This window comes from Zootoca vivipara, chromosome 11, assembly GCF_965207765.1.
Source record: "Zootoca vivipara chromosome 11, rZooViv2.hap1.1, whole genome shotgun sequence".
In the NCBI taxonomy this organism is placed as follows: domain Eukaryota; kingdom Metazoa; phylum Chordata; class Lepidosauria; order Squamata; family Lacertidae; genus Zootoca; species Zootoca vivipara.
In genome coordinates, this window is record NC_142594.1 from 34,285,262 (window position 1) to 34,573,619 (window position 288,358).

At 43.5% G+C, this 288,358-nt stretch overlaps 2 protein-coding genes and 1 non-coding gene across 3 annotated transcripts; 1 reads left to right on the forward strand and 2 right to left on the reverse strand.

Moving 5' to 3' along the window:
• Positions 1 to 56,808: 56,808 nt before the first annotated feature.
• Positions 56,809 to 185,439, reverse strand: ITGA8 (integrin subunit alpha 8). Its single transcript, XM_035129658.3, has 30 exons — positions 185,059 to 185,439; positions 181,247 to 181,371; positions 164,638 to 164,738; positions 159,378 to 159,501; positions 158,331 to 158,392; positions 156,572 to 156,617; positions 155,618 to 155,743; positions 154,101 to 154,145; positions 152,641 to 152,684; positions 150,932 to 150,988; positions 149,900 to 149,952; positions 144,997 to 145,202; positions 144,248 to 144,439; positions 133,790 to 133,835; positions 130,006 to 130,113; positions 121,731 to 121,786; positions 119,951 to 120,105; positions 118,880 to 119,017; positions 118,307 to 118,374; positions 116,808 to 116,955; positions 104,160 to 104,252; positions 100,806 to 100,885; positions 99,376 to 99,456; positions 95,358 to 95,463; positions 94,123 to 94,281; positions 91,800 to 91,922; positions 88,315 to 88,428; positions 79,751 to 79,852; positions 64,411 to 64,533; positions 56,809 to 59,805 (listed from the first exon to the last, which is right to left on the reverse strand). Exons 1-30 carry the CDS (start codon positions 185,310 to 185,312, stop codon positions 59,719 to 59,721), a joined length of 3,222 nt encoding a protein of 1,073 aa, XP_034985549.3. The 5' UTR covers positions 185,313 to 185,439; the 3' UTR covers positions 56,809 to 59,718.
• On the forward strand, positions 143,679 to 143,753 carry TRNAA-GGC (transfer RNA alanine (anticodon GGC)). Its single transcript has one exon. It is a non-coding gene; the product is annotated as a tRNA-Ala (tRNA).
• Positions 185,440 to 190,395: 4,956 nt separating the features above from the next.
• Positions 190,396 to 223,517, reverse strand: MINDY3 (MINDY lysine 48 deubiquitinase 3). The gene is made up of 16 exons (XM_035129659.3): positions 223,451 to 223,517; positions 222,991 to 223,233; positions 216,839 to 216,918; positions 216,127 to 216,184; positions 215,224 to 215,397; positions 211,165 to 211,216; positions 209,910 to 210,024; positions 208,234 to 208,307; positions 207,793 to 207,872; positions 205,519 to 205,589; positions 203,644 to 203,724; positions 195,090 to 195,162; positions 194,378 to 194,450; positions 193,159 to 193,246; positions 192,692 to 192,763; positions 190,396 to 191,624 (listed from the first exon to the last, which is right to left on the reverse strand). The coding sequence occupies exons 2-16, from the start codon at positions 223,085 to 223,087 to the stop codon at positions 191,475 to 191,477; spliced, it is 1,338 nt and encodes a 445-aa protein (XP_034985550.1). The 5' UTR covers positions 223,088 to 223,233; positions 223,451 to 223,517; the 3' UTR covers positions 190,396 to 191,474.
• Positions 223,518 to 288,358: the final 64,841 nt, after the last annotated feature.

The window sequence follows — 288,358 nt, forward strand, 5'->3', positions numbered from 1 at the left end:
TGGTCCCAGCTCCTGCCAACCTAGCAGTTCGAAAGCACGTCAAAATGCAAGTAGATAAATAGGAACCGCTACAGCGGGAAGGTAAACGGCGTTTCCATGTGCTGCTCTGGTTTGCCAGAAGCAGCTTTGTCATGCTGGCCACATGACCTGGAAGCTATACGCCGGCTCCCTCGGCCAATAATGCGAGATGAGTGCGCAACCCCAGAGTCGGTCACGACTGGACCTAATGGTCAGGGGTCCCTTTACCTTTACCTTTAAGGTGCTACTGAAAGGATTTTTTTATTTTGTTTAAAACTACTGTTATTGTGCCCTGGGACACATAAACAAGCTTGGGACTAATTGCAGTGAAACTAACTCTCTCTCTCTCTCTCTCTGTGGCAAATGTTTGTGGAAAAGCAGGTGCCTCTCTGGGAAGACTGCCCAGTATTTGAATTGCAGTGAGATGACCAACGTCGTCGTCGTCATCATCATCATCATCATACTGCCCTTTATCAAAAGATCCCACCTCGATCTCTAGCACCTAGAGCAGGAGTATCCAACGTCTTGCCCTCCAGATGTTGTTAGATTACATATGGCAGCATCCATTATCATTGGCCCTGCTGGCCAGTGTTGATGGGAGTTGTAATCTAAAAACATATTGGAGGGTGTTATGTTAGTTATCTCTCAGGTTCCTTCAGTTACAATGAGGTAAAGGGACTCCTAAGGGAGGATTTATTATAAAGAAAGGGCATTCTGTCCAGGAGAGTCATACTTTTTCATCAAGAGCACAGACAACCAACCAGAGTAGGCTTGCTCCATGATTCTGTGAGCAAGGCATAGAAATTTTATACTGTATATAAAACCTAAAGACACTTACATGAGAAGAGTCTATAGCCTGGTTCCTGTGTCCATATCACAGCTTACGAAGCAGGACCAACCCTATCATTAGGCAAAGTGAGGCAACTGATTTTGGGTGTCATGAAAAGGCAGCAGAGTGATATTTAGCATTATTATATTTTTACTGTTAGGGATGGGAAGAAGCCCTTGTGGGATTTTCTTGCCTCAGGTGCCAAAATAATCGGCTAGCCTGGAGTACTACACATCTTGACTTTTTATCTTCCGCTGTTCTGCCCTAGGCAGCAAAATGTCTTGGACTAGCCCCATTATTAAGCCAAGTTAACAGACTCCATCTTCATGGCATTCCCTCTTCCCTTCTTGGTGAGTCAACAGATGCCATGATGATTAACCATAGTTTCCTGTTACGTCTTTCTTGTGCTTATTTCAAAAAGCCACAGATTAGTGCAGAGGCAAGGAAGAATGGACGTATGAAATGAACACACACAGAAGTGATATAAACAGGGAATAGATCGATCTGCTCAACTGAACTTAAAGTAAGAATGTGGGACGTTGTCATCCGGCAAGATCTATCACTGCTGGCAAACAGAAAATATCCTCCTTGGTATAGGATGATTAAATTTTAACGTAATTATAAACTACTAGCCTGACCTTTGCACATTCTCAGTAAGGACGGTCTTTTTACTTATTTGATGTGCCAGCAAATCCCCTCAGCTGTTTTGGATGGCCATTACAGAAACATCCTGTGTGATCAAAGACATTGTATTTATGGCACATGTGTTGCGGAGGACCTCCATCATTATTTAATTTCAACTTCTTATTTATAAAGGTGAGAAATCGACTGAGTTTTGTAAATAGAACATTGAGGGGACACCCTGCACCTCACTGCAAACACAATGTCTTTGATCTCACTTGATTTCCAAGGCTGCAGTCCTGTGCAGTGGGAGTGCGTTCCATTGAACTCAACAGAGCTTGTTTATGAGTAGACATGCACTGAGCGATAACCGTGATTTCTGCCATTTCCACTTATATATCTGATTTATCCCATTAATCTGGGCCCTGCTAGGCCTGCATACTCAGCAGTTACAGTAATGCACACAGTAGAGCAGCCATGATGGATTAAGATGGATGGCACTAGGTCACACACCTGTGTCATTTTTGTGTAAAGTTACTTGGACCTTTCTGCATACGTCTGCTTTAGGTGCTGCCAGCTGTGACTTTGGCATCATGGTAAAGCATCACAGCTATCGGCCATGAAGCCAAAACAAAAGTGGGAGCTTCATATGCAAGGTTGGCCCATGCATGAGATGAAATGAAGCAACCACTTATGGCAGTAGGATCCGCAGGGGCAGCAGAAATGCATCGCCCAATGCTGCTGCTGCTGCTGCTTTCATGGTAGCAGTGATAGCTGCGGCGCACTACACCAGTGTGGTGTAGTGGTTAAGAGCGGTAGACTCGTAATCTGGGGAACCGGGTTCGCATCTCCTCTCCTCCACATGCAGCTGTTGGGTGACCTTGGGCTAGTCACACTTCTTTGAAGTCTCTCAGCCCCACTCACCTCACAGAGTGTTTGTTGTGGGGGAGGGAGGGAAAGGAGAATGTTAGCGGCTTTGAGACTCCTTAGGGTAGTGATAAAGTGGGATATCAAATCCAAACTATTCTTCTTCTTCCTTGGAGGCCACAACTGCCAGCTCCTCGGCAGCACCCCCACCAATGCCTCTTGGTGGCCTGGCCAACATGATTCAGAGTAGCCCTGTCCCCCCCCCCCCAATAACAGCCTTTGATTCCCACTTCAACCATCTGGTAAGGTTGATTTCATTCCCACCCACCCAGATGTAGATCTTCTCTCCACCCTTCTTCCTGATGTCAATCTTCATTCACCCCTTCTTTTCTGGTTGGGTGGGGGTGACATTTTGTGCTGGCCCTGCTCACGTGGAATGCAGGGGGGGGGCACCATCTTGTCCACCTCAGGCAGCAAAATGTCACTGTCTGGCCTTGACTTCAGTGGCAGTCCTGCCACACCCTGGTACAAGGTTCTCCCCCCAGCTCCTGCCCCAGCTTCTCCCCCAGCCCAGCCTTTTCTCTTTCCAAACACTCCTTAGTTCCCACATCTCTGGTCCTATCTACAACATACATTTAAATCACATGACACCTCCCCCCAAGAGTCCTGATCGCTGTAGCTTAACCCTCACAGAGATATAATTCCTAGCACCCTTAACAAACTACAGTTCCCTGGATTCTTTGAGGGGAAGCTACCTGCTTTGAATGTATGGTGTGGATGTGATCTCTGTTTTTCTCCTTCCCTTGCTCATCCACTGACTCATCCATCTGGCTTTAGTTCACTTACCTGCTGGCCTTGTCCACCATCCAGACCCCCTGTCCTGTGTCTCCTTCCCCTGCCTCTAGACCCCACTTCTGGCCAACTATCTCAGCCCACAATTCACATGGAGACTTTTGAATTCTTGGTGTCCAAACCTACTACGAAGCCTACTAACTTAGGCAATCACTTAGTCACATATAGGGTTGGGTACCAATGCAAGACAGTGGAACCCAGCTCCTGTCCTTGGAAGCTGTTTTGTTACCATTCTTCAAAGCATATACACCGTACATTTAAAGCAGCCCCTGTAAACAAACCCTGAACTCTGCTTTTACCTTCCAGTGAGCTGCAATTCCCAGCAGCCTTAACAAACGACAGGTCCCAGGGCTCTTGGGAAAGACATGCTTTGATTGTGTTTTAAATGTAGAGTGTATGCAGCCATGATTCCTAATCTTTTCAAAAGAGCAACTTTGAAAATATCAAGAACGCGGGCCAATAAACCAGCCCTTGCTCTCTCTCTTCTTTAATTCCCATTCTAAACCCCTTTTTCTAAGGACTGAAATCAGTGTAAGCAGCTGGTGGCTTGGATGAGCAAGAGATTATATAGACTCAACAATGTGCTTCTTCATAACCATCCCTTTTCTGAACAGCTGTTGACACTGTCTTGTGCAATACTTGTCTTTGATGATTTCAGACACATCAAGTGTGGCATATTAGCACTAATCCCGAGACATAGTCTTCAGAATATTATGCACTCACTGATTCTGAATAATTAGTTTCCACCTGCATAGTTCACAAGGTTTTTGCTTTTTCTATATTAAATGTACTAATTAAAATCATGGGGTGGAAATACTGAAGGACAAGGGGAAGGAAATTTCACTTGAAAAGTAGTCCACAGTATGGATTAGGGAATGGAAAACGGTGTTCACTAAATATTACCACTGCTTACCTTGACACCTGCTGGCTTTTACTAGTGATGGAGAACCCGTGGACTCCATATTGTTGGACTCCCAGTCAGTATGAGCAGCCACCAGGAATGATGTGAGCTGCAGCGTGACAATATCTGGAAAGCCACAGACTTCCCACCTGTATTTTAGAACAAAGTCACAATGGAGAATGTCACCTTCTGAACACTTTTATGTGAAGTGGTACAAAAAACGGTTTTAAGGACATGCAACCACCCACTAAATATTCTGCTTCTTTTTTGGATGTTGTAAAGTGTTCTTTCTCCCTTGGTTTATATTGTGGATTTAATCTCCTTAAATAACCTTGTTGTCTAGATTGTGAGCCAAAGGAAATACTTTGGGGGGGGGTTCTTTCTCCTGCTTAAAGAGACTGTGGGCTGTTATCAACTAACTTTAACTCAGAGTAGACCCCTTGAAATGGCCATGACTAACTTGGGTCCATTAATTTAAGTGGGTCTGATTTTAGTAAAAGTTGGTTGAAGATAACCCCTTTATATGCAAAAAGTTGGATACATACATACATATACTTTAAGCATAAGTTACTCTCCCATTAATTTCAATTGGCATACTCTTAATTTACTTAACCCTTAAATACATATAGTCGATTCTTTGATGTGGTGATGAGCAAAGTCTTAGTCCAACCCGGCACAAGGCAGCTTCCTGTACTGTTGATTTCCACACTCCATATTTCTACCTTTGCAATGTTGTTTATTGTTATTAAGGACCTTACTTACCCAACTCAGGCCACATCCTATTTTTATTAATTAATGGGTTTAAAGAATATGATTATTTGATATTGTTTGTAGATGGCCCGATGGCCCGAGGACTCTGCAAAACTTCATTCACTCCTCGTCACAAATTTTTATGGAGTCTCTTGACACCAGACTACATAAGGATTTGCCTCTAGGATAATTTTGACTCAGTTGTGATACACTGTGTTGGTCTTCCCATTTGTTGCTTGTCGTTATCTTCTCTTGCAAGTCCTTATTCAGTTTTGCTGGATTCTGTGACACCTGTAACTGCTATGAATTGATACAAGGCACTTGTATACAGTGCACAGGTATGATGAATGGCAAGAACACAACGTTAGAAGTTCCTTCCCTGAAAAAAACTTATTGTGATATTTAGGTAGTTAAAAGGTTGCGTACATCAGCTGAAATCCAACCCAACCTAAATTGGCTATTTAGAACCTGCCAGTAGTTCAGCCAAGTGAGCAGTAGATGGTGATAGTGTACTTTCAACAGATTTTAAATGAAGAAATGGTAATGATACCACTCTTTCAAATATGGCTACTATCTGTCAATGCATATGACGTTATTATCATGAGAAGCAACAACTGTTGGAAAATATCTGGCATTATAGGTACTTATTACAGCAGGAGAAATCAGAAATGCATTTACGTTGGCTGCCTTGGAAACATTTGTTTTCTGTTTCCCCCGTAAATGCTTTTTTTGAATGATCAGGATATTTAAGTTCTCCCAAAAGTAAATGTAGCCTTTGAAACCAATGCATTACAGATGTATAGAAAAGGATGGATCAGCCTGTCGCCAATTCATTTCAATTCACATGTGTTCATTCATAAGTTGGTTTGTCCTGTTTCCATATTAATCCACAACTATTTATTTTTAAAAAAGCAAAAACTTTTAAAACATCACATTGGGCATTTCATTGGTTGCCCTCAGTCTTTTTGCACTGCTCTTTTTGGCAGAACGTAAGCATGATTACTCGGAAGTAAACCCCAGTGTGCTCAGTGGGGTTTAATCCTAGTTAAGACTGCATACGATCCTATGTACACATACTTAGGTGTAAACTCCATTGCAATCAAACAGGCAAGCAATATTTATGTTGCACGTGTGTTTTTATTACTTATTGTTTGAGGGCTTTATCTTTCCTTTTCAAACGAATCATTTTATTTCATGCATTTTATTTTAAACACAGTATGACTGCAATCCTTTATTCAATGACTTGGGAGTAAATGTCACCAAGCTCAATAGGATTCACTTCTGAGCAGATGTGAAAAGGATTATACAGGAAGCCACTTTGATTTAATCTGAAATGATTCTGACTTTAAATCTTAGAAGAGTCTGTCTTTTGAGGAAGAATTCTCATGACACACATTTTTTGATCTCCCCCCCTACCCCAAAATAGTTTTTTTTGAAGGAATATTTATCATGGTGTTATTTGTGTCAGTACAGACTTCCACAGCCCCTTCCATGTAAGTGAGTGAGCAAGTAAGTAAATAAAATGTCACAAAATGCTGCTTTAAGAATACAGTCATACCTCAGTTTAAGTACGCCTCGGTTTGAGTATTTTCAGTTTAAGTATTCCTCGGACCTGTCTGGAATGGATTAATCCACTTTCCATTACTTTCAATGGGAAAGTTCACTTCAGGTTAAGTACACTTCAGGTTAAGTACGGATTTCCGGAACCAATTATACTCATACTTCGGGTTAAGTACGCTTCAGGTTGAGTACTTCGCGGACCCATCTGGAACAGATTAATCCACTTTCCATTACTTTCAATGGGAAAGTTCGCTTCAGGTTAAGTACGCTTCAGGTTGAGTACGCTTCAGTTTAAGTACTCCACGGACCGTCTGGAACGGATTAATCCACTTTCCATTACTTTCAATGGGAAAGTTCGCTTCAGGTTAAGTTCGCTTCAGGTTAAGTACAGACTTCCGGAACCAATTGTGTTTGTAAACCGAGGTACCACTGTACTACTTCTCCAGCAGATGTATTTGAGAACCAGAGCCATTTGTAACAATTTGTGACTGAATAGAGGCCTGTGTCATACCTCAGAAGCATTTCTTGAGATTCACAAATGCAAAATGTACAGCAAACGTCCCTTTCTTTTGTGCAGATAGAGCATGCACTAACAAAGAGACTCAGCAGAAACAAGAGAACAGAACGTTTTATCTCTGGGTCGGCATAAGGAATCAATTTTGTCCTGTTAAGTCATGAATATGGAAGCATTTTCATGGCTGAATAAAATTCAAGTCCTAAAGGTGGGAACTTAAGACTCTAGGTAGAGAATTCCTATGAAACAATGTACTTGGGTTCGTTGCATCGTCAGGGTAATGCAGCCACCGCAATGTGGTTTTCTCTTAAATTAACAAGCAATCCTTTCATGAAGGTCAGTGCTTCAAGGGTTCTGTCCTCTCCCCCATGCTTTTTAACATCTATATGCAGCCGCTGGGAGAGATCATCAGGGGGTTTGGGCTGGGTGTCCATCAGTATGCTGATGATACCCAGCTCTACCTCTCTTTTAAATCAGAACCAGTGAAGGCGGTGAAGGTCCTGTGTGAGTGCTTGGAGGCGGTTGGAGGATGGATGGCGGCTAACAGATTGAGATTGAATCCTGACAAGACAGAAGTACTGTTTGTGGGGGACAGGAGGCGGGCGGGTGTGGAGGACTCCCTGGTCCTGAATGGGGTAACTGTGCCCCTGAAAGACCAGGTGCGCAGCCTGGGAGTCATCTTAGACTCACAGCTGTCCATGGAGGCACAGGTCAACTCTGTGTCCAAGACAGCTGTTTATCAGCTCCATCTGGTACGCAGGCTGAGTCCCTACCTGCCCACTGACTGTCTCTCCAGAGTGGTGCATGCTCTAGTTATCTCTCGCTTGGACTACTGCAATGCGCTCTACGTGGGGCTACCTTTGAAGGTGACCCGGAAACTACAACTAATCCAGAATGCGGCCGCTAGACTGGTGACTGGGAGCGGCCGCCGAGACCACATAACACCGGTCCTGAAAGACCTACATTGGCTCCCAGTACGTTTCCGAGCACAATTCAAAGTGTTGGTGTTGACCTTTAAAGCCCTAAACGGCCTCGGTCCGGTATACCTGAAGGAGTGTCTCCACCCCCATCGTTCTGCCCGGACACTGAGGTCCAGCTCCGAGGGCCTTCTGGTGGTTCCCTCGCTACGAGAAGCCAAGTTACAGGGAACCAGGCAGAGGGCCTTCTCGGTAGTGGCACCCACCCTGTGGAATGCCCTCCCACTAGAGGTCAAAGAGAACAACAATTACCAGACCTTTAGAAGGCATCTCAAGGCAGCCCTGTTTAGGGAAGCTTTTAATGTTTGATGGATTTCTGTATTTTAATGTTTGATGGATTTCTGTATTTTACAATTTCTGTTTTGTTGGAAGCCGCCCAGAGTGGCTGGGGGAACCCGGCCAGATGGGCGGGGTATAAATAATAAATTATTATTATTATTATTATTATTAGTATTAGTATTAGTATTAGTATTAGTATTATTCAAGGCTGTGGTAAGGTTAGGGACATAGGAAGCTCTCTTACACCGGGTCGGCCCATTGACCCATCTAGTTCAGTGATGCCTACGCTGATTTCTTTCTGAGGAGATGCCAGGGACCGGACCAGAAATCTCCTGTGCGCAAAGCAGATGTTCTACTACTGAGCTACACCCCTTCCTAATGAAGGGTGGTTGAAGGATTATCTTATCTTACTACAGTATACTATATTTATACTTGCCTGTTGTCATGCTGGCAACACAGTGAATATGCACAGCCAAGTTTAAACAGGGCGAGGGGGAGCCTGAGAAACCTCAGGTGAGTGAGCGAAATCAGTCCACTTGTTGTGGAAATGAATCCTAGCAACTTCCCCTCCCAGAATAGAGGATCTGGTGAGGAATGGCATCAGTGTTGTTAAAAAAAAAGCAACTCCTGCGTGCCTTCCACACCCTGATTTCCAAAAGCCACAGGCACTGACCAAGGGCGGCCCATCCCATTTTGCCACCCGAGGTGAAATGACAATGTCCTGCCCCCTGGAAGAATGTTCTCAACAAGAGGGGGTGTTCCACCACTGGCAGAAGCAGCGGGTCAGGCGGGGCACTGCCTCTTGCACTGTGATGCCTGAGGCGGCCACTTCACCCAGCCTTATGAGCCCTGGCACTGACTATCACAAAAGCCAGGGTTAGCTTATGTGGAATCCTCCAAAGTTGTTGGACAACAACAACTGTCACCCCTGACTGTTTGTCCATGCTGGTTTAGGCTGATGGAAGTCATAGTACAACACTGTCTGGAGGGTACCATATAGCCTATCCTAGATATAAGCATCATGACTAAGAAGGACCCTGTCAAATCCAAGATGGCTGCCATTTTGTGTTGAGAAGACATGGTAGATGTCTAGCTAGCCTATGAAATATTTTGACTGAAGGGCAGTGTAGACATTTCTACCCATAGCATCAATAACATTTCTCTCTCTTTGAGATGAGTGGGGGATTTGCTTGAATGGATTTTTGGACTTTCTTTGAAATAGTGCTAAAGTACTCAGACACTGTAAACTACTGTGCAGCATTTAAAAAGTTTCTGCTTCTGACCCCCCCCCAAAACCCCCCAAAAACTTGCCTGGAAGATTAGGGGCCCCTCCAAAACAATGTATGATGGGGCAGGGATGTATAGGAGGAGGAGGAGGTTGGGAAAATTTCTCCACATTAACTTCCTTTACATACAATCTAAGAGGGATTTCAGAGTCCCCTGTGCCCCAGCACATATTGTTCAGGAGGGCAACATGACACCGCATAGATGCTTTTTTTTGGGGGGGGGAGGCATGGATGGCTGCAGGGGAGAGGGAAGGGGGAAAATTTATTTCCAAGAACTTCTTTCAATTAACTTACCTTAGGATCTAAGCCTTCATAAAGATTTATGATCTCAACGGCAAGTTATTTCTCGTGTAAACTATCTCATCTGCTGAAATACTTAGATGAATGGAAAATCTTGTGTTTGTGTGTCGTCCTCCATTCAAAGCCAGCAAACCTCAGCTTACAAAGAGCTCTAATTTTAAGGTGAAAAGTCTTTGTAATTAAAAAAAAGACCCTTAATTAAGTTTAGAAATTTTTACTAGACTACCTTTCATGTGACCTTTCCAGCAGGCTTTTAGTTCATCTGGTGTGTATGTGTGTTTGTTTTGTATCGAGGAAAGGCATTAGTGATAATCCATGAACGATTTCTCCAATGAATTCTAAACACACACACACACAGCCTCAGCACACCATAACAGGACATGGCAAAAACAGCTGAGCCAATCTGAGGTACCATCATAATGGCTAGTACATAAAGTGTTCATTCCAGAGACTGTGTCCAATGGACAACCACATGGTATGATGTAATTGGGATATGTTTTTGCATCAGATCCAAAGTTAAATGATAATTTTTGGCTGACAGCATCCAGCTCCTAATCTCTCTGCATTAGTTCCCCTGTTTTTGCATATGCAGCTGCATCCAGTTATGGGTCTGTATGTAAGGAAAAGCTGCTCTGTGCTCTCAAAGCCCCTACTGGCGGCATAGTTGTGATTCTGGGAGTGTAGAAGTTCAACATGACAGCCCCATAGCCACATCCCCAAGAACAGTCTAAAAATGCAGGTGGCTGTGGGTGATGCACGCACTACACACCTAGCTACTCCAAACAGCAGCAGCACATAGCAGAATAACCAGCTGATTAGGTTTTACATGACTTACATGAATGTGCATAGTTCCCCAGGAGTAAGCGCCATGCAACTCAGTTCGGCTTTTTACTGCTGCACAGGGTCAACTTGCCAAACATACTGAGCTTCAACAGGTGATCTCCAGGCAGCTGAAGTGCAACTGCATTTTAAAAACGCAAACAGCATTGCAAAGAAGTAGGAACCCCATCAAAGAAAGGGAGGGAAGTATCTAGCCCAGGCATCCCCAAACTGCGGCCCTCCAGATGTTTTGGCCTACAACTCCCACGATCCCTAGCTAACAGGACCAGTGGTCAGGGATGATGGGAATTGTAGTCCAAAACATCTGGAGGGCTGAAGTTTGGGGATGCCTGATCTAGCCTCTGCTCAATTACTTTGCTCATTTTCTGACTTTCTCAGTGCTTACTCGCCACAAAGTTGAAAACCTTGTTATCACCTCATTCACTTGCCAGAGCAAGACATGCCAAGGGTCTCCTTGAGCCCAGAACCAGCCCTGCAGAGCAGTCCTCATTTACTGAATAGAATACAGTTTGCCTTCGTGCATTGGGATGCCATCTTGTTTGGAGGAGTGGAGACAGTAGGAAAACAGTGAGCCTGGACAAGGTAAGAGGGAACAGAAAAGCATCTGAGCATCTGAGAGAGGGGACTTCACATGCTGAAATAGGAATAAATCCACTAATTAAATATTAAGAATGATAAAATATTACAGCTATGGTGGATCACTGGGATTGCAGGGTCAAACATTGTACAGAGATCTGTCTCACTGTCTATCCATCCCTCCCAAACTAAAAGCAGCTGTTTGTGGCTGTTATGAGGAGTATGTTTGGGACACAATGCATAACCCTTTCCCTACCGTCCATGTTCCCTCTCAAAAGTGCTCCCAGCTGCTTTTCCCTTGGGGGTTGGGGATAGACCTTCTGTTGTACTGAATCATCTTTAAGTAAAGACCTGTCTTGATTGCTCCTGATATTAAGAGAGATTATGAGTGCTACCATTTGACTTACCACTAAACTTCAAAATCTTAGCCTATGGTTTACCAGGTAGTACAGGGGTAGCCAATGTTGTCAACTAAAACTCCCATAATCTGTAACCTTTTCCCTTAGTGGCTGTGGCTCATGGGAATTGTAGTCCACAACATCTAGAGGAGATCACATCAGCTACTACTGGGATAGTGGCTCAACTTCTTGGTTATCCAAAGAATTTTTCAACAAAGTGAGGAAAGGGACAGGCATGTGCGTGTGAAAAAGCACAGCACTTAAGAGGAAATGAAATGCCTTATGCACTCATCTTATGCACAAAACAAAACACTATTCTGCATTGGGAGATTTGACATTTATTTCAACTGCTTATGCTTGTGCTTTTGGAGTGAACATTGGTATTTTATTTACAGAACAGGATATTGCTCAATTGCTCTGCTTTTTATATCTCCCAATCCTACCATCATGAGCAATCCTAAATTGTTGTTTCCAGAAGGGCATTCTGCTTGTTCCACTTAAGCCTTAGTTGGCTCAAACACTTCCATATTGGAACAGATTTGTGGTCCTCCTTTAGGGATGAGGAATAATGTGCTTCACAGAACTAGGATGTTTTGCCCTTTTTTTTTTGGCTATACTGACCCAAAGAAGTATCTAGCCAGCCTTAAAAACCAACAATGCTTTTGAAATAAGAGTCAGAATTAACTTTTTGAACTATCCATATATAGTTTTGTATATTGATGAGCTTTGCACAGAGTGTGAGGAACTCCATGCATGGATTTGCGAAAATGTTGTCTGTTCAGTTGCCCCACCTTCTTCAATACGGGAGAGTTATTACTTCAACCACTTTGCATGACCACCAAAAAGCTTACGATGTGTATTTATAGGCTTAACAAGGTCCCAAATGCAGAAAACATTTCCCCCTCCAGAACACCAGGGTGTGCAACTAGCAAGGCAATTTGCATCTGGAAGCCTCCATCCACCTGTGAACCATGCTTGATGAATAGGGTTTTGGAATCCATATTAAAGTCTTGGGCATACATTTTATCTAGCTCCTTATTTAATTCCTTTCCAGTCTGCCTTTCCTCAAGGGAAATTCATAGTATTTCCCTATTTTATACTTGCAACAAACTGCTGGCATAGATTGGGCTGAGAAATAGTGACTGGCCCAAGGTCATCCAGAGAGTTTTGTGGATGAGGAGGGAGTTGAACCTTGTAAGAAGAGCCCGGTTGGATCAGCCCGTGGCCCATCAAGTCCAACACCTTGTTCTTGTATTAAGAAGGATACGAAGCCATTGATAGCCTTTACCTCCATGAATTTGTCTAATCCTCTTTTAAAATGCCTCCCGCATGAGTAAGTTTGGGGAGCTGTGTGAAGAATCCTTCCTTTCATCTGCCCTGAATCTTTCCAACATTCAGCTTCATTGGGTATCTATCAGTGCTAGTGTTGTTGCTGTTATTCCTGTTCCCGGGATGTGGCTTTGACTGGCCAGCTAAACCAGGTAAGGGTAGCCGATGGATCTCAAATCCTTGGTGAGTTAGGGACTTCCCCCGCAATGTGAAGACAGGCTCTGGCAGATTAAGCAGATTAAGCCAATAGTCGGTCCAATGGTCAAGAAGGCAGTTTCTGCACGTGCTGTAGAGGGATGTGAGGGGCAGATGGGGTTTGTCAACATTGGAAGGTAGCCCATCTAAGAGAAGGAAAACTCTGGTCCTATTATTATTATTTATTAAATTTGTTTACCACCTATACTCACAGATCCTAAACCTCCACTGCCTTGTGGGAGATCTTCAGGAGAAGAAAAGGCTATGGTGCAAACCCTACTCAAATCTGGAGTAGAGTCCATAAGATGGTTCAATGGTGCTTTGTATGCCTCCTTCTGGCAACTCCTGCAGCCAAGCTGGTGGCAAACGTACTGCTTTCCTTTCCTTTGGATCACATTAGTGAGTCCGAGACGGCTGTCTTGTTGTCCGGGCAGCCTAGGACCTCTCTACATACTGCTCAGATTTGCACCCCAGGGAGGTCACTTTGGTGCTGCTAATGCAGACATTTGACTTCACCCCTGAAGACACACTCCATTGTCCCTTGAGACTGATGGATGCCATCATCATTATTATATTTATACTCTGTCTTTTCCCCTGACAGAAACTCAAGGCAGCTTACAGATAAAATGTCATAAGAGAGGGAGAGAAACTATTCTCTGTCTACTTTCTCCATGTCATACATAATTTTATATAAACTTCTTACACACTTTTTCTCTAAACTAAAGAGTTCTACATGCTAGACTTGTATAAAATGGTTGGTTTTATGCTGAGTTCTGCACAGTTTCAGCTTTCAACCTGCCATCCATGCAGAAAAGGGGAATACTTTGCTTTGGTTGTAAATCACTTCAGAACTTTTTACTGCGAGAAGCAATGTATAAATTGAATGAGCCTAACCCGATGGCAGACAACTGAAGGGAGAGAGTGGAAGAGAATCCTATGAGCATATGGCCTAGAAAAGCCAGCAGGATACATAGGAACACAGAAATCTGCCTTATACCAAGGACTGTTGATCCATTTAGCTTAGTGTTGTCCAAATATATGGTTCATCTGGCAGTGGCTCTCAGGGTTTCTGCAGGGACTTTCTGCAGGCAAAATAGATGCTCTACCACTAAGCTATGGGCCTTCCTTTAAACACACAGATGTTTGGGGAGAAGGATGCAGCTGGGGAGGAGATATTATTTCTTTTGAGGCACTTGTCAACAATAAAATATTATGTATTTGAGAGGAACCTCCATTATCAAGCCAGGTGGGTTCCATCATTTACATTATGATGCTATTTATCCACAAAGCACACACTTTTATTCTAATAAAGATCACAGATAACTCAAGATGGAAATAAATGGCTCCAGAAGATCAAGACTAAATACCTTGGAGAGAACAGTTAAGACAATGGTTCTCAAACTGCCCTCCCATTTCCAGGAGACTACAGTACTTGAAAAAAGGTGTGGTTCCTTCAGAGCTGGCATCATCATCTAACCAAAGACATGGGAACATAGGAGGCTGCTTTATACTGAGACAGACCAATGGTCCATCTACCTCAGTACTATCTACACTGACTTCCAGCAGCTCTCCATGGTTTCAGGCCCTACCTTGTGATGCCAAGGATTGAACATGGGACCTTCTACATGCAAAGCAGATGTTCTGCCACTGAGCTACAGCCCTCCTGCCTGGCATGTTATGAAAATCATGGCTCCTAGGCCAGGTCACTGAGAAAGGTTCATTCATCTGGTCATGGAGAAAATTGTGGGCCCTTAGGGGAAAACCTTGTTAGAATTGCTCTATAAATCCCTGGTAAAAACGGCCTTCACCACCACTTGTTAAAGAAAACAAGTCAAGTGCAGGGTCAAGGTTAATTGTCCCATAACCTATTGGAAGAACACCTGAGCAGAACTCAAGGAGGACAGGACTCTTCCTTGTGTGTGCCTTTAAAAGCACAAGAAAAGTCCTGCTGGATCTGGCCAAAGGCTCATCTAGTCCAGCCTCCTGTTGTCATAGTGGCCAACTAGGGACCAATGGGAAGCCTGAAAGCAGGACCAACACTCTCCTCACCTGTGATTCCCAGCAACAGGCCTTCAAATGTATCTTGCAAAACATAAGATAAATACGCGGTGGGGTTGGGGTTTTCCCCCCCTTTTCTTTTTTGCACATTTCTGAATTTAAGCCTGTTGACAAGCTTCCATTTCTATGGAGTTTGCACGGGAGAACTTCCCAGTGGATTGTGTCCAAACTAAGCTCTCTCTACTCAAAGACCATTCCTTGCAGCCTTTGTTAGTACCAGCACACATACCTCTTTGTGTGTGAACTTGTGCTGTGCTGGAAAGAGAGAGAGAGAGAGAGAGAGAGAGAGAGAGAGAGAGAGAGAGAGAGAGAGAGAGAGAGAGAGACCTACACATTTCAAAGCCAATCTTTTATGAAAAGTCAGTGTTAACAAAAAACCGTGCAGTAAAACTAAGTAGAAAACAAGACACCAGAAAAGGAAATAATGGTTTTGAGATTGAAATCTAATACAGAATGGAATAAATCCTGGCTTTCTTTGTGGATTCCAGGGCCTCATGAATACACAATCATGCCAGCTTTGGCCAGAGGCTATTGTAAAGAGGTTTAAATCTCAGGATCCCGGATAGGGGGGGAAATGCAAAAATATAATCACAACCCTTATTTAGCTTTCATCCATAGGTTGCATTTGAGAATGCAAAGAAGGAAATGCTCTTTTAGGTTAGTCCTCCAAGCATTTAAAGTTTTCATGTTTATTTTGGGAGCCAGAGTCCTTTTCTGAGATCTTTATGCTCCAATAAACTAGGTGTAACTAATATAAAGAATGCAATAAACCACATGATGCAAAGAATAAGGGTCTTGTATATGCGCAGCAGAAATCTTCAAAAGAGCAAACCGAGAACTATTTTAAGAGATGTTGAGACAAAGAAAGTTTAACTGGGTGACATTCTCAAATTTGCCACACGAGTATGTGACTATATCACACGTTGTGCAGAATTACACCCCCACCCCCAATATACATATCTCAGTGTTGGTCCCTTGCTTATTTCAATAGAAAGATCCAATTCTCATGCACACAAATACTCATATCCCTACAGCCACCCCCTGTAATAAAATAGGGCAATGTGGGCTAGAGGCTGTCCAGAATTCTACCCACTCCACTCCATTCCCCCTCCCTCCAAGTTTTCCATTTTGCACCAATCGTAAGCCAGCATTCCACACCCACTGAACATGCTCAGTTTTCACTGAGCTGTTTCGAGTGGCGCCCATTTTCAGCAACATTCAAAATCTTGGGATTTCTCCATTGGCAGAACTCACTTCCATCTCTGGGACATTTAAAAATGGCTTCATAATGTGAATCAAGACATTAACCAGCTGGACGATGAGATGTTCCTCTACAATATGTACAGATCACTCAATTAGAACCCTCTGCTCACTCCAGTTTTCATTTTCCCCATCTCAGCCACACAGCAGCCCTTTCTGTGGATTTTCAGCTCCTTTCCCACATCTTAGGGTTTACTTCCTGCATGTCTGCAAACCTCTGGATTATCCAGATACCTTCTTGAGCGTGGTGGACGGATGCAGGTTTGACTACATCCTGATTTCACAGGTGAAGACTTGAACTGGACACGGAGGGAACAAGTGGCGCTTGTAGTAAAAATGTTGCAGGGTGGAGAACTCCTGCTAATGGCTAACTGACTGGAACCCTTGCCAGTTACAGGACACTCCTTTCCATGGCACCTCTCCTCCCCTGGCTTTATGTTTTCTTTTTCTTTCCTCCAAAAGTCAGTCGGTATCAGATATGCAATACATATGCTCTACCACTGAGCAGCAACAGAGGTGTAACAAAAAATCACGGATTGGTCTAGAGCAGGCACCCCCAAAATGCGGCTCTCCAGATGTTTTGGCCTACAACTCCCATGATCCCTAGCTAACAGGACCAGTGGTCAGGGAAGATGGGAATTGTAGTCCAAAACATCTGGAGGGCCTAGGTTTGGGGGTGCCTGGTCTAGAGCATAGGCAACCTCGGCTCTCCAGATGTTTTGGAACTACAACTCCCATGATCCCTAGCTAACAGGACCAGTGGTCAGGGAAGATGGGAATTGTAGTCCAAAACATCTGGAGGGCATAGGTTTGGGGGTGCCCGGTATAGAGCATAGGCAACCTCGGCTCTCCAGATGTTTTGGAACTACAACTCCCATGATCCCTAGCTAACAGGGACAGTGCTCAGGGATCATGGGAGTTGTAGTTCCAAAACATCTGGAGGGCCAAGGTCGCCTATGCCTGGTCTAGAGCAGGCATCCCCAAACTTCGGCCCTCCAGATGTTTTGGCCTACAACTCCCATGATCCCCAGCTAACAGGACCAGTGGTCAGGGATGATGGGAATTGTAGTCCCAAAACATCTAGAGGGCTGAGTTTGCCTATGCCTGATTTAGATGGTATCTTTTGGCCCTGAAGGAGTCTCACATAGGCAGTGCTAGGGTCTTCATCTTTGGCGATCTCTCGTAGCCAAGTAAGATTCTGGACCCACACATCCTTCCACAGTGGGGACATTGTTTCCTAGGCGGGAGTTGATCACGGTGTAGATTTGCCAAGCGTGCCTTCCTCCTAGCATGTTTCTCCCTTGCATTCTGAGTTCGAGTGTCTTCAAAGTCCATGACACCTTTGGTAAAGGCTGTTCTCCAACTGGAGAACTGGAGCACTCGCAGGCAGTGTTTCCCAGTTGTCAGTGTTTATGCTACATTTTTAAATATTTGCCTTGAGATAGTCTTTAAACCTCTTTTGTTGACCACCAGCATTATACTTTCCATTTTAATTGGAGTAGAGTAGTTGCTTTGGAAAATGATAGTCAGGCATCCACACAACATGACCAGTCCAACGAAGCTGATGTTGAAGAATCATTGCTTCAACACTGGTGATCTTTGCTTCATCCAGTACACTGATATTAGTTTGCCTGTCTTCCCAAGTGATGTGTACGATTTTTCGCAGACACCATTGATGGAATCTTTCAAGAAGTTGGAGATGGCATTTATAAGTGGTCCACAAGCATACAGTAAGGTTGGTAGTACAATAGCTTTGTAAACAAGCATTTTGGTTTCCCTGCAAATGTCCTGGTCCTCAAACACTGCACTTCAATCAGAAGAAAGCCGCACTCGCAGAGCTCAGGCGATGCTACCTACTGCCTAGGTAGGAGAAGTGATTGACATTTTCCAACATTACACCATTGAGTTGGATTTGTGGCAGGTGAGGGCTAGAGAAAGAAACATCCATGCAGAAACCTATTTCAGTGCCTATGTCTGGCACCTTGCCACTTTGTTGTTTACTGCTGTCCTGCTGTCTGGAGTAAGACCTCAAGCAGTTCCTATTCGCCTTTCAAAAACAAGAGCAGCCCACCCCACCATCATTTTTGAAAACCATAAATCCCACCATCATTTTAAAGGGAAAGTAATAGAATGAGGCCATCATCATGAAATGCATTTGTACTCGCATATGTGTCGAAGCCTTAGTTTTAAGATCCCAGGATTCTTTTTAAAAGACTTCATGCACCATAATAAAGTCTGGTTTATGGCTGAGGCTCCTCTTTTCTTCACTGCTAGGCTTTGAAAACATGCCATGCCTCACTCTGTCTCCACTTCAGAGGTCAGAGGTCTGCTATAAAATGAAATGTTAATTTTATGGAGATCTGGCTTAGGAATATCCAGACCAGTCATTTCCAATACATTTATTTCTTTATATTTCTAGCCCACCGATTCATATATTAAAATGTTGGAATCCTGTATGGAGGTTGGAAGCATAGGAGTCTGCCTTATAGTGAGTCCATTTAACTCAACTCAATACTGATTACACACTGACTTGCAGTAGCTCCCCAGGGTTTCAGGCAAGGGTCTCTCACAGCCTTAGCTGGAGATGGAAGCTTGTATAGGGCAGCTTCCCATGTTTCCATTGTTCCTAGATAAAGGTGCAAAGCATAATGCTGGTGGTCAACAAAAGAGGTTTAAAGACTGTCTCAAGGCAATTCTAAAAAATGCAGTATAAACACCGACAACTGGGAAATACTTGCCTGCGAGTGCTCCAATTGGAGAACAGCCTTTACCAAAGGTGTCATGGGCTTTGAAGACACTCGAACTCAGGACGAAAGGGAGAAACATGCTAAGAGGAAGGCACGCTCAGGCAAATCCACACCGTGATCAACTCCCACCCGGAAACCAATGTCCTCACTGTGGAAGGACATGTGGATCCAGAATTGGCCTCCACAGTCATTTACAGACTCATTGTTAATCATGTTTATGGAAGACAATCTTACTCGGCTACGAGTGAACGAAGAAGAAGAAGAAGAAGAAGAAGAAGAAGAAGAAGAAGAAGAAGAAGAAGAAGAAGAAGAGGAGGAGGAGATAAATGTATTTGGAGCCTTAAGCAGTGTAGGATTTGTGTCTAGGATAGGGGAACAGACACAAAATTTTCAGGAACAACCAAGAGCCTTGTAGTTTATGACATTATAAATATGTTAAGTCTTTAAGGCAGCCTTCCTCCAGAAATAATTTCCAGGGTGAGCTCCAAAACAATGAAAAATGCAAGTGCTTTTGATGACAATGGGCGTCTACTTGTGCTATTTAACTTTAGCAGCCAGAAGCATGAAGTTACACATGCCAAGTTCTGTGCACTGCACCTCATGCCTGCTGCTGCTGCTGAACTGTAACTGAGGAGCAAGCGCCTTTTTCATAGAGTTGTACGTACCACATCTATAGAATGGTGGACCTGTGTTGAGGTCTTTATTAGCAGCCCACCCAGGCACAAATTAAAATTATGTGGAATCTAGTAGATGCAAACACAGCAGACACCCTGTCAATAGAGCACTGAAGTAATCTTTGAGAGCAAGATTCTCATATCTGCTGTACTGTATGCCTAAGAACTCTTAAATGAGGTCACCGCCACATTGTCAATGTTTTGTGGGAGGGATTCAAACCTACACTAGAAAATAAAGTTTGTACAATTGCAGTTAGGAAAGTGACAGGGAAATGCATAGAAAAATGTGTGGCTGAATTCATGTTTGGTGGGAAAATGTATAAACACCACACAAGTACATCAGGATGAATGTTCATTGTGGCATAACCTCCCCAGAAACAAATCAGAACGAATGCTTGCTGAGCACCGGACATGGTCTAACCTCTGAGTTTGCAAACAAATCAGGATGTATTCTCAATAAACTGGTTGTCTGGAGGAGCCACAAGTGACACTGGTTGCTGCACAGATACTGCATGAAACGAGTCTGTCATGTGCCAAGCACATCCAGGTGCTCCAAATAACATATTTCTCTCTCTCCCCCCCCCCCAAAGGGGCTATTCAATTTTTGAACACTGGCCGCCATTCTGAGTATTTGGCTCTATTTTTTATTTTATTTCTGGGATCATCTGGCTCATAATCACCAGGGACACTCTCATAAATACATGCATATCAAAAGATGGGTAATATAACACAGCTACAACTTGACATGAGTCAGCAGTGTGATGCAGCAGCTAAAAAGGCCAATGCAATTCTGGGCTGCATCAATAGGAGTATAGCATCTAGATCAAGGGAAGTAATAGCACCACTGTATTTTGCTCTGGTCAGACCTCACCTGGAGTACTGTGTCCAGTTCTGGGCACCGTAGTTCAAGAAGGATACTGACAAGCTGAAACGTGTCCAGAAGAGGGCAACCAAAATGGTCAAAGGCCTGGAAATGATGCCTTATGAGGAATGGCTTAGGGAGCTGGGTATGTTTCGCCTGGATAAGAGAAGGTTAAGGGGTGATATGATAGCCATGTTCAAATATATAAAAGGATGTCATATAGAAGAGGGTGAAAGGTTGTTTTCTGCTGCTCCAGAGAAGCGGACACGGAACAATGGATTCAAACTACAAGAAAGAAGATTCCAGTCTCCTTCTTTGGAGGTTTTTAAGCAGAGGCTTGACAGGCATATGTCAAGAATGCTTTGATGGTGTTTCCTGCTTGGCAGGGGGTTGGACTGGATGGCCCTTGTGGTCTCTTCCAACTCTATGATTCTACAACTTGCTTAAAAACATCACCACCACCAGCATTTCATAGCAATTATATGGAACAAGATATCATGGTCCTTGTAGTCGTTCCTTCCTTTTCCTATAGATGGCACTAAAATGTCAAATGTTATAGCAAGTACTTTCAGTTGTGGCTTCTATGTGGAGTTTGAATATGTAACGAAATTGAAGTCCAACAGAAGAGGGGAAAATAGCTATATAAAGATGGAGAGTCTTTACCTGCTTATTCTACAAGAAATATATCTCCCCATCTAATATTGCACATGGCTATTGTGGATGGAAGAACAATGCAATTTTCTGTATAAAGTTCAGGCATGGAGTTAAGAATCAGCTACTCTACTGGAAAGCTATCTTTCAAATCCTGTGTTCCTTTTCTTTCTCAGCTTCCCAGAGAGATTAATTTTACAGTCTTTGGGAACAGAGACAAAGGAAATAATAGTGAAAGGTAGAGATCCATATCAGTGAATTTAGTTGTATGTGATTTCTTTCATTAAGAACAAAGAACCTCCAAGGGAGGTTTGGTGAGCCTAATCTCCGCAGGCAACAAAGACTTCATAATGTGTCCTTCATTAATGCAAGGCTAGGACCACACTGCCACTTTCAGCTGACAGTCATCAAATGCTGAGAAAGGAAGCAATGCAAATGCACTTGTGAACCAGCCATTGCGTTCAAGAAATGAATAGATGCAGGTTTTTTATTTCTTTGGGGGGGGAGTACTTTTAATAGCGGGATGCAGGTGGCGCTGTGGGTTAAACCACAGAGCCTAGGGCTTGCCGATCAGAAAGTTGGCGGTTCGAATCCCTGCGATGGGGTGAGCTCCCGTTGCTCGGTCCCAGCTCCTGCCAACCTAGCAGTTTGAAAGCACGTCAAAGTGCAAGTAGATAAATAGGCACCGCTCTGGTGGGAAGGTAAACAGCGTTTCCGTGCACTGCTCTGATTCACCAGAAGCGGCTTTGTCATGCTGGCCACATGACCTGGAAGCTGTACGCCGGCTCCCTCGGCCAATAATGCGAGATGAGTGCCTCAACCCCAGAGTCGGTCACGACTGGACCTAATGGTCAGGGGTCCCTTTACCTTACCTTTAATAGGTAATACCCAGGGGTCAGCAATCTTTTCCAGCTGTGGGTCAGTCCACCATCCCTCAGACCATGTGGTGGGCTGGACTATATTTTGAAAAAATAATAATGAATGAATTCCTATGCCCCACAAATAACCCTAAGATGTATTTTAAATAAAAGCACACATTCTACTCGTGTAAAAACACCAGGCAGGGCCCACAAATAACCCAGAGATGCATTTTAAAGAAAAGGACACATTCCACTCATGTAAAAACATGCTGATTCCCAGACCATCTGTGGGCCGGATTGAGAAGGCGATTGGGCCGCATCCAGCCCCCGGGCCTCAGGTTGCCTACTCCTGCTCTTGCCTAATATCGTACCACAGCACTGGAACACTTATCCCACACTAAAGCAGCAAAGCTGTGCCCTTGGCCCTTGCCATGCATTTTCCCACCATTTGAGGGATTCTAGAGTTCCAGACTGACTGGTTACATTTGGACTTATATCAACATACTATCAGGCTGTGATGTAGCCCTTTGTTCACACACAGAACCCCTTTGCTCCCCCATTTGCTGGAGCTCACTACTAAACCTCAAACACTTTTTATTAACCATAGTTTCCTGTTTCATTCTAAGCAAGAAACTATGGTTGCCAGTTTTAGAACAAGTCAGGATATTACAAATTGCTTGAAGTTGGTTTAATATCCTGGCTTGTTCCAATGATGATAGCCATAGTTTCTTAGTTAAGCTGCAGCAAGAAGCTATAGTAAATTAGAGACTTCCTGTTTTAATCGCAGGTTGCAGTGAAGGGAGAAGCAAAGAGGTTGCGCCTTGCGAGTAAGGGTTTTGTGCATATCTTGGCTTAGTAAGAGGAGATATGGCTGTTGTGTGTTCTATCTGCCAACTCTGATGTGTGCGAATGTTTAAGTACAGTTGTAAGTGGCCACAATGGCAATATTCCCACAGCAAGGCTGGTCATATTATCCATTATGTGGTGATGGGAAATTTTAGTACAGAATTTGGTTAGTATTTTTTATTTAAAATATTGATTGTCTGTCTATAAAAACAGACAGTTGTACAAGTTAATGTACAAAAGCCAAGACCAGCAAGAAGAAGAAAAATAGCAGCACTTAAAAAAAAAGAAAAGAAACCAACCCCAAACCCCAACTGCATCCTTTCTGTGTTGCTCCATAAAAACCAGAGTTTTCTGAGTGGCTGACATCAAACATTAAACGTCAATAAAAAAGCCAATAAAAGTACAGAAGCAAATGGCAGCAGGGGTACAAGTCCATAAGATCTAAAGAAACCCAAACAAACCTTAAAAGCATAGGATAATTTTAAACAATGCCATCAACATTCAAAATAGTGGCAGCAGTAAAAGTGTACCATTACAAATTCTAAGAACTGGTAAAAGCCTCAGTGAACAAAATCACTTAAATTTGCCTCCTGATTAATTGTCAGGAAAGTGCATTCCATAAATGGAGGTTCAGTTCCTGAGATGCCTGCCAATCACCTGATTTCATTTGCTGGGAGAATCCTGATAGGGCTTTGGAGACATTCATGCTGGGGAACGTGGTTCTTTCATTTGTCCAGGAGCCAGATTCATCTATCCCAGTGTGCTAGCGGAAGCCATCACAAAGACTCCCACTAATGCAACAGGGCTTTCCCCACTCTTCTCTCCCTGCATGCCTCACCCAAATCCGGAGAGGAGAACCCCCAGAACAGTGCACTGGGGGGAGATCATTCCACTGGGGAGGCAGAAATGCGTATGCTGATGGACCAACTGTAATCGAATGATGCTGAATTCCACCCCCAGTTCCAAGCTGCTGAGGCCTTCAAAGGTTAAGGCCTTGAACTGATGCCAGAAAGACAAATAAGTGCAGCTATTTGCAAAATCAATTTGAAATAAATGTTATGAAAACATACCCTTCAACATGTTGAGTGCCAAAACCAGGACATGTGTCTTCCCGTCTGTGCTCCTACACGAGTCATGTGACCTGTGCGAGATCACAGAGCCCCAAAGATGGATTTGGGGAGGCATGCTCTCATGGCATCTAAAAACGTGCATTTTGGGGAGCCGTGTAAGATCACAACCTCGGAAAAAGCACTTGGGGGGAGATTTCGGCACAAAATCGGGCAAAAGGGCTGCCGTGTTCTTGCAAGGGGGGGGGGAATGGGACACCCTGGTTTTTCCAGGACACTTGTGAGGTATGTGAAAATGCTCCGAAAGCTGTGAACATTCTGCATCTTATGTGGCTGTCTATAACAGGAATGGGGAATCTCGGAGATTAAATGAGGCCCTCCAGGTCTCTCAATCTGGCCCTCATGACTCCCCCCCCCAGCCATACCCTTTGCTGACCCTGCTTGCACCCCCCTTGGGTATTTTTGTCCAGATTGGAATGTGTCCTTGAACTCTAATAACGGATTGCCTTTTTTTGGGGGGGGGGAGAAGAAACTAGCTTGCTGTAAAAAGGGGGAAATCTCATTTGCTGCTCTGTCTACGTTTGCCTCTCACCCTCCCCACGATTTGCATGTGCCCCCCCAAGAAGGTAATCCAGAAGGAAATGCAGCTTTCATGCTGAGAAGCCCCCTCCCCCGCACGAGTCTATAGCTGCCCCTAAATATTTGGACAATTCCTTTTACTTCTCAGCATCCATTAAAAGTGTCCTTCTGGAAGTGCATTGCTGAGCTAATGACAATGCAGCGATGTTTTAGTAATACTACTGTAAGTGCTTTACCAGTTTGGTTTCAGTCCTCCTGGGTAATATATTTCCATAAGAAAACGGTGTGCTTCTTTCTTTTTTTGTTGGCGTCCAGCCTCTGGCATCCAGACTGGTGAAAGGTGAGAAGGATCCAGAACTCATACAGCGCTCTTTGCTCTTCCAACATGACATCCTTCAGAGACGGAGCTGCTGGCTTCAGATGTTATCTGCAATGTACGGTCAGGGATTGACCTCCCTTTGATCTTGCTCCTTTGCCCTATGGCATCCAGCCACCACCTGCTGGTGCCGAAGCCACAGGGCAGCCAGCCCTGGGCTATGTTGGCAAAGAAGATGAACAGCATCAGGAGAGCCGGGAAGCCTTCATAAGGATCTGAGCAGGCTGGGGAGGGAGCCTGGGAGGCTCAAGGGAGAGGGAAGCCCTACAAGACTTAGGGGGAAATCTGAGTGAAATGGGATCTCTACCTAGACAGGCAGGAAATGTGGAGAATGAGCAAGTGGTGTTAGATGGAATTCATATAAATAAAAGCAGGGTAATTTGTGCCATAGAACAATCCTTTGTTGGAAGGGCTCACAGGAGTTGGCACCCCTGGTGCTGGATAGAAGTCTTTACTCTGTCCTTCCTCGATGATTCTCTCTCTCTCTCTTTTAATGAGCCTTTCTCTGGTGGTCTGAATTAGGTTTAAACAAACACAGCAAAAGAGGAGATTGTCCGTGGGTGTGCTGGCAGTGCCCTACTCCCCCTCCACGTTCAAGGCTGTCTGCTGTGGGAAGGTCCTCCTGCATTCATGGACACTCCAACCCATTTTTGAACCCTGATTCCTCAGCGTGACTACAAGAGGCTCCCCTGCCGCTAACATCACCCTTGAACACACACTGCTGATAATGAGGCGGAGGCAGTGAAGTTGGGTACACTCTGCCCTTTTTGCCTGTTCTCTTGAGTCCCATTCAGAAGGCTTGGACTGAGGAATTTGCATCATTGCGTCTGTGCTTGCTAATTTTGTTTGCCATTTCATAATCCCATAGCCTAAGGATTTCTCAATCCAATCTCAACATTCACATTTCGCCACACAGGAATACTTGCGTGTCTGCACATGTGGGTATGCAAACCGTATTAAAGCCATTGGGATATGTATCTGTGCAGGATGTATTGATGCAAAATCTGTTCCAGAAGAAGGAATGCATAATGAATGCATGCTCCTTCGGTGCTCTGTTCACTGACCAGTGAGTGAATGTCCCAGGATTCATGCGAGCTACAGAGTACCTTTGGGCCTCATTTTTTTCATATTGGATCTGCAGTCCCCTCTGTGTACAGATGGGAAGTACATTCAAAAATAAACACTTCTCCTGTCACCATGGCGATGAAAACACATTTTGAACAGTTCAGCAAAGTGCACAAATTTGCATCGGGCAAAGCCTCTGCTTCCCACAATTAACTGTAGCATATCGGTATACTGCATAGCTGACAAGTTATCCCTTATTTTAAGGGATTTTCCCTTATGCTGAATAGGCTTCCTCGCGAGAAAAGGGAAAACTTGGCAGCTATGGTATACTGTTAAGCTTTAAATGTCCAAGACAAGAATTTGCCCACAACAGGAGCAACTTTTTAATTTTTTTATTTTTGAAAAGAAAAACCCACAAGTTATATATATTAAGCTGCTTACTCTCCAGGTGTTCTTCCTTTGGACAAACCACTTTAAATAGTTTCCAGGTTTCTTTGCAAACAATGTTACATTTGCTAGTTTATAGTTTCCTGCCTCGAGGCCCGTTAACATGTATTTGAATCAATCTTGCTGCTCTGTAATCTTTGGAACCTCTTCCTTCAAATCTAGTGCACTTTTAAAAACGCCATTAAAAGGTTCCTCACTGTCTAAACTGTCACAGCTTCGTGGATGCACATTATCTGGGCCTCAGGCTTTGTCTACATAAACTCATTTTATGTTTTTATCGCCACTGCAGTTCTTATCTGGGTTGTCATCTGTGGGCGAGTGATCCCTGACGTACGCAGGCCACATATCCCATGTCCTTTGTGTGGACGGAGACAAATGAACTGTTTCACAGACATGCCGTTTCCTATCATGCCATATCCGCTCACTGCTATCTTCCTGCAGTGCACCCAAAGATTATCCTTTGCCCATTGTGTATATGTTTGAAACGCAGCATTTGTTATACTAATCACGCAGTGCTTGCAATGCCCTAGGAAACTCGCCGTGCTCTCCATTAAGAATGAACAACACCATTTATCTCTTGAGGAACGGTGCTTTAGGGTTAGAACAGTTTCACCTGTAATCCAAGCAGATCCATTGGGCTGCTGGACTTTGATACCAGCCCAGTTCTACACTGGCTGCAGCCCCAAGATAAATTTTCCTCTATGGTGGGGACGGGGAACCTTTTTGCAGACCAAGAGCTGCATTCCCTCGTGGGCAACCTCCCAGGGGCCACATTCCAGTGGTGTGCAGGGCCACAGGCAAAAGTGGGTGGAGCAAAGGTTTTTGGCATGGGTGCACATATCCATTTCAGTTTCTTTCCACTTCTCACTTTTCTGGTCTTAAATTCCATTCTCCAAGTTTCTACATCAGATTGTGATTTTATTTAATTTTAAGTCCACGTGAGAATTCATCATCATTTTAGTGCAATTTTCTCCCAATGTGCACATCATTGCAAAGCAATTTCTCTCAATATAATATATTTCCAACAAAACGTGCCTTTTAATGCACACTTTGATGCACACTAGCATGTGCGATTTTTGTACAGATTACTTGGCTGGAGAAGCGCACTGCAGAATTCAGAGATCTGCTGGGCTTTTGTGTTTCTGTGAAGTGCCACATTCAGTGGCATCCAACATTGCACGAGTAGAAGGCAAATAGCCCAGCAGATCTTCCCCTTCCCCCTTCCCCCTTGCAGCCCCTGAAAAGGCTATTCAGAGGGTTAGAGACCGTCTGGGCTGTGCCACTCAGAGCTGCAATGGGTGAAGTGGGGAACACCCAAAATTTAGTGCAGGAAATTTGCACCAATATTGAATAGGTCTCCCAAACCCCTAGAGAGAGCTGTGACGTGGGGAGACTTCAAGAGAGGAGAAAACCCATTGTACAAGCTCAGCTTCTGCATCTTGTAGTGTTTGATACAGTAATGTTACCATATATTTTTTCAATGAATCCGGGGACACTTTTCAAGTTCAATGGATTTGTCAGGGGACTGATTTGAAAATCCGGGGACTGTCCCCGGGAAATGGGGACGTCTGGTAGCCTTATGATACAGCCCACCAGGCCATTACTATCTCAGTAGTGTTTATAGTAGGCTGCTCTCACTTAATGCCCTACAGTTCCCAGCAGCCCCAATCAGCCTGGGCAGTGGTCAGGGATGATGGGAGTTGTAGTCCAATAGCATATGGAGGGCACTTGGTTAAGGAAACCTGGTCTACGCTGACTAGAGGCAGTTCCCCAGAGTTTCAGACCAGAGCCTTTCCCAGCCCTCCCTGGAGCTGCCGGGAATTGAACCTGTGACCTTTTGAATGCAAAGCACATGCTCTCCCACTGAGCTATGGCTTCCCCCCAGTGTATACCAAAGCCACCAATGTCCTTGTTCAAATGTAGCACAGCTGTGAGTCCCAGAGGATGGGACAAACACCAGGAAGGGCTGTTTTCTTGACACTCTGCTTGTCAGCATCCCAGAAGCATCTGATTGGCTACCAGTACATATAGAATAAAATAAGAGATATGAAACTGAACCAGTGAGTTTCTTTTTAGATTAGATGTTCCTGAGAAATGTGGTGCATGAAAGAATCCATGTCTGCAAAGGAGCCTGTTTTCAATCCTCATTTTTGGGTTTTCTTTTTTCTTTTTTGGGGTGGGTGGGGGTGGGGTGGCGGACTGACCTTCCCTTGAAGAAATCTCCCTTTGATCAGAATGATTTCATGTTTGACTCTTCCCTCATCCATACACATTAGTTCCGAGTCGCAGTCGTAACCCTCAGCCAAATCTGCTCAGACAGACCTGTCTCAGCTATTTGAGCCACAAAAATTACGTAGGCACCTCTAGTAGATGGCTGTCAGTAATGCTAAGCCTTTGCCATTTTGATATAAACGCATGGAGTACTACTTCAGGTCTCTTGATTATTTCCAGAGGTTCTCAAGATGAGGTGTCTGCAGTGTGCAGACTCCTCTGTGTTTATCAGCAGCTGCACTCCATTCGTTTGGAATCGTATCTCAGCTGCTAAAGTTAGGAGGATAGGTGTCATATTATATCAAGTGTCTGCTTTGTGTTCTGTGGTACCAAGCATGGGAACTTGACATTGTCATGGTCCCAGAGAGAGGACCTTCAGGATCAAGTCCAAGTGGAAAAACAACAAATTCTAACCTTTGGAAGCTGCAGGAGCACTTTGGATTGTATCCAAAGCTAGTCCCACTTGAGGTAGATCCGCTGAAATTAATGAACCTAAATTAGTTATATCTACTATTTTCAATAGGTCTGCTCTGAGTAGGACCAGCATGATGGGATGCAACCCATAGCCTTAAGGGCATGCATTCTCTGTTGACTTACAGGTATCCAATACAGGATCCATACTCAAGTTTGGTGTGTGTGTGTGTGTGTGTGTGTGTGTGTGTGTGTGTGTGTGTGTAAAGGACTATATGTAGAGGAAATCCTGATCACTTCCACTGAACATCTCAGGGTTAACACAGTGGGTTGGTGTAAATGTGGCCGTAATCTTTTACAGTTAATGTGACTCATCAAACCTCCTTAGAATTTTCTGCATACAGACAACTGCCAGAAGCAAAGAAAATTTATTGTGATAAAATAGAACTTATGCAGCAACAGGAAGAAAAATAATTGTAAATTAAAAAAGGGGGGGGCACAGAGTGATTTAGTCACCCACACGTTAAAAGGTATAAATAAATATAGCTCGTTTTTACTTAAAGGCCATTAAATTAATAACTTTTTCTTTTCAAAACAACACAAAACCATTGTTAAAAATAGAGTTCTGCTTTCAACATTCAGTAATGCTTGATCTCAATGACATAAATTTGTCATCCTGTTGTCTATTACTCCTGCTCTGATAAAGTGAATGAATTTATCTATGAGAATACATTCCCACATTTTCTTGGCCCACAAACCAATCTTCACCCCCTTCTCTACCCCAACAGAACCTTTGCACCAGTACTAGTTCCTTACACGATTTATATCATCTAATATGATTTAAGAAAAACAAAAACAGGGTCCCATGCTATCTTTTACCCTGAAATAGTTTCCATTCAGTAATTAGTTGAACTCCAATACTTATTTAGGCAAACTTACTTCATGACTGCATGTGAATATCTTGCATTCCCATTTCTTTCCAACAAATGGAAATAAAATATTTACTTTGTTATTGCAAGTGACAGTTACTTTCTCAACCCTACTGTGTAGCAACCTCCTCTTACCATGATATTTAAAGAAAATCTACACATCATGTCCCATATAGTCTCCTAGTTATCCACTGGGATAATTCTGCCTATATCTTGTGCATATTTGTCTTTTATCTGTTTCAGTCCTGAATCATATTGTAAAAGCGGTTTACAAATATTTGATAATAGACAGTCCTTAGTCTATGTTATTATGGGACCCAGGTGGTGCTGTGGGTTAAACCACAGAGTCTAGGGCTTGCTGATCTGAAGGTTGGTGGTTCGAATCCCCACAATGGGGTGAGCTCCCGTTGCTCGGTCCCAGCTCCTGCCCACCTAGCAGTTCGAAAGCACATCAAAGTGCAAGTAGATAAATAGGGACCGCTCCGGTGGGAAGGTAAATGGCGTTTCCGTGCGCTGCTCTGGTTCGCCAGAAGCAGCTTTGTCATGCTGGCCACATGACCCGGAAGCTGTCTGCGGACAAACGCTGGCTCCCTCGGCCTATAGAGCGAGATGAGCGCCGCAACCCCAGAGTCGGACACGCCTGGACCTGATGGTCAGGGGCCCCTTTACCCTTTAGTCTTTGTTATTAACCTGTCAGCTCGCTTAATCAGCACTTAATTTTAAGTACAGTGCCTGCTTAATGGTACTTAAGATACTCAAACCAAGAGGAATTTGTTTCATTTAATTCTTTCTCAATCTCAGAATACGTCCCCATACTATCTTTATGTATTAATTTTTTATACCTATTAAACCTAGGAACGCCCCCTCCCGCCAATATCTGAAAACTACTAGTCATATTTCTTTCCAGCTCATCACAAATAATGAAGTAAGTAAGAAAGTAAGAAAGAAAGAAGACCACTTTTTATGTACGCAACATCTGCTGCCAGGATTCTGGTTGCAATGAATTGGAAGGGTGAAATTACACTCACAAAGTCAGAACGGCAGGTGAAAATGACAAAATACATCAAATTGGCAATAATGATGGGGGGGGGGGAGTTAGAGGATACTCAATGCAGAAGGTGAATAAAGAATGGATAGTACAGTATTTAAAGAATATTTGAAAACCTATTATGATAGCAAAAACCTCCTGGCAGACCCTGAATGATTCTTGTAATGTGCAGACAAAAAACTAAAGAATATTTTTCTGAAGGAAATTAAGGAAACAAAGTATAATAATATGACACTGTGTAAAAAATAACAAATGAGACTTAGTTTTTTTGAGAACAATCAGAAGTCTATTTTATCCTTCTTACTTTCATTTTTTATTTTGTTTTATTTTCCTTTTCCTTTTTATTTATTTATTTTGTTGTATTTTTCTTTTTCTTGTGTAGTGTTCGTGCATAAACTGTAATATGGCAAATTGTTGTGTAAATATGTGTTTGAATGTTTAATAAAGATTTATAAAAATTAAAAGAAAAAAACAATGACGTTAAGAGATTTTAGCAGAATATAAGGATTTTCTGGCAGCTTGATCATTGGAGGACTACTAAGAATTGTCTAGTTTCACAATAATTTCAGATTCCTTTACAGGCAATGAAACTTTCCTTTTTTTTTAATTAAATAATTTTTATTGGTTTTCCATAAAGCAAAACATACAAAAAAAAAGACAAAAGAAAAAAACGGGGGAAAAAATCTTACTTATATCATTTATCATAACAATATCATTATGGACTTCCCCGTCCCTTGCATATAACCATATAAGCAATGTTCACAATTAATATCTTAAACCTTATTATGACTTACACTTAACTTTTCTATTCTACTTTACATATAACATTTTTTAATCATTTTTAATAATCCACTATCCAAATCTAATCCTTTCCACTTTCCCATTATTTTATCTTATATTTCTTCCCTTAGCTTAATATTTTTTACCAGAAATGTATTTATAATTCAATTCTTAAAATTCTATTCCCCTTTCTTCAATATTAATATTCAGATCCATCCCCCCTTTTGCCGGAGCCAAATGTCCCAGACATTTCAGCAAATTCCTTATATCCAACCAGTTTCAGACCGTTTAAATCCATCCATTATAATATCCCTTTATTAATCACCCCATTCCCACCCTTTCCCACCAAAACCACCAAATTTGTTTCCACATCTTTTGCCATCTCTTCAATACTACGCCTGCTGCCCATCCCACTTCCACTGTCTTTGCATTGTTCTTTGATCAAAACCAGTCCTTTGCACTATCAAATTCCAGTCCAATTTCATTTCCCCCCCTTTTTCTGTCCAGTTCACAGTTCAGACCCTGGACTTCCTCTCTCACTAGGAGTCCAGCAGTATACACTGTTTCTTTTTTGAGGCCTCCTTGTATCCAGCCTAACTTTCCACAGATAAAATAGTTGCTAAACTGCTTAATATATTAAGTCAATGGCTTTTCCATTCTATCTTTACTTTGTGCCAGCCAATTAAATGACAGGGTAACTAGTGGTCATGGATATATTTAATTTTATATACTGGTGCAGTCTTTTAGGTTTGTGTCAAATAACTGGAATATGAAAAAGTGCTCTGTCTATTTACCAAAAATTAAAATAAACAAAATGAAAGTAATGCCACCTCTGCATTTCCCATCAAATTGATCTCAGATGCTCAGGTGAACATGTTTTTGAAAATAGAAGGTCTTGGGTTCAATCCCTGGCGACTCCAAGTAGGTTTGGGAAATGCCCCAATCTAAACTAGGTTGACCAATGGTCTGCCTTAGTATGAGGCAGATTTAAACCTGGTAGACTATGGCCAGGATTGCAGTATTCAGATTAATATCCGAATCTTTAATGGGTAGGATAACATCTCCCACTCTTCACAGTCCAGTAAAAACATTTGGGATTCGTCCTTACCTCAAAGTTTGGTAATGCGTGCTGATTTTGTCATGCCAATTAAGTGTCTTTGAATTAAGCAAAAGGCCTTTTCCTTGTAAAGGAGAATGCATATTCTTATTCTGGAGAAAAACGGGTAGCAGGCAGAGATTGTTTTGATAGCACCAACTCTTGTTTCACTTCAAAAGGTATTGAGCTATACCAGGCACCTCATCAGGCAAAAGCTTGTGCCAAACATATAAAATGTTATTTATTTTAAAAATCTATTTAAAAAATGTATAAGTGGGCTTTCAGCCTGGTTTAGCTTATGAATGGGTGAGGTGAAAACGTAGCTTCCTCTAGCTAATTCAAGGCATGCTAATTTATAGTGTATCCCCTACGCATGTCTACTCAGAAGCAACTCTGATGTCTACTCAGAATGAACTTATTCCCAGCTAAGTGTGCCTAGCATGGCAGCTATCAATGTTCAACAGGGTGTTTTGGGATCTGAATTAGAATAAACAATTACTTCCTGTAATGCCAAGCTTATGTATGGGCATTACAGAATGAGTGGTGTAGAGGCAAATTTTGAAGTACACAAATTCATCCTGACAAGCCCGTCTCAGAGTTTTTTAAAAATGCAAGTGGCTGTGTTGATCTATAGTCACATACCTCCCCAGGGCCGTCTTAAGCATATCTGGCGCCCTGGTGCCTTGGTGCGAAGATCCCTCCGGCGCCCCCCCGCCCCATTTCCCAGAGTGGCTCTCTGCCGGGTGCAGTGTGTAGCACGGCTGCCGCAGGCGCAGCAGCGCGGTGCCCCCCTGGCGGCCCGGTGCCCTGGCGCCTTGCGCCACCCAGCCTTGCCTTAGAGCCGGCCCTGTACCTCCCCCTCCCCAGCGACAATGCAGGACACCATTTCCAATTTATTAGGATCAGAGTCCTTCACTGAATAGATGTTTATAGAATAAATCAGGGGTCAGCAAACTTTTTCAGCAGGGGGCCGGTCCACTGTCCCTCAGACCTTGTGGGGGGCCGGACTATATTTTGAAAAAAAATATGAACGAATTCCTATGCCCCACAAATAACTCAGAGATGCATTTTAAATAAAAGCACACATTCTACTCATGTGAAAACACCAGACAAGCCCCACAAATAACCCAGAGATGCATTTTAAATAAAAGGACACATTCTACTCATGTAAAAACATGCTGATTCCCAGACCGTCTGCAGGCCGGATTTAGAAGGCGATTGGGCTGCATCCGGCCCCCGGGCCTTAGTTCGGGGACCCCTGGAATAAATTCACATTGTAAAAGAGATTTAACAAAAGATCTCAAGCCAGCTGAAATGCAATCTTTGGCCTTTCAGTTAGTCTTTCTATGCAAGATTCTTAGCATTTCTAATAGTGAAGATGGTTGGACAGTGTTCTCGAAGCTACGAACATGAGTTTGACCAAACTGCGGGAGGCAGTGGAAGACAGATGTGCCTGGCGTGCTCTGGTCCATGGGGTCACGAAGAGTCGGACACGACTAAGCGACTAAACAACAACAACAACAGTGAAGAGCGAAATAGGGAAGCAGGAGCCCCACCTAAGAAACAGAAAGAGCTATCCAGTGTCTTCTTGTTTAATTTCCACATTCACCCAATGCTCATCTGCCACAAACTTGAAAACCTCGTTATCACCTGATCCACTTACCACCAGAGCAAGTAGGTTCTATCAATTACCCTGGTGCTCTGGCAGATGACGTCACTATTTCTCTGTTCCAGGGACAGCCCTGGAGCTGTGCTCCCTGCTGTTCTCTCTTCGCTATGCCACAGTACAGAACACAAAAAGTAGAGGCTGCTCAGATTGCTTTCGGATAAGAGTATTTCAGCTCCTTTAATAGATTAAAAACGCTTTGGAAAAGCTCGAAACCCACTCACCGCCATGTTATCTTTTTGCTCTGTAAATAACCTAGCAAAGAAAACACATCCTGTGGATTTCTTTTTTCTTATTTTAATTTAAGGGGGTGTCTTTGGGTAACGTTCTCATGACTCTGCACCTCTCATCTTGACCTTCTGCCCCAAGTTCTGGTGACAGGAAGTCAGTTGGATTTTGGAGGGTGGGTTTCGATTTCAGGGATGCTGCCGCTATCCAAGAGAGCCGGCAATTGATTGAGGTCAGCAGGTCCCACACATACCTTCCTCTTTGTTTTCCTGTCCTCCGGGGCAACAGCTTTGAATAACAACTCTCCCCTTCTTGTAACTGAGGACATAAAAATCATTCTCAGAGGCTGAGATCCTGGACTTTACAAGCCATGTTCTCAGCAGGCCCTAGACTCCAGATATTGTGCCTGTTTCACATCGTGCCTTTATATATTCTTGACCCTGCTGCAGACTGTAATCAAGACCAAGTCCCATTGTGCTAAGAACCATGCAGAAACATAAGAAGCTGTGATCTTTGTCTCAAAGGGAATAGTGCTGAAGATAATCAGGCGGGAGAACAGGGACAAAAGGCAACCTAGATAGGAACATTTGAGCTGCTTTTGCCAGGCCACCAGGTAGCAGCATACACATGGCTCTCACATTGCTTGTACTGAGGTGAATCGCAAGAGTTTATGCTTTAAGAGTTGCAGCCCGGGCACCTGATGAGGTAGGGCACAATCCAGGCAAATTTCCACCAGTCTCTCCTGCTTAAATCAGTGGGAGATGAAAGCTTCCCTTTGGGTGAATTGATGCAGTCAGGACTGATTGGGGGCATAATAGAAGTTTGTAAAGATCATGCACGGCACAGAGAAAGTGTCCAGAGAAATGTTTTTCTCCTTCCCTCATGAAACTGGAACTTGTGGACACCCACTCAGCACATAGTTCAGCTGTGGAACTCACTCCTGCAGGAAGCAGTGGCAGCCACCAAAATGGCCACTGGGCCCTCGCATGAGAAAACAGAATGTCCCTTTTTTTTCCCTGGGACATGTGCAGGGTCTGCGCTTGTACTTGGGTCCTGTTAGCAGGTTTTCCACAGTCACTGTCAGAACAGGATGCTGGTCTAGATGGGCCACATGGAGGCCAGGAGTGGGAGCAGCAGCAGCAGCAGGAACAACAGCTACAGTGGTACCTCGGTTTATGAACACAATTGGTTCCGGAAGTCTGTTCAAAAACCAAAGCGTTCATAAAACCGAAGCGAACTTTCCCATTGAAAGTAATGGAAAGTGGATTAATCCGTTCCAGGCGATGGAAAACACCCCCAAAATCAGCAATTTAACACAAATTTTACTGTCTACCAAGACCATTGATACATAAAATGAAGGCAATAATCAATGTACTGTAATATAAAATAATTAAGACAGTATTGTACAGTACAGGTAGATGAAAAAAATTAACTTCCCCCCCCTTATGTCCACTGATGATAGCCATTGTTTGGATGGGGGGGGGGCTTTTATCCATTTCGAGAGTCAAACAGCCACAGCCACGGAAGCGCTCCCATGGCTCAGCGAAGGCCCGGCTCCGGTGACGCCCACGTTGGTGGCGCTGGGATTGGGGCCAGGCTGCCGGGAGAGAGAAGAGATGGACACGGTCAGGAGCCCCGGAGGCAGCGGAACCCCCCAACCCCTCGTCCCTTCGCTTCTCCGCCGCTCTCACTATTGCGGCTCTGTCGGCTTCTCACAAACTCCCTCAGCCGGCAAGTGTCGCCTCCGCCATCATGGCGGCTTCTCCCTCCTCCTCCTCCTCCTCAGGCGACGAGAGAGGGAGCCTCGCTGCCAGCGCCTGAGGAAGAAGAACCCCTAGCATGCTCCTGCCCTGCACAGCGCCTGGCTCAAACCCCTTCCTTTCCCCCCCCGAGCGGGGACAGCGCTACCTCCCCGCCAAGCAGGCTCAGGCATTCCCGCCTTCCTCCACCGCGGTGCCGTCTCTTCTCCCGCTCTGAGATGACGGCCCCAATCCCAGCGCCACCAATGTGGGTGCCACCGGAGCCGGGCCTTCGCTCCGATGCCTTCGCGGAGCCATGGGAGTGCTTCCGCGACTGGGCCGCAGCCATGGAAGCGCTCCCATGGCTCCACGAAGGCCCGGAGCGAAGGCCTGGCCTCCAGGAGGCCTCGGAAACCTCGGTTTACTTACTTCCAGTTTACAATCATTCGTAAACCAAGGTGTTCGTAAACCGAGGTTCCACTGTATCCTGATTCCTTCCCCCACAAATTCATAGAACCGTGGGGGGGGGGGGGAAGAGGCTTACATCCACTGCAAATTGAGTTTCTAATTCACACTGGCAAATTATAAAGACCTTTTTTCTTTTTATTTGCAAATACGTATTGATTTCAGACATTTAGGCTACAATAAATGCAACAACCTGATGCTCTGAAGATAAATTGGCCTGGTGAGGGCATGCCATATTTTATGGGCTATTTTTGTCCTTGGCTATGACGTAAGCTGAGGTTGTTTCAGAGCCAAAGACCACTAATAATCTGCACGAAACGCATCAACATCCATCTCCTGTAAGCTCAATAGTGAGTTGTTTCTTGGGTCCCAAGTCAAAATGAAACGTATATGGGTTTCTTTACACATTTATACATATTCCATATGGAATGAGTCAACAATGCAAGCCTCAGAAATTCCTCTCTTTGTGTGTAAATGGGACATATTTGCTGGAACTTGCAAGAGAATGTAAAACAGTTTTAATGGCATATTATATGCAACTCAGATTTATATCACGAAGCTCCATTTCCCATCAAAAGGAGACTGAAGAGAACATTTCTTTTATTATTGCTATTATTTTGTTTACTAGTATTTTCCAAGGGAGAAAACATTTCTGAAAAGCTCTGAGAGGGTCTCTCTCTCTCTCTCTCTCTCTCTCTCTCTCTCTCTCTCTCTCTCTCTCTCTCTCTCTCTCTCTCTCTCTCTCTCTCTCTCGGTGTCCTTGAGTTCCCTCTAACATGTGGGAAATGTCTTTAACTCTTTATGAGTGGGTGGAAGAAAGACCAGCATTTGGGAACAATTTGGTTCAGAAACCCCATGTGGCTAAATCAATAGGTTTTGTGCTCCAGGGCTTACAATCAGTTCCCGCTTGATGTTCTCAAACATGCATCTAAGATATGCTTCCTGGAGGGCTTTGGGGGCCCCCTCTGCCCTATGAGGCAAAAGGAGCTGTTTTGCACAGCCAAATTCCTCAGTGCTCTCGTGCACATAGGTGGACAGAGGTATGGATGGAAGCTTGTGGGAACTCAGCTGTAAATGCAGGCAACCATCTCTGCAACTGCATCTGCAAGTTTAAGTAGGGCCACAGTGATAAAGTGGTTGCCAACTCGCCAAGGATACAGCCCACTGCAGCCTTCCCCCAGCAACCCTGTGAGGTAGGTTAGGGTGAGATTGAGTGGCTGGCCCAAGGTGGAGTGGAGATTTGAACCCTGGTCTCCCAGGTCCTAGTCCACCATTCTAGCCACTACACTACACTGGCGAGTTCCACAAATCTACATTTAAAAAATACAATAAATTACGACACAACCCTATGTATAACCTAAGTAAATTCAATAGACAATAGCCAACAAGTGGCCTTCCGCTCATGTAATAGAACTTCCCTCTCCTCCTCTCCCTGCTGAAATCCATTTTCCCCAGTGGAATTGGGGTCTGGCAGCACCGGAATCCATTGCTAAAACACTAAACTACTTTAAATGAATTCAAATCTCTAGGCCTGATGAGCTGCACCCAATTTAAGAAGGATATTGGCCAGTTGGAATGTGTGCAGTGGAGGGTGACCAAGATGATCAAGGGCAGTGATGGGCAACCTTTTGAGCTTGGTGTGTCAAAATTTGGCAAAAAACCGAGCATAACTCGGGTGGTGTGTCACTTCGAGAAAAAACAACCATATTTTCGTGATATTTATAGTTTAAATAACAAAAATGTATAATTGTAATATATAACTGTATTTAATAAACCAAAAAGTAATTATTTAACCTAACCAAACCAAAAAACCCTCATTTATCACAAAGTGCCAGAGTTGTTGAGCTTTTTGGGGGGAGCTGCTGACCAAAGTTTTGGAAGTTTTTTTGGGGTGTGTGTGCAAAAGTTGCTTTGCTTTTTTTGGGGGGGTGCCCCAAAGCTGCTGTGCATTTTTTGGGGGGGAGAGAACAGAAATAAATGGCGAATAATACCTTTGCTGGAACTAACATGCAGCACCGACATAGTCTGCCAAAGCGCCAAAAAACCCAGCACAGAACGGGTTAAAAAATGAACGCTGTTACACCCAATCATCGTCTGCCAAAGCGCCAGAAAAACAGCACAGAAAGGGTTAAAAAACCAATCTCTGGCTAAGGACCTTGGTTTTTACAGCGGAGACAACGGGTTTTAACAGCGGAGACAAGCTGTAGCGTGACAACAACAACAGTGTGAATGGGCCAATGGGGTGTGTGCCAGCAGTGAGGGCTCTGCGTGTCATGTCTGACACGCGTGTCATAGGTTCGCCATCACTGATCAAGGGTCTGGAAACCAAACCTTATGAGGAACAGTTGAAGGAGCTGGGTATATTTAGCCTGGAAAGGAGGAGACTGAGGAGAAGACTGTATTCTTCTAATACAGGCACCCCCAAACTTGGCCCTCCAGATGTTTTGGGATTACAACTCCCATCATCCCTAGCTAACAGGGCCAGTGGTCAAGGATGATGGGAGTTGTAGTCCCAAAACATCTGAAGGGCCGAGTTTGGGGATGCCTGTTCTAATATCTAAAGGGCTGTCACACGGAGGATGGAGCAAGCTTGTTTTCTCCTGCTCCGGAGGCTAGAACCCAAACCAATGGATTCAAGTTCCAAGAAAAGAAATGCCAACTAAACACCAGGAAGAACTTTTCGACAGTAAGAACTGTTTGACTACAACAGACGCCCCACGAGAGGTGGTGGACTTTCCTGACTTGGAGGCTTTTAAGTGGAGGTTGGATGGCCATCTGTCACAAATGCTTTAATAATTGAGATCCCTGCATTGCTGAGGGTTGGACTAAATGACCCTCAGGGTCCCTTCCAACTCTGCAATTCTATGATTCTACGAGGGTATTTATAGAATGCATACAGGAAGTGCAGAAGCATTGAATCATTCATTTGCCTTTCACAATGTTAAAATGCACTTTATTTGGGTATGTGAGATTGTGTGTGATATTTCACTGTAAGCTGCTTCCAATACAGATGCAGTCTTTTATGAAACAGGTCCTAGAGAAGGAATGAATAAACATTAAGCAGGAATTCTGACTTTCCTTAAGCCTTTTCTATACAGCTATCTTGTAATTTATGATTTGATTTTTTTAAAAAAGGATTTCTTTATTGGGCAAATCAGCAAATGTATGCATGAAAGAGTTCGTCAGTCAAGAGTACCGTAAATGTTATATACATGCCTATCCTCCAACCCACACACACACATTTCCATTGGTATTATGACTAATCTGAGAAAGCCTGCTCTGTTGGCATTTGAAGGACCTCTGCTATCTTTTCAAACTTAAATCTGCCAAGTGCTGACACAAAATCTAAGGTGGGATAAGACATCTAGATCTTTATGTCTTTCAGAGCATCTGGGATCTTTAAAACCAAGAAAGGCCTTATGATTTATTACCTTTAATTGTCTCACACGGATGTTAGAGAGAATAGATTGTTGCAAGAAACCAACATAATGCAGATGTCTGGCTGCTGACACTTTGCAGGAGGGAGTATTTCTTCCATCTTTTGGAAATAAATAACTGTTTAAAAATCTTATCTTCCCTCATTTTTCATGACACATTTTTTTCTTTTACTTTTGTCCAGGTTTGGGAGAGACATTTATGGTCAAAACTGAAAGCAAAGCTGCAGAGCTAACTTCCTTTCAGGCACGTTCAGTGCCCTGACACCCTGCGCAGACTATGAACTCAACAGGAAACCATCCTACAAAGCCACTCCATTCTGCTGTGAAAATAGATTCCTCCATGTGGGAGTCGGGAGTCTTCCCTTGTGCATTGCTGCGGATACTAATCTGTATTGGATGTTTACTGTACTCCTTCTAGAGATTTGCTGGCCTCACAGGAAATGAATAGGTACAAAACAAGGATGGTCAAATCAATCAATTAATGCTTTCTTGTCTTCTCATTTTTCCTACTTTTTGTTCAGATCACTCCATTTCTGAAATAGTTTGATTATTATTTTTTAAAAAGCACCAGCGTACAAATATTTATATGCATTTTCAAGCACATTTATCCTAATATATGCTGCTTTCCTACACAGTTTTTACTTTAATATATGCATGTTGAAAGCACTTTTGCTTAATGTATTGCATTTATTATTATTATTTATTTAATTTGTATACTGCCCTTCACCTGACGATCACAGGGTGGTTCACAACATAAAAATGCAAAATGAGCACACAAACTACATAACAAAAAAGAACAAAAACAAACCAATAACCCCCAAGCCATTTGCATATCATATCATGATTTTTTTTTAATTTGAAAAGACCTCCTGAAAATTCATAAGCATTTTAGTGCACTGCTCCCCTAATATGGGACCCAGGTGGCGCTGTGGTTAAACCACTGAGCCTAGGGCTTGCTGATCAGAAGGTCGGCAGTTCGAATCCCTGTGACGGGGTGAGCTCCCGTTGCTTGGTCCCAGCTCCTGCCAACCTAGCAGTTCGAAAGCACATCAAAATGCAAGTCGATAAATAGGAACCGCTACAGCAGGAAGGTAAACGGCGTTTCCATGTGCTGCTCTGGTTTGCCAGAAGCGGCTTTGTCATGCTGGCCACATGACCTGGAAGCTATACGCCTGCTCCCTCGGCCAATAATGCAAGATGAGCGTGCAACCCCAGAGTCGGTCACGATTGGACCTAATGGTCAGGGGTCCCTTTACCTTTATCTTTCCCCTAATATACACTTTTTTGCAAATAAATTTTCATTAATATAATGCACTTTGCATCTTATTTTCACTAACATATGCACTTATATGCAAAATTCAAATGGGTGAGTTTTGAAGGACAGCCCTCAGTGTTTAAGTTCTCCTTTAAATGTGAACTGGATCAAATTTCTCCCCATCCCTAACTCATCCCCCATCTTGTTGCCATCATACTAGTAGTAGGAATCACAGGTGGTAAGAAAAATAAATATCTGCACATATGTATGTGTGTCTGCGCGCGCGCACACACACACACACACACACACACACTGCAACAATATATTCTCTGTAGCTATTTTCTTTTTACATCATCAAAGATGATTACGTATGAATTCCATCAGGGTCTACTGCCATGTTGTCATCAGAGATGATATAAAGAAAATGGTTAGAAAAAGCAGCTATCTATCATACCATCTTAAAATCACTGATATCTCCTGCTGCGCTCTGTCCTGCTGCACTCGGAAACACAGAAGAGGCAGGAGAGTTTAATTACTTGGATCACCATGCAAAGATAAAGCCAAACCCCATACAAGTTCTCCTTTCCAGGCTGCTTCCTGTCTTTTCAGGCCAGGATGAATCTTTGGATATCCTAATGCAGCTTTCCAGCTACTTCAGGACATCAGCCAGGATCTATGGATGGTTCAGTTGTGGAATAGGGATTCTGCCCAACTCTGGAAAAGATGGATTTTGATGAACAGATGACGGAGCCAGCCTTTGCAGATTAGGGGAAGGACAACAGCCAGACTTCAACAGGCAATGGTTGAAGCCCAGTATGTTGACATAGGCAGATGATGACTTTGGCAATCTATATCAGCATGCATGCCTTCAGGCTGAACCTGGAAAGGCACACCTGTGCCACCCTGGTCTGGAAGTCAAAGTATTGTTATTAAAAATAACAATTTTATTTTGAAACAAAATAAAAAAATTCCTTCCAGTAGCACCTTACAGACCAACTAAGTTTGTCATTGATATGAGTTTTCATGTGCATGCACACTTCTTCAGATACCTGAAGAAGATTTATACATACATACATATATACCCCACCTTTTGATGGCTGTTGGAGGAGAGATGTTAACCAGAGACTCATCTACACTCATCAATCATGCAACACCAGATGGCACTGTAGAGCCAATGGGATTTTCCATTAAGAGCTTTTATAGTGTTTTTTCTGTAGTGTTTTTTTATAAAAAAAATCTGTATAGATCCAGCCCCAATAAAACATCTACATGAGACTGTGAGGCTAAAGCAGCTCCTCCTCTACCTGGTCCTCCGATGGGTAATTGGTTGAAGCTGCATCTTTCCTCTCCTCCTGAGTAGAGCCTTCTTCCTGGGTACAGCTGTGTTCAGAGAGATGTACGGCAGACTAACAAAGAATCATAGAATTGTAGAGCTGCAAGGGAACTCTTTGCCTTGCAAGTGTTGGCTGCTTGTGTATATACTTCCGTTTCTTATACACGGCATTTTTACATCTCAGCTCATCTGTAAGCTCCTTATGTAGCCACACTAGTTTCTTTAGGTGCTTCCCACTTTTCCTTCTTGTTGGGATTGCCTGTCTTTGTGCCTTCAATATTTCACCTTTAAGAAACCTCCATCCCTTCTCTTTGAGTATTTCTGACCATGGGATCTCACCCAGTAGTTCCTTAAACTTTTGTTTTTGAAATTGGCCATCTTAAAGTCCAGAGTGCATGTCTGACTACACTCAGCTTCCCCTTGCCTCTGTATAACGAAATCCAAGAGAACAAAATGGGTTCCTCCCAAGGTACCCAGTACTTTTACCTTGTCAATCAATTCTTCTCATTAGTGAGGACCATGTCCAAGAGAGATGACCCCCTTGTTGCTTCTTCCAAATTCTGGGAAATGAAATAGTCAGCAAGGCAACCGAGGAATTTGTTGGACCTTCCATTCTTGGCAGAGTTTCAACAGATATCAGAGTAGCTGAAGTCTCTCATGACTACTATATCCCTCCTTTTTAAATGTTTGGTAATCTGCTCTAGGAAGGCATCATCCAAGTCTTCAGTCTGGTTGGGGGTCTATAGCAGACAGCCACAGTAAGGTTACCGTTGTTTCCCTCTCCTACAACTTTTACCCATATACTCTCAATCTGCCTCCCATGCTCCAAGTCACAGATTTCTCCACAAGTGGGATTTTTGAAATTTGCTAACACTGCCTCTGGAGAAAAATGCACAAGGCTTTCCACCTTCCTATCTGCACCATCAGGGATGAGGCCAGCAGAGCAGCAGGAAAATGCATTTCAGGCTATGGCCTTAGAGAAAGCAATCTTTTGCTTCTGGATGATGTGACCTCTGTGGGAAGCTTCGTTTATCTCAGATAAACTCAGCTGCGCCCTGCATTGAGGATGAGGCCTGCATGCAAAGAACTCCACGTGGAACCTGTATACTTCTATTTCGAAAAGCTTAAAAAAATAAATAAATTTGAGGTTCAAGTGTTTCCATATTCCCCTAGGGCAAGGGTGGAGAGCTTTTTCTACAGCCCAAGGGCCACATTCCCTAGTTAGCAACCTTCTGGGGGCCGCATTCCAGCAGTGGATGGGGAATGGAAGCCTAGCTTCTTAAAATTTATTTATACTTGTAGATCTGTCTCCCATCCCCTCAAGCAAGAGGCTTTATTATAGTTCAGGGACACACCTCAGCCAGCCAAAGACCCGGGAGAGGAGACTGAACAGAGCTGGTGAGCGGAATGGCCCAGGGAGAGTCCTGAAGTCCAGACAGAGAGGCCTGGAGGGCAGCATTTGCTCACCAGGCCTGAGGTTCCCCACTCCCACCCTATGGAATGTGGCTTGCTGGAGCCATTTGGGATTACTTAGCAAGCACAATCCCCTTCCTACAAGCATCTGGGAGGGTGAACTTTTGCCATCTTCTTGTCTCCTGATAAAATATCTGATTACCTTCTGGCCTGTTGCAACCCAACAATATTTATCCCCGAGGGCTGTTTCCCCCCACCGCCTCCCTCTGGCCAAATAATATTTTCCTATGGAAATAATTGTGGGCCAGGATGTTCACATTTATTGAGCAGACCACTTAAAACACTTGCCAGGGCTTTAATGTTTTGCGAGTTTGTGTGTTCCTGAGACGATGGTTATCACACAGGCGGCCTCTGTGCGTCCACTCTGTCTCCAAAATGTGAATTTTAATTTAGGTCACTTTGGGGGTTGCTTTTCTCCTTTGGTTTTTGCTAGTTATTGATGTTTCCAGATTTCTGAGTGGTGGAGAGAGGATGGCGAGCCTGATCAAGATGTTCCTTGCTGAAACAGATCAAGGGTTTATCTACCCCATTGTCCAATTTCCAACACCAGCCATCCAGATGTCTAAGGGTGCATAAAAGCGGGGCATCACAGTTAGGAATGGAGAATATTGTCACTTTAAGTTCTCTTAGTTTCTCATTTGTCTAGTCTCCCCCCCCCCCAGTTTTCTACAACTGTTTCATGAAAATCTACTAGCATTTTAGTGCAAATTTATCCTGACACACACATTTTGGTATGCAGCTTGCCCTACCCCAAGGCACTTTTGTTTGCCATTTTCACTATTATATGCATATGTACACAAACATGACACTAGTATGTGCATTTCTGTACGTACACACTACTTTGCTGGAGAACGGCATTTGAAGAATGCTGAGAAATGTGTATTTGTATTTCAGTTTGTCTACTGCTTTGTATAGTGTGAATTAGCTACGTTTGACTTTCAATGTGAACTGAATTAACTTTCTCTCTCATTCCTAATCAAAGCAATCCCCTTCTCCCGTCACACATTTTCAGTATCTTATACTCAGAGATAAACATGGAAGTCCTTTTTTTGTACAGGATGTTTCTGCCATTTGAGTTACGTAAAGACCCCCCACCCAGGGAACAAAACATTACGGTGTGGACAAGGTTCTTGCCAGGCACACCCTTTTCTAGGATACTCCATTCAATTTGCCCCATCTCTAGTTTTCTGCTCCCCTGGAACAGATGCTCAGCAGCCATTGCCCACTTTGCATGCTCAGTCCTCACTGAGACATTTTGGGATTGCCCCCTGCCCAGTTAAGTTTTTCTCTCTTAGGTTTCTTTTTTTGTGTGTGTGTGTGTGGAGGGAGAGGAGGAGACAGTGCCACGCCTCTGAGAGTGGTGCTGTGCTAATCAGAATGGGGCTGGAATATGGGGAGGCAGCAACAGTGAAGTTGGGGGAGCTTCAGGGTAGCAGCCCACAGGCATTTGCACTTATTGGGCTGCAAACACCCCACAGTCCCTCACACCATGCTGCTGCTGCTTCATTTCCTTCCCAATGAGCACAGCACTGCTGCTGTTCCTATGCAGTTCAGTGTAATGGTTAGAGTGTTGGACTAGGAGCTGGGAGACCAGGGTTCAAAACCCCACACGAGGTGACTTTGGGCCAGTCATTGTATTTCAAACAAACCTAATCTACCTCACAGGGTTGTTGTGAGGATAAAATGCGGAGAGGAGAACCCTGTATACCCTTGAGCTCCTTGGAGGAAAATGATCACACACACATGATCACACACACACACACACACACACACACGATTATTGGGACAAAATAAAAAAATTCCTTCAGTAGCACCTTAAAGACCAACTAAGTTTTTATTTTGGTATGAGCGTATCTGATGAAGTGTGCATGCACACGAAAGCTCATACTAAAATAAAAACTTAGTTGGTCTTTAAGGTGCTACTGAAGGATTTTTTTAAATTTTGCTTTGACTCAGACCAACACGGCTACCTACCTGCAACTATGATTATTGGAATAAGTAAAGTTCCTTAGGTATGTAGGAAAGGTGATTTTTTTTTGGGAGGGAGAGTACGGAGCTAACATGGCTCCTTCAAGCAGGCTGAAGACAACTTGAGTGTATCCATCATTCTTGATTCAGAGGATGATAGTTTATTATTTCAGCCTAATTAAAATCAGTTGGATTGTTTAATTCCATATCCCCACCCCCATCCTCGCATCTGCTCCTCATGGGCAACGTAGCAGTGGCACGTGGCAGAACCGGAACTCAAAGAAGACGCACCGTGGGACCAAAGAAAGCAGATTTGTATTCTGCAAGGCTCTCACATACTCGCCAATGGAATTTCCACGAGATCTGGCTTCACTGAAACGAAGCAGCTCCTTTCTGCAATCTCCCCGAAGAAAACAACATTGCTGTATACAAGGAGCTTCCGTGTTGCTGGCATTCCAGCTGTCTCAAAGCCACAGCATTTAACTCTCTCCAGATGTAACCCTTCAGCCCCCCACCCTCTTATTACAAGATCATTCTCCTTAAAAATAATAAAAGCATGGAAAAAGGTTTCGGCAGGTGCTGATCAACGTCAGAGTAGAGAATTAGATGGTTCCCCCCTTTTTCTCCCCATGCGTGACCCCCCAAAAAGAATGCTCCCCAGGCCACTGCCCCATTTTGCCCACAAAGCCTCCTAATCTTGAATAGCTCCCTAATTCAGAGAGAGAGAGCAAGAGCGAGAGCGAGAGCGAGAGAGAGAGAGAGAGAGAGAGAGAGAAGGCCCCCCTGATTCCCATTGAAAGAAGAGTGCTGAAAAGGTTATAGCTGCAGCTGTCAATTTCCACTGATGGGAAGGAAGTAGCCACCTATCACGAATATCACTCTTATGTGGGTTCAGAGGCTTCCATGCACTTACATTCTTATCTTAAGATGGGAACTGTGTTATTTTGTATGGAAGCATCTAACTTTCTCCAACTTGGGTTCATTTATGATCCCTTTTGGTTCAGGTGTGTATGTTAGGGGGAAGCACCTGTCAACAGACTGGTACCATGTATTATGGAACTGAGTGGCCTTTTAACAGCATTGTACTGAATCTTATGCTTCCTGCAGACATCTATGAGAACAAGGATGTTGGACTAGATGAGCCACTGGCCTAATCCAGCAGGCTCTTCTTGTGTTCTTAAAACAATTATTTGGGAGCTCCCTTAATACCAGGAACGTAAGAAGCTGCCTAGTACTGACCCAGACCACTGGTTCATCTAACTCAATGCCTGGCAGGCAGCAGCTTTCCAGTGTTTCATAGAGGGGTCTGTTTCAGTCCAACTTGAATGTCTTTAAAGGAGGATTAGACAAATTTGTGGGGGGAAAGCCTATCAGAAGCTGCGAGCCACGATGGCTGTGCCCTGCTCCCACAATCAGAGGAGGTATACTTCTGAAAACCAGTTTCTAAAAACTACAGGAGGGGTGTGTGCATGTTATTGCCAGTGTGGTGTAGTGGTTAAGAGTGGTGGGCTCGTAATCTGGTGAACCGGGTTCGATTCCCCGTTCCTCCATGTGCAGCTGCTGGGTGACCTTGGGCTAGTCACACTTCTCTGAAGTCTCTCAGCCTCACTCACCTCACAGAGTGTTTGTTGTGGGGGAGGAAGGGAAAGGAGAATGTTAGCCGCTTTGAGACTCCTTAGGGTAGTGATAAAGTGGGATATCAAATCCAAACTCCCCCCCCTCCTCTCAGGTCCTGCTTACAGGCTTCTCAGGCATCTGGTTGGCCAACGTGAGAACAGGAAGCTTGGCTAAATGGGTCATTGGCCTGGTCCACCATAGTTTTCTTATATTCTTTTGTAATGCCATTCACCAAGACAGGGGTCACGAAGAGTCGGACACGACTAAACGACTAAACGACAACAACAACAATGCCATTCACAGATCATGTAAGGTAAGCCGTAAGAGCAGCCCCCTTGCTTTACCTGCAATGTTTCATAGTCCTGATATTTACAGCAAAATACCCAAAGTAAGAAACAAAAGGTTTTCCAATGCTGATAAATAACAAGAAGCAAAAAAGTATGTTCAGTTTCACAGCTTTGGTGTCTGAACTACCAACCCACAGGGCTGTTGTGAAGATAAAATGGGGGAATGGAGATAACAATATACACAACCTTGAGCTCCGGGAGGAAAATCAAGATACAAATATGCAATAAGCAACAAATATGTGCAGTTTCACAACTCTCAGAAATATATATTTGAAACACTTTGTCAACCTCCATAAACAAAGAGAAATTATTGTGTTCAAATACAGTCAATAGTCGTTTTAACTTGCGGCAGCTTTGAGATGCCCAGATATTTTGTGGCTGCATTTGTGGAGACATTTTGTATTTTATATTTTTGCTTCATGGTTACTGCGCATTAACAAATAGCACCCCAGTTCAGACAAACAGACCAGTAGTGGCTGTGCTGGGAACATGGAAGCTCAGCAGGTGGGGGACTGTAATAGTCCATTTCTTCCTGAGGAAAACCCTCATTTATTTTCAAAGTGAGTTACTTTTCTGTAAAACCTACCAAACCCAGCCAGTTTTGTTTTATTCTTTAAAGCAGCACATTGAGTGAATGAAATAATGGGGACACAAGCAAACTTACCGCCTTGCTCTCCTCCATTCAGCTTCTCCTGCTGCTTTGCGAAGGGCCTCTCCTGAGTCCCAGGTGGGGTGGTCAACATTCCTTCCTCTGATTGCTTAGCAACAGTGATTAAGTGACCTTAGCAACAGAGGCCTACCTAGGCTCCCTTGCACCCTTGGTAAGGAGCTGTATTGGTGTCCCTTTGTCCCTTGAGCCCTTGGCAAGGAGAGTGCGTGGATGGGTGTGCGGGCATATTGGTTGTACAGCCTATTGCAGGACCTGATCCCACAGGTTTACTTGTATGAGGAATGGGGCACCTGTAGCCCTCTAAAGGTAAAGGTAAAGGGACCCCTGACCATTAGGTCCAGTCGTGACCGACTCTGGGGTTGCGCGCTTATCTCGCATTATTGGCCGAGGGAGCCGGCGTATAGCTTCCAGGTCATGTGGCCAGCATGACAAAGCCGCTTCTGGCAAACCAGAGCAGCACATGGAAACGCCGTTTACCTTCCCACTGTAGCGGTTCCTATTTATCTACTTGCATTTTGACGTGCTTTCGAACTGCTAGGTTGGCAGGAGCTGGGACCAAGCAACGGGAGCTCACCCCGTCACAGGGATTCGAACCGCCGACCTTCTGATCAGCAAGCCCTAGGCTCAGTGGTTTAACCACAGCGCCACCTGGGTCCCTCTAGATAATATAAATATCAATAATAAAATTATTATTATTTTAGAAGATATCTGAAGGCAGCCCTATATAGGGAAGTTTTTATATAAAAAAAGTTTGATGTTTTATTGTGTTTTTATATTTTGCTGCAAGCCGCCCAGAGTGGCTGGAGCAACCCAGTCAATTTTATTATCTAAATAATATAATTATTATTTAAAGTTGTTGGGTTTCCATTTCTCAAGATCCCTGACCCCTGGCCATGCTGGCTACGGTTGATGGGAGTTGTGGTCCAAAACATGGAGAGCCATTGGTTCCCCATTCATGACCTATATAATGGCTGATTCTCTCCTCATGTGTATACCTCCCTGTTCTTGCAATCAAAGTACTTATTTGACCCCACTATGTTTTCTCTAAGCCCTTTGCTGGAGCGTTGCAGCCATTTATTCAACCGTAGGAAACATGTATAACATATTGGCTAACCAAAAACAATTTCAAAAGCGCAGTTATTTCTGTTCCTGAAGAAGACTTAGTAGCCAAGTTCCACATGTGATATCAACTTCCTGAAAAAACAGTGTCCTTTAATAGGAGCGCAGGGCAGGTCCCCAATAGGACCCATGGAACTGAAGTGGAAAGGAGGTTTATCGAATATTAATGGCTCCCACCCACCTGGCAGGCTTTACACAACAGCTTGGGAAACAATTATCTGATGGCACTGAAATTTCTTAATGTTTGCATTGAAATATGAGTTTAGCTGGTTTCAGGCTGATGTTAATGGGATAAACAGACCTTTGAGAAGGTTAAGGAATGGTGTTCAGTTCCAACCTCGATGCCTATTAATAATGCACCTAGTTAATTAAGTATGTTTGCTGAATTACATAAGTAATAACAGTTGTTTTCTAGTGGGGCAAAAATGAACAGTTTAAAAACAAAAACAGCCACTTTTTAAAATTACTTGTTACAACAGGCCGAGAAATCTCCAGTAACGATCTTTTGGGGTAATGATGCATCCAGAAATTAAAAAGGCTCCCCTGGGCGAGTACAGTATTTGGTGCTTAAAAGTGGACATGATATGCAGTTACTACCTTTCTGTTATTTCAACATCCCAGATCTTACTTTTCAAACACATCACTACCAAATTTCTGTAACTCAGGCCTGCCTTTTGTGCTATTCTAAATCCTCTTTAAAGTCAACGTTGCCTCTGGTTCAGGGCTGGATTAAGACCTTTAGAAGAAGAAGAGCTTGGATTTGATATCCCGCTATATCACAACCCGAAGGAGTTTCAAAGCTGTTAACATTCTCCTTTCCCTTCCTCCCCCACAACAAACACTCTGTGAGGTGAGTGGGGCTGAGAGACTTCAGAGAAGTGTGACGAGCCCAAGGTCACCCAGCAGCTGCATGTGGAGGAGCGGAGATGCAAACCCAGTTCCCCAGATCACGAGTCTACCGCTCTTAACCACTACACCACACTGGCTCCCCCTAAGCTCTGAAAAAAGGTTATGGTGCCCCCCACATATGTAATTCAAAATAAATAAATACTAAACAGTAAAATAAAAGGTTTTTTTAATGACACGAAACTTATACATATGCTGAAATTAAAATAGCAGCTTTCTGAATTTTTGGATTAAAAAATCCTTTCAAAAATAGGTTTCTCATTTTTGTGTGTGTGCCCCAACTTGCTGGTGCCCTAAGCTAATGCTTACTGGGTAAACAAGCATTGTTTAGGTTTAACTATAATTTCAATGGGGTGACAGCTTACTTTTACTAATTAGTAAAAAAAAAAAGAAACTCTGAATTATTATAATCTCCAATAGATTTATCAGGTTTTTTGGTCTCGGGAGAAGATTCTTTCTGGCAACGCAACACTGCATTGATATATCCCTGTTTGAATGGGGGCTGGGAGACAGATTATGGGTGTAATGCCCCTTACTCTGATAAAGTGTGGGGTACTGGAGTTATTTCCTATGGAATACAGTGGGGTGAATTGAGTGTTGAACTTGATCCCTACCTAAATTCTTTCTCTGAATCAGCTTCTCTTTTTTGTGCACGCATACACACACACACACACACACACAGTAGGGCAGCAACACAGAACAGCGATGTCTCTGCAATACAATACAAAGTCAGTCAAAACAAGCACCAGTCCTTAGATATTAAAAACATTCCTGCTGTGTCACATCATGGCGCCGGCATAAGCTAAAGTCAAGACTTTATATTGTCAAGAGGCACTAACTTCAGACTGCATTACAACATGGATGTTTGCCAGCAAGCATAAATAAAGAACTCGCTCATAAACAATATCTTGAGGCAGTATGTCAAGCAATTTTTTATTTTATTTTTTGCAGAAAAGGAAAGCTTGCTACGACCGTCTGTTTAGGACTCTCTGTTGTCCTGTTGATCATTGAGTTTTAAGACAAGCTTTAGCGGTTCCCAGATGCTGGTGTATCTGGCAATGGCAGTTGCAAGAAACTGAATGAGTAAACAGTTTGTAAAGCTTACGACTTGCTAGCTCCGGCGTCATACACGTTCATTTGTATGCATCCAGATCCCGAGGTGGGATAGCCTTTCTCAGCAGATTCCAGAGGCCTTGGGGCACCATTTAGCAAGAATTGGATTTGAACAGAACCTGAATCTTGAGCCGAATAGGCCTTGGAGGAATTTTTGGATTGACAGAGGTGAAACAGGATCTGTGCAGGGCTGCATAAGTCAAAGAAGGGAGTCCCAAAGTGCACTGTGGTGCTACACTGATACTGCCTCCACTATTCTCTTACCTACACTGCTTTTACCCTTCCCCTGGCTACTCCCTTCTGCTGACCTTCACAACAGGTTGGATCCAACATTGATTCTGCTGAGAGTGGACCCATCAATTTGGCTGCTCATTTGTTTCAGGGTTCAATTCAAGGAACTCACTTTAGTCCTAATGACTTAAGTGTCAGGGACTAGGCAGAGGAGAAATGGTGGAGACTGCCTCCCCAATTTGACCCTTCCAGGGAGGAGGAAGAGGAAGACAGATTAGATTTACAACAGGGGTTTGAGGGAGGTCACAGCTCAGAGGCAGATGAGGGGAAAACTTGGGAAATAATGGGAGAGGAGGAAGAAGAGGAGGAGGAGGAGGAGAAAGCAGGGGGTGCGACAGCTGACGGACACAGTGTCTTTAGAAAGCATTTCAGACCCTCCATCTCCCAGAACCTGGCAAGCCTTGTAAGTATAAGAAGAAAGATCTCAAAGACAGAGGGCACTTACCAGCACTCGTAGGAGAGACAATGAGATTGACGAATCAGGAAGTGGGAGAGACAGAAGTGGATATTCACTTGGGACAACACCATTATCCAAGAGGCTGGGTTATATAGCCTCTCTCTGTAAATACTGAATAAGAAGTGGACAGTAACAAACATTTCCTTGTCTGCTCCTGGGCAACCAACTGGGAGTCACTGGGAGCAGCCTGACACTTTGGCCCTAAACAGCTGAAAGACCAAGTCCTTCCTTACAGACCTTCCTGCATGTTAAGATCAGCAGAAGGGGCTCTCTTGGTAGGTCTCCCTCCGTCAGACTTGAGGGTCAGGGTGCCTGAGATAACATTCTCTTAGGCTGCCCTTAAGTTGTGGAATACACACAGAAGTGCATCTGGCTTCTTCACCATACAGCTTTCAGCAAATGCTAAAGACACACTCCTTTACCTAGGCCTGATGTTTTCAGGGCCCACCCTATTCCAGTGATTGTAATCCGCTTTGACTGGTTTTAATTGTAACTTGCCTTGGGACCTGATGGTGAAGGATGGGTAATAAATTTTATAATAATTTTTTTATATAATATTTTTTATTAAAGATTTTTTGAATTACAAAGGTGTGTCTCATATTTTAACATGTATCATTTTTGCAAATCAGTTTCATTTGTTAAGACACTAAGAAGAAAGAGGGAAAACGAGGTAGATAGAGGGTGGATGGGGGTGGGAGTAGGTGACGATGTTTCTGTTTTGCTTAATATATGTAGGGCTTGATGTCAGCTTTGTTTGTGTTGGTACTCCTTTATTCGCTTGTGTTCTTTTGATGGTGAGAGAGATTGGGGTTGGCCAAGGGCAGGCATCCCCAAACTTTGGCCCTCCAGATGTTTTGGCCTACAATTCCCATCATCCCCGACTGTGGGAGTCTACTCATGAATGCTACACCTGACCACTGGTCCTGTTAGCTAGGGATCATGGGAGTTGTAGGCCAAAACATCTGGAGGGCCGCAGTTTGGGGATGCCTGGCCAAGGGTGTGAATTTCAATGGGTCTGCTCTGAGTAGAATGGACTTGGTTATGACCCTTGGTAAGTCACATCTGACAAAGGAAGTCTCAAATGCGGGCAACCTCGTCAACTGATAACATGTTTCTAGGATTGCATTCTGGTATATTAACTTTGGTCTGAGAACCTACCTCAAATGAAGACCTGGTCATACCCATACTTCACATAGACAGCATTTCTGAGCTTTCACTTTCTGATTTATATCAACAAATCTAAGGAAACCGCTAAAAAGCTGCAGCCCTTGACAGCAGAAAAGCTACAACCCTTCGGTGAGGGAGTGTAATATGCCAAGGACTAGAGATCTGAAAGTAAACAATGTCAGCTCATGCGCCTCTCACTTGCCTTCTCGTGACACTGTGCAGCTGCAGCCAATGGACTTCAGCCAAGCTAGTCGTGACTGATGTGCTTGTTTCCATTTCTGTAGCTTCCCATTACTGCTCTTCATTCAAAGAAATGTTAATGGCTAGGAATTAGGGATGTGAGAGGAATTTTGCTTGGGTTTGCCTTTTAATGTGAATCTTCCTAACTGAGGTTCCCTAAAACAACGTTTGAACTGAAATGCAGCTCTCATTTCTGGAAATGTCCTGAATCTGAGTTTGCCCAATTTAAAATGTCTACTACATTGCATGTATCAGGGGAAAGTGTACACAAATTGGACACAAAACTGCGTACATTTGTGAAAATAACATGGCACAATGCAATGGGGAATATCACTTGCAAAAATGTTTTTAAGGAGAAAAGGCACACTTAATCACTGACAAATATTTGTGACTCCCCCCCCAATGCAACTGATGCAGAAATGTGGTGATTTGAACTTAAGAAAAGAAAAATGAGTTACTAATATATTGTTGATCCCTATTGAATCAAATACAGGTTCACGGTGGACAACTGGCAGATGAAGCTGATAGAATTCATGGAACTGTCCGAGCTGACTGGGAGACTCCGGGACCAGGGGGAAGAATCGGTGGAAGAAGATTGGAAGAAATTTAAAGTCTATTTAGAAAAGAATTGTAAGATTAGTAGTTTTTAGCAAAAGATTTGGAAGTAAAAGGAGGTTGTAGAAGAGTGTGAGTTAAGTTTATTATGTATTAAGATTTAGTTAAGTGTTATTATTGTATTGAATTTTAAGATTTATTAGAATAGGATTATATTTTGAGATAAGTATAAGAGATGTATAGTATTGATGAGATATTAAGAGTATTAATAGGTATAGATAATTATTAAAAAAGATTGTAATCAAGATTTGAAAAGCATTAAGGAAGTAATATAAAGAAACGTAGTTGGGAGGGAATGGAGGAAGTTGATAAAGATTTATGTTAGAAGATTGATTTGCTATCTTTTTTATTGTAGTGTTTGTATTTTGTTTTGTTGTGTAATTTGTGTGTTTTTTGTGTTGTATGTTTTGCTTTATAAAACCAATAAATATATATTAAAAAAACTGAATCAAATACAAGTTCATTTCAATCCCAATTGCTCTGGGTGCTTCAATGAATGCCCAGTTGCTTTCTTGCACTGTGTTGATTTCATTCATTTAAATAGAGGAGCAGATTTGCAGGATGTGCAAAGGACCTGCCTTCTCTATTGAAATGAATGGGGTCAGCCTATGTAAGAAAGCCATAGGATAGCCCTTGCAAAATTCCCATGGTAGTGACCACTCCACACATCAATAGGGGGGAGACTTTTGTGTAGTCGCGCACAGCCCCCTGATCCCAGAGGCCACTCCCTGGTAGTTCGGGGCTGGCACCGCCTTCCCAGGTAGGATGCCAGGAGTCTCCGCCTATCCAAGCCTAGAGTCCAATCCTGCCTGGGGAGGTGTTGCCAGGGGATAGCCAGGAAAGGGGAGGGACTGTCCGGCTCACACAATAGAATTTGAATCTTATCTCCAAGCACCAGTTGGTTCCAGAGCTTCTCCCACCCTCCACACCCTCATTCAAGTTCTTTTGCAGGTTATCCTTTTCTCTACAGGTTCACAGGCGCTGCAACGTCAAGGTTGCTGTTGAAGGGTCGGAAAGGAATTTTCCTGCATTGGCAGGTTTTGCCTTTCCTGTAACTTTGGCAGTGTCAGGCCTTGGGTGGAATTCTTTGGCGATTTTCCTAGAGGGAGGGGCGTGAGGCGGAGACCTCACTTCCTTTGCGGCAACAAGATCGGGGTATTGGGGGAAGCTTTGACCATGCCAATAGGCGTCATCACTTCCCCCTTCCAGCGGCAGCGAACAGGGGGCGGGCTCTCTCTGCTTAAACATATGTTCTCCAAAGCCAGCCCCAACCCCCATACATGTGGATGACCCCAACGCCTCCCAGAACCCTGGCTGGGGACTGGGAAAGATAACGCCCAATGCCTGAGCCAAGGTCTCCCTACATCTGAATCTTAATAAAGTTGTGACCAATTTGAATCCCATAGCACACTGTTATGCGTCTTTATTCCGCTCAGCGGGTCGCCTGGCGGTTTGGGGGACTCCGCCTGTCCACGCAATAGGGAAGCAATGGGCTGGTTCCATTGTGTTAGTACATCTTGTGGCATCAGAGGACCCATATTAAACTGAAAACATTTTAAACACATGCCAACACAGCCTGAAAGTAAGGCAGGGAAGTTATTTTTTTTATTTGGTTGTTAATCAATATATTCAAAAGTTTTCAGAGAATCGCAAATGCCAGTGTAAACAAGCGCCAGGTACATAGATAATATAAAGTATTGCACATAGAAAAAAAATATCATCCGCATTTCCTAATGATGTTTCATCCATCTGTAGTCAATGTGTAGGTGTTCAACCAAGTCACCATTCTGGATAAACTATGGTTTTAAGTCAATAATTCAGCATTTAGAAAAGAGATACAACTCACTTCTTTTCCAAGGGTGGATATGTGAATAAGCTGGCAATGGTGTAGAAATCTGCAGCATGGTTTTGATACCTGAGGCAATCATCCTCTGCATATTATGAGTGCATAAGAGAAGTAAAAATGGTTGTAGCAAGAGGAAGCCCTCATTTTCACTGCCCTGCCTTGTTTCTACCAAGAACTGCCCCCTGCCCCCTGAATGGTTCTCTGTAAAAACATAGCTCAACAGTTAATTGGATGAGGGGTTCAGGAGCAAATTGTCCGTTTGTTCTTCCCAGTCTCTGGCAATAGTAGTTTGGGTTTTGGCAAGGCAACAATTAGGATAATGGGAACGATTGAATCTGGGCCATAGTGTGCTAAACATGAATTCAACAAGCCAGGCAGGGAGAAGGCAAGAAAGTGAGCAATGTTAATATTTACATTCAGCATTTTACTTGTGGATTCAAATGATATGAGTATAGAAGGTACAGGAAGTTCAAAACCTCATGCAGATATTTTTTTTAAAAAAACAAATTTGCCCCAATGCTTTCAGTTTTAAGCAAGGTTCACCATATGAGTGGAAGCTAATCTGGTCCAGCCATTCCAAAGTCTATGGACTGGTGGCTATTATGAAAGATCATGTTTATAGGAACACCTTGGAAATCTTCCTGGATGAGGTCCAGTGATTGCCGTGCTGAAATTAATGGGCCTAAACTAGTCCAAACAGGACTAATGCTAGATAAATTTGTAAGAGACAACGGGAAAACAAAAGTCAACCGTGGATAATAATAAAAAAGATCATTGCAATTCAGAAACTAGGCGTGTACATGGTGCTCCTCCATGAGCCATGTCCCGGTTCTTCTCAGTGGCACCCTGCTTGTTTCCACACATGAAAAGGAATGCACACAGGTTAGCCCTCTCCATTGAAATCAATGGGAAACCATTCCATGTGCAGGAGTTCCCTACACATGCACAGGAGCTCTGATGTTCAAAAGAGACTTGCTGGAATGGGTTGTTATAAGTCCAAGTGTCTCCAAATGGTTCGCTAAATATCTAAAAGTATGGAACTTCCTTAGGAAAGCTATGGGAGCAAAAAAGAAAGACACGACCTTTACGTTGGTTTCAAACTACCGGTAGATCTGGATGCATTTATAAAGGTAATTTTTAATCTGTTCTACAGATGTGCCACACTAGGATTAGGGGAGGTTTTCTTTCACTTTACATCTTCTTCACTTTGAATCATCAGTGGTTGTTTCAATTGGAAGCAGATGCTGGCTGTTGGAAGCTCACGTGCGCTAGTGAGCCCAAGCTGAACTTTCCTTAAGAAAGGTTGGTGAATGGGGTTTGTTTTGCAACAAAGGCTTACCGGTAATTGATTTCGTTTAATTTACATTGGATGTTTTCTCCCAAATCAGGTTGGCCAGCTGATTTCCCCCCACTTTGCCTCACCTTATTGTATGTGGCTTAGGATCACAGGAAGCTGCCCAGTCAAACAATTGGCCCATCGAGCCCAGTATTATCTACAGTGATAAACAGCAATTCTCCAGATTTTCAGACAGGGGACACTCCCAGTCCTAACTGCAAATGTCAGGGATTAAACTTGGGACCTTCTGCATGCAAAGCAACTGCTCTGTCATTGAGCCATTGCCCTTCTTAGTTCACCTTACTAGCAGTAACAGGATTGTATTAGGTACTTGAATATGCACAATTTACTACTGTCTTTTCTACAATTAGGCTGCAATCCTATATAGGCTTTGTTGGGAGTAAGTTCCAGACTTTCATGTGAGTATAGGACTGCACTCTGTGTCTCTAACATGGGACGGCAGACCTCTCTTTGTTTGACGATCAGGATATAGTGGGTAACCTTAATCTGCTATGTCCACGGTGTGGGGCGATTAAATAAATGGAAGTTTCTATGTCATGTTCCTTAGGGTTCAGGGTTGAACTATAATCTTCAGGGTCACTTCCCAGGCCTGTGATTCTGCAATTCTTTATCATACACTCCATCCTATAAAATAATATATACTTTTGCTTCCGTCCCGACTCTTATAACTGGTATATGGAATGTGCAGGATACATCCACTCTATTTACATGCAAAGTAATGTTATCATCAGTATAAAACTTCAGAGCCTATTTTGGTTAGGATGCCCAGCCTACAAAAAGATGGAAAAATAAATAATTGTGCCTCGCTTATGGAAAGTGTTTTTAAAGGCTACTTTTGCTTGTCAGAAGTACTTTCACAGTACCAACAATATTGCTTGTCTCCCTGAGCCAGAGTTTCATAGAAATTCCTATCCTTAGGGAGGCACCACAACATTATGTCATGATACAGTAGAGTTTGAACATTTTGTCTTTAAGCCATACAGCAACATAGGCGTTTCATCACCACATGGTCCAGACTACAGGAGTGCTTCTAATGCCATCCACGTGTGAATGACTCAAGTGATCTTTTGTTTAAATAAAACTCTCTCTCTCTCTCTCTTTGCTGCTCATCAGCTGGTTATGTTTTTGAGGCAGTGATCATTGTTCTCGTCTTCCCATCTAAGGTCATTTATGTAGTGAATACGTAGAACACTGCATAGTTCAGATTATGACCACATCTTGGCAAGAAAGTTCCCGGTAAGTGGAATCTGTTGTACTTTTCTGCTCTTGACCAGGAGGACTCTCCTCTTCCTATGTGTCAGTAGTCTTGTCACTTGTCAGTTGCACCCTGTCAGCCATGTCATCTCGAGGGGGCCTCGCTCTGTCAAAGAAGCCGCACTGGAAGAAAACAAACAGTTATGTGTAGACGAGTTGGCAAAGCAACCATCTTCTCTCTCTTTTTCAGGTCCTGCCCTCAGACTTAGACATTATGGCTTGGTGTCATACACCTGTATAAACATGTAGAGGAAATACATATGCATTGGCAGTGCTTTTGCCTTAAATTTTAATCAACCATCTCTGTATATATATAAAAAAGCAGTTTGGTTACCTGGTTGTGAGTACTTTTTAAGCCTTAAAAAGATCTCACAACCAAATATCCAGGGATTCCAAACATTCAACCCCTTGCTGCCCCACTGGTTGCATATACCACGCAGAAGCTGTTTTTAAATGCCTCCACAAATTTGTGTGATTGGCTAAGTCCAGCATGTGATTGAATAGGCCCCCCAAAAGCAGCCAGGACTGCCTGTAGGAGCAATAACTGAAACAAAAAAATCTGGTGTGGCATCAATTGATCACAGCCACTGAGATCAATCAAGCTATTCTGGACGAAAGGCTATTGAGTTTGCACCTTGGCAACTCAGTTAAAAAGTGAATTCATTTGAACAGTCAAGGTGCTAACGGAAATGGAGAAACCACTCTAAGGTGATTTTTAAAAAAAGAAGCAGCAGCAGCAGCAGCAAAGGGGCTGCCTGAATGTCCTGCAATGTCATAGTTATATAGACTCAGCCTGCTAAGTCATAAGCCCCTTGGAAATAAGCACACTTTGTCTGCAATCTTATCATACTCGCAGCTTGCTTTTGAGTAAAGACTGAGCTGCATCTTTCATAATAGGGCTGTGTAACAACGAACAAACAGCCTCTGGAACAAAAATTAATTGACCCACCTTGGCACCATCTTGTTTATAACTTCAGCTATTTATCTGAATCCACCCTCAGCCTCCCATGCTATTCCAGACGTAGCTGCAGTGATGTATTGACAATGCTGCCGGAAGATACCCTGGGACAAAGATACCCTGGGGAAATGGCAACTCTGTAGTTCTTCATCTTTGCAATGTGAACAACCTTTGGTTCTGTGATGGTGACCGTGGAGCAAGTGTTGCTGGTGCTGGTGGGAACCAGGTGTTCAGCATCAGTGCTCTAGTCTGCAACCCTTCACAGCTGTGAGCCAAGAATCATCTAGTGGGGTAGATCAGAACAGTTGGCGAGTGCTCTGCCAAGTCTTATCTGTGCACTTGCCATTTCATACAAACTTGCACTGTGGCTGACCTGTCCTGAAGTTGACCTGTTCACAAACTATGGAAGCAAGATGTAAGTGTGGGATAGATGACGAAATGATAAGAGTTTGGTGTTGGGCAAGAGCCTCTCACCTGCTTGACTTACTAGTCTAAGCGACTGGATTTGATTATCTGCACCATCCTTTGGGGATCTTTTATGTCCAAACAGAGATGATATAAAGGAATGGAATGCACTTTTTAAATATTAAATCTCTGCATGGCAGTCTTTGAAATGATCTTTTGGGAGGATTAATAGGAACAAGAAGCATGCTTGCTCTGTTCTTCTGAGTTACTGTGCCAAGCCTGGCCAACCTGTGACCCTCCAAGAAGAAAACAAGCCCACCTATCATGTGTGCCAGGGGCTTCACAGAGCTCCTGTTTTTGCTGTCTTCCTGCAAAAGCAGAGGGGAAACCAAGCTTTGGCAGGATCTGGTCAAATTTTATTCAAGCCTATCTGCCATGTATGGAGGATTTCCTTGCTGAACTGCCAACTGATACCTTGGAACTGACATGATTTGTTTCAGGAGCCAAAAGTCAATGTGAGGGTTCCTGAGCATTTTCTACATTCTTAATATTCAAACTTAAAAAAAAAAGATGGAAGGGGAAAAAGAAGTTTGAAATGGACATGAAACAAGTTGTAAGGTGGATAAATATTTGTTGTTGTTGTTTAGTCGTTTAGTCGTGTCCGACTCTTCATGACCCCATGGACCATAGCATGCCAGGCACGCCTGTCTTCCACTGCCTCCCGCAGTTTGGTCAGTCTCATGTTGGTGGCTTCGAGAACACTGTCCAACCATCTCGTCCTCTGTCGTCCCCTTCTCCTTGTGCCCTCCATCTTTCCCAACATCAGGGTCTTTTCCAGGGAGTCTTCTCTTCTCATGAGATAAATATTTATTTTCTTTTAAATCAGATGTTTCAGGTTGTTTATTTTAACTGTATTGTATCAGGGTTGTTGTTGTTTTAAAAAACCCCAGTTCAAAACCAAATGTTATGACCCTCTGTCAAATAATTTCATTTCTGCATTAAACTTGCTATTCTATATTAACGGAAAACCCTGGGGAACAAGATTTGACTTCTGAGGTCAACTATTATAAATATGATAAAATAAACCATGTATTGCATTTATTATTGTTGCAAGTTATGAATATTCATCACTCTTATCTACCAAACAACATGAATATTTACATTTCATCTCATTACTGTTTGACACAATACTTGTCAGCTTTGCTTCTAAAAAGTTCAGGGCACAGTCTAGCACACTTAAGTTTACTCAATTATGGCCCATGTCTTCCATTAAACGATTTGGTGTTCTTGCACACGTACAAATAAAAAAAAAAATCTATTAAATTCATGCTAAACAGACACCACTCTGTAGTGCAAAAGGCATGTAGTGGGCTACATGACAGAAACGTTGGCTTATGATCTTAGCAAGATAAAAGTCCTGTTTAGTTGCCAACCAATATATTTTAATATTCGTAGCATTCAATTAGCATGCACTCTTGCTCAAGAAATGCATTAGTAATAAAATGGGAAATGTGATTTTGAATCAATTACTAAGGTTTTCTTCTTCTTCTTCTTGGGTATTTAAGTAACCATTTAAATGGCCTTGATTTAAATTACTGCACTTGATAAACGGTGTTATCATATTGTTAAAGTATGTCCAAACCAGATGGCTTTCTGGATTTTCTCACAGGATTGTTTTGGGCATAAAACAAGAGAGGGGAGAATTATGGGATTCTGCCTTGAGCTTGTTGGAGGAAAGGTGGGATATAAATGTGACAAATAAAATGAATAAACATCTAAAGTTACATTTAGTTACACACAATTTTTGTATGTGGTGTCTATGGTATTCTTAAAGATAAAATGACCAAGCCTGTAGAAGAATAAGTCTTGCTAAGCAGAGCCAGCATGTATCTGCAAGGACAAGCCCTGTCTTTGAAACTATTTGAGTTCTTTGAGAGTGTCAACAAGCATATAGACAGAGGTGATCTGGTTGACTAACATAGCGTATCTGGACTTTCAAAACTATTTCAATAAGGTAGCTCACCAAAGACTCCTGGAATAAGAGGCAAATCTTGACCTTACTGTGGATCAAGATCTGGTTAAGCAGCAGACAGCAGGAATAGTAAATGGGCATTTCTCTGAATGCAGAGATGTAGAAACCGGTGTCTACCATGAATCGGTAGTGAGACCTGCACTTCTTAGCTAGTTCATAAAAAAACGACCTAGAGTTAGGAGTGAGCAGTGAGGTGGCAAAGTTTGCTGATGATACTAAATGGTTCTAGGTTGTTTAAACAAAAAGAAATGGCAAAGAGCTCCAAAAGGACCATTCGCAGAGTGAATGGGCAGTAAAATGGCAAATGTGATTCAATGTAAACAAGTGTAAAGCGATGCTCCTACAAGGAGGCAGTGATGGATAGCTTCAAAAGAGGATTAGACAAATTCACGGAGGACGAGGCTATCAATGGCTACTAGCCATGATGACTGTGTTCTACCTCCACTGTCAGAGGCAGCAAAGCTTCTGAATATCAGTTGCTGGAAACCGCTGGTAGGCAGAGTGGTGTTGCAGGCTTCTTACAGGCATCTGATTGGCTACTGTGAGAACATGATGCTAGACTAGATGCGCCATTGGCCTGATCCAGCAGGCTCTTCTAAAGTTCTTACAGAGGCCTGTTTCAGCAGTGCTTACCAAGGGGGGAAGACGGAAGGAAAGAGGAAGATGAAATAACTAGGAAAACACTGGAAGAGGATTCAGAACTCAACGTGGTCAGTAATAGACATGATATAGACCACCGTGGGAAATGGCACCCATCAAACTGGAATTAAAAACGTTTACACATCAGAGACATAGTTTTAAGTACTTTGAAGTCAATTGTTTCCAAGTCCCTGAAACAAAAACTTGTAAACTGCTAGTGACTCCGCGATTGCAAGACTTTAGTGATGTAGTAAAAACATCAAACAGAGCCTACCAATATTAAAATAAAATCACTTGCAGCCTTAAAAAGATAACATTTCTTTTCCTCTGAAGGGGGTGCCCGATCATGTTTCAAAAGATAATTCCTTGAGGTACTTTGGGAGAAACAAACCTAGAGATGCTTCATTGTGGCATGCTGCCGAAATCTTAAATTCCCCAGACAAAAGAAGATCATAGGTCTTGGGAATCGCAGCCAATCTCTCACTGCTCACTTCTAACTAGCCTTCGATAATGCAAACAAGCCACCTCTTTTGAAAGGTCAGAAACACAAACATGTCAGCGATCCAAAATAAATAACACACCCTTCTCGTAGGTCCATGATTCTTTTGCTCAGAAGATCACACATTCCACCCCCCCCCACTCCCCATTTTTTTTGGTATCATCTTCTCTAGTTTAACACCAATACATTACATACCTTCCACAATGCTAAGGTCAACATAGCCAAAACCAGCAGTCCAAGGAGTATGGCTAATATTATAACCCACAGCGGGATTATAAAGGAAATGTTTGGAGTAGCCCAAATAACAGATGTTTTGGTCTGAAATGGAAGATGAGAAGGGGAAAAAAAGATGAAAGGGTAAATGAAGATGAATTATAATACAACCTGAAAGTGATTATATATGCAGAATTAGAAACTAATGGTATATTCGTAAGGCCGCTGTTTTAAAAACTCAGCATACAGTATCTGTCAGAACTTCACAAAACTTAAGTTCTTGCAGTTCTAGTGAGTGGTATAGAACTAAGTTTTATATAACTAAGTAGACCCAATGAAATGAATGGACATGAGTTAGCCATGCCTATTGATTTTAATAGGCCCACTTTGAGAAAAACCTATATATTTAAAGTAGTATCATACCACTTTAAACAGTGATGGCTTCCCCCAAAGAATCCTAGGAACTGTAGTATGTTAAGGCTCCTGAGAGTGGTTAGAAGACCTCGGTTCCCCTCACAAGCTTGCTGGGGGCATCAGGTAGGATAAGAGTAAAGAACCCTGTGGGGTAGATTGAGAGGTTGAGAGATGGTGACTTGTCCGAGCCCTCCCAGTAAGCTTTCATTGTTGCTAAGCAGCAGATCAAAGCTCAGCACTTTGACCACTACATCACACCGAGTCTCAATTTGGTTTTACTGCCAGGGCTTCACCTCCAAACTGTAGTTTGTGTGGGGAACAGGAGCCTCAACTTATCAAGGATTGTCAGCATCATTCTGTACTTAAGGTTCTATTCTTGTATCAGCCTTTCCCGACCTACAGCCATCCTGATGTTTTGATGGACTGCATCTCCCATTATTCCTGGCCATTGGCCATGCTGGCTGAGACTGATGGAAGTTGGGAGTCCAACAACACCTGGAAGGGACCAGATTGGAGAGGCCTGGCTTGCCAAGTCACTTCTGAAGCAGACACATGTAGAAATACAGGTACATGTATTTTGTACTTGGGTATCTACAGTACCTGAATGCTATATGTCAGCTAACTCAGGAAACCACAAGACCTAGGTTTGCTACAGTGAAATAGGTTTGAATTTATATTATAGCTTAAACCAAATAAATCTGAGCCTCTATAGGCAATGGAGTAAGCAAGAACGAATGTCAACATTGCTATGATTTGAATTAGACATTGTGGTCTCTAGTCAGCTACATACCTTGGGCAATATGCCCCTGGAAAAAACCCCAAAGACAAAAGCATTCAGTTTTCTCATTACAGGAGTAACATGAAAAGGGTAACATTAGCTCCCCACCGCCACTTTGAAAAAACATTCACTGTCATTTTTAAAGACCGTCTAGTACACTTTGTAAAATGGCAGGTAACAAGTCTTTTACAACACATCACATATAAAAATAACTTGAAGTTCAACAGAAATATAAAATGTATTAACACCATTCCCCTACATTCTGGCTAAGCCCTGACCACAAAAGCTGGACCAAATAAATAGATCTTACAAAGCTTTTGAAATATACTTAAGGTTTGGCATTACTGGGTCTCCAGAGGAAAATTATGTACTTTCCAGCAAAGTCAAATTATATATATTTCTAATCCTGCGCACATTTTCCAACATTCTAAAGCTCTCTTTCGGTAGATGTATATATGAAATACCCAAATTTCCATCCATCTGAGGTTTATGGTTCTGCTGAACTCCGATGTTGCCCATTCAGATTAATGGTGTGTTAACTGGAATTTGAACACAGATGGTCTACTCAGACTTCCTATTGTGTGTGTGTACTATAGATGCAAGCGCCACTAGGGATTTTGAATGCATGCTTGCTATGTTGGCCTGTGGATCTTACCTGCAGTCAGACTGGTGACCTACAATGGGCTCCAGAGCACGTAGCTCTGACTATAGGTGAGGTCTGCAATGTCAGCAGTTTCTAAGCAGAGAAATCGCATCCAAGTCTTTGAGCTCTGTCCACTCTGTTTTCCTCATCTCCTAGTCTCCCCATTTGGAAAACCACCAACTCATCCTTTCTCTAAAGCAACCTGCATTTGGTCTTCATTAGTATGAGCCTTTCTGGATCAGTCACTTCCCCCTCATTGCCATACCGCAGCTCACCATATGGGGCAGTGGGTAGCAATTCATGACAGTACTTAAAATCACATATCAACAACGACTCATGCCCAAACTCTCTACAATCTCTTGCTTCCAACAAAACAGTTCTCTGGGTTTTCCAGTACAAAAATTAAAAAAAAAATAAAAATTTATTCTTCAGGTGTGAAGAGAGGATTGAACACAGTGAAGGCTGGGAATCAGTGGAAAGGCAAATGGTAGAAATCAGTGCCAGTGCCAAGGATCATTTAAGAGGAGCAGGTGGCATCAAACCTGGTGTTTTATGATCCAGTATGAGGAAGGGGACCATAGCTGCCAAGTTCTCCCTTTTTTTAAGGGAAATTCCCTTATGCTGAATAGGCTTTCTCACAAGAAAAGGGAAAACTTGGCAGCTATGAAGGGGACATCAGTTTACTATTTTGCTGAGAGCAGAAGAATACTTGAGATCCACTACCCCCGTTACTCCTGATCAAATACCTGGATTCTGTAGGTTTAAATGCCAGTATAGAGACACACACAACTGACAGCCATTCCAAAGATGTACTCAGTTGGGCCTGTTGCATTCTGATTACATAGAGACAAGAGCTTTTAGGTGCAGCCAGAAACTGAGATATGCACATTTTAAATATTGAAAATAAAGCACCCCAAATTTCTGGTCAAAGGTAGTAAGCATTTCAGAGAAAATCAAATACCCAACCCCCAAGATATCTAAATCTATAAGGGCTGCCATATGTCCGAGATTTGTCTGTCGAAAATGGTATCTGGGCAGAATTTTTGAAAAGCGGCTGAAATGCCCAGGCGTATGTCAGCTCATATCAAGTGTGTGTGTGTGTGTGTGTGTGTGTGGGAGCTCAACAGTTGGGCCTGTTGCATTCTGATTACATAGAGACAAGAGCTTTTAGGTGCAGCCAGAAACTGAGATATGCACATTTTAAATATTGAAAATAAAGCACCCCAAATTTCTAATTGCTTTTGAGCACTGAATATTAACTGCGGACGCTTCCTAGGTTAGTAAGTTCAGTGGTCGTGGTAGAAGGGGCTCATTTTAATTAGCTAATAAATATTTATCAATGACTTTCCTTGTGTTCCTCAATAATGCGCTCTAGCTGGCATGGAAACATAAGGGCAGGATGAGTGAGGGAAAAGGTCAATGGCTCTCATTTGCAGCAATCCTCTACACAGAATTCTCAGTCAAGGAGACAAATGAAGTAGTGCGGAAGGTTGCAGGATGTGGACGCTACAGACATTACAACATCTGGGACCATCTTGGCCAGAGAACAGAAGCAAGGATTTTTCTCTCCTCCAGGACAGATCTCGCTCAGCAGATATTTATGTTCTTTGTTACAGTGCCAGACATCTCAGTAGTGCTCTTAAGCATGTAACCATTCCCCATTTCTCAAGTGGCAAGCAGTTTCAAGGGAGGCCCTAGTGGGTTTAGTTCCCGTTGGATGAGAAAACAGTAGAGATGCAAGGATGAGGAACTGGGGTCAGCTGGTGAGCCAGATCCTTATTTCTCCCACTCCTTGCGGGTCAAGTGGGTGGGGCTGCTTACCTACCACAGTTTTGCCTGAAGCCATAGCAACCAGGTGTAGCAAATCCCTTCTCAGCCCAGACTTAGCTGTACTGACTCCCCCCCCCATGCCATCTATGATGCCAGGTGCAGGACAGGCAGATGTGGATTGCAGGGCCGTCTTAAGCATGCCCGGCGCCCTGGCACAATGGATCCCTCCGGCGCCCCCCGCCCCATTTCCCAGCATGGTGGGCGGACTGGCACCGCTGCACTGCACCACCCAGCCTGCCATAGGGCTAGCCCTGGGCCAAGGGATGCTGCTCACCCCATTGCGACGCCCCTGCGCGCGGCGGAGGCGGCCTCAGGCCCGCGCGCCTCCCGAGAGCAGCCTGAAGCTGCTGAACAGCTTAGAGGCGCACCTGGGGCCGCCTCAGCCGCGCCTCTCAGCGGGCACAGCAGCGCCCCTGGTGGCCCGCGCCCTGGTGCCCCGCGCCACCGGACCCAGGCCTAGAGACGGCCCTGGTGGATTGGCCAAAATGGTCTGGCAGGCCAAAAGAGGTTTCCCCAGCCACTCTGAGCAGCTCCCAACAGATTAAAAACAGAATAAAACATCAAACACTAAAAACTTCCCTAAACAGGCCCCCCCTCCACTGACCTAAGGGGTCGTTGTCATGTTTGCTTTATTTACAAATACACAAGCAGAGCACAAATTGAGGTGAAGAGGCACCTGCTACAAGAGAGAATATAGTCACCATGGCTTGAAGCCACCAATAACTTCAGCTTCCATGAATTTATCCAATCCCCTTTTAAAACCACCCAGATTGGTGGCCATTACTGTATATTGTGATAGTGGTTTCCTATATGAAGAAGCCCTTTGTCTGTCCTGAATCTTCTCACAATCGACTTCATTGGGTGACCTCAGGTTCTAGTATTCTAACACACACAGAGAGAAACCTCCTATCAACTTTCTCCAAACCATGCAGGGAAATATGGCTGGCTCCAGATTTTATGAGGTGCTGCACTTTATGGACTGTATAAACCACCCTGGGGTATGGTTTACAGGCTAAAATATTTTGTGCTTTGTCTAATAATCCTTGTCACAGGAAAACACATGAAGGGAGGAGCCACGCCATATACCAGCAAAGTCACTGACCTGTGCACATTGCATGCAGCACGGCAGTAGGAACATAGGAAGCTGCCTTATCATAAAATCAAAGAATTGTAGAGATGGAAAGGATCCCAAGGGTCATCTAGTCCAACCCTCTGCAATGCAGGGATCTCAACTAAAGCATCCATGGCAAATGGCCATCCAAATTCTGCTTATAAACCTTGAATGAAGGAGACTCTACAACAGGCACCCCCAAACTTCGGCCCTCCAGATGTTTTGGACTACAATTCCCATCTTTCCCGACCACCGGCCCTGTTAGCTAGGGATCATGGGAGTTGTAGGCCAAAACATCTGGAGGGCTGCAGTTTGGGGATGCCTGCTCTACAACCTCTCAAAGGAATCTGTTCCACTGTTAAACAGCTGTTAGTGTCAGAAAGTTCTTCCTGATGTTTAGTCAGAATCTCATTTCTTGTGACTTGTGACAGCCCTTGAGATGTTTGAAAATGGCTATCATATCTCCTCTCACTCTCCTCTTTTCCAGGCTAAACAAACCTAGCCCCTTCAACCGTTCCTCATAAGGCTGGTTTCCAGACCCTTGATCATCTTGGTTGCCCTCCTCTGCACACGCTCCAGCTTGTCAAAATCCTTCTTAAATTGTGGTGCCCAGATCTGGACACAGTACTCCAGGTGTGTCTGACCAAGGCAGAGTACTATGACTTCCCTTGATCGGGACACCATACTTCCATTGATGCAGCCTAGAATAGCATGTTTTTTGTTTTTGCTGCTGCTGCATCACACTGTTGACTCATGTAAAGTTTGTGGTCCCCTAAGACCCCTAGAATGATCCTTTTCACATGGCCATCCAGGTGTCCCCCCATGGGCGTAGGCAGGGGGGGCAGGAGGGGGCAATTGCCCCCCCTAGAAGCAAAGGCTGAGGGGCGCAGCAGTGTGGCAGCCCCAGGCTCCCGCTCCCGGCACGAAGCTCCAGAGTCGCGCAGGGAACGCGAGCCTGTGGCTGCGTCCTCCGCGCCTCCCAGGTCTTTGGAGGAGGCGGCCCCAGGCTCCCGCTCCCAACGCGAGCCTGGGGCCGCCTCCTCCGAAGACCTGGGAGGCGCGGAGGACGCAGCCACAGGCCCGCGTTCCCTGCGCGACTCTGGAGCTTCGCGCCAGGAGCGGGAGCCTGGGGCCGCCTCCTCGGAAGACCTGGGAGGCGCAGGCCACGTGGCCCCATCCACATTTTCACTGTGGCCCCTCCCCTCCCGCCCCTTGCCCCGCCCCTTGCCCCCCTAATTTTTATCCTGGCTACGCCCCTGTGTCCCCCATCTTATATTGGTGCAGCTGGTTCTTCCTGCTTAAGTGCAGAAACTTATACTGATGTCTTTAAACCGAGTCAGACCATTGGTCACTCTAGTCCAGTCCTGTCCACACTGACCTGCAGAGTCTCCCCAGGGTTTAAGACCTACAGAAACTGGTAAGTGAACCTGGGATTGCCTGCATACCAAACATTTACTTTAGCACTGATCTATGGTCTTTCCTCACCACTATTGAAAGTTGTGTAGTACACCAATCTGGAGAAATGTGTTAAAACCCCTTTTCACTTAGCACAGAGATATGCCTTTATGATTGGAAAACTATTGGCATTCGTAGAAAGATGGTTGCATCGAACTAAGGGCAGAGAGACGGAAGCGCCTGCCAACTGGACCACCCGCTATTCCCAAAGAGCATTTTATTTATGACTTCATGTCGGTGTTCGGTTCTTCAACTTGGATGGCTCCACTATTTTCTCATGTGGTTTAGGTTTAACACAAGCCTAATGCCAGTTCAGAAGTGCTTTATCTCTTTTAACAACTTTTTTACTGTGTGGGGTTGGGAGGGAATGAAAAGGATAGAGAAACTCTGAGAGATAGGAATGAAGTTGCTCAACTGATATTCCTTTGCCCATCCTTTTATCCAAGGTGGTCAGTGATGCAGCTGTGGAGCTTTTAATGCACATCATATGGTGTTTCTGGCAGAGCCCTTGTGACACAGACTGCCTTTCTCACATGGCCAAAGAGCTCCTTATGGTTAGGAGAACATTTCTCTATCGAGGGAAGAAGAGTTATTCTGGAGAGGGTACATGTTTTCCACAATATCAGTTGCATGGAACCTAGAAGCTGCTTTGAAATGGGTCAGACTATTGTCCAGCTCATCTAATATTGTCTACTCTCAACTGGTGGTGAAGGACCAGGAATGAGACCTTGGTGTCAATAGTAGATAGCATAATGAAGATGTCAACCCAATGTGTGGACGGCTGTGAAAAAGGCAGATTCCATGTTAAGGATCGTTAGGAAAGGAATCAGAAACAAAACTGCCAATATCACAATGCTATTAGGTAAATCTATGGTGCAACCACAATTGGAAGATATACCAGTATATTTCTGGTTGCAACCACACTTCTCCAGGTGATGCATAGATGAAGCCTAGTTTTAACAGCATTACTTTTAGTGGCCTTCTGTCGCTTCCTGCAGGGGCTAAGCCAGGCACCTCCAAGCTCGGCCCTCCAGCTGTTTTGGGACTACAACTCCCATCATTTCTGACCACTGGTCCTGTTAGCTAGGGATGATGGGATTTGTAGTCCCAAAACAGCTGGAGGGTCGAGTTTGGGGATGCCTGGGCTAAGCGCTATGCAGCACAAAGGTGCAGAAAGGTCTGAAGCAGGCACTGCAGAAAGGCAAAACTCTTGGTTCCTTTTCCACAGGATAAAAGTTAGGAAGCGTTACCGAGCTACAAGGTGAATGCCGACCTGAAGATTACATTGAACACACACACAGCCATTGTAGAACAAACGTTGCAGATTCAATACACTTCTCAAATCCTCACCAATTATCTTTTTTGGTAAATGGCATCCGAAGAGTTACAGTAGCTTTAGGCCAGGGGTCAGTGAACTTTTTCAGCAGGGGGCCGGTCCACTGTCCCTCAGACCTTCTGGGGGGGCCGGACTATTTTTTTTGGGGGGGGGAAATGAACAAATTCCTATGCCCCACAAATAACCCAGAGATGCATTTTAAATAAAAGGACACATTCTACTCATGTAAAAACATGCTGATTCCCAGACCGTCCGCGGGCCGGATTTAGAAGGCGATTGGGCCGCATCTGGGCCCTGGGCCTTAGTTTGGGGCCCCTGCTTTAGGCTTACAGTAAATGAGCTATTCTTGTAGTGCGATTGGTGCTTGTGTGTATAATAGCCCCTTTCTCTGATCTTTAATATTTCTGCTTAGAGGGGCTGAAAGATAACACATTACTCTTTAATTGTTCTGCATGTTCCTCTCATGCAAACATTTGCCTTTTTTTCTGTTTTGAAAAAGGGCCCAAAGTAGTAGATAAAAGCTCCCCTGAGTTTAGACTCAGAATTAATATTGACATGTGTATTTGCATATTATAACTCCCTTGTATACTTTGCAGGGAGAGCAAGCATGTTTAAAAGAAATGTTCCTGAACACTGATTCTGTAGAAGCATCCCATCAGAGAGAGGGTAGAATTTAACTTTTCCTTAGGTAAAGGGACCCCTGACTGTTAGGTCCAGTTGCGGACGACTCTGGGGTTGCACGCTCATCTCGCTTTACAGGCCGAGGGAGCAGGCGTTTGTCCACAGACAGCTTCTGGGTCATGTGGCCAGCATGACTAAACCGCTTCTGGCGAAACCAGAGCAGCGCACGGAAACACGGTTTACCTTCCCGCCGGAGTGGTACCTATTTATCTACTTGCACTATGACATCCTTTCAAACTGCTAGGTTGGCAGGAGCTGGGACTGAGCAACAGGACCTCACCCCGTTGCAGGGATTCGAACCGCCAACCTTCTGATCGGCAAGCCCTAGGCTCTGTGGTTTAGACCACAGCGCCAAGAAGACCTATTGAAATGAATGGATTTAACTTAGTCATGTTCATCAATTTCAATGAGTCTGTTCTGAGGCAGGCCTAGTACTGAATACTCCCCAGAGGATTTAAACCTGGCTAGGTTTTAAGTGTTCACACACTATGCCAATAGCACACCAGGAGATACAAGTTACATGATTCAAGTACATTTCTCCCCCCTTTCTCCACTGTCTAAGAATTTGTTCAAGATAATGTATGAAGGCCCCTTCATGGATCAATGCCTTGTCGTGGCGAAGGGGCTTGAATAACTCAGAGAAGCTATGAGCTATGCCATGCAGGGCCACCCAAGATGGACAGGTCATAGTGGAGAGTTTTGACTAAACGTGATCCACCTGGAGAAGGAACTGGCAAGCCACTCCAGTATCCCTGCCAAGAAAACTCCATGGACAAAGACAACAGGCATATAAAAGTTATGACGCTGGAAGATGAGCCCCTCAGGTCGGAAGGCGTCCAACATGCTACTGAGGAAGAGCGGAGGACAAGTACAAGTAGATTCAGAGCTGATGAAGCGGCTGGGCCAAAGCCGAAAGGACGCTCAGTTGCGGATATGCCTGGAAGCGAAAGGAAAGTCCGATGCTGTAAAGAAAAATATTGCATAGGAACCTGGAATGTAAGAACCATGAATGGAGGTAAGCTGGATGTGGTCAAAAATGAGATGACAAGAATAAATATCGACATCCTGGGCATCAGTGAACTAAAATGGAAGGGAATGGGCGAATTCAGTTCGGGTGACTATCATATCTACTACTGTGGGCAAGAATCCTGTAGTAGAAATGGAGTGGCCCTCATAGTCAACAAAAGAGTGGCAAAAGCTGTAATGGGATGCAATCTCAAAAATGACAGAATGATCTCGATACGAATCCAAGGCAGACCTTTTAACATCACAGTAATCCAAGTTTATGCACCAACTACCGGAGCTGAAGAAAGTGAAATTGACCAATTCTATGAAGACCTACAACACCTTCTAGAAATGACACCAAAGAAGGATGTTCTTCTCATTACAGGGGATTGGAATGCTAAAGTAGGGAATCAAGAGATAAAAGGAACAACTGGCAAGTTTGGCCTTGGAGTTCAAAATGAAGCAGGGCAAAGGCTAATAGAGTTCTGTCAAGAGAACAAGCTGGTCATCACAAACACTCTCTTCCAACAACACAAGAGACGACTCTACACATGGATATCACCAAATGGGCAGCATCGAAATCAGATTGATTATATTCTCTGCAGCCAAAGATGGAGAAGCTCTATACAATCAGCAAAAACAAGACCTGGAGCTGACTGTAACTCAGATCATCAGCTTCTTATAGCAAAATTCCAGCTTAAACTGAAGAAAGTAGGAAAAACCACTGGGCCAGTAAGATACAATCTGAATCAAATCCCTTATGAATACACAGTGGAAGTGAGGAACAGGTTTAAGGATTTAGATTTGGTGGACAGAGTGCCTGAAGAACTATGGATGGAGGCTCGTAACATTATACAGGAGGCAGCAACGAAAACCATCCCAAGGAAAAGGAAATGCAAGAAAGCAAAATGGCTGTCCAACGAGGCCTTACAAATAGCGGAGGAGAGGAGGCAAGCAAAATGCAAGGGAGATAGGGAAAGATACAGGAAACTGAATGCAGATTTCCAAAAAACAGCAAGGAGAGACAAGAGGGTCTTCTTAAATGAGCAATGCAAAGAAATAGAGGAAAACAATAGAATGGGGAAAACCAGAGATCTGTTCAAGAAAATTGGAGATATGAAAGGAACATTTCATACAAAGATTACTATAATCAAGGACAAAAGTGGTAAGGACCTAACAGAAGCAGAAGACATCAAGAAGAGGTGGCAAGAATACACAGAGGAATTATACCAGAAAGACATGGAGGTTTCGTACACCCCAGGTAGTGTGGTTGCTGACCTTGAGCCAGACATCTTGGAGAGTGAAGTCAAATGGGCCTTAGAAAGCACTGCTAATAACAAGGCCAGTGGAAGTGATGATATTCCAGCTGAACTATTTAAAATTTTAAAAGATGATGCTGTTAAGGTGCTACACCCAATATGCCAGCAAGTTTGGAAAACTCAGCAATGGCCAGAGGATTGGAGAAGATCAGTCTACATCCCAATTCCAAAGAAGGGCAGTGCCAAAGAATGCTCCAACTACCACACAATTGCGCTCATTTCACACGCTAGCAAGGTTATGCTTAAAATTCTACAAGGCAGGCTTAGGCAGTATGTGGACCGAGAACTCCCAGAAGTGCAAGCTGGATTTCGAAAGGGCAGAGGAACCAGAGACCAAATAGCAAACATGCGCTGGATTATGGAGAAAGCTAGAGAGTTCCAGAAAAACGTCTACTTCTGCTTCATTGACTATGCAAAAGCCTTTGACTGTGTCGACCACAGCAAACTATGGCAAGTTCTTAAAGAAATGGGAGTGCCTGATCACCTCATCTGTCTCCTGAGAAATCTCTATGTGGGACAAGAAGCTACAGTTAGAACTGGATATGGAACAACTGAGTGGTTCAAAATTGGGAAAGGAGTACGACAAGGTTGTATATTGTCTCCCTGCTTATTTAACTTGTATGCAGAATTCATCATGCGAAAGGCTGGACTAGATGAATTCCAAGCCGGAATTAAGATTGCCGGAAGAAATATCAACAACCTCAGATATGCAGATGACACAACCTTGATGGCAGAAAGCGAGGAGGAATTAAAGAACCTTTTAATGAGGGTGAAAGAGGAGAGCGCAAAATATGGTCTGAAGCTCAACATCAAAAAAACCAAGATCATGGCCACTGGTCCCATCACCTCCTGGCAAATAGAAGGGGAAGAAATGGAGGCAGTGAGAGATTTTACCTTCTTGGGCTCCTTGATCACTGCAGATGGTGACAGCAGTCACGAAATTAAAAGACGCCTGCTTCTTGGGAGGAAAGCAATGACAAACCTAGACAGCATCTTAAAAAGCAGAGACATCACCTTGCCGACAAAGGTCCGTATAGTTAAAGCTATGGTTTTCCCAGTAGTGATGTATGGAAGTGAGAGCTGGACCATGAAGAAGGCTGATCGCCGAAGAATTGATGCTTTTGAATTATGGTGCTGGAGGAGACTGTTGAGAGTCCCATGGACTGCAAGAAGATCAAACCTATCCATTCTTAAGGAAATCAGCCCTGAGTGCTCCCTGGAAGGACAGATCGTGAAGCTGAGGCTCCAATACTTTGGCCACCTCATGAGAAGAGAAGAATCCTTGGAAAAGACCCTGATGTTGGGAAAGATTGAGGGCACTAGGAGAAGGGGACGTCAGAGGACAAGATGGTTGGACAGTGTTCTCGAAGCTACGAACATGAGTTTGACCAAACTGCGGGAGGCAGTGCAAGACAGGAGTGCCTGGCGTGCTATGGTCCATGGGGTCACGAAGAGTCGGACACGACTAAACGACTAAACAACAACAACAACAATGTATGAAGGGCACAATCCATAGAAAGTTAACTGTGTTTTTAAATCCTACTAAAAGTCAGAGGAAATGAAATATTTTACTTTGGACTTTACTTTTGGTTGACTATGATGATAGTATTTCAAGATCATCCTCTATCTACTTCCCCAAATGGCAATTACTTAAATCTAGTCTGATTATATTGAAAACTCTGCTTTGTATGCAGGAGGTCCCAAGTTCAATCTCTAGCATCTTCAGGTAGGGCTAAGAAAGAAATCCTACCTGAAACCCCAGAGAATCTCTGCCTGTCAGTGTGGACAATACTGAGCTAGATGGACCACTGGTCTGACTCAGTCTGAAGCAGCTCTCTATGTTCATTTGTACCAGCCACTGGGGAACAACAATGATAGAGGGCTATGGCCCTGATTTCCTGTTTGGGTTTTTCCATAGACCATTGGTGGTGAACCTTGTCCCTCCAGAGTCCATATCCAATAGTCTGTGATGATGGGAGATGCAGTTCAATGCCTGGAGGGCCAGAGGTTCCCTATCACTGTCACAGACAATGGGCTGGCCACTAAGGGGAACAGGATGCAGGACTACATTGGTCTGACAAAGCAGGTCTCTTCTGGCACACAACCGCATGTAATCCATAATGCACACAATTAACACATTCATGCATGAGACAGCAGAGATAAGACAGCTAACTGAACTTCCAAGTCCTTAGACAATATACCTTGGAATACCTTCCTGGAGACTACAGGGGAGGGAAATTGCCTTCATGCCCTGTTTGGGAGCTTCCCAGAAACATCTGGAGGACCAGTGTTGGTGGAAAAATGTTGGACAAGTTGGGCCTCTGGTATGATTTAGGAAGAATCTTATTACACTTTTATCCTGGGACAACAAGCCCTGCATTAATTAATGTCAGCTTCTGATTTTATGTCGCAAGGGGTGGTCTAGGTTGAAGTGAGTTGAAATGGGAGTCAACAACCCCTGACAAGATCAGGAGTTCTTGGCTCCTGACTCATTTTCATTCATCAAGGGGTCATACAAACAACAGCAGGGCTGTTTTCTCTAGAGCGTAGAATTGTTCTGCAGATAAGTGGTGCCTTGTGAATGACACAAGATAGCAAGGTTGGTTGACAGAAACACTGGAGCTTCTTGTTCATGTATTTCAGGATAACCACCTTGTCATGGCCATCACCAATACTCAGTTCTGTAAGCACAGCATAAGTAGCAAATAAATAAATAAATAAAAATCAAGTATATATGGTCATCATTCTGGATGATGATAATGTTGAAGCTTTAACGAATTTTCAAAGTCAAGGTGAGTTAATGTTGAAGCTTTAACGAATTTTCAAAGTCAAGGTGAGTTCTTAACCATGATTCTGTAAGCACGTCATAAGTAGCAAAACTTCAAACAAATATGATGATGATTATCATTCTGAATGACAATAATGTTGAAGCTTGAATGAATTGCCAAATTCAAGGCAATTTCTGAACCCTGATTCTGTAAAAACAGTGTAAGTAGGAAAACTTCACATGGATAGGATCATCATTCTGAACGATTATGTTGAAGTGTTAATGAATTTCCAAATTTTGTACTTACTTTGACTCTTGGCCTTCCAAATAAACCCTCCTAGACAAACACTGAATCCAGGACTGACTGACTTCAGGGGGAAAACGTATTGCTAACAGAAACTTCAAAAGAACTTCTGCCTACAGCACACCAAGCTGCAGGGTTATCAAACCTCCACTGCCAATGGCCAGATTTAGGAGGACATAAAAGCACTCTCATTTTTCAAGAGTTTACAGTTGCTGTTTTGGGGCATCTGGCAGTAAATCAGCTCTGTGGAATAATATGCTTCATTCTCAAGCAGTACTGTAAAAATGCTTATCTGATTATTCAGTATATCATCTGAGACCTGCTGAGAACAGCAGGCGATCACCTGTGGCAGAGTGCAATTGAACAGCTGGGAGACAATACTTAGCAGCCATTTTGAGTAACATGTGTTTCTGCTACAAAACACATGCAAGGTGGGTGGGGAGAGCAGAAAGAGCCGGGATTTATCTTTGATTGTGGTATCTTTGAACCTCTTTGGATGAGCAATGAATATTAAGGATCAAAACGTTTTCCTTTTGAGCCTAAAGGTAAATCATCCCAGTACAGTAGGCATCAAAGAGAGAAGCCAGTCATGAGCTAGTCAAAAATTCCTGTCTATTGGCTGAACTCCTCCCCATCTGCATATACTTTTCTCATTATGGTGCTAGTCCTGCTGTATAGGGGAAACCACTCTTGTTCAGTGGGCACAGTCACTTTTATTTCTTCTTAATCGCTTTTCTTTTCTTATAGAAAAAAAGGATATATTTTTTTTGGTAACTGCTTAATAAATGAAGGAAAATGAAAACACCTGAATATTTCACATAGGTCTAATTCATATATGTTTATTATATGAAATATATTTATTTGTGGGCGGTGAAAGAACAATATCAGAGTCCTACATCTTATATAGAAAACACAAGAGAGCCCACGAGGAAGCAACAATCCATAAAGTTAGCAGGCTGGGAGGCATGAAATTAGGAAGAGCTGAGGTTGGCTTGCTGCTCCCCCCACCCCCGCTGCCGATTCCTTCTCCAAGCAGAAACTCTACCTCATTATGACTGAGCAAAGATGGGTCAAACCATATTTAGCATGAACACATAAATCAATCATAGAGGCCTAGGACTACAAGCACAAACCTGTCGTTCTGGAGTAATCTTACCATTTCCAAAGGGCCTAATCTTGTGGTAAATGACAGCAGACAGTCACAGTTGTTTGGCCTCCCTGCTGTAGGGCTGGCAGACCTGTGACCCTTCACTTTCTGTTGGACTGCAGCTCCCATCAGGCCCAGCCACCATGGCCAATGGTCGGGGATGGTGGGAGTTACAGTCCAGCAACATCTGGAGGGCTGAAGGTTCGCCATCCTTGCCCTAGCCCTACAGACAATCGCCGCAGGTTCCCATTCTCTAACTGTATGGACTGAGTTCTGTCTAAATTAACCCTTTCCCCCTTCTAAGCACCATAATAACAGAAACTCAGCTGCCTAGCAAACGTTGCAGTTTATTTTAAACTCTCTCATACAAATAACCTTTAAATAGTACTCAAAGGATGGACCTGTACAAGAAACACAGGAAGGACTTATCTTGGATTTCCCATCTATAAATATTTCATACAGCAGCAACCAGGATGACCAAACAATGCACGTGTTTTGCATCAGTGTGTTATTTGTTTTCTGTGCTACTCACTGCTAGGCTTCCTTCAGGGAGTTTTGTTGGCTGAACTTTGTACGGCATCTTCTTTACTTCGAATGACACATTGACGGAAAGAGAGTAGTGGTCATTTTTCCTCTGGAACAAAAAAAAAAAAGAAATACAGATAGAGGTTTTCAAGTAATGTTTTGATTAGTCTGAGTTATCAGTTTGATCTCCCTTCTCATGTTATAGAAATAGTATATACCGTATATGTGCTATACCATGTTCCCCATAATAGCTGCATTTGCACAAATTGTGGCTTCCTAACAAGCCAGGCTATGCACGAGTTCCATGTAAATCACGGCTTATGCCCAGGCTTGTTTGGAAGTTAACAATAGTTTCCTGGTGTGCACAGAGTGGGAAGCTATGGTTCACAGTGGCTTCCTGGTTTATTTCCCCACTTGAACTAATGTTTGCCTGATGAATCCTGGCTTGTTTGGATACCATTGACCATAGTTCTAAATTAGCACCTAACAAGAAGCTATGGTTAACTAGTTTGTTTTTCCGCCTTGTGCAAAGGAGGTTAGGAGAGAAGGCAATGCATGCCAGGGTGATTAATCCAGGATTTGATCATGCAAACCAAGTCTATAGCCGTCTTTCTTTCGATCAACACACATAGTGTACATCAGCCTTGGCCAGCCTGGAGCCCTCCAGATGTTGCTAGACTCCAACTCCCATCAGCCCCACATGGCCAAGGTTGATGGGAGTTGTAGTCCAACAACATCTGGAGGCCCAGTTTCCTTAGCCCTGTTCTAAAGCCTCCAATGTTTCTTGAAACAAGATTCTTCTCAGGGATGTACTATATGATATATTTCCCAATTTCCTTCAGAGACAGAAACTGAAATGAACATTTTGGTTATTTATTTAATTCATTTCCCACCCTTCCTCCTGAGCATCCAGGTAAATCCTTATGGCTTATAGAGGGGAAACCCGGAACCTCATCCACCTGGGATGGAGATCCATCAATCCTCCAAATATTGTTGTACTACAACTCTCACAAACCCTGACCATTGGACATGCTGGCTGGGTCGGATGGGAGTTGGAGTCCAGGAATATCTGGAAGGTAACAGATCCCCCCATCCCTCCTATACACACTTTCCTTGGAGTAAATTCCACTGAACTCAGTGGGGCTCTTTCCTGCTCAGACATGGATAGGATTGGACTGCAATTCTCAAAAGCTGCTCCATAGTTTGGCACCAGCAGCTCACAGGCTTGTTGAGTGGCCGAGGAATGAATTGGCACAGCATCTGAATTATCCTAACGAAACAATCCAAACACAGTTTTGGGCTGAATCCACATGCAAATCTCACTTTCCTGACAATTAGAATCACAACAGGCTCAGGACAAAGTTTACTTGGTAACTTTAAAAGGGGGTGGGAGAAGAAGAAGAGACCTCGGTTTCTATTATTCTGAAAGTATACTTCTAATCAAAAACAAACAGAATACTCCTTAGGCTACTTTTGGATGCAATTTAGACAATGGGAACATAATTCAGAACACACAGCATTTCCTATTTTGTTGTCTTATCATATCTTGGTTTCAGCTTTGGCAAAACTCCAGTTCTGAGACTTCATTGCCCACCCTATATCCCACACCTGGGAAACTCTTCTTTGTTTCGAAGGAAGATCTCCCTTCTCTGCTCCACAACCAACAGATTCTGGGGCTCGTTGTGTTATAACATTTCAGTGAGGCCAGCATTCTCATCTCATCAGTGCAAAGTGTTTATATTCTTTGGAATTTCCGGCAGCATAAGCTTGCTCCCCCCACCCCATTATGTTAGGGATACTTTCTGCCATTGCAGCTGCTGTTCAGAGCAGGCCTCCTTAAATTATGTTATCTCTCATCAACCAAGAGGATTTATGAGTACACTAATCCCTGACCTTTGCACTGGAAGGCGGTCCTTATACAAACCACACTCTCATTTGAAGGGGCATGTGCTTTTGAGAAATGTGCCATTGTTCCCCAAAGCTGAGAGCTAATTCTTTACTTCCATTTTAATAACAAGAAGCCAGCTAAGCAGCTCTCACTGAAAGTGTCGGCAGCACCCGTGGTTTCTACACATTTTGGGGCCAAAGAAATAACAAAGGGAAGCATTCTAGACCTGGGGAAGGAGAGGGTGATCCAGGAGGGGTGGCGGCTGTGAAATACTCTGCTTCAGTGCATCATCTCCCATCCATATGACAGGATATGTCAGGAATGGATCGTATGCAATGCTGAGCCAAAGCTGTCTTCTACATTGTTTTCCCTTTCGCAAAAATATAATGTCAGCATTGTAACTTATAAATCAGAGACCATCCTGTGATTCCCAGGTTTGGTCCATTGTGTAACCACGAGGTTTCAACCTAAAACAACAGTTCCCATTCCAATACATGACCTCCTACAATGTTTTTGTGTATCTCTTTCTTAGATCTTTCCCCTTCTCTGTTGTTTACAGCTACCGAATCCCCAGATGATATCAAAAATGTTTAATATTATTCCCCAAGTGTATGGCCATAACATTTCTGCGCTGTTCAGTCTCATTCCATTTCTATTACTTGGGTTCAGGAGGTCATCCCATTTGCCCTGTATAATTTCTTGACCTCCATCTGCAGTAATAATACTGCCTCCCTATTTGAGGTTATCAGCAAATGTCATCAATGTACTTCTACTTCCCTTGTATTTCCATTCCCAAAAATAAAATGGGTCTCACACTTGTCCTTAAGGAGCTCTATTAACTACTTGCCTTCAACTTAAAAGTCTACTTTTTGGCCCAAAAGGAGAGGGTAATTTCCCTCCTTTAACAACCCCCTAATCATTTTATACACATGTTTTCCATTCTGATTGGTTACCCTCTATATACTATTGCATAAACAACTATATACAACTTTTAGAAGACATCTGAAGGTAGCCCTGTATTGGGAAGTTTTGACGTTTTATCATGTTTTTATATTTTGCTGGAAGCCGCACAGAGCGGGTGGGGGATGATGATGAAGATGATGATTAACCAAAATATTTATTTATAGTTCTGCTGTATTTCCTTTGGGAAGCAATTTGGCTAAAACTCTTAAAACAGAAATTTCATTTGACCAAGAATTAGCTATTTGAAGAATGAAGAAAGGCTGTTTAATGAACGTATATGAAAATGGCAGTCTTCAAAGAGTCTAGTGCAGCATTAAAATATTGGCTATAAGATCCTATAAAGATTCTGCCTTTCCACTTTTTCCAAATTCTGGAGAGTGTTCATTCCAAAGCTTATATTAAGCAATTCAGCACCCCCAACCCCAGGGAGCATTATATGCTCATCTGCTCACATCCAAGCAAGCTACTAAACATACAGCACTGCATGCAATTTATAGAGAGATTTTGAATGAAGAGCATATCCTGTCTTCCTCATTAATTTGACATTATCAGACCATGAAGCGATACCCCACAGTGTCTAACTGATGGATGAGCAGTTAAGGGAATTAGCCATTTCCAAAGGCCCTCTACAGTACATACATCAACTTAAAAAATAAAAACTTTTTTCACTGCAGTGTAGGTTCTCTTTCGATGCTGAGCCTGCTTTACTAGCAGCAACTCCACCACATGGTATTTCCTGGGGATTAACATCTGCCAGGACTCTTTTTTTTTAAAGTTGAACTGTGCCTTGGGCCACTGCATCCTCTCAGTTGCTTTTAAAGCTCCAAGACATACTCTGGAATTCAATTTCGATCACTGAATGGAATCTGAAAGTGGGAGGGGGTGGTGGTACAATGTCTCATTTCAATATCCAATTTCAGACCCTCCAAGTGTCCCTATTTTCCAGGGACAGTCCTGGATTTACAGAAGCCATCCCAGTTTCTGATTTGATCCCAGAATGTCCTGCTTTTCCTTAGGATGTTCTGATTTTCATCGGAGAAATATTGGAGGGTATGGAGTTATGCGACCCCCAAGCCAAGGAGATAAGTAACTATACAACCTTTAGAAGATATCTGAAGGCAGCCCTGTATAGGGAAGTTCTTTAATGTTTTTATATATGTTGGAAGTCCTCCCATCTGCTTCCCAAAGCTGGGCAAGTGCTAACTAGGCTTTGGGAAGAAGGAAGGGGGATTCTAGGACCTTGTCAGAGGCCTCACGCCTCCTTCCTGAAGTGCATACCAGACTTCGGGAAGGGGGCAGCAAGGTGCCCTCTTGGCTCGGCGCCCTGTGAGGGGGGAGGAACTGGTTGTGATGCCCTAAATCTACCTCTGTCTGCATGTATTCAGCTGAATGCAAGCAGAAGCCTCATTGCAGATGTTTGCACTAAATGTGTGGACATTGAGTAGGCAGGACCTAGTATCATAGAATAAAAGAATCATCAAGTTGGACTAGGCAGCTGTTCCTTACGGAAATTAAACCTGCAACCTTGGTGTTAATCAGCATCATGCTGTAAGCAACTGAGCTACCCACCTGTTGAAGCAGGGGCAGTTGCCCTTACCCATGTATTAATGGGTAGCATGTTGCTAGAACAAATATAAAATGTGTTTCCTCCCACCCTCTTCGGCACTGTGATCACAGAGCTGCGTTCCAGTGGTTCAGTGATCTAGAGAGCTTCATGGTCTCCGCTTACAGTTGCACTCGTATCTTTATCACTCTCAGGAGGACCAACACCCTAACCTAGGTATGTTCAAACATATACACCTTCTATTGGGGTGTTGAAAATTCTGACCCTTAGAGTTTTGGCAAATGAAAAACACATGGGTGCCTGGATTCAAGAGAGTTAAGCACTTCCAACGCACACTGAGAACAGTAACTGCCTGCATACGGGCCAGACTCATGCAGAGGTAATTTGGAAAGCACATCAACCTCCTGGCCCACCTAAGTAGTGAAAAACAATTTAACGAGTTCTTGGTAGGCATGTTGATGGATGATGGTGCCTGCTTTGGTCCCAATGAGGCACAACAGCAGAAGTCAATAACCCACTCCAACAGATACAGAGGTGGAGGCCAAGCGAGACATATAAGGACAAAAAAGAGAGAGAAAGAGAGAGAAACATGCATCTGGCTTGCAGGTGGGAATGTTGAAAGAGGAGGAAGAAAAGACGTTATTTTAGCCAGTTGGAACAGTTGACTGCATCAAGTAGGGTTCCTATTTTCCTCTCAAGAGGATCTGAATGATGTTCCAACCTTTGAAACACCAGAAGAGCTAGCCTCAGAGAACTTCATCTTGCTGAGTTATGTTTGAGGGAAAGCCGCCCCTTTCAGGAGGGAATACAAGTTGCTTGGAATTACAAGTGGAGAGAGTGCTATTGCCCTTGGATCCTGCTTCCGAGAGGCTTCTGGTTTGGCCACAGTGAGAACAGGAAGGTGCACTAGATCCTTTGGCCTGATCCAGTAGGGATCTTCTTGTGTTCTTCTGGCAACACCATCAACCTTCTAATACGGGACAAAAATCAATGTTCCTTAATTGAGGTCTTGTGGTAGTTCTGAACTTTGCTCCCCAAACTGAAGCACACTGTGAAACAACATTTTCTGATCATGTTATTGTAATAATGTTAGTCCTGCTTCACTGAAAAGAGGGGGAGGTTACACCTCATTTCCTCTGATGTCTGGCACATTTAGATGGAGGAAAGTGAGAAATGTGTTGTTGCCATTTAAACGCACACTTTGGGAATTCATTAGCACTCCTTCCCAGCTTGAGATCCAACTAGTAGGAACCAAGAAAATGACCCTGAACAAATGCCATGTAATATAAGCCATGCAATACTTTGAGATTATTATTTCAAAAATTGCATTTAGGATGGCATTGTGAGAGATAATTGCACACAAATGTTGTTTGTAAAAGGCAGAACAGTGTCAAGTTAGGGGCAAACTACATCAATGATTTATGTTCAGAAAAGCAGTTTCTGGAGCTGCCCTTTTGAATGGAGAAGGAGTTGCCTTATCATGTCCTTCTCCATATCTTCTCAACTCCAAATCTCCCTGAAAGCAGCTCTGCCTCCCTGAAATGTAGGGGGTGGAGAAAATATTAAACACCCCTCTTCCTGCTGCTTCCCTATTCAAAATCACAGCTCCCTCAAGTTGCTGATCAGGGCATCGACCCATATGTTTGCATGCAAAGTACAGTTTGCCTCTTTGACTAGAGTTTATTTTATAAACACATCAGATAGGTCATAAATTACATAGATGGAAAGCTAATGGAAGCCATAGTGGAAACACAATGTAGTCTTTCCAAATAAGGCTATTTCTTTTTTTGTATGAATTAAGCAATTGATGATTTGCTGGTTCAGCAAGGCTGACTACAAAATTTAACATATGTTCTTGTTTGCATTCAAGCTTTGAAGGAAAGCCAGAAACTATCCTGTCCTTTCTTGGCTCTGATTCAACTGCCTTCATTATCTTTGTTGGCTCATTGGGGAACCCTAGGCTGCTTGTTTACCCAAACATGTTTAATCATATCACTTCATATTACTGCAGTTTATGATAACGTTTTAGGCTTTAAGGCGGCAGACTACAACTTGCAGTGAGGCAGTTGTCACTTTAATATTTCAGAAAGTTAGAAAGTCGTTCATTATTATTATTATTTAAAAAAATCTATATAATTTATTCACTCATTGAAATGAAGCATGTGTTCTTTATTCCAAAAAAATAAATAAATCACAATGGATTAAATACTCAGCAGGATTACACTTTTGTATCTGGAAGGAGAAGCTGATGTTCTATTATTTTGTTTCATGTCATGTTGAACGACATAGGGTTGTTAGAAGAAGAAGAAGAAGAAGAAGAAGAAGAAGAAGAAGAAGAAGAAGAAGAAGAAGAAGAAAAGTGCTTCTCTTTTAAAAATTCCATTATCAGACATTTTGCACAGATAGTTGGTTAGACAGGCAACTGCGTAAGGCAAATCTGGGGGAATCGGATGCATTCATTCAGGTTATGTGATCCCTGAAGCATTTCAGCTTATGCAGATGAGGGCAATTCTGGCTGCCTCAAAGGGCATGTTGCTGCTGGATCTACCTGTATGACACAGGTCTCTGCCAGTAGTGGATGCTGTGGTCCAGGGGTCCCCAGACTTGCCGCGCCGACCGCGCGGTGGGCCGGAGGGCGGGGGAGTGCGCGCCCGTGCGCATGCGCACACGCACACGGTCGGGGGAAAATCGCCGAAAATCGCTTGTGCGCATGCGTATGGGCCTCCCCCGAACTGGAAGTGCATCGGAAATGACCTCTTCTGGGTCGGGAGAGGCCCATACGCATGCGCACAAAGGATTTTCGGCGATTTTTTGCCGATTTTGAAGATCGTCGCCGCGCCGCACGCCGTAAGAGCTGGCGGCGGCAGCAGGCGGCGGGGGTCGTCGCAGGCCGGATTGGGAGGCCAATTGGGCCGCATCCGGCCCGGGGGCCGTAGTTTGGGGACCCCTGCTGTGGTCCCACCTGAGCTCCCAACAGCTGAGTCACTGCTGCTTACTGAGAGGAGAAGAGGTGCACTGGTGAGATGAGCGCAGTGCAAATGCACCATCAAGAGTGCCAGACTGATATTGCTGGTGGTGTTTGCACCATGCTGACCTCCCTGCCCACTTCAGAGGCTTAGCTGTTGAGAGAGCAGGTGAGCACCACCAGACCACCATAGCATCTATTACTGGTCCCTGATCTTTCCTGAGGATCATAATTTGAAGGCAGTGCCACACGTTACATTATGTCCTAGCATGCTGTTTACAGGAAAACTCTAGTGGAGAATTCATAAACATTTCTCTCAAAGGGTGGGGCTGAGACTGCATTCCCCAAACGGTTAAGCTGTGCCCACACCATCCAGAAACCTCAAAGGTTTCTGAATGGCACAACCCAGAGCAGCTTGTTACTAGCGAAATGTGCAAGTGAGACAATTGACTCTCTCACCTTGGTTTGAAAGGGATTGCCAAAGGTATTTTCAACATTGGTTAGAAAGTTGAAATGTGGCACATATAAAAGAGGCATGCATTGTTTTACAGATAATGCTAAAAATTGAGGTAGGAAATTTACCCCAAGCTTGAGACTTGGCCCTCAGGCATAGAGCAAGCCAAACTGGACACAGAAGGGAAGACTGGTGTTCTGAAGTTCACTTTCGCCTTTACACACTTGAATTGGGGTTTAATTGGAGGAGATGAGATTTCTAGTATCATTCAGGCCCAGGACAAGTATGGGGAACCTACAGTTCTCCAGATGGTGTTGGACTACAGCTCCCATCAATCAATCAAGACCTTTATTGGCATCATCCACACAAACACTCACAAACATTCAAAACAAGTAGGCTAGTACAATCACGTTGCCATAACCAGGAGCTTACTAAGACAGTAGCTAAGTTCCTTTATTTGATCTTCTGCCGCCAAAGTACATTACAGGACCCTGCCCTTGCTGGAGACCTACAGAGATGAAATAGATTGCCGGCCTCCTTTTCCTTTAGGTAAGTGCCTGTACTGATGTTATACAGCCCCAGCCATGTGGAGGGCAGCTGTTTCCCTACTCCAGTCTGGAAGCAGCCTGTAGCTATGATTTTAGAAGCCAGAGGGAAGCTTCATTTTGCAGTACATAATACACATACAATACACAAAATTGAAACATTTCCCAATATTTTAGCTTGCATTTTCTTACCTGTAGAAATGTTGAAGCCCACAAACGAGACCGTATTTTCAGTGCAGCACTTTTCCCTCTTTCTAAGAGACCCACTGAACAAGTTATCACCAAACACTCCACATTTGTGCAATTCTGTACAGGAAACAATACGGCATTCTAACTATCTTTTGGGATCTAGAGAAGTGCATTAACGAACAGTGTGTCCTGCATGCAATGTACATTCCCAGCAAGATGCGTTTTCATTTTTTGAAAGGAAAAAATAGACTGAATTTGGTTCCCCCCCTTTTTAAAAAAAAACACACACGAATTAGTTAAAATGCATATATAGTCATAAGAATTGAATCTATGTTTCCTTGGAGACACTTGTGTAGAACCTAGGTTTCCGCAGTGGGGAATTAGCAGATTTCGTTCAACACAATACTCTCATGGTTTCATTTTTCTTTTTTAAACAAAAATCCCATGTAAACTTTAAAAATGAGGAAACAACATATTTGTGGGGGTTGAATTTTAGTAGGGTCTCCATTATGGTGGACTCCAATGCACCCCTTGGGTGAAAACCTTGTGTGTGGAAATCATGAAACATATATGGATGGGTCCTCTAATTGGCTTAGTTAGGCTAAGACTACTGATGAGGTTTATGATAAGAATTATCAGTAACAAGGTTAAGTTAGTGACACTGAGAGCTGATCAGCTGGAAGTGAGGATCAATTGAAGGGCACAAAGGAAGATACCTGCAACATACATACATATATTATGGCACAATAAACACCAAGTTGTAGAGCTTTTATGTTATCCCTGACCACCCCACCCCCCTGCCGACACTGAAATTAACACTTTAATGTTAGAGCTCTTCCAAGCATCTTTTTTATTGCACAATCATGATGATTTGTGCTCATGATGCTGTAGGCGTAGTCATATGTGAACTAATTGTTTGCAAGAACATGTCAGAGACTACACCCGCAATAAAACAACAGTCTGGAGGGGCCCTTCATTTCTGTGTAATGATGCTCTTTCTGCACAATTGTATCTTAGAAGAGGAACCTGGATGCTTTGGTTTGCTAACTCCCTAAATGGCAGTGTGAAATTAAATTTGTACAGAAAAATTACGTGGCGTTACATAGACGTTCAGTTCTCCAGGAGAACTGAATGAGAGATTGTGTTTTCTCAACTTGTGTTTTCTCAGCTCCCATCCACTTCCTCAGCAGGGCCTTGATTATACAGAATTTACTAAAAGGCAATGTTTTAGAGGACATGTTTGTTTAGTTTCTCTTATTTAATCACTCTTTAATCTAGCTTGATTTGTTTATCTCTCTGTCTTGTAGGAGCAAGCGAGGTATGTATTATTTTCTCAATTCATAATCGCACTAGATGAAAGAAAGAGTCACATAATGAAAGGCTTCAGCAGATATTCCAGGGTTTTTTTTTTTCAGATGTATGCAATTTGCATTCTAAGGGTGATTTTGTTGTTAATATTGCAGGAACTGGAAGAACTTATAAGCCCAGGATCCAAAGAACCTTGCAATTAGTTTTCTGAGCTCACAGGGGTTTTAACCCTCCCCCCCGGCAAAGAAACATAAAACCCTTCCTGCCCCCCACCTTCCATATGGTAACTCTGCTTTTGAAACTCGTCTCCATTCCAAACACTGTTTGGCACTGAGCTTGCTGTTAGAGGGGAAATATGTCAAAAATTCTACTATGCTAAGGCAAAACCTGTGGCTTGCCAGAAGTAGCTTTTCTGAATCCCAGCCATGGGCTGCAATCCATGGACTTTAATATTACACAAGATTCTGAGCAATTCAATATGTTTGTTCTCCCTCCATGCTGGGGGATGTTCCACGATGTGCACAATGGAATTGTGCATGGGGGGCATTCCTTGCCCAAGAAACCAAGGCAGGCTGTCACGAGAGCCCCTGAGTGAGTACTGCAGGGGGATGCTGAGACCAGTGTAATCAGCAGAGAAAAATGGTGTGCTCTTCCCTCCCTTTAATCATCTCTGTTCTATAGTACTATCCAAAAGATGACATGAGAAAGAGACACAGTACCTAATGCTGTCGGGCTAAATCCAAGCACAATAGTAGTTGGAGCAAACTACTGAATAAAAGATCTGGTTCTGTTTGTTTTTACTATATAAAATGCAGATCCCACACACAGTTAACACGGGGGCTAAGCATTTGCAGTTGTTGAATCTGTACTGGCGAACAGGCAGGCTAGTCATTGTGAGAGATAACAGATAATGAGCATTAACAGTTTTTACGGCTGAGTGGTAATATTTTACAAAAGGTGGCCTCCATGGAATTTAGAATACATTTTAGTTTGGCTCTGGCAATTAGAATAAGAAACCAAGAGAACTGTAAGAAGATTGGATTTTCGTACAGTACTGCCAAATTAAACCAATAACTGATTTAAGATTTTTCTCTTGCATTTCTTTCCTAGGGTTGCCATATTTCAAACAGTGAGAATCTGGACAGAAGAGTTGTTGAGCTCTTCCCCCTGCTCCAAATCATTCCCCCTGTTTGCAAAATTCAGGGGTGAGTGGCAAACTATGCAGCCAAAATGGCACAAGGGGGAGATACCAATAGACTTGGTGCAATCTCAAGCTTTGCAAAATGAAAAAAAAAACCCTAAGGGGGAGAGAAAAAACATCCACCCTAAAGTATGAGGGGAGGACAACTCACCTGCCCTCCCCCACAAATTAAAGAAAAAAATAAAATGAAAACTTAAATGTTGGTCTTTTTAAAAAATCTGGAAGAACTGGTAAACAAATAAGTAGAGTTTCTTGTTGGCAGCTATCCTAGTGTTCAAAAAATAATACGTGAAAACTCAAACTGGGGAGGAGGATGGATAGATGTGTACTGGCCATGCCCATTTCACCCTGACCTTCCTGCTGCAAGTGGGAAGATGTGAAGAGGGTTCCTTAGTGTGGCCCCATCTGCACTATACCTTTAAAGCAGTATCGTACCACTTAAACAGTCATGGCTTCCCCAAAGAATCTTGGAAGCTATAGTTTGCTAAAGGTGCCGAGAATTCCCAGGACCCTCCTTCAAAATCCCTGAAAATGAGGGAAGCCTGGGCAACATGTGAAATTATTATATTTAGATTGTTTTGTTTTGTTTAGATGGTTTGGGGAAGCAACAGTATCTCCAACTGCGCATGGTGTCCACCACCTTTGGGTTACTGTCAGAAATTTCATATTCATTTGACCATTTAAAAATGGGTCATCAGGACTGCAGATCTGTTTGCTCAATTGCCAGATGTTCGTTCAGACAAGCCGTAGTTATATGTGGTAGACCATAAACTATTACATAAGTGTTTCTGCTTCTGGTTCTTTCTCCGTGTAAAAACAGGCACTTAAAGCTCATAGCATACTCCCCCGAACATGAAGGGAAGTGCAGTTGTCGCTGGTCATACCAACCCTAGAATAATAACAGCCCACCCCCCACTCATCCTTAAGACTGCACACAAAAGTCTTCAGTGTGCGCCACTGTAACTTTCATTCATCTCACCAGAACTTTTGCAGAGTTCTTTTGATGCTCCACCACTTTGGCTTCCCTCCGTCCAACATAGTGGGGAATGGAGGAGTTGCGCAAAAAAGCAGCGAGTTCTGGAGTGTCCTCTGGGACAGCAAACTGCAAAGGGAAAGAAGAAAGAGCTGTGAAGCAAACTCTGCAATTGCTCTCTAACAGAGATCTTGGGTTTGACTTTTCTTCTTTTCGTTTAACAGCTCTACCGTGAGAGCTGATACTTTGCCCTCTTCAGCTAGCAAGAGGATTAACTACAGCCAGGAAGGATACTATAAAATATTTTGTTTTAAAGGCTAGATAACAGGATTGGTTTGTTTCTTTTGCCATCTGAATAACTTTCATGATGATATTTTGCTTTAATTAAACTCCTGGGCTTAGGGTTCCATTTATTGCCATCCAGGCAGAAATTTACTACTGATTTCTGGGAATCTTGTGGGTAGTTGTTAATATTTTTTGGTACCAGTAAATACGTCTGGTATGATCAGGATCAGGTTTTGTGTGTGTGTTTTTTACTTTCTGGGAAATGAATTATTCCAACTGAGGACTTCTGCACTGCAATGTGGGGTAGGGCACCTTTGGATGAATGTCTCCAAATATAACATTTGTAGAATAAATATTAGAACTTACATTTGTTCTTGTTGATATGTCATTTTTTTTGTTCATAATTACAATAAAAATATTTTAGACTCTCTCTCTCTCTCTCTCTTTTGCTCCTCTGCAACATAAGGAGGACGTCAACTTTGGAAGAAGCAGAGAGAAATTGTTTTCTGATGTGAGTCGTGCGACTAGAATAAATGTGCAATTTTTCACCAGGGCTGAACAAATTAAAGCAAAACATTATATAGCTCATATGACGACGCTGGCAATAGAAGTGGTCCTGACATTACTCCAGGAAACAAACAACTGGTAAGATCTTGTGGGAGAACAATGAAGATAATAATACAGTTTAGAATACATCACACATGACAGAAAGAAGAAAAGCAAAAAGAAAAAGGCATGGCTGGGGGAAGTAAAAAGAGAGAGGCAAAGACCTGCTTCATGTGACAGGGAGGGAGGGGCAGTTTCTCTTAGTTTCTCATTTTTTTTTTGGTTTTAAATTCAGTTCTCCACATTTCCACATCACTTTGCAATTATTTTTTGGGGAAAAAGTTCTCGTGAGGCCAGAGGAACATCGCCCGGCTGCAGGGCCGGCTCATCGTAGACCCCCGGTGGCGCAGGGCACCATGGCGCCGGCCCGCCAGGAGGGCGCCGCGAGCTGCGCCTGCCTGCTGGCCGGCCGGTCCGCTGCGCGCGGCGCCCACCTGCCCACCGCGCTGGGAAACGGGGCGGGAGGGCGCCGGAGAGATCGTGCTGTGTCTGCCCGCCCGCCCGCCGCGCAGCAGCGCCGTGCCCACCGCGTTGGGAAATGGGGCGGAAGGGCGCCGGAGAGATCCGGCGCACCATGACGACAGGGGCACTTAAGACGGCGCTGCCCGGCTGTAAGGCGTGAAGGCCGCTCTCTGCAAGTCCTTTTCCACCTGGGCTAGGGAGTGGGGCCTACACTCACCCAGCCCTACTATGTTAAATATGTATTCTGTAGTTGAGCTCCTTTGTAACGTTTTATTGTGAAATCTTTAAGATAATTTTTTTGTTTTCTGTTATGTTGCTTTGACTGTATATATTTGACTTTCTTCAGGTTGTTTTATTATGTTTTATTGATTTAATATGCAGTAAACCGTTTTGGGATTTTTCTTGAAAATATAAAGTGGTATAGAAATTAAATAAATAAAATAAACAAATAAATAAATGAAATTTCATCAGCATTAAAGTGTGAATTTCTCCTAATATACCATTTTTTGTATGCAATTTTGCCCAACACCTACATTTTTGTATGCATTTCCTCCCTAATACATTTTTGCATGTTATTTTCACCAATACATGCATTTTTATGCATGTTGCTTGGCTTGAGAACTGTGTTGCAAAATTCAGAGAAGCTTTTGTATTTCAAATGATGGTTATGTTTCAGCTCACATATTGTTTTAGAAAGGGAGAAATAGGTGAATTATTTAATTGGCCAAAGGCCTGGAAAGAAGAGGAATGTTTTTGCCTGGCACCTAAAGATGAGCCTTCCTGGGGAGAGCATTCCACAAACTGGGAGCCACTGCAGAAAAGGCCTATTCTCGTGTTGCCACCCTCCAGACTTCTTGTGGAGGAGGCACACAAAGAAGGGCCTCAGATGATGATTGCAGAGTCCTGGTTGGAAGTTTGATAAAATAAACAGTTGCTCTATATAGGTGAACCAAGAAACTCCATGTAAGTCCCCTACCTTTATCTCCAAACTATTGATTGCAGAGCTTGTTTGACATTGCAGTGGTCCATGTGTCTGAATGTGAAGGATGTAAAGAAGGAATTCCTTTCTGCTCAGAACTGGCCATTCCACATACAAGACTGTATCATTGATGGCACTTGGCCCAATGTTCTGCAACTATGGAGTAGACACACACAAAGAGGAGAATAAATTGAACTGGAATCCTGCAGCCCAAGATACAGCTTGTTCGTTCACATCAGTTCTGCCCCTTCCCTTCCCAATGTTTTCTGGTGCTTGTTGCAGGTTGCAATGGTGTGGCGGCAGAAGCCAAAACCAGCTGATTTCCCTTGCCATGCACTTGGTTCTACCTAGCAATCCTATGTCCTCACAGCTCTCTTCATGGCATGCCAACTTTCTCCTGGGTAATTGCTCACAGCCTATAAATTCTCTTGGCCTTTTGTGTAGCTTTTGTGCCAAACGACTTTCTTGCTGGCTCCTCTTTTCAACTCTGGCTGTGTAAACACAGCTGGGTCATTCTCTTCCCAATTGAGATCTAAGTTGGTGGTCAGGAATGATGGGAGTTGGAGTCTGGCAACATCTGGAGAGTCACAGGCTCTGTATTCCCATTATAGAGCCCTCCTCATTCCCTAATGCCCAGTGATGTTTTTCAAAGGGCTCACACACCCATTTGAGTTCTATTGATACTTCTTGCTCCCAGCTGAATGTGGCCATATCTGGGGCAGGAGCGTTGTGAAGGGTGGGGAAGTCTCACCCATGTTCAGATTAATTTGGTTGGAAGATGACCCAGAGTGGACTGGCTCCTTTTCAGGTTTCAAGAAGTGGGGAAAGAGTTTTTTGATAGGTGTGTTTGTGTGTGATGTTCAAAGGCATGGTTTTCAAGCTTAAAAACAACCTTTATTCTAATATAATTTCCTGTTATTAATATCGGATACCTCTTGACATACATGTGTGTATCACCTGGTTCCTCATACAGTTCTGTCAATTTCAACCTTGTCAAGGCAACTTCACTTTTTGTGGTTTTTGTGGTGGCTGTGCTTGAAACTGACAGAAGCATGTCTCACAAACAGCTCAGAAGTTCACTCAGCATTGCTGCATGCTAATTGTTGCTGGCTGGCCAAAATCCCCATCTAGCACCCAAATGCTGGCAGAGAATAATTTCACGGATTGTCTGTGGAACATTATACCAACAAATCTCTTGGAAGTCAATGGTTCATTTGTATATGCCTGTTTACCTGGTATATGTGTTCCACCAAAGGTCCAATCTCATCTTCTTTAGTAGGTTCATCCTTTGGTTCCCAGTTATGAATGGGCAAAACAATTTGTGGAGGATGGGAGACTCTGAAATGGTACAAAAGCACAGCCCTATCCGATCAATTGTCTGTTATACTATGTTTAACAAATGAAAAACATTAAATCTGATTTAAGAATACAGCTGTTCAGCAGTGGAATTTGCTGCCAAGGAGTGTGGTGGAGTCTCCTTCTTTAGAGGTCTTTAAGCAGAGGTTTGACAGGCATATGTCAAGAATGCTTTGATGGTGTTTCCTGCTTGGCAGGGGGTTGGACTGGATGGCCCTTGTGGTCTCTTCCAACTCTATGATTCTAATGGTTATGTAAGATAGCAACTAGAAATTGATTACAAGCATATGGGGATTTTTCCATGAGCATGTACCGACAGATGGCCATGTAGCTTTTTTAAAAAATGTGGGAGCATGCTATTGTGTTTAGTGCATGGCTATTTTCCCCAAACCATGCCCACCTGCCCCACCCTTGATGTCATATGTGATGTCAGGTGAGAGGAAAGCAAAGGCGTGGCTGCCATCACCTAAAAGTCAGTTTGAAGCAGTTTGCATTGAAAACTCTTTGAAACGCACTTCAAAGTGATGCCTCTTAGTGCCCATTAGCTGATCGGTGTAGTGAGACACTGCCTTTGAAAGTCCATTTGCAAGCAGTTTTGTATTGAAATGGACTTCAAAAGGAGCCCCTTTCAAGTTGCCATATGAAGTCATAATGGTGTCAGATGAATGACAGGTGGTTGGCACTGCCCACCTCTCAAAGCTGACCCACAAGTGGTGAGGGAAGGAAGAATCTGGCCTGCTACCAGATCCAGTTCCCCACCCCTGGTTTAGGGTGTTGGCCTAGAACAGGAACAGTGAACACATATGGCTAATTTTGTTGGACTGCAACTCCCATAACCCCTTGTTTTGCTGGCAGGGGCTGATGGGAGTTGTAGTCCAACAGCACCTGGAGAGCCAATGGTTCCTTATCCCTAATCTTGAACCAGGGAGACACACATCCTCTAGAGCCTGGAAACTTGCTGGACAACCTTGTGCTGGTCACTTTCTCTCTGAGCCTGACCCTTTGTGCAGCATTGCTGTGAGGCTTAGAAAAGAGCTGTAGAGAACTACATACATTGGCAAGAGACATACTAGACTCGAAACTGATTGTAATTTGGCCTAGTAAACCAGGATCGAACAGTGGCAAACATGGTAATCTACGGTTTGCCACAAATCAGCAAGAGGGGGTGGTGGAGGAGATTGCATAATGCAATAGGAGGAGAAAGAACCTGAAATCAAAGGTCCATTAGGTTCCATTCCCGTGGAACCAAAACCTTGATTTGACATTACATCTGAATGTCAGATATGTTTATTATGGAATAATAAATAATAATGTGTTTATTATGGAAAACACCTACGTAACTGCAGCAAACTCAATTGCTGTGAGAAGGAGCCTTATGCTTTGGTAGATGGTGACAAGGTTCAGCCTACCTCCTCCTCACTGCACCCCCCCCAAAAAAAAATCCCCTTTCCCGTATGTGAGCTTCTCTATCACAGCCAAGCTTCAGCCCTAGTTACCCAGCATCCATTGAGGGAACAAAGAAAGAGGGAAAGGGATGAATGTATAGATCAGGCATCCCCAAACTGCGGCCCTCCAGATGTTTTGGCCTACAACTCCCATGATACCTAGCTAAGAGGACCAGTGGTCAGGGATGATGGGAATTGTAGTCCAAAACATCTGGAGGGCCGAAGTTTGGGGATGCCTGGTATAGATACTGCCTAGTAGGGCTTCCTTGTGCTCTGCCTCCCAAAAATGATACAACAGCTTGGCAAGGCTCTTGGTATGCCAGAGAGGAATATTAGGAATGTTGGGTTTCTCCTTACGGCATGGATCTCCAGGCTTTAAGGAAGAGGCAATTGTGCATGAAATTAATCACAGGGTCCTTCCAAAGAGACCACCACTCCAATTTCACACAAATGCCTGTTTGTTCAGCTTGAGGGGGGGCTCCTCTCAGTTTATAGAGAACATGCTTCAACAGTCTTTCTAAATAGTTAATAGCAATGCAAAGAACCAGACTGCAAAAATTACAATATATCCATTTAAATATACCCATGAATAACGAGAAGTAAACATCACGATTATTTTATTATGGTGATGTTCGTTGTTATGCTTTTCATTATGTTTTTATTATTGATGCTCTGCAATGTGTTCTTATTGTCGTACACCACCCAGGGCTCTTTTGATAAAGGGCAGTATATAAATTGAATAGATAACAGCAAGAATTTTAGTAAACATCTAATTTTCAAGGGAAATGGCTTTGTAAGAAGCAAAAGAAGGAAGGAAAGTTTAAGGTATGTTTGTCTAGCCAAAGATGTATTATTTCATAAACAGCACCCATTTTAATACCCTCTGGAGATCATGAGACATTTCCATGTTATGTGATGTTCCCAAGGCCTCCAAAGGCAGGATGCACTTTTAGAAGCCGCAGAGTTATGGCTAAGACTGGCTATGTCCAGCCATAGGATTTTAACATCCTGTACTATTCTTTTTATTTCTTCACCTGCCTCCTTCTTAGCAACAGATGTTTACATTTAGGCACTTGACTCCAAGTAGATGCATAGGAATATGCACACGTTTGATAAAAGTGTACTTAAGATTGCTGATATTTTATTAAGGAAACTGGCCACTCTCCAGTGAATTGCTCAATTAGTTCCATGTGCAGTGTGGACCTTTGGCCATATTTCCATGAATAAGTGTCCTCCATACTGCAATGTGAACCAGTTTGGAAACTTGGAGAGGTTTCAAGAGCAATTTGTGAGACTGTGTGGGAATGTTGCTCCCAGGGAATACCGCCGAGTGCACAGAAGCCCTTGGGCAACCTGATGGAGCTCTCTGGGCTATGATCCACATCTAAACTCGATTAAGAAAACAAAAGCAGTGAGTCCGCCAGCTCCATTCTCTCTAACTTTTTAAAACATTTTCTAGAGTTCCTAGTTTAGGGATTCTAAATGCGAAGGAAGCACTAATGTCCGGTGCTAAACCAAATGTGCAGAAACAACCACAATGGACAACGGAGAGGGCCACATTGTGCCATCTGTCATGTAGCTCAAAGTTAGACAGAGGGAAGGGGGACTAATACACAAAGCACAGTAAGTTTTTAATCCCCATAACAAAGTTAATACACCTAGTCACAAATATACAATCTGCCCATTTGTATGATGTGGTAGGGTCAGAACTTCAAGCTCCTGCGCATAGGACTTTTTTTTTGTATGAGGAATTGTTCTGGCAGAATGAGAAATCAGTGGAAATTCTGAATGAGAAAGTTCTATTGAGCAGGGCTAGCCTGAGACTTTTTGGTGCTTGAGGCAAAGGACAGGCGGGTGCACACGAACTCCGTATTCCATGTACAGAAGATGACTAGACTGGACCAGGGGTGCCAACTCCCCCAAAGTATTGGGGGAAGGGGCAGGTAAGCCCTGCCCTGCATAATTGATCACATGATGCAAGCACACCATTTGAATGACAATGCCCATCAACTTGGGGTGTGGGTGGCCCCCTCAAATATTTTATTGGGAGGGCCGAAGACCCCTCGGCCCCTACGAGTTGGCTCCTACGATCCACACTGGCAATGGGACAGTGTTCTTCAGTACATCCCAGGGCAGCAGGCGAGCTTGAGGGGGCTTACAGCAGTCTAGGCACAGGGTGAGGCCAAGTGACACACAGAGATCTGTCATCTAACAGATGAGAATAGCTCAGGAAGAATTGCAGGTTGCTGTCTTTCCACCTCGCTCCAGTATCTCCAACCTATGTATGACTCACTCGGCTTAAAGGTAGGACCAGCTTGCTTTTGAGCCCAATCCCATTTTTGAACCAATCAACGTTGCGGCCTAACTACTGCCCACTCACAGTAAGCTAAGCGAACAGTTATTGTCAGGTTCTTTTTTAAATGTCCGGCCTGAATACTAATGTACTTACCCTCTGACCTGTACTTGAGCTACTGCACTTATGTCGATCTGCAGGTCAACCAGATTACTGTTGGGATTAACCTTGTTGGAACTAAAAGAAAATTGTGCAAAGGTTAATTATGTTTCACATATATAAACCTGAAAGCATTTTTTACTTAAACCTATTGTGCTCGGGGGTATAGCATTTATCAAATTAACAATTCGCTCTTCTTTAAGAGATGGAGTGGAAGATGCACCCAACTGTCTGGGGCCATTGCGATAATAGATAAGGCCTGGATCTTCATGAAACAAGGGAAGGTCACATGTATCTTGATAACTGGTTCTGCCTCCACAATCTTCTCCCAACATCCTAATAATAACCTACCCAAAATAGGATATAGGTTATAAAACCTTCCTTCCAGCATGATTGGTCAATGGCTAAGAGAGGTGACATGGATCAAGGGGTAGCGATTATCACTCCTCAGTGAAAAGGAAGAAATATTAGGCTAGTAAAACTTTGCGTTTTTGCCATACTTTGAAGAGTATACAGATATTTCCAGAGGGTCTATGCACTACCTAGCTAGGAAGCAGTACACCTGGAAAAATCACCTGTTTGTCATCTTTGTAATCTACCGGTTTATTCCAGAGTTACTTTGTCTAGAGAGAAATCACAACTCTAACCACATTCCTAACTACTCACACAGGCTGATTTCACAAGTTTAAAAAATGCTAACAATAGCAGCACACATTTAATTAAATGAAGAAATATGTCTCATTTCTACTCCAAGTATCTATATATTATTATATCAACATGAAAATATATTTACTATGATAGTAATCAGATTGCATGTTCCAGTAATGTAACAAAACCCAGGACTTCTGAAGACTGATCTTGTGATGTGGTTAGGAAACACATCTAGAGGGATGATAGCTGCTCTTTGGGAAAGCCCCATGACATATGTCTCTTATCCAGTAATCTTTCCTTCTGTAGCAACTGCACCAAATTCATGGACATGTGGACTGGACTAGTGATAAACTGCCTTCTGCTTTGTAAACTTTGCTTTGACCATTCCTTTGTTATTGCTGAGAATGATGGAGAATCTCTGGAGGAAAGTACAGTAACAATCTTTTGGAGGCTTTCCTACCCTTTCAAGGTAAGAAAAAGAAATTTTATTTCTTATCCCTTTGCTATATACACGCTATAGAGCAGAAATTACCAGCATGGCACCTCAACAGCACCCTTGAGGTCTTTTCTTGGTGCTCCTAAAGCTTTTAACATGTATACACACACCAGCGACTTGGTCATGAGGTGGTGAATGCGATTACCTTTTTCTCCCTTGAAAACTACGTTCCTCCCTGGCTAAAGGAGGAAAGTTGGGAAAGTAGCATTCTTTCCTACTTCCTCTTTCAGTTCCATGTGCTTTTCAATACTAAGAGTGAGTCTCCTGGATCACAGCTTACCTTCTCACTTGCAGTTCAAACTGGATGCTGAATTCAGCATTTTCAAAACGTTGAACGGTAAACCGGATGCCTGTAGAAAACTAGGAGTCAAAATTCACTAATTAGAACTGTGAGCATTTGACCACGCTACATTTAAAGGTGATAGTCCTCAGTTGGCCTAAATTGGACCCTAGATGGTACCATTTGGAAATGCAAGGTATACCAATGTCAGGGCCGGCTCTAGGTAGAGTCCCGGTGGCGCGGGGGGCCAGGGCGCCGGGCCCCTCAGCACCAGGGTGCGCAACCTGCTCGAGACTGCCCTGTACAGGGTTGTAAATAATTCTACAAGCTGTGGTTGCCCACTCCCTGCTCATCTACTAACTTTAAAGAGCCAATAGGTCTTCTTTTCCATAAATAAATAAGATTATAATAACTGGGCCTTGGACCAGTATACCTGAAGGAGCGTCTCCACCCACATCATCCAGCCCAGACACTTGCGGTCCAGCTCTGGGGGCATTCCGGCGGTTCCCTCACTGCGAGAAGTGAGAGAACCAGGCAGAGGGCCTTCTCAATAGTGGCACCCGCCCTGTGGAATGCTCTCTCATCAGATGTCAAGGAAATAAACAACTATCTGACTTTCAGAAGACTTCTGAAGGCAGCCCTGTTTAGGGAAGTTTTTTTTAAAAAATAAACATTTTAATTAGATTTTCCAATTTAAATATCTAATCCATTTTCAAATTATGCAAATTATACAAATATCAATTAAACAATTAATGCAAATTCTCTGCCAAATTATACAAATTTATCGACTTCCCATGCTTTAGACTCAGAAGGCCTAGTCCTCTTATAGTCACTGCAATTCTTTTCAATATAGTCCAGATCTTATTTCATTATCTATTATTACCGTATCTTTCTTCTTTTTTCAAGTCACTGAGTTCTTCCAGCAAGCAGTTTAGGGAAGTTTGATGTTTTATCGTGATTTTAATATTCTGTTGGGAGCTGCCCAACTCATATATACATATATATGAGAGAAGGGTTATTTTATTTTATTTTTACTTTTTTATTTGTACCCCGCCCATCTGACTGAGTTGCCCCAGCCACTCTGGGTGACTTCCAACATATATAAAAACACAATAAAACATTACATACTAAAAGGCTTCCCTATACAGGTAATATGCACTACAGTCCTGGATGATCAACACATGAGCCTCACTTTGAGACTTTACATAGAACAAAACTACACTCCTGTTGTAAGGTACTAATGAGTAGCAGATGACGCCTTTGTGTGGCGACAGTTTTTAAAGGTGGCTTTTGGTCCTTGACACTCCTGGTAATAAGAGGCAAATGAGGTTCACATATGCCACCAATAAAACTCCACAGGGACTAACGCACAGCGTTTTACTCAGTTTAGTAAGTGGGAACATAAGAAGAGCGCTTTGGGGTCAGATCAAAGGCCCATTTAGTCCAGCATCCTGTTATCACAGTAATCAACCATATAATAATGGAAAGCCTGATATCAGCACCTGAGTGCAATGGGACTTTCCCCCATTTGTGATTCCCAGCAAGTGGTATTTAGAGGCACACTGCCTACAACAGTGGATGTGGTAAACAGCCATCAGGACCAATGGCAATTAATAGCCTTTATCCTACATGAATTTTCATAATCCCCCTTTTAAAGCTGTCCAATTTGGTGGCCGTTGTTACAGCGTCTGCAGTTAATTCAACAGTTTAGCTACCGGTATGCCCTGTGTGGAGAAACACTTCTTTTGTCTGCCCTGAGTCTTCCAACATTCCACTTCTTAGGATAGCTACAGGTTCTAGCACTATGGGAGAAGGAGTAAAAACTTTGCACACTTCTATCGTGTCCCCACCCCCTACACAGTTGGAGGAGGGATGGCAGCTAACAGATTGAGGTTGAATCCTGACAAGACAGAAGTACTGTTTTGGGGGGACAGGAGGCGGGCTGGTGTGGAGGACTCCCTGGTCCTGAATGGGGTAACAGTGCCCCTGAAGGACCAGGTGCGCAGCCTGGGAGTCATTTTGGACTCATAGCTGTCCATGGAGGCGCAGGTCGATTCTGTGCCCAGGGCTAACAGCTCCATCTGGTACGCAGGCTGAGACCCTATCTGCCCGCAGACTGTCTCGCCAGAGTGGTGCATGCTCTGGTTATCTCTTGCTTGGACTACTGCAATGCGCTCTATGTGGGGTAATATCAATAGATATTACCCTAATGCCATAAATGTAGGTGAACACACTTTCATTTTTTAACACATGCAATTAAGTTTGCTTGAATTATCTATATATTCAAATCTATATATATCTATATATGCAAAACAACAACAACAACAACAACAGTCATATATAATAAAAAAATTCCTTCAGTAGCACCTTAAAGACCAACTAAGTTTTTATTTTGGTATGAGCTTTCGTGTGCATGCACACTTCATCAGTGTGTGATGAAGTGATGAAGTGTGCATGCACACGAAAGCTCATACCAAAATAAAAACTTAGTTGGTCTCCAAGGTGCTACTGAAGGAATTTTTTTATTTTGTTTCGACTCAGACCAACACGGCTACCTACCTGCAACTAGTCATATATAATGATCTTAAAGTCCACCCCATTACAGAAAATACCAAAGGGGTACCAGCAATTGCTGCTTTTTCCACTCATATTTTTGTTTGCAAATAAATGCACTTCTAATTGTGATTCAAATGACTGTGATGTAAACAAAATCATGATAACAATCAAGAGTAACATATTTTAGTGTTTCCACCCATCACAAAACAAATAATATAATCAGACCGTGGAGATTCTCAAGTGAATTGTCCTTAGTGGGGACATTCCTTTCCTAATCAGATGTATGTACCTACTACATTCAGTAATTGTTCAGAAGTGATGTAAGCCAGAGTATGTTGGAACAATCCTTGACAGTGCCATTTTTCACATGTCTTCTGAATAGACATGTAAAGGATTGCATTGTCAAGGATTATACAATGTATTAAGTGAGGCTTAGAGTTCAATGGATTTATTATCAGGCAAATGGATAGGACTGGAGTCTAAATCTCAGTGAAAGCAATCAGACAAGTGTGCACTTAAGTACTCAGGTCCAATTAATTTGGGCAGAATACGAGCTAATTACTTCAAATGGATTGTGGCCTGGTTCATAAATAAGTTCACCAATCAGTCCATTATCTTTTAAAAAAATAATAATGTAACACTGTCTTCTATTATACGAACCATTTCCTGGCCAAATATATCTATTTTTAAAGCTGCCTCTTATTGACACAAATTCCCCTAATTGAGGCAGTTTTCCATTAACTCCCCCAAAGAATTCAATTTGATAAAAATCAGCAAACGTTTCTGGTGTTGTCTTACATTTGTTCCAGCTGCCATGGGGTTCCCGAGGTCACAAATCACCATTCTAGTTTCATTTTCCATCTTGTAATCGCAGCTCAGCACGCGCAAGGCCTGTAACAAAAGAACACCAACAGGGAGGTCAAAGGTCAATCCAGAATGTATCCTGTTGGCAAAATGAATGGCTTTTAGATGGCAAGATTACTCCTGATCTCAAACACCTGCACAGAGGCCCAATCTTTCATTCATGCTTAAGGAAGGCTTGGCACTTTGAAGAGAATTAAATAATATATCTGTCTTTTCTTTTTTGGAAGGAAAAATAAGATTTACACATTTATTTCTTGCATTATCTGCTCTTTCACTACAGATACGAAGAGAAAATATCTACGGAGTGCAGTCAAGTTGCTAGCAAAGCTGCATTGTCTGTGTACAACTGTTGAGCTTTAGGACAAAAGTAATGGTTTCCAATGCCCAAGAGCTTTGCAGAAGTGGATGAGAATAATTTACCTTTTCCAATGGCAGTAGGAGAAGTACCTTTTTCATTTCCATATTAATTTCAGTGGTGACGTTTGTGCTTCTGATTGAAATGGAAGGTTCCCCCTTGGGGAGGCTGTCAGAGCACTTTCTCATGTTATGCCCATGCAGTGGGCATAACAATTAAATAGAAGTTTCTTACCCCTGCTGGGTGCTGTTGTCTATACATGCCACACTTGCAGATCAACACAGCTCCCATCCCCAGATGGTTGGTACACAATGCTAGATTGCAGAGTCTGCATGTCTCTGGACCAGTGCAGGGAACAAAAATCTTTCAAATGTTATGTGTATCATGTGAAACAGTTAGTGGTCTCCATATTGGGGTTTTAATATTTCACAAGGGACATAGCTCAGTGGTAGAGAAACTGCTTTGCATGCAGAAGGTCACAGGTTCAATCCCCTGACAATTCCGTACTGTCCAACTTTTTCAAGCCCCAAATTAGGATGTGTGTCTTCCAGGACGCGTTCCCACGTAAGTCACGCGATTCACGCATTGCTCTCCCCTCCCACATAGCACTTTTTAGGGGGTGAGAGTGCTGCGTGAGAGCGTGCAAGATTACGACACCCCAACATGGCTGCCAAGGTCTGACGTGAAAGAACGGGGTGTCCCATTTTGAACGGGGCACTTGGAAGGTATGCAATTCCAGACAGGGATCAGATAGATGCCTGTCTGAAACCCTGGAGAGTTGACGCTAGTCAGCATCAACAGTACTGAGTTAGATAAAACCAGACATCTGACTTGGCAGCTTCTCAGGTCCCTAGCAGCCCTCAAGAAGGAAAGATAGTGAATGGCACCTGTCACGGTGGCCGGAGTGGACTACTTCAGAGTAACGACGCCACGCAGCTCTGCATTTTATTCTTTTATTGGTGCTGCGTATTTACAGTGCTCAAGTCATTGCTATTTACACGGAGTGATGTGGTCAGTCGGTTTCAGAACCTCCTAATGGCTTTTGGCGCGTCTTTCTCCAACACAAAAGCTTTGGCAGACCCATCCTCTTGCCCCTCCTCTTCCTGCGTAATTCTGGAGTTGGGGGGATGGGTCTTCCCCCCTTGCTTGCCCCTTCCTGTCCCACCTGGGACCCTGGCTCCTCTACCTTGCCTGAGCCTCGGACACGACTTCCTGCTTCCCCACTGGAATCGGAACTCTCCCTGCTTTCCCCTTTGCTCGGGGACGGGCTTGAACTCAGGAGGGGAGGGACTTCGCGATATCCCCTGTCCCTCACATCCACCCCCCTCCCAAGCTCTCCTTCACCCCTCCCCAGGCCCCCCCCATGTGTCGGTGACGACTGGAAGCCTAAGAACTCAGTGCTCTCCGAGCCCGTTGGTGTGAATACCTCCCCCCAGTCCTGCGAGCCCCCCCCCTTCCGCCTGGGTGGACGGGAATCCCAAAAAGTCCGTGGCGTCAGAGCTGGTGGGGGTAAAAACGTTCTGCCAATCTGCTCCTTCCTCTGACTGGGTGGATCTCGGTGACACCCATACCTCATCCTCTGGTTCCTCAAACTCCGCTTCCCAGCGCCATGGTGAGCTGCTCTCCCGTGCCTCCTCCTCCTCCCCCTCCCTTTCCATGTGCCAGGGCTTGGGTCTGTGGGGAAAGAGGGCGTGAAATTCTTCCACCAAGAATTCCTCCTGTATCTGAGTGGCTGGGACCCATTCATTCTGGGACGGTGGAGCATCCTCCCATGCCATGAGGTACTCCAGTCCCCCCACCCCCCACCTTGAATCCAGGATGGCCGTGGCCTCATTGAGTTGCTCCCTGCCTTCCCTCTCCCCCCCTCCCTCGGGGGTTTGTTCGCTGTCTCGGAGCCTGCTGCTTTCCCTGTACGGCGACAGCAGCGATCTATGAAACACTGGATGCACCCTCATGTCCTCTGGCAGTGCCAGCCTGTATGCCACCGGGTTTACCTGTTGCGTGACCGTGAAGGGGCCCAGCCTTTTGGGTGCCAGCTTTTTGCACCTCCCTCTGGTGGGAAGGCCCTCCGAGGACAACCACACCTTGTCCCCCACCCTGATGACCTCCCCTAGTCGCCTGTGGCGATCTGCCCCCTTTTTGTACGCTTCCTTGGCCCTCTCCAAGTGTTCTCTGAGCTGCTGGTGCACCGTCTCCAGTTCCTCTGCCCAATCCTCAGCCTGTGGGCCCTCCTCCTCCTCCTCCCCCTCCCTCTCTGGGAAAGATCTGAGGTCGCGCCCGTAATTGGCCTTAAAGGGCGACACCCCTGTGGAGACGTGCACTGCATTGTTGTAGGCAAATTCTGCTAGTGGCAGGCGATCCACCCAGTCCGTTTGCCTCTGGCTGACGTAACATCTCAGGTACTGCTGCAGAATGGCGTTGACCCTCTCCGCTTGTCCGTTGGTCTGCGGGTGTCTAGCCGTCGACAAGCTGACCTCCACCTGCAGGAGGTTCATGAGCCGCCGCCAGAACCTGGAAACAAATTGGCGGCCACGATCCGAAATAACCCTTAAAGGTAATCCATGCAGTCTGAAAACGTGATCAACAAACAGTTTGGCTGTCTCTTCTGCAGAGACTGCCCTGGCACACGGTATAAAGTGGCACATTTTGGACATGAGGTCCACCACCACCAACACTGCGGTCTTACCCCGGGAAGAAGGCAGATCTGTGATGAAGTCCATGGACAGCACTTCCCACGGCCTGTGTGGCGTGGCTAAGGGCTCCAGCAACCCTGGTGGCGCTGCTCTGACCACCTTTGCCCGCTGGCAGGTGTCACAGCCCCGTACATAGTCTCGAACATCTTCCCTCACCCCTGGCCACCAGAAGTGTCTCATGACTAGGTGAGTGGTCTTGTCCCTTCCAAAATGCCCCGCCGTTGGGTTGTCGTGCATCTGTTTGAGGACCGTACGTCTGAGCTGGGTGGTGGGCAGGTACAGTGCCCCCTTGTAGAAAAGCAGCCCTCTGCGTTCTGCAAAGTCTTTTGCCTGCTCCCTCCCCCCTCTCAGTTCTCTGAAGATGCGGTTGGCAAAGTCATCCGCTGCCGTCAGTGCTGTGAGTTCTGCCTCGCTCACCACTGCTGCTCCGCAGGACCATGCCGACGGGGGGAAAATGTGCCTTGGGGCTGGTGGCTCCTCCTCCTCCATGTACTCTGGCTTGCGGGAGAGGGCATCCGCCCTGACGTTCTGCTCTCCCGGGATGTAGTGTATGGAGAAGTTGAAGTTCGAGAAGAACTCTGCCCACCGTATCTGCCGCTGGTTGAGCACCCTGGCAGTTCTCCAGAACTCCAGGTTCTTGTGGTCTGTGCACACCTGGATGGGGTGCTTGGCGCCCACCAGGAAGTGTCTCCAATGTTTGAACGCAGCGTGGATCGCAAGAAGTTCTTTGTCAAACACGGTGTAGTTGCGCTCGGGCTGTGTCAACTTCCTGGAGAAGAAGGCACAGGGTCTCCACTCCCTGTTGGCGTCCAGTTGCAACAAAATGGCGCCCACAGCTTTCTCAGAAGCATCTGTCTCAATGCGTAGGGGCGCGTCCTGGACCACGTGGAACAGGTTCTGGTCCGAGGCGAACACCCTCTTGAGGCTTTCGAACGCTGCTTGCGCCTCTGGTGTCCACCTGAACTTCTGCTTGCCTCTCAGGCAGTCAGTGATGGGAGCCGTAACGCGAGAGAAGTTCTTGATGAACTTCCTGTAGAAGTTGGCGAAGCCTAGTAGGCGTTGGGCATCTTTGCGCGTCCTGGGGCTGTGCCAGTCCAGGATGGCCTGCACCTTGTCCTTGTCCATCGCCAGCCCCTTGTCTGACAGCTTGTAGCCCAGGAAGTCCACCTCCTTGGTGTGAAACTTGCACTTCTCCAGCTTCACATACAGGTGGTTCTCCTTCAGGCGCTGCAACACTTCCCTGACATCTTTCACATGCTGCACTGGGTCATTGGAATAGATAAGGATGTCATCCAGAAAGACCAGGCAGTTCTTGAAGAGGAGGGACCCCAGGACGTGGTGCATGAAGGCCTGGAAGCAGGCTGAGCCCCCTTGCAACCCGAAGGGCATCACCAGATATTCAAAAGAGCCCAGAGGCGTGAACATCGTGGTCTTCCATTCATCGCCTTCCCGGATCCTGATCAAGTTGTACGCCCCCCTCAGGTCTAGCTTGGTGAAAATCTTGCCCCTGCGTGCTGCTGTCAGGAGATCATCCACTCTGGGCATGGGGAAAGCCACTGGCTCTGTCACCGAATTCAGCCGTCTAAAATCCACCACCAGGCGGCGCTGTTGCGTGTCTTTCTTGTCCACCCAGAAGACCGGGCTGCCCCCTGCTGCCTTGCTTTCTCTGATGAACCCCCGCTTGAGGTTCTTGTCGATGAAAGCGCGCAGATCCTCCAGTTCCTGGTCTGACATGGCGTACAGCTTGGCTGGGGGTATAGTTGCCCCTGGCACCAGGTTGATCTGGCAGTCAAAAGGCCTGTGTGGGGGTAGGTGGTCGGACTCCGCTTCGCTGAAGACCTCCTGCAGGTCCCAGTACGGCTTGGGTATCGCCTCACCCCCTTTGACGTGCATGGTGGCCACCGTGGCTATCGGAGGCCCCTCCCCTGGTTGGTGCTGCATGCAATGTTCCAGGCAAAAGTCCGATCCAAAAGTGATGCATCTCTGGTGCCAACTGATGGAGGGGTCGTGGCGCGCCAGCCAGCTCATGCCCAAGACGATGGGGGGGTCTGAGATGGTGGTGACGTTGAATGCCAGTGTCTCTGAGTGCCTTCCCACCGTCATTCTCATGGGGGGGGTTTGATGAGTGATGGCCCCCCCCAGCAGCTCTCTGCCGTCAATGGTTGCCACGTGAAGGGGAAAATCCAGCTGCAGAAGCTGGATCTGGTGCTCTTCTGCAAAGTTTCTCGAGAAGAAGTTCGCTGAGGCACCACTGTCAATTAAGGCAAGGACTGTCAGGGGATAGCCATTTGGGAGCGTTAGCGTGACTTCTAGAACCACTCCTGCTCTGGGAGGGGTGGGCTGGCTCTGCTCCTCTCTGTGCGGGTGGGTGGGCTGGGGCTGTTGTCTGCTGACTGTGCCTGGCTGCTGCCCCTTGTCTCCTGCAGCCAGGCTTTCCCGTTTCCCTGCTGTGGTGCTGCGTCAGTGGGGGAGGGCACCACCGTTCCCGCCCTTCCTTGCCACTCCCTGCGATGTGGGCAGTCTCTGACGAGATGCTGGGGGGAGTTGCAGAGAAAGCAATTCCCGCCCTTTCCCTCCTTGCGTCTTGGCGCCGCTGGGGTTTGAAAAGCCCGCGCGCGCGCGCTATCAATCTGCATGGGTTCCTGGTCCTGGCTGGCCCCAGGCGTGGCTTGAAAGGGTTGTTGGGGGAGTGGTTTCTCCTGCGACCGTGGGAACCAAGCCCGCTTTGCGCGCGTTGCTTGTTTGTCGCTCCACCGGGATTCCTGTCTCACCCCCACCGCCAGAGCCGCTTTGCTCAGCTGATCCATATCACTGGGCTTTGGACCTCTCGAGAGCTCATCCTTCACCTCCTCATGCAACCCCAAGTAGAACGCCGCTTGCATTGGGGGGGACCCCAGTTCCCACCCCAATCTGTGCACCAGCATGGTGAATTTCGCCCAATACGCGCGAACTGTCATATTTCCTTGGCGTAAATTATGAAGTTCCTCCTTAGTCTGGTCCATATGACTATCGGACGAATACATCGTTTTCAAACCTTCTAGAAATAGTTTGACATTCTTCATGCAAGGATTCCTTGTTGCAATTAACGGTCTTAGCCACTCCCTGGCTGCCCCGGTAAGGTGCTCCACAATAAACGCTACTCTGTGCTCATCATCAGGGAACTCATCGTGGTGCAGCTCAAGAGCATACACAATCTCAGTCTCAAAGCCTTGAAATTCCTTCGGGTCTCCATTGAACTTGCTAACTAGGGTCCCAGCTCTCCTTCCTGGCAGCACTTGGACTTGGGGTGCCCCTCCCGCCTTGTTTTTCTCTGCATCCAGCTTGTTTTGGAGGTCTACCGCCACCGCCCTTAATTGCTGCTCTTTTTCCTGAAGCTCTCTCACCTGTTCCGCAAGTTGTAGCCGGTCGTCCTGGACCTTCTTAGTCTCCTCTTTAGCTGCCTTCAATTCTCCCTGCGCCTGCAGCGACAGCTGCTGCAGTTCTAGCTGGGCTTGCTCCGCGATCTGCCGCCACTTCTCCGCCTCTGACACGCTCATCCCGGCAACTCCAAAGTAGCCCAAAAATGATTAGGAGGTTGCTGTCACGGTGGCCGGAGTGGACTACTTCAGAGTAACGACGCCACGCAGCTCTGCATTTTATTCTTTTATTGGTGCTGCGTATTTACAGTGCTCAAGTCATTGCTATTTACACGGAGTGATGTGGTCAGTCGGTTTCAGAACCTCCTAATGGCTTTTGGCGCGTCTTTCTCCAACACAAAAGCTTTGGCAGACCCATCCTCTTGCCCCTCCTCTTCCTGCGTAATTCTGGAGTTGGGGGGATGGGTCTTCCCCCCTTGCTTGCCCCTTCCTGTCCCACCTGGGACCCTGGCTCCTCTACCTTGCCTGAGCCTCGGACACGACTTCCTGCTTCCCCACTGGAATCGGAACTCTCCCTGCTTTCCCCTTTGCTCGGGGACGGGCTTGAACTCAGGAGGGGAGGGACTTCGCGATATCCCCTGTCCCTCACAGCACCCTTCATTTAAGATGGACTTTCACAGATTCTGGTCCCACAGCCTCACTTGTCTACACACAGGCAGGGAGAGTTGGGTGCTTCAAAAGTGTGAATTCAACCTGGATCTGTGTGTCAAAAAGGCATTCAAAAATGTCCCTTTTTTGGGTTTGTGTATGTGCGCAATTGATGTGCGCAAATGGATGGATCACAGCAGGTTTGAGATGTTGGGAGATTCATTCCCCGTCTGCAGTCATAGGTTTATTGTATATCGTATGACTGTATGTGTTTTCATTCCACAGAGTGGATGTGACGTAGACAGGATGTTCGTCTACTGTTCTGTTCCTGAAGTGGGACTGTTGTTTCCTTTGTTCTCTCTTGACTGCCTGCTATGCTAGAGAGAGGCAGCCATGCTAAACAGCTCTGAATGTCTGAACTGGGCAAACAGAGACAGACTCTGCATTTTGCCACCATAAAGCAGTTTAGCCTTATTCAATGGCTTGTGTGTGTTGTTCTTTAAGTCGGGGAACAATCGCAGATTTGATTGCACCACCGGACTCAATAGTACCCGGGCATGTGTGGACTGGCTTTGTCCTTGCCCTGGGCAGTCTCACAACTGGCCCGGGCGACAAATGCTAACATGAGAGTCAAAGAGTGTGCTGTAGTGATGATCTTAAGAGAGAGATAAAGCACTTGTGTGGGACCAGCCCTGCCTCCCATGGCTCTGTCCCCAGACAGTTCTCCTTTGAGGGTATACAGCCCTCAGTGGCAAAAGTGTTGCTCACTCCTGATGCGTACATCACCTTACAAAAGGCACTCACAAACATTTAAAGAGCAGTTGTCAAACAGTTCCTGGATTTGGAGGAGGAAAGGCATGTAACAGGTGTTAGGGAACCTCAGCCCAGGACATCCCCCTAAGCCCAGGCCATGCTTCTTCTCTCCAAGCCACACCTCTTTCTGGCCCTGTTCTGTGCATTGGCCTTGCTGTAATGTGTCCTTGAAATGTGGGAATGCTTTCTGCTTGCCTGGATGGGGGACAGAGATTTCTGTATGCATCTGGTATGTAGAAACCTCTGGCTTTTGCATGGCTATAGTGTCGCCTAGGGCACTAGGAGAAGGGGATGACAGAGGATGAGATGGTTGGACAGTGTTCTCGAAGCTACGAACATGAGTTTGACCAAACTGCGGGAGGCAGTGGAAGACAGGAGTGCCTGGCGTGCTCTGGTCCATGGGGTCACGAAGAGTCGGACACGACTAAACGACTAAACAACAACAACAACAGTGTCGCCTACTGTGCAAAAGGCAACAGCCACATACCGTATTTTTCTGTGTATAATACGCCCCCTATTTTGGGGGACTCAAATTTAAGAAAATAGGGGGAGATGGCCAAGGTTGTTGAACTTTTTTGGGGGGAGGATGCCCAGAGTTGTGGAGCTTTTGGGGGAGGGGGATGCAGAAAATCATTAACGCGACAGATAAACGCTGACAATCATTCGCATTGCAAAAGCAAACATGTGCCTGCCCGCTCACCATGTCCAATTGTCGCAGCGGCGGCCAATCCACAGCAGCCATTGCTGCATCAACCAACCAACCACCCAATTACCGCAGCAGCAGCCAATCCAAAAAAGCCCTTCCCGCACCCATCAATTACCCACCAAATCACCACTGACAAGCTGCAGCTCGTGGCTGCAAACAATCACCTGTCTCCCTATGCACTGTCCATGTATAAGACAACCCCCATTTTTAAACATTAATTTAGAGTAAAAAAAAAGTCCTCGTCTTATACATGGAAAAGTACGGTACGTTGCACTGCTGAAAAAAGGTTCCCAACCCCTGGCATGTGGTGACATCACAGGCACTAACCAATAGACTACATATAACCAACAGGTTATCCCCATTCAAATCAAAGCTCTCTGAAGATACACACAACTGTTTTAATTTTCATACTGGGGCCTGCCTTGGAAGGGAAACACCAATGAACCTCTTTGGCTGCTCTTAAATTGTCACATCTGTCTTCGCTTTCTGAAAGGACTCAACTTATTTCTGCCCAAGGGAACAGAAGTAATTAACACTCTGCTAAAGAATTGTGCACTTCTTAGTTTTCCTCAATCACCCAGAGAAATCTGCTGCTGATGGATGCTCCAAAAGTGTGGAGGGCACATCTAGCTGTAAAAATGCAATAATTTAAGTACTGTGAATGCATCCAAGGATTGTGAAGTTAGGGTCCTGCCACCCCTGTGTTCTGACTTTCAGCCCTGCGTTCTATCCACCCCATATCCCAGGCTATTTTTTGTTGCTTTGATGGTGCTCTTTTTCTTTTTCTTTTCTTTTTTTTAGACTAAAGACACTTCTGATCTTTCTATGTATTATTATCTCTGGCCTCCTTTCTCTAGCCAAGTCATCTGTATAAACACAAGGGAACAGAGGGAGAAAGAACACGGAACTGCAAGACAGGAGAAGTTGCATAATAGGGGCTTGAACAAAAGAAAAAACAGTCTTATTTGTCTTTCTTCGCCTTAATTCGTTGGCATCGTTAGCTAGAGAAATAAAATCATATGAGGAATGTATACGGCAGAACTTCTGAAAAACATGAGGCACTGTGCATGCCCCAGTGATTGTACTTTTACATACAGTGGCTCAGAAATGTGAGGAATCCTATGGTTTATATAACAGCCAGCTAATTTATCTTTAAGTAGGAAACTAGTTCCTGGCAGGGGTCACCAATGTGGATCCTGGGAGCACATGTGTGCCCGGAGAGGCCATCCCTGGCGCCCACAGGATCTCACCCACCACTGAAATTAGACTTGAAAGAAGCAGTCTGTTGTAGCCAGTGGAACAGGTAGAATGGTGTACTTGGTTGTGGTCTGTGTGTGGTGGCCCATGGCAGCTTCTCCAATGTCCTTCATGAGGGAGGGAGTTTCAAAGAACACTGGTGCCACAGCACACGAGGCCCTTTCCACCTGTGTTTTTTCTGATGTTGGTGGACTCCAATGCCCACCAGCCTCAGCCAGCATGGCCAATTGTCAGGGATGATGGGACTTGCAGTCCAGTAATATTTGGAGGACCAGAAATTGCCCATCCCAAACCTATTCATCACTCTCATTGACCATCCAAGGACCCCTTACACAGAACTGCCTAGGTGACCCTCATGCCTCATCCATGAATAGGAAGTCTCTGTAAGACTTGGTAGCATGCATTAGTTAGTCTTTTGTGTGTTTTCTTCACAGTATTTTTCTGCTTGCCCTTTGTTCCTTATCTCCAGGCATCCCCAAACTTCGGCCCTCCAAATGTTTTGGACTAAAATTCCCATCTTCCCTGACCACTGGTCCTGTTAGCTAGGGATCATGGGAGTTGTAGGCCAAAACATCTGGAGGGCCGCAGTTTGGGAATGCCTGCTTATCTCTATTAAATGAAAACAAGGCACACCCAAGAAGCATCACACCACTGACCTAATGGATAAAGCTCAGTTCCTCCCTAGAACCCTGTATTTTAAACCCACTTAGCTCAAAGGACAGCAAGGTTGCAGAAACTGCACTGTAGAAATTATTCTTGTATCGGAGAATAAAGACCTGGGTATTTGCAAAGGAGAACAACTGACACATGTTCTATTGGCAGTTCCCCATGTCACATAATGCTAATCCATTAACACCTCCAAATATTTAGCCACACTTGCATTTTACTAGACACTAGGAATGACTTTATTTTCCCTTTTGTAGGAACACATGGCTTATTTTTACCGCTCTGAACAGTAGCAAAACCTGGCCAATTAACACCAGCATCAGCACAACCTGGATCTGGTTTCAAGTGGAAACGAGAGGAAGGATGATGAAAATGGGCAACCTAGCAGAACTCCCGGATGAATGAAGCTGTGTAGGCTTTAAAACTGGCAGAACTCCCTATGTGATGGTGATTAATCACTGGCCACACCGGATTTCCCCAAAAGCCCAGATATTAATGGCCTGAGTGTTTGCTGTTGACATTCTAACACCCAGCCCTGGCACAGAAAGTTACATGGAATTAAGTACCACTAGCATCAAGGACACCTGCTCCTGGTGTGAGTGTATTTAAGACATGGAAACTGATATTTCTTTCTCTCCCCTCCCCTCTTAGGGTGGCGGCGGCAGCTCTAATTAAGCTGATTCCCCACCCCCCACCCCAGCTAGCAGCTAAACGTTTATTCCCCAAATGAGCAAAGAACCACACAAACAACTGAAAATCCTCTGCTACAACTGAGTTTCTGCTTTGACCCACATTTGTCTAGCCGCAACAGTTGTTGTTACTCTTTAAATATTTGTTAAATTCATAACCTGCCCTTCCTCTTAAAGATGCCCTGGGTGACAAACAACAAGTGATAAAACACTAGAAAAATCTCTAAAACATATTAAACACTTTTTGAGTGACGCCATGAAATTATGTCACCAAAGGTCCCAAGAGCCATTTCCGTACTTCACGATGTCTGGACAGTTTTATCCTAAAGTATCTCCTACTATGTTTCGTTAACTGTGTTGTGTCATGATCCATGTATACGATGCACTTTTTCTATGCCAATAAAGGAGATTGATTGATTGATTGATTGATTGACATCTTAAACACATTTCCAATGCTGATTCTAACATACCTGCCTCAACAACTTACACCCTCATAATACAATAATAAAGCTTCATGCTATGACCTTCACAACTGCACAAAAGACTGGACAGAACACCAAAACACATCTGGTAGCAAAAGGGTCAGGTTTTTAAATATTGTTTTTAGAGATGAGTCTACAAATACAAGACAAAGCTTTGTTTAATTTAAAAATATAGCCTCTAAGAATAGCACAGTTCCTTTCTTGTCAACTGTTACGGACAGCTCTTTCTTACCCCCTTCAGTGAGTTTTGCATCAGTAGAACAGGCTAAAGAAGAGGAGCAGGAAGTTATTTTCAACACAAGAAAAATATTTGATTCTCGAAAGGAAATTAACTTGGCACACCTTGGTTCCTTGGGGGGGGGCGTGTCAGGCTTTGAACTATCCAAAATAAAGTTCATGCTATATCAGCTTGCAGGCTTTGTAGTCAGATGAATTGATATATGGCTGCTCTGTAGTGAGCACATGAATTGTCTGTGTATTTAGGGGATAGAATTTCATTTCGGCTCTTCCAAAAGTGCCTCCTCCTTGTGCCTCTAAACTTTACAAGTAAAACAAACTACATCAGCTCAGTCCAAGCTCCACTGCTGAACAACATTGCAATAACCAGCCTTCCCTTGCCTGGTGTCCTCCAGGTGATGTGGGACTACAACTCCCATCAGCCCCTGCCAGCATGGCCCAATGGTCAGGGTGATAGAGGGCACCATATTGGGGGAGGCTACTATACATCTTTGTGTGAATAATTTTGTTAATTAAAAATATTATTTTTCAGGGCCTGCTATCCCACTTGGTCCAAATAAATATAATTGATATGAAATATCTATGGCTGCCATTGCTCTCCTCCCACAAAGTGCCTCTATAGGTTTCTGTAATGCAGCCTCTGTTAGGGAAAAAGAAGATGGCAAGCCAAGACATGTTACCTTGCTGTTACGCTCGACACCGGTGTAATCTGCCTCTGGGGGTATCTTAATATGGAGCTCAGCCTCATAGGCCCCTTCGCCTTCATTTCTTGAGTTGATCATGAGTGTGACGCAGTTTTCCTCCCCAATTATGATCTGATCTCTATCCCTGTAAGAAAGAAAACTCATTTTCATAACAGGTTTTCAAAGTACACAACAGTGCCGATTTCTCAGCAAACAGAGATCCAGAAGACCCATCCCTTCAGCAGATGTGAGGAGTCATCCCTGTGTCCTTATTGCCAAGCTGCACATTTCCTTTCACTTGTGACTTTCAATTAGGGAGGACATAATGACAAAAGAAGAGCCTGCTGGACCAGGCCAATGACCCAGCAACCTGTTCTCATAGTGGCCAACCAGATGCCTTTGGGAAACCAGGGAGCAGGACATGAACACAACAGCACTCTCCCCTCCTGTGGTTTCCAGCAACTGGTAATCGGAAGCGTTACGGTGTCCAGCTGTGGAGGTAGAGCAAAGGTAAAGGTAAAGGACCCCTGGACGGTTACGTCCAATCAAAGGCGACTAGGGGGTTGTGGTGCTCATCTCACTTTCAGGCCATTTGTCTACAGACAGCTTTCAGGGTCATGTGGCCAGCATGACTAAGCTGCTTCTGGCACAACGGAACCTCGTGATGGAAACCAGAGCACATGGAAATGCCGTTTACCTTCCCGCCACAGCGGTACCTACAATATTTATCTTTTGAACTGCTAGGTTGGCAGAAGCTGGGACAGAGCAATGGAAGCTCACCCCGCCGCAGGGATTTGAACCACCGACTTTCTGATCGGCAAGCCCAAGAGGCTCAGTGGTTTAGACTACAGCGCCACCCGCGTCCCCTGGAGGTAGAGCATGGCCATCATGGCTAGTAGCCACTGATAGCCCTCTCCTCCATGAATTTGTCTAATCCTCTTTTAAAGCTATCCAAGTTGCTGGCCTTTACTGCACTGCAAAGGTGTATTTTGGAAAAAAGGGTGCATGATGTGAGGCTAGAATCGCTCTCAATGAATGCCCTGAGGCTGCAGGGATTCCCCCCCCCCCCATTTCCATCCTCAATCCAGACATGCTTCTCTGTAATGGTACCCTTTCAGCACTGTTGCCAGAAGAGAAGGCTGCAGCCTTGAGCAAAACCAATTACCCATGGCTTTGCTCAGGAAGAATATCTAAAACATTTTTTGCCGAAATAAGCAAAATCTGGGCAAGCAGAACTGTTAAAGAAGTGACTTCGTTTTGTTTTGTGTTTAGATGTGGCAAACCTTTGAAGTTACACATTTAGCGGCTGTAAAAAAAAACCTTAAAAGCTCATATCAGCATTCAATAGTAGAAATATCTGCTTCCTATCGGACTGGGCAATCTTGATGGGTTTCTCATCCCCATCCCCTGCCTACAAGCAGATTTTTAAAAATTTTTTTTAATGAACACCTTTATTCCATTAAGTGCAAAACACAAGTTTATTTGCTCAAACTTACGGCACAGCGGAAAGTTTCAAGTCAGGAATGCACACGTTGTCTTCTCCACAATCCACAAGAATGTAAGCCTGCATTGTTCAAAACATACATCACTCATGTTAGGGACTCTGCTTGAAAGGAATCCCAGCCATTTCCTTTCCCTTCCTTTATGCTTGTTTGATAGCCATTAAAAATAAGTCCCTGAAAAGGCTGGATGCTTCCAAACCCCTGATTCCAATACAAAGAGCCATGGTGACTGGTTATATATGTAAAGGCATGTTAACGTGCTGCATATTAAAAGAGTGAGCACATCTTTCTTTCATTGCTGCGAGGAATATGATTTACAGGTTGTTGCAGTTAGCTAGGGCTAAGAGAATGAGAACATTCAGGAAAAAACACAGGCTGAAAGAGGTTCGAGAAATTTCAGATAGGTCTGGTTCAATTAGCTCACCATAATGAACAAATTAAGCTCTTGTTGCGCACACTGAAAGAATGCTGAAACCCTGAACAAAGCTGCTTATAAAAGATGCCACACAGCATGGTAGCTTTTGTTAGCTGTTTGGAGGCATAATAAATACACATGCATGACCCTACCTGCTCCCCGATGTAGTTTTCTTGGTAATAGTTCAATATTGGGTTCACAGCTGAACCATCTGAAAAGGTGGATTCATCCAAGCTGTAGTTCAAACTAATGCTGATTGGAGACAACTTATCTCGGAATTCAGTTTCATCCTGCAGGAGAGAAATCACATAGAAACTTATCACTTAGGTTGCACTTCATTAATGTACTCTGTGTGTGTGCGTGTGTGCGTGTGCGCGTGCTTTGTTTCAGCAATGAAGCAATTAATTTCTTGATCCTATGACTGTCTACTAAGAAGTGAGGACCACTGCATGTAGTTCAACTAGGTAAGTTTGCAGACGAACGCAGCTAATGTCTCCAAAAAGGACAAAGAGCAAGTTACCTCACTTATAGCAAAGTTTCCAAAACACACTGCTTCTGCAACATCCGCACTTGAGAAGCAGGTTGCTAATCTGTGCAGAGCCAGAACTATTTCAAAGCAGTAGTCTGCCATGATGTTGTACTTCTAAAGAGCTCAGTTCCCACAAGCTCTTTGCTGAAATGGAAGCAGCACACATGTGACCTATGGAAGGAATAGTGTCGATGTATCCCACAGGAAAGGAGTCACATGCATCAGTTTTGAAAAACTCTCCACCATTACCTATATCATTCCCTAGTATGTAACCCAAAGGTGCCTCCCAAACCCACTTGAGCAGATCGCTTAATCATTTGAACTGTCAAATTAACTCTGACTTGTTCATAATCAATAGCGTCTTTTTATGGGTCTTTCTGAAAAGCTGCTCTCACAAAATCAGTGATAACAAATTGCTCCTCCAGATCAGTGCGGCCAGTGAGATAAAAACATTTATATATATTTTTTGCAAACTAACCTATAGAAATTACAAGGTTCACAGTATAAGAGTTGCCTCTGGTATGGCAGTACAGCTCTTTCCACATCTGTAAAAACATCTGCCCATGCAATATGGGGGTGTACTTATATTAGTTCTGTTGACAGTCCTAGTTTAATCATCCAGATAGTGACTATATTCTGAAAGAATCGCCCCCAAAGCAATAATTTTCTGGACACAGCAAAGAGCAAAACTTACTCTGAGATACACCACAAAGTCCTTGCAAGTGAGCCGCTTCTGCCTGTCTATTGTGAAGAGGAAGACATGCTGGGGCTGATGATAATCAAGCAAGAGGGCACGCTTAACAGCGCCATTCACTTTTAACACATCTAGCTGGAGTTCAGCTCTCAGAGCTAAAAGGAATGTAAGCAAACCAAACATCATAAAAACAGTCAATTGGACACTCCGCTTCGAATTCTGATCTGCTTTTACAGAAAGGTTATTATTTTTGTTTTTTCAGCATCCGTATTTCTGACAGTTCACCATTTGTTCAGTTGACCAATGACTGTTTCCCAAAAGGAAATGGTTCAGATACTTCTTATGTCATTACAGCACAAATTAACCATTTCAAAATATTGTACAAAAATGCAAGCAATATTCTTTCAAGTAATAATAATAATAATAATAATAATAATAATAATAATAATAATAATATATTATTTATACCCCGCCCATCTGGCTGGGTTTCCCCAGCCACTCTGGGCAGCTTCCAACAGAAAAATGAAATAAAATAATCCATTAAACATTAAAAGCCTCCCTAAGCAGGGCTGCCTTCAGATGTCTTCTAAAAATCTGGCAGCTGTTTTTCTCTTTGACATCAGATGGGAGGGTGTTCCACAGGGCGCGTAACTACCGAGAAGGCTCTCTGCCTAGTTTCCTGCAACTTGGCCTCTCACAACGAGGGAACCACCAGAAGGCCCTCGGTGCTGGACCTCAGTGTCCAGGCAGAACGATGGGGGTGGAGACGCTCCTTCAGGAATACTGGACTGAGGACGTTTAGGGCTTTAAAGGTCAGCACCAACACTTTGAATGTTTTAATCAAGTACGGTAATAGCACTCAGCATGATGAGGAAAATGCCAGGGCCCAGTCAATGCCCTTTCCCAAGGAACTCTGGGAATTGTAGTTCTGAGACGGAAACAGAGGTCTCCTAACAATTCTCACCACCCTTAACAAACTACCGTTCCCTGAGTTATTTGGGGAAAGCAGTGGCTGCTTAAAGTGGTATGATACTGCTTCAATTGTATAATGCTGATGGTGCCTACATTTGTAAAACCAGGGTTTTTCTTCAGGGGGAATTCACAGGAACTCACTTCTGGCACCTCTCTGGTGGGTGCCATTGCCATTCTAAGAGAACAAGAGAGGTGTTCATGGTGAGTTCTGGCACCTCATTTTCTAGAAAAATAATTCACTGTGTAAAACCCAATCCATCTGGTTTCTTTCAGGTTGAAGGACTGTGATTACTACAAGGAGGCCTAATGCCTACATGAGCATTCCCAATGACTTCTCTAGAACCCAACTGGGCATGGAGTTAATAATCCCAGTGTGGGCCCTGGGACTTCCCTTTAATGCAAATAGCCCCTTTGGAGAGTCAATGTTTGTCAGGACTGTGGCAAGGAGAGGCAGAGCGAAATTCCTCCCTCCCACCCAGATGGTGCTCAGGCTTTCCTATGACTGCTATTTACATAGAACTCCCACATAGCTCAGTCGGCATAGCGTGAGACTCAGGGCCATGGTTTCAAGCCCCTCGTTGGGCAAAAGATTCCCACATTTGAAGGGGTTGGGCCAGATGAACCTCATGGTCCCTTCCAACTCTACAATTCTATGATTCTTTGACCAACAATTGAGGTTGTGTCTAGTTTGGCGCTAACAGAGCCCTAATGGAGCTGAACAGGTCAGGTATTGAAGGCAAGTTTAAATATGGCAACAGAAAGTCAGTTCGTCTTAAACCACAATCTTACAGATGTTAAACAGTCTTACCTATTTTTTCTGAAATGCCTGGACCTTCAAAAGCCACACAGATGGTTACAGTAAAACTACAAAGGAAATGGGAAGAAGAGCATTAGAACGTAAGGAAAGCCTACTGGATCAGGTCAGTGTCCCATCTAGTCCAGTGTCCTGTTCTCCCAGTGGCCAAACAGATACCATGGCAGGACCTGAGCTCAAGAGCGCTCTCTCTCCCTGCAGTTTCCAGCAAATATTCAGAAGCATACTGCCTCTGACAGTGGATGTAGAGCACAGTCATCATCAGGGTGAGTAGCCATTGGTAGCCTAATCCCCCATGGATTTCATGGAATCTCTCTTTGAAAGCTGTCATAGAATCATAGAATCATAGAGTTGGAAGAGACCACAAGGGCCATCCAGTCCAACCCCCTGCCAAGCAGGAAACACCATCAAAGCATTCCTGACAGATGGCTGTCAAGCCTCTCCTTAAAGACCTCCAAAGAAGGAGGTCCATAGAGCACTTGTTGAAACTCTGCATAGGAATATAGCTGTATCTATATGTTATGACTTTTGGGTTTTGTTTCTCTCTTTTCAAAACTGCCATAAGAAAGTAACCTGCTCAAGATCCATGGCATGGCCACCATCTTGAATTAATAACTATTCCATCTCCGCAAGGACCTAAGGAGGGAACTCTAATTCTATAAAAATAACTTGGGTTTTTCCTCTAAACTACAATTCTCTGAACCTTTACCAAATGACCATGCTCATGAAACCAAATGAGTTTAAATGGAAGCCTTGGTAAAAAATAGGGCCCCCAAGACTTCAAGCAAACCCTCTTGGACATAACTGCTATCGAAAAACTGGAAGTTTGCCCTCTCATGCATTTCCTATGAGGAAAGAGCATTAAACTGCTTCTCTTTTACCTCGCCTACAGAAGACAATGGAAGTCTTGCATGTGCAGGCCTTAGATTATTTTATTTATTACATTTATTTATTACATGGAGTTCAAAGTGGCATAAGTAGTTCTCATTACAGTTTATTCTCTCAATAACCCTGTTAGGTAGGTTGGGCTGAAAGACAGAGACTGGTCAAAGGTCACCCAGTGAGCTTTGAACCTGATTACATCTGCTCAAATGAACTGATCTTCAGTCTATAAAGCCGGCATGAACCAGCTAAGATAAATATGGGCCTATCTTCTAAGTCCAATCACACCAGGAACATAATTTAAGCTAAATATTTGATATAACACATTTCTTCTGACATACCAAGTCAGACTTTCAAACCAAGCAATTCTTTTTTTAGATAGAACATCCCAAATCGTAAATTGAGAAGTAGTTGAGCTGCAAGACTTTCCTTTGCATTATGAAAAGATAAATTTTTAATCAGGCTATGCTAAAAAGGCTTTCACAAACAACCACAGATGGATGTTAAATCATTATAACCAACTCTATCCTGCTAGAAAAGTGCAATTTCCTGCTAATCAGTGTTGCTGGAAATCCATCATTTGTGACTTGCTCCTGATGACAGGTCAATCTATGTGTTCAGAGGTGAAACTTGAAAAACAAAACACAACCCCTTGTGCAAATTAAACAGGAGAGCACGGGGACATTCCCTATACAAAATCTGAAAAATCTTCTTTGGTGATTCCAATTTTTTAAACAAATGCTATAATTTTATCTTTTTACAAAAACTGCAGATTAAGTAGAAGACAGCTTCTTTGGCAAGACGTACTATTCTTGCATTCGTCATTTTTATTTTCAGTCCCAAGTTACTAAGTACATATTTACAGACACTAGAAGTTCAAAACCAGCAACATCACCTCTGGAACAACCTCTAATCTTATTAGATTTCTGCATCAGCTTCCTCTGACAGTCTCGCTGAAAAAGGACCACATCTGGGTTTCATATAACGTGCTTGACCTTATTCCACTTCTTCCTCCAGGGCAAACAATTTGCCACATATCATTAAGCAGGGCTTTCCCATAAACTCCAACGGTTGTTATGAAGGGTTATTTCAGAGCCTTGAAGAACCCCCAAATTCTGACCCATTCCCTTTGGAATTGCCAAGAGATGAATGACTGAACATGGCTTAATTTATGGAGCAGTGCAGAGTAAGAAGTAAGGGGAGGACAATGGACATGGTATGCATATGATCTAATGACTAAACCTGATCACAAATAAAAACTTTCTTATAGGGCAAACTGATCAACATTGCAGGACATGTAAGGAAGACTGAATGGTTTTGAAATAGAAAAACCATTCACCCGTATAGGTAGAATTAGTGAAACCTTTGTATCTCCATTACTCATATTCCAGGTTCCTGACCCTCAACAGATTTCATGACTCCACACACATTCCCTGCCAAAAATGCTGAAGAAATCATCATTTGTACACCACAATTTCTGTCTCTCAAGCTGCTTTTCAGTTTGCTTGTTTTCCTCTTCCCTCCTCATGCATTTTACTTTTGTGTTGGGCCCTTTAAATTGTAAGCCTGTGGGCAGGGAGCAACTGCCTTATTTTTATTCTTATAAAAGCTGGTCTGGGAAAGGTTTTTTTTGTGTGTGTGTGTGAATGAAGCACCTTTACCCTTTCACCTCTATCTAGAACTCAGCTGCCAAAATCAATTATGTCTCATACTGCTTAGATCATGCAACACTCCTCTTCAAATTCCTAGAATGGCTCTCCATTCCTCCTGCACTGAGAACAAAGTTTTTGTCTTTAGTTTTTAGAACACTTCATTTCCTTGGCCCACACTGGTTACTAACAATAAACTATGGTGTTTTTCAAAAAATATATGTGAAAGAGTACAGGAAAACCTCAGGCTTGCATACTCCTGCCCCACTCTCCTGGGACAGCAATAAGGAGACTGGAAGCTTTTGCTTCCATTTTCAACCCCGGACAAACTGTTGTTAGGCTTAACTATGGCTCACGGAAAACAAGACAACTTCAAATCTTGGTTTAAGGGACCCGACACCAGGGGTTACCAATTCCCCGAGGAAGACTCAAAGTATGGTTCTAGATTCAGATAGGTAGTCTTGTTGGTCTGACACAGTTGAAATAAATTTTTAAAATGTTTTAGTTAGAGACCAACTAAGTTTGTTCTGGGTATAAGCTTTCGTGTGCATGCACACTTCTTCAGATAGAATAAAGTATGCTTCACCCAGGGAACTTCCACCCTCTCTCCCATGTCCTTGGTACTGGAAGATATTGCCCTATCATTGTTCTTGGACTTAGAAGATGAGTCCTCAACAGTACCTCCAACTCCCTGGCCAGGCAGAAGTCAACAGATACAAAATCAGGCACCACTGCTCTAAAAACCAAAGTGGCCAACTATAGCTTTTCTGCTCAGCCAGCAATAGGAGAGAAGGCACAAACCAGAAGGACCCATTGTGAGCTGTCCATGGTTCTGCCCTCCCTGTAAGACTTCTCGGAGTCTGTGTGACACGGCCTGCTCAGAAGTCACTCGGCATGACCACATCCACTTTCCCTGCCAGCCTCAGCCCCAATAAAACAGGATTTTGGGTTGTTTCAATAAGCCACCAGTTTAGGGTTTGGACATAAGAGTAAACTATGGTTAACTGGAAAGAGACACGAGAGCTTCCAAGATGGGAGGAGGGAGTGCATGAGCCTGAGACTCATGAACATAATGATGAACCATAGTTTATTATTATGCTTCAGTGCAGCCACAAACTGTGCATTTCTTTCCTTGCAAATGACCATTGTTCCTCCCACTCTGACACCCTTGGCTAACCCTCTGGCTCCATTTTCCCATGCTGCTCTTATTCTTGGAAGTCCCATCTAGTACTCCTATGTGGCATCACTTCTTACACTCCTTTCAAGTCCCTCTTCTTCTGTGAGTCCCCATCCCCCAGCCTAAACAAGTCCCTAAGTATTTGATACTACCTTTGACCATACTCGTCCCTCGCTGTTCTTGACTCTCCCATTCCTCTGCTATGGAAAGGAAAATGCTGAAACTAAGATGCTGTACTTTAAGAAGCTGGCATAGAAGTCAAAGTGACTCCGCAGTGAACCGGGAGGGTTTATGACTATGGAGATTAATTTATAGCTCTGTACAAAAACACATGCACATCCAGACCTATTCATAAATGCCAGTTTTAGAACAATTAACGGATGGAAAACACTCTTCCATGCAAAGTTCGCATTGTTTCAGTGGCAAAGCGTCTAACACTTCACCCTGACAGTAAGGGGCTGATAAAAGATCTGTACAATGGACAACTGTAGATGGAGACAGATCTTATAAACTAGAAATTTCCTTCCCTTGGCTCGGGGTTATTCAAGGAGGTCAGACTAAAACAACTCTTATTTCCCTTCAACCCTGCCAGTGAATTTTCACACATACGAATCTGTATAAAGACAGGAACATTTGCAATATATATTTGTAAGACAATACATTTTCTCAATTGTGATCTGCCCCCAGATAGTTCTGCTTTACGGTGTAATGCTGCAAATGTTTACTTGAAACTAAGCCCTATTATATTCATTAGACTTCACTCCCTAATAAGTGTGTGTAGGTAGGATTGTCTCCTTACATACTGTTACAATATGTCTTCATGCCTTCAGGATGTTCAGACTGCAAAAATGTTTACAATTGCTCAGATCAATAAAGATAAATGATTAAATTCCACTATGGTTTGAGTTTCTAATTCAGGACTGAGGAAACTCAGGTCTGAGGGCCAAACACAGCTCTCCAGGCTTCTTTGTCTGGTCCTTAGGACTCTCCCCAGGCCACAGACCTCCTTGAGTGTTCTTGCCTCTTAGTTGTTTGGATGGAGGACAGAGAGGGTGTGTGTGTAGAAACTAGCCTAATGCACAAAGATGACATCTGCATTCATTGCTCCACGCACATGACATCTCCATTCATTGCTCCCTGGCCCTGCCCACCAGTGTCATGTGACTCCCCAGACGGTTGCCCAGCTGAAAATGCGCTCCTTGGATCTGAAAAAGGTTCCTTGCCCTTGTCCTAATTCAATGCCTACAATGATCTCAAGAGAGAAATCGGTTGCCCACATATCATAAAGCAGGGATGGGGAAGAAACCCAAGGACAGTAAGTTCACATCTAGAATTGAATTTATCAGATTTGCACTTTCTGAAGCAACATGAGAAGCAAAACACAGCCACCCTTCAAAATTCACAGTTGTCCAAATTTTACAATGTGGCTCTCCAACCAGTGTTTGCAAAAATGCGTATGTTAGGGGGATAAGTGTATATTAAAATGAATATATTAGTGAAAATGCACTAGAGAGATTGCTTGCAGAAATGTGTACCTTAGTCAAAAGCGCAGCAAAACATTTGTTATTTGGGATGAATTTGTACCAAAAAAATCATCTTTTTTTTTAAAAGTACACATTGTTGGAGAAACCTGGGGAACTGAATTTAAAATTGGAAAAATGAGAAATGGAGAGAACCAAAATTGACCAATCCTCCCATCCCTTATCATGAGGCCTGTTTGGGTATACTGCCCTCATGTAAAGATTAAATACAAGCGCAGCAGGGGTGAATGTGCTAAGCTCTGGCTCCCTATTAGAGGGTGAAGTCTGAAGCAGGGAGCCTCCTCTATGCATGGAGGTTCCTGTGTGATTTAGAACCTGACAGAAGTGGGGTTCTAGATCACACAGGGAGTCTTTGGGAACAGGAGAAGCTCCTTGCTCCAGGCTTTGCTCTCCAACTCATGGAGACTGAAGGGAATAGTCACATGGGGTGGAGCTTAGCAAGTTCATTTCTGCTCACATGTAGCCTTTACCTGTGAACAGGATGTCCAAACAGGATGCTCCTGAAAATGGATGCGAAGCCACCCCCCAAAAACCAGTGTCTATTTGGATCCAAATCAGAGCCAGTCCTCTCAAAATCTTGTGCACTTGGGACACCTGAGTGCAAAAATGGACTGAGAAAAAAAAAGTTCAACTTGTAAGAAATCCCTTAGGTTCAATCACTTTTGCTCAGCTGTAATTTACAAGGGAGGGGGAACCCAGCTTCTCCCCCCCCCCCCGTTTATAACTTCGCATTTTAACACATTTTAAGGCATGCTTGGTTTTAACTACATATTGCAGAGTTTTTCTGTCTCTGTAGGAAAACAAAGCATATACATTTTAATAACAATTTCCCACATGGTTAAAACAATATTTTCCTTATACTCTGATAGTGTACAGTACAGTAATCCAAATCCCTGAGCTTTTTCTGGTTAAGATGACCTCCTTTCATTCATTTTATTTTGAAATGTCAATCAGCGGGCATTTTGCACAAGTTACACAGCTGGCTAAGAGATACAGAAATCTATCCCATGGGGCAGAGGAAATATTTGTCTGTTGGAGTTTCCCTAATAATTGTTTGCATATGTACAACACGAGGTTATGACAACTACAGAGAAAAATTACAGCATAGAAAACTAACAGCTGCTCTTCCATCATTTCGGAGACAGGATTAAAAAGTTTTATAGCCGGAGTAAAAACCTTTAGGGAAGCATATTTTATAGCAAAATGGTCAGGACCATAACCATCTATCTGTTGTGGCACCTATATAACATATACTATTACCGGCATATATATCTATGAGAACATACACGTTTAAGCAGTTCCTTTCCCATGGACTCAAGTTTCTACAGGAGTAGCAGAAATCAGAATATTATTCTGGTGCCTCCAGAACATAGGCAGGTGAATAAGAATCTTGAGATGACAGAATGGACTGTGCCAGTTCAGAATGTAGGCGAGGAATAAAAACTTTGAATGCTCTCCCACATAATAATTATCTGCAACTGAAAACAACAACAATAGCACACCAGGGAAAAGAATTCTAGCTTACGTAACTTCCTGTACGCCAGTTTTCTTCTTGCACAGACAATTTTTGTTTTCCACCCAATAGCGGAGCAATAAAAAATGTTATTCCCTCATGATGGTCTGAAGTTTTTTAACTTCCATTTTTTAACCTCAAGACTGTGCCAGTGCTTCATGCACACCTCATTCTGATCTAGATCAGGCATAAGTATAGTGTTATGATGTATCCATTTATTGATCCTAGCCAAGATTTCAGAAGACCCCAAAAGGAGGGGGTCTGCTGTACTTGTAGACTTGAGTGCCTTCTGGGGACAAAAGAGGAACGTAGCTTACACACACACACACACACACACACGTGTGTGTGTGTGTGTGTGTGTGTGTGTGTGTGTGTGTGTGTCTTTCTTTCTATGGACCTAGATACAATAAAATTGTCCAATATTTGTTGTTTGCTTGAAACTTCAAGTGCTGGCGTCCATTAATTCTGATGGCTCTGACAGACCCACAAATGTCAGTACCCTGGAGAAGCCAATTCACATAGTTTACACTGAAGCTTGTATTTACATTCCTGCAGAGCAGACCTCCACTAACTTTGGATTGCCTATAGGTTTTCAGGAATGTTACAAGTCTTCGCATATAAGAAGCCGAAAAAGCGCTTCCTGGTTATGGCGTTCCATGTGGTCACTTAAAAAGCCTCTGACCCTGTGCTTCAGTCCAAACGCACACAACATCTCACTGTCAGTGACAAAAGTCACCCGGCGTCTGCAGGTCTGGCAGGAACACATGGAGCCCTGGTGTCTTGGACACATATGTAAACTATGCAGTGACTTCCATAATCCAATTCAAGATTCCGTATCATGGACAGGTGTGATTTGCTCCCCCAAAATGTTTTACCTATTTAACAGCTGCCATTGGGTTTCATTTATTGCACAGGAACCATGGAGTTTCAAGAGGACAGTCATAAGAACATAAGAAGAGCCTGCTGGATCAGGCCAAGGGCCCATCTAGTCTAGCATCCTGTTCTCATGGTGTTCAACCAGATGCCGATGGGAAGCCTGCAAGCAGGGCCTGAATGCAACAGCTCTCTTTCCTGCTGTAGCTTCCAGCAACTGGAATTCAAAAGCATAATGCCTCCGGCAGTGGAGGTGGGACACAGCCACCATGGCTGGTAGCCATTGTTAGCCTCATCTTCCATGGACTTGTCTAATCCTCTTTTAAAGCCAGCCAAGTTGGCGACCATCACTGCCTCCTGTTGGAAGCGAATTCCATAGTTTAACTATGCAGCAGGAGAAAGCAGCTTAAAATGGGAGGGGAAATGCCATGGCCCTGACTTCTTGGGCTGCCACAGTTCTGGTGCACACATGCTCACCTGCAAGCCATCCTCACCCACTTCAGCGGAGGAGCTCTTGTGAGCACACAGAGATGTGCCTCCTCAAAGATATGCAGACAAAGGAGCTCCGTGCACAGACTGCTGTGGATGTAAGGCTCTGGTGTGAAAGGCTCATCTGTTCCTATTGCCAACTTACCAAGCCACCAAAGTCACTGAGCCAGGAAGCTGGCAGGTTTTATTTTCCGGATTTACAATCACCGGGGTAAGCAAGAGCTGCGCGTCGACTGTCACCACCGGCCTCGCTCTGCAGGGGAGAAAAGCAAAAGCTGAGCATGTAGAAAAGGAGCAAGAGACAAGAGAAGAGAGGAAGAAGAATATTCAGTTACTGTGGATGTTAATGACACATGGGACCACAGAAAGCGTGAGTCACACTTCCTGTATTAGTGTGTATCATAAACAATCAAACTCCTGCTGGGAGGTGCACACACAGTGCCCACATTAGGAGCACACACATTTTCCCACAGGGACAGTGTGCAAGCCCACGCTTTGGAGGTTAATGACTCATTCATGTTCCCTGTGTTTGTATATCTGATTAAGATCTAGCCTAATTCTGTTAATAGTGATTTGCTAACACCTACACACAAAGAGGCAAACCCCCATGTGCGGACAAGGCTAATATTATTAGAGCAACATATACACCACTTCCCAGCCAAAGCTTTAAAGTGTTGTCTTATACAGCTCTAACATGATGCAATATAAAACAATTGTAAATCCAGTAAAATAAGCAGCACAGACATCAAAGGTACAATTAAAAAAATGTTTACACACAAAGCAAGTGCGCAGGAATTTTCTAAATATTTTCCCAAGCAGGATGGTCTCACATTACCTTTTGAAGGGCTGGAGGATCAGGAAAAGGGAAGCTTCTTCTTTGGGAAATATATTCCACAAAGAACGAATTACCACTGTTAAGACTGTTTGAACCTACCACTGATTTCACTGTTATAACAGAGACTACTTTTAACAATGGCCTTGAATATACATTTTAATGATAGCTTTATTCAGAAAACAAGATATGGTGTTAATGTTGATCATGCTCTGAATAGGCTCACTGAGGGTGGAACAGGGAGGAAAACTAGGAGAAAACACTGTTTCACTGGTGAGAGAGGTGAAACAGGGTAGGGTGGGAGTACAAAAGCACCCCCAAAAAGTGAATAGAAAAACCAATACCCCGGTGGGAGAGGGGATGAAGCAAACAGGTGGGGTGCAGAAAAAGGATGACAATGAGCAAAGACATAAAGTGATGGGATTACAGAAGAGGGGGGCAAGAGTTCGGCAAAAGTTGGATTGGGACAGACATGGGGTGGGTTGAGGGAGTTTTGGATTAATTGGTATTGTTTGATATAATATGGTCTGACCTCGGAATGTATTAAGGATTGTATTAAGGATCTGGCTGATGCATCCGGAGACACCGACTTCAGGGAAAGGGGGGTGGGAACTTGTTGTGAGGGTGGGAATAAATGGGTAAAAGATTTGGACGTTAAGTTTAAATATTTTGGGGTAAGGAATAGAGATTAGTAGTTAGATAATAGCAATTTTGGAGAGAGGAGGTTAGTAACAAAGAAGTTAAAGTATAAAAAGAATGGTTAATAGCAATGAAGAAGTTAAAATTTAGAAAAAAGAATGTGATGCTAGATTTGGGAATTGCGAGAATTATTTTAATAATTAGAACTCAAGAAGGGGAAATGGGGAAGTCAGAAAGGATTAGTTTAGAAGTTTTAGAATGATGTCATTGTATTTTTATTTTTATTTTTATTGTTGTATTTTCTTTTTCAATCTTTTTTATTCTTAATTGTTTTTGAAATGTGAAGAATTTGGGGGAATAAGAATGGACAAATTGGTTTTGTATTCTTTTTCTTTTTTTCTGTATTTCTTGTTAAAATCAAAAAAATTTTTTTTTTAAAAAAAACGAATAGGCTCACTGAAACCAATGATCTTAAGTGCATTTCAGTCCGCCAACTGTGGGTATAACTTAGTTGAATGTCACCCAGTGTTTATCTTAAAGCATGTTAGTTTACCACTGACATTTCACTTTTGCATTCATGGGCTCCCTGTATGTAATGAAGTGTCCTGAATGTGTGTATAAGAGCCTGTGCATGCAGGATTGGTATACATCAGCTTTGTAAATAAGTCCACAAAAGTTAGTAGCCTGGAAAAAGGCAAGCAAAGAAATGAAGCCTTAACCTACTGAAATTTGGCAAAGGGGGGATGGAGAGCTGCATTTCTGTGCTGGGTACAAAGGAGAGGATTGTTTCCTCCATCAGCCTGCTGGATTTCTGGGCTGGACACAGAGGACCCATGTCTGCCAACCTGCTCAGCAACTTGCATGAAGTCTTCATCACCCATGGCTACAAGATCAGTGCTTAAATTCAAGACCGGCACACAGAGTCTGATCCATGATGCCCAATAGATGTGGTTAACACTACAACTTCCATCGGTGTGAGCCAGGTCTGCCAGTGGTCAAGAATGATGAGGGTGGGAACCCAACAACATCTGGAGGGGACCATACTGCCACCCTGGTTCAATCAATGCATGGAGGTCATGAGTGGGTCCTATCATTGCAACCACACTACCCTTCCATACCTTGATCATACCGAGTTTTAGAATGTCTGCAAACCACTGTTGTTGTCTCTCGACAATGTAACATTCTCCAGCAAAAAAAGAAAGAAAAAAGAAATATTCTGTTTCAGTTCTGCCACATTTTGCATTTGTGACTCATATGAGTTTTGGGAAGAAGAAGGGGAAGTTTTCCCCCCAAACTGCTCTATGATACAAAGTAGCTGATAGATCTTAAGCCAAGTGGTCTACAAGCCAAGAAGGAGAAGAAGTCATAATAGAAAAAGCAGCTGGAAACAGCCCTGGCTACAAAAATAATTACTTAGAATCTCTCCAAGTAACTTGTTTGTAATTAAATGCATAGCTTTAATTCAACTCCCTAGGGAAAAAAACTAAATGGAGAAAGGTAAGAAGCCAGGATAGCTTCCTTTCAAAATCCACAGACTGCAATAGCTGCATAAATAGAGTATGAGGAAATATAGCAGAATATAGCAGAGATAAACAATGTAGTGCCCCTCAGTCTTTTTGAACTACAACTCCCATCAGTCCTAGCAAACATTATGAATGATCAGGGATCATGGGAGTTGTAGTCCAACAACATCTGGAGAGCATCACATTGGATACTCCAGGAGGGAGTACCATGTAGATCATCTCTCAGATCAGTATATAAGAAATTAACTGTGTAAACCAAATACATTTATAAAATAAAATGCCAACACTACTGCCATTACTTATACTGCTCCTACAATTAATTTCTTCAGACAAACTGTATTCAGATTGTAATGCCAATTTCCCCAGCTCAGTTTTATATTATTATACTATAATCATTCTAAAATATTTATACTGCTTTTCCAAAATTGATTTTTCTTTTTAATTGGGCTAAATGCTAAAATGCACCTTTTTATATATATAAAAGGAGCATAAAAAATGGAAGGATCTACCAACTTTGGGCCTCTAAGTTTTCTCATTTCCCCCATCTTAAATTTAATTCTCCCTCTTTCCGCAGCAATCTGTGAATTTTTTAAAAAGAATCCTCATAAAATTTCTCCAACATTTTAATGCACGTTCCTCCTAATAAACACATTTTTGTATACATGTCTGAATAATGTGCACATTTCGGCAAACACTTTCTCCAAATACAAGTGAATGTTAGAAAATAATGCATGTCTGAATGTTATTTGGAGAACTTCAGTCGCAAAGTTCAGTGCAAATTTCAAAGGATGGCTCTGTTTCGGTTCTCACATTGTTTCGGAGAGTGTGTATTTGGCAGAATCACATTTAAATGTACACCGAATCTATTTTATCCCCTATTGCTACCTGTGAGTGACAATGGCAGAATCTTTATGTATGCATATAGTAGCACATACCTGTAAACAACTACCTTGCCAGCTCCAAATGCACCTACAATCAAATCTGGAAAACAATGATGAAAAGGAAACACTTAAACGCAGGCAAAAATGACAAAACATTTTCACTAGATTAAAATTATGTGCATTGGAAAATTAATAAACTAACACATAGGCAACAAAAAAGTCAATTTCTTTAATTCATGTTGAATTTAGCCACCCTCACCTTTACTCTGGTATGAGTGGGCTGAGGTCCTCTTGCAAGGCAAGCAATCTCTGTTCTTCAGTGACAGAAACACCCAGGACAAGCCCTCGACCAAGCCTTTCCTCTATAACTGGGATGGGAAACCTCTGGCCCATGGGACTAAATAAGCCCAGCACAGGTCCCAATTTGGCCCATGAGGCTGTTTCTCCCAAACTACGCCCATGTTCCCTGATACCCAACGTTATACATGACATCAGGTGTAAGGCAGGAAAGGATGTGGCTCAAGTGAGCTCCCAATTATACATTTGCAATAGGCTGTCAGTGGAAACCAGGAATGGAAAACCAGCTATGGGAAGAAATAGAGGACAACATGATAGAATGGATGCTCGTCTGCATTACACAGCTAAAGCAGGGCAACACTATTCCCCTCACAAAGTTACAATTCCCAGAGTGGTTTAACAACCAATTCCTCTTCCCATGGCACTCTGGGAACTGTAGTTCTGTGAGGGGAAGAGGGGTCTTCTAGCAACCCTCAGCACCCTTAACAGACCACAGCTCCCAGGAGACTTTGTGGGCAGCCATGACTGTTTAAAGTGGTACAATACTGCTTTGAATGTATGGTGCCGATGGGGCTCAGAATAGTAACTGGAGCACTTCAAACTGCAACATTTTGTTATAATTATTTCCACTGCATTCTTGTTTTATACGGTCCAGTTCAGCTCCATGGAAAATCAATTGGAAGTTTCCTTTTTGCATGCATCTCTAGAGAAGGGATAGCTTTTAACGCTCGGAATGCCAAAATCATTAATGCGATTGATAAACATTTTTGGTTCTGCAAAAGAATACGATCAAAATCAAGTGTTTGAGCCGTCTATGTTATCTGAAGTCTGGCAGCACTGCTACCCTAAAAATAGAGAACACTTTAGTCATCTCAATCATATTCCTCCCCAGAAAATGCCACAGATAGAGTTTGCTAGCTGAAAGCAAAGTGTTTCACACAATGTAGAATATTTGCAGAAAAGAAAGGAGAGACAATCATCTTAAACGAAGTGTTCTGAATCCTCGTCAAATGAAACCTGAAGAAAACTTCATAAACTGGAAGATTAAATTATACTGTTCCATTTACTAGGGATCTTTCTTTCTTTCTTTCTTTCTTTCTTTCTTTCTTTCTTTCTTTCTTTCTTTCTTTCTTTCCTTTTTTTTTAAACAAAAAGGAGAACAGATCTCTGCGGCTTTGATCTCAGGAAAGAATTGCCTATAAATCATTACTAGGATATAGCCGACACTCTACAGTGTTTTTGGACTTGATATTCCAACTCTGAATTCTATGCAAGCATTTCTGCTTCCTAAACGGAGTCATCATCTGCTCTCCATATAGGTAATGAATAATGCCCAGTGGTGCCCGGGGGTTATGACTGGGTACTTAGGAAGTAATGAAATAACCATGGACAACTTTTTTTTTAAAGGTTCCATCAAACCAAATCCCAAGGTCCCTTGATTGCAGGCAAAGGAGACTGTCAGTCGTCCTCTGTGACCCCAGTTTGTTGACATAGGGCCACAGCAGACAACAGAACTACAAGGACATAGTGTGTCCCAGTGTGTACTGTATTTGAGTATATTATCAAGCAGGGACGGCCTGAGGAGTTTCAGCACCTAAGACAAAACACCCCACTGCCACCCCAACAATGGGGGACACAAACTCTGTAAAGAGACTACTCCACCGGGCCCGGGGTGGGGGGGATAGATCTGTTAGGATTCAAATTATTGACAAGATCCTCCCGCCTAGCAGTAGGGTTTTGCATTGACTCATCCCTTCAGGAGAAGCCAGTGCAAAGCTTCACCACTGCTGGGTGGACTGGGGGAGATCTCCCCTCTCTGCCAGATAGCAAAGCTGGGTGGCAGAAAGCCTCCCCTCTTATCGACTCAGCAGGAGGGGAGGCATTCCGCAGAGCTTTACCACCAGTCCCTCTCCGTCCCTAGAGGGTGGGGAGACCAGTGGCAAAACTGGGTGGTGGAAGGGGGTGACATCCCTTGCGGGCTGTTGCCTGAGATTTTTGCTTTTGTTGCAACAAAGAGCCCTGTGACACCTTAATGACTAACAACTTCACCACAGCACAAATGCACATGGACTACAGCCCACCTTATCAAATGCAAGAGGTGTTTTCATGAGTTGCAGTTACACATACAGAGTTTGGAGCAGGCATCCCCAAACTGCGGCCCTCCAGATGTTTTGGCCTACAACTCCCATGATCCCTAGCTAACAGGACCAGTGGTCGGGGAAGATGGGAATTATAGTCCAAAACATCTGGAGGGCAGAAGTTTGGGGATGCCTGGTTTGGAGTAAGGTGGGTGGGAATTGTAAACAGTGAGGTCCAGAGGAAATAGCATGAAGAAAAGTACAGAGGTGATAAATGTGTTATTAACACTGAATTAATAGTCCATCATGAAGTACGACAAGGTTGTATATTGTCCCCCTGCTTATTTAACTTATATGCAGAATTCATCATGCGAAAGGCTGGACTAGATGAATCCCAAGCCGGAATTAAGATTGCTGGAAGAAATATCAACAACCTCAGATATGCAGATGACACAACCTTGATGGCAGAAAGTGAAGAGGAATTAAAGAACCTTTTAATGAGGGTGAAAGAGGAGAGCGCAAAATATGGTCTGAAGCTCAATATCAAAAAAACCAAGATCATGGCCACTGGTCCCATCACCTCCTGGCAAATAGAAGGGGAAGAAATGGAGGCAGTGAGAGATTTTACTTTCTTGGGCTCCTTGATCACTGCAGATGGTGACAGCAGTCACGAAATTAAAAGACGCCTGCTTCTTGGGAGAAAAGCAATGACAAACCTAGACAGCATCTTAAAAAGCAGAGACATCACCTTGCCGACAAAGGTCCGTATAGTTAAAGCTATGGTTTTCCCAGTAGTGATGTATGGAAGTGAGAGCTGGACCATAAAGAAGGCTGATCGCCGAAGAATTGATGCTTTTGAATTATGGTGCTGGAGGAGACTCTTGAGAGTCCCATGGACTGCAAGAAGATCAAACCTATCCATTCTTAAGGAAATCAGCCCTGAGCGCTCCCTGGAAGGACAGATTGTGAAGCTGAGGCTCCAATACTTTGGCCACCTCATGAGAAGAGAAGAATCCTTGGAAAAGACCCTGATGTTGGGAAAGATTGAGGGCACTAGGAGAAGGGGACGACAGAGGACAAGATGGTTGGACAGTGTTCTCGAAGCTACGAACATGAGTTTGACCAAACTGCGGGAGGCAGTGCAGGACAGGAGTGCCTGGCGTGCTATGGTCCATGGGGTCACGAAGAGTCGGACACGACTAAACGACTAAACAACAACATGAAGTACCAACAGCCTAAAGCTGACAGGCCACTGTGTTGACCAAAACTAGGCATTGACTCCAAATGTCAACCTCCCTTTGGTGCTATTACTGACCACCTCTTATTGTTCTATTACAGGTTGAACCTCCTCACCCAGATCTCCAGTGTTCTTGGCTTATGGCACCTCCATCTTGTCTGGATTAAGGTTCAGATTTTCAACTCCCGTCCTCTGCTGAACTGACTCTAGACACCCGCTTCCCATGCCTGCCACCTCTCTGAAGTTGGGCAATTGCTGCTATGTCATGTTCACTATACTCTCCCCCAAAAGGAAGCATATCGTAATTCTATAAATCAGAGGAATAAGGCATTGGCAATGAAGTGGTGACAAGCCAATTGCCAGTTCTTGGCTCCCGTCCATTTAGTTTGCAACCACAGCCATGATATGGCTCTGTATCAAAGCTGTTCCTTACTTAATTTTCTTTTTCCAGTCTTTCCCTTCCAACCCACCCTTGTCTTGAATATATCCTCTGAATAGATTCCATAATAAGATATATTCTAACTTGGATGGAAATGTGGTAGGTGGAGAATTGTTGGCACGTAGCTTACAACTCTCCAAATACTTTAAATCCTGCAAAAAATCCCTGCTAATAAGAAGCTGGATGGATCTCTTCCTCCTGTATAGCCTGATGTGTTGAGCATATGAAATAATCATACAACAGCATTTTAGAAAGAATAAGCAAGGCAGTTCATTTTTTAGGAGTTGGTTTCCCCTTTACCACGGCTGTTACTTTCCTCAAACATTGCTGCAGCTGTTCTCGCAGCCTATAAACAACAATCTACAATTAAACCCAAACTCAAACCAAACCTAAACTATGGCATAAAGACATGCTGGGCAGGCTGAGATTCAGTGCCAGCTCCAAGATTATCTGCGTTGAATGCAGAAGGTAGCATATTTAATCCCCGGCATCTCCGGGTAGGGCTGGTGTCAGGGATTGGGTCCGGATCTGAAGATTGGGGGATGCAGTCGCAGTCAGATCAGCTCCTCTCAGAAGAGGAGGGGAAATAATCACCCCCCTGCCTCCAGTGTTTTCAGAAGCAGAGAGAGAGGCAGACACAGAAACTGCACAGCTTAGAAAGGAGTTATTCAGTTATGAGATAATGACAAGAGAACCAGAAGCGAGGGTACAGCTAGGAGAGACATCAATCAAGAGTGTGGGGGACCCCCCCCTCACCATGGACTCAGAGGTCTGAATGTATCAGAGAACAAAGGAGGCAGGGGGGGGAACTTCCCGTTGGCACCCTTCTTGCTGCGGAAGTTGGAAGGAGAGTTTAGAGTAGGCAGCTGCCCTCTTTGCGGAGAGCTGTATATCTGTGCTTGCAACATGATGCCATAATAAAAGGACTATAAATATATCAACTGCTCATTAATTCTTATCTGTGAAGTTACTGGAGGGAGGGGGAGGACTGGGAAAGACTGGAGAGCTGCTGCCAGTCAGTGTAGACAATACTGAGCTAGATGGACTGTTTGCCTCACTCAGCATAAGGTAGCTTCTGATGTTTGTGTGTGAGAGACTGAGAGTCTGTGACAGAGAACACATGCCAGGATGATGATGATGATAATTCTATCCTACCTTTCCCTCAAGCAAGCCCCACTCTCCATTTTACAACAACTTTATAAGGTAGGTTAGGCAGAGAAACGGTGACTGTCACCCAGAGAGCTTCATGGTTGAGAGGGGGTTTGAACTCTGGTCTTCAAGGTCCTAGCTTGACACTCTAACCACTACGCCACGTTGGCTCTCACAAGACATCTTCAGCTGGATGTCATAGCTTGGAAGAAGTGGGGCATGAAAGCACAGAATTATCTTGTTCTTCCTTTGACCCTCCTGGATGCTCTGTGTAAACTGAGAATGGTGGAGTGACAGGGCTGAGAATCTCTCTAATATCGAGGGCCTTGGCAAATGCCAAACCATTATCATCATCTGCCCTGGGACAACAGGACTGCTCAAGATGCCGTGACAATAAAATTGGAGAAACTGAGAGATATATAGCCACTCCGGTAGCTTACCTCTTCTTACTCCTACCCAAAAATGCAAGAAGGGCTTTTACACTCGCCAGAAGCTCAGCTCTGCCCTCGCCGGTCCTGGAAGGATCCTACAAAAAAGTCCCATACGCTCAAAGACTCTGCGCTTGTTCATTGGGGACAATAGGAAGCCTAGAGAACCTGTTTTTTAGATGCCCCTTCTAAGAAGAGGCATGTAGTGAGACCATTGATTCCATGCTGGTGAGGCTAGCAGACCTCCCGGAAAAGCAAAAACTCGACCTGCTCCTGTTAAGCAAAGATCAGAAGACGACCCGGATGGTTGCCAGATTCTGTGTTCAGATCTGCAGGCATAGACCTTTCCCTGATCCAAACTAGTTCATTTGAAAATCCCTAAACTTGGTTCCGCGAGCGACCCAGGGTCAGTTCTCTGCGAGAGCTTATCTTAAAGTTTTTAAGTATCTATATGCTTATTGCATGTATAAACATAAATTTTACCATTGTTCAATGTTTTATATGTATGTTTTGTCCTCCGGGATTGTTCCCCCAAATGTGTTTTTATAAGCTGGTCTCCGACCGTAATAAATTATTCATCCATGCATTCATACGACCTTGCCTTTTGTTTCTGTCATTAAATGGTTTAACAATCTTTAAGGAAAAAGCATGATAAATATCTCATAAATATAAATATAAGGAATTCTGGTCAGACATATTTGTGTGGTTCTCCAAAGAGTGAATATTGTATATACTATCTGAGCCAACAAAGCTGACGAGCCAGATTTTTTATTTTTCAAAAGGTTCATTTGCTGCTTAAATTTGCATCAGCAATGTAACAGCTACAGACACATTCCATCTCTGAAAAGGAGGGAAAAGGTCTCACAAGCAATTGGTCTAAATTCAAAAATTAGCTCGACATGTTTAAATAATGCTCTACAATAGCCCAAATGGACGCTGTTATGATTAATCATTTAGGTATTTATATTCTCTGTGCCATGTTGATTATTTTAGCAGTTCACCGAAAATATGATACAGAGCCCAGTTAGGTTTTCTAAAAATATGGATATATTCTAATTCAGCCTTCAACAGCCTGGTGTCCTCTGGATGTGTTGGATGACTACTTCCATGAGCCCAGCCAACCATTTTCTCATTGGAATACTTGACCTTGGACTTTGCCTCAAGATAATTTTCAATGCGGACTTTGATGTTAAATATTAAAGTGAAGGAAAACAAATTTCCCGCTAAGTCCAGTTATCTCTGTTAATTCCAACAAATATATCCACTTATGTTTTTCAGATTCAAACACGACCTCCAATATTAGGTTTCAAAATATTTTTAAGGCTGCTGTCCTCAGACCATGTATTTTCATTTTTCCTGGCACAAACAGGTACATTTTGAGCCAACTGCATACTTTTAACTGGGACATATTGGCAGTTTTCTTTCTCTCCACCAGCCTATCTATTAGTGTGAAACTGTTAAGACTGGAATGACCGCTCTCCACATCAAATGGGGGGGGCGACCTTTGCGTGGTCGCGCGCAGCCCTGTGATCCCAGAGTGGCTCCCTGTTTGTTCGGAGGTGGCACTACCTTCCCAGGCAGGATACCTGGGGTCTCCGCCTACCCCAGCCAATTGTCCAATCCTGCCTGGTGAGGTCTTGCCAGGGGACTGGCCAGGTAAGGGGAGGGACTGTCCAGCTCACACAATAGCATTTGAATCTTTCCTGTGAAGCACCAGTCGGCTCCAGAGCTTCTGGAAAGGGCATTAAGGTGCTTTTCCTAAATTAGGTCTGTTGCCTGCTCATTCACTTATTTATTTAAAAGACTTTATACCTTCTATTAGCGAAACCTCTGAATAGTTTACCAAACCAAAATAATATACAAATAACATATAACATCATTAAAGCAACAACAACACCCTGCTTCATTAGGAGAGGGCAATATGTCCAGGAATAGAGAAATGTATTTCCCTGGTGACAAAAAGATAACAATGTCAGCATCAGTTGGGAGGTGCCACCACTAAGAAGGCTCTTTTCCTGGCCACCTTAGCTCAGGAGGTGCATTTTGACTAAAGAATCTTAGGCAGCTGACATACTTTAAAAGGATTAAATCTGCATCAATTTGGAAAAAAGTAAATATTCTACTAAAGAAGAGAAGAAGAAGAAGAAACTACTTGTGTTTACATGAAAGGTACACGCCATAGCGTGAACCCCCCTGAGACCTGCAGGTGTAGGACGGTATAATTAATAATAATAATAATAATAATAATAATAATAATAATAATAATAGCAGCATTCATTTGTGCTTGAGAGCAAAGGGGAAACTGCCCCTTCAAAGATGGTATTGGTCACCCACAGCTTTTGCCAGTGGCGCTGAGGGAGAGGTAATTTAATATCTAACTCTTTCTACAAGCAAAGTTTCTCTTCCCGTTAACCACTATTAGCCTTGGTGGGAAAGTAACACAGCAGCAATGCAGATACCCGTTATTTCGCTCATCCCCACATTTGTGCTTACAGCACTTTATTGGGATGGAATATTTCAGCTGGAGAAATGTTGATGCTCCAATTCAATACCTCCTCCCTCCAGAGTAGCTTAAAAAGAAGAAGCCAGGAAAGCCAAAGGGTGTCAGGAGATTGGACTGGATTGGACTTATACTGTGGCAGCTGGACTGTTTGCCAGTTTGACTGTTTTGGAACTGGTTTACATGAAGAACCAACTTCACCCACACCACCCCATAGACCTGCATTAGAGGCCCTGTTTCTGTGCACACCTGCGAAGGCAATGAGAGTGGTGGCCACATAGAGCAGGGCCTTCTCAGTGATGACCCCAGTTCTATGAAATTTGCTTCCTAGTAACATCAGGCAAGCTCCACCTCAATCCTTTTTCAAGCAGGACACCTGTTCTCTGCCTCTTTTATGGAGCATTTCAGGCCGCTTCATTCTGGCCTGGGCTAGGTGGGCTGCTGCTTCCACATGCTGCCTAATTTTGAGGCTTTGGGGGTGTTTCATAGCTTAACGTTTTATATTGTTTCAGACTGCTGTCGTGTGTGATGTTTGCTGCTTTGTGAGGAGATTTGCTGAAAAACCGGGAGAGAAATCTATCAAATAAAGGAACATCCGCCCGATCTCCCGTGTGGTTTGGCCCAAGTCTTCTCGAGTTCTGTGGGACTTGTTTCCCAAGTAAGGGATGAGGAAGATTAAGCCTTTGTAGCGCTAAAAAACCCCAAAGGGGAATAAAAACACCACACATTTTGATCCTCGTTTTCTCCCTGTTTTGAAAGGCGACGCAAATGAGAACACAAAGCTACAAGCCCAGCCAGCTGGATTAAGGCAAACAAAGGGGGGGGGAGGGGGGAATAATCAGTGAAACAGTCGCAGAACATAAACTATCCGAAAACATTAGTACAGTAGGTTAACAGAGCACAGTGGCAGAAGATATTTCAGGATGTTCGTCCAGCATGGTCCCATTAATTACAACGGGGCTGATGCCAGCAAAACAATCCTAAGGCTTGCACTACAGCAATTCTACTGTGTGGGTTGTGTTACAAATGCAGAGGGCCTTCTCAGACCCCAAGAAAAAGAAATGCTGCGGTTTGCCTTATCCTTCATCCCAGAGGAGTGGAAGGGGGGAGGGGGTGAAATGGGAGAAAATCAAATTAAAATGATGTTGTGCATTTAGGCTACAGATGGTGTTGGAACGCTGCCCCAAACTGGATAAGCTCCACTTCAGAAATAAAGAGGGAGAGCTCCTATAGTGAAGCAGTTGTTGATAAATACCAGATGACATCAGTAAAATATTAATCGTTGAGGGAAAACATTCGGAACCCAACTAATTAAGGAAGAAAGATCTGGGCAAGTGAGGAACGAAGGAATATCTGGAACCAGGAGAACCTCTCACCTCTTCCTGTTTCGAATAACTGTTTTTTATTAAACGTCCAATATTTAAATAATGCTTCTCCTCTAAGTGCTCAAAGCGCTTTACATATCCTCTTATTAATCCTTCGAATAACCTGGCAACTTAACCAGAGGCGCTATTGTTTCCCTTCCTTGGGCTGAAAGACAGATGTTTGCCTAAAGCCATCCTGTGAGTTCGTAGCTCAGGAAACTTTAGACTCTTAGCTCATCCTCTTAACCCCAATCCTACAATGGAGTTCGCAGCAAGTGAGACCCCCATTCACTCGAAACTGAACAAACCATATTTAGGCAACATCCAAACAGACAAAAGGAACAACCCCCTTCTTAGGCATACCAACAGGATCCAACATGATATGGGAAATATCATATCTGCAATTCTGTTATCTGTTTGTTACCTTGGGAATTTTCGCAGTTAAGAGCCAGGAAGTGCTGTAGCTCAGTGGTAGAGCATCTGCTTGGCATGCAATAGGCCCCAGGTTCAATCCCTGGCATCTCCAGGTAGAGCTGGGAAGAGACAGCTACCTGAAATCCCAGAGAGCCCTTGCCTGTCAGTGTAATACTGAGCAATATGGCTCGGTATAAGGCAGCTCCCTATGCTCCTATTTTTATTTTATTTTAATAACCTTCCGAAATGAGAAGGAAGCCATCCAAAGTGCAGAGAAGCAGCTTTTTCTTCCTGGCTTTCTGACAGGGAACTGAAGGGTTACACGCTCCCCCCCCCCACTTCATTTCCGTCTTTTTTAACAATTCAGGTGTTTTATGTTAATGTATCTATTTCAGTCCTTCTTGCATTTCTGGTGATTTCTCATAACAGGAAAGGGAGTATTTGTTCTGTCCAACTCCAAATTATCAGAGAAGCAAAGTTAGATCTGCACACAAAAGCACAGCCCTATTTGGGATTTTGACCTCGGCCTTTCCAAAAAGAAAATGATGTCTTTTCCAGAGGTGGAAGGGGATGAAATCCCTTCTCTCTCGTGTGGAAGAACCTTACCTGGGTAATCATTCTTGTCTATGTCGGAGTCTCCTCTTAGTGTAAAACCAAATCCCGCAGGCATCGATTGGGAGGCCCACATACCGCGGAGAACCTGGGAAGGTTTAGGATTTAACCCGTTATTAGCTCCATTGAAAATGAGGACTTTCCCCCTTCTATCTTCTCCAGCAAATGGTGCTCCTATTGCAATGTCTGAAAAAGAACAAAGAGAGGTGGGAATGCTTATGGCGAGGGCTGCTTTAATTCCTCACAGGAGTGAAGATCAGAGAGGCCTCTGCTTTAACTCTTCTTATGTGCCACAGCTACTTTTAATGCTCTTGTTTCGTCTCCTTACTGCAATTTTAGTAACTTGGTTTTTCTTAGAATATCGTTATTAGATCGATTATGTTCTGAGCCGCCTTGGAAAGGAAGATAATACCCTAAAAAGGTAGCTTTTCTCTCTCTTTATTTACCCCGGCTTTTGACACCTTGAGATGTCTATTTTCAGAACCCACCTGAATCGAATTAATCACACATCCCTAGTCATCAAACATTTAGCTTTCGGTGGGGGGGTGTAGTCTCCCGCTCTTAAGAACACCTGGCTCAGCACAAACACATAAATCACATTCATTAGTTTGGCCACTGCAAAGCAAACTGTCCTTGCAATGGAACCATTCTCATCTTCAACTGTCCTTGCAATGGAACCATTCTCATCTTCAACTGTCTCGAGCAATTTGTGCGTAACCTCTAAAGAATACTTTGTGTAGTACCATTAAATCCATCCTGGTTTAGATCTCCGAGATGTGCAATGGAATTGCCAAATCTGCCAAACACCTCAGTGCCAGACAGCACTTGAGGTTCTCTGAAGTCCAAGGCACTCTCTTGTAGGTAGAGATACACCTGCCCAACCTCCTTAGGATTGCTCTCAAATTCACGCTCCATAAAGAGGGGAGCACCGACTAGGATGTCATCCAACCTGGAGAGAGGAAAACAAGCAGAATGGTCAGTGCAAAATTCAGAGGAATCCGCCTCGCTTTAAAAATTAATGACACTTATGCTTTCAGCTGGCCTTCCCCAATCTGGTGCTCTCCAAATGTTGCTGGACTCCAACAACAATCCCAGGCGGCATGTACAGTATCTAGGGGGACCACATTAGGTCAATGTCCAAGGGAACCAGGGAAGAGGACTGCGTGTTCGGCCAGAGTTTTCTCTAGAGTTCTTATCACTGCAGTCCTCATAACCAAAATGGGAAGCTACAGTTTCACTAACCAAACCAGTCCACTAGCAGCAAATATTTGCCCTCCATGGTTCTCAGATTTGATACTGAAATCCCTGGTACATCACCAGGGCCAACCCAAGACATTTTGGTGCCTGAGGCAAACCGCAAACTCCCACCCCTTGCTAGGGAAGAAGGGTTGAGTGGAGATCTATGCCAGGAACAAGGGGAGGAATAAAAATTTACATCAGGAACAACTGGGGAGGAAGAGACTAGCAGCATCTCCAATTTGCCAAGAGACTGCTGTCTCTTGAGAGGGGGTTGCTGAGAAGGCAACAGATCCAGCCCCAAGGAACATGCCACAGCCTTGGAGGCTGGATTTGCTGCCCCCCCATGACTCCTGCTGCTTGAGGCGGCCGCCTCAGCTTGCCCTGCCTAGCACATCCAATAAAACATCAACAACTGCCTTGTGCTAGGTGCCACAGTTGTAGGAAATCTGTGGCAGCTATTTGGATTTTGCATAAGGCCTCCTACACAGCCCTGCCCTAACATGGCCTCTTGAAGTCCCATATGCAAAACATCTGGACTGCACAGGGGTTGAGAGGGATGCAGCGCAAATGGCCCTGCAGCACCAGTATTGGGGGTAGATCCCAGCACGGTACCCACTCGCAAATGGACTGTCCCCTTGCATCAGCATCATCTCCTTTGGTCTGATCAGCCCATGCTTCAGTGCAAGGACTCATTACTTATCAGGCTGTTCTTGTCACTGCTCACGATATTCCCTGTCCCATCCTTCCGCGTCCCAATTTGGAAAAACAAACAAAAACAATGATGTCAATTTCACTTCTATTTGTTCTCTCTCTCCCCTTCCTGCTTCTCCATTCCCCCTCCTCCACCGTTCAAACAGTGTGTGGGGAGTTGTATGTTTTAAAACAACAACAATCTTTATTACGGTCCATAGACCCATCAATTCGTTACCAAGCGATACACAGCTGGGACACCCCGCCCTCAAACCACTCAGACATCTTACTCAAATTCGGAATAGGAAACATTAGTTCTTGTGACCACCGATAATGTTTTAAAAACATCTGTTTGCTGTAGATTTTTTTTTAAAAAAATGAAGAACGTTTCTGCTTGTCTTCAGTTATAAATAGTTTCATTTGTTGGGCCAAACTCAAGCTAAAGCAGCAAGAGGAATGAGGGACTAGGCTGTGATCCCGTTCAGTGGTGAGAGAATCGTCTGAGCCACAATAGTGTTTTACTGATTTCCTGGCTGCGCCGCGATGCTGCATGCCTGGATCGAGCAATTTGTTTGCTTCCATGCCTTCCCAGAGGAGAGTCATGGCTGCTTCCTTCTTAACAGAACAGCATTCAAAAGCGCAAGGTGACCACCTGCTGAAACTTTATGCAATTCCTTTGGTGTGCTGCTGGGCAGTTAACAGCGGGAGAACGGAGTGGTGTCAAGAGGTTAGGGCCTTAGTATTTGAAGCTTTGATATAGTGGAAATAAAAGATCGCTAATGTATTTTTATTAGGTGTGCTGTTTAACCCAATGCAAATAATTATCTCCTGTGCTACGAAATCTCATGCACCTAAATCGCTCCCCAACTGGCACTGTTTGTTTCAGATATGGGTAAGCATCTATTTAGAGAGCACTAAGACCCTGCTCAGTGCTTGCTTCGCATGCCAAAGGTCCAAGACTCAATTCTTGGCACCTTCAGGGAGGGCGAGTAAAGGCTCCTATCTGAAAACCCTGAAGAGGGACTGATGGGGGTCACCAACACTTGCGCATCAGTGACCTGGGGGGGGGGGGGGAGAAAAGCAACTAAAACAGGAGGTTCCCACAGCAGTCTCTCATCATTCCAGCTGAGCCCATGGGCCTAAGAAGGTTGACTACCAGGGCTAGGGAATCGAAAGCCTGGGGACCAAATGTGACCATCTAGTCCTCTCTGTTTGGCCCTCAGGATTCTCCTCAGACCACACACCCCTCTCAGAGTCCACCCTCTCCTTGAGGTCTTTTACTTGACTGGAAAGTGTCCTTGCTCCATGACCATGTTTCCTGCTGGCTTGGAAGGAGGTTGGAAATAGGTGCAGTTGCAGTAACCAGCCACTTCTGCCAGGCTTCACAAAAGGCAAAAGGCACATCCATGGCTCTGCCCACTTTCGCATCTGCTCCCGCTCCCACTCCCTACTGGCATGCGGCCCCTGAGAGATTGTCTGTGAGAGAATGTGGCCCTCAGGCTGAGAATGGCTCCCCCACCCCGGTGTAGACAATGCTGAGCTAGGTGACTTTATGTGAGGCAGCCTCCTACATCCCCACCAACCAAAACTCAGCCCAGAACCTTTCTCAGTTTGAAGTGGGTAGACAAACATGGGTAGACAGACACAAAGGTCTTAAGCAAAATATTTTCGCCTCGTCCTTGTCTCAGACCTTTAGTTTTCCACCCACTCCCTTCTCCAGCTGCGTGATAATTCCTTACAGATCTCTAACAGTCTTCCCTTCCTCGGCTGCTCTTAGCCAAGCTTGCCGAACTACCGTTTCTGAGCATTTCTACAGATTTAAAGAAGATTTGGGAAGAACTGTCTAAACCAGCAGAAGCAAAAACACAAGGTAGCTTGAGCTGAGCTGCAATGGGAGAGCAATTGATTTTGCTAAAAAAAACAACAACTGCTAAAACTTAAAGTTCGGCTGTGTTTCTTTACTGTTCTCCGTCCCCCAATTTTTTTGGGGGGACAACCCTGTAGTACCTAGGAGGGCGTCCCAGAGGCGATTCTCCTCCCTCTACCCATGAAGGGGGAGATCCGTGGGCGAGATCCACTTTTCAATTGAATGGAGACTCCCCTGCCATTCTGCTGTCAGAGCTCCAAAGGTGCTATGGGGGTGCCAGGGGTGGACTGGGGAAAACTTTGGACCCATTGGAATCCAATACCTTCCCTTTCTCCACACACACGCGCGCACACACACACCCCTAGTAGAGAGGAAGAGTAAACAAGTCCTGCTGCTGGCATACATAATTTCCCTCCCATTGGGACCAACAGGAGGAATAATCCATAAAGGAAAATACCGGTCCGATATTACAGCGAGGCAATAGGGGCTGTTGCCCACTGGGACTGGTAGGGCGGAAGGCAAAGAGGCCAACAGTAGGTGGAACGAGAGTTAGATGGCAGGATGAAACATTGGTTTTACTCTCATAGTCATCTCTGCTGAGTTTGATGGCGACAACATTGAGATGGAGGAGAAGCTGCCAGCCTGGGCTGGATGTAAACAGGTGGGCTGGGCTGGGCTGGCTGAGAGTGGGCTGAGGCAGGTGGGGCAGTGCCCCACTCACTGCAATGCACCAGCTTCCATTTCAAAAGGAGGAGCACCCACCTTGTGCCTTCTGCCCTACCAGCATGAGCCTGGCAGGACTTTGGATTTGACAGCCCCTCTGCCTCATTCTCATTCATCCCACCCTCTTTTGAGCTGCTCTGCCTAGCAACGCATCTACTAGGGGGATACAATGAGAAGCACTCAAACACCTACAGAGTAAATTAATACTTTTTAAAGAGCAATGCATATTATAGTGCTTAAAATGGTGCAGGTACGGCAGGAAAGAAAGCGTTTCTTGCCATCAATGGTGCCACAGGCCTTAGCCGATAGATGCCCGGACTCTCATGTACGTGGTACCCATTCCAAACTGATGCAATCACAGTGTGGGGTGGAATGGGGTGGTTTTCCAGTGGCAGCCTTGTAAATCTCTGCAAACAAAAATTACTAGCCTACAAAAAAATTACTAGCCTCCTGGGTGTTGGACTGAGAACTCCAACTCTTCTCTGGCAGCACATTTGGTGTCTATGCTTGGCACACAGCAGAGACAATGTGGTCCATCCCTCCTCTCCAGCCCCCCCCCCCCTTAATAAATTCCATGGATTCACCTGCATGACATTCCTGGTCGCCTCTGGCAAGCTGGCTATGTACTTAAAAACAAGGTCGAATCATTGCATTTTAACAGATGTGCCAGCTAGGCAAAAGACGAATGCATCCGTGTAACACTCAAGTATATGGTTGTCTACAAAAGAGCTTATTAGAAAAATACCTCTCCACAAAAGCTGAGAAAACCATAATACCAAGGAATGAAACCCCATGAAAGAAAGACTAAGAGATTTATTTATTTTGGCTTTTGAGCAGGTTAATATTATTTTTTAGAAGTATGAAATCATAACCTGTGATATCTACTACTGCTGGAAAGTTTAGGAGGAAGGATGAAAAGATTTAGGAGTCTAAACTGAATATAAATAGCTAAGCTAGAATCTCCCTCAAGGCGCTTAGTCCAGGGTGGTCCTGGAATAGTCCCATGGACTTCAGAGGGAGCCTTTTGGATTAAGTGGCTTAGACCCACTTGAAAATCCTAAATTAAACAGGACAGGAAAAGAAGATGGAGCATAGAATGAATACTTTTTTTGTCTTTAGCAACTTACCCATCATTGTTAACATCTGACACTGCAACCGTGTATCCAAAGTAAGATGCCATCTGTAAATAAAGAGCATTTTTACATCAAGTATCCCTTTAAATGCTGTTTAATCGTACTGGCTCCCAGTACATTTCCGAGCACAATTCAAAGTGTTGGTGCTGACCTTTAAAGCCCTAAACAGCCTCGGTCCAGTATACCCCTATCGTTCTGCTCAGACACTGAGGTCCAGTGCTGAGGGCCTTCTGGCGGTTCCCTCGTTGCGAGAAACCAAGTTACAGGGAACAAGGCAGAGGGCCTTCTCGATAGTGGCACCCGCCCTGTGGAACGCCCTCCCATCAGATGTCAAAGAGAAAAACAACTACCAGACTTTTAGAAGACATCTGAAAGTAGCCCTGTTTAGGAAAGCTTTTAATGTTTAATAGATTATTGTATTTCAATATTCTGTTGGAAGCCGCCCAGAGTGGCTGGGGAAACCCAGCCAGATGGGCGGGGTATAAATAATATATTATTATTATTATTATTATTATTATTATTATTATTATTATTATTATCATTATTATATTTGCAGCTGGCAAAATCCCATCATATCCCAAATCATATTGCAAAGGATCCCACCAGACTATCAGTGTTTTGCGGGAAAGATTTAAGCACATTTAGGTTGGTGCAATTAAAGTGGATTAAAGTGTTCAGTTTCCTTCCTGCCAACAAATCTCCTTTAAGGAAGAGACAGGCATTTTGCAGTTAGGAAGCTGATGAAGAAGAAGTGCATTGAAAAGTGTAGAATGAGTAATGGGAATGTATACAAACACCCCACAATCAACTCAGGAGGGGTGCTCATTGTCATATAACCCCCCCCCCCCCACAAACGCTCCATAACGACCAGGCAAAATCAGCCTCCAAGCAAACTTTGTGCAAGCAAATCTGGATGGATGCTGAACAAACAGGTCTGGATGTACAAGTAGCGTTGCTTAAATCTGAGCTGCAACTCATTGGGTAACATTGTATTTGCTGATATGCCGAATGATTGAAATTTATTACCTGTTCACCGGTGAAATTCTGAATAAAGGTCAAATCTGTGGAGTTTATAATCGAAACCTAGAAACAGAAAATAGGAAGCTGCGGGTTCATGCCACAAACGGTTATGTTCCAGAATAACTTCTGCAGTGCTACATCTCAAAACGTGTACTCCCACCATTCTAAATATACTATTCCCCAATACTGTATTTCAATTAAGTTCAGAAGAGACAGAGCAATCCTCAGATGTGAGTCTGTGAGAGTAAGTCCCATGGAACTCACTTGATTTTATTTCTGAGTGGACCTCCTCAGGAAGGTTCTGTTTTTCGCCCACTAACAATCCAATGGTCCCTAGAAAGGCATCCCTGAAGGTATAGATTAGAGCAGGTCTCCCATGCTGCTCCACCGTCAGTTGTCTGATTCCAGGGAGGGATAGTGAAAACTTTGAATGCACTGGATCCAAAGCCTTCTGGTTTCCCCCCAACGGGGCGCGGGGAGTGTCGAAGAGGAGGTCGCTTTCCCGAGTCCTCCCTCCAAGCTGCTAATCAATCACACGCAGGCACCGAAAGGGCTATCAGGCTTTACTGGGTGCTTCACCATCAAACAGCAAGTCTAAAACACGGTGTGTTCTCTCCCTCCCCTGGCAGGTTAACTTGAAGGTTTATAGGGGCTGGGGGGGGGAGCTGGCAGCCAACCAGCTCCATCACATGCTCCCACTTTGGGGACCAATTGTTACCACCTGCCTGAGGGGCCCCACCCAGCGATACTTGCTCACAGGATCGTCACTTCATGACAGAAAGTATGCCAGCCCTGGAGCTGGTGTGCAGCTTTCCCATCCTATTGGAAGCATGAATTCATGGGGGGTGGGGTGGGGTGGAGATGGTGTGTAAAAGTAAGAATGAACCAATGAATGAATGGTGCTGTCCCAACATCAGGGCTGAAATAAGATTCAGTTGCCAGTAGGGCCTGATTTTGTACATCGGGGCTGGGGAACCTGCGGTTCTCCAGAGGTTGTTGGACTGCAACTCCCAGTCCCATCATCCCTGACCATTGGCCCCACTGATTACGGCTGATGATAGTTGCAGTCTAACCACATCTGGTGAGCCACAGGTTCCCCACTTCTGCTGTGTATGGAAAGAGGAGGACACCATCTTGTCCTTTGCCTCAGGCAGCAAAGCAGTTTGAGATGGCTCTGAAAATTGGGCACACCCAAATAAGTGTTCTGATTTCTTTTGAGACCTACAGTTTAGAGAACAGTACAAGTAACTCTTTTCCCCCCTTTTAAAAAAAATGTAAAGCAAAAACCATGTTTCCATGATAAAACCAACTGGAAAAGTGCGGACACAGCCCTATTATTATTCAAACTCTCATATACATTGGGTGTGCATAAAGTTTTGGGTACATCTAAATGAGCACATTGGATTGTGCCTTGCATTTAGAATGACACATAACCTTTCCTCTTTGTAGTATCAGCAGCGTCTGTGCTGAAATCCCATTTTAAAGTTCATCTCAGGGTAAGTGCTCAGGCATGGTGGGCAAATTAGAGGGGCTTTTCGATGAGTAGAAGTCTGTCATGGCTGAGGTTAGTTTAATTGTTATCACCATTATAATTATAATCCTCATCATTACCATTATCAACATTATCATTTCTATCTTTGGGGGAAACAAACACACCTTGTTCAGTTCTTATTTGTAAAAGGGGAGGAGGATAAAAGATTTGGTAGATTACATACATAGCCAAAGTTCTGTGCACCTCTTGGGACTCCAGCTACCAGCTCTAAAGAGAAATGAACAAAGTCTGAAAATCAACTCAGTGCAATACCTGCTGACACAATAAATACTCAGAAACTACTAGTGGATAACCTTTATATTGGGGGGGGGAAACCAGTACTATTAAGAATATAATAATAATAATATATGTTTGAATTGTGTGATACCAACATTCAAGAAAAAACCCAGCATCTAGATGAAAAAAAATATAGGAAATTTACTAGGGGTGCCACATTCCCAAAAGTAAAAAACTGGACAAAGTTGTTGATCTTTTTCTTTTTCTCGAATCTTTGCTCGATTCCTGGACATATCTGGGGAATATAGCATTTCCTGAAATATTAACACACAGTTCCTCATTTCAGCTGACCTGAAGCTGCCTATACACCGTACATGCAAAGCACATTTAAATCACATGGCTTCCCCCAAAGAATCCTGGGAACTGTAGTTTACTCCTCACAGAGCAGTTCTTATCTTCCAAAGAAGGGGTGGGGAAGTTTTTTCCAGCCTAAAAGGGGCACACTCTCTTATGAACAGCCTCCCAAAGATAACATGACAATAGTACTTGGGCCCCGAGGCAAAAGTGGGTGGAGCAATTGATGAGACACATGGTTTTTTGTTTTTTTTTGCAAAGTAGGCTGCATTACACACACACACACACACACACACACACACACACATGTCCATCCTCCAGCCCAGCAGAAGCACTTAAGGAAGGTGAACAGCAAGGCTGGTGAAAGGGGTGTGTGGTCTGAGGAGGAGACATTACATAGGGGAGGCATCCCAAGGGTCAGATGGAGAGGCCTGGAGGATCACATTTGGTTAAGGATGCTGGGAATTATAGTTCTGTGAGGGATAAACTACAGTTCCCAGGAATCTTAGGTGGTTCCCAGACCTGAGATTCCCCATCCAGTTCTAAAGATGTGCCCTAATGTTACCACCTGTGATGAGTAAACCATGGTTGAAGTCAAACATGGTTCCACTGAAAGCTGTGGCTGGATGAAGTTTTGCCACAGTCATGGAAACTGATGCAAGCCACATCCTTGTCCATGTGCTGCTGTTGTTGTTTAGTCATGTCCGACTCTTCGTGACCCCATGGACCATAGCATGCTAGGCACTCCTGTCTTCCACTGCCTCATAGCTGTCAGGTTTTCCCTTTTCTCGCAAGGAAGCCTATTCAGCATAAGGAAGTTTCCCTTAAGAAAAGGGAGAACTTGACAGCTATGCACTGCCTCCCACTACATTTTTCTAAACAAAAGTATATCTCAGGCCCTGTTGTTATTTATACAAATAAATTCTTTACACAGTTGCCAGGGAGTAAATCCCATTAAACTCAATAGGGCCTTCATCTGAGTAGACATATATAGTACTGCATGTTAACCACAGACTGTAAACTTTTCACAGAAGGATATTATTGGCTTCTTACCTTGTTGAAAATCTGCAGTAAACTCACCAGCAGCCACTGAGTATCCTGTTTAAAAACAAACCAGCAAGCATGAAGCCCGACAAACCACTTATGTCTGAAAAGACTCGTTTCTGGAAGGACAACCAGATCCTCGCTCTGTTTCAATAATCTCCGTTTAAAAAAAAGCTTTATAAACTAGAGTATCTAAGGCCAGGAAAGGGAAAACTATTTGTCAGGATTTTACAGCTAGCTTGGTTATATGTCTCAGAAGCTCAATAAATCTACAAAGTGAAGCAACTAGGAAAATGCACGACTGTAATTATTTCTCAAGACAAGCTCTAAGAGCATCAACGCTTTGCAATACACCTGGATGGAACAGTTATCTTGTCGCAACCAGGGGTGCAAGAAGACACCGTTTTCCATTCCACGCTATATTGGTAGCAAGCAGCACTGTTTTCGTTCCACTGCAGATCATCTTCCAACAAAAACTATGTGATTAATCTCGCTATCCACTGCAGCAAAATCACATAACCTATGCAATTACTGTATTTTTCTCTCCATAAGACACACTTTCCCCCTCCTAAAAAGTAAGGGGAGATGTCTGTGCGTCTTATGGAGCAAATGCGTCTTACGGAGCAATCTCTCTCTCTCTCTCTCTCTCTCTCTCCCCACCCCAAATTTTCTGTTGCCTGAGATTTTTCAACTGTTCTTATATGTTCTTTCAATACTGATTTCATATCTGAAGTAGGTTTTGTTCTGTAAGCTCTAGGGTTTTTTTGCAATTCATGTTTTTTCACTTTTCACCATAATCTTCGTTTTTCACAATGCAAGAATTCAATATTTTATTAAACACATAGCCAAAGTAGTACAATATGATTATAAATGTAAGTGACTTATATAGCACTGAACGTGACATGTAAAGCATTGAAAATGACATGTATATCTATACAGCTGAAGGTATGCAAAAAAAAATGTATTCCCTTGGGATACAGTATATACAAGCCGCTGTTATTCAGGTAAGAATTTGTTGCTTGTATTTGAGGAGGGTGTGATTCAGAATATTCTTTTTCTTGTTTTCCTGCTCTAAAAACTAGGTATGTCTTATGGTCAGGTTCGTCTTATGGCACGAAAACTACGGTGATTGTGTTGTCGTGCTGCTATTCCGCCTTGTTCATTTCAGTGCAAACGCAATGCAAACGAGGGGAAAGTGTAATCCATTATGTATTATTCACGGAATAAAAGCAGCAGCAGCAGCAAATGCTGATTGTATTCACTGGATTGATTTCCATTCCAGACATGGGACAAATAATAGAACACCAGCAATTTCCACTCCCTTTTCCATTTCCCGCTGGGATTTTCTGACATCTCTAGTCACTAGCGGGATGCAGAGCACCACTGTCTGTTCATGTGCACACTGAAAAGTGAAGGTATGCACATCTTTTATTTTATAGAATCCATTACATATTGGATCTTTTCTGCTGGAGCAGGGTGGGCGTTATTTTAATATCCTATTTCCCAACAAGCATCATGCACCTTACCCAGATAGTTGTCGTCGTATATTGACGGCGCCACTCCAGTTTGTTTTTCTCGGCTTAGCTTCTTCATAATATTTTTGAAGGAGTAGTCTGTGATAATATCGGCTATGCTACTTGTGATAATCTGGCCTGCGGTTCAAAAATGGAATAGATTAAAGGGATCTGTGTAGAGATTTGAACCTGGGTTTCCACAGTCCTACTCTAGCCGCTACACCACGATGCTTCTCTGGCTCAGTGGGTCTACATATAAAATAAAAAGGTAAAGGGTAAAGGGCCCCCTGACCATCAGGTCCAGTCGTGTCCGTCTCTGGGGTTGCGGCGCTCATCTCGCTCTATAGGCCGAGGGAGCCGGCGTTTGTCCGCAGACAGCTTCCGGGTCATGTGGCCAGCATGACAAAGCTGCCCCTGGCGAACCAGAGCAGCGCACGGAAACGCCGTTTACCTTCCCGCCGGAGCGGTCCCTATTTATCTACTTGCACTTTGATGTGCTTTCGAACTGCTAGGTGGGCAGGAGCTGGGACCGAGCAACGGGAGCTCACCCCGTTGCAGGGATTCGAACCGCCGACCTTCTGATCAGCAAGCCCTAGACTCTGTGGTTTAACCCACAGTGCTACCTGGGTCCCCTACATATAAAATATGATATGCAAAAAGAAAAGAAAACTTGGGCAACATTTCCTTTGGGAGGGGGTGTGATCTGATTCTGACCTCTGCTTCCACTTGTCAATGGAACAGTTGCCAATTTTCAGGCATATGAATAAGGATGGGCTTAAAAGTCATTAGCATTGCACCGTTTTAATGCCTCCTGTATGCATTAACTCAGAAGAAAGTCACCCTGGGTTCAATGGGACTTACTCCCAAGTATGTAAGGCTAGGACCTCAGTCTCTTCATGCTTGGCTTTTAAAGGCATTCATTTCACTTCATTTTGGAGTGGGGGCTATATAAATAGGAGTACGTACCTTGCCAATAAAAACTTCCAGGTCCCCCTAGTATGAGGTCTCCATTCTATATACACGACAGATAACAGCAGCATTAAATTATGCTTAATAATACCTGAGGTATCAAAACCAAACATGAAAAAAAGATTCAAATAATAAACCTTTATCAAATGGCATTGTTTATCCCATCCTCATCCAACTGAGGCCCCCCCCCCAGGTGTTTTCTCTATGTTTTTTAGCAATTACTGTTTTTATCTGTAAGCCGCCTTGAGTCCCATCAGGAAAAATAGTGGGTGGGGTATAAATAAATCTATACTACTATAGGCCTGGAAACAATGCCTTATGAGGAACGGCTTAGGGTGCTGGGTATGTTTAGCCTGGAGAAGAGAAGGTTAAGGGATGATATGATAGCCATGTTCAAATATATAAAAGGATGTCATATAGAGGAGGGTGAAAGGTTGTTTTCTGCTGCTCCAGAGAAGCGGACACGGAGCAATGGATTCAAGCTACAAGAAAGAAGATTCCACCTAAACATTAGGAAGAACTTCCTGGCAGTAAGAGCTGTTCGACAGTGGAATTTGCTGCCAAGGAGTGTGGTGGAGTCTCTGTCTTTGGAGGTCTTTAAGATAAGGCTTGACAGCTATCTGTCGGGAATGCTTTGGCTTGGCAGGGGGTTGGACTGGATGGCCCTTGTGGTCTCTTCCAACTCTATGAGTCTATGATTCTACTAATAATTTTTGACTACAACTCCCAACAGCCCCAACCAGCATGGCCAGGGCTGATGGGAGTTGTGGTCAAAAATACCTGGAGGACACCAGGTTTCAATAGGCTGGTTTAGCCAGAGGCTGATTTAGCCAGCCGTAAAGCGGGGAGAAGCTACGAACATGAGTCTGACCAAACTGCGGGAGGCAGTGGAAGACAGGAGTGCCTGGCGTGCTCTGGTCCATGGGGTCACGAAGAGTCAGACACGACTAAACGACTAAACAACAACAACAACAAAGTGGGGAGATGGGAGAAAAGCTGCAGACCGCCATTTTGAAATCTCTGGAGTATATGCATCATGCTAACTGGAGCCTAAATTTTACCACCGAACAGAAGCTTCCGCATTTTATAGGTACATACGGAAAATCAAGCCTCACATTCTCATTACAGAATGGTGTTTTCATTTCTTGTCATAGTATGCTAGATAAAGTGGAGAACATCTTCCAAGCACGGTAGTGGCATTAAAATTTGGATACGTTTGTCAGCCGAGAATTATGTTATTGCCAGGAGTGACCAGCGCGGCAGGATAGTGGAGCCACCCTTCTGACGCTGCCATTGCTGCCACTTATGAGGACAGTGTGAAGTCACAGCAGGGGGGTGGTGTGCGTGGACCTGTGCAGGTGTACCAGCAGGATTGACTCTGCTGGTGCTTGCACACAGTCTCAGCGCGTTCTGAGTCCTGCCTACAGCTAGTATAAGAAAGGGAGAAATATTAGTATTAAAGAGGTTCTGGGCCAGGCATAGGCAACCTCGGCCCTCCAGATGGTTTGGGACTACAATTCCCATCATCCCTGACCACTGGTCCTCTTAGCTAGGGATGATGGGAGTTGTAGTCCCAAAACATCTGGAGGGCCGAGGTTGCCTATTCCTGTTCGAGACACCCAATACTATGTAAGGCGTTTTAAAAGAAAATTTTCATATGAGAACTGATAGATTGGTAGTGAGGGGCATGCATTTCAAAGCGAAGAAGAAAGCGACTGGGCGATCCAGAGAAAAGTCAACCAATGGGGGTTCTCACCTTGTAAAAGTCTAAGCTGAATCCTGCTTGACAGTAACCTTGTCCCTCAGGATCCGGATTGTCTGAAGGTACCAAAATATGATCATTGAATTAGATTCAATACACGGAGTGACTCTGACATTGTCTCAGCAAATGGAGAAGGCTTTCCAAGAAGAAAGAGCTAACAGGATGCAAATCTGATACAGTGGGGGTTTTGGGGGGTGGATGGGGTGGGGGGTGTTGTGCTGAAATTTAAGAACCGATTCCTGAGAGCAATGTTGGTTTCAAACAAAAAAAGGGGGGTGCAATCTGACCATCCGAGGCTGACATCAAAACCAGTTAGTGAATTTTGCCAGGGAAATTTGAACCCCAAACAGTAAGTTCATGCTTGGGAATCGCTTTGGCAGACCCAAAGGTGAATTTGAGATGTTCCATTTGTTTTGTCCCGAGTCAGAGAAATGACCTTGGATTGCACAGCCTTTATTGTAGTCCCAAGAAGCTTTTCTACATTCCTGCACACACTATTGCCTTTGGGATGTGACAGGCTCCTTCACTTGTGCACTGAACAGTGACAGTCATCAGAAGGAGTGCAGGAATTGCACAATCCTCGGTTACTTAAGTGTTTCCCACCCTGTGCTGCGATGTAACCCATGGCTTGCTAGCTCACCAAACAACTTGGATTATCTTAGCGCAGGTTCAACCTGTAGGTTGCCAGTTCTTTAAAAAGTTCCATTTGGAATAATCCGCTGCTTTTAAAAGCTGGCTTCTGCTTATCAAGATCTGCTTGCTATATTTTTAAAGCTCTTTTAAATCGAGCCAGTTCTGTCTTCGCATGTCAAGGCAGCAGCACCGGCTTCATCTTTGCTCTTTTAATTAAATGTACAGTAAAAGCGCCCATGCAGAAATTTATAATTTGATGTCTCTCCTGAACTGAGATTCCCCCCCTTTGCAAGGAAATGCCTCTCTTAGTAAGAGCCATTTGGCTCACTGTACTGCCGGGCTGCGTGAGGATACGTATTGCAACCTCAGCTCTACAATGGCCAAATCCCGAAAAATCAAGCAGCGTACCGTTGCGGCAAGGAGAGTACTCAGCATAGGCGCTGAAATTCTGAATTGCTACATAGCAGGTGCCAACGGGATCCTTTTCAGGGATCGCCCTCAGGGTCCTCCAGTGATACAGGGGAGCACAGGCCTATCAAAACAATACAAAGTGAAGACCTTTTAGGTGTTGTGACTGTTTGGTTAGGCTCCTCCCTTCCTTGTCCACGACACGACAGATGCGCCATTACATTTGCTCTTGTAATACCGGGTGCAAGCTCGCTTTAGCTTTTGCTTCAAGCACACTTAGGTGGAATTTTAATGGAGCCTCTTTTACATGCATAAGATCTAACCCCAAACAACTCTGCAGTTAAAGGGAACCTAGAAATAAACAGTAAATTGCAAGAACTCGGGCCAGGAGGAAGATGGATTTCAAGTAAGTCTTCAAAAGGTTTTATTTATGTAATGATGAATTCAAATAGGAATCAATTCCAGTATGATAGTGAGGCAAATAAAGATAAATTCCAGTGAAAAAAATCCCAGGACAAGGCCCTGTTTCGACAATTCTTCCATCAGCAATGTTTAAATGGTCAGAGTGTACCAAGTATGTTTGCCTTGCTCGGTACACTCTGACCATTAAAACATTGCTGATGAAGAATTGTCGAAACAATTCCTGGAAGGGCAAGGAAATCAGAGAAAAGGAAAAAATCGAATTAAGTATGCATCAGGCGAAAGGACTATAATCAACATATAGGAATGATTGGAAGTCAACAGGGGTGGGGGGGGGGTAGGGGGGAGGGAAATCAAGTTTCTCTTTTAACAGAACAAATGGTCAAAGGTGGTAAAGATCAGAACCTGGAAAGAATTGCTGGTATGAATGATACCAGCATGAATGATTGTTTGAATGAAGATTTGATTTTGTTTATTATTATTTGTCTGTATTATGAGTTTTTTTTCCTGATCCTTCATGATAGTTTTGTTATAATTATTATTTGGATATATTATTAATATTGTTTTGTTTATGTTTTTGTCTTTGGTAATCTGTTTTTTTCTTTCAGTTCCATATTATTTATATCTTAGTTGTTTTGTATGTTTATATTTTCTTTTCAGTATGTTTGTGAGTGTATTGTCTAAACAATTATAAATAAAGTTTGTTTTTAAATTTTAAAAAAAATTGTCGAAACAGAGCCTTGTCCTGGGATTTTTTCATTGGAATTTATTTTTATTTGCCTCACTATCATACTGGAATTGATTCCTATTTGAATTCATCATTACATAAATAAAACCTTTTGAAGACTTACTTGAAATCCATCTTCCTCCTGGCCCGAGTGCTTGCAGTTTACTGTTTATTTCTGGACTTCACCAAGAACTCCAATTTCTACAGTTAAAGGGAACCTAGGAAGCAGGGCAAAGGCATGCATCGCACATGCCTCCATGAAAGGATGCTCTGGACTGCAGCCTTAGAATGCATTCTGATGGTGAGGAAACAACCAGGAGCCACTGCAAAAGCTTATTGCACAATGTCTGCACAGTGTAGAGGCACAAGCACTTGCAACAAATCTCAGCATTAGTGGTGGTAGTGACAGCAGTCTCCACCTTCACCTCTCCCTCTTCACTGACTTGCCTTGAGGAAAGGTTCTGATTTGTTCCTCAGAAGAAAGAATTGCGTGCCATTACTGCTTTGCCAAATCAGTCAGAACGCCCTTCCTCTTGTGGTCACCCAGCTCACCCCTCCAGGTGGAGTCCCCTGGAGAAGGACTTTCTAGGATGATGTGGGCAGAGTTGGTCATTTTTTCAAGTCGTTTAGCACTGTAACAGTTAACGCTATCACTTGGTGTACAGCAGTAAGTGTGCTGGGTAGATGAAAGGATGACAAGGAACCTCCCTACCTTGCAGAGTTGCTTTGCTCCCTCTTTCTGTCAAAGAAGAAATGAAATGCTAATGGAGGAATTGTGACCTCTTCTGTCCTGCTAGAAAAATCTGGCAGGTGTGGCAAAAACCACTGATTGATAGGTTTTGCAAATAAACCATTATCCTTCTGCAATGACCAGAAATGAATTTATCTTTACGTGTACACACAAGCAAGCTTCTTCAGCAGTTCCACTGTATTCCCCCCCCCACCTTTAGTCTTTAAATTGTGGTCTTTGGTGAGGGGAGATGTTGCTTTAATAGCAATCAAGCAGGATCCCAATGCAGACACAATTTTTTCAACCCATCATCTCTTCACTGCGGTCCCCAAGACCGCCTTGCAAAGCTGCAATTTATGTGTGAGAGGGAACTTGGTTTGGCTCTAAGTGACAGCTTTCCCCCAACTCAAATAGCTTTCAGCATGGTGAATTTTGTTTGGGGGATGGCAGTGAGCCATCAGGCAGTGCCCTGATGAATGACCTTTTCAGAGAACAGGGCAGGGTGTGTGCAACTTTGCTCCTGCTTCTAAATCTCTGTGCGACTTTTGATACTTTGGACCATGGTATCCTCCTGGACTGGCTCTCTGGGAATTGGGGACACCTTAAAGGGAAACCAGCAGAGCCTTTGTTTAATTTCCAAGCAAAGGGTCTGCTGGTTTCTCTTTAAGGTTTCCAGACTCAAAAGAGAGCACAGCAATTAAAGGCACAGAAGTCATGTCCACTATTGAGTCTGGCAACCCTAACTGTGTTACAGAGGTTTCAATCCTAACTCTGGGACTGAGTCACAAGAGTAGCACTAGAAGAGTGCTTTTCAGCCCCTTGGCAGCTAGACTACGGGATGCCACAGGGCAATATCTTATCTCCATGTTATTTGATATCTATAGGAAGCTTCTAAGAGTGGTCATCAGGAATTTGAGGGCCAGGGGCCATCAGTATGCTTAGCTCTATTTCTCCTTAACATATGAATTGAGAGAGGCCACATAGGCTCTGGATGCAGCGGTGAGATGGGAGAGGGGGGAAAACTAGCTGAGCCTAAATCTTGCTAAGATGCAAACACTGTGAGTGTGTAGATCCCATGTCCAAGAAATTGGTTGTCTACCCTGGATGGGGTTGCACTCCCTCTAAAAGTGCAGGTTTGCAGTCTGTGGGTGCTTCTGTCATTGGAGGCCCAGGTAGCCTGGAGGTTTTATACAATTAAATAGAGGACTGTCCTCTGAGAACCCTTGAAATACAGAACTGTCCCCTGTAAAGTTAGCCACATGCTCTCATTCATGGTAAGCATCAAACTACGCTGAAGGTTGTATGCGTGTGTTTGATCTGACACTCTGGAAGAAAACGCTCCTTGCTCATCAACTAATGTGCATGCATATGTATAGGATTATTATTGTTATTATTATTATTGCATCTTTTTTCACCCCAAGCAAGCGTATATGCCAAAAGGAGAGAGAGAGAGACTGAAGGTGCCGCTTTTGGAACCTGAGAGCTGCAATGGCTCAGAGGGAGGACTGCTGGGAATCTGGCATACATGCTAGTAAAAAAAAGAGAGGTTGATGTTTTATTCATCACCTGTTTTATGTCAAAGGAAAAGAAATATTCTTTTCTGGGGTTAACCACATGAGTGACTACTGAAAGCAAGGCATTTCCTTTCGATGCACAGGCACATTAGGAAATAATTCAAACCATTTTAAAACAAATCCCAAGACGACACTTGTTGCTTCATTAATTGTTTTGGGAAAATGAAGCATGACCGAACGCAAGGTTCACAGCGCAAGATGTTTTGATTCGTCATTTACGAAAAGTGTTTTCATTTATTTATTTATTAAATCCTAGGCGTTGGCTGCTAATGCAAAATGCCTGACTGTGCAGGGAACACATCACCATCACCTTACTAGTTAATAAAACTGCCCAAGAGAAAACAGAAGTAGATCGTTATGGATTTCCACCTGGGGGTTTCTAGTGGTGCTTGTAAAAAAGGCCTATAAAATCACAGCATCCACACCGAGACTTTAAAAAGAAATCTTTGGACTTCGAGCCATGACTGCATTAACCCCACTGCAGTATAGCCAGAGTTGTACAACTATGAGGTAGGGACAGAGATGAGGTCCAGGCAGTTTGCTAGGGAAAAGCCAAAGCCGTTCCAGGTCTCTCCAAGACATTTGCACCCTTGCATTGATTGGACTAGACAGCAAAGTGTCATCCTAATTATCAACTACATGCCCATCAACTTTGGGGGAAATGCCTGCTGAAGATAATTAAATATTAAGATATTACCTCCTCTGAATACATCGGCACCAGCATCTATCATCTATCTGTCTATCTATCTATCTATCATCCGTCTGTCTGTCTGTCTGTTTCTCTGTCTGTCTATCATCTATCCATTCATCTATCCATCTGAAATCATAGACTAGCTGGAAGCAGAGGAGTATTGGAAGGCATCAGCTGGGGAACTCCCAAGGAGGTTCAGAGCCAGGGCATTGGTGGTGGGATGACAATGAGTGGTCAGAGGGAGAAGAGGGAGCAGACTGGGAGGAGGAGGAGGAGGTGTCAGAAGCAGAAGAGGTAACAGGATTTAGTGAGCAGAAAGAGGCTGTGTCAGAGAGCAGTCCAGACTCAGAAGCAGGAGAGGAAGGTGGTCAGGAGACAGGGATGAGGTAGCCTGCTGAAGAATCCAGGGAGTCTCCCCCTCCTGCTGCGACCACCTACAAAAACAATGTGCCAAGATGCTGCAGGCTGTTAAAATGTGATTGCATTTCTAAGAACCCCAGTTTCTGCTGATCTCTTTCACACCCATGTTCAAAGTCAGCCTTCCACAGCCTGGTGCCTTCCAGATGTCAAAATTACAACTCCCATCATCCCTGATGATTGCCATGCTGGCTGCAGCTGCTGGAAGCTGTAGTTTAAAACCCCTGAGCGGAGAAGGCTGTTCTAGAGCAGGCATCCCCAAACTTCGGCCCTCCTGATGTTTTGGACTACAATTCCCATTATCCCTGACCATTGGTCCTGTTAGCTAGGGATCATGGGAGTTGTAGGCTAAAATATCTGGAGGGCCGCAGTTTGGGGATGCCTGTTCTAGAGTATGTTGTAGGAAGTATAAAAGTTGCTGTTTCCTGTTTCATTATTTGATGTATCTTTCTGATTCCTGTGTGCCCACCATGGATACTGTTATGCTAGTGAAGCTATTCAGTGAATGCTTGAATTAATTCTATCCCAAAGGGCTGCATCTTGTGGCGTTCGGATTATTCCAAACCCAACCTGAGAAACTGCATACACTGAATAGGCTTTGAAATATCAAAATCAGCTTCATTTGTGTTTTTTGAACATATATAATTGAATCAGAAGAAATGTTCCAGCAAAACGAATGCCAAAAAAGTGTCAAAACATACCACAACTTTTCCTTTATGAGCTCTGACTGTTGCTCCAAACCACTGCTTGGATTTAAACTCAATGGGCTCCCTCGTGCCATTGACCTTGATTTTTCTGTTGTCTGGAAAAGAGAGAGAGAGAAAGTAGGATGCTTGCCAGGAAAGAACAGAAAGGTAAATTATTATATTCAGGATCATTTTCCTTAGGAGTTGGTATTTACAATGGGTTGGATCCAGACCAGGTTCATTGAGCTTAGGTCACAACTAAACATGTCCCATTGATTTCAGTTAGAAATAAGTGCAAATAATTTAGTCTGGATCCAACCCAATAGCTATAAATATACATTCTTCCACTGAAATCCATGAAAATATAGTTACTTCTAAGTATGATTAGCAGGAAGGTGTTGGCATAAAAACAGCATTAGTTTTTCTGTCATTCTACAGCAAGGATGGGCACCCATGCTGCTCTGTATATTGCTAGACTACAACTCCCATCATCCCTGATCACGAACCAGGCTGGATGGGGCTGATGGGAGATCCAGCAACAATTAGTTGGTCACAGGTTCATCATCCCTATTCTACAGGATCAAGTCTTGGACTTAGGTCTTTTGGGTGTAATATCCTGTTGACTCACACAATTATCCTACTTCCTCATGTTTGCATGAACTCTGAGATGCCACAGGAGGCTCCTGTGCAGAGCAGAACAGAGCAATCTCCCACAACGAGAAGAGGGATGCTCCAGGTGTGCTCTGCAGGCACACAATGAAGCTCCACACCAGGGTGAGCACCTGCTGTTAGAACTCACTTCTATTTGTGCACATATTCAAAACAAGAAACAACACAGCTTACTTCCAAATAACAAGCTTAAGATCAGGACAGGATATAAGCAGTTAACAAAGTTTTGCACTTTTCAGAATCATTCAAACATGCAGTTTTATGTGTTTTTGGGTTTTTTTAAAGGAAGAAAAAGAAGAAGAGATAACTAAAAGGATCTGACTATATTTAGTTTAGCTGCAAAAATAACAGCTAGGGAATTAATGTAAAAGCAACCTTGCCCAGCAATCCAGCCAGCCAGGAGATTCTATAATTTGTCAGTATTCAGATTGTAAATGAATCAAGTCACTTAAAAAAAGGGGGGGGGGAGATAATTTTTCAAAGAAGTCCCTTTGATTTCCCTCCCCCGCCCTTTGGGACGAGTTACAAAAGTGTGGTCCATTTCAGCCAGGCCAATGCTATTTCTCTCCAACTGTTATTCCACAACCAGCACTAAGGAAAGGAGAGGAACTTAGTCCTGATCAGTATTACATGTGTCCCCCCCGCTGCCACAAGAGACAGCTCTTTAACACTGCTTTATATACACGTCGCAGATGTCAGCCTAAGAAAAGCCATCTGGGTAAAAACCCAGTCCAATTATAATCCATTTCAGGTTTTTAATGAAAAGCAGACCTCCCTTTCTTTCACCCTTAGTCATCTGAAGTAAACTGATTTCCCACATGTTCCTAAACTATGTTCCTCCCTCGGCAGTCACTCCTAATGAACTTCTCTATCGATACCCAGAAGGAAACGCGGAGCCGCCTCCTAGCCCCTTGGATCTGGGAAGCCCCTTCGCTGGTTTCTGGTTCGTATCAAGGAGCCACTCGGCAGAGCCTTAACTTTTGTTATTCGAGCTAAGTAAGAATAAAAACACACATGCTGTCAAAGGAGGAATTTAAAGTATTTTTTCAACGTCAAATGATATTACATGTATTTACAGAACCGAAACACAAACCCAGGTCGGTACAGCAGTCAATACTTGGACCCGGTGCAGAGACAATGCCCCTGGTCACCTAGCTATAGTGCCCTTCTAGGGCTTGAGGGTTCCCCTTTCCTACTCTTCCACCTTCTGTGATATGTCCCGGCTGTTGGATTGCATCATGGATGTGCCAGCGCTAACATGCTTGTGTCCACAGTGGGTGCAAAAGGGAAGGAGGACCACTGGTTGAGAAACATTGCCACAAATGTTTTGTTTGCAGCAGATCCTCAGACCTCTCTAACCTTGGGACTCTCCCCAGGCCATGTTTATTTTTGTATTTTTGTAACTATTTGTTTTATTACTGTGGAATTTCCAAAAGAAAGCATTTGTAAAAAAATTTTTTAAAAAAAGTTGCATTACAGTGGTACCTCGGTTTATGAACACAATTGGTTCCGGAAATCTGTTCATAAACTGAAGCGTTCATAAACTGAAGTGAACTTTCCCATTGAAAGTAATGGAAAGTGAATTAATCCGTTCCAGATGGGTCCGCGGCGTTCGCAAACCGAAAATTCATAAACCGAGGTTCCACTGTACTGAAATAAATGCACTTTTCGACGATAGTCTAATTTTCCGAGTTTCACCTGTATATGGGGAGGTTTCAGAATGGAGGAAAGGGGAAAATAAAACCTTTTTGCCATCCCACTTTCCATCACCTCTCCATCCCAATATATAATAATGCTGAAGGGAGATTTGGAGGGTGGAGGAAATATACGCAGGAGACTCTTTCACCATGCTATTTGGGGTTGGGTTTTTTGGGGAGGAGGGACACATTTCCCTTTAAACTTGCCCCTCCATCTTTGTATCAACAGCACTTAGATATGGGGCTGGCAGGCAGCCCCAACCCGCTTCCCTAATATATTAAGAAAATTATGTGCCACCTCTTGATCCTAAAAAGGTTGCCCCAAGGCAGCTCACAATAAAATCTCAATGCTATTAAAAGGAGACTATTCAGAGCCACAGTAAAAATAAATAAGAGCGGTGTACGGTTGCAAGATTAAAATACACAAAAAGCTGGGCAGAAATTTTAAAACATCTACAGGGAAACTGAGGAGGACCCAGGCCAATCTCCTTTGGAAGACAGAGTTCCACAATCAAGGTGATGCCCACCCCTTCAAAGGGCCTCATCCTGAGTCCCACTGATTGCACCCTTGTTGCTGGTGGAACACAGAGCAAAGATGAGGGCAGTGTGTGCCTCTTTTAGCGCCACACTCTTGCATCACACCCTCACCCTGAAAAAACTGGGGGGAGGGGCCAAGATCCTGACACAGGTCACATGACTTGCCCAGGAGTGCATCCCGGAAGACACATATCCTGATTTTTTTATCTGAAAAAGTTGGACAGTATGTCACCGGGTTGTAGAGGGGATGGAGAAAACCAGGTATGCCAACTTGAGCAGCTTGGGGAAATCACAGTTTCCCATAGGAATGCATTGAAATTTCTTTTTTTTGCCCATAGGAATGCATTAATTAAATTTCAATGCATTCCTATGGGAAACCGCGATTCGCAAGACGAATTTTCCACAAAATGAATTCGTCTTGCGAGTCACCATCAGATCACAAAACGCATTCATCTTGCGAAAAATTCGTCTTGCAGGGCATTCGTCTTGCGAGGTACCACTATATATATATCCATAAGAATCCAAAAGAAGCTAAGAAAGTACAAAAGAAGGGCTAGGAACATCAGACAAGGGAAAGAGTTCAAAAGGTTAGTATATATAAGACCACAGGTATCAGTCTACAGAGCACTCCAATATGAGTGCTCATTATATCTAGTTTGTGGCACAGGTCATTATCTGTTGAATCTTGAGCGCTGTTGTGCAGAACCTGGCAACGTTGTATGTGATAGTAGGATTGGCATCTGACCTGTGCGCCCTGGGTACTTAAGCAGTGATGGTAAGATGAGGCTAGTATGAATGTCGCTATAATAAAGACACTGGAGAAGCACATGTTCTGTTGTTTATATTTGCCCAGAGTCACAGGGGCATTGCCTCTCCAGATACGCAATCTTCCTGTATCGGCCTTCAAGGACAGCCGAGGGGAGGGCATGACATCGAGCCAAGGTAAAGGCACTTCAGAGCTTAGGGACTTCGAGTTTAGCTAGATATGCCATAGGGGAGGCAGAATACCTGGAGGATTCATTGACAACAAAAGTTGGGGTCCTGGCTAGATCCAATTGGCGCTCAGTGTCTGCAACACTGAAAGTTTGGGCCTGTTCGTATCCCATGCTGAGTAGAAAACCTGGAGAGAAGCCCAGGGTTGAGATTTTAGTTACCACAGCCTGTTTCCATGTGGATTGAAAATCATCGTTCATAGTTAGCGGGGCAAGGTCAAGGGGAAATAAAGATAGTCTGAGCCAGTAGTTGAGTATGGTCACCCACACTCTAGCCTCCACTTTTATGAAACCTGTCTCTAGTCCATAGCTGCCAAGTTATCCCTTTTTTTAAGGGAAATTCCATTATGCTGAATAGGCTTCCTCGTGAGAAAAGGGAAAACTTGGCAGCTATGCTCTAGTCTCAGGGTGGCATTAGAGACACATTTTGGGACTTGAATGGCTGATCTTAGAAATTGGGATTATACAAATTCTAGGAGTGCAAAATTAGAGACGGGGCCCAGCTGGCACCAGAGAGAAGTTGTGCTATTGGTTTGGATTCAAATAATTTGAGAGCTGAAGGTATACAGTGGCCTCTTATTTTAAGAAATTTAAGGATTACAGATCAGCAACGTGTTCCAGGTTCAATCCTTGATATCTCCAGCCCAAACATGGCTGCCTGAGACCCTAAAGAGCTGCTGCCAGTCAGAGTGGACAACACTGGGGAAAACAGGTTGACAGTATGCCCTGGCATAGGACAGGGTCCTGAGTTCCTACATGATGATAATAATGATAATAATAATAATAATAATAATAATAATAATAATAATAATAATTTATTATTTGTAACCTGCCCATCCGGCTGGGTTTCCCCAGCCACTCTGGGCGGCTTCCAGCAAAGATTAAAATACAATAAAATGTCACAGATTTAAAACTTCCCTAAACAGGGCTGCCTTCAGATGTTTTCTAAATGCCAGGTAGTTGTTTATCTCTTTGACCTCTGATGTGAGGGCATTCCACAGGGCGGGCGCCACTACAGAGAAGGCCCTCTGCCTGGTTCCCTGTAACTTGGCTTCTTGCAACGAGGGAACCACCAAAAGGCCCTCGGCGCTGGACCTCAGTGTCCGGGCAGAACGATGGGGGTGGAGACGCTCCTTCGGGTATACTGGACCAAGGCCGTTTAGGGCTTTAAAGGTCAGCACCAACACTTTGAATGGTGCTCTAAACAGCGGCAATTTGACCACATTCCTCCCTGAATGGAAAGCCCATAAAAGCAAACTATTTTTTGACTCACTAGGCAAACGGAGCCAAACGAGCAAAGCATTGTGCTTTAAAGGTTTTCTTTTTGATTAAGCCAGCATATTTGAATGCATAAGTTGCTCAAGTATGCAGCTTTGATTGAAAACAAAAACTCCCAAAGCCTGAAGCACAGACATGATCTTGGCTTAAAAGGAACAAGCCCTAGTCTCCTTCTAATGAGTAAATACGCAGAAGTGCTTCTCTCCCGGTGCTTCTCTTCAGAGCACCCTTTCCCTCTGCCGTTTGCCATAGTTCAGTGGAAAAGCATCTGCTTTGCGTGCAGAAGGTTTCAAGTTCAACCCTTGGCAACTCCAGGTTGGGCTAGGACAGACCCTTGTCTGAATCCCTAGAGAGCTGCCGCCAATCAATACCAAGCTCAATGGACCACTGGTTGGACTTGTGTAGGGCAGATGCCTAAGTTCCTATGCCAGCCACCCCACCATCCTGTTCACAGCAGACCCAAGAAGGTGGTGTTGGTGATGAGGCCTCAGGGGGTACTGTGCCCAGGGCCCCTTCAAACCTGACTGTGGTACAGAGACTTCCCTTCACAAAAGTCAACACCTTCCTTTACACCCTTACTAGTATCAACTTCATTTGTTGCCTACAGCAGGGCTGAAACATGCCTCATTATTCCTAGAGACTGCTACCACGGAGAGTTGGCCAATTCTTCCCTGCACATGTTATGTGCAACAAAACAGTTGCATGGCACCATCATCAAATGGTGACATGCTAACGTGCGGCTGTGCCAAATGTTCCCGACATGGAAGTGATTTCCATGCATGGCAGTCTGAAAAAGCTGGTGGAATCTAGGAAAACAGGGCAAGTAATTACAAACAGGGTGTCTGGGCTTCTGCAAATCCATAAAAGTACCACAAATAATGGAATACAGCTTAGAGAGCACTAAATTTAGCCTGTGCATTTTTAAAAAATAAAAAAGTACCACAGGAAGAAGAAATGATAAAAAAATAAAAATAAAATAGTATTCCGGTGAATTACTTTAATTCATCCAAATCTGAAAATCTAACTCAGTTGATGGATATTTCCAGTTCAAGAGCATTCTCCATGAAGTCAGAAATTGCTTCATCCAAGACAATATCAACATCATGATTCTAAAACTGTGCTTGCACTAGAGTTTCAACCTGTGCAATTTCCCTGGACTGTCAGTCTAATTCTTAAATTTGGAACTTGTATTCCACCCATCACCCCTGACCACTGGCTGGGGCTAATGCAAGCTGAAGTACAACCAAATCCAGAGGATTCTGGATCCCTGGGCTTAAGTTGCGAGCGGAGAGTGGATTTTTCCAGCCTTAGATCCAAGTTAACTAAGCTGCGTCTCTTACTTTTTGAAAGTCACAGTCGACAACAGGAACCACACATCCACCACAAGCACTTTGCCCGTACATGGTAAGAGGTGAAACTGGTATTCCTAAACGTCTTGTATCAAAAAGCAGTGAGATGGTGAGCTTTTCATTTCTTTTCTCTGGAAATAAATCCTGTCTTGTAGTTAATGTCCCACAGGGTCTCACCATCTTAACGGTGAATAGCTTCTCCGTGTAATTAAATCCCTAGCGTATCACAATACATCCTCTCTTTTCCTTAAACAAGTACTTGGCTCTGGTTACAATCAGCTCTGTTTCTGGCCAAATTGACTCATGCTTTATCTCAGCTGCGCACTTGGCCAAAGATCTCCCCTCCTGCAACTTGACAGTGTTGCAGCCTTTGGTTGAAAAGCACAACCTGTTTCATCAAGGTGTGATTGAGCACACCCAAAGGGGAAGGAAAACCACCTAATCATTCAAGATTAGCAAAATCTCATTCTGGGCTTCAGGAAAAGAAAAGAAGCTATTTTATAGCAAATTAAGATTATTATTTTTAGTGTGTCACATTTTTAACAGAATAGGGATTCAGAGATCGTACTGAACAAATATCCTTAAATTTAGAATTGTGAAGCCAATGTAAGGAAGTATTTTTGTATTGCTCTCTGGCTACCCCTTCCGGCCACTTCAGAGAACTGCAACAGGATCCTTATTTCCAATGGCAGGTTGGCTTTATTAATTAATAAAAATGCTTCCAAGTCCACCCTTTTGCTGCAACAATCTCCAAGATGTCTCATTAAGCAAAACAAAAACAACCCTCAAAATATAAGTTGAGCTCCAGGTGGCGAAGGCAAGTGTAGCAACACCTCCAGAGAAGTTCTGTATATGCATGTAGATCAAGTCAGGAACGAGGCTTCTCAGTGGATAGCAATGGTACCCAGCAAAGAAGCCTTCAGATGCTGTGGGCTACAACTTCCACCATATCTGGGCAGATAGGAAGCCATTTGGGCCCTGGGCCTGAGGTTCTCAACATCTGCAGTCCCAATGGCTCAGGGCTGCAACACCTCAAGGACTGCCTCTCTCCTAATAAACCATCCTGGACTCTGTGTTCATCACCTGAGTCCCTTTTTGGTATTCCTCCTACACAAGAGGTCTGGAGGGGGGCAACAGGCAAATGCAGTGGCTCCTTATTTGTGGAATGCTCTCCCCAGGGAGGTTCGTCTGGCACCTTCATTATAATCTTTAGGCGAAAATGTTCCTCTTCAACCAGGCCTTTGGCTGATTAATATTCTACAGCAGGCAAAGGCAACCTTGGCTCTCCAGATGTTTTGGAACTACAGCTCCCATGATCCCTAGCTAACAGGGCCAGTGGTCAAGGATGATGGGAGTTGTAGTTCCAAAACATCTGGAGAGCCAAGGTCGCCTATGCCTGTTCTACAGCCTGTTAAATGTGTGTGTGTGTGTGTGTGTGTGTGTGTTTTGTCTTCGCTATTCATTTGTGCATTTATCCTGTGTTTTTATCTTGTGAACTGCCATGCTATCTTCGGGCGAATGGCAGTGCATAAATTTAATTAATTAATTAATAATGCAGAGTCTATTTGCATACAGTAGGCTCCACAGCAGATGTTTGCCCATCAAAATGTGGAGAGCAGGAGAAACTGCCCTGAGGACATGACAGAAAGGGCCTAAACTAGCCTAAAACTAGCACACTCATCCCTGCCTTCTGCCTTATAATACTGACGCCTTTTGACAAAACAGCTTTATTGCATGAAGGAAAGACCACATTTTGTAAACACATGGCACACACATTGGTTGTGGGTCCCCAGCATCTCAAAAGCCTCAGACTCTCATTTCCCCTTCAAGCACTACAGCAGTCACCAAGAGAGAAGCACCCGATGAGCAGCCAATTTGTAAAGCCTGAACTGACCCACAGGCATCCTTTTAACCCAAATGGAACTCAACTGCAGGTTGTCATTCCCCCAGATTTACTGGCTGAGAGCAATTCCTCTCCCTTCCTCCCTCTCTAATCAAACCAAAGCATGCCCTTGGGTTTTCTGTTCTTTTCATTCTGCTGAGATCAGTGGGTACCCATTTGTATACACAAAACAACCGGAGGGAAGCATTTATAGACTTTCAGGATCTGAACCCAACAGGCAATCAGGACGTAGGATTTGCTGCTGATGTTTTAAAGATGGAGACATGGAAGAAATGAAATTAACCAAGGGGAAAGCTATTTACTTCTTGGAACCGGGATTATAACTGAGCTGTTTGCTCCCAGTTCAGTCAGCCTAAAACTAAAACTAAAAAACTCAATTTCTCAATTAATGAGATTCAAAAAGGGGTGGGGCATTTTGTAGGAATAAGAGTGTTAAAAATAAAGTAGAAACTGTAAAAGGCCTAAGAAGCAACAGCTGTTGAAAGAAGTTGTGTGCAATCCTAGGATAGTATTTTCCTATATACCCTTCATGATCACCACTAGGCCTTTTGGATGGACTCTCATGGACTCTCCTTCATTGGAGGGTCTTGAAGAGAGGTTTGATGTCTTTCTTTAGCTGTGATCCCTGCATTGCATTGATGACCTTTTGAGCCCCTTCTGATGCTACAGTTCTGGTAAAGGTAAAGGTAAAGGGACCCCTGACCATTAGGTCCAGTCGTGACCGACTCTGGGGTTGCGCGCTCATCTCGCATTATTGGCTGAGGGAGCCGGCGTATAACTTCCAGGTCATGTGGCCAGCATGACAAAGCCGCTTCTGGCACACCAGAGCAGCACATGGAAACGCCGTTTACCTTCCCGCTGTAGCGGTTCCTATTTATCTACTTGCATTTTGACATGCTTTCAAACTGCTAGGTTGGCAGGAGCTGGGACCAAGCAACGGGAGCTCACCCCGTCACAGGGATTCGAACCGCCGACCTTCTGATCAGCAAGCCCTATGCTCAGTGGTTTAACCACAGCGCCACCTGGGTCCCTACAGTTCTGGTAGGAAATGGATATTATAAACAAAGGGGCGCCAATGTACAAAAAACAAGGCAGTTCAGAGTCTCATATTAAAATACTATGGATGCCTAGGAAGAAGTTATTTCTTTACTACATCTGTCTTTCCAAGAACCTTGAAATGATGGGCACCAGCCTTTCCAAACCTGATTTCCTCCATCTGTTATAGGACTCCGGTTCCCATCAGCCACAGTCCATGTACCCAATGGAAAGCCCTGTTGCACAATCTGATGTGTTCTTATGCCCACAAGACTCACTTTTCATGTAAAGCACACACACCCCATTCCACAACATATTGCTTAGCTTAGTGGATGGCCTCTTAGGATGCCAAAACTGCCGTCCATAATCCCTGTGCTTATCACACTACGGTTGGAATGGGGTGGGGGGATTTTGTATGCTCCATAGTTAAGCCATGCCTTCATTTCTTGCATCTGGAGCACAGCTTTTTGCTTTTCAAATTGAACTTCTTTCCTCCCAGAGAAAACAATGGGGACCTACTGTTATGGGTTTGAGAGGGGGACAGATTCCCCTAAAAGTCCTGGGTACAAGATTCCCCCCCCCTAATTTCTAGAGTTAGCAAATGTAGATGATTACTAGATGCTTGAAGTCTTCGCCCAGGTGTGAGGCAGCTTAGCAGTGTAATAATTCAGGCTGAATCGGTTCCTTGGAATTGCCTGGGGAAAAGAACTATCACGTAGTATAAAGCAAGGTAATTGACACAAACAGTTCCCCTGTGCTGGGCAGTGAAGGAGAGTGAGCCTCTACTTCCATGAGGGGGTGGTGAGCAGAGACAAAGGGCAGGTAAGAGATCTTGGGGGTTTTACTGGACAGCTCAATGAAAATGATGACCCAGCTGTAAAAGGTGAGTAATGGTAAAGATTTGTAGGAGTATGTATGCTGGAAAGAAAGTGGGGGGGGGATTTCTCCTTCTGTCAAAACAGCAGAACTCTGGGTCGTCTGGTGAAGCTGAATAGTGGAAAGTTCAGAAGAGACAAATGAAGTACGTATTCACACGGTGCAGGGTTAAACTATGGAGTTGGCAGCCATAAAATGTGGCAGTGGGCACCACCTTAGGCAGCATTCAAGGGCAAATGCATAGAGGACAAGGCTATTAACCCATACTAATGATGGCTATTTGCTGCCTCCCGATCCAAGAACATAAGGTGCATGCTTCTTAATAGCACTTGCTGGAGAGCAACAGCAAGGGAAGCTATTGCCCATTAGGGCAAAATAAATATTGCCCTAACGTTAGCTTGCAGGCTTCCCACTGGCATCTGGTTGGCCATTGAGGAAAACAGGATGCTGGGCCAGATGGGCATTTGGTCTGATCCAACAGGGGTCTTATTATGCTCAGATCCTCAGCAAGAGCCATTCATAAACTTCCAGCATAAAGGCACCGCAAGAGAGATCGTGCCGTTGCTCCAAGTCAGCCATGCATTCTGAAGCCTTGGGTGACAATGTTGCAATAGTTTCAAAATTGGACCAAAACAGAGGAATTGCTGTTATGGCTCTTTCACAAAGGCCACTTGTAGGAAGTGTCCTCATCCCCTGCTCCTGCTCTGCCGACTTGTGCGGCAAGTATTGTGTTGGCGGAGGAAGCCAGAAACTCATCCAAGTGTGCTGTGGGGTCTCCACGCATTGAAAGGTTGCAAGTCCCCTAATGCTTTCTAAATGCCATCTTACTCAGAAAACATGTCTAAGGACAAACTGGAATCAGAGACTAAAACATGGTCTTTTGAAGCTCTTTCATTAGGAGCAGAGAAACCACAGGCCTGGAGACCAAATAGGGCTCTCAGGACCCCCCCTGTCTCTCTGGACTTGAGGCTTTCCTTAGACCCCACCCCTTCTCCCCATGTCATGCTCTGCTCCAGGCCTTCTTCAAGTGATTTTGTGTGTCTGGAAACTATGATAAGGTCTCTTTCTTTCCTGGATTGGGGTGGGTGTATATAGAAGCCTGAAGCTTTTGCATTGCTGGAATGTAGCCTATGGTTAAAGTAATTGCCCCAACCACTTTTGCCTCTGGCCCTTACTGCCACTGGCATGTGGCCCCTGAAAGGTTGCTAATGGTAGAATGTGGCCCTTGGACTGGACCTGCTTTAACTTCTTGCCTGCAGCCGTTGTCCAGAGTCCACACTCATGCACTACCTATGACAAACTTGGAAAAGACCCTGATGTTGGAAAAGATGGAGGGCACAAGGAGAAGGGGATGAGATGGTTGGACAGTGTTCTCGAAGATACCAACATGAGTCTGACCAAACTGGGGGAGGCAGTGGAAGACAGGAGTGCTCTGGTCCATGGGGTCACAAAGAATCAGACACGACTGAACAACAACAAATGATTTTGGATATTCAGACCTAAAATATTATGTATTAACACACCCCTGCCCACCCAACTCTCATTTTCTTTTTGAGGTCACACCCAGAACGTTGGAATTAGCAAACCCCAAGTCTATAAAATGACTGCAGTGTTTGATCCAGTCCCATTTTTCTGTAATTAATGCCAGTTGGATTCTATTCCCATTCTTCATTAAACTGGAAAATCTCTTTTTGTGAGTGGGAAAGGACCGAGCCGTGACGTAAGACATCAGAGGTTCAGCTCGGTGCCACCAAAATGTTTCCTTGTGTGGCTCTGACTAATCATATTAAAAATGACTTTTCTCTTGTTGCAAGATTTAGAGCCCCAAGTCTAGCTAAATGAACTGCAAGAAAACAGATTAAAACAACACAAGAAGCATGGCTGCAGATGAAACTTGTCTCCTGGCTCATCCCTTGGTGGTGGACAGCTAAGAAAGAGAAGGGGGAGGGTTGTGGTCAGCATCACTCCCTAGGTTTGTGATATCCCTGCTGTCATTGCATGGCCAGCAGTGAGCCCAGGGGAGATGGTGTCTCATGGGGACAACACTGCTGCATTTAGATCCTGCTTCCGGGCTTTACATAGACATCTGGCTGGTCACTGTGAAGGGAGGATGCTGGACTAGATGGGCCACTGGCCTGATCCAGTGAGATTCTTATGTTCTTAACATTGGATGTAACTGTCTCCAGGAGACAGGGCTTCTCTTCATCCAGCCAGATGGAATTTAACTCCTGGCTAGCCTCTGAATTTGGATGCTAGCGATGTGTGATGAGCTAGAGGCATATGATGTCAAAGTCTCCTCCCCAGGTCTGTGGTGTTCTTGGTGCTGTTGTCCTTGCACACTAACAACAGGGCCTGGTGAGATAGTCTCTCTCTCTCTCTCTCTCTCTCTCTCTCTCTCTCTCTCTCTCTCACACACACACACACACACACACACACACACACACACACTCCCAGAAGCTGCCATTTAAAATTGACAATATTTTTACAATTACAACAAATAAAGGCTTGACATATCTTACTTTGCATGTCATGCATCTATCTCATATATTGGTTTCACCTTTTAAGTTGCATTACTGAAATAAATGCACATTTCGACAATATTCTAATTTTCCGAGTTTCACCTGTAGATATTTAACACTAGAGATTTTGTACATATTGTTCATCGTATTATTCCAAGGCCTGAATGCTATTTCCTCTAGTTTAGTTCTGCATGAGTAACTCCAAATGTGCTTAAAGGGCCAGGATGTATTTCTGGGGTCGCAATACGGTAGTAGCCAAAGGAAGGTAGAGAGAGGTTATACTAATGTTAACACAATCAGTGGATTTGTGCTCTTAGCAGTGTTCGAAACTCCCATTGTTCTAGGCGCATTTTGCGGCAGGGAATTTCATTACTGTGAGCAGTTTCTGAGCTCTGGGCACAGAACTGCACCCAAGATTTCAGATTAAAACTGTAGAGTGGAAGGAAAGGAGGAGCTTTTTCTGCTTCCCCACTTCCAGCTACTCTATGAAGACTGGAGAAGAGACCCTCTTAAGAATATTAGGTGGGTGGGCTTGGGAAGGACTAGACCATGTGAAAAATGAACATGATATTTTAGTTGCAATTCATTCATTTTCATCTTTGTATTCTTGATATTAAAAAAGCGTGCCTAGACATTCCATTGTTACACCCATAACCTATATTTAAGGTGCCATTTAGCTCCTAGCTTTCATATCTCAGTTTCTAACACTGTCTCTTAGCATCCTACCTCCAACCTGTTTCTGCATTCCTGCGCTCCCTGCTTCTGAGAGTATTGATCCATTACTGTTCTTTCCTTTCCTACAAACCTTTGCCCATAAATTCTCAGTTCTGAGAACCTGTTTTCATGACCGCATCTGCAAATGTCAGCAGGGGGTATAACTTTGTTCCTCTTGACTTCCACCTGTCCACAACCTGTGGCAAGGAGACCATGTGTGCATGCCTACAGACATAGGAACCCAGGTTCTGTTCTGCCATCATTAACCCACATTTAGGAGAGCTTACAGAAGTTTTGTCAAAAGACATTATCATTCTGTGTGCATTGGTGGCACATCAGCAGGCATACATGACCAGCTCTCAGTGGGCTAGGGAAGTGTTCTTCAACCTAGAGTTCAGGGGTGATGGAAGCTGTGGTTCAGCAACATCTGGGACAAAGGCTCCCTACACCTGGTGTGGGAAAACACATACGCAAAGAATATAAGTAAACTCAACATTCTGGTCACACAACATGGACATTCCCTCAGTTTACCTATTTCTCAATCTGCTTTGTTTTTACTTGAGTCCCAAGGTCCATCAACTGGAACCTGCTGCAAAATAGTGGCCAGGGTGGTAGCAGCAGCAGCAGACATAGCATGTTTAGGATTAAGGAGCAGGGCACCTCTGAACACAGGTTCAGCTCAGGAGTGTCTGTTTGGTACCAGAACTGAGTTCAGAACTCTTTAACTCAGAAATCTGCTCTCTTTTTCCTCTCTCCTTAAGCTTCCTTAACAAGGACTTTCTTTCTCCTCTTTAAGTGGGTTGATGAAATAAAGAGGAAAAAAGAAAGCCCTTGTTCTTGCAAATGTGAAACAATTGGGAACCAGGAATCCCTGCTGATCTACCACAGATCACCCAGAGCTCTGCCAGTAGACCCTGGTCCGACTTTTGCCCTGCTATAGATCCCAAAGTAAATTGCTGAGAGATATGATTACAGGTGAAAGCACCCTGTCACCTGGTCAAACGTATCTCCCATTTGGGGATTCTTGTTTGGTTCTCAAATAGAACTTTGACAACACACTTAAAAGTCTGGGAACTGTATAGCTACACAGGGATTCTTAAAGCTATTGGTGGTGGGGAGGGGGGACGACACCATTGTTTCTTTGTAACTAGTCATTACAAAGGACTGTGTCCTTAAGATTTCTTTCTCTATTGTCCCACAACCATTTCATGTGCTCAGGCAGGACATATGGCGAGTTACACAATACAATGTTTGTACCCATCTAAACTTTGCTTTAATTGACCCAGGTGGCGCTGTGGGTTAAACCACAGAGTCTAGGGCTTGCCGATCAGAAGGTCGGCGGTTTGAATCCCTGCAATGGGGTGAGCTCCCATTGCTCGGTTCCAGCTCCTGCCCACCTAGCAGTTCGAAAGCACATCAAAGTGCAAGTAGATAAATAGGGACCGCTCTGGCAGGAAGGTAAACGGCGTTTCCGTGCGCTGCTCTGGTTTGCCAGAAGCAGCTTTGTCATGCTGGCCACATGACCCGGAAGCTGTCTGCGGACAAACGCCAGCTCCCTCGGCCTATAGAGCGAGATGAGCGCCACAACCCCAGAGTCGGACACGACTGGACCTGATGGTCAGGGGCCCCTTTACCTTTAAACTTTGCTTGTTGAGCTGAGTTTCACTTCCAGCCTCCTTACATGAGTCTGAAGGAGACCTCCCCCAGAAGACACTGGTGTGTTCAAAGTTATCACCTTACTAATTTTGCCTCCCTCCCAGGGAAGTTTAGAAATAGATGTTTGCAGAAAGGGGGCTGGGTGTACCCATGTTCTTAAGAAAGCACCACTAAAGTTAAACTAAGTTCCATGAATCATAACCCCCATCCCTTCTAAAGATCAGATCTGACTAAATTAAAACCTTTCAGTTTTAATGTTTCAGAAGACACTAGCACTAAATGGTTTTCAAGGGCCATAAAGGGAAAACAACAGCAAAAATAAACAGCCCAAGTTGTCTCAAATGTGTTTTCCCTTTAATTAAATAGGAACCATCTGTCGGAGGGGGTGGGGGAGGGGATTGAAGTGGATGCAATCCATCCATATGATGCCTACACTGGTTTCCACCCAGCCTCCATTATCCTTAAAGAAAGTTCTCCCCTCTGTAAAGAATTAAATAAGCATGCAGCGCAAGGGTACCTTTCCATTCCACACAACCAGACAGAAATCCTCTGGCATATGGAGATGCAAAAGACTGGGTGCTAAAAACTGAGTACACACAGATTTCAGCTTCAGAGAGGAACACTGAACAAGGAGCTCACTATGTAAAACTCAAGGCCGGTTCTCTTAAAAAAGAAATACGAAACAAAAACAAGGAATCCAGTGTAAATCATATTGCTTGAAAACATCCGGGGTGGCGGAAGGTTCAGGACACCCAGGAAAGTTAGTGAAGGTGGAGAGCCAAAGACCACATTCACACCATGGTGCCACTTTAAAGACTTCTGGACTTCCCCCAAAGAATTCTGGGAACTGTAGCTTGCTAAGGGCGCTGAGCAGGGCTGGACCAATACATGTTGGAACCTGAGTCATATCACAAAGCACTCCATGTCCCCTGCCATGGCAAAAAAAAGGGGTGAGTGAAGATCTGTATCGGGAATGGGATGGGAATAATGAGCTACATCAGGAACAAGGGCACTAGGAGACCAGCAGTGCCTCCTATTTGCCAGAAGGCTGCCATAGTGTAGGGGCGCTGCTGAGGTAGTGTCAGATCTGGCCTCCAAGGAGTGTGTGCCGCAGGCTATTCATTTCTTGGAGACTTGATCTGGTGGCCCTGTAGATCCTGTAGCACTGGAGATCATAGCACTGCTATCTCTTTGGGGGAACCCATGGAATCCTTCCTCACAAAGCACATACATACAAACATCCAAGAGTGGAGTTTCCTCCTGGGAAGTTGCAGACAGTTAGATCAGGCAAATGACCCCCATTGGAGGGAATGTCACAGGGAGTGGGCACAGCTTCATCAGAACTTGGGTTCAACTGCATGTTTCCATACCGATGTAGACACAGAACTAGTTCACTTACTTGTGCCATCAAATGGGATCTGTTTACATTCAGCGGCTGGCCAAGGGCAATGGTAGACTGCTCCTCCTTCCACGATGTCTGGTTGGGTAGTGTTGGCCTTCGGAGCTCCGACTAGGACACTTACTCTGCAAAACATCCATAGGCGTTCATGAACAAGGATGAAATATCAAGGGCCAGCTGTTTCATTGAAACATGGCTGTTTGCTGAAGGCTAGCTCAATAGCTAATTTTTTTTTCAAAAAAAAAACTTATAAGCATTCAACAAAAATAAATAATGGTCAAGCACTTTTGGGAATGGGTAATTAAACAGTTGGTTGGTGAGCACTTAGAAAAGGATGCTGTGATTACTAAGACCCAGGATGGGTTTCTCAAAAACAAGTCATTTATTGTTCTTTTTTTAGTTACAAGCTTGTTGGAGAAGGGAATACTGTGTACATAGTGTGACTTTATTTCAGTAAGGCTTTCGACAAAGTCCTCCATGATATTCTTCTGCAGAAGCTGGTAACCAAATCCAAGGAGTGCTCACTCACAGTTCCTAACTATCATTGGATAAAAAGTGCTGCAGGGATCTGTCCTAGGCTCATTGTTGTTCAACATCTTTATAAATGACTTGGATGAAGGTGCATTCTGCCTTCTGCCATGTTCTTGAACATCTAAATAGGGATACAGGACAACTTCTCCAGCAAGCTCATCATTAACATGCCCCCATGCCCTGCTGGTGGGTTTCACAGAAGCATTGGGCTTATCACTGTGGAACAACAGGATGCTGGGCTAAACAGGCCTTTGGCCTGATCCAGCAGGACTCTTCTTATGTTCTCAACTTAAGGGAAATTCATTGCCACATTACATTGTGAGGTCCAGTAGAGTAGACAGCTTTCAAAGCAAAGATGAAAGGGATTCGCAAGGGATAGGTCTGTCAGTGGTCATGACATTGCTACAAACAAGCTCTGTGTATGTTTAGAGGCAGTGCACTACTCATCGTAAGAAGCTAGGAACAAACAAACAACTAGGGGTTGTGAACTGTTTGTGAGCCATCTGGGGGAAACTGCTGCATAAACAGACTTTTGGCTTCACCGGGCAAATTCTGTTGATCTCAGTAAGAAGGCCAAAGGGCTCATTTGGAACAGCATGAGACCCTTCATCTCAAGGTCATGGGTTGGAGCCCCACATGATTCCTGCATTGCAAAGGGTTGGACTAGATGACCCTTGTGGCCCCCTTCCAGCTCTACAACTCTATGATTCTGTGAGACTATGAACTGGCTCTCACATCCCCATCATCTATTGGAGGCTGGTGCATTAGGGGCATCAGTCACTATGGTCAGCACCACCATCATATGCTGAAGGCAGAGAGGAGGCAGGGTTGAGGGACCCCGGCCTGCCACTGATGTTGTTGGACCCCAGCTCCCATCAGACCTAACCAGCATAGCCAATGGTGAGGAATGATGAGAGTTATAGTCCAGCAACATCCGGAGGGCAACAGGTAAGTCAGTATTATTATCTCCCAATTTTGGAGACAGGTGGACTAAGGGCTGAGAAAGAATAGCTTTGTCTAAGGCAGGCATCCCCAAACTGCGGCCCTCCAGATGTTTTGGCCTACAACTCCCATGATCCCTAGCTAACAGGACCAGTGGTCGGGGAAGATGGGAATTATAGTCCAAAACATCTGGAGGGCCGAAGTTTGGGGATGCCTGGTCTAAGGCTACCGTGTGAGTTGGTGGTGGAAGATTCAAACCAGGGGCTTTCATAGCTCTTAGACCAGGCACCCCCAAACTGCGGCCCTCCAGATGTTTTAGCCTACAACTCCCATGATCCCTAGCTAACAGGACCAGTGGTCGGGGAAGATGGGAATTGTAGTCCAAAACATCTGGAGGGCCGAAGTTTGGGGATGCCTGTCTTAGACACTATGCTCCATTTGCTCAGTATAGGCATCGGCCCCAAAGCTGACCAATAAGCCATACACCACCATCTTCCCTGCTCCAGCAAATCCACTCACAAGCTGGCCATGGTTAAGCTTGCAGATCTCCAATGTGATGCCAACATTCCATGGATTCATTTCTCAAATATCAGATGACTCTTTCCTGCACCCTGGTCCACATCCCCTCCAAATATTTGATAGACCCAGGAGCCATTCATATGTGTACATTCACCACTAGGTTACTGCAAACACCACGTGTATGAATGAATGGGACATCACAGATCAAACACTGCAAACAGAACTCATCTCAAGCACCATGCTTTTCAGTGCGGTAAATCCATGCATTCTGCTACTACAATGTACAGGGTACACTGATGGCATGCAAGCCTGCCTATGGCCACACCCATTAGACGGTCTCATCAAACCAATCAGCACAGTCTATTCAACCCGGCAACAATCCACAGCTTACAAGAGAGAGGTTTTGGTGCAGCGCCACTGATGTCTAAAGAGAGAGTCCACAGGACTACTATCAATAGAAAACTGCTGTGCACCTTAAATTGGACAATTGCAGTTTGATTTCCTGCCCAGTTAAGGCAAAGTAATTGGCTTTAATCCTGTCAGATTCAGTAGGGCTGAATCAGCAGGAAAATGCGCTTATATTTAAGTCACAGAAAGCATTTCACTGTAACACACACACAACTTGTTCTTAATGGGCTTCACATATGCTCTATGTAATATACACAGTCTAAACCCAGGGGGTACATCTCAAGTGACTTGCCCAGTGATACTGTGAGGCTGTGCCACTGAGCCTTTATTGTGCCCCTGACGCAGCCTCACAGAAACTCCTACTTAAATCTAGATTTCTACAGTTGCTTTGATTTCAGCACCATGGCTCTGTACAGTATAGGCACCATGCATTTAACACACACACACACACACACACACCAATAATCCTGGAAACTTTAGTTTCCTTTCACAGAACTACAACTCTCAGCATCCTTGACAAACTGCAATTTCCAAGAATCTTTTGAGGGAGTGGGGTGGAATATGCTTTAACTGTGTTCTTCACAGTTCTTCACCCATGGATCGGTAGACTTGCACATTGTGATGCTGCTCTGGAGGAAAAGGATACTGGATGCCTCGCGATCTGTCCACAAGCATCAAATAGCAAGCGACGCTGCATTTGGGTCAACTTAACTGCCTTGAAATCTGTCTGGACTCTGCGATCTGGACTAAGAACGATACAGGATCCACTCGATTCTCTAGTCCAGATGGCAGAAGACCTACCGGTGGAACTTCCCACCAGCCCATTGCAATCTCTCGCTGTATGATGAGTGGACCGTCCCAGGCATGTCTACTCAGAAGTAAGCCCCATCGAGTTCAATGGGCTTAATCCCAGGTAAGTAGCCTTGCTTATGTAAACCTTTATGTACGCCTACTGGAAAGTATGTCTCGCTGGGCTCAGCGGAGCTGCTGCCTTTCGAGTAAGCCAGCTGCAAGCCCTTCACTGACTTGGGAGTAAGTACTTCTTTGGACTTGCTTCCGAGTAGCCGCGCCTAGACGGCTACCTCTAGGAAAGAGTGCGCGCATTGCTCTTGGCCGCGGGTTCAAGGGCAGAGCATCTGCTTTGGATGTAGAAGGTCCCGGGTTCAATCAAAGCGGTTCAGGTAGGAGCTGGGATTGCCTGAAACCCCGGAGTCCCTTGCCTGAAACCCCGGAGAGCCTTTGCCCGTCAATGCACCGAGCTAGATGGACCAGTGGGTCTGATCCGGCACAAGGCAACATCCTCCGTCTGTCCCAAGGGCAGCCCACCGACTCCCATCAGCTCGCGAGGACGGACAGCGAGGGCTCCGCAGCCGCTGAGCCATACATATATAAAAGCGCCGGGCGCTACTTACGTGTGGGGCGCAGGGCTGTAAAAATCCAGCGCGTAGCCGAAGTAGCTGCCGTCGGGGCCGCCGTAGACGGCGAGCTTCTCCTGGTCCAGGTTGAAGGCGCGCAGCGTCCCGGCCAGCGGCGCCAGGAGCAGCAGCAGCGAGAGCAGCGCGCCGCCGCCTGCAGCGCAGCACCCGCACCAAGGCGCCGACGACGACGACGAACCGAGCAGCGGCAGCAGCGGCACCAGCAGCAGCCTCCGCCGCCGCCTCCACATCCTCCCGGCAGCCGCTCGCGCTCTCTCCTCAGAAGTCCCAAGCGGCGGCACCGAGGAGCTTGAAAGGCGCCGCTGGGAGCCTCGCCGGGCTACCTCTGGCCGCCGCCGCCCCCGCGCCTCGCTCTGCGCGCGCCGCCCGCCCGCCTGCCAGGAGGTGGCATGGCGAGGGAGGCGCAAAGCCCGCCGCTGCCGCCGCCGGCCGTCGGGGCAGCGCGCGAGGAGCGCCTGACTGGGCGCCCCCTGGTGGCCTCGGCTGGGCCGCGACGGAGAGGAGAGGCGGGAGGGCCGAGCCCGCCAAACGCGGCCGCCGCCGCCGCTGATGGCCTTTCCAGAAGAGCGTCCGGGCTGGAGCTTCTCTGGCGAGGAGAAAGCTCGTTTCCCCCAGAAGCAAGCGGCTGAGGTCACTTTACGACGCTCACAAGGTCTGGAGTCTGCGCGCTGCTCTTGCGAAGGGTCCTCGTTGTCTTCATTTGGCAATCTTGCGACTTCGCGTAGGGTCGTCGCGGACTTGCGCCGTTTCGGGGCCACTTGGCTCCTCCGCGCTCCGTTCCTTCTTCCAGTCTACCCTCAGATTCAGTTATTGCACTTACAGCCTCTGCATTTTTCTCCAAGGAGCTCGAGGTGGCCTCCTTGGTTCTCACCCTCCTCATGTACTTCCCAAACAACCACCCTGTGAAGTAGGTTAGACTGACCCAAGGTCACACAGTGAACTTCATGGGAGAGTGGGGATTTGAACCCTGGTCTCCCAGGTCCTGGGTCCGTCCAACCATATTGGCTACTGAGGCAGTTCTTCATCCATCTGATGAAGTGGACTATGCTCCACAAAACCTTATGCCAGTGGTCAGCAACCTAAGGCCCATGGACTGGAAGCTGCCCGTGGAGGTCATTTGACCGGCCCACAAGCTGCCCCCAACCGAGCCGCCCACTCATGTGCTGCGCTAAACCGGCGCAGCGCGGGGACTCACTTCTATGATGCCGAAAATTGCGTCTGCGCAGACACTGAAAATCATTGGTGCGCACATGCAATCCGGCGCATGGAGGGATCTCGGCAGGACCGATCCGTCCCAGGAAACATAAACCTTGCTGACCCTATGCCATAATACTCTCAAAATGTCCCAAGCTGCAGCTGCTGTTGCTTTTTCTTCACCCCACCATGATTCCTCCCACCCCCTTTCAGGACTTCTTGCTTTTCCACAAACTATGAAGACTGTGCTTCTGACTTTCCCCCAAAAGTCAAGTTGAATATTCTTTTGCCAGAAGGAAGAATGAGGAATGGCAAAAATCCCCAGAAAATGTTTATCTGTCGCCATTTTTCTCAGCTTTCAGGGTTTAAAGTAGGAGGGGAACCAGTGACCTTTCAGGATTTTTGTTAGAGGAGCAGACTTTTGTTGGGGGTTGGATTGGGCAGAACCTCAGATTTGTATTGCTTTTGATTGATACGCCCATGCATCCAGATGTTGCCAGACTCCAGCCCCCATCAGACCCAGCCAGCATGGCCAATGGTCTGCGATGATGGAAGTTGTCGCCTGAAAACATCTGGATGACGACGGCTTCCCTATCCCTGGTTAAGGCAAACTATTGAGAACTTTCTCTCTCTCAAAAAAATCTTCCTTTCCTGAGTTCTGTTTATCAGTGTTGTTAATATAGGTAGGACTTGTCTGTATTGTTGTTTTCACTAAAACAAAGGGAAGGGGGAGAGAGAGACAGAGAGATACACCGTGATGGAGCCAAATTGTCTGGTGCTTTTTTTCTGGCATGAGAAAAAGGCCCTTCCTCACACACATCTGGGTACTTCTCTAAAACCAGCTTATCTTGTAGCTTTTGGCAGGACAAACAAAAAGCTGTGGAAGGAGAGAGATGGAGGAGTCAGTTGAGAACATTCTGAATGAAGGCATTTAAAACAAAGTCGGAGACAGTGTAGGGTGCATTTATATATATAGCAGTGGTGTGAATGCATATGTGAGTGGCAGGCAGAATTACTTGGCCACATCCAACAACTGCAAGCAAAAGAGCAAAATTTATTTCCAAGGTTAAGTGTAGCGCCTTAAGCTGTCATCACCAGCTTGCCCTGCCTCATGCTATTTGACTTTTGAGACGCTCCTATCAGCTGCAGTGTTAAGTGAGATGTAACCAGAGCTGTTGTGCAGATTTTTAAGAGTGAAATGAACACATCAACTTCCCATAGCGGTGGGAATGGAGCCACAGAGGCCTCTCAAACTCAAGAGGGGGAAGGGGAACATTTGGCCTTCTTTCAGCATAACTATGACAAAACAAGCACACCACCATCATCTATATTACAATTAATTTATTTCCCAACACCTGGTTTTGTTTTTGTTTTGTTTTTAAAAAAGGAATAAAATCGGCTGAAATTTTAAAAAGCAGGATAAAATAATCTGATTAAAAAGAAAAAATTAGTTGAGAAACTTATGGCAAATGTTAAACCTTATTTATTATTTATTTCTTATACTTCAAATAGGTGAATATGGTTTGACAGAGTTGTAGCGGAGACTCTTCGGACCAAGTAAAGGATGGAACTGTAAGGCAGGGGTGGGGACAGTTTTTCACACCAAGGGCCACAATGGGCCATAGGGGCCACCGTTTCCCCAACCAAGGCGAGACGCAGAGGTGGCAATCATTTTGCATCCGCCCAATGGGCAGGTCTTCTGACTCAGAAGAGGGCAGAATGGGGGCGGAGCAGGCTAATGTGGGTTCTGCAGATGCACGCGGGGGCCCAGGAATGGAACCCCCATGCAAAATGGTCACTGCCTCTATCGCCTTTCTTTTGGAACTATAGCAATTATCCCTAAATCGGCAGCAATAGACACAAATTAGCATATGCAAAGAATTATGCAAACCTATGTTATTTTTGTGGTGCATAAGTAACTACCCTACTGCCAACAGAGGAAGTGTATGGACGTTTGGTTCCCTGCTTGAGAGAGGCAGTCATTCTGACACATCAGTAAGTTTTGCAATATATTTCTGGTTCTGGAGGGGAGCATTAAAATAATAAGAACAAAAGCAGCAGCAGCAGCAGCAGCATCCTGTAACAGAAGGAAGTTGTTACCTCTCTCCTTTATCTCTTGAGGAAAAGCAAGCCACTAACTGTGAAATATGGAGAGACAGTTGACCTTGAACCTCTGCTGCTCCAGAGTAGTGAGTGCATTGAAATAAAGCAGGGAAAGAAACAGTGTCACCCCCTGCCCAATATAATTGCCCTAACAAAAATTGTTATCTCCCAGAGCAGGGGGTGGGGATTTCCAAAGGAAACTCTGATCAAGCCAAACACACTTTTCCCACAGAGGGCCTGAGTTTATTTTACAGGGCCCTTGCCCACCCAGAAGAACAAACAAATCCAAAGCAAAATCCCAGGGCTCTCTCTCGCCATCTTCCCCTCAAAGTCAACATGAAAAATATGGGGCCATCTTAAAACACAAACAAGATAGCATTTGTGCTCTTCAATTACGCCTTTGCTTCATTGGCTAAGGATGCTTCAAGTGCCTGATCCCTCTGCAGTCAACCCAGCTTTATTGGGAAAAACAGAGTTCAACTGCACTTGATTCTCTCTCTCCAGAAACGCTGCTGGGATTTGACAATGAAACTCTACATATCAGTTTTTGGGCCTGCTTCTTCATTTTTCCCACGGGTGCTACTAAGAAATGCAAATGACGCAGTGTTAAAACAGGGGGTTGAGTTTTGTAGATATTTGGCAGCAAATTGCAGACACTGTTAAATATAATACAAAATAGCACAATTAGGTTAATGGTGCTGATAAGTACCCGAGACAAATTTCTGCAAGGAAAGTGATGTGCTTTGGATATTATAAAACAGAGCCACAGACTACAGTGCCAGTTACATGATCATGAGACTGGGATGCGGGTTACAAACCTCTAATAACGAACTGGAACAACTTGGTTTCAACAGCATTTTACTGCTACTAAAGCACATGCTAGAGCTTCCTAGACATATGACTCCTGCATAATAGTACATTTGTGTGCATATGTAACCTTCAGTAATATGCCTTTTCTCCTGCAGTCCAAGCATTTCTAGCCATCTCCAACTGTTCTTTTTGGAGAAAAGAATAACTGCAAGCCAAGAGCAGCTGAGACTATTAACGTAACACATGCTTCTAATAGTTATTTTGTATTTGCCAGAGTACAGCAACATAGATTTTTTAAAAAAATCTGCGAAGTTACCACCTCACCTTTTCAAACAGTTCTGGCCTTTTGAAAAAAATACTATTTGGAAAGGTGTTTATCAGTAGTACAGTCCCTGGTCAATGAAAGGGTCCTTTTAATAGCACTTATTTCTATAGAATAGCAGCATAGATCAGCAAGAACGTTTTGTATTTGAGAAGATGCACATTTATGCCTCTTCTGGTGGACTAAAGCAAGGACTGAGGAAAGGTTAAGAATAGTGAATCAGGCTGCATTACAGTGGAACCTGGGGTACAGACGCCTTGGGTTACATGTTTTCAGGTTGCGTACCACGGGAAAAACGGAAGTACCGGAAAGGGTTACTTCCGGGTTTCGTTGCTTGCGCATGTGCAGAAGCACCAAATCATGTCACACGTGTGCACAGACGCAGTGCTGCGGATGTGCCTCCATCACAGATTATGTCTGCAACCCGAGGTTCCACTGCATAGTAATGGATGTCTGAATATTTTTCCTAAGGGAAAGTAGCCCATTTATTGAAAGGAAAAACAAGATTGTTTACTCCCAAATTCATTAGAAGATGCCTGAGGTGTATGCGTTTTAAAATAAAAATTTTGTGCAACATCAATGGCACAGTTTTTGTGAAGAGCTGCATGCATGTGACGCTGCCTCTACCACTGAAGTGAACAGAGAAGCCTTGAAACAAAGGAACTTTGGGTGGAAGTGGGAGGAGATGAGAGCATCAATGGGCATGATGTATCACTCTGAAGGCCACACAACACCTTTCCTTAACATTCTGAAAAACAGGGTAGCCTTTAGTATGATTTAAGTATAATATACCATTACTCAATAGCCATATAGTTACTTTATGATATTAAAAAATAACAAATAAAAGTGACCAAATTGGATAGGCAAGGAGGCAAAATCACTAGTTCACTATTTGGGTAGATTTTTATTAAGCCCTGCTAGAGAATAAATAATGGACTATACTACTTGAATAACAGATGTTTTCATGCATGTAACACATACAATAGTGCTGGCTTATGTTTTTTGTTAGGACATGTTGAGAAGAGGTATTTGGCAATAATAACATGAACAGCTTAAAAAATTGCAGCACAAATTCTCTCTGCTGTTAAGGCTTTTTATATTTCTTTTATACAATATCAATTATTATTATTATTATTATTATTATTATTATTATTATTATTATCTTCTTAAATCTTGCTTTGACCTTCAGTATGCCAAATATGTAAATTCTGGGAACAATACAACTGCCAATAAATAGCATTAATCATTTATAATTAGCCATTTTAAAAACAAAAAAATACCCCACATCATTTTTTTTGCCGTTTGTGCAAAGCCATGTAGATGAGTCTTAAGATTTCTAGAAGAGAGCAGCAGAAACTTAACTCATCTAAACATATTCAGTGCAAATGCCAATCTAGTCCCAAAGCTGCGATACTGCAGTGCATGCCAAAACCCACCCAACAGCTGCCTTGAATAAGCCCTGAGAACTGGGTAAACGCTACCATGCTCTTGCACATCCTTTTTAGTGGGGTACATGTATAGGAATTTCCCAATGGGTTGTGCCCTAAGGCAGAATGATCCAAATAAAACACATGGTCAAACAAAGGTGTAAGTAGGTGAATACTATGATGATGTTCAAGACCAATTTCATCTAATATGCAGATACTGCACTAATAGACCATTTCCCAGGTTGTTTTGGGGCTGAACAAGGAGGCTTCTGGGTGAGAACTCACAATAACTGTACTACAATGGCCAAAGAGGAACTAGTTGGTATAAAACAAATCAATCCAATTGTTAAAAAAAATTAAATAGTCTAATCAACACTGAAAAGTGTTTATTTACAGTTTCTTGGTGACACCAGTGTATAGCCACGCAGTCAAAAGTATAGTTTGCTTGTTTGTTTGTTTTTTAAATAAAGGCAGCTGCCTACCCAACGCTCATTCAAAATGTTGGATATTTATAAGTACATGGTCTTTTCTCAGCATCAATTTAACGAAGGGGATCGATCTGTGGTCCAGAGTAGTTCTATGTACGGCCATTTAGTCTGCAAACAGCGCTTGACTGGAGTATCATCAGTTTGTAGCATTGGGTCTTCAAAGCCCATAATCACTGCTGTACCTTCGACGTACATGACCTGTGAAAATGTAATTATCTTATTTAATTTACTGTTCCAAAGAAATACCATGTTATTTTAAAGACCAAAAAACTAGCCATTCAATTTTTAAAAGATCACTTTGAGAGCAAAGGTTCAAATCGATTTAAATCTTCTGCACCTTATTAACAAGATGAAATGAAACACTCATAGAACTCTTACGTTTTTGTGCCTTACTACACATGTTCACTATTAACCAGAAACATGCATGAAGAAGGGATATAAGAGGGACTCTAGAACCAGCTTGGTCTTTAGTCTGTTAGTCACTTATGGGGTGACAGAACATGGGGCCTTGAGGACAGGCTGTAGTGAAGGAAGAGACACCTAAATGCTTAGCCCTTGCTGACTGAGCTTGCTCTGCTGCCAACATCCAGAGGCAGCATGAAGGCAGTGTCCATGTGGAATTCTCCACCTCCATTAATTTTGGAACGAGCAGGTGGGGAGTCTTTTCAGGAAACCCAACACTGTTGTGCACATCTCAGGGATCCACCTAAATCTGCAGAAATCTCCATGGGCCTGTTTTTTTCACTCAGTGTGCCTACACAGGGGACACTAAATAGGCACCTAAACTGAAATGGGTGAGAAAACCCTACATGGATACAAAACAGATTATTCCATAAAATAAAATAAAATATTCCATAAAATAAAAGCTAGTTCCGTAATAATTTATATTTTAAATAAAGCAAAACTGGAAAATTGTTTTAGTGATTAGTGCAACGACTGCCTAGTACCCTCCCCCAACTCTTTTCTTGACATTTTGAAGCACAGTTATTAAACATTTCACGATAATTCAAAATTTGCTTCTTTGGTGGAGAGAACTGTTGACAAAACACTAACATTTCCAAATGCCTCCGTAATCATTTGCATTTCCTTAGTTTTCTATTTGTTCTTTTTTTTTTCTAAGAACATGTGTCACCAGCCAAATGGTGGTTTTATCACACTGTGGACTGTCCACTTAGAAATAGGCTGAACCCAACTTATTTCCATGGGATATCTGCTAAAACATGCAGCTCCCCAATTAGGTGTATGAGAAGTCACTGCTGCCATACCTTTTCATTGAAATTAGATTGCTTCAATCCATTGTAGTGGTATACAGTGAATGATTCTTGAACCTTGGACTCCTAAGGAAACACACAAGACAGTTACTCCAAAGTCATAGTTTAATATCATTGAAGGTATTTGTTCCCTTTCTCCACTTTGAATGTAACAAGAAACTATAGTTAATGGGATAGTTCCTGGTTTCTTTTCTGGCTTATGAAGGGAGGACTGAAGCAGCTGCATGAAGAGGCTGCATGTGTGGATATATGGATCATTCCTACCCTGGCTTATTAAGCCAAGATATGATCATCCAAATGCAGCCATAATGTATATTAACTACAGAATGGTATATTAATAATGTATATTAACTACATATTAATATACATTATGCAGCCATAATGTATATTAACTACAGAATCACTGACCCACATTTGTTTTAAAAATGCCCTATTGCAAGAATAGAAAGGGGTTACATTACCTGTTCAGGGAAAAATTCTTGAAGAAAGGGACCTAGTAATATGATTCCTAGTCCTTCTGGATCTAATTTTGTTTTCATGAGATTTACACTAAGATAAGATGAACAACACAAAAATATCAGTGTGGTGCATTCATATTCTTGCATGACTAAGCTCTATGGTTCTACAACACTTTTAAATGCCAAAAACAATCAAGCTGTTGTATTTAGAATCCCAATAGCAATTGCAAAAGAATGGCATCTGGTTGCCAAATAAGAGTTATTTTTAAACCAAAGTAATCTTATTTAAAATCAATGTAGCAACAACAATTGACACACTACGCCTTATTAGGTAAAGCTTTCAGAAAAAGTACGCTGTCTTAATTCCTTGGATTTTGCAGCAGAAGAGAGTGAAGATAAGTCTTGAGCATTAACACACACATCGTCTTTCTAACTGTCCTGAGAAGGCCCACCCTTGTTTTATCTGTTTGACAGGCCACAATGAACAGAATTAAGCATGTAGAGATGGGGGATTCATAGCCCTCTAGATGTTGCTAGACTACAGCTCTTATCATCACCAACAACTGACCATTATGGCTGAGGCCAAACAGAGTCCAACAGCACAGAGTTCCCCATCCCTGCACTAAACTAGACTGAGGAAGGAATGCTGCATTTACATAGTACATTTTACATTCATCTTTGTTCTAAAGTGATACTTTAAAAACAACAACGTTGGATAGGCAAGTGGTATCCTCTTTTAACATTCAAAACTGTATGTAAATTTTGCTGCAACAAATGGTCTGTTTTGACAGGCATTACTAGATTAGTGTAATTTAACTATTTATGAGATGTGTGTTGAATCTGAGTATTAAAAATACTCGCTCTACATTACCACAAGCAAGCATACCACAACTATGGAGGTCTAAATTAAACTCACTTTATAATGCACATTTCATTTAGAGAAAAAAATCTGCCACAAATCATATTACACTTTGCTACAATGTTACATTAATGCTGAGAAGGAAATAACCTAGCATTTCTCCATTCATGTGAGTGAATGAAATTCTCTCTCTCTAAAACTAGTCTTGAATTTGTATGTAAGCACCTTGCTCCTTACACTTACAGCGGATACATATTGAATTAGTTGTGTACACTGTAGCAAAAAACAACAATATAGGTGGAATTTCATCCTGGTAAAGGTTTTCTAAACAGTGTTCTAAAACAGTTGCCAATTTTTGCTTACTATTCAGGATCTGATACAAGGTCCAAAGCCTTCATTACATCTTCTAGAAGACTGTCTGGTATAAAACCATTATCTGAAAAAATAAGGAAATGTCATTAGCATGAACTAGCAGGTGTCTAAGAATTAAAAATATTTATATGGGCTGATTAATACTGCCTCATCTGAAATGGGAAGTAATGTGCATTTCTCTAAATATAGATATGAAAAAGCAAACTTTGAAAATGCAATTTCTTGGAAATAACTACTTCTCTAATGATTTTCAGGGCATTGTAACTTGCAGTCTGACTATGTGATACCATAATTGCAGCACAAACTTGCATGAAAATCCTTGCCCCAGTGTCTTGAAATAAAGCATGATGCAATTTTAACCAAGCATAGTAATGCATTTACTTTTAGAATGAGAGAACTGCATTCCTGCAAGAGAGCATATCAAACAATGCAAAGTTTCATTTAATGAGCCAAGCTGTAACAGTGCCAAACACCATAAGAAACGAGAAAGCATGAATATAACTATCTCTTTGATACTAAATTCATGCAATTTACATTCTCTGTGGAGTAAAAGGGATAACTGATAGTATCTGAATGCTTTTAAAGCATTATTTTTACTCTGTTTTATGCCTACTTTAAATCATCCGATTGTACTAATTTGGCACCTTAACATTTAAGAGTGAACTCATTTGCATTTTGTTACAAGTAAGCATACATATCTTACCTTCAGGGTCATATGTTTGAAAGACTCGTCTGGCTTGTTCTGAGGGAGCTTCAGGAGCAACAAGAGCTAAATCCTTAAGAGAGAATTCCACAAGATTAAATATATCACTGGAAAAATGATGAAAAGCAATAAACACAAACAATGAAAATGCAGAATGTCATCTTCATAAATGAAACATCTAGGAAAGTGAAGCATATGTTTGTTTGGTTTTTTTTATTACTACTAGAAATTGATAATTAACAATCAACCCTAGTGAACAGTAGGACCAAGCCAGAGTAGTAATAAAATATGTTCCAGTAAGTGAAAGGCCAAAATGGTTCAGTTCAGACATAACAGCAAACAATAGTTAAGAAAGCTCTATTACAGTTTTAAATCATGTCCAAGTTGACAAACCATTGTTTACAATACAGTGACAAACAAAAATCACAAATAATAATTTGAAATAACTTTGCAGAAACATGGTTTGGCACAGTATCGATTGACCAACCATAATTGTGGCTGTTTCTCTACCATCAGAGCCAAATGCATGTACAGTCTAACATGCTGAGCAGATAAGCAGTTATAAAGCATGGCATGCCATCTAGATTGTTATTAGTGCAAACTATGGCGTGACACTGAGCTACTGTATGCTTTCAGTGCCAGAAACAGTGCATAAAGGGACTTCCTGGATTATACAAAACAATAAACAAAGCAATGATTACATATCTCACAAAGCAGTCCGTGCACACACAAACACATACACAGTGCTGCTATTTCAATTTTAGGTCTAGGGACACTCAAATTAGAGCATTTTGGTTTTTTTCCAATCAAACAATTATCATGAGTTGAATGGTTAGCTGCTCCTTTTCTCCCAATTCCTTCTCCTTCCACCTCCTTTTCTCTATTCCCACTGCCAAATTTCAGTGGTTATTATAAGCATTACGATGGGCAAAGGGGAAAAGTATAATTCTTTCTTCTCAATCCTAAACTGATATTGAGAGGAAGCAGCAGCAAAGGTCTGGGGATGGTAGCTACTCCAAGAAAACACCGGGGCAGGTCTAGGTAGGAAAGAAGTAGACCTGGCAGTGATCCTTGCTCTGTCAAAAGCAACAGCCTCAGTGATTTACGGGGTAAGCAGGGAGCTCAACAAAAAGGCTCTACCACACTTCCTTGTCTTATTATGGAGACTCTTGCTGCAGATACAAGTGGATCAGGCTGCTTCTGCGATCCTGTCTTATGCTATTGCTTAGTCTGCACCAAACCTGCTCCACACCCCAATCAAACAGTACAGCCTTAATTTTTGCAGCATTTGTATTTTGTAAAAAGCAAGTAATACATTCACTTTCGGCAGCAACACTTATTAAAAAAAACAAAATATCCCAAAAATGAACTTCATCTGCCAAGCATTTACAACTTCTGCCAAACACAAGCACCCAGGCCTTGCAAATTGTTGTCTAAAAACATCCCAACCCCCAAATCTTCCATAGAAGGAAATCCTATCAGTAGTTTACCAAGCATTGTTCAAGTACACCATGTCCTACAGGCAAAGAGGTTCATGTTTTACCCTTTGGACTTTGAAATATTATATTCCTGCCCAAAACCATTTTGTTGTATTTTGAAATGCTATTCTGATAACACAAGTTTATTTTAGAATCTCATGTTTACCCTTGGAGGCAAACACACACACCGTTAGTACATTGTAAATAAATCTCAGCCGCTTTTGTTCTCAAAAATCAAAAACAGCACATACAATCTATAATAACTGCAGAGCTGATAAAAATCATTTAAAAATACATCACTGATTTTTTTAAAAAGTTTCTAAATACCATTGCTCTAAAAACAGTACATAGCTGTGGACAGATGCTGTCATTAAACTAGCTAAAAGACAAGTCATATTAAGCTTAAATACCCTTGGGAGAAGGAACAATATGGGCATAGACTAGCACAGAGGTTTTCAACCTTTTGGGGTCCACGTCTCCCTTGACCAACTACATTCTTTCTGTGGCAGCCTCTCACACTTTTTCAAACACCCTCCCTTGTGGAGTGTTCCCTCAGCCTCCTCTCCTTGGGAGTCCTCCAGGCTGCTGCTACCCCCCCCCCCAAAGAGAGGTGCCTCCGAGAGGCAGCATTCGCCTGTGGAGCTTATAGTCAGCACTGCTGCAATAGGGCGTGTTGAATTTTTCATCTTTAAAAATCCTGATTTGAGGGGTGTTAAAAAGTTGTGGTATGATGAGGTAATTTGAAATCTATTTTGGTTCCTTGTAAATATTGAGGTCTTGCTTGGTAAATCTCTATGTGAAAAGTTCCTACTTTTTAACATTTTTTAAATTTTCCTGTCATTTATAAACATATAGATTATTCCCCAATTTTGATGAAAACATATGTTGATAAGTGCCTAAAATTGATTACAAGATACAGTGGTACCTTGCAAGATGAAATGAATTTGTTCTGCAAGTCACTTCGTATAGCAAAAGACTAGTCTTGCAAAGCACGGTTTAAAATTCTCCCGGTTTACCCGGTCTACCCATTTAGTTAATGCATTCCTATTTGTCTTGCGAAGCGCGGTCATAGGAAACTTTGTCTTGCGAGTCGCCTCGCGCAACACAAAACGCTTTCATCTTGAGAGTTTTTCGTTGCATGAGGCATTCGTCTTGTGGGGTACCACTGTATTGTAGTTCTCTTATATATATATATATGTATTGTAGTTCTCTGTACTATTAATATTAAGATTAATATTAATATTATACAACAGTATGTGATATCTTTTTTGCTTTCTACCATCAGTCCACCCACTGAGGTCGCTGGGGTTTCAAAGCCGAAATGCTCTGACAAGTAGATTTCTCATTTATCCGAGATAGACAGAATGGGGTGGCATGAGGACATCTAACCAGCCCTAGCAATTGTCTTCTGTGTTGCATTGGAGACTGGGGCCTGGGGTCTTGCTTGAATATGTTACAGAGCATCTCTGGTACCAGAACAATTGTGTGGTCATCAAAGGAGCTGGGATGCTCACCCACCAACATCATTTTATTGTACTATACTATATTCTATATACAGTGGAACCTCGGTTTATGAACACCTCGGTTTATGAATTTTCGGTTTAAGAACGCCGCGGACCCATCTGGAACGGATTAATTCATTTTCCATTACTTTCAATGGGAAAGTTTGCTTCAGTTTATGAACGCTTCAGTTTATGAACAGACTTCCGGAACCAATTACACCCATGCTTCAGTTTATGAACACTTCAGTTTAAGTACTCCGTGGACCCGTCTGGAACGGATTAATCCACTTTCCATTACTTTCAATGGGAAAGTTTGCTTCAGTTTATGAACGCTTACTCCGCGGACCGTCTGGAACGGATTAATTCACTTTCCATTACTTTCAATGGGAAAGTTCGCTTCAGTTTATGAACGCTTCAGTTTATGAACAGAGTTCCGGAACCAATTGTGTTCATAAACCGAGGTACCACTGTATATATACTATATTCAGCAGAGAATTGTGTCCTTTTGTTGCTCACTCCCACCCTTTGCAAACAGAATTTTATTCCCATGAAGGAGAAAAGCATGTTTTCTTTGAAGAATAGCTATGATGATAAACACGATAAGGAAGTCTATGCAGAGGACTGGATAAACTACTTGGAGGTGTTAAAAATACACTGTAAAGTAGAGCTACCAAAGTTCAGTCAAGTGACGGTCTTTCCTTATTGGATAAATTGGGGGTGCAAAAACAGCATTCTGATAGTGTAGGATTAAGGCTGTTGGGCAGGCACCCAATCTTAAAATAAGGATTGCCACATTTTAAGAAAGACAAGATTTTAGTTCCTTCAATAGTAGCATGGATAATAAGCATTATTATCTATCACAGTGATGGAAGGATGGAAATACTATATATTCTCCTGCTTCAGAACCATTAAATGAACAGAAGTCTTGACCTGCATGGAATATGGTTTCTCTAAGTCTGACACCATCTTTGTGAGGATCAAGAGCAGGCCTTTAGATTCTACAGGAATCAAATTTTAACAGTGTACACTTCTTTTGAAGAGCATGGTCCAGGGGGCTTCTGCCAGTGGCTCTCCTACTCAGATGTGGGCCCTCAGCAGATACATGATCATGTGACACCAGCCCTTGAAGTTGTTAATTTATTATTCTTTTTTTTACTATAATAGGACATTATAAGATAAAGCAGGCATCCCCAAACTTCGGCCCTCCAGGTGTTTTGGACTACAATCCCCATCATCCCTGATCATTGGTCCTGTTAGCTAGGGATCATGGGAGTTGTAGGCAAAACATCTGGAGGGCCGCAGTTTGGGGATGCCTAAGATAAAGTAGTGATATGTTGTTACAGCTGGAAACAAAATTTCTTTATATTTTCGCTTGTATAAAATGATTAAAAACTTTAACTTCGCTTCAAAATGCGAGTTTTCGGCTTTTTTTAAGTGTATTTCAAACAGATCTCAATTTACCAAGCTAAACATCAACCAATCATAAAAATAATTGCAGATTTGGATTCCTCATGTGCAATAACATATTTTTAGAACCCCTCATTGAGCAAATTCAAAAAAAAAAAATCGCCCTTAAATGACACGCCCTACCAGTGCTGCAATAAACGGCTGTGCAAGCCTGAGAGGCAGAGACATGAGAGGGCATCAGAGGAAAGAGAAAGAAAGAGTGACAGAGGCCAGTGTTGCCTGCAGCACCCCTGACCATCATTCAAGGCACCCCAGGGTGCAACAGCACACGATTGAAAACCACTGGACTAACAGACTGTTTAAAATTCTTAAGATCCAGAACCATTTAGGACCAATGACTGTTATCTGCTCACTCTACCCTCACCACAGATTCTTCCACCTACATCCTAAATTTGAATTAGGCAGGGATGGTAGAACAATTGTGACAGCAACATAGAACCATAGAATTGTAGAGCTGGAAGGAACCATGAGGGTAATGCCCAATGTGGGGCTCATACCCACAACCCTGAGATTAGGAGTCTCATGCTCTACAGACTGATCTATACAGAGGTACAAGATACTGCACAAGTTATAAGACTTTCCAAATCCAGCATAGCTAATGTTATACCAGAGTCATCACAAGGCTGAAAAATTATACTTAAATTACAGCTTGCCTTCCAATAAAACTTAAGGCATGAAGACCACATCCACTGATTTTGCTTTAAGCAGGTGCTACTCCCAACAGGAGGGCTCCTAAACCATTTGACACAGTCTTAAAGAAGCAAATATTTTCACAAATTATAGCAGGCTTTCATTTTGTAAGAATTACTATTTCTTGCTAACTGGATTTTCTGGAGGACACAGCAACACAGCATTAATTTTATTATCAATTTGCTAAATTCTTATTATTCTTCTGTTACAATGTAACTTTTATAATGCAAAAGTATGCATTTACTGACATCATATCTTTACATGTTATTGTTGCAGGTTACAAATTTAAAACAACAATAGCATGTAAAGATATGATGTCAGTAAATGCATACTTTTGCATTATAAAAGTTACATCGTAACAGTATTTAACAATTACATTATGCTACACTCAAGGCACAGTAGCTCAAATTGGTTATACATGTATAATATATACTTCTTCAAATACGCTAGTGACTTGTGACATCTTGACTATTAATTTAAATCTCATGCTTAGCTCATGGTCATAAGATATCAGTGTTAGTGGTTTGCTAGATTGTCCTTGATTCAGCAAAGGTGAGAGGTGTGTGGGTCATCATTCTTAATTGGGACTTATGCATGAAAAAGGATGCTGGAAACATTCTGGGCAATATCCAAGTTGCTCAATCCCATAGTAGACCATGGAAAATAATATTACCTAAGTCCATTGATTTCATTGGTTTGGACTCTGTTTACACCAAGTTTCAGAACAAAATCAAGATATTTTTATCTGAAAGTATTTTGCCTGATGTGTAAACAGAGCTTCCAAAATTCATGACTTCCTCCTCCCAAAGTAGCACTGATCTAATTTAGGGTGCAATATCCAGTGCTAAAAAACAAGAGAAAGATTAAGCAATTCTGGATGTATTGGTGTGTCTTCACAGTAAGATTTAAAGAGTCTTTAGAGTGGTCTTACACATCCTTCTTGTTTGTCTTAAGGAAAAATCAAAAGCATTCATGTGTGTATATACAAAGATCTTCATCTCCACACAAAGGAGACAATTAAGAGAATGCAAAACAAGCTTATCACAGCTTCAAAGAGGAGTATGAAATGGATTTGCAAGGGTATTAATGGCACTTGTAAAGAATGAAACTGAATGCTGTATCCAAGGTTATATGCAGTGTAGGTGGGCAGGCAGCAGCTGTCACATGCATTACTGTCTGCGCAATGATCAAATAGCTAAGAGAAGACAAACTGATTTTAGTAAAGCTTTGTCATCCATGTAATTGTATCAGTGCAGACATTACTATTAGACGTATGTTAAGATATTTAAACCTCAGCTGGAAAGCACGCAGCAGGCAACACAAATCCAAATTAAAGTCCAAAGACTAATGCTTCATTCACACTCAGGAGTACGGTGGGATCTGAACAGCTTTGTCAAGTATCTGCTACCAGTTTCTGCATCTTGTGCTGCATTAGATGCTATACTGGACACCAACCAAGTTAATTTTTGAGATGGGTGGCAGAGCTACAGTATGCTCATGAAAAGAACACATAGTTCTTTGGATCCTAACCATATATACGGTAATGAATCTACAGAGACCAGAGAAGGACACAACCACCTCCATTTTCAAGTGGTAGAGTCTCAAAAAAAAAGAGTGTATCACAAGCCTTTTCTCTTTCTATAGATTGACCCTTATTTAAATAAGCTAAAAATACAGGTTAGTCATAGATATGAAGTAGTATTCAGTAACTAGTTAATAATATACAATGCATTACAATTTAATTCAAGAACTATGGGATATATGCCTAAACACCACAAACAAAATCCATTTTAGAACTGTGCTTTTGTTTTTGCTTTTTTTTTAAAAAAAAATGTTGCTCTTCAGTTGAAATGCTTCCAGGCACTGAATTAAATTAAAAGAGAATGTGCCAATTTGTTTTTTTTTTCTGGGAGTGCCTTAAGTCTCTTCTATTAAGTTGCATTTCTTACAAAAGAGAATTGGATTCTGCATAACTGATTTCAGCACTCTAATTCTTTTGCTAACTAACCTTGTCAGCATAGACTTTAAATATGGTAGTCCAAAAGGTCACTGTTCATGACTGAATGTAGACCATAAAAAAAATATTATATATACCTCTAGGTGATAGAACAAATTATTTCCTTTAGGGGAGGGGTCTATCTGCTTTTCTTCAAGATTTTAGCAGCAAAATGTAAAATCACAGAAAAATATTTTATGTGTTATCTAGGTATAGAACACTAAAGTGCTGAAATACAAATATTCAAAAAGTATGAGAAATCATGGTTTATAACTAAAGATATACTACTCTTCATATTACATTCTTTTTAAAATTATAGAGTCAAGCAATGTAATCATTAACATCAAACACTGAGGTTAACCATTAGAATGTTTCTGTGCTGCCTTTGTGTTACCTCCAATTTTAATATGATATTACAGATTACTGCAACAAAGTACTATGAGCCAATAACAATGTACTTAGATCTTATTTAGTGTGGTCTGAAAACAACATGCCCATTATCAGCTTTGACTAAAAAATGTGAAACATCTCCAGTGCTAAAAAATAATTAAAGTTTCCCTGGTCCTCTTGCAAGTTTGGGAGCACTCTGGGACAAGCGCAAACACATCCTTCTTAGTCAGGCTTAGGCAAACTCTGGCACTCCAGATGTTTGGGAATACAATTCCCATCATCCTTGACCACTGGTGCTGTTAGCTAGGGATGATGGGAATTGTAGTCCCAAACATCTGGGGGGCCGGAGTTTACCTATGCCTGTTCTTAGTATTAATAAATATTACAACTATTAGCTTGAATTCCCTAGCTTCCACCTCCCCAAATACACTTGTTCTTGGATGCTTTCCTACATAGTCATTTTTGAAAAACCCACACAGATCCTGCAGTTTCACACTTATCCAGAGGTTAGCTGTAACACAGGATTCATGCTGAATAACTCTTCTAAGTCCAGAAAGCAGGAGGAAAATGTCATCCTTTCCACTCACCAAAGATCAGTGGAATGTAGCTGCAGCATACCCCATCCCTTGTTTTGATGAAGTTTCAGGATCAGTCAGAGAAAAATGTATTACTACCACACTTGGTAAGACATAGATTGCAATGCTCAATACATAGCTTTGCACAAATAGCCATGTATGGTAATAGTTTTAGCCAAGCAGAAGGGTCTTTGGGACTTGATTTCTAACTACTCAGAAAAACTCAAGAAGATCCTGAAGATGAGTTGTTGTTTTCAACCATACTGACCGAGTAGTTTGCTTAAGACATTCTCAGAAATCCAGTATGTTTTCATGTAACATGTATACCAATAAATTATTTTAAACTTTCAGTGCTGTGTAAGAAGAGTATACTGTAGAAAATATTTGAACTGTAGACTTAAAATAAGATGTATTTGGCCGAGGGTGATGAAATGAAACAAAATAAAGGAATCCTACCTTGGCAAAAAAGACTGTGAGATGAGTTTCACTGCCAAGTATCCAAATAGGGAACTTTGGGGACTTCAAATAGGAGCCAACCTAAAATGAAAAGAAAAAAACATGTAGCAAGTTCATAACCTAACACCATACAACATTTTGTCCTCAAATATTGCAGTGTATGCTGGGCTAATAGTACTCTGCAACAGAATAGCTCTGCAACCCGAGAAAATAAATCAGACACGGTTTGGCTAATTAAACCATCTATGGCCTTTTAAACAGTGTGGGGGGTATTGTTATTGTTTGTTACTGTTGAATGTCTTTTGTATTGTAAACTGCCCTGTGATCCTCCAATGAGGGGTGGTATAGGAATTTAATAAATAATAATAATACTGCTTATTTTGTATTCCAAAATCCAGGTGAGATTTCCCCATATGCATGAAGGAGCCTGGTATGAAAGGACTAAAGGAGGAGACAGGTACAAAAATTGGTGAAAGTTAGCTATGTACAGTATTCATCACTGTGACCTGATTCCTAGATACTGTGTTTGGATCCTGCTCTATCAGACAAAACTGCATGTTGCAAGGTTCACTCTACTATTCTAATAACCACCATCATGATCCCCACCATCTTTATTAATAATAACAACCAACATGAAACTGTACACTTTTTAAAAAATAAGTAAAACCAGAATTGGCCACTGTGAGAACAGGATGCTGGATTAGATGGGCCATTGACTGGATTCAGCAGACTACTCTTATGTTCTTAATTATCAGGATGAATTCTGTATCATAATGAATGCTGTACTTGCATGGTAATCTCAAATACATCTGCAAAAACTAAATTTAGGGTTCCAAAGAGTTATTGGGTTTTTTATGCATGAAATAAGAATGTTTAAGAGCTGAACAAGTCTAATTTGTGCATGAGTGATCCTCAGAGGGACAAAGCAGTGTGGATGCTTCAGTAAAATATCAGATATACCGTGTTTCTCATATTATAAGACATGTCTTATATTTATTTTTTCCTCAAAAAAACACACTATGGCTTATTTTCAAGGGATGTCTTATTTTTTTCCTCCTCCTCCTGCTGCGGCCGGCATTGCTGCTGCGCCTATCACTGTGTCTTATTTTCGGGGTATGGCTTATATTCCTTGAATGCTTAAAAATCCTGCTATGGCTTATTTTATGGGTATGTCTTAAAATATGAGAAACAGGGTATTGTGTGCAATTCCTGCACCTGCAGGATTCCTATAGCTCTGTTTTCCCATCTTCCCCTGCTTACAAGGGCCCATTAAGAGTGAATGGTATGTTCAGAGCAAATTATTAATGGTTTGAAACTAAATTTATACTGAGGCAAGAGGGAAAGCTGGGGCACATGGATTTCTTAACTATGTAAATAATTTTTCATAGGCAAGGGGAGGTGAGAAAACAGGGATTCATTGATCCTATGAGAATTCTGTCTCAGGTCAACTAGATTGTGCCTTTTATATTCTTGTGACAGGAGAGGGAAGCGAAAGGCAGACATAACTTGTAACTCTGAATAAGCTAAGTTTCTTCTATGCTTACTCATTAGCAAGACATACCGTATGACTTTGCTGTTGCTAAAAAAAGGTGATTCTCAAAAAGTTTTTAAACTTGAGATTTGAAAAATTTAGATGACATATGCTTCATCTGTGATTTCTCTTCAACAGTTAAAGAATGAAGTTGAAACAACAAGTTTTCAAAGTAATTTCTTTCTGGAGTTAACACCAGCCATGCTTTTACATAAGGAGCAATATCCAATTAAGTCATACCAAGAGCAGACCTACAGAAATAAATTGACTTCAATTATTTCAATGGGTCTACTCTTAAGTCTGAATAACACAGCATATCACCCAAGGACTTTGAACTATCTTACCTTACAGTATCTTAGAGATTCCATAAGTGTCAAAAAACCAACAGTTGCTTGTTTATGTATTCCAAGTAGTTCTGAAGAGAAATAAAACTCTGTATTAGATTGCAAAATTTGAGTCATGCTACAGTTTCCTTCTTAAAACATGCCATGACACTTTGGCCTACAATCAATCATGTAACCGAGCACATAAAAACTAGGCAGAGAAATAAGGGTGCAATCCTAGTCCTAAAATCCTCTGACTGAATGGACCCTGGAAGTGACAAAACTACTGCCTGACTCATGGAGCGCAAATCATGTTGATGGAATGAGATATCCACCCCCTGAATGATGGTGGAAGGCTAGAGAGGCCAAAGCATGGTGGTGGAGGGGAGCATTCTTGGCCCAAGCCCTATTACAAATTTTCAAGAGTAACTTATCATGGAAATCAAGTCATAACGACAGAAGAAAAAACTGATAAACACATACGATATAATAATTATTTCTCTCTTTTGTTTACAAGAAGCTTTTTGTTTTAAACAAAGCAAATGATGCCAAAGATATGATGAACTCTTAAAAGCAAACAATGCTAAGAACTAGAACATCCTTCTAAATGGGCTTTTTCTTTCCATTGCCAACTTGTCCTCTGCGCATAAAATTTTTGAAGAAAATTTGCTTGTAAAAAGGCCACTCTAAGAAAAGCTGAAAACACAGTTGGCATACTACAAATTTATCTGAACTCAAGAGCATGCTGTTAACATATCAGAAAAATCTGCCCCAAACCTGCCTGCTTAACTTGAGGCAAACTCCTCCTCTCCCCCAGCCCTTTTTGCATTCTGTAAGGGAGAGTTATACAACAGCTCAAGAAAGGTGCACACATGTTGCCTGGACCAGTGGTTCCCCAAACCTCCCTCCTCCCACTATGAACCACGTGAAAATCAGTACTTTTGTTTATTATTATTATTTCTTTAATTGACTAATTAATCAAAATTGAGTGGGCTACTTTTTACCAATTCTTACTTTTTAAAAAAATGATATCTCTATCGGGGCCGTGTTAAGCGCCCCTGGCGCCGTGGTGCGGCAGATCCCTCCGGCGCCCCCCCGCCCCGTTTCCCAGCGCGGTGGGTGGGCGGGCACAGTGCGCAGCACGGCTGCCACAGGCGCTGCTGCACGGCGGGCGGGCAGGCACAGCGGGGGTGCCGTGGGCGCAGCTGCGCGGCGGACCGGCAGGCCACCACAGCTCGTGGCGCCCCCCTGGCGGGCCAGCGCCATGGTGCCCTGCGCCACCCAGGCTGGCCGTAGGGCCGGCCCTGATCTCTATGGTAGTTTTTGTTATGCGAATGATGCCATGAAACTCTGGGTGGGTTGCACAGACCACCTGGGGTCTGTAGACCACCAATTGGGAACCACTGCATTATTGTATTGTATCTAGGCTGTATCTGAACATTACAGAAAAAAGTCAGGATTATCAGCAACTCTATACCAATTTTCTTCACTGTTAATCTTGAAATTCTGGAAAGACGAAACAAACTACAGCGCTACATTTTCAAGTTTCCTCCTCCTTTTTCAGTGATTCATTTATAACCAAATGGCTATATATGGCAATATACTAGGGACAAACACTCTGTGGGCAAACAGATTTTGGGATTTATTTTTCATTCTACTAAGAGCATAGTTCTAGATTCATAGTTCTAGAATTCTATCAAGTTTCTTATAAGCACATTGTCAAAGAGCTTGATTACATGAACCCACAATCAGCCTTCCTTATTTATGATATAATTGCTTATTAGAGGGGAGACAAAGGCACTGCCTAGCTATCCCACAGTAACTACCTTGTGCAATGTCTTTCATAGCAACTAGATTCACTTTGGAGAGGTTTACCCACATTCTAAACTCTTCACTTATTTTTCTTCCTTAGGACCTACTGCCATCTTGTGGTAAACTAAAGAGTACAAGTTTCCTTGTACTGTATACAGTGCTGGTAATTAGCTAACATGGGCTAATGCAAACTCCTGACTCCCTAGACTCCTTGAAGAAATTTATTAAAGCCCAGCACTCAAATCTCACAGAACCTAGTGGGGAGGCAGTTTACCAAAAACGAATGACTAGAATTTTGCAGTCAAGTAGCATTTTAAAGTGGAATAATATGTCAATATTAATAAATAGACAAAAAGAAACACAAGCATTTGTATGAAGCCATAGCTTTAGTTTGTAAAAACTATATACAATTCAAATTCAAAACATTTAGTATACAACTGCTGATGCCGCTTCACAGCAAAGTCACATCAAATACAAACTTACTCATTCCTGAGCATTCCCTGTCTCCATCCCAGACGTTAGATACTGCATGCCCCGTCAACAGGAGGTTAATTAAGCTTTGGCTTAATATGAAGAAAACAAGCTTTTAGATTTGCAATTTGCGTTCACATTTTTCTAAACAAATTAATGTTGATGGCACTACAACTATTTTTCTTGAAAAGCACATAGGGAGATAACGCAAGCTACAACATGCACTTAACTTTTTTCGGAAGGTCAAGGTTCAATTTCAGTTCATCTGGTATAAAATCATACCTCCAACACAATAGGTGCTAACAATACGAGATGCTTCCAGATGAAATGATAAAAAAACCACTGTCCCACATATTCACCATCAATGGCAGAAACTGTGTTTCTAAAGTATGATTTGTTCAGAAAACAGGCAGTACTTTCCTTAAGGAAAGTATAGGACGAACCAGAGCTTACCTTCCGTGACCATACACTGGATCTATTAATGGCTCAGTTGAATCTTCAATTTCATTTTTTATGTTTTCGATGCCCTAGAAAACACGAACGCTTTCTGGTATATTTACTGGCATAGAGGCCACATCTTCCTGCTAAGAAATATTTTTTTTCTTTTAACAAATAACCAGCCCTTAACATTTTGTCAATAAACCTAAATACGGTATTAGTATCAGGAAAAACTGATACATATGGTTAGTTTGCCCTCCATTTTGACTAACTTGTTCCAACAAGATAACTGAATTGCCATTCAGGCTGTCACTGAACAAGCAAAGGAGTAAATTGGGCATGGGGCAGAGGGGCGCATGCAAGTCTTGTTCCCAGAGCTCCTTAGAGAAGCCAACTGCTGTTTAGATCTTTGTAAAATGACCCCCCCCAAAAAAAGTCTGAATGAGTTAAATATATATATATACCATATTTTTCCGTGTATAAGACACCCCCATGTTTAAAAACCAAAATTAAGAAATTAAGTTGTTTAGCTTTTTGGGGGGGTGGGGAAGGTCACTTCCGCCCATCGCTCACCCGCCTGCCCGCCACTGCCGATCGCACACCTTGCCACAGCCTCCAATCGCCTGCCCAATTGCCACAGCCAATCACCAGCAGGCCTTGCCACAACCACCAATCACCTGCCCAATCGCTGCTGCCAGTCTCCTGCTTGCTGCTGCCATTAATCGTACGTCCCCCCCTCTGCATTCACTATCCGTGTATAAGATGACACCCAATTTTTGCCTAATTTTTTTCTTATACACGGGAAAATACAGTAGTTGTTTTTAATTAAAGGATTTTCATGGTTAACAAGGGTACATGCAATGTCTCCGTTTTCAATTCACAGAGTCCTTTCTACAGGTGAGTAACATTCGGTGTGAGACACTGCTGTCATAGACACTGTGAGGTTGGGGGGTGGGGAGAGAGGGGTAAGGGTAGTGATTCTTCATTCTTTTGCTTAGTGTATGTGCAAAGTTTTTGTGTCAACGTTGTGACGATAGGTTCTTTATTTTTATTTTTTGTTTTTGTTCACATGTTCTTGATTTAATTGCTTAGAAGCAGCTCCCACAACTCAAAAACCTGATAAGCCAGGGTTCCTACTTGGAGGGAGATTTCACAGTACGTTCAATCAAACAAGCTTAAAATTCCCCTTCATACCTATGCACTGATCAAAACAAAGATCTAAAAAGCAGCTGGGTTGAGGGATTGGGGGCACCCCCCCACCTCATCCATGGTTAACAAGTGCCTATACAAAGCTCAAGGTTCTCCCACAGTGTAAAATTAACAGTTTACAGTATTAAAACATCTAATTGTAGGTTATGAAACCAAAATGGGAAGATCAGGCCAAACAACAGGAAGTTAATAAATCTGCCTGCCTCATGCAGGCACACACATGGTATTGAAGGTGATGGTATGGAGGAAACGAGCACCTTTAATCACCTTTCTTCCTTATATCCAGTATGAGGTGGGAAGCAGAAAGAACATTAAAGACCCAAACCACAGATTTAAAAAAGCATGCCTGTTTTGAAAGCTTCTCTACTACAAATTAAGGAGGCTATTTTACAGATTCGAAAATGAAATGTTACTAAGTTTATGCTTCAGACACGTTTTTTGTTAGTTTAAGAAAACAAACATTTTTTAAAATAGAAACAAACCTTTGTCAGTATCACAGAATACAGAAAAAGCAACACTCCAAATTTGTTTGTCCAGGCTGAATACTGATTCCAAACGGCTTCTTTAAAATCAGGAAAGCTTGTGAATGATTGCTTGCTGAAGATTAAAAAGAAAAGTCCATTAGACGTGGTACTGGGCTTTGACAGAGTTCAATTTTGTATTTGTTAGCTGACTAGCAACAAAATGCAAGATAACATAAGGTGCAACTGAATGCTTAAGGCATGCAATAATATCTGTGATCAAGACATTTGCAACACAATTAGCAGCAACTGTCTTATGGGAGAAAAAATAATGGTTATAGCATGTACACAGTACAAGTAGTGTCAATATGGCAGCAAGCACCACAATTTTAGAAGCCTGGTTTTGATTTTTCAAATGAAAAGTTCTCATACGACAGTGAAAATTGGCAGATGTTAGCTTTAGGTCATCACAACTTTAATGACTACTTAAAATTTTGTTCTTGTTGGTAAAGACACAATGGGAAGATAGTAGCATTTGCCCTTATAAACAAATATTCTCAAATAGCAAAAGCCTAATTAAGCTAATAGCCCCATATTGAACTCAGTTCAGAAAGCTGTAAATACAGAAGACTGCATGCCTAATGCTGTGCTTACACAATGTTCCCTTCCATCACAAACCCCACACATTCAATTGGTAGTGTAAGTTCAGGTGCCCTTTTTTCACTCCTCCCAAGAGTTGAATTGTGCCGAGAGAATTCACTTAGATACCTCTCACAGCACAGGCCCATTGATGTGTGAATCAGTGTGAATCACTGATTGGTGGGTATATGGGTCTTTCCATCTTTCATTCCCAACTTAGCTTTTGAGCATCTGGGAAGTGTAACCTGAGTTCACGTTAAGATAGGTACTGCTGAATTGTGGTGATTGAGTAAGAAACCGGATTGCTTAAAACCATGCAGTTTTTTTCTAAATACATGTGGCTCACAGGACAATTTTGTATTCAGGCCACTTGAAATGTTCAACCATGACTCTTCTAAGCTAATGCTGAAACTTTAAAATAAACGCCTGAATTAAAGCAGCAACAAAATCAAGTTAAAATTACAGGTTTGGATAGTCACAGTTGTTTTTATCTTAAAGCAATAGATTTCTTGAGCCTAATTATCTTTTAAACCTTGATGCTCAACTGCATTAAGTATGAGGCTTACACCTGAAAGAAGTTTTGTTTATTGGGGAACTACAAGATAGTGTATTTTAAGTGTTCCAACATGTTACTTACTGAATTAATGAATGAAATCGCTCAAAGCCAAGCTCTTCGACAGCCAAGGCAGCTATACACAAGAGACACTTTTCAGCACTACACATGGCAAAAAGTGACACAAGAAACACACAGCAAGCTAGAATACTTCCAAGTCTTTCATAATTTAACCCAAACCCCCACCCTCTTTTGGACCAATTTCCACTTGTATAGTTACATGGCGCAAGCCAATTTAATGTAACCCAGTTAGGTCTCCACAATACAGGTACAAACAATTTAGCAATATTGAGTCTAGACTAGCAAACCATTAGTTCAATAGCCTTGAAAACTTTCAAGTTTTGCATAAATTATGACAACCACGGCAGGGAGGTCACCAAGTGCAAGCATAATGAACACACAATTCTGCTATTTGAGTAAATTTTCCACAAGAGCAAGTGAGTAGTTATACAGATAACTTCAGAGCAGAACCGGTGTTAAGACAGCTGTATTTTCATTCCATTTCTCTCAACACATTTTGCTTCAGAACAACTAATCAGAAAAATATATTTTAAGCAATGCTCTTTTTAAAGATAACTATCCTCTATTATTCTACTCAAGTATGTGTTAAGTAACCCAACAGTAGGAAAAAATACAGCATTTAGTGCCTTCCTAGGTTCAGACTTTATACCACCTTTCCCTCATCCTTTGTAATTGAATTAGGTTTTTCCTTTACCCAACTGATGCCTTCCCAGTTAACTAATGTGTTACCAAGTATTAGTGAAATGGGCTCAGCATAACATCACACCTGCATGGGAACCACATATATGTTGCCTTGAGTAACGTGAGACAGAATATAATATACAATGGAACCTCGGGTTGCAGACGTAATCCGTGATGAAGGCACGTCTGCAACCTGCAGCATTCGCATCCTGAAGCGCCGCGTCTGTGCAAGCGCGATTTGGCGAGCTTCTGCACGTGTGCGAGCAGCGAAACCCGGAAGTAACCCATTCCAGTACTTCCAGGTCTCCCATGGTCTGCAACCCGAAAACACGTAACCTGAAGCGGCCGTAACATGAAGTATGACTTTAATATAAAACTCAATATCTAGGAAAACTAGTGCAGAAACTAATGTTATCTGTATCGCTGTTAACATGGGGTCCTAAGGAAAAGGTGATAGTGGCAGCTTCTGCAATTCTTATTACATGACAAGAATGGCAAGCCCTCAAAATCAGGCTAGCAGGATTCATCTTCTATGGAAGAAACCTTTGAACTGTACTAATTAACAATAGTGTCGCTTTGCGAAGTGAAGAACACTGAAATTGTTACATACAGCTTTACCGGTAGTAACAGATGCCTATTCTGGGACATTGACCAGGTACGAACAGCAGCCCTTACTGCAGTGGTTCCCAAACTTTCCCTTCCTCATGGAACACTTGAATGTTGCAGAGAATCTTGGCAGACCACTTAATTATTTTTCTGCCTGCTGTAGCAATTTATAATGTGTTGTGCTTAATGCTCTAATATTTTAATTGTACTGTACTTTTACAGACATGCTGTGGACCATCTGAATGAAGCTCAGGGACCACCAGTGGTCTGCAGAACACTGTTTGGGAACCCCTGCCTCAGTGAAGTGTTCTAAAATTAACTACTGCACCAATTAATTATTGGTGCACCAATTAAATATTGCACCAATCACATCCAATAAAACCAATTAAATTATGAACCACCACAACCTGAGGGACTTATGATATAAAGGTGTTTCTGAACCTGTGAATTAGCACTATTACAGTCAATGAATGGCAAACAAATCATAGTTGTGCACAACATAAAGCAGATGAAACAAGTAGACTTTGCATTGGCAATCTGTGGACCAGTTACTGTTGCCAATTTCACTGACCCTGTTGAACTGAATGGAATGGTAACAACAATATGTCAAGAGATGGACTATGATTAGAGGAACACAAGTACTGTTGAGAGAAATCGTCCTATATAAAACATGAAGGTTTGAATTAAGCTGCCTGATTCACTATTTAAGGAAGTATGAAATGGGAAAGCTTTAATATAGAGTATCTGTACAAAAAACATGATTTACTAAAGTTCCAAGGGGTTGTTTGTTTGCTTTTTGCCTGCAAGGTTGGGAGGTGGCAGCAGTACCAAAAGTCCCTGATGCGATGCATTTTGACTTGCCTGCTGATGAAACTGAATGTGTGATGATTGATAATATTGTCATTTATCCGCTTTAGACCTCTTTAGTAGTAGCAGTTGCCTGGACATTGCCTCTGTATAGTTCCAGCCTTATTTCAGACACTGTGGATGATTCCAATGTTTAACTAGTGATGATATTGCAGTGTTTAACTGGTGAGTTATTGCAATGTTGAAAACCAGTTATTGCCTAGCCCAGGCATCCCCAAACATTGCCCCTCCAGATGTTTTGGACTACAATTCCCATCTGCGCCGACCACTGTTCCTGTTAGCTAGGGATGATGGGAGTTGTAGGCCAAAACATCTGGAGGGCTGTAGTTTGGGGGTGCCTGGCCTAGCACTTACACACATTGTGATTCACGATATATTGCCAGCTCAAATATTATGAAACAATGATCAAACTGGTTTTGGATGATGTATTGATGTATCACCCAGCCCTACTGTAGGGAGCAAGGGGTAAGGGCAAGTCCCACTATGTAAGCAGGTGTCCACCTGTACAATGTGAGATGTCACCAAAAGTTCCCTATATTGAATAAGTGTGGATTTGCTTGTTGCTTTTAAAAGCCAGACTTAGAATCTGATAATGGATCCTGAATACTTGTGTTACCATTATTTATTAAACATGTGCCCATTCTGTTGTAATTAAATCAGGGAAGAATAGGAAAGTACAAATCACGAGCTGCTGAAACGAAGCTGGTAAATGTCGCACAATTATGCAGAAGTAGATACCAGTGATAGGAATGTGGTGTTCTCATTACTAAAAGGTACCCATAGAAGCACTTTTCAGAATGTCATAGAATTATAGTGGTATTCCAGCATTCTCTTTTTTAAAGTAGCTTTTTAAGTAAGAATATTTTGAACTGCACTAACATGATGATAAAGTGTATTTATGTGAGGGGGAGGGTTCAATTTCTCCTTTTATTTTTATGACCCACGTATGAATAAATTTACTTATTTAGAGAAAATGTTTTGACAAGAATATCAGAACACTAATCACATGCAAGAGTCTTTAAATTATTTCTCGTCACAACAACTCTCCTCTAGTGACTGCCCATTGTGAATGACCTAATGATATCATATTAAAGAAGAAATTGACTGCAGGTGGAAACTAAACAAATGTGTTAAAATAACCCAAAGTAACTATGAAACACACAAGGGTAGTAAGATAAATTTAACAGCGAAAAGTCATTTCCAAATCACTCACACTGGTCCTCTTCAATTAATTATATATTTAATATAACTGACACTTGACCAGTCGATGAATCTTATGTTTAAAAATATTAAACTAGATGAAAATTTGCATATGAATACTTCTGAAATTCTTAAGTTATGTACATGTCACATGAAGCAGATAGAGGAATGCCTCTTCAATATTATGCCTCTCACCTACAGCATTTCTAAATTATTGTATCAGAAAAATATTGCTATACAGTGTGCTGCCTGATTCATTAATGGCACCATTTTATTGAGTCAAAATGTGTTTATATAATCCAAATATTATAAACCTAATCTTCAATAGCTAAAGGTTGCCTAGCACCATAAAATGGGATACAACACTAGGCTCAATATCCTTAGATCAGGGGTGGCTAACCTGTGACTCCTCAGAAGTTGTTGAACTACAACTCCCATCAGTCTGAGTCAACATGGCCAATCATCAGGAATGATGGGAATCAAGTTCAGTGACTTCAGGAGAGGGGACATCGCACAGGTAAGCCCGTCCTGCCTTAGATCAATGGCACTTAAATGAGTCTGTATTGAGCTTAATTTTTGAAACCTAAGAACAACTAGTGCCAGGATAAGAGATCTGGTATACAATAAACAGCATTCTTAAAAACAGAATAAAGCTTGTTAACAAAACCAAAACAGTGTTCAGAATCATATTCACAAGGCATATCTTACAAGGCTGCTCCTCTTGGTGGCTTGACTCAGCAGAACTCTCAGAAATACTAGCAGTTTCTTCAGCAGTCCTTCCTCTTCGCCACGTTACCAAACAGTATGAGTCTGAATTATCAGAGCAAGCCAGTTCCAAAATATCACTTAAGGTATGACAGAGGAGATTCTTCTGCTCTTCCTCTGAAATATTCAAAGTCAGAACAAACACAAATTTTTGACAGTGTTTTGACAGCAGGGACAGGAGGATAACAGTAAGAAAATGGAACAAGGAAGGCATGGTGCAGAGCAGAAAAGATCTGTTTACAATTCATGTTATAATCACAATACAAATGAGTTCAACCTTAAGAACCAGTTCTTCTTTGCATTTATAATTTGACAACTTTGGCAGATTCCAGTTCACTGTTTTTTCTAGGGGGGAAACTATACATACACACAATTAATTTCTACTAAGCCTTAGAAAATCAAGGGTCATGGGCAAAGGTTCTTTATTCATCAGAGTTCCAAGTACCTCCACTTATCCCAACTGAATACAATGATCAATGAGGATAAGTCCACCTTCTCCAGTCTTAAGATAAAAGAAACAAGTTCAGCAGAAACAGTAAGACAAACTGTGTAGTAAGAATATACAGTGACATTTCTGCCACTTGCCTAATCTGCATGACAATTCCATTTGCAGGATTTGGACTTTCTTGAGCCCCACTTAAATTTTGTAATGCTGAATTCTATTTCCTCTATTTCAAAATCATCAGCAAATAATGCATTTGTACACTAATTGTAACATCAAATTACTGCAGAAGTATATTGCTAATAGCTCATGAATAATAGTGAACTATAATTTAGCTTAGCACTGTGTAATTTGCTGAGAAGCACTATATCAAAACCCTCTTGTGGAGGTAGGTTTATGGTTACCTTGACATTGTCTCCAGGTAGATTTCTCACAAGCAAAAAGCTTCTTCAGAAGGAATGCCTTATATTAAAGATAACATTGACATATCAGATAAGTATGATTTGTTCTTCAGTGGTGCAAAGTGTTCCATTTTCAATATCAGTTTAACTTCTTTTAAAAGAAATAAAATACATTCCTAGTTACAGAAGGCCTTTTTCCCTATGCAAAGATACAAATTACTGTACTTTTTTGCTCACTATTACTAAATTATTTACATAGCTACGGGATTAGAAAGTGCTTAACTATAACAGCATGATACATTTTATCATGCAATTATATCATTTTCTCCAAATCTTACAAATGTTTGAAGCATTTGATGGCCAATTTAGAGGACTAGATATCTGCCCCTACCTAAAACATAAAATGAACTTTATCAAGAGGTAAGTGCTGCAGGAACTCATGGAACAGGTTAGTTCTCAGATCTATATCTGCAACTCATTTAAGTAGCCATGTTGATTTTATGTATTATATCAATGCTGCAGACAACAGTGGCTCAAAACAGCACTGGTAGTGTTCAATCTGTACTACTTCAACAGAGAATAATCACCTAAAGTAAACCCAACCTATATTTGTCATTGCGTTTACTTTAGGTTTTCACATAAGCCGAAGGACAGAAGGCGAAAATAGGTATGTTTCAAATTTACATAGTTTCCACAAGCTTCTATATAGTATTACCTGAATGGGTGCAATCACAGCGCAAGGGCCTCCTTCAAATTGTTCTAATGCAGTTGATTCCGATTCACTAAATACAAACCCTAATAGGAGGAACCAAAATAATGGGTTAGTTGTTTCCAAAGAAAAATGTCCCATTAATAGAACAGTCTTTCATACTTATTCCTTGTCAGAGTCAAACTACTGAGTTCTACTTTCAATATTCTGTCTCAGCCTAATAAAACTCAAACAACACTACTCAGTTCTTTTAACGGTATCAATTCATTGTACTGATGTTTTCAAGAAACTACATCAACCCCAGCCTCATTTTCGGAGTGGTAGTAGGTAATTATCATTTCTTAGTGTTCATATCCTTACTTATCCTACCTTCTGTTAGAAATGTGCAAATTTTATTCAGTCTGGTTTGGTAAAGGCCATTTGGAGTTCATTGTAAAATAAATCTTTTTTCTTAATGTTTTAAGAAAAACTTCTGTGGACAAAGTATAAATAAATGACTGGGGGCGGGGGAGTGGAAACCTACATGGTAATAATGTCCATATACAGGGGTGGGGTGGGGGCGGGGGAGAGGACACAGTCATGGTCTCATAAAATCAACTGGGTTCAACAAAAAATAAATTCCATCTAAACACAGATATCCTAACTCCCCAGTGATACATTCCAGCCACACACAAAAACTCTGTTCTGCAGTTTTGCTCAATTTTGTATTGAACTCCATGCACTTTCTAGGTCATATCAATCTAGAGCAGTGTATTGCTTTGACACAAATGAGGTTTTAGAGTGAACAGAGTGTACAAATATGTCGCTGTTGCTTAGCTTTTCCAGTAGCTAAATGGAACCATGCAACAAACCAAAAACAATGGATACAAGTTTCACCTGCCATTTCAATATAACGGGTGAAGCAGGGGTATTTTTACAAGACACAAACACTTACAAGGATACTGTAGGAAATGGTAAACAAGTACAGTCCATCTCTGAAGCAGGTCAACATAAAAAGCAAGACTTGCATGTAATTCCAAGGACTCTATGAACTTTTTTAAAAGCGTATTTAGGGGGAATATTTTCTATGTGAGTACTGAAGATTATAGCCACAATACGATGTTAGAACAAACTTGCATTGAGCTCAGCAGCAGCTCTAAAACTATTATGTGATAGGACAGCAAAACGAGGCCAGGTTTTCTGACTTGACAATAACTGAAGCTTATATTAAGACAAAGGTACTGTAAAGCTTGAAAGCTTCTATTCCAGTCCAATCGAATTGCTGGGGTGAAAGGGGGGGGGGAAAGCTGCAATAGAACCAAAACCAGAAGAATCCAACTTAGGAGAGAAGAAAGTGAAAAATAAAATATATTAAACAAGTCAACAGAACAGATGGCAACAGTCATCTATTTAACAGACACTGCAGCATATATTTGTGATAGAGGTGTTTATCCTGACTTACCAGAAATCTTCTGGCAGGTCACACAACTTTCTCATATACTGTATGACTGACCATACCCCATTCAAGATCACACACTGTCTACATGAGTGAGTACACGAGAATGTGATTTATTATCATGTACACAAAAGGACCAGGGTGGTAACTGAAATGTTTTTATCCAACCTTTGCAAAAAGAAAATTCTTCTTCAGAATAATTACTTAGCTGGGATTTCTTCAACTTACGTTTCTTTCTTATTGATCCTTCCATTATAGGCGCAAATATTTTAAATTATAACCAAACTAGCTTGCACTTCTGACCAAATTATTTCAGTACAGCCAGTAAATACTAATTTACTAATTTAATAGCCTGGAATGCTGCCAGTCAAAGTGAACCTTTTTTAAAAAAAGAAGAAGAAGAAGAAGAAAAGAGAAGGCCAAGACAACTTTATGATTAATCCCTTTTCTTTGGTCAACACAGCAGAACTATTGGAGGAGGACCACCTTAGGAACCTACAACAGATTTGGGATTTGTCCCAATTGTTCATCCATTTGTCCACTGTTGCCAGTGTTTTTCTGAAGGCAACATGGAGTCCTAACATAACCCTAATCTGCTCATGAAAACAAATTCATTGATTAGCTCTGCCAGAACATACTCCTCGCCCTGCCCTTTCTTATCAGCATATCCAGCTGCCAGGTCCCTCAATCAAACAGACTTTAATATAAAAGCACCAACAGCAGCAGCCAAACTAAAGGACATAAGGTAATAGCTTAAAAATAACAAGTAACATAGTTACAAGCGCATATAAGCTCCAAAATGTTAACTGAGCATGCACACACAGAGAGAAATGCAATCAATGCAATACAGTGTACCCATTTATAACACTCCTTTCTATATAAAAACAGAAAAATAATTTTAAAACGCTTTTGTGTGCATGCACACTTCTTCAGATATCTGGTATCTGAAGAAGTGTGCATGTACATGAAAGCTTATACCCAGAACAAACTTAGTTGGTCTCTAAGGTGCTACTGGACAATTTTTTTATATTATTTTTTTATTTTGACTGGGTCAGACCAACATGGCTACCGTACCTGAATGTAAAATAGGAAATAAGAGGAAAATAGCCGTTCCCAAGAGGGGACAACATAATGCGTTATTATTGTTTCAGCAGCCAACACACAAAGGAGAACAGATGTAGAAAAATAAAGGACAAATTACATTGATCTAGAATGCACATCACATTAAACCATAGTTTAAACAAGCTATAGTGCTACTGCACACTGCTCAAAGTTCCTGTGGTGTTCTTTTCCTGCTCCTGCTCCTATTGCTCCACAGACAAAACAAGTCAGAGTCTGGCCTGTTATCTGAACCCAGGCTCATTGCTTGTTTCTTCCAAACCAACCATGAACAGAAATCAAGGTTTGTTCTTGGTTTATCCCTCGTGGTGTGGGCTTGAGAAGAACAAACCACAAGCCCAGGTTTGAACAATATGACAAGCCAATTTTTGGCTTGTTTTGTTTGTGGTGCAGCAGAACTATTGGAGGAGGACCACCTTAGGAACCTACAAGCAGCATATACCAGCTCACTGCTCATTCACATTGAATCACAATCTATTTTTAATGTGATGTATGAAGTAGGCCACTGGAAGCAAACAGGAGCATTTCTATAACACTTCGGTTCTGAGATTTTCCATGGTTATCAGGTATACAGATATGAACACCAACACCTTTGGAACATGGTCATAACCACAAATGCATATTTCATTGATGATGAAACATCAACTGCGGTGAGAACTGCACTGGACCCCTGACCATTAGGTCCAGTCGTGACTGACTCTGGGGTTGCGGCGCTCATCTCGCGTTATTGGCCGAGGGAGCCGGCGTACAGCTTCCAGGTCATGTGGCCAGCATGACAAAGCCGCTTCTGGCGAACCAGAGCAGCACACGGAAACGCCGTTTACCTTCCCACTGTAGCGGTACCTATTTATCTACTTGCACTTTTACATGCTTTCGAACTGCTAGGTTGGCAGGAGCTGCGACCGAGCAACGGGAGCTCACCCCATCGCGGGGATTCAAACCGCCAACCTACTGATCGGCAAGCCCTAGGCTCTGTTGTTTAACCCACAGCGCAACCCGCGTCCCTTTAGGTCGCACCAGTAGCTATTTTAAATGGGCTATAGGGCTGAATCATCTTGTAGTGTCCACAAAATTTAGCCATTTCTAATTACAGGATGGCACTTCTAAAAGGACATTATAAAATATTGTCAAATGAAAAAGACGTAGTAATTAAAATGAAGACCATATTAACTTTCTAGAAAGATTACATGGATGATTCCTAAATGCTGTTTTTTAGAGGGAGCTTTCAGTGCCATGCCCAAACACAGTAATTATTATTGGATAAATATTTGTAATTGATTGTTTCTATTGCCAGTGCTGTAATAAACAATTAAAGCTTGGGAATCAGTAGTATGGACACAATCCCTAATTTCTTTCTACCAAGATCACAGCACATTAACTTTTAGGTTACAAAAAAATCTCCCAAAGCAAAAGAGAAAGAACAGAATAACTTGTAAGGTTTTTATATTCATTATTCATGGACAAGCTGTTGATAAACACCACAATCAATGCAATCAATGCTGCATCATTATGTGCATGGAGTAAGCCAAAGTCAAGCTTAGAGCAGAGGAAATGTTGAAACCTTTTCCTACATATTCCACAGCAATCTAGTAGACTATAAATGTGAAATTATACTAAAAGAATATCACATCCCAAGTCCATGCAGTACTTAGAAGAAAGCCTTGCTAACAAATCAAAGAGTATTTCAGATTCTTGGGCAAGAGCACCAATTTTTCAGCTATGTGAAACCAGACCAAAAGCATAACATGCAATACGACATGGCAGAAATTTATCAGAACAACTAATGGTTAGAATGACCATCTTAAGGAAACCTAGGACCCTTGACTTACACACATGATGGAAAAGTACCAATGTTACCCAACCATGTAGGATAGTTATTAATGTAGGATAGTTATTACAAACAGCAATAAAACTGTGCTGAATATAGTAGCACTGTTTGCAACACGGAGCTGGGAGAAAATTACTAGTTTGTCCTTGACCAGAGGCAAAGGAGCAGCAGAAGATGTATCTTGACACCTACTGGGTTTAGGGCTGGGTGATAACAGCTTTTCAACATCATGGTGTATCTCCAGCCAAACATCACAGTTTGGCAATATACCATGATGTAGAAAAAACCAGGTGTATTGGCTTCTACCCACGAGACACCAGGTGAAACTGCCCCAGCTCTCACCTCAAGAGCTGAGGCAGTTTCACCCAGGCTCGCAGGCAGCTTGTTTGTGCCACTCAGCTGAGGGGAGGGGAGGTCCCCCCCCAGTTGAGACAGCCCCGGTGCTCTCACCGCTCATGTGCCTCATGTGTAAAGCATTGGGGCTCCTTTGACTGCCCGCTAAGGGGAGTGGCAACTGCGCTCTCCTCAGCTGAGCAGTTTCACAGAGCCCCCACCCCGCTTGCAGAAGCCAATGCCAGGCTGGGGGCTCCTTTTAAACTGCTCAACTCAGGCAAGGGCAGTCACACACTCCTCAGTTGAGCAGTTTAAAGATGCAGAGAGAGAAACAAACTGCATCGGTGCCTCACCGATACAGCTTGTTTCTCCCCCTCTATCGTATGAGGGCAGAGTGGGATGGTGGTTTCACTCAGAGATACAGTATAGGAATTCTTGACTCCCTCCAGCAGACACTGCTAGCAGAGGGACTCAGGAGCAGAGGCGGTTTCACCAGCGATATACCGCTGAGTGAAATTGACATCACGGTCTGCTCCTCATACCGGCCCTGGGCGATATATCACCCAGGCCTAACTGGGTGGCAAATACACCCTTTCCCATTACAGTGAAACCTCGTGTTGCGGATGTAATCTGTGACGGAGGCACGTCCACAACCTGCAGCATTCGTACCCCGCAGCGCCGCGTCTGTGCACATGCGTGATGTGATTTGACGCTTCTGCGCATGTGTGAAGTGTGATTTGGCCCTTCTGTGCATGTGGCGAAACCCAGAAGTAGCCCTTCTGGGTTTCCCGCAGTATGCAACCTGAAAACGCGTAAACCGAAGTGTCTGTAACCCGAGGTACCACTGTAGTAAATATACCGAAGACTTTTACAGACAAAGAGAAAGGGTTTGCCAATCTTATGGTGCAAAAGATATCCCCCGCTCATTCATAGGGTGGGGTTGGGAAGGCAAATGACACATCTTAACAGCTATCATGATGACTGTGCCTCCTGTATATTTGGGTCCCTTCCTGCCTATTTCAAAACGGGAATAACAAGCAAAGGAAGATGTATCAAGGGGAGAGAATATATCTCAGATCACAAGTTACAGTGCAAAAATGGGGGCGGGTGAGACAGAGGAGCAAGAAGGGTGGAGATCCCTTGTTCTCCCAAGTCACAAACCACCCACTTCTCTGCCATGATGCAGTTCAAGGCTGCGCCAGCTGGGAGCGCTTGTCATGCCAGACACTACCGACGGCATCACCCTTCCCACCAGCGCCTGACGAGGAAAGGGGGAGAGGGAAACAGCACAGGGGTCCAAAGGAAAGAAGATGTGTGTGCAGGATGCGGAGGAAGGGGGTGTGAAAGAGAAATTTGAAAAGTGAATGAAAGTGCGAAGAGGGAAGGAGGGAGGGAGGGAAGATCAGGAGGAGCGATGGGGGGGAGGGAGAGGCCGGGACGTACCTTGTGCCCACCGGCAGAAGATGGTGTCGGCGAGGCCCTGCGTGCCGGGCTTTTTGCCCCACACGAGGTGGACGACCTCCTGACCCATGTCAGCCATGGCGGCGGCTCCCGGCGGCGGCGGAAAGGCGGCAGCGGCGGCGGCACAGGCAACGAAGGGGCGGCGGCCAACCTGCGTTCGCTGAACATGGGCAGGAGGCGGAGGAAGCGGCGGCAAGCGGACTCCTCACGCGGCGGCTGCCGGGCCTGAAGGGGGAGAAGCGGGTGATGCTCAGGAAGAGGGACAGGGGGCAGACGGAGGCCCAGCGCCGCCCGTTGAGGCGCTTCTCCCTCGACAGAGGGCCGCGCCGCCCTCCCCCGACCGGGGCTTCCCCTCAGAGACCGCGCCTGAGCAGGCCGCGCTTCCCCGCGAGGGGCCGCCTGGACCGACTCCCCCGTCGGCGTCCCGGATGCTTATACTGACCGGCCTTTGCGCTCTTCCTCCTCCCTCACTGCTGCCCGCCTGCCTCACCCGCTCCCTTCTTCAGGGCACAGTAGTAATACTGAATGGCGGGGTTGGGCACTACGGGCGGCCCCCATTGGAGGAGCTCCTTGACAAGCAAGCACCCCGTCGAATCGGAGGCGTCGAAGCGGGACTCACTTTCTCCCCCGCCCATCTTGACTCGGGGAGTAACAACACGGTCAGAAGCGGGGCGGGGAAGGGGAGGGGTGCACACAAACACGCTCGGCCGCACGCCAATCAACAATAGGGCTGCCAGGGCTGGCTGTGATTCGACTGATCTGCGCGACAGGCATGCAGGCGGGCCAATCCATGGCGGGCGGCCGAAGCTGGAGAAAGGGCGAGGTGCTCATTCATAGGGTGGGTACAAAGAAGGGTTCGTTTCAAAGTGGGAGAGTCCCGCCCGGCTCTCGCTTCCTGTTTGAATGCTCTGTGCGCGAATGTCCAGGTAAAAATGGAAAGAGTCGTGCACGCGGGTTGGATTCCTATTTTTTTTTTAGTTTTGGAGGTTTTAAAATATTGCAGAATAGAATTTAGAAAAGGAGGATGAATAGCATATTAAGTCAAAACAACCCATAGCATACCAATTACGAAACAAAATTTTAAAAAATTCCTTCCAGTAGCACCTTAGAGACCAACTAAGTTTGTTATTGGTATGAGCTTTCGTGTGCATGCACGACTATGGCAGACCAACACAGCTACCTACCTGTAACTATATCAATTATGATCCAATAATGTAAAGAAAGAAAAAGCAATTGGGTGCACAAGTTCAGTGCTGGTGGATCAGCTTTGGGGCCAAGTTCCCCACAGGAAGTGCCAAGCAAAGGACTTTTTGACATAATACATACCCTCCACCATTTCTTGGATGAAAATAGGGACGCCCTATTCATCATCAACAACAATTTTTACTACCGGTATTTATACCCCATCCATCTGACTGGGTTGCCCCAGCCACTGGACTGCTTCCAACCTATATGAAAACATAATAAAACATTAAAAATTAAAAAGATTCCCTATACAAGGCTGCCTTCAGATGTCTTCTAAAAGTTGCATAGTTACTTATCTCCTTGTCTCGGGGGTCGCATGATAGGTTAAAGTGCTGTAAGTGAGCCATCAGGAGTCTCATTGTGCATTTCTCAGCATCTAATCCAGTTCAGTCCTAAGAATGAGGCCTTTCTTGAGCCTATGTAACATCCCTTTTTCTGCTTGATCGCCATTTGAGCACCGAAGTACTTGAAAGGGTATCACGTGTGTGTGTGTGTGTGTGTGTGTGTGTGTGTGTGAAAATAGTAGCAAAAAAGTGCCAGCAGTAGAAAACTGGGCTTGATGGGAAGAAAGAAGAATATGTAGGAAACAATTTCCAGTGGGGTAACCATTTTCATCTGCAGCAACAAAAACACAATTTGTGGTCCTTTTAAACGACTAGCAAATTTATAATGTTACTAGTGTAATTCAGCCCGTTGAATAAACGGGTGCTAGAACATCCCAGGGTTCGGAGAAGCGCTTGCGCAGCCCTTTCTCCTCCTTCCTTCCTCTCCCCCAGCCACCGATAGGAAGGAGGCAGCGCTTCTCCGAACCCCGGGACCTGTCCTTGCTGGACGCACACACACGCACTCTCCCCCCCCCCCTGTCGCCGCCAACGCTCAGTCCGGCTGGGAGCAGCGGTTGGCGGCCACAGGGAAACGGTAGGTGGGCGGGTGGGGAGAGCGTGTGTGTGTGTGTGCGTGCAGTCTCTGCATCCAATCCCTGTGTCCGTGGGCACATGCGCAGTAGCGTGGACACAGGGACACAGGGAATCTGGATGCAGAGACACTTGCACTTTATTATATAGGATAAGCTGTTATGAACTGGAGCCCATTTCATCAGATACATGACATGTTATCCAAGGTAGAGCAGTATACTTTTGACAGGATTCTTAGCACTGAGGTTGGAGAAAAATGAAATGCATAATAATAATAATAATAATACAGACTCTGATGATTATACAAAAAAATCAAATCAATAGAGAAATCATTCACAAAGCAGCATTGAAGGCAACACAAACATCCTGGTGTTGGCAACCTAATTAATACCTGCAGAGGTGGGGGCGGTGGTGGTTCTTTTATCTCAGTTCAGGCCACAGGTGAAAAAACTGAACTTCTCGAGAAGTTGTAATTCAGAAGTTCCACACTGGAATTTCTCTTCAGTCATCCATTGTTCAAGTGTAGCCACTGTAAGCTCAGTGGACCATATTTTCCCATTTATTGATAACTCTCAAGATATAGATACTGCTATTTCTTTTCTCAGCTGCCCTGAGGGGAATCGCAGATATTATGAAAATTCACAAACTGTAGTAGACTACACACACGTAAATGGAGATGATGGAAAGCTCTACCAACACAATCCATTCTTTCCCTTAAAAAATAATAATCCGTCATGGAATAGGACAGGGGTAGGGAACCTATGGCTGACCAGGTCTCCTCATTTGGCCCACAAGACTATTGCCCCCAAGCCATGCCCACCTGCCCCCACCTGATGGCATATGTAACATCAGGTGTGAGGCAGGTAGAGCTATACTTGATCCATGCAAAAAAGCATAATTAATCAGCTTGTGGCAAATACTTGCACTTCTGTGCAACCTGCCTATGTTGTGGTAATGGATCAGACTCCATATTTGATACTGTATTCCTTTTAATAATTTCCCTCAACCTAATGTAGCCCAGCTGAGCCTATTGCATGGGGAATGAAGGCATCACATTTTCTCTGAGATTCCCTCATCATGAGAGGCAACACAGGCCAGATTCACACACTGATCTTCTAGTTCCCTCACCTCCCATCTTAAAACAGCATGACTTTGTCTCCCGTCATAAACCATAAAACTTTTAAGCTTCTTGTAAAGCCATAAAACCTTGAATTGACCAACATCTATTGCAAGCAATGAGCCACACTTACAACAAATCCACAAACTACATGTGTTTAAAAATGCTAATTGCTCCCAATTAGGCAGGAAGGTTTGTTTTCACAGAGACAGCTAGCTGCATCAGAATCTTTAACTGACAACTTTTAGCATGCTCAGTTGCACACCAGACATGTTTCCATGTCCAAAAGATTGAACGAATGTTATTCTAATAGTGGAATTTATTATTTTTCTTTTATGCATCCAGATATCTTGTGGAAAAAGCTATAATTTACTGTAAGTTTGTTTTCCACTTGTAATTGTGGTAGTTAGCAATTAAATTTAGGAATGGATTGCGAATTTATATTCTTCAAAGGAAAATTTAGTATAAATATTACTTCTTTGGGGCATCTCGTCAGTCTTCTCTTGGAATGACTCACAACTAGCACCCCGGTAATTATGGATTAAGAATGCATATTTTGACACAGTGCCCCCTTACATGCTCTCCTTCCACTGCCACAATCTAAAAAGCCCCACAGTTTGTAACTTTTCCCTGTAGGGTAGTTGTTCCCCCCAATGATCATTCTGGTTGCCCTTTTCTGACAATATAGCTTCAAGAATGAGGACTGCTTGAGGTGTGTGAGAGTAGTAATAGTGTTTTCCACTTAGTGCTTGGAACAGGGCCAACCCTCCACACCCTCCCATGAGGCAAGATGAGGGGACTGCCTCAGGCGGCAGGACCCACAGGGGCAGCAGATCCCAGTGTAGATCTTTATTCCCCCCCCCCCCCGGTGTTCCTGATGTAGATATTCGCTTACCCCCTTTTCCCTGATTGAGAGGAGGTGCCATTTTGTGCTTTGCGTCAGAAATGTCTCAAGCCATCCCTGTTTTGGAACTAGCCAGTGTCCTTTTTAAAAGCCCTTTAATTTTCAAAGCAATACTACCGGTCTAACACCAGGTGTCAATGCTGCTCTTCCAACTATCAGAGTTCCTGTGTAGGACCTATTTCATGAATATTCTCTGCACTTCCTCTGGCCTTTGATTTTGGTTTGGGTCCATTAGTTTCTGCTTTATATAAATCAATATTTTATATGGCTGGTGCATCAAATTGTTGTTGTTGTTTAGTCGTTTAGTCGTGTCCGACTCTTCGTGACCCCATGGACCATAGCATGCCAGGCACTCCTGTCTTGCACTGCCTCCCGCAGTTTGGTCAGACTCATGTTGGTAGCTTCGAGAACACTTCATGGATCAATTCATGGATCCCTCGCCTTGTCGTGGCGAAGGGGGTTGAATAACTCGGAGAAGCTATAAGCTATGCCGTGCAGGGCCACCCAAGATGGACAGGTCATAGTGGAGAGTTTTGACTAAATGTGATCCACCTGGAGAAGGAACTGGCAAGTCACTCCAGTATCCCTGCACTCCTGTCTTGCACTGCCTCCCGCAGTTTGGTCAAACTCATGTTCGTAGCTTCGAGAACACTGTCCAACCATCTTGTCCTCTGTCGTCCCCTTCTCCTAGTGCCCTCAATCTTTCCCAACATCAGGGTCTTTTCCAAGGATTCTTCTCTTCTCATGAGGTGGCCAAAGTATTGGAGCCTCAGCTTCACGATCTGTCCTTCCAGGGAGCACTCAGGGCTGATTTCCTTAAGAATGGATAGGTTCCTGGAGAAGGAACTGGCAAGCCACTCCAGTATCCCTGCCAAGAAAACTCCATGGACAAAGACAACAGGTGCATCAAATACTCTACTGCAAATACTCTACTGCTCACAGTAGCTCTTCACTGCAGTCTTGCAGAACTCGGAAAAGATTTTAAAATCAAGATTAACTCCAAGTTAATTAAATTGAAGCCATGTGAAGGAGAAGTGGGTTACCATCTAGAACAGCTTGTCCTTAAAAAGATGGCGTCTGCTTTCTCAAGTCTTGCTTCCTTTTTTGAAAGGGACCACAGTCTATAATCTACTGGGAAAGCTCACCAGGCTTTGAGTAAGTCACTATGAACGTAATATATTTCAGAAGTTTACTGCTGAATCACCACTGTGAGTTCCTTAGAGGTAGCGTTGGGGTAGCAGCTAGAGTGTTGGACTAGGGCCTGAGATACTGCAGTTCAAATCTCCACTAAGCCATGAAGCATACTTGAGTGACCTTAGACCAGTCACTTACACTCAGCCTAACCTACGTCACAGGGTTGTTGTAAGGATAACATGGAAGAGGAAGAGAAGTACGTATGCCACCTTGAGCTCCTTGAAGGAAAGGTGGGATAAAACTGCAATAAATAAATAAACAACATTGTATAAAAGCTATATAAACATCATGAAGGACTTTCTGACCATTAGAGCCTGTTTATAGAAATACTTTATTGTCACTGTACCACTTGTTAATAATAATAATAATAATTTATTACTTATACCCCGCCCATCTGGACGGGTCTCCCCGCCACTCTGGCCGGCTTCCAACACACATCAAAATATCACAGACTAAAAACTTCCCTAAACAGGGCTGCCTTTAGGTATTTTCTAAATGTCAGGTAGTTGTTTATCTCTCTGACCTCTGATGGAAGGGCGTTGCACAGGGCGGGTGCCACTACCGAGAAGGCCCTCTGCCTGGTTCCCTGTAGCTTTGCTTCTCGCAATGAGGGAACCGCCAGAAGGCCCTCGGCGCTGGATCTCAGTGTCCAGGCTGAACGATGGGGGTGGAGACGCTCCTTCAGTTATACAGGACTAGGGCCGTTTAGGGCTTTAAAGGTCAGCACAAACACTTTTAATTGTGTTCGGAAACCTACTGGGAGCCACTGTAGATCTCTCAGGACCAGTGTTATGTGGTCCTGGCAGCCACTCCCAGTCACCAGTCTGGCTGCCGCATTCTGGATTAATTGCAGTTTCCGGGTCACCTTCAAAGTGCATTGCAGTAGTCCAAGCGGTTTACAGTGAGATTAAACGAGCTCCCCATCCCCACCCCAATCTCTAAGTCCTTATTACACTCTGGGGGCTGTCACACGACCACCAACCCCGAACGTCAGCTGCAATGTTGCTGTCTTCCATTCAGCAGCCTCACGGCCCATGAGTAGAAACTGTTTTTTAACCTGTTGGTGCGGCTTATCATGCTTCTATATCTCCTGCCCGAGTTTGACAGTGGAACAGGCTCCCATAACAAGTGGTGGACTCTCCTTCCTTGGAGGTTGGATGGCCACCTCTCATGTATGTTCTAGTTGAGATTCCTGCCTTGTAGGGGGTTGGACTAGATGACCCAATGCAATCGCTTCCAACTCTACAATTCTATGTTTCTGTGATTTGCGTTTATTAGTGACTTGCTCAGCTTGAAGTTCACTTTCTCTCCTTGGCATATTTCCGGTTGTAGGCATGACCTATGGAAGAAACAAGGCCTTCTTGGGGTGTTCATACTCTGAACGCTTCCATCTTAGGCTCGAGTTGTATATATGCGCAAATAAACCTATATCATAAAGACACCACGGTATCTGCTGTCTCTCATTCCGAAGGAAACACAAACCCTGGAATCTCTCACTGCTCAGAGATTGGACTGGCATGCAACAATATGTACATAAGCAGGAGTTATTGTAAACAGACTGTGGTGGCTTAGTGGAGGGATTCAGAGGGCCCAATCCATATATATATAGAACGTCAGGCCCAGGGTATCCTCTTGGCAGCCCTGTGTTTATGATTTGATTCAGCTCCAAAGTAGTTTCATGGTTGAGCCACCCTGATATTAATGGTTTGCAAACAGATTTAAAACAGCAACAACTGTCTTGCAGGCAATCTTAAATATGGATGTTGAGACAATAATGGTGTGGGGGTGAGAGGAATATAATAAGCTTTCATAAAGCTTTTTTTCCCATGTAGATAGCTTGTATACGGCAAGTCGAGTTCAGTATAGACAAAAGAAGGAATAATTAATCTGGGAGCAAGAGACCAGCCCGGGAAATGTGTGCCAAATGCAGCAATCAGCCCATATATTGGCTAGGGAGAGCAGTGGGGAATTTATTGTGGAAAGATCTCAAGACTGATCAGGTCAGTGCATAGCTTCAGTGACAACCGAGGGTGAGCAATTTACTAGGTTGAATAACGGACCCACGCAGAATACAAAAGCAAAAGAAATGGAACTTTGGTTAGAATGCAGAGGAATAACAGTCAGAAGTGTGTCCTGAGCTGTCCAAGGGTTTGTGCAGATATCCACAATTTTAGCTGGTAGCTCATGCTGGAAATGTACTCCCTAATATTTTGTGCCCAGAAATAAGAATCCTGCATTTCCCCCCCCCCTGTGCCATTCCCCATTGCATAACAAGAAAGGAAATTGCGTTTGAAAATGCTAAATGGGAAGAGAAATTATCATGGGTGGGGACTGGGGAAGTAAGGTTTTTGCTGCCTTCAGCTTACTTCTAAAGTGGCCAAGAGGTGCTTGTGAGCCTCTTTTCATTCATCCTACAAATATTTCTCAGTTGTCTGCACTCTGTAGACTTCGTTCCCATGCTTCCTGAAAACTCCATGATGTCCTTGACAAACCTTTCCTGTAAATGCCGAAAGCACGATTCTGCCTACCAAGTGCCTGGGCTGGGCACTGATTGCAAAACAACAACAAAACAACAACAACAACCCTTCCCCCATTTAGAAGAAATAATTGCCGAAAGAGGTAAGGAGTAAACGGAAGATCTTCCCTTAAAAACAAAACCAGCCAGTGCAGTGATCTCAGGCAATAGGTAGTCACCCTCCCCAGCTTCCCACACTTTGATTAAAAGAGCGAAGATACGAAGCAAAAGTTAAGTCTTCCCATAGGAGTTCTTCAGATCAGGAAGCTCAGGCATCTTGGAGAGCTAGAGAGCTCCACACACAGTGATTAAGTTAGCTCAGTCCTACACCCACCAAAATCCCCAATAATTTATAAAGTATCTTGTGAAAGAGTTCACATTTTTCCTGTAATATTGGCAGCCTCTCCCTTTTCTTGTCTGATGGCTTGATTCACCTTTCATCAGGTTAGTGGCTCGGCCATCACTTGTCTCTGTTTTTGGGTGACATCTTTCTAAGGCCAGCTCCTGAGGAAGCCTGTTTGACTTCAAACTCCACATTTACTAATTTCAGGAATTATGGGGAGAACCCAGGAATTTTAAGGGATCCTTGCCCCCTGCAAACCCATAACACTATGAATAGCTGGGAGGACAGGAAGATGCAAAGAGCTAACCCATACACCATTCTTAATTATAGTAAGTTTATGACCTACTGGGGATATAAAACATCCTATTGATTTCTCCTGCAGCTTGTATTAGTGGTAATCATCTTTTATGTAGAGGGAATGGAAAGTAAAATGATTTATAGTTCTGTTTCTATGGAAGCTCCTAATTCTAATTGCCAACAAGCTTTTTTATTATTATTAAATTGCTCTTATGCTAATTTCTGACAATGTATTTTTAGACCAGAGGCACATTTTCATGTTTGTACTCATCCTGAACTAGGCATCAAAATGCCATCAGTGGATGGCTATGGAACACAGATTGAAAATTACTTGATCTAACACAATACTCATAATTTAGTAGGATCATGCAATCCTGTGTATGGTTTCCTTGGAGGAAGTCCCATTGAACTCAGCAATGCTCATGTCTGACTGCTGAGGTTCAGCTTGCAAAACACAGCAAGCTTTAGCAAAAGACCTTCAGCCAGCTGAAATTCAATCATTAGCTTCCAATCAGGAGCATTCTCAAAGAAGTGTTGCCATTTAAGCTGCCAGCATGAAACTCAACAAGAAAAAGTATCCAGCCTCATTTCCTGAATTCTTCCATGGTCATTCTGACACAATCAAACAGTAAAACTTGAAAGCTTTGTTATTACCTCATTCAGTTGCTAGAGACAGGAGGGTCTGTCAATTACCCTGGCACTGCAGCAGATGATTTCATTGCTCTAGCTTGGCGGGTGGCGGGATCCCAGAGCTTCCCTTTTCTTCATTCCTCTTCTATTACACCAATGCACACAAGGGTGAGGAATAAGGGAAACATAGTTTCCTTAATGATGGGTATTTACCACCCACCTACCTTTTCATCAGTAGTGGATGAAGTCGTGGGGCAGATGCATTTACCTGGCCTCCTGGCAGGTGAGTCACCACTGGTTACTGAGAGGAGCAAGGTGGGTATGGTGCAAACTCACCAGCAGAGCCATTCCAGCATTCCTGCCTACGCATTTGCACCATGCTGCCCTCTCTGCTGCCTCACTCTTCCCTTTCCTCGTAAGCCGTAGTGACTCATCTGCTGGGAGGCTAGGTAAGTGTCTCTCAGCCATCCCACTGTCCACTATTGCTTCTCATTGTTCATTGTGGTGGGCATATCTGGTGTCATACGAGTGATAGTTACATTCTAAGTCTATACCTATGTGACAACAGGATGCTGGATTTGATGTGCCACTGGCCTGATTCAGCAGGATCTTTTTATCTTCCTAAATGTTATTTTAAAAAAGAAGGGGGAGAAATAAATAAATACAGTCGTACCTTGGTTTTCGAACAGCTTAGTTCCCGAATGTTTTGGCTCCTGAAAGTTGCAAACCTGGAAGTGACTGTTCCGGTTTGCAAACTTTTTTTTTGGAAGCTGAACGTCCGACGGGGCTTCCGCAGCTTCTGATTGGCTGCAAGAGCTTCCAGCAGCCAATCAGAAGCCACAATTTGGTGTTTTTGAACGTTTTAGAAGTCGAACGGACTTCTGGAATGGATTCCGTTCGGCTTCCAAGGTACGACTGCCGTGACCCGCAGTGGAAAATCAGAGAATATAAGTTATCACAAGTAACAGAGAAATATAAAACTTTTAAGTTGCCAAGTATGTCAAGAATGGTTGTCTGCAATCCTGACCTCATAGAATCAACTGGAACGTTGCCATTGATTTCGGTGGGAGGGAAAATGCTGTGTGTTCTGCCTCAGCGGAATAATGACTGTGACAAAATCCATATTTATTTACATAGCCAATAACCGATAGTCAGTGGCAATAAGAAACAGTTTTGAAAGATACAAACTTATAAATGTTGCCAGGAGGTGAGAATCAACTGGTGTATGTTTTGTTTGTTCATTTATCTTCAGCTCTTTAAAATGATCGTCATGTATGATACGGTTTACTTAACACATACTGCATGAGCATTGTTCTCTGGATACTGTCAGATTCCACCTCCCATCCGTCCAAGACCAACATAGTCAATGGTCAGAGACGATGGGAGATAGCAGATCAGCACTGCCACTTGCATTTTGGACTGTCCTTGGCAATGGAAACTGTCACTGTGAGCTTCTCCACTTCAGAATTTGCCAGTGCACCAGCACATCACAGTGCTGACACCAGCACAATAAGTGCACATTTGTCCTCTTGCGCTGATCTCACTGAAGGGCTGGTTCACACATGCGGCTGAATTTCTTACCCCGGAATGACCAAAATTTCACATGGAGAAAGTAGGGTGTGGCACAAATCTTTCCCAGCTTTACTCAGCAATTGAAGCTAGCATCTTTTAAAAAATGCCATGCAGGTGCTATACTACCCTGGAGAGCACGGGCCTCCCTTCATGCCACTGCCTGTATTTATTAGAATATATGCAACAACAACAACAACAACAACAACAACAATATATTATTTGTACCCCACCCATCTGGCTGGGTTTCCCCCACCACTCTGGGCGGCTTCCAACAAAAAATTAAAAGACTATAGAATGAATGAAATAACATGAAGCCGTCATATGTGATCATGTAGCTGACCTGAAGGAGCGTCTCCACCCCCATCATTCAGCCCGGACACTGAGATCCAGCACCGAGGGCCTTCTGGCGGTTCCCTCATTGCGAGAAGTGAGGTTACAGGGAACCAGACAGAGGGCCTTCTCGGTAGTGGCACCCGCCCTGTGGAACGCCCTCCCAGCAGATGTCAAGGCAATAAGCAACTATTTTACTGAAAGACAACTGAAAGCGGCCCTGTTTAGGGAAGTTTTTAATGTTTGATGCTGTACTGTTTTTAATATTCGGCTGGAAGCCGCCCAGAGTGGCTGGGGAAACCCAGCCAGATGGGTGGGGTATAAATAATAAATTATTATTATCATTATTATTATTATTATTATTATTATTATTATTATTATTATTATTATAGCTGGTTGGGATATTTGGTCTTGGAGGACTTTCAGCAAAGCGGGAGCAGATTGACAAAAGCTTTGTAGGTTAATATATAACTACTATGGACCCAAAGCTAACTTGCTTTTGGCCAAAGTATGTAAGGGCAATGATTTTGCCAGCCATATCTATAATATATGCCATGCAGAGGTTACACAAGTGCAGTGAAACCTAGGAACACAGGAATCTGCCATATGCTTAGTCAGATCATTGGTCCATTGAGCTTAGCATTGTCCAACATTGACAGCCAGCAGATCTCCAAAATTTCAGGCAGGGATTTCCCAGCCCTACTTGGGAAGTTTCATTGCAACCAAATGGTACATAAATCTTGTAAAATAAAAATAACTTATCTGTGCAAAGCAGATGCTCTGCCACTGAGTTGCGGTCGTTCCCTTAGAAAGTGCAGTTACCCTCCAAAATTATGGGAGTGCCCAAGAGGTTGCTGCTGTGATTAACTGTTTAGCATTGGAAGAGTTTGTTCATTACATTTCCTCAAAAGGAGTCAGGCCCAATCCCGGATGCTTTGCAGGTGCTTAGTGGTAGATTTTATTTATTTACTTTCTTAAATTTCTGCCCTGCCTTTCTTCTGTGATGGAGTCCAAGATGACTCACACACGGTTCCCAGTCATTGAAGAGACACAGATCTGCTGAGTTGCAGCAAGGTGGCCACCTCTTGTACCTTCGTGCCCTGAGATTTCTGAAGCCATCCTCTACAATGCATTGTCAGTTGCAATAGTGACCTTGAGCACTCCCATTGTTTTAAAACGGTAATTTGGAGATGGGCTTTTGCTCATTTAAGAATCATTCCGTCACACGTTTCTGCCCACTAGAGGGCACTGTAGTTCTTAACATAGTGTGAGCATAAGAGCTGTTTAATTTGCTAAACCCGAGCAAGATTCTATGGTGGAGCAAGGGAACAGATAAGAATTTAAGTACCAGTGAGAGACGCTAGCTTACGCTAGCTGAACATGGTGATGTGCCAAAATTTGTCCTCTAATTTCTCAAAAGTTTTCTTCTGCAGCGAAAGAGGGTTCCATTATTCTGCTCCTTGCTTGGGGCTAGGGATGTACAAAAGCAGTTTCCCATTCCTCCCTGTATTCGCTGCATGCAGCCCTGTTTCTGTTCAACTGCAGGTCATCTTCTGCCACAAACTATGCTATTCATTTTGCTGTCCACCATGGTGAAATCATGTAACTTATTTAATTAACCCCTGTCATTATGTTATTCCATCCCATTCATTTCAATGCAAAGGAAACACGACATAAATTGAGGGGGGGGGGAGAGACACATAATCATTACATATCATTTGCAAACTGCAAGCGACAACAGTAGCAAATATTGATTTCTGGTTACAGGTGGGTAGCCGTGTTGGTCTGAGTCGAAGCAAAATAAAAAAATTCCTTCAGTAGCACCTTAAAGACCAACTAAGTTTATATTTTGGTATGAGCTTTCGTGTGCATGCACACTTCTTCAGATACACTAGAAACAGAAGTGTCAGACCCTATATATATACAGAGGGTGGTGGGGGTGGGTGGGAATAGGAGATGGGCTGATGGGAGTGGTAAACCTGTAGATGGATGTTAATGGCTGCTGATGGCATCATCCCATGAGCTTTAACTGAACATGAGAATCCAAGGAGTTCCCTTACTGAGCCCCTACTGTGCAGTCACTGATTTTGTGTTTAATGAAAGTCCTACCTTTTATCATTCCCAAAAAAACCACACACACAAAAACTCCCACACCGATTTATCTAAAGAGTGGGAACCTTCCGTAGGCCTTCCAAGTTTCCTGTTCTTACAGAAAGCCCAGTTAAGGGTGTCACTGAATTTTTAGGAAGCATCAGCATCCAGGGAGGCTGCACAGTGCAGACCACTGGAAAGTCAATTTGCATAATAAAAGAAAGGGCACCCACAAAGACCCTTTGACCACCTTGAAAGTAAGGTGAGCAGAACATAAACCCTGAGCCTTGTCCATGAGAATTTCCCTGAAATGTTCTTTCCTCTTTCACCATTTTATGAATGTAATTTCTTTCTCATAAATTTATAGTGTGTGTGTGAGAGAGAGTGAGTGAGTGAGTGAGAGAGAGAGAGGGCGCACATGAATGAGAACAAACAGGAGAAATGTTCAGCACAGCATTTCTGGAAGCCCTGGCTTGAAAGTTTCAAACACTCACTAGCTCAGCTATGCCTTTCCACAACATTCCTGACTTTGAAAGAAGAGTCTTGCCAGGATCAAAAGTTTATAATTCAAAAGCTTATATCTTATTAAAGATAACAAACCACAGAGCCCAGCTTTAGTTTCCAGTGGACATGCCCAAATACCGTAGGTGCCGATTGAAAAGTCGCTGGTTGTGTTGGGATAAAGAACAATAGCAATTGGGGTCCCTAGAAGCCAATGCAAGAGCAATGAGAAAATATAAAAATGGCATGGTATTATGCTCAATATATACAGTATGTATATAAACCATAAACTACAGAAATAAAAAAAATGAATAATACAAATCAGAAGACCAGTAGAAAGAAAAAAAATTAATTTAGGCTGCTCAGTCTTTTTCAATTTAGTCTGTTTCCTCAATTGTCCTTGGAGAGAGTGATAACCTTAAACTCCGGAAGAGGCATCCCAGTTCTTCTGCTTTTCTGGCAAAAGAGGTTCCCATGCAGCTGCTTTTACCTTGACGAATTCTTTAGCTGCAAGTACAACTTATTATTATATATCCAACACAGTATCTATCTACCTATCACCTATCACCTACAGACCCGGCTCTAGGTATAGTCCCGGTGGCGCGGGGCGCCAGGGCGGTGGGCCGGCAGGGGGGGTGCTGTGTGGCAAAGCCGTGCAGAAGCCATGCTGTGAGGGCGGAGGCACCGGACCAATCTCCGTGCCTCAGCGCCAGGGCGTTCGACCTGCTTGAGACGGCCCTGATCAACTATCTATCTATCTGTTGCACTTTCCCAGTATGAACCATCCAATATTTCACTCAACTTCTGCACATACACTTCTCCCATCCCAGAAAAAAAAGACGGAATAAACACAACTTTCTGAAAACCTAATTAATAACGGCTATGATAATGCCGCCGAAGGTGATTAATTACCAGCAGATGTTACAGGGATGAATTTAACTCAAACTTGACATTGAATCTATCAGGACTTACAGAATTTAAAGGGAGCATTCAATGAACTTCATGTTTGCACAGTGTGGGTCTTGCCCTTTGAAATGAGGCGTCAAGAGACCACAGGGCTGTTTACAACACAAAGCACAAAATACATAATACTGTATAATAGTAGTAGTAGTAGTTGTTGTTGTTTTAAAGACAACACCCCTACCACACTTTAAAAGGCTATAGACTGGTTAACATTTGAAGATATGTTACAAAGGTACCAGGCGAGCCTCCTTGGGGAAAGCATTCCACAAATGGGGAGCCACCCCATATGAATCTGCTCTATGAAAACAACCATAAACAGTTCTTCTGGGGTATGTTGATGTTCTACAAAATATGTAGTTAATGGGGCCTCTGTGGAATTAGTGTGAATCTTACTCTTACACTCTGCTCCATTTGTAAAACTACTTAGGACAAATATCCTTCCATCCTTAGGATGAATAAGAATGGTAGGGAACTTATGGTTTAGGAAACCTATACTGAATAGTTTTACTAACTGTCAATCTATTAATGTAATATGTGGTATTTTGTATCCTTGCTTATTAATCTCTGTGGGACAAACTAGTAGAGCTTCAAGAGCTCATATAGGGAGTATATGAGTAAGATCCGCAGTAATACCACGACAAAAGTGTAGGGGGGAAAACACCCCTTTATTTGCCAAAAAAGAACTCCAGAACCAGGAGTTGAGTGTTACCACTCTCTCCAAGGACAATGGAAAAAACAGACTGAATTCAAAAAGAATGAGCAGTCCAAACAGATTTTTGTCCACTATCTCCTGATTTATATCATTTGGGTTTTTCTTTCTGCATTTTCATTGATAAATATTGAGTACAATGCTGTGCCATTTTTTTTAATATTCTGGGTCTCATAATGGTTTTTGCACTGGCTGTGTTGGGTTTATTATGGAAACCGGGTCACGCGATAGGCGATATTGGAGGGAAAGAACAAAAACTTGGGAGTTGGTGACAATTAATACATATTCAGTTGTTTATCTTGAGCTTTTGTTTCCTTTGAACCTATAATCTGTGAACTAGAAGGACCTCACCTAGTCTGGCCACGAATAAATTGGTGAGCCACAAGTGGGAGCTGCAATAAAATGTTGCAGGATGAAGTGCTGCTGCTCCAGGATTCCACTTCATTCCATGTCCTCACCCTGACTGGTTTTATTTCTCCCTCACCTCCAAGACCATTAAGCAAGCTTAGTCCTCATCGAGCTATTTTGGGGGTTCACGTCCCTAATTCCCCCCCTTTTTAAATCCTGTCCATCTTGAGGTTCCCCCAGGCTTCTGATAGCTCCTTCATGTCCAGTTTTGGCTTCATACAGGGCGGGTACCAGATTTCAGGGGCCCCTCAGCACAGTGCCATCTCTAACACACACACACACACACACACACACACACACACACACACACACAGAGAGAGAGAGAGAGAGAGAGAGAGAGAGAGAGAGAGAGAGAGAGAGAGAGAGAGAGAGACACCAGACCTCAGCCTCACCTCAGCAGGGAGTGGTGGCACAGTTTGGGTCAATGAAGGTTCACTCTGAGCCCCTGGGACACTAGACCTGTATCTGACTGGCCTGGCTACATACACAATGGCACTCACAGACTGAACCTCAGAAATAGAAGGAAAGATGCCAGGATTTTGCTTGCGAAAGCCACCCGGGAATGTAACCTACAATCCAACCGCTGCGACACATTTTAATCTTACGAACGTTTCAGTGACTCAAATGCTTTCTGATCTTTCAAGGACCGGCTGATCCAATAAAAGATACGGCGGCACCAATTCCACTTCCCAAAGGAGATTGGTTTGAGGACAGCCGAGAGAAATTTCCTCCTAATATATATATTTTTCCCTTGAGAAAATTGTTGGCAAGTGAGAAATAAGGTATATAGCGAAAGGGCCAGTATGCATCTCCCGGCACTCCCAACTGCCAGAAGAGCTCTTGCAAGTCTGTTATTATGACGATACAAAAGGAAGAGAGTGAATAGGTGATACAGAGACATTATGGCAAAGCTTGTCCTGAGATGTCCTAGCCATTCTTTGGAGACTTGATGAGAAAGAGCCTGACATTCACATACTCCATTGGGTGACAGGAAATAGCTGGAGCTGAAATGCATTCTATTGAATAGCATGAGGCTCAATGGCAGCGAAGTGTATAGCAGCAGATATTGTTATTTTGACCTAAGGAGTCGTACTATCCCGCCTTGAGTATAAAACAGAGAGGATGGGTTTGAACTGCAAACTCGTCTTCTTCGCTGAAATTAGAGGCAAGGAACAATTCTTAACAGTGCATTAGCATACTCTGAACATAGTTTTTAATGCTACTTCTCTCCTAGCACAAAAGTGTTCTTGCTAATACTGAACATTGATAGTGAGTGCCAACAGGAGTAGAACCCAAATGGGGCCACTGAGAAGAGGAGCCACCATGCCTGGAAGATAGATACCTGAGCACTCCAGAATGAGGGAGAGAGAGAGACAGAGAGGACAAACGCTCAGGGGGGCAGCCCTCTCCCCAGTAGCCCAATGGGGGTTGAGCATGCTCGTCACAGAACACCGACAGTTAGTTGGAAAAGAAGACCAGGACTTCATGGGGAAATAGGATATTCTGCTTGGGGAGAAGGATTGGCCAGAATCCTAAACAGGAGGAGGGAGAGATGCCAGAGAATTCCAATGAAATGAGAGTGGAAATTGTCAGTGTTTGCTTATTCATCCCATGTCTGGGGAATATGATCTGTATTCGCTGCGGTTGTTGCTTTCAGTCTGCAAATGATATGTAACTGATTACGTCTCTTCCCCCCCCCCTTGCATTTGCATTTAATTTCCTTCGCATTCAAATGAATGGGGCGGAATAACATAATAGCAATGCATTCCATAATTAATTACATAAACTTTGTAAACTATGCCATTTTGCCACAGATCAACAGTGTCTTTTTTTTGGTGGCAAATGAGCGTCAATGCAATGAACACAGAGTGGAAAGGAAAACAATGCTTCCTTGCATCCCTTAGGATGGAGTATAAGATATGCTGCAATATTTTGTTGCGGTTTTCATTTGTGTCATTCTAAAAGTCCAATCCCAAAGATGGATTCATATGCCAAAGTGACTGTCCAGGTCAAATACATTTTCCACACAGAAGATTCTAAACTCAACCCTTGGCATCTCCAGCTAAAAGACAGTGATGGAAGAGACTTCTGCCAGCATATTATTATACTTTCCCTAATAAATAATAATAATAATAATAATAATTTATTACTTGAAAGATGCCCATCCAACTGGGTTGCCCCAACCACTCTGGGTGGCTTCCAGCAAAATATAAAAACAGAACAAAACACCAGACATTGAAAACTTCCCAATACAAGGCTGCCTTCAGATGTCTTCTAAAAATCAGATAGTTGTTTATTTCCTTGACATCTGATGGAAGGGCGTTCCACAGGACGGGCGCCACTACCGAGAAGGCCCTCTGCCTGGTTCCTTGTAACTTCACTTCTCGCAGTGAGGGAACTGGCAGAAGGCCCTTGGAGCTGGATCTCAGTGTCCAGGCTGAATGACAGGGGTGGTGACATTCCTTCAGGTATACAGGGCCAAGGCCAATTTGGACACTGTGCATGCTAAGCAGCTCCAGGACATCTCAGACATAGCACTTAGACATGCTTTACCAACATATTACAGGGTTACGTTCTACCTCCAGGACCGGACTCAGTAAGCATTTCTAAACCCATTCCTGGGAATCACAAGCAGAGAGAGTGCTGTTGCACTGAGCTTTTTCTTGCAGGCTGTCTGTAGGCATCTGGTTGGCCAATGTGAGAACAAGATCCTCAACTAGATAGGCTCTGGCCTGATCCTGCGGGACTCTTGCTACATTATTAGCTTAGATTAGAGTTATCCAATGTAGTATCCTTCAGATATCTGTGCTCCCACCTTTCCAGCTGGCTGGGGCTGATGGGAGTGGCTGTCAATAGCATCGAGAGGGTACCACATTAGTACCTGACCCTGATTGAAAAAAAAAGAAAGAAATTTCTTTCATCATATCATATCTTAGTCCAAATCCAAGAAGCTACTATATAATGTTTGGGGCCGGATGCAACCTCTTTCATTTTAGATGTGATCAAAACAGTTTAACTTTCAAATTTATTGTTTGGGTAAGTCATCCCCTCCCACCCCAGGCTTATACTTCTATATTTAATTTTATTCCGAAGTATACAGTAGTTATAAAACATTATTGTTTCACTTGGGACCTAAGAAAACCAACAAAGCACAGGGCAATGGCATGTAAATCACAACCCAGACACTCCATCATCGTCCAACTTTACATCCATTTAAAAGGGCATTATGTGCCATTTTCACTCTATAAACAAAGAAAGGATAAAAGATAAGAATTTATTGTTGCTAATAAAGAAGAGAGACAGCGGGATGGGAAAAAAGGAGTTGAAATAATTTAACAACTCTTTGCAGTTCAGAAGATATCACAAACATGGAACACCCCAAACAGTCCATTATACATTTTACTTCACAGTATAATGTCCCTTCACTTTATATAGAAAGTCAAAACAATGTCATTAATTACGCTGTGATTTTTAGGATTTGCCTAAAATGCAAATCTTGAGTTTGCTAGAATGGTTTCTGTTTATGGAATGTAGAAACAAGGGTAGTGTGCGTTGCTGTTGTTTTAAAGAAACCCCTAAACTTTGCTTTAAGAAACACAGCACATGTTTCGTGAATTTCAATCGAACTTGAAAGTTTCAAATGGCTTTTAGTTCATTATTTTCCCCTGCCATTTCTCGCTGTGCGCAACAATAAAAACAACAATCACATAGGTGAGGATGGGGAAGGAATTCAATTCAGTTATCATTTAAAGGCAAACCTACCGGTACCTAATCTGTACTTCTTCAAACAATATGAGAAGCAAGACACAGTTGTCCTGCGAAATATCACACTTATCAGAATTTTGCAATGCAGTTCTCCAGCCTATGTGTACAAAAATACATATACTGGGGGGCAAAGTGTCCATTAAAAGAACATTATTAGTGAAAACAATATACAACAATGTATTTTTTTTAAAGGAGAAATAGCTTTGCAAATATGTGTATGTTAGGAAAAATTGCATATGAACATGTATTTATTAGATGATATTTGCATTAAAATGCATGAATCTTCATGGATACTATTTTTTATAGTCACAACTTGATATGGAAATGTAGATTTGAAAACAAGGAACAGAAAGTTCACCCATCTAGATACAAAGGTTAAGATAGCCTTCCCCATCATGATGCCCTCCAGATGTTTAGGGCTACAACTCCCATCACATATTGGCTGAGGTTGATGGAAGTTGTAGTCCAGAACATCTGGTTGCTGAAAGTTAGGTTACAAAAAATGCATCAAAACACAAAATAAAACTCTGAACAGCCAATTCCTATGGGAGCCTATTGTATACCAAGAGTGACATATAACCATCAATCCTCTTTCAAGGAAAGTATGGGAATTGTAACTGTGTGTGGGGGATAGGCGTCTCCTAAGAACTCTTCAACACCCTTGTCAAACTACAGCTCCCAGAATTCCTTGGGGGAAGCCACGATTGTTTAAAGTGGCATGATACTGCTTTAAATGGATGGTGCCGATGTGAACGAAGTGCCAATTCAATTCAAAACAAATAGCACAGCGACACCTCAGAAATAAAAGGGTTTGTGGTATGGAGAAGCCACATGTGCCATCTTTTGTCCCCAAGAAACTGACCCCGAAGAGAAGTTTCTCGCTGCTTGGTGAGAGGGGCGCAAAACTCTATGCAGAGAGTTTCCTCTGGTTCAGTTCCCTTCTGATGAAACCTGTCATTGATAAAAGAGAGTTCAAGCTTCACTAAACCAATTAAAATGTTTTCTGGCCTCAGGAGGTAAATAAAAACACATGATAGAACTAAAGCAGAGTGGAGAGTGGTAATCAGTACAGTAGTTCGGTATTGAACAATATTGAACACTGTAACAATAACACATAATAAATCACTTTGAAAGCTGCATTCGATATATTTTTTCCAAGGACGAACGAAGTATACTCACGAGGATTGAAAGGAGGCCCTCTGTTGGCTTCATGATTTGTATTAGGAAGAAATGGCAATTTCTTTTTAAAAGGAAAACTTTCCCCTCTTGCACTGTACAACATTCCTGCTATAGCAAGGGGAAGTGGGTGGATTGAGTTAAAAGCTTGTGCTTGCTGTAGTCCCTTTGAGCAACTGCACACATTACATGCCTAGGAGAACACCAAACACTGTGATTGTGATAAACACATGAATTTATGAGCAGATACTTAAGGGATATGTGACCAAACCTCTTGGCTGCAATTGTAGCTCCTTTGCTCTTGCCTTTGTGGCATAAGCAATCAAAACAGGAAGCTTCTAATTCAAGGATGATCCCCCCTTGTGCTGGAGAAGGTGTTTGGAATATATATATATATATATATATATATATATATATATATATATATCAAGCATCCTGGGAATGCAGAATAGTAAATGTGGTTTTGTCTTAGTATTTGACACAATGTCATCAATAATGTGTCGACTCCTGTTGCTTGACCCTTCCCTATCACTGTTATCACTGGAAAGTGATCTTAATCCAACAGTTAAGCATAAATATATTGTCTTGTTTTTGCTGGTGGCTCAGATGGTCATCGCTCAACAAAGGAAATGATCTACAGTGCTACCTAAAGAGGCATGGTTCAATAATGTTTGGGATATAGCCCTGTCTGAACATCTTACACAACACAGATTAGTGGGGAGAGGTGAAGCACAGAAAGAACAGCTTGAGGAAATGTATTTTTTATTTATTTATTTCCTTTATTAATAAGGACTCAGAATTCTCAGGCCCACGCAATACCCATGTCCCAGTTTGCAGGGGCTATGCTGATGCGTAATAGTCACACAAAACTAGTAATGATTCCGCTAAGATAATGTAATAAATTTGCTGTGCTCTGCTCTGGTCAGCAGTCACGAAACTGCCTGCTTCTTGGGAGAAAAGCAATGACAAACCTAGACAGCATCTTAAAAAGCAGAGACATCACCTTGCCGACAAAGGTCCGTATAGTTAAAGCTATGGTTTCCCCAGTAGTGATGTATGGAAGTGAGAGCTGGACCATAAAGAAGGCTGATCACCGAATAATTGATGCTTTTGAATTATGGTGCTGGAGGAGCAGGGGCGTACCCAGGATCAAAACTAGGGGGGGGGCAAGGGGCGGGGCCAAGGCGCGGGAGGGGAGGGGCCACAAAGTGGGAATGTGGGCGGGGCTACAGAGCCCAGGTGAAATCAAAATAAACCTGAAGCGACGGCGGCGAAGGGGAGAAAACCAGCGGCCGCCTAGAGGAGAAGAGGGAAGTCTGGGGGTGGGCGGGGGGGGGAGAGAAGGGAACCAGGCTTGGATCGGGGCCTCTGCGGAGGTCTGGAGCAAAGCCCCGGCCTCCGCGAAGCTATCCGAGGCTCCGTTGCTGCAGCGGTCTGGCAGGCGCTGAACGACTCCCGACGTTCGGGAGACCTTTGAGCACAGCCGCGCTGTGCGCATGCGCCCTGCACGGCGGCCGCCGGAGTCCACAGCCGCGCTGTGCGCATGCGCCCCGCTTTGCGCATGCGCAAAGGTCTACCGAACGTCGGGAGCGTCAGCCCTTGCCCCCTCCCACACAGCGCGGCTGTGTGGACTCCGCACGGCTCGGGCACAAGAGACTGCTGCGGGCGCCGAACTCGCGCTCCGCTGGGCTGTCCTCCGCCTCTGCCCACCAGCCCCGCCGGCAGCGCCACTCTTGCCCGCAGCTGCCCGACCGGCCCTGCCTCTAGAGTAGGGCAGCGGCCCCTCCCTGCCCTGCGGTGGGTACGCCCTTGTGGAGGAGACTGTTGAGAGTCCCATAGACTGCAAGAAGATCAAACCTATCCATTCTTAAGGAAATCAGCCCTGAGTGCTCCCTGGAAGGACAGATCGTGAAGCTGAGGCTCCAATACTTTGGCCATCTCATGAGAAGAGAAGACTCCCTGGAAAAGACCCTGATGTTGGGAAAGATGGAGGGCACAAGGAGAAGGGGACGACAGCAGACGAGATGGTTGGACAGTGTTCTCGAAGCTACAAACATGAGTTTGACCAAACTGCGGGAGGCAGTGCAAGACAGGAGTGCCTGGCGTGCTATGTTCCATGGGGTCACGAAGAGTCGGACACGACTAAACGACTAAACAACAACAGCTCTGGTCTGACTCTGTACTAAGTATTCTATAACCTGTATCTGTAACTAAATTCAACTGTGTATGGTTTCTTGAAGTTCTTTCATTTTGTTGTCTTGAAATCAATACAAAAGTATTAAAGGGTGGGGGGATGGCTTACCCTTTTCATGCAGAGAGCTGCATTGCTCCGTTGTAACACCTCTGAGGGCCACATGCTGGGGTGGGCCGGGGCAAAAAGGAGATGTGACCATGCACAGTCTTAGGCATGTGTGTAGAGACCATAGTTGTCAACTTTCGCAACTGAAAATAAGGGATCAGCAGCAGCCTCACCTGTCCCAGGGACAGTCTACAGTTTATCTAACAATCCAGGATAGCAGAAGGAAACAGCGCTGGAATAAGGGAATTTCCAGCAAAAAAAGGGAGGGTTGACAACTGTGGTAGAGACCATGGACTACTGAAGACAGTTTATCATGATTTGCTTGCTCAAAGCTTACATGGTGGTTAGACTATGTTCAGTCTTCGTTGCACATGTTCAAGATTTTTGGGTGTGCTGGTTTTATGACAATGAACATTCATCCCGGTTTGCTTGCAGTCTGTTTGCATGTCTTCCCATGAATAGCTCATTCATCCCACACTTTGCAGTGCATTGCCCCACCACCTTCCTAACTTCAAAATGTGTGTGTGTTTACTGTAAGTGAATTTGTTGCGCTAGGGCAACAGAATACTTTACTCCAGCATTTCCCAATCTGATGGTCCCAACCCACAAGTGGGCTGCGAAGCCTGTGCAGGTAGGTTGCAGACTTTATAAATGAACTCAAAATATCCTGTGATCAGATGAAGCAAAACTGAATAATTTTGTAAGTATTATAATTATTTCAACAATTCCACATTAGATAAACTTTTGCTTGGGTGCATCTAATGGTTATAAACTAAGCAAACACAGTTGAAATGTGATAAATCGATGGCTGTATTTACGGTGCCTAAGGCCCAAATCCATGTGGGAATAAATTGATGGGTCACAGTGCCAAATAAATTTGAACTTTTGGGTTGCCATACCAAAAAGGTTGGGAACCACGGCTTTAATCCACTTTAATTGCAAAAACCTAATCTCCAGTGTGCGCTTATTCCTTCCTGAAAAATAGTGAGAGTCTGGAGACATCCCATGATGATTTGAAGAGCAGAAAGGGAAATTTCCCCACCCAGCTCAACACTGTGATGTGCTGCCTGGTATTGCCTTTGATTTGTTCATGGGGTCAAAAGAAAATGTGCCAGGCTGCAACTTGTGGCTTGCCACGCTATGTGCCAATTAACTATTTCATCCTTACTGGGAAAGTATAGTTACCAGCTTTGGAACAAGTCATGATCTTAAGTCAACTTTAAACCATACGCAGCAGTGAAAAAGAATTAGGAGAATTGCCTGAGAATTCCCAGTTCCACACATTCAGATCACAAATACCTTAGTGCCAGAGAGCAGAAGCCACAGGGAAATTATGGGGCGAGGAGGATGTTGCATGAGAACAAATCCTCATAGATTTAATATCACACCAAGCTCTTTATAGTAAAACTTGTTCAGGTTACTCTCTCAGAGATTTGGGAGGACGCAGGTCAGCTCAACTGTTATATAGTTTGCTCTTGAGCTGGACTTTGGATTGTGTGGAAAACTCCGATGGGAAATATGCTTGATTTGCTTTTAACTCCCAGAGGACAACAGTCTTCATCATGAGAAGAACCACAAGGCTTGATTAGCCTTTGCTGCTCAGCGCAAAAGCCCCAACACAACGTTTCCTCACCTTCCTAGAGGACTGTCAGAGGTCAAATGCAGAGAGTCCAATCTGGCGAGCTGTCATGTGATGCTGTTTGCCACAACACCTTCATTTGGGGAGATGTTTCTGAGAAGCATGTTCTGTTTTTCTGCTTTGCCAGTCTTGCAACTCCACTGGAAATAAATAATTACACTGACACTTAAGGGGAAAATAACTTGAAAAATGACCCACTGTTTGTTGCTGGGAGAAGCTTTTCACACTATAGTACACAAGGAACTGGAATTCACTCTGATTATAGGGCCAAAAAAAGGTTTGGTTGGTATAAAGGTAAAGGTAAAGGGACCCCTGACCATTAGGTCCAGTCGTGACCGACTCTGGGGTTGCGCGCTCATCTCGCATTATTGGCCGAGGGAGCCGGCGTATAGCTTCCAGGTCATGTGGTCAGCATGACAAAGCCGCTTCTGGCAAACCAGAGCAGCACATGGAAACGCCGTTTACCTTCCCGCTGTAGCGGTTCCTATTTATCTACCGTACTTGCATTTTGACGTGCTTTTGAACTGCTAGGTTGGCAGGAGCTGGGACCGAGCAACGGGAGCTCACCCCGTCACAGGGATTCGAACTGCCGACCTTCTGATCAGCAAGCCCTAGGCTCTGTGGTTTAACCCACAGCGCCACCTGGGTCCCTGGGTTACTTTGGTTGGTATAACAGACCCTTAACCAAGGGGTTTCTCCCTGAGAAAGAGTATGGGCAGTTTTAACTCTACCATTAGGCAGACGGGGCAACCACCTCAGGCGGCTACTTTTGTGTGTCACGAAAGGGCAGCAAATGGTTAAGGTATTATTGGGGCATTTTCACTGCCACACAACTTTAGATGATATGATGTTGCACCCAATGCTAGTCCTACTCTGAGGAGACACATTGAAATTAATGAACCAAAGTTAGTCACATCCATCAGCTTCTAAAGGTCTCCTTTGAGTAGAACTAGCACTGGATGCAACTCATTAGTATTATTTTATATGCCACTTAAAGCTAAAATAGGAGTCAAAGTGGTTTACAAGTATGAAACATACACAAACATCACTAAGCACCGCGACGGTAGGGAGGAGCCATTTGCTGCTCTGCTTTAGCGATAGGAAGTCTTGGGCCATCCATGGAGATGTCTGGACTTCTTCTGCCAACCAAGTTTGTGGCCATAACCAAGCTGCAGAATTAAACTTTGTCAAAAGTAATTCCCCCTTCCCAGAAGACCCCTGGCAATCTGTGGTGGTGAGAATGGGGTGATGACTGGCAATCTTTAGTGGAGATTAGACGCTGTAAATTCCCATAATTCTTTGGTGAAAGCCATGGCAGCCATGGTAGCGTAAAAGTCAACCTATGTTATTGCAGGGATAAGGGATTGGTTGCTGGAATGCTGCTCCCATCATCCTTCACCATTGGTCAACATGGCAGGGACTGATGGGAGCTGGAGTCCCACAATATCTGGAGGACTATGCCTGTGTTATAGTACAGTGGTACCTCGGTTTATGAACACAATTGGTTCCAGAAGTCTGTTCATAAACTGAAGCGTTCATAAACTGAAGCGAACTTTCCCATTGAAAGTAATGGAAAGTGGATTAATCTGTTCCAGACAGTCCGCGGAGTACTTAAACTGAAGCGTTCATAAACTGAAGCGAACTTTCCCATTAAAAGTAATGGAAAGTGGATTAATCCGTTCCATACGGGTCCGCGGAGTACTTAAACTGAAGCGTTCATAAACTGAAGCATGGGTGTAATTGGTTCTGGAAGTCTGTTCATAAACAGAAGCGTTCATAAACTGAAGCAAACTTTCCCATTGAAAGTAATGGAAAATTAATTAATTCGTTCCAGATGGGTCCGCGGCGTTCATAAACCGAAAATTCATAAACCGAGGTGTTCATAAACCGAAGTTCCACTGTATAGATAGGTCTTGAGCTTGTTGTGTGTGTGTGTGTGTGTGTGTGTGTGTGTGTGTGTGTGTGTGTGTGCTTTAACTAAAGATGCTACTGCTTAATTTGACCTCTAAATTTAATTTAATGTCATGTAAAACATATCATCTCTATTTTGTCAGTGATCTCCAAATCTCCCTGGCCAAAAGTTTACTTTTGAGAACTTTTCATCCCATCACCAGTATCAACAGCTCGGAACCAAAATAAAACCTACCTGTTGTTGTTGTTTAGTCGTGTCCGACTCTTCGTGACCCCATGGACCAGAGTACGCCAGGCACTCCTGTCTTCCACTGCCTCCCGCAGTTTGGTCAGACTCATGTTGGTAGCTTCGAGAACACTTCATGGATCAATTCATGGATCCCTCGCCTTGTCGTGGCGAAGGGGGTTGAATAACTCGGAGAAGCTATAAGCTATGCCGTGCAGGGCCACCCAAGATGGACAGGTCATAGTGGAGAGTTTTGACTAAATGTGATCCACCTGGAGAAGGAACTGGCAAGTCACTCCAGTATCCCTGCCAAGAAAACTCCATGGACAAAGACAAACTGTAGGACTTTACAAAAAAAAATAAAAAATCAGACAGGTTGCAAAAGAATGAAATGTTGAAGTACCTACTCAAGGATAAATTTGCTTTTTTTCTGTTTTTGTTTTCAAAGCACATTGTGGTAGACGCATGGGATGGCAGAAATGTAAAACATCCCAATACTTAATATTATCTGTTTTATGCATGATGTGAATGGCTGTGCAAAGCAGCTTTACTATTCCCAATTAATTGTGGAAAAATACTGATTCCATTAGTAGCACAGTAAAAGGTAGCCTAGCCCTAATGATAATAAATTGCAGCATTTTTAACAGAAATGGAGCAGTTCTTTAAATTGCTTTTTGCCTTGTAGTATGAGTGTGGTTGAAAAATAATTTAACCCTCCATTCCTTTTTTGTGTGTCTTTATTTTCATGATGCCATTACACCTAGACCATACAATGTCAGGTTAATAATAATGATATTGTAATATTAATGCAAGGAGGGGGGGACTATACTTTTTGATGAATAATGGCCCTGTGTTTTTGGATCCCCTTGCCAAGTCATATTAAAATGACAAATAATTGCAATTGCTTTGCAGAGGAATGAAACAGGCTCTGTAGTCAAAAAGCGCATTAGGGACCAGGGGTGTCCATTTGTTATCCTTTGTCAGGAAAACATGGTCCTTAATGAAAGGGAATGAAGGGACACTGATTGAGGACAGTGACACTAAGCCTCTTTCTCAGCAAGAGCCCTGACGTGGGTATTAAGAAGCAGATTGAAAGGTTAAGACACAACTTTGGAAACTCGAGAATCTGAAATAAGACACCTCTTGTCGCTTGCCAAAGCTGCCATTAAAAAAATAAAATAAAACCCCAAGTTTGGGTGCCCTGATCATCAGAGGTCACAATGGACCGGAAAGCAGATGGCAGGTGCTACAGAGAAATGCCTCTTGAAAAACAGAAACAAAATAGGGGTTGTTGTTTTTGTTTTTTTTAAAGAAGCCTTGTTTCCATTTCCCTGCCTGTCTTCCTAAGTGCTTTTCCTCCCTTCAACTCATTCTCTCCCTTGCCGCTGTTCCTGCAGCTAACAGCCTCAGCTGGGGCATTTTCCTGAGTATTAATGAGTATATTGGAGAGAGTTGATGGTCTGAGGTTCACTCCAGCCTTATGGAACGGAATCAGTCATTTGAAGAGCAGGTCTTCAGCTGGTGCTGATTGCCGGTTGGTTGACTGGAGTCGACAGACACATGCCAATTTCTCAGCCCCCCAGGCTGGCCGGCTGGCTGGCCCCGCTGCTCCCCTCAGCCACGGCAGCTGAGCTCTCATTTGCTTTCACCTGGCAATAAGGACTCAGATCCTAGCTGCCCTGGCTCTGCAGGGAACCACAGCCCTGTCTGAAACCAAAACTCCATGACCTGCACCAAAAAGCTTTTTTAAAATGGCAGCAGATTCTGGGAGCACTTGGAAAAGATGGTGGGTCTCTATCTCCCTCTCTTCTCTACTGTGACCTCTCTCTCCTGTGCCACCATGACTGCACAACTTCCTGACTTTGTAACCCCTCCATTTCCCAGAGAATCAGCAGACACTAGCAGAGGAAGAGGAGTGCGGGGGGAGCGCACCACCCATGGCAGCGCGATCCCGGTGGGGTTCCGTCACGGCTGCCCCCCGCCCCCGCTGGGTGCCCCGCCCCCCACAGGTGGAGTGCCCCACCCCCAGAACAAACACCACGTCCCTGCGGGTAGCATGCCCAGCCCCCAGAAAGCACACATGCGCCAACTCCGATCCTGCCTGCTCTGCACCTCCACCCCCCGTGCCAGAGCATGAAGCTCCACCACTGTCAGCAGACAGTGTGTTCTGCCATCTCTACTTCTGCCATATACCAGCTTGGACTTTTTTTAAAACAGCTAGCCCACTGTTGTCTGCTCTGAATGGCAGGATCTCAAGCCATCACCTGCTCCTGAACCCTTTTAACTGAATATGCCAGGGATTGAATGTGGGACTTTCTGCCTCAGGGGTAGGGAATCTTATCCCTGGGGGGCCAAATCCAGCCCTCCAGACCTCTCTGCCTGGCCCCTGGAGCTCTCCTCAGGCCACACCCCATCACCGAGTTTGCTTCATTTTAATTTCCCACAATGCCCTGGGCCAATGCTATGTGAAGGAATTATGGGAAATGATCATGGTGGCTGTCTCAGCAGCCCACTTGGCGCCCTTCAGGTGTTTTGGACTACAATTCCCATCATCCCCCAAAGTAGCACAACCATGTTGGCTGGGAAAGGTTGAAGTTGTAGTCCAAAACACCTGGAAGGCACCATGTTGGAGAAGGCTGATGTAGGGATTGGGGAAACTGCTGGTTTAGTTAATATCTTAGTGAGACTTAAATCCCACCTCCCTCCACACACACACACCTTCTGCTGATGTTTTCTTGACAATGACAAGAGGGACAAGATGTTCATAGATCTTACGTGGCATCTCAGATACAGTATATTTTCAGTTCTGTAATTTTCATGTGCAGTGCTTGGACTGGTAGGAGGAAGAGACAGAATGCCAATATATTGGTGAAGAATGGGCTTATTTTTCTTGTTTATAGTCTGATCTTTCATCCTCAGAACTCCTCATTCTCGTGAGATTGGAGTAGATGACCCAGTGATGTGGACTGGTGTTTGTCTAAATGTGAAGGAATTCAGTGTGGGGGAAAATGTAACATTTAAAAGACAAAGAGGGGGAGGTTCTTGAAAAATACTACTGTCTTGTGTAACCCATGATTATATGTTAATGAATAGGTGTCGCATTTACTGAACTGAAGGAAGACTTTGTATATGTGAAAATGAACATACAGTACGAAGGTCCCAGATGGACCAGGCCATTGACCCCCCCCCCTAGACTAGCATCCTGTTCTCACAGTGGCTACTCAGATGCCTATGGAAAATACCCAAGCAGGACCTGAGTGCATGATTTCCAGCAACTGGCATTCTTATCTCCAGCTTTGGAGGTATATTACATAGCCCTTGTGACTCTGGACCCCAGCCATGGCTAAGAGCGAGGAACAGGAGTCAGACACCAACAGGGCAGCTTCAAGGGGAGCAGGGCTCCCACTGGATTGAGGACATCATAAAAGCAGCAGGCGACAAATTAAAAGCAAATGTAAACCCCCAAAGGCACCACAACACTCTTTGAGGGTTTATCTACAACGAACTTACACGGTTATTTCAGGCATTTTGAGCAGTAGCAAGTTTTCATTAAGCACACATCAGGTGATAATCTAGCAAGTCATAGAATCGTGAATTCGTAGAATTGTTGAGTTCAACTAGTCCAGGGGTCAACTAGTCCAGCCCCCTGCAATGCCGGAATCTCCACTTTGTTCCCTTCTCGGCAATTCTTTTACACAAAACAGATACAGAGACGGGAATGTTAAGAGTTTCACTTTGCCATCTCTCTCTCTACTTTCCCCTTCTTCTCCCCCCCTCCCCACTTCTCTTTCCTTTCTGCCCTTTCCTCGGCCTTAATTTAATAGGAAAACCAGTCACACAAGATGCCAGGCAGACAAATGTACTGAAGCCCTGTTAACATTTAATCTCTTTTTAGATAGATGCAAATATTGCTGTCAATGGTATCGGAGCCGGGTCCAGCAATCATTCAAGAAGCCTGCTCATCCATTTTCCAAGCCCGTACTCATTACAATCAGTCACTGAAAATTGCGATCCAGAATATTCGTTCTTGACGAAAACAATGGAATTAAGCCACCCAGCTTCAGAGAATTGCTTTCATATTCAAGCAGCACTACAGACATACAGACACCTCGCTGATGATTTTACTGCCCTGAAGAAAATATATTGCTCCTGCCAGAAACCTGTCTTTTGGTGCTTTGTCATTTACGAGTGATGATAAAATTCCAACAGAGAGACTTCTTTTTAATCTTACAGGTCATCGTTTGTACTCTGGACAGTCTTCCCTTTTGTCCTCATTTAGTCTAGATAAGGAGGAAATTCTTTTTAGTTGCCTCCAAACTTTGAAACCACACTCAAAAATCAAAGTCAGGTTTCGGATGGAGCGCACTTTAACAAAAGTACTACCCACCCACCCACCCACTCTTTTGCATGGATAATCTTCTACATAATAGTTAGGACATTGCACTACCAGGTACACTTCTGATTGCTAGATAGAGCCATATAGTACTTGAAGTGAAATCTAATCCATGCAATACCTTGACTAATACTGTCTGCAGAATAATTATAGGCTCGTTCACACATTACACAGAACACAGGTACAAAAGAGTGATTTGTGCTGCTATTGTATGGGTACACCGAAAAGAAGGTTTTTTTACACCAAGAACTCTGGCCAGAAATTTCAATGTTAGGAATAAATCCTACTCGCGAGTATCAAATAAGGTATGTATTCTGGCAAGACTAACAGTCTAGAACAGTCTATTGTATGGGTAGCTATATGAGCTTATGTCTCAGCTCTTTGAGTACACAGATACACAGATTCTTCACTCCCTGAACATAACATGTGAATGCTCCTATCATTATCTAGTTTGGCTCACCACCAGTCAGGTACAGTGGTATCTTGGTTTACAAACACAATTGGTTCTGGAAGTCTGTACTTAACCTGAAGCGCACTTAACCTGAAGTGAACTTTCCCATTGAAAGTCAGGGAAAGTGGATTAATCTGTTCCAGATGGACCGTGGAGTACTTAAACTGAAGCGTACTTAACCTGAAGCGAACTTTCCCATTGAAAGTAATGGAAAGTGGATTAATCCGTTCCAGATGGGTCCACGGAATACTTATACTGAAAATACTAAAATAGAGGTGTACTTAAATCGAGGTATGGACCCAGGTGGTGCTGTGGTTAAACCACTGAGACTAGGGCTTGCTGATCAGAAGGTCAGCAGTTCGAATCCCTGTGACGGGGTGAGCTCCCGTTGCTTGGTCCCAGCTCCTGCCAACCTAGCAGTTCGAAAGCACGTCAAAATGCAAGTAGATAAATAGGAACCGCTACAGTGGGAAGGTAAACGGCGTTTCCATGTGCTGCTCTGGTTTGCCAGAAGCGGCTTTGTCATGCTGGCCACATGACCTGGAAGCTATACGCCGGCTCCCTCGGCCAATAATGCGAGATGAGCGCGCAACCCCAGAGTCGGTCACGACTGGACCTAATGGTCAGGGGTCCATTTACCTTTATGACTGTATTGTGAAATTCTTACAGAAAACTCTCTCCTTTGTCTAATCTAGGAACACAGAGTTTCCAGAAGAAAATGACTACAATTGCTGCTGAATAAAACTACAATTGCCTCACAAATATCAAAGGAAAGTACTTCTGTAAAGAAGTAAACTTGAAGGGGTTATTGACAGACACACCAGTTTTAAGGTGCCCAGTCAGTAATGACCTTTCTGCTACACAAACTGTATAATAATTATCTGAAGAAGTGTGCATGCACACGAAAGCTCATACCAAAATAAAAACTTAGTTGGTCTTTAAGGTGCTACTGAAGGAATTTTTTTATTTTACTTCGATCCAGACCAACACGGCTACCTACCTGTAACCTGTATAATAATTATTTCGCAGGCCTTTCTCTCTTAGACACACTGCTAAAATATCCAAACTTTGCTAGTGTTTCCAATGTTTTTCTCATGCTCTTGGATGACTGCAACTCCCATCATCTCTAACTATTGGCTGTGTTGGCTGGGGCTGATGGGAGTTGAAGTCCAACAGCATGTGGTGGGCATCACACTGGCTGCCCATCCTCTAGCAACACACTAGGAAACAATCTAGGCTGGGGATATGCACAGGAAGAGGTGGGCCTTGTGTAGATGGGGACAGAGTCAGCTTCAGGTTTGAGGGGGTCCTGCCCAGTGTCCCTCTAGTGCCCCCCCTTCTCAGGCAGTAGTTCCTGGTGCGTTTATCTGGCTTCAATGATCCAGTGCTGAACACTAAGTGGGGTTTGTGTGTGTGCATCTAACAACATTTACACTTCCCACAATGCGTCAGAAAGACACTAAGATCATGTCACCTGACTGCATAGGGTGCTGGGCTTGGGGTGGTGGTGGAATAGGAGGCCTGGAAACAGGCATTAACTGTGGGCAATACCAGGTGCTAAGCTACTGGCAGCTGCTCAAGGATGCTTAGGTGAGAACACTGCTACTGGCTCAAAGAACGTAAGCAATTAATTTTGAAATGATCACAGTCGAGGCACAGGACCTCTAACAGCAGTCAATCATCTTATCAATAAACAAAAACAGACGAGCGGGCTGTCCTTCCTATGCTGCCCCTTGAAGGTGGGGGCCCTCTCCTACAACTACAGTCCTACCTCAGAAGTCGAACTTCTTGCAAGATGAACATCTTGGCTCCCAAACGCCACAAACATTCTTTGGAACCTGAACGTCCACCGCGACTTCTGCGGCTTCCAATTAGCTGCAGGAGCTTCCTGCAGCCAATCAGAAGCCGTGCCTCGGTTCCTGAACGTTTTGGAAGTTGAACGCACTTCCAGAACAGATTCTGTTTGGCTTCTGATGTACGACTGTATTAACTCTTTGCTCTCCCAATACTGCTGGGTGCACTTTACCACAACAGCTGACAACACCAGTAATGGAACACATCAGAAATTCAATCTAAAAGCTAGACTGCATAAAACAGCAAGGTGAAACCCGATGTACAAACATAGCTGCACACATCTGTGGCGATTCGCCACCTAGACAAGACCCAGCATGTGAGGGGTTAAGCTTGGAGCAGATAGAACCCTCGGGGGCGGGCCCAGCCCAGGGATAAAAACCCCTCCCGAGTGGCAGTTAGTCAGTTGAGGTTGGAGTTGAAGTTGAGGTTGGAGTCAGTTGGTGTTGAACTAGGAGTGGTTGGTTATATGCAGAGAGAGCTGGTTTAGTATATTGAGGAAGGAGAATAGGTGGTGATTTAGTCAGACGGGATACAAAGTTGTGAGATTATTAATAAATATTTACTTAGTTGACTTTAGCGGTAATAGGCCGGTAATTTATAATTAGAGGTAATAGGCCGGTATAGGAACCATCTGAAATTTAGAACAACCTAAGATTTGTACTGCAACCATTAAGCATATGAACACACAATAAAGCAACTTCGTTTTATTTTATCTGTATCCTGGTCTGTGGTGTTTTGGTGGAGGTGTTTATTTTGTAGTTGGCACATCACCAATCGACCGTAAAACGTCCAGTGGTGATGTGCAGGTCAGAGTGACCGCTACAACATCTAACAATGCTGATGAGCCCCAATTGATATCAATTGATACCAATAAAACTTCCAGCAGAAGAGCTGCTGTATGATAGTGGCTTAAGAGACTTAACTCTGAATCAGGAAGTCCATGGTTCCAGTGTTGCCTCTGCTATAAGCCCACAAGGTTTAGACAAGTGGGCTTTGCAGGGGGTTGGACTAGAGGACCCCTAGGGTCCCTTCCAACTCTATGATTCTATTTCTCTCAGCCTCAGTCCCCCCACTATCCGCAATATGGGGGGTGGTTGTAAGGATCACAAGGTGGTCGTAAGGATTATAGTTTAGATACGGTATTATTTTTAGATTAAAAAACAGAGCAAAGTGTCACAGGCAAAGATCCTCTTGAAGGAAAAGGTCTCTGCCAGATAGCAAAACATCCTAAGGGAAAGGAGTAAGATGAACTTTCTTTGGAACCCATGTCTAATCCCGACATGCAACAGGAACACTTATGCATACACCCCTTGCAAAGCTCCATCGAAATTCTTTTACACATCCTGACGTACCACCTTGGATCGCCCTAGCTGCAAAAATCATCTCTAGCCAAAAGAAGCAGCAGTGTGGCAGTGAAGCTTTGTACAAAACCCACCAGCTGTTCTGATTCAGTATGACTAAGGTGCACAATAGTCCTTTGATTCACATAATTGTCTGCCAGTGTGACCCCTATTTCAGTGTCATTTCAATAGGAAATGCAGTTACTGAGCAATGGGGGAAAGACTTAGCAACATCGTTACGCTCATGAATAAGATGTCAGATTCTAAAGCGAGAGGTGTTTAAATGAAAGGATGATGCAAAGATGAGAAAAGCACTGTCGCATTGCTTAGCTCACAAGTGGGCAGAAGGCAGATCGGTATCTACTAGTAGATAGATCTCTGGGTGATTCGCAATAGATCAGCAAAGATTTCTGACTCTTATTTCTGTTATTACAGAAATTTCTGTTTATTTCTGTTATTACAGAAATAACAAATTTTTCACTGAAATTAGACTCTGGAAAAGAAGAAAACCAGGACCAAACTTTTCTGTGAATGCCCTGTGAGCATTTCCCACCCCATCCTTTATGCAGCGCTGTTTCTGTTCCATTGCAGCTCATCTTCTGCTTAGAGCTGACCTTATTTGTCTCCTGTGCTTTGGTGAAATGATATAACACGTGTCATTGATGTAATTCTTTGTCACCTTTTAGCTTTAAGTGAGAATATCAAAAGACAAACTGCTTCGAGGTTTTCCCCCGACAATCAAGCGGTGTAGAAATTTTATGAAATGATAGATAGATAGATAGATAGATAGATAGATAGATAGATAGATATCCCAAATACAATATTCTGATATTTATAAAGAAAAGAATTTTTAAAACAACAACAACAACAACAACAATGTTACTACCCAGCACCAATAAACAACCATTTGTCAATGGTTATCTTCATGCGCCCCCTTGCCCAGATTGTCCGGAGTTTTGGGCTGGGTTGTCATCAATATGCTGATGACACCCAGATTTATCTGTTGATGGATGGCCGTCCTGCCTCGGCCCCGGACACATTGACCAAGTGCCTGGAAGCTGTTGCTGGATGGCTACGTGGGAGTCGGCTGAAGCTAAATCCTTAGAAGACAGAGGTCCTCTGGCTGGGTCGGGATGACATGGGGCGGGGGGGCCAACTTCCATCTTTCGCTGGGGCCCAATTAGTGTCAGCCCCTTCTGTCAAGAGCTTGGGGGTAACCTTGGATGCCTCCCTTTCCATGGAGGCACAGGTTGCATCCACGGCCAAGGTGGCATTTTTCCATCTCTGCCGCATTAAGCAGTTGGTCCCCTATCTCTCTCAACCTGATCTAGCCACAGTGATCCATGCGATGGTCACCTCTAGGCTTGATTATTGTAACTCGCTCTACGCGGGGCTGCCCTTGAAACTGACCCAGAAACTCCAGCGGGTGCAGAATGCCGCAGTGAGGCTCCTTACAGGGTCCCGGCCGCGGGATCGTATTCATCCAGTGCTTTAGCAACTGCACTGGCTCCCAGTGGAGTACAGGATCAGGTTCAAGGTGCTGGTTTTGACCTTTAAAGCCTTATGCGGCTTAGGACCCTCGTACCTACGGGACCGCCTCTCCCGGTATGACCCACAGAGGACATTACGGTCCACAAATAATAACATATTGGAGATCCCAAGTCACAAGGTGGCTAGGCTGGCCTCGACCAGGACCAGGGCCTTCTCAGTACTGGCCCCGACCTGATGGAACGCTCTGTCTCAGGAGACTAGGGCCCTGCGGGATTTGTCATCTTTTCGTAGGGCCTGCAAGACAGAGCTGTTTCGTTTGGCCTTCGGACTGACGCAGTCTGACCCCACAGTTACCCTCCCCTAAGGTTTTATTTATAAGGTTTTATTTATAATGGTTTTATCTTATTCGTATATTTTTAATTTTAAAATTGAGTTTTAACATTGTATTATTCTGTTGTTTTAACTGAATTGTTTCTTTTATATTTGTGTTGATATTATTTGTTGTTAGCCGCCCTGAGCCCGGTCTTGACTGGGAAGGGCGGGGTATAAATAAAAATTATTATTATTATTATTATTATTATTAATGGTTCAAACAATTGCATATTCCCTTGGTGTTTATGTAACCTATAACCCATGAGACCTGCACTGCAATTCCATTCATGTCTATTCAGAAGTAAGTCACATTGAGTTCAAGGGGGCTTACATCCATGTAAGCTTAAATAGGATTGCAACCTGTGTCTTTTCACCTCATTTCCTCATTCTGTGTGGAGATGTGTGGAAGCAAAGCAGAAAGGTGCCACTACACCATGAATTAATATTAATCCAGTTTAGAAGGGAAAAGAGGAGATTATTCAAACCTTTGGGCTATATAAAAAACCTAATTTTAATCTATAATGGTGTGCTGTCTTTGATCACTCGCAAAACATCTGCTGTTAATTTACTTTTGCATCTCAGTTCCCAGTGTAGAAATAACTAAATTAAAACTTAATCCAAGAAGGATGCACAGAGGTGAGAAATCTTTATTAGTCACAATACTATAGGTGTGTGTGTGTGTGTGTGTGATTTGCTTCTAACCTATAGTTCTGAGCTGCTATGTATTGACAAATGAATATGAGACATTTATTGGCTCTGTGGGACTCGCACGAAGGGCTTTGATTGGCTGGAACTCCTGCTTTGTTTGAAGGTTATGTGAAGACTTTGTCATTCACCATCAGCACGCTGACAAGCTCTGTCCTCTGAAAGGTTTGTCTGGATTCTAGCAGACAAACACAAGGCAGACGGCATGTGATGTTCAATTATTTTGTCCCATCACTATCACTCATTAAAAAGGCCTGCATGATCCACAGCTTTTGTCACTGGTCACTCAGGGTCCCTGGATTGGCAAGAGTTTAATTATCAATAAATACTATGTGATTGCATGAATCGGAACATAGATCTCTGCAGTTCTGCCTCAAAACTGGGGCTTGCAAGATTCTGCAAATATGGAACAAAGAATAGGGTGTATTATTTAGTAAGGGTGTGTTATTCAGTTTCTCTCATTCTCCCAGTCTTGGTTTCAGTTTGGCCCCATTTCTGTATCAGCTTGCAATTTTGTTTAAAAAGTCCTCGTGAAAAATCGGCAGCATTTTAAGGCACATTTGCAGTTTTACCTAATATATAGACTTCTGTAGAATGTTAAAAGGCACGAAAAGCCATTGGTTGATAAGGGGGTAGGGAGGAATATGAAATCCTGGCCCTGCTATGAACAAATGCAGAAGATTACCTGATTTACGAGGATTTATAAAATTTCAAGGTGCCCAAGGCAGAAGACTCTGCAGGTAACAATGAGTATATATTTGATTATGGGCTATGGGGGAAGAGACAGAGACTGAGAATGGCCCATCAAATCTCAATCATTCTTTTAGAAACTGTCCTGAAAATAGACGTTTTCCATTACTAGTAAATGTGGAAAAAATAAGATTGCAATTCCTGGATGCAACAGGAAGTGACCTTTCTTCTAAGTTCAAGTTTAAGGATAGTGTAAGGATTGCAAACATGGTACCCTCCTGGTTTTGGGAGGGCACAGCTCCCACCCACCCCACCCGCCATTGCACATGCTGTCTTGGGCCGAAGGGAGTTGTAGGCCAACAATATCCAGAGGGGAGCACATTGGCTATCGCTTAGAATCATAGAAGGTATACCACAAGGGTCATCTAGTCCAACCCTCTGCAATGCAGGAATCTTGGGCCAGTGTGGGGCTCATACCTACAACTCTGAAATTAAGAGTCTTGTGCTCTACCGACTTAAGCTATCTCCCCAGCTATCTGAGCTAGTTGCAGCTTGCCTTTGCACAGAGCTCAAACTTTGGCCTCTGTGGTGAGAGGTATACTTCATGGTTCTGCTTTTGAATGTTTGCCCTTTTTTAATTTTAAAAATGTCCGATTTCAAGCCTTGCTCAGTAATCAGCTTGCTTTTAACTAGCCTGCACCGTGTTTCTGCACCAAGAACTTCAGAATGATCTAGAATTATTTTAAACAATTGGGGGGGGGCGAAACTGTTTTAGGGCTTATCCACACTTAATTTGCCATTTGCTCTGATTGAGCTTTAAAGAAATGTACATGTGTCCTCTCCACCCAAAAACCTGCTTTTTAAAAGGATCAATGTGTCTTTGAATATGTAAGGTCACTTCCAGGTGACCAATTTATTGAACATTCATCCTGATTTGTTGCAGGGAGGTTAGATGTTGTTGTGTCAAAGCAGGTATAAACTTCACATTTCCCAGTGCATTTTCCCATGACTTTCCTTATAGAATTACCATGTATAACATGCCTCTGTGTATAAGACAAAGACACCCCTCTTTTTTGGGACTAAAAATTGAGAAAACGGAGATTGTTCTGTGTATAAGACGAGCCCAAATTTTTAGCATAACTTTTAAATAAAAAAAACCTAGCCTTATACGCAGAAAAATACAGTACTTTTTTGTTGGGGGGGGGGGGAGAAGTTTGTTCTATAAAAGCTCCAATGCAACTTCGATTGTGAAACCTGAATTTGCCAGTATTGGACCGAACATAGCAGAGGTAGTCTTGAAGTGTCCTAAGTTCTGAATTTCAGCTTTCCAGCTGCAGTGGGGGAAATATTGACAACTGCCTTGTTTTGCAGAGCAGAAGCACAAATGTTCAGTTTTCATACTTTTTTATTTGGGGATCTTGGTTTTTAATAATATCCTGGCCGAGGCTGATGGGAGTTGTAGTCCACAACATCTGGTAGGCACCAGGTTGGCAAAGGCTGCCATATGCCACCCTCCTATGAAAGCTCGAAGAATGTGGAATAAAAGAACTTAGCATAAGACACCCATGCAGTAAGTGAATAGCAATCACCCGACTGATGCTACTAATCAAGACAATAATCCAATTTACACTGTGTAAATTGAGAAAGGAGTGCAAACGCAAACTAGGGAGAGAGAAATGGGTGTTTGTATGGGTGGCCCAGCCCTTACTTCCAAATAAATATGTTTACAGTTAATTTAATTAGGCATTTGATATATATATATACCTTGTTGTTTACACAAAAGAAGCATTTTGTGTGTATAGGATTCGGCATGCCAGTTTTGTTCCCCAATAAACCCACATTCTCAGGAAAGAGATTAGGATCTGGACAAAGGCTGTTGGCATCACAGATGCCAGACGAATGTCGTTTTCTGGCTACATTCGAAAACCCAGTGCTCTGAAACTCCCCCCTGAGTGGAATTAATTTGCCAGAAAAAAATTAATTCACAGAGTTCAGCTCATGGAGTGGCCTAAAAAGAAAACAACTTCAGAATTCTGCTATGGCTCATCATACTTGATGAAGGTAATGAAGGCAAAAGAAAGAAAGAAAGAAAGAAAGAAAGAAAGAAAGAAAGAAAGAAAGAGGGAGGGAAGGAGACAAAGCTAATAATTTTGCGTATGTTGGGAGAATCATAGAATTGTAGAGCTAGAAGGGACCCTCAGGGTCATCTAGTCCAACCCCCGTAATACAGGAATCATAACTAAATCATAACTAGTTTACTGTACCTCCATTAATTCTTCATTGTCCATATGACATTCTTTTCTTAATCACTGCCTTCCCACCCATTTCTCTCCCTGAGTCCGGATTTTCTCATACATTCTCCTTTTCGAGGTATCCCTGGGCACATAGGTGCCAACTCCCTGCAGCCCTAGGTGCCCGAGCACTCACAAAATTCCCCATGAAGGGGCCGTGCACCCACAAATTTCAGTGCCAGGACCATGCACACTGCATGTCACCCACCTCCCCAGGCACCCATGGTCGTGGGGCCAAGTTGGCACTCCTGTCTGGGCATGGGAATATCTGGATTGAGGGAGGGGAATGCTTTATTTTAATAAAAAGGAACATAAGATATCATTGATTTTTAACAACATGAACAGCATGGGCATTAGGGAAATTTTCTAGAAGGGTTGTGATATCTCTCCCACCCCAAACACTGGTAAGGATGGAGGAGAAAGCTGATATTGTTTGCATTTTAATGAAAAGCTATGGTACCTAATTCACACTTCTCAGCTCCATGGTAGGAGGCAATAATTTCTCAATTTTTTCCTCCAACCAGTTCTCAATAACAAATGATTGGTACAAAATTGCACATATTGTGAAAAGTGTGCATAAAAATTAATGCGTATTAGTGAAAATAACATTTAAAATGCATTATTTTAGACGGAATTGCTTGCAAAAATGTCCACCATGGTCAAAAGCGCACCCAAAAATATGTTTATTAGAGGAAATTCACACTTAAAGTTGTGGTGAATTTTCGTGATGATTTTTTTTTAAAAAAAGAATTTGCAAATTACTGCAGAAATGTGAAGAACTGGATTTATGATAGGAAACGAGACAGAGAACATAGATTGGCAAATCCATCCATGTGCCAACTCCCTGGGGCCCTGGGTGTCCGAGCACCCACAAAATTCCCCATGAAGGGGCCGGGCACCCACAAATTTCAGTGCCAGGGTCATGCATGCTGCATGGCACCCACAGCCAAGGGCACCCATGGTCATGGGGCCAAGTTGGCGCTCCTGACTCCATCCATCATTAACTGCTGGTCACCCTCCAAAACTCTTGCCACTTCTGCACAGACCTGTGTGTAGTTGGGCATTGGTCTTCCACGGCTGCCCACATGACATTGCTGAAGATTTATCTTCCTTTGCTCAAACGAGTCATTGGATTCATCTCTTTCAGTATCATAGGTCTTCATTCAGTCAAATAAACCATATTTTGATTACCACCCTGGAAAGATATAAATGCTAAATACTGTTTAACTTTATTTTACGAGATGGAAATATATATATATATATTTCCTTTTCTAGTGACCTTTTATTGCCTTGCGAATAAAAAAATAATTTACCAGGCAGAAATAACAGCCAGAGGAAGAGGCGATTTATGAGCATGCCAACTCCACTAAAACCAAAGGATAAACATAATGGTCTCGGAACAAAAATAGTGGATTATCTATTTCGGTAGTCTCAAAACTCGGGGGTGGAAAACCAACATTGGCTCCCAAAATCAGAGGCTACGTCATTTCATTTACTCTGTAGGGGGGAAAGAGCATTTGCCACTTCTCTCTGTATTTAAAAGTCTTGCCTGCTGACCAGAAAAAAAATGAACTGCATTAGTATGAACTTTACACTGTCCTTTAAACAAGCCTGTAACTGTTCGTGAAATGGGAGAGGAAATGGAATCAGCAGCTACTTGGGGTCCTAGCATGTCACTAAGAATTGCTTTTGTAAGTTCTACTTTTTGCTTTGCTGAAGTATAAAAAGGCTTTTTGGAGGCTCAGATGACACCCCCCCAATTCATTGAAAGAATGGGTCATGGGCGTTGTGGGGGCAAGGCTAGACTTACCCCTCCCCAGCAACATGCCCAGAGACCATGTTCCCCCACCCCATTCCATCCATGTGTTATGCCAGCATGTGAAAAGTATCTACACACATATCAAAGTATTCACGCAGGACAGGACTGGGGAGGTGTTGGCTCTCTAAATGGACTACAACTCCCATAATCCCTAACAGTTGACTCTGCTGGCTAGGGATGATAGGAATTGCAGTTCAACAACGTCTGGAGGGCCAAAGGTTCCCCAGCCCTGACATAGAGTTTCCAAGGTCATTCCCCCTCAGATGGAGGAACTGTTTATATGTAGTGACCCTTCCACATGCTGTCTGAATGTGCAGATAGCGGGTGGGCATGGCTACCAAGTACATTGGCGGGGGGGGGCACAGCCAGCTCACAAGACTACACAACAATGTTAATGCAGTTCTTTCAAGATGGCATGATCTGAAATCTCCTTCTTGGAACTTACTGCTACAGAGTGGTCAACGGTATGCATTTTTCTGCAAAAAGGCCACATTGGGAGGTAGAACTTCAAACTGTAGAAGCAGCAGAGGGTGCAAGCTCATCTACTGTAGACCGATCTTCACATCTTTGGCCAGATGGATCACCTAACGGTAGCTCCGGCATGCCATATGAATTTTAGTTAGCCTTTGTTTAGCCTGTAATTATGCTCAGTAGTAGGATATAGGTGCTGCAAGCTGTGATTTGGCGTCTAGCGCATTCATTCAAGCCGTGAGCTTTATGAATGCAAATGAGCTGAAGTCTTCTAACAGTTGAAACAAAATTAAAAAAAAACCTTCCAGTAGCACCTTAGAGACCAACTAACATAGGTGCCAACTCCCAGATTGAAAAATCCGGGATCGGCAGCAGCGTGGCACCGGAAGTCACGCTGTGTCCATTTTGGAACTGGGCAGAGTGGCACCGGAAGTTGCTTCTATGCATGCTTTGCCCATTTCCAAAATGGCCGCAGCACCAGAAGTCACTTCTGTGCATGTCCAGAGACTCCAGACATGCGCAGAAGAAGCCTCCCCGGGCCGGTAAGAATCCAGGGGATTTATGGGGTTTTTAAAAATCTGGGCTGCCTGCGGGAAACGGCTGGGAAAACGGGGGTTTCCCGGGGAATACGGGAGACTTGCCAGCTACGCCAACTAAGTTTGTCATTGGTATGAGTTTTCGTGTGCATGCACACTTCTTCATATATGAGCTTCCACACGAAAGCCCATACCAATGACAAACTTAGTTGGTCTCTAAGGTGCTACTGGAAGGATTTTTAAAATTTTGTTTCGACAACGTCAGACCAACACGGCTACCTACCAGTAACTCTTCTAACAGTTGTTACTATTGGAGGTCACTTCTCTCAGGAAGAGAAGCACATGGCAACATTGTGAAGCGGCCCATAAATGGTGGAAAGAATGGATCAGAACAGTTTCAGAGTGGTTCAGATAGATTATAACAATGATGATGCCTCTTTGACATGGGCATAACCTGTAATAATAATAATGGTGGTGATGATGATGATGTAATAATTTTTAATTTATATCCCATCCATCTGGCTGGGTTTCCCCAGCCCCTCTGGGCAACAGATAAACCACAACAAAACATCAAACATTAACAAAACAAGATATCCTATACAAGCAACAAACAAACCAATAAATCAATAAAAACCAATAACAATGATAATAACAATAATAAGTTTACAGTTATAACCAAATTAAAGTAACTGCCAAGCCCATCTAAACATTTAACCAACACCAACCTGACAGAAATGAAACAGACGAACCAAAATTAGAACCATTTAAAACAGGGATTCCCAAACTAAGGCCCGAGGGCCGGATGCGGCCCAATCACCTTCTCAATCCGGCCCGCGGACGGTCCAGGAAGGAATCAGCATGTTTTTACATGAGTAGAATGTGTGCTTTTATTTAAAATGCATCTCTGGGTTATTTGTGGGGCAAAGGAATTCGTTCATATTTTTTCCAAAATATAGTCCGGCCCCCCACAAGGTCTGAGGGACAGTGGACCGGCCCCCTGCTGAAAAAGTTTGCTGACCCCTGATTTAAAACATTTAAAAACATTTTAGCCAGTTGCCCCAGCCCAAGAGTTGTTCCAGCCCTGTTCCTCTGGCCTCCCAGGAGCCTCTTTTAGCTGTTCAGGGTGAGTGTGGGCTCCGCCCCCTAGGCCAGGTGGGAGATGGCCTTGTAGCAGGGAGCCAGGTCTTCCTTCCAGCACTCAGGCAGCATCCTGTGGGGTCTTCCTTTTTGATCAGAAAACATCTGTATTAACTTTGTTTTGGAAAAACCCTTCCTATTTCTGGATGCTCATGCACTTTTAAGTTATATTCCTGTGGTGCGGGGACTAACTGTTGGACAGGAAAAGCATGCAAAGAGACTTATGATTCAAGGCTGGAAGGATAATGCCCACCATCCGTGGACTCCATGGTCTGAAGACCTTCCTGAACTCGAACGTATATGTTATCATCATCGGTTTGCGCACAGAAGGGCTCCGTCGGCAGCATGGCCCAGGGAAATATTTCGGAGGCTGTTGAAGTTGCTCATCTCGACGCAAGTCTCTTTTCAAGTGCGCGCTGAAAATTCCAGTATAAATATTTATAAGTGTATGAATGCCTAATAGAATATAGAGTTTAATTACATTCCATTATTTATAAGAAGCCACTTATTAATTTATTTAAAATGTACATTTTAAATACAGCGCCCTAACGCTCAGCGTGCTTCAGATTTCACTGGCCATTCGATAGGGAACTTGGAAGGAAAGGAGCGTCGCTGGGATATTCAAGTGCTCAGCACAAATATTGTTTAAAGAACATACATAGATTTACCTAATGGCCTCTTTTTGCAGCCCTGGCTCTAGATCAGGAGGGCAGAAGATCTTCTTCCTTCCAAAGGGAGCTTTGGAGGGAAAGCAGTGGAAGGAAGCCAAAATCAAGCAAATCTAGATGTGCAGATCTTGTGGATTGCCGATCTTTTGTTCACAGGATAGCAAAAAAAAAAAAAAAGACAATCACGAGAATATAATGAGCACAGAACGAATCTAAACTGTAAAAGATCCCTAAAACGAGATCTCATTTCAGGTATCTTTCACAGTTTAGATTCATTCTGTGATCTTTTGTTCACAAGCTCTTCCCTGACCTGTGATCACCCCAGAAAGAATTACAGCCCAGACTTAGGCCATTCTACCCCACAATAATTCTGGGAGCTGTGGTTTGTTAAGTGTAGCTCTGTATGGAGTAAGCCATAGTTCCCAGGACGACGCAGTTCTATTTATCTTAGCCCACATCCACACCATACATTTAAAGCAGTATCATACCACTTTAAGCAGTCATGACATTCCCCCAATAATTCTGGGAGATGTAGTTTGTTCAGGGTGCCAAGAGTTGCTGGGAGACCCCCCAATTCCACACCCAGAGCAATAATTCTCAGAGTGGCGTACCAACCACCCCCTCTTCACAGGGGATCCCTAATGGAATTTCAACACATTTTTTCTCTCTCTTGGAAACCTTTGCAAATTGGGATTCTTCTGCTGTTTGGGAGATAATTCCAAGAGTACTGATTGTACTGCATATGCAGATCAGTGCTAGAGGAAACATTTCCTTGACCTGCAGTCTAGAGAATCCTTTTTCGTAGAGAGACAGAACAAAACTTGACGCCTTGGATTTGCAGCCATTGCATGTTGCTAGAAGTTTGCCCGTTTGCCAATGCAGTACAGACCTTATCACCAGCTGGGTTAGCTATCAGAGTCCTTTCTTATTGATCTGCCTGAAATCTTTTCTCACTTTGCAGAGGTGAGTGGCTTGAAGGAACGCTACCTGAAATGTTTAAATTCCACATTCCTGAAACCAGCTCTTAAGTTGAAGGTGGTTAAGCATCTCTAAGGTACTATCAGCCGGCCTGGTCATAAATCACCGAGCCTTGTTGTTTACTACTCTGACTGATCTCCAGAACTAGGATCAATGCAGCTCATTCCTCAGATCTGAAACAAGCACATATAAGAGAAGATGTCAGGAAAGACCATTTTAAAAAGAAGGTCATGCCTAACCGTGTCTCAGGCCCTAGAAATATTTCTTACAGCCCCCCTGGGGAAGATCACATTGCGTTGCTTGGAGGGCGACATTGTGCCGGTTGGGAAGACAAGTCCAAATGTTTTGTGTTGCTGTTGTTATTTTTATGGATCCTGTAACGAACACAAGGGTGAGGAAGGTTTTTGCTAAGAGCCACATTCCCTTGGAGGTAATCTGTTGGAGGATGCAAGTCAGCAGTGGGTGGGGCCAGAACGAAGGTGGATGAGCCACTCCTTTTCTCTTTCCATTCCCCCCCCCTTGTCTCTTTCTCGTTCTCCCTCTCTCCTTCTTCCTCCAAACCTGGTGGGCTGCTGAGAGAGGGGTACATCACCAGTTGCAGCAGGAAACCACAGGAGAGGAGAGGGCTCTTGTGCTTGAGCCCTGTTGGCGAGGGCCCGATCGTAAGCCGAAGAAATTCGTAAACGCGCCCCCATTTCCCCCCTTCGTAACTCGAAAAATTAGTATGTCGAGTCATTCGTATGTCAAGGTATCACTGTATATTTGATTCCAAATGAAGCCCAGATGGTATCCATATGCAGATGAAAACCTGCTTCTTGATCTCAGGAACCATAATACAAAATGAGTAGCAAATAAGCAACATTCCAAAACCCATAGTAGGTTTGGTGGGTGCTCTTAAATCCCATTGCAGGACAAATAATAAGAGTGATGGTTTGGTCCTTTCCCATCACAGTATGAGAGGATGCATCTAGGGATCCAGAAGCAGATGTTTGAAATCCTATACTTAGATGCATTCCGGTTTTTTACAGTACAAAACATAGGCCCTCCCTCCTTGTATCAATAAGGATAATGAACCATTTTAAAAGGCAAAAGGGTTATAATAACTGTGGAAGCAAACACTACCTCTCTAGTGTGCATACCCAGTGATGGTCGTCATCCACCCCTCCATCTCTTTTACAAAAGCTTCTAGGCAAGCAAAATTCCCACTAACTAATGTTGATTGCAGTCCTCTTTGAGACGAAATAATGGAAAGGAATCAGCTGGTGAAGGAAATGAATGGTGTCCAATTACAGCAAATGGTGATAAATAGAAACACATTGGAGTTGCTTACTCTCACACTAATGCAAACCAGTTGGTCTAATGTTTGTTTGTTTGTTTGTTTGTTTGTGTGCACACACACACTCTCTAGGACAACTTTTTGTTCCAAATCCAATGTTAAGAATGATCAGTTGGGAGGAGTACTTCTGTCTGATCAGCAAGCAGATAGCAACACTCGTGGTGGTAAGGAGACAAATGCCAGCTCAGCTTAAACTGCTACCAATCTCTGCTTCTTCACAAGCTCTGTTTTGGGCATTTATTTTACTGACGTGACTTGTAATTCTCACAAGGAAAGCGGGGGGGGCACCCTCTCTGGCCCCCTTCACTGCATCAGTGCCCTGTAAGTTGAAAAGTGGATGGCCTTTGCAGCAGGGAGACTCCCTGTGAATGGCCTGTCTCTTAAGGGACGTGTCTGCTTTGTAATTCAAAGTGCCTGTGTGAGTGCCTGGAGGCGGTTGGAGGATGGGTGGCGGCTAACGGATTGAGGTTGAATCCTGACAAGGCAGAAGTACTTTTCTTGGGGGACAGGGGGTGGTGTGGTGTGGAGGACTCCCTGGTCCTGAATGGGGTAACTGCACCCCTGAAGGACCAAGTACACAGCCTGGGAGTCATTTTGGACTCACAGCTGTCCATGAAGGCACAGGTCAATTCTGTGTCCAGAGCAGCCATTTACCAGCTCCATCTGGTATGCAGGCTGAGACCCTACCTACCTGCAGACTGCCTCACCAGAGTGCTACATGCTCTAGTTATCTCCCACTTGGACTACTGCAATGCACTCTATGTGGGGCTACCTTTGAAGGTGACCCAGAAGCTACAATTAATCCAGAATGCGGCAGCTAGACTGGTGACTGGGAGCAGCTGCCGAGACTTGAAAGACCTACATTGGCTCCCAGTACATTTCCGAGCACAATTCATAGTGTTGGTGCTGACATTTAAAGCCCTAAATGGCCTTGGCCCAGTATACCTGAAGGAGCATCTCCATCCCCATCATTCAGCCTGGACACTGAGGTCCAGCACCGAGGGCCTTCTGGCGGTTCCCTCACTGCGAGAAGCAAAGCTACAGGGAACCAGGCAGAGGGCCTTCTCGGTAGTGGCACCCGCCCTGTGCAACGCCCTTCCATCAGAGGTCAGAGAGATAAACAACATTCAGAAAATACCTAAGGCAGCCCTGTTTAGGGAAGTTTTTTGTGATATTTTAATGTATTTTGATGTGTGTTGGAAGCCGCCCAGAGTGGCGGGGGAGACCCGGCCAGATGACGGGATATAAATAATAAATTATTATTATTAGAATTCCCTCACTGCGAGAAGCGAAGTTACATGGAACCAGGCAGAGGGCTTCCTTGGTAGTGGTGCCCACCCTGTGGAACACCCTCCCATCAGATGCCAAAGAAATAAACAACTATATGACGTTTAGAAGACATCTGAAGGCAGCCCTGTTTAGCAAAGTTTTTAATGACTGATGTTATAATCTGTATTTTTAATCTTTTGTTGGAAGCTGCCCAGAGTGGCTGGGGAAACCCAGCCAGATGGGCGGGGTATAAGTACTGTAATATATTATATTATATTATAATTATAATTATAAAGTCCTCCGCCATCTCTGAGTGTACGTACCTCCATAGCTCAGCGGGAATGAGTTCAACCCTTCATCTTGCTTGGGTAGCAAGTCCAAGCTGCTAGGTTGAGTTGCTGTCCTGTTGACATAGACACAGCTGTTGATGTTCTCCTGACTCCTGCAACTTCCTGCCATTAGGGTGGACCTGGTAGCCAGTAATTTTCATGATTCTGTCCTGCTTTTAATGTTTCTTTTATTAAATAATGTTCTTCTCTGTTGCTGCGCACCACTCTGATACGTAAATACCTTTATGTAAAGTGTGCAAATACTTCTATAAATGAATAAACAGAAGCCTCTGTGAGAGGCCAAATGCTCATTTGGGAGAGAGGGGAACTCCTTTCTTTTTCTCTTCCACTTCCCTTCCTGCTAGCCATGCTGTTAATTACACAGATTAATCAGTTAATGCATATGCCATAGTTTTAATGAAACTGAATGGAAATTCTCATGTGTATTTCCATTGTCTGTAAACATTCTATGAGGGATGAACAATCACATTGCCCATGTCTGCATTAGCTCCATTGCAGCTGTGTAAGCATCTGTGGCTACACACCGAGGCGGCTGATGTCATTGCGGGAATGGATAACACGACAATATCTGCTCTTCCCCAGTGGCGACAGGCAGCCTTTCCTTAGCATTTAAGTTTCCGGAGAGACGCCTCGTTATTTCAAATTGATGGAGAAGGAAAGGAATCTGAAAAGACACCGGATGAAGGTAGATTCTAGTGTTGTATTGGGGGAGGGTGTGGTGGGGAGCAGTTCAAGAACAAAACAACTGGATTCTCCAGGTTGAAAGTATCCTTATTGCAACCAGGTGATAACGAATGAATGCAAGATACAAAAAGGAACCAGGCAAGGATGTCCGTTATCACCGTTATTGTTTATCTTGGTCCTGGAAGTAGTTGCAAGAAACATAAGAGCAGATAAAGAGATTATGGGGATAAAAACTGGGGGAAAATGAATTTAAATTGAAAGCCTTTGCTGATGATTTAGTAATTACGGTAGAAGATCCAAAAAATTCTCTCCCTAGGGTAATAGAGAAAATTCCAGAATTTGGGGAAGTAGCAGGATTTAAATTAAATAAAACTAAAACTAAATTATTAGTTAAAAATTTAAAAGAAGAAAAGAAAAAAGATTTGGCACAAAGTATTGAGATAGAAATTCATAAAAAAGTAAAATATTTAGGGATATGGTTAACAGCAAGAAATATAAATGTGTATAAAGACAATTATGAAAAAGTATGGTGTGAAATAAAAAGGAATTTAGAAATATGGGGTTGAATAAACCTTTCCCTACCAGGAAGAATTGTGGCAGTGAAAATGAATGTATTGCCGAAAATGCTCTTTCTTTTTCAGGCAGTCCCAGTAATGGTTAAGGATGATTGTCTCAAAAGATGGCAAAAGGATATTTCTAAGTTTTGGGGGGTGGGGGGACAAAAGGCAAAGGATTAAACATAAGGTACTTACAGATACAAAAGAAAGAGGAGCCTTCGCCCTCCCAGACTTTAAATCGTACTATGAGGCTGTATGTTTGGTGTGGATTAGGGACTGGATAAAACTGGAAAAGGAAGAAGCATTAGATTTGGAAGGTCACAATAACAGGTATGGATGGCATGCATACTTATGGAATGGGAAAGGGAAAGTACATACAGTGGTACCTCGCAAGACGAAATTAATTCGTTCCACGAGTCGTTTCGTGTTGCGATAATTTCATTTTGCGAAGCGCGTTTTCCCATAGGAATGCATTGAAATTTAATTCATGCGTTCCTATGGGGGTGGGGAGCGCAAAAAAGAGCTGCTGACTCACCCGCCACAGCCGGAAGTTTTTCATATTTTAAGGGGAGGGGAAAGCAGGAGGAGGGCCAGGGAGAGGCTCCCTCCCCCCTTCCCCAGCAGCCATTTGCACACCCAACCAGACGGCCGCTACGGAAGTTTTAAGGCTCTGGGGAGGGGGAAGCAGGAGGAGGGCCATAGTGCCCCATACCTGCAGTGTGGGGTAGATAAGGATGATGCTCAGCCGAAAGTGAGTTTTGCAGGAACTCCCGATTCGGTTTGACAAAGGGGGAAAGGGTCACCTGACATCGTTGTGACATCGGTTGATTGACAGGACAATGACCCACTCACCTCTCACAATTGATATGTTGCAGAGTGGGAGAGATAAAGATCCAGGCTGCTGATTGGATGCAGTTCCCCATTCCTATGATAAGTAGACACCAGTCAGCACAGCTCATATTAAACTAGAAAAGAACAGCTTTGGACATTATTGCAGGAGCGCTGTCAGCTGAATGGGGCATCGTTCTTTCATTCTGCCAGCAGAGCTTCCTGTAACACCTAAAGGAGAATCCGAACTATTATTTATTCATCACAAACCCACTTTAATAACTAAATTATTAACCCAATTTATTTATAGACCAGCCTTCATTACAGGGTAATCCCAGGATGGTTTCCAATAAGTGTCTAATCACAACAAAACACATGACTGCATAATGAAATGAAAAGTTTAAGCAGGACAGTTAGCAGCCCTCCACTCTTTCCCATCTCAGTTGGTCTATAGAGGGAGATGAGGGTCATATAGCGGGGGGAGGCCTCTAGTGCTTCCCCTTTCCTCGTGGCACCCTCCTCTGTATTTGGAGCTTGGCGGGCCATGTGTGGAAGCGCTCAGACAATACTATGCCACAGGCCTGTTGTTGTCTGTGAACTACTTGCCAACTGTTTCCAGTTCAAAGTGCTAGTTTTGACCTATAAAGCCTTTAAATAGCTCAGGGCCCCAGTACCTCAAGGGCTCTGTCTTGCCCCATATGAACTAACGCAGACCCTGAGATTGTCATATGAGGTTCTTCTTTGAATGCCCCCCTCCAGACAACAGCAACATGAGAATGGGCCTTTTTAGTGGTGGCTCCCTGCTTAAGGTATGCTCTCCCCAAGGAGGCTAACCTAGCATCATCATTACATATCTTCAGGTGCCAGGCAAGAAAAACATTCCTTTTTAACCAGGCTTTTAACTATCTACAGCTTTTTCCTGTGGGTGGGATGTTTTAATGTAGGGGTTGTTTTTTTCAATGCAAGTTTTATTAAGTTTGTTTTGGGGAGTTTTACTTAACATATTGTAAATCACTTTGAGTTGACATGGCAAGAAAGCACCTAATAAATTTAATAAGAAATAATAATAATAATAATAATAATAATAATAATACACATCGGTCTCAGGTTGCTCAGGGCTTTGTAAGTAAAAACATAAAATTGTGGCTGGCAACATATAGGCAGCCAGCACAGATCCCATAGAACAAATGCACCTGCCAGCAGCATTCTGCACCAGCTACAATTTCCAAACCAACTTCAAGGGAAGCCCCACGTAGACTGTATTACAGTAGTCAAGACATGAGGTTACCAGGGCATGAAGCGTTGTGGCAAAGCTATCATGGTCCAGAATTAGGGCATATTCACATCTGTGATCTATGCCTTTCCTCCATGCTAAAAAGTTTGGCAAGCTGAATGCAGAAGCCACACATGCATTTCAGCGGTGGCACTTCAGATAATGTTTTTAATTCAGTCTCTCTGTTTTTAATCCAGTCTGTCTCAGGTTGTCTCAACATACAATAGAGTCCAGCAAGTCTTACAGGTGGATTGCAGCAAGACCAAAAGGTGTGGGTTTGTGAATGTTTTGGAGAGATTTTCTCCTTCCTAGTGCACAGCAAAAGTTTGCATTCAATTAGTTTGAGAGTATTTGCTTCTCAAAGCTAAAGTGTTCTGTTTTGCTGAGCTGGGTCATCAGTGGAGGAGTGTAACATCCATCTTGCGGCCTACCTGAGTCAGGTCCTTTAATTAATGACTTGGGAATCTGCTTTATCTTTTAAAAAGATAAAATCTAATTGTGGTTCAAATTAGACTGTCTAATGAACGTGACCACAAAGCAATCGATCAAAAGATATAGGGGGAAACAGCGGAGACTACATTAAATAAGCCTCTTGTTTGTTTTGCATAAGTATCTAAAAGGATCATCACTAGGTATATTGATGCTTTCTTTAGTGGAATTTCAGCCAATTATATTCATGTGCCTCCCAGACTTTTTAAACACACATTTAAAGAATTGCAAGAGCCAAATAAATGCATTGTTCGCACAGCTTTTTATATGTAGTGTAGGGAGAAAAATACTGAAGGCTTGAAGCAGCCAAAGTGAGGGCTTCTAAGACCTAAAGATGTCAAAGGGAATGTTGATCACATTCTGAAGTCTGCCCTGTGGAAATCAGTGGGGCTCTGTGGTTCTAGGCATTTGTTTTTTCCTCAGAAAGTTACCTCAGTTTCATTAAGAGAATAAATACCCCCTCACTCATACACACTTGAGGATTCATGTGGCAGCATTTACTCAAACACCCTCTGTCTGAATTTCCTTTTCATGATACAGTCCTAAAAACTTCAACTTCCAAGGCCAAAATACATCAGATGTTGCTGTGCTTATGCCCAGTTTTCTGGTTTCCCACAGGAATCTGGCTGGCCACTGAGCGAAGAGGATGTTGAATTCGATGGGCAATTGGCCTGACCCACATGTCTTATGTGAATGCATTTGTATATTTTTGTTTCAAAACAAAACAGTAAATAGCTGTGATGGGAGGCATCAATGCAGACTGGGACTGCAGTACGGGGGAAAGGAATTAAGCCTTTTGGCTGTGCTGTTTTCCCAATCAACCCTCCCTCCCATAACCCCCTCAAGCTGCTCTTTGCCCCAGGTAGAAAACTGCTGTGAGGACAAATTGCTGCTTCCCTTCTGGGCAAACAGCAGGTCAGTGATAGAAGGCAGCATTTTTCTGTCAGGAAAACTAAGAGGGAAAGGGTGAAGCCCCTTTGCAGCCACTGTGGTACCACAGCAGCTATTTGCGTGTTCAGACGCAGAGACCTCCCCCCTAAATAAATTCACACTTGAGTCAAATTTTAGTTTGGTTTTTGGCAGAATTTAGGCCACAACTTTATTCATTACAGAAAGTGAGTGGTTGCATAGGCTCTGGTTCGACTAGCTCCTTGCACCCTTGCAGATAGCGCTGACCCAGGGCACCAGTATAGGTCAGCCAAGGGTGAACACCTGGATAGGCAAAAAAGCCAGGAACAGACTATGTCTGCCACCCAGGTGTCCCCCTCAGGGGGACTCAGGCATGGGCACAACCCACAACACAGGAGGTTGGTTTCCAGGTCTCACTGCAACATGTGCCCTCTTTGAGGGAGGACACAATTTGCGTTCTCTCTCTCACTGTGTGTGTGTGTGTGTGTGTGTGTGTGTGTGTGTGTGTGTGTGTAAAATTAAAGGTAGAAAAATGCAGTCCTGCATTTCACTTATCATCTAGTTCAACATTTCCTTGGTGGGCCTTAATGCAGTTTCAGCTGTTTGTTTCTAGAATTGTTTCGTTTTATGCATGGTCCTGGCCCACACGCAGACAAGTTAAGTCTTTGCTGACAAAGAAGCACTTACAGGAGCAGACACATACAAGCTTCTAGCCTCTAGGCAGCTGTCCCCAGATTTGTGCCCTGAGGAGCAGTTGAAGCAACAGAGGGAACCCCCCCCCAGCTTATTGCATTCATCTGATGGTGCACACATGTGCAAACTGAGGGTCTGCCTACGCAGAAGCTGTTGCTGCTCTTCCTTCTTCCAGGAGACAGCAGGGTGGAAGATGGCAGGGGTCTACTGGCCCATCCCTTGCCTGAACAGTCTCTTCCTCCTCAGTCACATCCTGTGCACTTCTGTCCACCTTGGGCTTCCCTGCCCCTTCCTCCTTTTCCTGCCCTGGCTCCTACCTTGCAGGTGTCACTAAACCCCATAGATCACTGGTCCACTCTCCTGGATCGCTCTCCTGGCCCCGGCCTCCTCAATCTTCAGAGCCCTGCCACTCCCTGACTCAGGGGTCAGCAGACTTTTCCACCAGGGGGCCGGTCCACTGTCCCTCAGAGCTTGGGGGGGCGGACTATATTTTGGGGAAAGAATATGAACAAATTTCTGTGCCCCACAAATAACCCAGCATTTTAAATAAAAGGACACATTCTACTCATGTAAAAACATGCTGATTCCCGGACCATCTGCGGGCCAGATTTAGAAGGTGATTGGGCCGGATCCGGCCCCCAGGTCTTAGTTTGCCTACCCATGTTCATCATGATGATTCAAAAATAGCCTAATGGGAAGGAAAGTGGTGCTCTCTTTTTATTAGGCTCAGAATGAACTGTTTTATAGCATTTGTACAAAGTATGGACAAACCACACAGAATCCCAAAAGTTCACAAAGCAGAAGCCGAAGCCTTGCAGCTTTAAGGGAAGGCTGCATTCAACAGCTGCAATATTCAACAATGCAGACTACGGCACAAAGCTGTAAATGGTCATAAAAAGGAATTTGCCAGTCTCAATTCCTAATGGCCGAGAAAGGAATAAATATCCCCAAACATGGCACCCTTTTCCTTTAATGAGCAGGAGAGAATATGGGAATAGAGTGGGTGTCAGAAGGACAGACGGAGGCCAGGAATGACAGGCATTAGCAGACCAGGAAAGCAGAGATTTTGCTTTTCAATAGTGTCAATCTGTAAAATATGAGATCTCAGAATAAAAGCATTGAATCAGCGTAACAAGAAACAAAAGGGGAGGTGCTGTATGTGTCTGCAGGGAGGGGGCACAGAGCAGAACAGCAGAAGCAGAAAAATGAAATAAGCGCAATACACTGACAAATGCAGCTGTCACACTCAGGTTTGTTTCAGAAACTGGGGAAAACGACACACATTTGTGCAAGTTGTCAGTTTCCTGGAAGGGGGGAAAAAAGAGTCTATAAAAGACTGCAATGAGCTTGGTACTCTGCTTTCAAAATATCTTTTATTGGCATGAATAATAGTTCTCACCCTTTTCAGAGCACTTTGTGGGGTGTTGAAAGTGGTTCTGCACATTCCCTTGCAACCACCTGGTGAGAGAGGTCGGTGTTATTAGCCCCACATCATAGATGGGAGGTCTGGAGAGGATTTGGCTAAGGCCACTGACTTGAGCCCATAATCCCGGAACCTCATAGAATCTAGCGCATGCTTTAGCCACTGGGCTACTGAGAATGCTCATTTTCTTTGGACGCAAACCACCAGAGCCAAGAATAAGCAAGGATGTTTTCCAGTTTGAGGGGGCCTTTTGGCAAAATGCATTAGGTGTGCCCCCTCCTACATCAGTGGGTTCTGACAGACTTACCTGGTGGTGACAAGAAGAAAAAGTGTTCTGAATCAGTGGCAGGTGGCTAGAAGCCACCATTTAAATTTCCCATAATGCCCCTGACAAAGTTGTGCCAGGGACATTGAGGGGAAATTAATGTGGTGGCTCACAGATCCTGGCAGTTTTTTAAAAAAAGAGGGGCTCAAGGCAGGTGTCTGAGGATGCCACACATAGGAGCTAACTCTGAGGGGCCAGGGTCCCTTCACCCCAAAAAATTTTTTTGAGGAGGTTGGGCCCCCACAAAATTGATGAGCATTGCCATTCAAATGGTGTGTGCGTGCTGTGACTTACCTGCCCCTCCCCCAATATTTTATTCAAGTTGGCACCCCTAATGCCACATGCTGGCACCTGAGTATGATGGAGGAGGGGGGAAAGATTGGTTTGCCCCTGAATAATTCACACTACATCCGTATATAATTTTCAGTGCAGCATGTGGCAAACATCACCGTAAAGAAGGCATTCCAATACAGGAAGAATACTTCTTCTGAGATGACACTCCCAGCAATGTGCAGACAGCCTATAAAAACAAAGAAATATACTTCTTGCTTCATAACTATAATTTTTGCATGCAAATCCATGCAAATATAATGGTTACTCGGTCAAGAAGCCTATGATTAATAGACTAAGACTGCAATTCAAACCCACTTTCGGCTGGACCTACAACAGCACAGATCTCCTCATTCTGCCCATAGCATGGGGTCTCCACCAATAGTAGGAGGCCCAACAAAAAGTCCCCTAATGGGGCATTCCAGGAGCGAGGTGGGACTGACCTGACCTGGGATCTGCTGAATCCTGAGCCAGCCCCACTGCTGTCACTTGACATTGGTTGCTACACCAGTTCCAGGTGAGCACAGTAATTTGCTTGCCACCACCAACTCAGCTGGCAGAAGCAGAATTAGGGGAGTCTGACTAGTTTGCCCGCACTGGGTGCCAAGACCAGAGGGGCATTCTGCAGGGGGCGCTGCGACAATGACAGACAATGGAAGGTGGGAATCAGGGGGCCGCCAGATTATGCCGTCCCACAGGGCACCATCGAAATTTCAAAGCCCAAAGTCTGCCGCTGTGGCTGGCATGAGTGGCAGGGCTGTGGATGTGGCGATAACCCTGCTGCTTTCTTTAAACCCGTTGTTGTTGCCTATCCAGGGTTTGGACTGCCGTGTGAGAACCCATTAATCTGGCGACAGGCCTAATTAAAACCATCCCAGAGAGCCTTTGGCGAATCTCTTCTATCAACTTAGCTTACTTTTCAGGACTAAAGAAAGATGTGCTGTTTATGATACGATATGTGTCATTCGTAATTGCATCTCACCATGTGTGTGTCTGTGTGTTTGTGTCTGTGTGTCTGTGTGTTTTAAATTAATAGGAGGCTTGGGGTGTTTTCCACAAGGATCACAGTGCATGGGGAGGGGGAGATTTAACCCTTTCCTTCCCTGCCATGGTTCTCTATGCCCAGCCAAATGCCTCCCTCCACCTTTCTCCAAAGCTGCTGTTAGCTATAGAAGGAAAGCTTCTATTTGGCAAAACAAAATAAAAAAATTTCCTTCCAGTAGCACCTTAGAGACTAAGTTTGTCATTGGTATGAGCTTTCGTGTGCATGCACACTTCTTCAGATACACTGAAACAGAAGTCTCCAGGCTCTTATATATAGTGAGAGGGTGGGGAGGGGTATTACTCAGAAAGGTGGTGGGGATGGGTATTTGACTGATAGGTGTGGAAACTCATTGACTGTTAACGACTGCAATTGGTCTTACAGGAAAAAGCAAGGGATGGGATGGCTAAAGATAGCTTTATCATGTATAATGAGATTAGAATCCAATGTCTTTATTCAGACCAGGTCTCTCCATCATAGCTGCCAAGTCATCCCTTTTTTAAAGGGATTTTCCCTTATGCTGAATAGGCTTCCTCGCGAGAAAAGGGAAAACTTGGCAGCTATGCTCTCCATGGTTATAAGTTTGGTAATGAGTTGCAGTTCAGCAACTTCTCTTTCCAGTCTATTTCTGAAATTCTTTTGTAATAAGACAGCTACTTTGAGATTTTGTATAGAATGGCCTGGGAGATTTAAGTGTTCCCCTACTGGTTTCTCTGTCTTGTGATTCCTGATGTCAAATTTATGTCCATTTATCCTTTGGCGTAGGGTTTGGCCTATTTGTCCAATATAGAGAGCTGAAGGGCACTGTTGGCATTTGGCACTAAGGGAAGCTTTCGTTGCCTCGGGGGGGGGGGGCTAGTAGGAAATAGGAAGGGGAGTGATTTTCACTGGACCTGTTGGAAGAGGAAGAGTTAAACTGCCCCTCCCCACTCACGTGCTGTGGTTCCAGTAAAAATGATCTTCCAGTTTGCCTACTATTAATTTGAATTTGAAAGGAAACAGGCATAGTTACTAATGACACACTTAACTTTATGTCTCATTTGCTCCAGACCAGCTGATAGATAGACAGATTTGGGTTGCAACACTTCTCATCCTCCATACTACACTGAGCATGTTGGAGGAATAGAAAATTGTGATATATATGTTTCTCATATATATATATATATATATATATATATATATATATATATAGGCTGCTCCGGAATGTGTTTAGCCTTCCTGCTATTCATGTATACACAGCTCTGAACCAACTGTTTCCTGGTTGTTCTATTTTCATTTCATGCAAATAATTGTTGAATTTTTATTATTATTATTATTATTATTTTAACCCAACACCACTATGGCTTTGGAACAAATGATCAATGTCAAACAAATCACTTTGCTGACAAGAAAAGAGATATGGGGCAATATGAGCCTTTCAAAATAGTTCAGGCAGGGGGATGTGAAGGATAAGATTAGGATCTAAAAGAGATTTGATCGCCATCATCTCAACAACAGGATGTTGACAGCTAGAATAAATAACTTCTCGGGAGCAACTTGTTAAACTGGGTTAAAAAAAGGGATGTGTAATGATGTGGCCCACTCCTATACCTCCTCCCAATCAGATTATATTTTATTACTCAGCCGAACTGTACGGCATGATTCAGTTTGCGGTTAACTAAAGGAGGTCGCGCGGCATAAGAAACTCATATCTCCTAGCAGCATTGTGGGAGAAATTGCAGAGGGAAGAGAAAGTGCCTGATGTCAGGCAAACACCAGAAGCTGCCTGATAGCTGCCAGGCTATTTGTTCACTGGGGACCGATTTGCATGCTCTGACTGCGGCTGGAATTTCAGGGTCTCTAGCAGAATCTTCCCCAGCCACCCCACTACCTGGAGGGATTGGCCTACCTCTGACCCATGCCGATTTCATGTGTGCCCTGAGCCACGTCAATTTCACATGTGTTGATTTTTAAATCCCTTCTGTCCCATTTTGGCACTGAACAGCTGCATACGAAAATGTATATTTAAATGCACAAACATGTTTTTAAATAATTTTTTATCTCAGCGTCTGCATTTTAAATGTATTTTATCTTAAAATGTGTATTTTTCAACACATTTGGGTTTGGGGTTTGTTTGTTTTTAGTGGATCTTGGAGGCGTGCAAAATCCACAGTGTCATTATGTTCTGTTATGTGTATTGGTCCAGGAGACACAAATTAGGCCAATTGAGTTAAAAACATGAACCAAACAAAATTCTTTTCCCTCGCTACACGGTCCCTTTATACCCCAGGACTCTAGGGATTGAAGCCTGTGCCCTTCCACTGTGCAATAGTCTCTCTCCTTAAATTAAATAAATTTTAAAAAATGAAGCGATGAAAGGGCCCTTTTCACACCCTTTCTAGAAAACAGCATTATCTTTGAAATCCAGCTAAGACATCTAATGTCTTGGGTGCTATCCTTCATGGGCCTATTTTCATATGCCTGGCAATTAGCTTGCCACTGGGAATTTGAACTCCACAGAGGCTGTGTTAGCCACTTGTGCAAATGGTTTGGGATAATTTTATCCATGGTAAGGGGAAGGTGCCATTCTGGGGTGGCATTAGGGTTATCTCCTGGTGGGTCCAAGTGTGATGTTCACCTGGCTCAACTGGAATGTACACCCTTGAATAAAGGACAACGCTACTTGTGCTTGGGCCCTGCTTGAAGGTTCTCCACAGGCATCTTGTTGGCCACTGTGAGAACAGGATACTGGACTTCCGGAGGAGGAAATGGCAGATTGACTGTCTTCCTGTTGGTTCTCCATTGATGGAAGATAATTGTATGGTAACTGATGGTAGTCAGACAGAAGGTCTGGCTATCAAATCACTCTGGCTCATCTTTAGGTTCTTTCAAATTCTGGACTAGAGATGGACCTTTGGTCTGAACCAACAGGGCTCTCCTTACAGTCAACCTGACACTTGTCTAGCCATCTCAGATTTTGAGTTTGCAACATTGCCTGGGGGCGGGGGGCAGTGGCAGGGAAAGAACTTCTGTAGTCCTGCCTTTTTTCCAAGTTGGCACTGTGTCTCAGCCAATTCAGAAGAGGCCACACAGTCCAAAAAATAGCAATTAGACGGTCACCTAAAATGAATGAGTAACCTGTTCCCCAGCGGGAGTCATACACTGCTGTAATTATGAAGGAGACAGTAGGTGCACCAGGAGGCCACAGTGAGAAAAATAAATTAAAATTAGACCAGTTCACAATTGCTCTGTTCTCAGCAGACCAGCTTAGTGTGCCTGATTGGGATTTTAAGCAGCACGCTCTGAATTCCAGTGTTTTCTTCTTTTTAAAAAGCATAATTATTATTATTCTTTTCTTTTTTCCTGAGGGGCAGCTCATGCTTCATCTTGGCTTTCCCTGAATGCATTCTTCCTTCCAATAACTGTTGACAGGTCTAGCCCTGGAACCATCTGCCTCGTGAAGTAATGAGACCAAATGAAATGGAGCCTGGGAAGAAATTGGGGGGGGGGGGGAATTAACATTCTTTCCTTAATCTATTAATAACTGAAAAGTGTTGATTTTGGTGACAGCCTGATACTTGATTGTGAAGCTTATTGGTTAATTAGGAGAATCATAATGAAAGTGAGATGAAAATGTGTACATCCCTCCAGAAATATACATTTAAAAAAAAAATGAAAGAAAATAAGCACAGTGTGATTTATTCTCACAGGAAGAAAAAAACAAACCTCTTCAACAAGAATGTATGAAAAATACTAATAAAAGAAAGCAAAATTTGTTTTCCAACCCATTTGTTGTTTTTTTTACTGAGGAAAACACATCTGTACAGCTAAAATGAGGCTGCAGCTTAAAGTCTCTCACAAACGGAAGGATTCGCAAGCTCCCCTCACCCTCAACAGTTTGAGGTGTTGCTTGGTGACAGTGTCTTGCATATAACAGGAGCCTGGCCATGAAAACATATGAATTGCTTTTACTTTCCTTTTGGTTGTGATATGGTGTGAGAAAAATTCAGTGCCTCTCCCACATAGACTGGCAGTACGCTGCTCATTTTAAGGAGTCTTTTTTTTCTTCCCCAAACCCAAGGTGGAGCTACTTAAGAGAAAGCAAGCCGTCACAGCAGAAGATGCAGATTCATTCCTGGCAGTTGGAGTGCAACAACATCTCGATGGCCACATGTTTGAGGCCTCTCCAAGCCTTCATCTACCTTAACCTCACCCTCTCCTTCACCTTTGCTTCCGCTTTGACTTTCTGAGTCAACCTGCAATACTATGCCCACTTACCTGGGAGAAAGGATTGTGTTGTTAGCAACTTCTTTTGATCTCACAGTTTTGAGACTTGGTCAAATAGCTTGATGCTATTTCTGGAACTTTTGTAGAGAGGGACCTGGATCTTAATTCCTGCCTGTGTCTGTGAACTGCCCTACCCACCGACCAGGATCCTTTCGATAGACAATTTTCAAGTCTCCTGAGAGCTGCTTTTGTGATGGCTAAATTAATTAGCGAGCTCAACATTTAATTGTCAGATGTTTATCCTTCCTCTTACTAGTGCGCGGCATTTCCTGGCATCTGTCATAACCCATCGCTGTCACCAAGGAAACACTAATTTCACATATAGATGGCCCATATTTAGGGAGGGAAGAGAAATTCAATGCAGTTCACATTTAAAGGAGAACCTACCTAATTTGCATCTTCCCAAATAGCACCCAGACAGAAACACTGCCATCCTTTGAAATTCACACGTCTCTGAATTCTCCAACCAAGGATGGTAAAGAAATGTATATATTAGGGTAAAATGTGCATTAAAATGCATGTCTTCATGAAAATAACAAAAGTGCATTTTTTCAGGGAAGTCAAGCCTCATGAAGAACAATTGAGGGAGATGGGCATGTTTAGCCTGGATAAGTGGAGACTGAGTGGAGATAGGATAGCCAACTTCAAATATCTCAAGGGCTGTCACATGGACGAAAGGAACAAGCTTGCTTTCTCCTGTTCTGGAGGGTAGAACTCGAACCAGTGGCTTCAAGTTACGAGAAAGGAGATTCTGACAAAACACCAGGAAGAACTGTCTGTCAGTACAGTGGTACCTTGGGTTACAGATGCTTCAGGTTACAGACTCAACTAACCCAGAAATAGTACCTCAGGTTAAGAACTTTGCTTCAGGATGAGAACAGAAATCGCACGGCGGCAGCGGGAGGCCCCATTAGCTAAAGTGGTACTTCAGGTTAAGAACAGTTTCAGGTTAAGAACGGACCTCCAGAACAAATTAAGTTCTTAACCTGAGGTACCACTGTAAGTGTTGTTTGACACTGGAACGGACTCCCTCAGGAGGTTGTGGACTTTTCTTCATCGGAGGTTTTTAAAGCAGAGGTTGGAGGGCCATCTGTCACAGATGCTTTAATTGAGATTCCTGCATTGCAGGAGGTTGGACTAGATGACCCTCAAGGTCCCTTCCAAATCTACAATTCCATGAGGCAATACAAAACCAGTTGTGTCCTCGGTGCTGGGGATTTCAGGTCTTCCCTATGTATTTGGGCAAAAGCTTAGTGCAGGACATATATTACACAAGTTGTGAATGCACTGCATCAGATCAGAAATGAGTCGTGGGCCTCTTTTAATCCACAAGGTGGTGCCACTGTGATAAGCATTATAGAGCACAGCGAATGCAAGAGGAGGTTAAATGGCAGTACTGTATACTAATTACTAATATTCAGGATCTGATAAATTATATATTTCTGTTTCAAAACAGTATTTCTGTGCTGTTAGCTTCTAATTGCTTGGGGAAAAGATTTTCCTGCTGGATTCTGTTGAAAAATGATCCTTATCGTATATAGATTCCTATATACAGCACACACACCACAAAATCCCAAAGTAAAATTATTTGAATTATTTTTTTTAAAAAATGTCCAGTAGCACCTTAGAGACCAACTAAGTTAAGGTGCTACTGGACAATTATTATTATTATTATTATTATTATTATTATTATTATTATTATTCGACAAACATGGCTACCTACCTGAATCTAAAATTATTTGATTACAGTTTGCCTCTGAAAATGCAGGTTTTTTTTAAACAAAATTTATATACTGCATACTCAATAAGTGTAGAAAAAGCTATCTAAAACAAACCTGGTGACGTATTTCTTAACATTCTATGACAAATATGACATCACCGGAAAAAGAGGTCAAGAGAGGACACAGATTTGCATAACTCTTGTATATGCTCATTTGTAGGTATAGTTGCAAATTTAGAAATAATATAAATTAAACAGAAAGTTACATTTCTGATTTCTCTATACAGTAGTGGGGAAGACTCTGATCAAGTGACTGATGTGCTTGCTCAGTCTGTTGTACAAGTGCTAACTATCGACGGGCAAATCTAGACCCTTCGCTTTCCCTTCTTAAAAAGGTAAAGGGCCCCCGAGAGTTCAGTCCGGTTGGGGTTGCGGCGCTCATCTCGCTTTATTGGCCGAGGGAGCCAGCATACAACTTCTGGGTCTTGTGGCCAGCATGACAAAGCCGCTTCTGGTGGAACCAGAGCAGTGCACAGAAATGCCGTTTACCTTCCCACCGGAATGGTACCTATTTATCTACTTGCACTTTGATGTGCTTTCGAACTGCTAGGTTGGCAGGAGCTGGGACCAAGCAACAGGAGCTCACCCTGTCGCGGGGATTCGAACCCACGACCTTCTGATTGGCAAACCCTAGGCTCTGTGGTTTAGACCACAGCGCCATCTGTGTCCCTTCTTAGGGGGTCTTTATTTTTAAACCAGACTTGGACCAGGCAGCCGTTCAACCAGACGATTCATTGGAAGAGAGACATTTCCTTTTAAAGTCCATTAAATGAGGACCTCTGTAAAGTAGGGACATATGGCATAACGCACAACTATCCCATTTTAAGCAAGAAGTCCAGAATTACAGAAGCTGCCATGTCTTTAGCTGAGATTCTTGCATTGCAGCGGGTTGGACTAGATGACCCTTGGGATCCCTTCCAACTCCAGAATTTTATGATTCTGTGCCCTGTTTTGGTGCTTTCTTGGTCCCAGGCTCTGGAGCGAGACAGTTGGCTCCCACCAGAGCATGGGAGGAAAAGACGCAGGTCTTCTTCCTTCTGTAAGTACGTTGGCGCCGGCTTCCGGAAGTGCAGTGATGGGCGGGTGGCAGGATGTAAACAGAACAAATAAAGTGTTCCATCGTCCTGGCATCGGTTTATAAATTCAGAGTTTGTCAGTGTCGGTTTCTGTAGGCACAGTCAAGGTTGAAGGGGTGAAGAGGGAAGCAGAAGGCAAACGCCTTCAGGGACGGAGGCTGCTTATTAGAGCCAGAGTTTTAAGGAGCCTGAAATTTCCCCTTGACAGGTGCAGGGAGACACCTCTATCCTTTGCCTGTGCTGAGTTCCTTCACTTTTGTAATTAAAACTTCGTTTGAGGAGCCCCTGCTGTTTCCTTCTTCTCCCAGAAATGCTGACAGAGGCTTCTTAGGCGAACCATGACAATATTTCTAACACCTCTGCATTTGGTTTGGGGTGCTTTTTTTAATCAAGTGCCAACAAATAACAGCATCTACCTTTGCAGTTAAATTGCAACTCTGTGGAGAAAAAGAGGGGAAAGCAGGGAGTCCTTGGGCAGCCTTTTGAAGGCTGCTTCAAAGTAGAGACTTCATAATGCAGGGAGTGGGGAACCTGTGGACCCCAGAAATTGCTGAACTATAACTCCAGCCAGCCCCAGCAAGCATGGCAAATGGCCAAGGATGGTGGGAATTGCAGTTCAGCAACTGCTGGAGGACCAAAGGTTCCCCACACCTGTCTTCAGGAGAGCAGCATCTCAATCCAGCCACCAGCTATTTGTTTGCAGGCACAATTCAAAGTTCTGGCATTAACCTTCAAAGCCCTAAATGGCTTAGGTCCATCCTGGTGCTGCGCTCCA

Bases quoted from the DNA above. Each gene is read 5' to 3' on its own strand.
- ITGA8 (XM_035129658.3), bottom strand. From the start codon at position 185,312: ATGTGGAGGCGGCGGCGGAGGCTGCTGCTGGTGCCGCTGCTGCCGCTG. The intron at 156,618-158,330 runs GTGAGAACCCCC...TCGTGTATATAG, and splicing joins TCAGCTTAGACTTTTACAAG to AATGGAGACCTCATACTAGG. The intron at 104,253-116,807 runs GTAACATGTCTT...CTTTTGTTACAG, and splicing joins GTGTCGAGCGTAACAGCAAG to GCCTTGCGCGTGCTGAGCTG.
- MINDY3 (XM_035129659.3), bottom strand. From the start codon at position 223,087: ATGGCTGACATGGGTCAGGAGGTCGTCCACCTCGTGTGGGGCAAAAAG. The intron at 207,873-208,233 runs GTAAGCTCTGGT...CTTCATATTAAG, and splicing joins CCAGTGTATGGTCACGGAAG to CCAAAGCTTAATTAACCTCC. The intron at 205,590-207,792 runs GTAAGTTTGTAT...ATTTCTCTTCAG, and splicing joins CAGGGAATGCTCAGGAATGA to AACTACTTGGAATACATAAA.